At 41.0% G+C, this 288,358-nt stretch overlaps 1 protein-coding gene, 1 long non-coding RNA gene and 2 pseudogenes across 2 annotated transcripts; 2 read left to right on the forward strand and 2 right to left on the reverse strand.

Annotated features, from left to right (window-relative positions):
* Positions 1-56,019: 56,019 nt before the first annotated feature.
* On the forward strand, positions 56,020-180,189 carry ADGRA3 (adhesion G protein-coupled receptor A3). Its single transcript, XM_045771479.2, has 19 exons — positions 56,020-56,558; positions 90,682-90,753; positions 103,803-103,874; positions 110,088-110,159; positions 116,145-116,216; positions 118,482-118,642; positions 120,783-120,996; positions 125,240-125,404; positions 128,160-128,361; positions 129,257-129,412; positions 144,603-144,764; positions 147,107-147,310; positions 154,565-154,778; positions 154,989-155,197; positions 164,868-164,992; positions 166,098-166,221; positions 175,798-175,943; positions 178,376-178,471; positions 178,611-180,189. The coding sequence occupies exons 1-19, from the start codon at positions 56,308-56,310 to the stop codon at positions 179,851-179,853; spliced, it is 3,960 nt and encodes a 1,319-aa protein (XP_045627435.2). The 5' UTR covers positions 56,020-56,307; the 3' UTR covers positions 179,854-180,189.
* A 7,692-nt stretch (positions 180,190-187,881) lies between these two features.
* LOC148109601 (uncharacterized) lies at positions 187,882-219,689 on the forward strand. The gene is made up of 4 exons (XR_015725578.1): positions 187,882-188,372; positions 207,685-207,762; positions 218,769-218,802; positions 218,912-219,689. It is a non-coding gene; the product is annotated as an uncharacterized LOC148109601 (long non-coding RNA).
* On the reverse strand, positions 192,790-193,224 carry LOC123775868 (large ribosomal subunit protein uL15 pseudogene; annotated as a pseudogene).
* A 6,092-nt stretch (positions 219,690-225,781) lies between the features above and the next one.
* LOC123775843 (mitochondrial coenzyme A transporter SLC25A42-like) lies at positions 225,782-233,975 on the reverse strand (annotated as a pseudogene).
* Positions 233,976-288,358: the final 54,383 nt, after the last annotated feature.

The following is a 288,358-nucleotide window of genomic DNA, read 5'->3' on the forward strand; positions in this document are numbered from 1 at the left end:
CTGTCTCTGGAGATTATTTTGTGGAAAGTTATTTATTATTTGTGGAAAACAAATTTAGTTTATTTAATTAATATGGGGCCATCCTATGTTCTGTTTCTTATTAAATCAGTTTTGGGGTGCACCTGGGTGGCTCAGTCGTTAAGCGTCTGCCTTTGGCTCAGGGCGTGATCCCGGAGTCCTGGGATTGAGCCCCACATCAGGCTTCTCCTCTGGAGCCTGCTTCTTCCTCTCCCACTCCCCCTGCTTGTGTTCCCTCTCTCACTGGCTGTCTCTCTTTCTGTCAAATAAATAAATAAAAATCTTTTTTAAAAAATCCATTTTAGTAGCATGTATTCAAGGAATTTATCCATTTGCATTGGTTGTAGGATGTATTATCCTGAGATTATTGATAATATTCCTTTGTTTCAATGTCTATATTCTTATATTGCTGTTTTATCTCTTTTTTTCCCCTTGATTTAGCCAGAGGTGTTCCTGTCTAACCAGAGATTTATCAATTTTATCAGGGTATTTTTCCCCCCAAAGAACTAAGTTTGGCTTCATTGGGTTTTTAATTTTTTTAAATTATTTTTTACCCATTTTATGTATGTGTTTTCTTCTCCTTAGTTTTGGTTTAATTTGTTCTTTTTCTAGGCTATTACAATGGATGCTTATTAAATCATTGATTTTTAAAATTTCTACTTCCTAGTAGCTATAGATGTCATTGTGAGTACTATGTTAACTATATCCCACAAATTTTTATATGCTTTTTTCTTTTCCATTCCATTCTAATTTTTTTTGTGATTTATTCTTTGACCCATGGATTGAATTTCTATATGTTTGAGGATTTTTGAGTTCTCTTCTATTATTGGCCTTTAACTGAATTTTGTTATCTTCAGGGAACATATTATGTATGAAATATTTTTATTCACACTTCTGACACCAAATGTGTGGGTTTTTTTTCCCACACCAACTACAATACAATTCAATTCTGACACTAACTATTCAGAATTAGCACAGACCCCACAAGTAAAGGGCTCAGTCCCACAAGACTGCCCTACTTTACTTACCTATCCTAAGTCTTAAGTCTCCTATACTTATGACTGATCAGCTATAAATCAGAGGTTCCCATGACCCCTCTTCAGGTTTAATAATTTCCTATAATGGCTCAGAGAATTCAGAGAAATGCTTTATTTATTATTAATAGTTTATTATAAAGGATACAATTCAAGAACAGCCAAATGGAAGAGATGAATAGAGCATGGTATAGGGGAAGGGATATGAAGCTTCCATGCCCTCTCCAGCTACGCCCCATTCCCAGCTCCTAAATGTGTTTCCCAACCAGAAGTTTTCCAAACTCCAACATTTAGAGATTTTTGTGGAGGCTTCATTATGCAGACACAATTAAGTTAATCATTGGCTATTGGTGATTAACTCAATCTCTAGCCCCTCTGATCCCTCCAAAATTTGGTGTGTGGAGCTGAACATTCTAACCCTCTAATCATGTCTTGGTCCTTTTGCCCTATTTATTTATTTATTTATTTATTTATTTATTTATTTATTTTTAAGTAGGCTCCACACCCAATGTGGAGGTTGAACTCACGACCCTGATATCAAGGGTAACATGCTCCAACAACTGAGACAGCCAGGTGTCCCCTCACGTCTTGGTCCTTTTGGTGACAAGCCCCCATCCTGAAGCTATCTAGGAGCCCACAGCCACCAGTCATCTTGTTAATGTACAAAAGACACCCATCATTCTGGAAATTCCAAGGGTTTTAGAAGGTATATACCAGGAACCAGGGACAAAAGCTAAATATATATTTCTAATTTATTTCTATATATGATTTCAATTCATTAAAATGTAGTGACAGCACAAGCAACAAAAGCAAAAACAAACCAGTAGGACTGCATCAAACTAAAAAGCTTCTGCACAGCACGAGAAATGATCAACAAATGAAAAGCAACCTACGAAATGGGAGAAAATATTTACAAATCAGGTATCCGAACTCATACAACTCAATAGCAAAAAAATAATAATCTGATTAAAAACGGGCAAAGGACCTAAAGAGACGTTTTTCCAAAGAAGATATGCAAATGGCCAATAGGTATGTGAAAAGATGCTCAACAACACTAATCATCAGGGAAATGTGAGTTAAAACCACAATGCGATATCACCTCACACCTATTAGAATGGCTGTTATGAAAAAGATAAGAGATAAGTGCTGGCAAGGATGTGGAGAAGATGGAACATGTGTGCACTGTTTTGGGAAATGTAAACTGATATAACACTATGGAGAACAGTGTAGAGCTTCCTAAAAAATTACAAATAAAACTACCCTATGATCCAGCAAGCGCACATTTGGATATATATCCCAAGGAAATGAAATCACTTCCTCTATGGGATTTCACTTAAATGTGGAATCTAAAAAGAGCTGAACTCCTAGAAACAGAGTAGACTGGTGATTGCCAGGGGCCATGGGTGGGGTTAGGAAAATGGGTGAAGGTGGTCAAATGGTACCAACTTCCAGTTACAAGAGGAATATATTCTGGGATCAAATGTGTAGTCAAATTGACTATAACAATATTGTGTTATATAATTGAAAGCTGCTAAGTGAGTAAATGTTAATTTCTCACCATACACACACACAAAAGGTAATTAATTGTGTGTGGTGATAGATGGTAACTAACCTTACTGTGGTGATCATTTCACAATATGTGCATATATCAAATCCTCACATCATACACCTTAACCTTACACAGTGTTATATATCAATTATACCTCTATGAAGCCAGGGGAAGATGTGTTGACACTTATTTTATGCACTAGTTTTTGACCCCTTTTAGTGAATGTTTTGTGTGCATTTAAAGCAATTTGTGTTTTGATTTTGTTGGATGAAGTCTTCCACAAATGACCATCAGGTGAATTTGGGTAATAGTGGTTAATAGTTTTAAGTTTTCTGTATCCTTACCAATTTTGTCTACTTACTCTCTCAGCTAGTGGGAGAAGATAGTTGAAATCTCCAGCTAGCATGCCTGGGTGGGTCAGATGGTTGAGTGTCTGCCTTCAGCTCAGGTCATGATCTCCAAGTCCTGTGATCAAGCCCCATGTTGGGCTCCCAGCTCAATGAGCTCTGCTTTTCCCTCTCCCTCTGCCTCTCCCCTTGATTGTGCTCTCTCTCTCTCTCTTTCAAATGAATAAACTCTTAAAAAAAATGAAACCTCCAGCTATAATTGTGGATTTTTCTGTTTTTCTTTTCAGTTCTGACATTTTTTGCTACATGTACTTTAAAACTCTGTTACTGTTATATACTCATTGATGATTTTTATGTCTTTTTGATGAAAGAATCCCTTTATTATCATGATAAACTGTCACTCTTTATCCCTGGTAGTATTCCTTATTCTGAAGTCTATTTTATGTGATATTAACATAACTCTTCCTGATTTCTACCTCACTGTCTACATGCCAATCCTTTTTTCATCATTTTCCTTTAAATGTATCTGTATCCTTACATATAAGTTGGGTTTCTTATAGCCATCATGTAATTACGTAATGCTTTTTCACCTAGTCTGGCAATCTCTATCTTTTAACTATATAATTATATTTAATGTAGGTGTTCACATAATTTGACTTATATTTACTTCTTTTCTATTTTTTTCTATTATTCATATGTTCTTTTCGCATTTTATCCTTTTATCTTGCCTTCTTTGAAATTGAGTGTATTTTAGTATTCCATTTATCTTCACTATTGGCTTATTAGTGAGATCTCTTTGATTTTTTAGTGGTTCTGTGGGGTTTAAAATAAACATCTTTATTACAACCGAACTTCAATAGTTTTATATTATTTCCTGTATAACAAAAGACTCAAAATGATATACTTCTGTTTTTTCACTTCTATATTTTGTGCTATTGTCAATAAGTCATATACTAATTCTATACATACTGTATACTCCACAGTATATTGCTATTGTTTTGCTTTAAAAGGTTAATTATATTTTCAGGAAATTTAAAAATGACAAGTATTTATTTGCCCACATATTTACCACTTTCAGTGTTTTTTGTTTCTTTGTATCAGTTCAAATTTCCATTAGATATCATTTATGTTCCACCAAATAATGTCATTTAATATTTCTTGTAGTACAGATCTATCTATAATGAGTTTTTCAGCTTTTGTTTATCAAAAAAGTTTTTATTTTCCTTTCACTTTTGAAGGATATGTTCACTGGATATAGATATCTTGGTTGAAAATCTCTGTCTACACTTGAAAGATACCAATCCATTGACTTCTGCCTGGAATGGCTTCTGATGAGAAGTTTTTGATCAGTTTTCTATTTGATCTACCATGTGGACACTATCTCTTTTACTCATATTGCTTCTAAGATTTTCTATTTTTTTTCTTTTTTTTTTTTAAGATTTTATTTATTTATTTGAGAGAAAGAACAAGTGAGTGAGGGGCAGAGGGAGAGAGAGAAAGAGGAGGAGAGGGGAGAAACAGACTCTCACTGAGTGGGGAGCCTGACCTGGGGCTCGATCCCAGCACCCCAAAATCATGACCTGAGCCAAAAGCAGATGCTTAACTGACTGAGCCACGTAGGCACCCCAGATTTTCTATTTTTCATTAGTTTTCACCAGTTTGATTATGATGTGCCTTGGAATAAGTGAGGTAATGGAGTGTTTTTACCTTTCTTGGGGTTCATTGAGTTTTTGTAACTGTGCGTTTATACTATTTATCATCTTTGGAATTTTCCTCCATTGTTTTTTCAAGCATGTTTTCTTCCACACAGCCTCCATCCCACAGAAAGTACCAATTAGTGTAGGTTAGATTGCTTGATATTTTCCCCACTGGCCACTGAGACCCTATTAGTTTTTTCAGTTTACTTTTTCTCTGTGTGTATCATTTTTCATATATTGTATCGCTAAATCTTAAGTTCTCTGGTCTTTCTGAATTTTTTTCTGTTAATACCATCCAGTGAAATTTTCATTTCAGAGATTTTACTTTTCATCTAAACTCTAAAGTTTCCATTTTTAAATCTTCAATTTCTCTACTCATGTTCACATTTTCCTTTAAATGCTTGAACATAATCATATTATTCTTTCCATGATTTCATCCACTAATTCCATCATCTTGGTCATATTTATTTTTGTTGTTATTGACTGATTTCTCTACCCTATGAATCACAGTTTCTTATTTCTTGGAATGTCTAGGAATTAATTGTATACTGAACCTTTTGAATGTTACTTTTTGAGTGTCTGAATTTTGTTGTCTTCTTAACAAGAGTCAAGCTTTGTTTTGGCCTTTAAGTGCCCATTTTTAAGTTCTTATAGAATCCTGGGTGAATTTATAGATTGAGCAAGGCCTTCAGTAAATGGCAATTTTCTTTTTTTTTTTTTTTTTAAAGATTTTATTTATTTATTTGATAGAGATAGAGACAGCCAGTGAGAGAGGGAACACAAGCAGGGGGAGTGGGAGAGGAAGAAGCAGGCTCATAGCGGAAGAGCCTGATGTGGGGCTCGATCCCACAACACCGGGATCACGCCCTGAGCCGAAGGCAGACGCTTAACCACTGTGCCACCCAGGCGCCCCGTAAATGGCAATTTTCATTAGTCTCTCCCTACTGCACTGATCAAACTTTTTTTTAAATTCATGAGATCTGTGCTTTTACAATAACTCCCATTTTTACTTGAGCATTTTTGTTTACATTTCTTTTTCTTCAAAAAAAAAAAAGGGAAGAGAAAAGAGGGAAGAGAAGAGAAGAAGGAGAAATTAAATAGATAACACTTGTATGAAATGTATTATGTGCCAGGCACTATTCTAACACCTTTACATATAATAATCTATTTTTATAATAATCTATTCATATCCTCAAGCAAATCAACATGAGATAAATACTACTGTTACATTCATCTTCCAGAACATGAAGGAGAAGTACAGACAGGTTAATTAACCTGCCCAAGTTCACACAATGAGTGAGGAATGAAGTGGAAATTTTAACCCAAGCAATAAATTATCTAGAGTCTATGTTTCTAATCACAACATTGTAGTCATTTTCTGCATATGTCCCAGTATACCTTTGCTCTGGCTGCCACAACAAATACCACAGACCAGGTAGCTTAAACAACAGAAATTTATTTCTCACAAATTTGGAGGAAGCTAGAAGTCCAAGAACAAAATGTTAGCAGATTTGGTTTCTTCTGAGACCTGTAATAGTTGGCTTGCAGATGACCATCTTCTCACCATGTCCTCTCATAGCTTACGCTCTTTACACACATACACCCGCTGTCTCTTTCTTGTCCTGTAGGGAGAGCAGTCATTTTGGATTAGAGTCCCACTTTTATGACCTCATTTAACCTTTGTGATCTCTTTAAAGAGTCTATCTCCAAATATAATCACTTGAGAGGTTACGAATTTTGAGGGGACACAATTCAGTTCATAACAGTCACTAAATCTGCAGATGAAAATCTAACCTCAGAAAACTGGGTTCATAATGCCAGGGTAAATCTCTTAGATAAAACGAATGCAGAAAATAGTGGAAAACACACACTGCTCCCCAAAATATCCTAATTTCAGATGTCAAAGTTAGGGTATAATTTTAGTTCTGTAAGAGGTAAGATCATAAGCATGTTACATATGCGCTAATGACGTACAAGAGGATTGGGAATCCTTTAGCCTATAACCAGAAAAGCATCCTTGCTCCATTTATATCATTGTGTTTTTGTAAGGACAAAAAATAAATTAGCTAGTAATTATTTAACATTGTATGTCTTTCTCTATCCTTCATCCTCCAGTAAGAACCAAAATTTCTCTTCCATGACTACAAGAAGAAAAAAAAGAAAGATAAATTAATTTCATGGTCTACAAGATATATTGCACTGAAAATTTGAGTCAAATTGTAAGCTTAAAAAATTATAATAAGGTTCATAACCCTATTATTACCCTGAGTTACTGCCCTGAAGCCTCAAATTTTATTTTTCTAAAAATCTGTGAGGTATAGGGGATATTTTCAGAAACAACCTTACTTTATGTGTAATTTTTGTAATGTATGTATTGTACATATCTTCACTTTACCTATTGTTTTGCAAATTAGTCATTTTTACATTCCCCAAATGTGTATGCCCTAAGGGCTGAGCTTGGCCCTCTGATCTTTGTGAACCTCTGAAATGTCATTTTCAATAGAGATTTTCTTTTAAATAAATGTATGATTTCTATTATGAACAGGTAGTGCCAATTGCCAAAAATGACAAGGAAAAAACAACTCTTAATGTATCTATTAAAAACAAAGCTTGGGAATATATTATTCCAAAGTCATTTCAAATAGCTAGTAACTAAAATTCTAAAATTAAATAAATTTACTTAGTCTAACACCATTTTCATTTCTTAAAAGAGTTATATAAAGAAATTGACTCTTTGGAGAATGTCATGGTTTGGACAATCATTTAAATTAATGTTCCATAAATCACAATTAATCTTATTTAGCAGATTAGTTCATATAATTAGTTTACAAACACATGATTGGAACAATAAAATGCTCTCAGTTATATAATTGTTTATAATTAGAATGTTAAGTTACTGCCCTAGTTTTTAAATTTCCAAACAAAATGTCTAATAATTATTTGGCATTTACTTAGCTTATGTTTTTATTGCTAAACTTGGATTTCTTCTTGGAAAGCTCAGAAATCATTTGTTTATGGGAGGGGGAAGATAGCACATTTAAGTAAATATCAGTATAGATGAATATGTAAATCTTGGAAATAGATACAAAGGACTTGACTCCTTTCTGACAGCATTCAAAAACTGAAAAAAGGAAAAAAAAAACCCCCACATATCATCTTAAAAGCCTTATCCACGCAGAACACAGACTTATTAGACTTTTGCTCGAATCTGACTTTAAAATCTATGGTAATTCTGAATCATTTGTCTCTGACAGTCATATCACCAGGAAAGAATTAATCTATCAGAGTCACTGTCTCTTCCTCTTTTTTCCCTCCTCTATTTGCCGCTCATATTCTTTCTCCTTCTACATTTCCACTTTCTTTTTGGCCTTTTTTCTCTTTTTTCTTCTAATGCCAAAAAAAGCTTACTTAATTAAACCACCGCTACTACACCTGACATCCTCGAATTCCATAATTAAAGGCTTTTCCTTCATAGAAATATCTGTCCCAGTCACGGCAGGAAATAATGGGTTTTGCAATATATGGTAGTTAGTTCTAATCCAGGCTCTTTCTAGCACCAAACAAGAAAATTCAAATAAGTAAGAATTAGTCATACTTTAACTTTATTCCATGAATAAGAATTAAATATTGAAAATATAAAGATGTCATTTTAAGTTTATTATTTTAAGACCTTTTTGAAGGCTCTACAGAAAGGCTTTAGAAAACAATTTTACTCACTTCTCAGAAGGTAGCTCTTATAGATTCAGTTGTGTCCCCCAAAATTTATATGTTGAAGTGCTAACCCACAGTACCTCAGAAGATGACCTTATTTAAAGATAAGGTCTTTAAAAGGTCATTAAGTTAAATGAAATCATTTAGGGCGGTTCCTAATCTAACTGGTGTCCTTTTAGAAGGAGAAATTTAAAGGCTGATACAACATACACAAGGAGAATTCTATGTGAGTATCAAGGCAGAGATCACTGTGGTGCATTTATAAGCCAAGAATAGCAGAGATTGCCTGAAAACCACCAAAAGTTAGGGGACAGACATGGAACAGATTCTCTCTCAAAGCCCTCAGGAAGAACAACCACAGGACAATCTACCAATACCATTATCTCAAGCTTCCAGCTTCAGATCTGAGAGAAAATAGATTTCTGTGCTTAAGCCACTCAGTTAGTGGCACATTGTTATGGCAGCCCAGCAAACTAATACAGTAGCTAACTTTCACATTATTTCCATTTTTTAATTTTAGGTTTCTAATTCTTTTTTTTTTTAAGATGTTATTATGAAGTATTCTGCACACCCAATGTGGGACTCAAACCCACAACCCTGAGATCAAGATTTCCACGTTTTACTGACTGAGCCAGTAGTAAATCACACCCTGCCTTCGGCTCAGGGTGTGATCCCGGAGTCCTGGGATTGAGCCCCACATCAGGCTCCTCCACTGGGAGCCTGCTTCTTCCTCTCCCACTCCCCCTGCCTGTGTTCCCTCTCTCGCTGGCTGTCTCTCTCTCTGTCAAATAAATAAATAAATAATCTTAAAAAAAAAAAACCACAAAACACAAAAAACCAAAAACTATAGCTAACATCATACTTAAAGTGAAAGAATGAATGTTCACACTGACACTTCCCAGTTTCAAACTTAGTACAAAACTGCAGAGATCAAGACAATGTGATACTGTAACAATAGATATATAGTTTCTTGGATAGACTAGATAGTCCAGAAATAAACATTCATATCTATGGTCAATTCATTTTTTGACAAGGGTGATAAGACAGAGAATAGTTTTATGAGGAAATGGTGCTGAGACAAATGAATATCCATATGTAAAAGAATGAAGTTGGAACTATTTCCCACACCATATACAAATTTAACACAAAATGGATCATAATCCTAAATATAGGTGCTAAAACTATCAAAGTCTTAGAAGATGATATAGGCATAAATCTTCATGATTTTGGGTTAAGCAAAGCCTTCTTAGATATGACATCAAATCATAAGCAATAAAAGAAAAATAAACAAATTAGACTATTAGTCAGACTTGTCTAGAGAGACAGAACCAACAAAGTCAACACAGAGAGAGAGGGAGAGAGAGGAGGGAATTGTCTCATGCAATTATGAAAACTATTAAGTCTCAAGATCTGCAGTCAGCAACTGAAGACCCAGGAAAGCCCGTGGTGTAGGTTCCAGTCCAAAATCCTGCAGCCTTGACACTCAAGAAGAGCTGATGTTTCAGTTCAAGTCCAAAGGCAGGAAAAGATGACAATCATATTCCCACAGTCAGGCAGGAAGAGTTCCCTTTACTTAAGGAAGTGTCACTCTTTTTGTTCTATCCAGGTCTTCAACTGATTGAGTGAGGGCTACCCACATTAGTTAGAGCAATCTGCTCTATCTGCTTTAAATGTTAATGTCACCCAGAAACATCCTCATAGATACCTCTAGAATAACGTGTGACCAAATATCTGGGCATTCTCTCCATGGCCCAGTCAAGTTGATGTAAAATTAACCATCACACAGACATTATCAAAATTTTAAAATTTTGTGCAATAAACATTACAATCAAGAAAGTGAAAGTCAACCCACAAAATGAGAGAAAATATTTGTAAGTCTTATATCTCAAAGAGGATTTATGTCCAGTAAAGAACTTGTTATAAAAAGATAAGTAACCTACATTTAAAATGAGAAAGGAGCTGTACAGGAATGTTTCCAAATAAGAAACACAAGAGAGCATAAGCATGTGGAAAGAAGATAAACATCATTAGCCATTAGGGAAATGCAAATCAAAACCACAATGAGGGACTGTCTCATACCCACTGGGATGGCTATAATAAAAAAAAGAAAGAAAGACAATAATGAATTTGAGAGAATGTGAAGAAAATGGAACTCACTGCTGGTGGGCATACAAAATGGTGCAACTTAACGTTCTTTAAAATTTAAACCAAGTCACACTATGTGACCCACCAATTCCACTCCTAAGTACATCCACATAAAAACTGTACACAAATATTCATAGCAGTATTATTCATAAAAGCAAAAAAATGGAAAAATGGATAAATAAAATTAATGTATCTATACCATGGAATATTAGCCAGGTTCTTTTTAAAAATTTTTTACATTTTTAAATTTAAATTCAATTAATTAACATATAATGTAATTTTGGTTTGAGATGTGGAGATCAGTGATTCATCAGTCTTATATAATACCCAGTTCTCATTACATCACATACCCTCCTTAATGTCCATCATCCAGTTACTCCATCCCCCTGCCCCCCTCCCCTCCAGCAACCCTCAGTTTGGTTTCCTATAATTAAGACTCTCTTATGGTTTGTCTCCCTCTCTGATTTCATCTTGTTTTATTTTTCCCTCCGTTTCCCTATGATCCTCTGTTTTGTTTCTTAAATTCCACATACGAGTGAGATCATATGATACTTGTCTTACTCTGACTGAAATATTTCACTTAGCCTAATACCTTCTAGTTCTATTCATGTTGTTTGCAAATGGCAAGATATCATTTTTTTATGGCTGGTAGTATTCCATTATATATATATCTTCTTTATCCATTCATCTGTCGATGGACATCTGGGCTCTTTCCATAGTTTGGCTATCGTGGACATTGCTGCTGTCAACATTGGGGTACAACTGCCCCTTTGGATCACTACATTTGTATCTTTGGGGTAAATACCCAGTAGTGCAGTTGCTGGGTCGTAGGGAACATAGCAGGATTCTTAAAAATATATGTTAAGTAAAAGAAGCTAGTCTCAAGATTTTATTCTTTTTTTTTCTGTTTTTTTATGGCTTAATAATATTCCGTTGTATATCTATACCACATCTTCTTTATCCATTCATCAGTTGATGGGCATTTGGGCTCTTTCATAATTTGGCTATTGTTGATAATACTACTGTAAACATTGGGGTGCATATATCCCTTCTAATCAGTATTTTTGTATCCTTTGGGTAAATACCCAGTAGTGTAATTGCTGGGATCATAGGGTAGTTCTATTTTTAATTTTTCCAGGAACCTCCATACTGTTTTCCAGAGTGGCTGCACCAGTTTACATTCCCACCAACACTGTAAGAGTGTTCCCCTTTCTCTGCTTCCTCATCAACAACTCTTGTTTCCTATGTTGTTAGTTTTAACCATTCTGACAGGTGTGCAGTGATACCTCATTATAATTTTGATTTGTATTTCCCTGATGATGAGTGATGTTGAACATCTTCTCCTGCATCTGTTAGCCAATGGCATGTAAAGAAGCTAGTCTAAAAGGATACATTATATGATTCCACATATACAAAAAGTCCAGAATAGGGAATCTACAGATGGAAGGTAGATTAGTGATGGTCTAGGGCTGAGGTGGGTTGGGCGGGGAATGAGGAGTGTTGCCACTATGTAAGAGACTTCTTTTGGGGTGGATGAAAATGTTCTAAAATTGATTGTGATGATGGTTGCAGAACTGATTATACTGAAACCCATTTAGTTCTGCACATTCAATGGATGAATTGTATGATATGCAAATTATATTTCAATAAAGCTGTTAAAAATAAAGAGTACATTTTTTAAACATTTATAATTGACTTGTCCCATTACAGGAACTGCATTGCAGAAAAGAAGGATTATTCTTCTCACCCAGGTCCATCTTCTAGTTCCTTACCACATCAAAATTATAAACATGTATTTATACCTGAGTATATCCAAGGTCTTCTTCAAGATTTGCCGTGTAGTGCGCTAAAGAGAAGGAGCCCTGTGTCACTAAGGGAGGGGAAGTGAGACCATGATGCTCATCAGGGCAGAAAGTTAATCTTCTCGTCAAAAATCTTTAAACCTCCAAAGAGTTATTTTAACATACATTTGAATTCATCTAGAGGAGTAAAACATTAAGAATCTTTGTGTTATTTGAGATTTTTAACTTCTAAAATATTTGACTTGAAATTCTATTGTTTATGAAAAGACTGATAACCCTACAAGTCTCCCCTCTAGAAATGTACAGATCCACGTATTTTACCATATAGTCTTTCTTTTTCCACAATAGATTTTTTAACTATATATACATCTTTCCAAGGATGATCATTTCTTACCATCATTTTCAAAGTAACTTAAGGAAATTGGACATGGTGAGAGGCAGTAGGAGAGAACATTTCTGTAGAGAGCAGCAGACTACACATGGAAGTAAGGTAAAGGCAGTTAGGAAATCTACAGTGGTTTCCAGTTTATATAGTAGTTCTGAGGTTATTCGTGCTATGTCAACACGCAGGTCTTTGAAATTTGGGGTAACGACAAAGCATCCTTTCTTCTAGGCTGTGTGCTACACAAAGGTGAAAATATAATGAATTCTCTTCCAGCGCTGCCCTTAGGCCTAGGCAGTAATGGCCCTTGCCCGTGGACCCATGGTTTAGAAGACCAGTGTAAATTACAAAATACTCTAATACCACCCCCGTCCAGTCCCCTGCCCCAGGCCCCAAAAGCATTTAAGAGCACTTGGGCTCCTGCATCTTTTAGGACTCAACGCTAAACAGCCTCTCTTGTGAATAACACTCTTCAGGTCTCAGGGAGATGCTTTCCAGGGTCTCTTCCTTTGTGTCCTTGGTGGTAGAGGTAGGGTTGAAAATTTGTGGTTGTAAAGCTAATGATGTTGGAGACAGACAATGCTTCAGAATCCAGGAAGAATATACTCTAAGAGAGCCAACGGAATTAATCTATCAGCTCCTTCCTCTCAACATAAATGCCATACATACTTGCATAAGAAAGTATCATTTCCTATTAGTCTTCCAAACTGTGCTTCAAGAGGTACTTAGGAATTAATTAGCATAGTATTTGCAACATTGCACACGGCAATTGACGGACATTTTGTAATAGTAATTAATACTGCTCTCACATCTGCATTGTGTAATTTGAGACAATATGTGTGAAGCTTGACAATCTTTACATGAGCAATTTGATGGACAATGAATACAAGGATGGGAATAGTTTTATTTTTGTGCATGTATTTAATATGACACTTATATTTTCACAAATGAACAAATTTCAACTTTAAAATTTTTGAATTAAAGTGTTATTATTTGGGTTTGTGTTTTAGTTTTGAATAATCCAGAATAAAAATAACTTTTTGAAAACTTATGAAAATCATCTTAATTTTTTGACATTTTCTATTTATTTGTATGAAAATATATTGAAATTTATTCATTTTGAGTACAATAGAATTGTTTAATCATTTATATAATTGCTATTAATAGAATATAACTCAAGGGAAAAAATGATTGTAATAACATAATTATTGATATTGGTGAAATGGAGGCAAGAAAAATGAATTTCATGGAATAAATACATAATAATTTATGAGTTTCTGTTTTATCAGTCATCCAAACATCACTATTCCATCAACACAAGACCCAGCATATATAACTAATAATTAAATTGAGCTGTCTTCACTATTTTGCTACCATTCATATAAAAACCATAGTTTCCCACGTATTTTTGAGTCTATTGTAAAGGTTTATCTGTCAAGATAGGCAATTAGAACATGCTTTTACATAATAATTTGTTAGCTTGATTTATAACCTTTAAATATTTAGACCTATGGTAAATAGGTTTGCATTTGCGTTTTTCTTCAGGGCTACATAAATATTAGGGGCAAGATGATTCCCTTATAACTTTGGAGATCTTACAGATTATTTTTTATTTGCACCTTGTTTTGGTGGTGGCCGTAACATAATTTGCTTCGTTTTCCATGGCTCTCTTACACAGAACAGACTTTCAATGAGATTTGTGTATCCACAGGCATGGTCTGCTGCACCATATTATGGTTCTGGGGGTCCATAGAGCCCAGCTAGCCAGTGCAAGGCAGGTATATCTTTGCAATTCCTTTCTATAGACCATGGCTGCAGAGATGTGCTGATATGGAGTCCAGTATTGGCCAACCCACATTCACACTGAAAATGAACTTGGAATACTGAAGGCTTTTTGGCAGTAACAGCAACTTGACCACCAGTTGTCAGAGGGTTACAGTAGGAATATGAGCTGGGACCAGTAAATCCCATCTTAGGATGGTTTCATATGATTTGAGACCTACAGTCCTTTGAATTGCAACTCCCATGTTAACAACATTAGTTGAAAGTACTTCAAACTCTACAACCTATTTTGTTGCAAAGTTACTATAAAGTTTCCTATGGCTACTATAATAAATTAGCAACAAACAGTGGCCTACAATGTAAACTTATTCTTTCACAATTCTGGAGGCGACAAGTCAGAAATCAGTTTCACTGAGCCAAAACCAGTGTCTGCAGGGCCCTGCTTTCTCCAGAGGCTGTAGGGGGAAATCCATTCCTTGTTCCTTCCATTTTCTGGTAGCTGCTGGTATGCTTTGGTTTATGGCTGTATCACTTCTGGCAAGGCCAGGTGATTCCCTATCTGCTCTGTCTTCACACAGCTTTATCTTCTGGGTGTCGTGAAATCTCCCTCTGCCTCCGTCTTATAAGGATACACAGGATTGCATTTAGGGTCCACTGGATAACCCAGAATTCTCTCCCCACTTCAACATTCTTAACATAATCACACATCTGTAAAGCTCTGCCATATAAAGTAACATTTACAGGTTCTAGGGATTAGGATCTGATATGTTTAAGGGGACTATTTTTTAATCAAAACAGGTACATAGTCATTTTAATATCATAGTTTTTTAGCCTACTTTTTCAGAGTTAATACAATGAAACTAAATTCTCTTAGCTATTTCATTGCTGAAAATTACTTTTAAGATTTTACCTGAAATCATAAGTCTACATCTATTTCTTAAATGTACATTTCAAATTATAGTTAAAGGGCTATGAGTATAATAAGCCAGTAGCAGACATTATAGTATATGAAATTTCAAATATTCACAGCTATTTTCTTAATAAAAACTGTTAACACATGACACTGATTCTCTTACATGTTTTTTTTTTTTTAAGATTTTATTTATTTATGTGACAGAGAAACAGCCAGCAAGAGAGGGAACACAGCAGGCGAGTGAGAGAGGAAGAAGCAGGCTCCCAGCGGAGGAGCCCGATGTGGGACTCGATCCCGGAACGCCGGGATCACGCCCTGAGCCAAAGGCAGACGCTTTTAACGACTGCGCTACCCAGGCGCCCCTCTTACATGTTTTAATACTTAATTTAAATTTTTCCAGGCTTAAAATTTCAAATCTAAAGGTTGAGAGTAACCATCCTAGTTAATTGATGTTGTCACTATTAGTGATTTAACAGTGCTCTTTTGGGGGGCTACCCTTAACATGTTAATTACTCATGCTCTGGATTTTCATACCAAGGTTTGTGATATATAAATCCAAGTAATCCTACAAAATTCTAGTACCTTTACTGAGTAATATGTGGAGGGCTGTTTTTGTAATATGTGTTTTTTTCTTTAAGTAATTGCTATGTGCCCAATGTGGGGCTCAAACTCAGGACCCTGCTCCAGCCAGGGGCCTCATGTGTGATAGTTTTAAAAATATATCCACAAACTCTTTGATTCTCCTTCTTTTAAAACTTGAAGCTTAATTTCCTTCCCCTTGAGTGAGGCTGGACTGAGTGACTCACTCTTCAAAGACTAGATCATCAAAGGCATGTGGCTTTTTGCCTGCTCTGTCTTAGATCACTCACCCTGGGGGCTGTTAGCTGACATGTTGAGATGATACTCAAGCAGCCCCACGGAGAGGCTGACACAGCCAGGAACTCAGGCCTCCTGTCACCAGCCACGGAAGAAGAGGCATCTGGCCAAGAGTTCCAAGAGCTCCAAGAGCTCCTTGAGAGAGCTGTCTCAGAAGTGAATCCTCCAGGAGCTCCTCGGTGGCTCAGTCAGCTGGGCATCTGACTCTTGATTTCAGCTGAGGTCATGATCTCTGGGTTGTGGGATCAAGCCCTGTGTCAGGCTCAGAGCTCAGCAGGGAGTCTGCTTGGGATTCTTCCTCTCCCTCTGCCCTATCCTCCTCCCCCCTTCCCTGCACGCACTCTCTCTAAAATAAATAAATAAATCTTTAAATAGGAAAAAAAAAAGAAGTGGATCCTCCAGCCCCTGTCAAACATGCAGATGACTGCAGATCAGGCTGACATCTTGTCTGCCGTTTTGTAAGAGACTGTGAGCCAGAACCACCCAGCTACGTTGCTCTCAGATTTCTGACTCTCAGAAACTGTGGGAGATAGCCTGTGTTTGTCATCTTTAGCCTTAAGGTATGGGGTAATTAGTTAAGCAACTATAAATAATTCATATAACTGGATGAAACCTCCAGTTTTTTCTGCTGGAGGATTAAGGATACACCTTGAATTTTCGAATTGCATCTGATTAACAGTGAACAATTCATGTCAATGGAGGCTGCTGGGATTTCGCCTAAATCATTATCTGACTGAGGATCAAAATGTAAGAATTCATTTATACATATAAATGAGTATATATATATATATATGTATGTATATATATATATCTTCATATTCTTATTTTAATTACAAATAAACCAAATGTAGAACTCAGAAGCCCCTGGATATATACAAATATTTATTATGTTAATATTAGACAAATATATATGACAATTAAGAATGTTATAAAATATTAACCAGAGTATATCAAAATAAAATACACTCAAAAAATAAATAAAATACAATTAAACTTTTAAAAACTGGCAATTATGTGAGATATTACACAATTATGCCATACTGTTGGACTAAACCCTTTCTCACCAAAATTTTTATGTTGAAGCCATAACCCCCAGTACGTCAGAAATTGACTGTATTTGGAGGTGGGGCCTTTGAAGATGCAATTACGTTTAAATACAATCGTATGGGTGGGCCCTAATCCAATCTGAGTGGTGTCCTTATATGAAGAGTAAATTTGGACACACACACTCTGTGTGCACGGAAAAAACTCAACGTGAGGACACAGAGAGCAGGCAGTCATCTGCAAGCCAAGGAGAGAGACTTCAGGAGAAACCTACCCCCTGACACCTTGCCCTTACACATCAAGCTTGCAGAATTGTGAGAAAATCAATCCTGCTATTTAAGCCCCCCCATTTCGTAATGGCAGGTGGAGCATTCACACACCTATCCGAGAAAGGTCAAGGAAAACTTCTTTACGTATTCTTTTCCAGGTCACCCGGGTCATGCTAGAATGAATACACAATACTAATTTGGGGGCAACATTTTAAAACATTGTATGAAACCAAATAACATACCCCAAACACACATCACATTTTGTAATAACTGTCCTTACCACTATAGAACCAATAAATTTGCCAATTTAAAAAATCAGATTCTGAAATATAAAACGTTTATTTCTAACTATTCTAAAATATCTCAGTTTGAAATAAGTGTTGTAGGAAATAAGTATAAGATTCCAAAATGAGCCTTTTGAGCAAGAAGAAAGTTTGTTTGATCCAAATGTCTCTTTCACTCATCTTTTATTATCTTCATTCTAAAATCTGGGCTTTTGCTGATACATAAGATTTCTTTTCTTTTAATTTCTTTTATTGTGAAAAAATACACATAACATGATACTTACCACTTTAACCTAGACAAGATTTTAAAGTGTCATTTTTTTCTGGGATCATTTAATGACGTTCACATTTATCAATTAATTGGTCCATGGTTTGTCGTTAGCCACTGAAAGTTATATTTATCGTGTCTGAGTTTAAAATTCTGTAAGCAAAACAGGATGTTGTTTTTAAAAATTTACTTCTTATACTTTTTAGTATCATACAGGGCCACTCAGGATCTTCCCATGTATACACTCATCCTGTGTTCTTAGCTTACCTGACATCCCAGTTTCTTTTTCTTTTTCTTTTTCCCACATGCGGAGAACATCCCAGTTTTTAAACACATCAAAGCCAGAAGTTTTTTGTTTGTTTGGTTGTTTTTTTGCTTTTTTTTTTTTTTTTTTTAAGATTTCTTAATTTATTTATGTGACAGAGAGACAGCCAGCAAGAGAGGGAACACAAGCAGGGGGAGTGGGAGAGGAAGAAGCAGGCTCCCAGCCGAGGAGCCCAATGTGGGACTCGATCCCGGAACGCCCGGATCATGCCCTGAGCCGAAGGCAGACGCTTAACGACTGTGCTACCCAGGCACCCCTGCTTTTGTTTTTGTTTTATGTGCAGTATACCCAAGAACTCTCACCTGCTTTAAGATTTTCCTTATGATCAGCATAGGAGGAGGCCTCATGACCTTCAAGAAAGTTGAGATATCGTGGCACTCAGCAAGCGATAGGGAATGTAGAACTTACTGTCTTGAGTTGGTAAATTGCAAAAAGCCATTTGAAAAAGTATTGATGTCATATATTTAGAAGAGTTCATAATACTTTTCAGGTAAAACATTTAGGATCATACAAGAGGTTACAGTATTCACCCACTAAAATAAAAGATTGATGATCCAGGGTGCCTGGATGGCTCTGTAGGTTGAGGGTCTGACTCTTGATATTGACTCAGGTCATGATCTCAGGGTGCTGGGATTGAGACCCACTTTGGACTCCATACTCAGTAGGGAATCTGTTTGAGGATTTCTCTCCCTTTCCCTCTGTTCCTCACCCCAACTGGTGCTCTCTCTCTCTTTCTAAAATAAATAAATAAATCTTTAAAAAACAAAACAAAACATTGATGATCTAGGAGTTGCATGATTGTCCAGGAAACAAATAATTAGGGATCTCTTTATTCTTTAAGAATTCTAAGTTTTAGGGGTGTCTGGGTGGCTCGGTCGGTTAAGCACCAGACTCTTGATTTAGCTCAGGTCATGGTCTCAGGGTCATGAGATCAAGCCTTGCATCGGGCTCTAAGCTGGGCATGGAGTCTGGTTAAGATTCTCTCTCTCGGGGCGCCTGGGTGGCACAGCGGTTAAGCGTCTGCCTTCGGCTCAGGGCGTGATCCCAGCGTTATGGGATCGAGCCCCACATCAGGCTCCTCCGCTATGAGCCTGCTTCTTCCTCTCCCACTCCCCCTGCTTGTGTTCCTTCTCTCGCTGGCTGTCTCTATCTCTGTCGAATAAATAAATAAAATCATTAAAAAAAAAAAAAAGATTCTCTCTCTCCCTCTCCCACTGCCCCTCCCCCCTTTGAAAAAGAGAAAACAATTTCTAAATTTTAGATTATGTGACACCATTTTGTTGATTATACAGAGCAGCTGATTTCCTCCTGAGCACTGCCTGTTGAATTTTACTTTTCCATGTAAATTCTAACCCACTTAAAAGTCTTTGAATCTAAAGGTTTCCAACGAGGAAAAGTAAAATCCACACATACAAAAGTATTCAAACAATGGATAACTTAAATTTGACCCATGCGATATATCAGGTACTCATAGACATTACATTACATAGTATTTATGAAAACTTTCAGGATCTTAGAATTTAAAAATTATCTGGTTTTCCTCTTGAGGAAAGCTGCTGGTTAAAACCAATGTGTGATTGTTTAGGCCTGATCATAAGCAGTTACAAAAGCCCCACCTGGCAGGTCTCACAAGGGAAAGCTGCCCCTCCATACCAGACTGGGTACACAGTCAGTGCTTTGCAGTGTCTGAAAGGACTTGTAGTCAAGCTCCCAGGCTCCCCAGGCTGGTCATGCTCTTATGTCTATCTGCGTTCCTAGCTCAGGCTTCTATATTCCTAGGTTTCTTTATCTGTCTGAGGCCTTGGGCTGAGGCCTTCTTATCAGGCAAAGGGGCAAAACCTTGAAGACATTTTTCCCCTTTCTCAGTATTCAATATTCCCCCCCAGCCACCTAGTGACTGTAAAAATCCCACAGTCTTTTGTTCAGGCTTCTGTCAACAGTGAGACAACCTCACGCCACAGTGATCTACCAGGTCCTGGACCAGTGTGCCATTTCGTGGGGGAAAATGAATCAGGGGGAGTTGGCACTTTCTCTGGTTTTAGCCTCTTACATCATCTCAGTAAACAGTTAAAAGCTTAACTCTTTCATTTTTGGCTTGTTGCTTTTATCAGTTACTCTGATACCTAGCTGCTTGGCTCTCTTGTTCCTGGCTCAGTTGTTCTCCTAATACCCCTGTTGATGCATCCAGGTTATCTTATAGCATAAGCAATATAACTGGTTCAGCTCTGAAATCCCCTACTCTTGAGTTTGTCAGGGGTGATTTTTCCTTTAAAAAAAAGCCAGAATGGACCCTGAGCAAGAGTATGATGGGCAAATCTGACTACCTAGTCTGCAGAATTAAGACTTTATTGTCTTTAATGTGCCTTTATTACTTATTTTGCAATACTATGGATCAAATACATTTGTAATCAAATATAAATACCAAAATGTATTTCTCATAGTCAAAGAATCTTATCCATTCTGCCACACATCGGAATGGATACATCAGAATGTTTTGGTTTCGAGTAAGGGAAAACACAAAGTGACTGAAGTAATAAAAATTTACTGGCTGCTCTAAATGACAGACCATCAGGCAGGCTTGGTTAAAGTGTAATCAATCTGTGTCTCAGTCTTGATTTTTTCACCCCTTTCTTACTCTATGTGCCCTTCTTATCCATAAGCAGGTTTTGCTAATAAAACAAAATGGCTTCCGGAGCTCTAGACTTCACAAAGCTGTGGGTCATCCTGTCTGAAGCAAAAGAAGGTCTTGGCTTTCCCAGGGTTCCCTCTCTCTGACTATACTAGCTGTGCTCACATGCCAACTCCTAAACCAATCATGGTAGCTGGTGGAGAGCATTGTTCGAACTGGCTTGGTCTAGGTCATTTGCTCTATTCTTCAAGCTGATGGATGGAATTATTATCTTCCCTGAAGCTACATGATATCCCAAATAGCAGTCAGATTCTATTGAGAAGAGGTGAATGGATACTGGGGAGGTAATAAAAGATGTCAAATAAATTGTACAATATAGAATTGACTGCACCTTTTTATTCGGCCCAGAAATTAACATATAAACCACATATTTTCTTACTACTCCCAGCTTGCTTAATTAGTACAACATTTTGTACAATCGCTATTTCAGGGCCATATTTAAAGTAGTGTACATCAAAACTCTTTAAGGAAAATGCTTTGCCCTCAACAAATTGTAAAACACATCATCATTGTAATCACTTTCTGGAGAGGGAAAACTTTCCATTTTTAAATTACTACTGGATAAATTAACCTGAACAAGATTATAGCAACTTCAAAAGGATCTCAGTTGTTTCCATTCCTAAAAATAAGTTGGTGATGGGAGATGACTTGAAACACTCAGAGATAGTGTCAGTTTTATGTGGGTTGGCCTATGTACATATTTAAACAAGACGAGTAGCAAGTGATATGTTCGCAGTATGTCAAAGACAAGGAGGGAAAAAAAGAACAAAGAGGAACAGCCTCAAGACTTCCAATTTATTAGCCTTCCCTAAACATTGAGTAGTTTCTGTAGATCTAGGATCTAATAAATGAATGTATTAGCTACTTGTTCTAGTCAGTGCTGATGGCATGATATTTAACCAATTTTAAATTGTCATTGGTATAAAATATGTAACCTTAATTGTGTTATTCTTATCTATCCAATTCATTCACACTGAAAGAACAGCAGGGATTTCCACCTTACAAAAAGTTTCAAAATATACCTTAGGTGTACATAAACAAGGATGACTAATACCGTCCTTACTGGAATCCATGGAATGCAGTTAATAGGTGGTCTCCTTTCATATAACAACAGCTCATCTGCACATTTTAAAAAATCTGAATCAGATATATGGATGGTGTCATCATCTGTAAAAACAGATATTTATAGAATATCTCAATGTGGTAGCACTGGGAATATAAAGATAAACAAGACAGTCTCTGTATTTAAAGATCTCACAGTCTACTGTTAGAGGCAGAGATATAAGCAGAAATTAGCCCCGAGAGCCCAGGAGATGGAGAGACTAGATGAACCTAAATTTATAAAAGGCACACATAGGAGTTAACACTTGAACTAGATCTTAAGTTATGGGTAACACTTTTATAGTTAGAAGACATGGCATTCTAAGAAGAAAGTCAAACACAAATGAAGGAAAAGAAGTTTGGAATTTCTGGAGCAAAGGGTACTTCGGTATTTCTGAACCTGGAATTGTGGTGAAGTCTGCAAAGGACACTGAGTCTGAAAATGCTAAAGCTTGAGACTTGATTTTACATGCTGTGAGAGCCAAGAAAGTATTTAAGAAGGGCAGTAATACAATTGGTTTCGCTTTCCAGAAGGATGGCCCTGGTAGAGTGTGGCTCTAAGGACGGAGGCCAGCTGGGCAAGGTTTTTAAAATCCAGGCGAGACATAATCAAGTTCCTAACTATACTGGAATTAAAATAAAAACTTAATTTAAAAAATAAATATATCCAGAATCTGATAAGAAACAAGGTTTTTGGAACTATTTAGCAACCCACACCATAAATAGCCACAGAAGTATCGGTACCCCAGTAGCATCCTAACTGATCTTGTGTCTGTCCTTGCCTTCTGCGATTGACTGCTTCCGACATGGCTCCCAGTGATCCCACCTCCTGGGAGCCATGTCCTCCTGTAATCCCCTTCCCTTGAACGTGGGCTAAATGTATGACTTACCCTAAATGAACCAAATATAGTAAAAGTGATGGCACATTACTTCTGTGATTGAGGTACAGAAGACTCTGCCTTTCATCTTGCTGAGATTTTCCTCTCTGTCCATCGTGCTTGCTAGCTCTGCCGGACAGGACTACCTGGAATGGCACAGAGGACAGCCTCTGGTCATCAGCCAACAAGGAACCGAGGTCTTCAGTCCAACAGCCCATGAGTAACTGAACTCTGCTAATAACCACTCAGCTTGGAGGCAGATCCTTGACCTTGAGATTACTGGTCCCAGCCAACACTTCGACAGCAACATCGCGAGGCCCTAAAGCAGAGGCCTAATCCATGCCTGAAATCTAAACCTATAGAAACTATGTGAAAACAGATGTGTGTGTTTGCCTCACTAAATTTTGAGGCAATTTGTTACAGAGCAATAGCTAACTAACACATCTCTCCAAAGTCAATTCTGAAATAGCAAATGACTGCTCAAAGCACTCTTCCACTTAAAATCATTCCACAGTTGGCAATTTCACTTGGAGCATCAGCAAAAATCCTACAACAGCTTCACACTGACCTGTCACCTGGCTTTGTTGAATAGACCAGCGTGCTCATTTTCCAGAATATTTGCACTTACTGTTTCATCTGCTTGGAAGACTTTTCTCCAGAAGCCACATGGTTTGTTCCTTTACTCCTTTTAGTCTCTGTTCAAATGTCTCCTTACCAGCAAGACCTCCCCTGATTACCCTATAAATTATCAATGATTTCCCTGCCTAACACTTCCTAGCTTCCTTCCTTCATCTTTCCTAGCATCTGACCTACACCTTTACTTGTGTACTTGTGTATTTCCTTCTCCCCTTACTAAAAGAAAAGCTCCAGGAAGGAAAGGACTAATTTATTCATTGCCGTATCCCCAGCACTAGAACAGAGCTTACAATATAGTAAGCACTCAGTTTGCCGAACAAATGAAGGAATTTCTGGCTCTTCAGCAGTGAAGTTAGTACATTTGAAAGTTGTAAATGTTTAATGAGAGAAAAACAAGGATGGAACAGGGCCCTACTCAGGAACTATGTAGCAAGCAACACATAAGTAGCCATAGGAATATGAATTGTTATTAACAATGTCCTACCATTGGTTAGGATATGAAGCAAAATTATAATTTAATGCTATTATAAGCTAGTAATTTTTCACATAAAGAAAAAAATCTGTTCCATGATCACAGACTGTACCCCTAACCTTGGCTAATCGTCTTGCAAATGCATGTGATTAGTCACAATGGATAATGTGAAAGGGAGTGCCAGTGGCTCAGGCAGCACAATCCATCACCAACACAGGGGAAATAACTCAAATTTCGTGTCCTACTAATGGCGGGTCAGTAGCATCAATTTCGTATTTGAAGGGCATTCCAAACCAAATTCCCTAAAATGCACCAAAATTTTGATAACTACTCTCTTCTAAAATGAACATTATCTAGCAAAACAGCAGATTTAACATTGTAAGAATTTGTAGCAGTTGGGAAAGCAACCGAATTAAAAACGTGAGAGCAAATCACGCAAGGCGATCTTGTTGGTTGTTTTGATAGGACGTCTAAATGTATGGCTTTTTAAGCGAACAGTATTTTATCAAAATGTCAGAAAACTTCACTCATTTTTTATGGAATCTAACAATTTGACTCAAATCGTCCTTCAGTACAAAAACCGTATATTGAAAATGGGTCAAAGGTACAATATACCGCCCTGTCTGGAATTACCTTTGCATTAGTCCTATAATAGAATGTTTTAAGACCAGAAGGAGAATATAAAAGAGCTAGAAGAGCCTCTAAAAATAGTCAGGAAGGTAAAAAGCTAAGTAAATTAGGGTATCAAAAGACATTAAAGGTGACAGAAAGGGATTTTTCAATTGTTTGGAGCTAGAAAAAATGATGGGCTCGGCCTACCATTTAAAGAATATAATGCTAACAGCTGATAAAACACTAAAATATTTCTATTTGGTCTCCTTCAAGTTGAAAAGGTCCAATTTAAAAAAAGGAATTATAGCCCCAGATAGTTGAGAAGATAGTAAAAAGGGCACATAGCCACTTTAAGTGAATTTAAGTCTGTGAGACCAAGCAAATTACATCTTCAGAAGCTGAAGGAATTTGTAGATGGAATCTCAGCACCACTGTTTGGTATGAAGAAAGGAGTAGAAGCCAGAAAATTGAAGGTAGCTCTCTGTTGCTCTGTTTTTTTTAATAGGAGTACTGGAGTGTTTTGTTTTGTTTTGTTCTGTTTTGTTTTGTTTTAAGTAGCAGACACAGATGGCCCGCCAAATCTTCAGGGTGGATTTATTAAGCATATGCATTTCGAACATCTAGAAAATCATGCAGTGATGGTGATACACCCATAAAGACTTACACACAAGGTCTAAACTAAACTCATTTGCATTCTTGTTTTGTTTTTGGTTTGTTGCTTGTCTGTTTCCTTTTCAGAAGGTCCAGATTTGCTAGAAAGAACTCCTGAGCTTTGGAGGGCAGGGAACTGAATATAGATTTGAATCCTGGCTCTACCACTTTCTTCCTGGGAGACTCAAGGAAATTCTCTCCCTCTCTTCTGTCTGTCCTGTTTACTCATAACCCTGCCTTAAGGGGCTGTTGTAAGGCTCTCGTAGGCTAATTGAAATAAAACACCTTGCACAACTTGGAACACATAGTTGGCTTAGTATTATGGGTTGGTGGAAATCCTCCATTTCCCTAGTTTATATTCCTTGGAACTAGTCTATTTGAAGGCTATGTGAATTCAGGTTGCTTTCTGTGCTGAGCAGGAAGTTTATTCAGGCAGTTTCCGTTTGCACGAAGGGGAGGCGTATATTTCGCGCAACAGTGCCCCTGACCAGGTAGATGGAATGACTTAATTCACATAGGAAGAGATCAGGAGGCCCCGGTGGCCACAGGTTAAACTACATTCTTCAGTCTTTTCAACAATAAAGCTGATATTCTCATCCCTATTTCTGTCATTAGGGAGGAAATGTGGGGTTCGGGTGAAGAAGAAAGTGTTATTTATCAGCCAACTGGAACCTCAATAAGATGACAACAGCAATGATGAGAAAACAGTAAATTTGGAAAATTTCAGATAGTTTACACTTGGATCTCGGTTCCTTAAATGACAAAATCTTTGACTGCATTCTGATGAAAAAAATAGTTAATGTATGTAGTTAGATAAGTTAATAAATTATATACCAAAAGAGCGTCGATTAATAATACTTAATATTTCCTTAGCACCAGGGCGCCTGGGTGGCTCAGTCGGTTAAGCATCTGCCTTCAGCTCAGGTCATGATCCCAGGGTTGTGGGATTGAGCCCCAATGTGGGCTCCCTGTTCAGAGGGGAGCCTGCTTCTCTCTCTCCTTCTCCTTCTCCCCCAGCTTGTGCTCTCTCTCTCTCTCAAATAAATTAGTAAATTCTTTAAAAAATATATTTCCCTAGCACTTAAAGAACCCTATTACTTAGCTAAGGGCTTCATGGATATCATCTTATTCTTCTCAGCTGTCATCAGATGCAGATCCTGTAATTCTCCGTTTTGTAATTGAGAAAACTAGAGCTCAAAGGTTAAGTGAATTGCCCAAGGTCATACAGATACGTAGAAAATAAGGATACAAACTCGGATCTGTCTAATTCCAAAGCTCATATTCCGACCCAGGGCTTGGGAAACTACATCCGGCCAAATTCAGCCTGTTGCCTGTTTTTGTGAATAAAGCTTTATTGGAACAGCCATGCGTGTTTGTTTGCATATCGTCTCTGGTTTTTTCGGCACAACAGTCGCAGACTGGACAGAAACCATATGGCCTACAAAGCAGAAAATGTTTACTATCTGTGTTTTTGTGGCAAAAGTTTGCCAACCTCTGCTCTAGTATAAACCATTACGTGATGGTTTTTTCAATGGAGTATCTTGAGGGTTTCCATCTCCTGCCATAACAATGATTCAAATCTGGCCCTTCACTTACCATGGAGTGATGAGAGAAAAGCTGGGAGTCTTTCACGTGGACTCTTCTTCAGAAACTGAAACTAAACAAAAGACTCAGCGGCCCCCATGATGTTCTTTTTTTACTTTTTTTTCCCCTCCCTAGAGCTTCAGCATTGTTCTCAAATCACCTTAAATCCCTTATGTGGTATCTCTTGACAATACCAGATTTGACCTTTGGGAAGAACGGAGACAATTCCAAACCAGTACAACTGTTCCAAACTGCATGTGGGGTTTTTTCCTCTTGCTATTAGGAAAAATTCAAATAGAGAGAAAATATATAGAGTGAACAGTATGCTAAAATTCTACACACCCATCACCTAGCCTCAAAATTATCATCTTTGAGGCTAATATCATTTCATCTAGAAACTCGGCTTTCCCAAGTCCCTACGCCCAAACCATTTGAAACAAGTTGCAGACATCATGGCATTTCAGTCATAAATACTAAGAGTGATTTTCAATACAGACCCATGGGTTATCAGTGCATAAAAGCCATACACTCATTAATATCAGCAGACCTGTACCTCTGCTCACCTTCAGATATTTACACGACATCTCTGCCTCTAGCATGATAATGTATACTACGTTTCCTGTCAGAAAAGGGTCACTTGAAGAGGACATGCTGTTCAAAAATCCATTAGGAAAAGAGCTCAGAAACTGTTACAGCAGTTCATAGTGTGTGGTAGCAGGTGATCTCAATGACCCACCAGCCAAGCTCCAGGGGGCCAAGAATAAGAGTCTATGGAATAAATGAACATGAGGGAAGAAAGCAAGCAACCCTGGTCATGATGTGCCAAAAAAAATAAAAAATACATCTGCCGTACATTCTTAAAAGACCCTATACCTAAGTTACTGGGACCATTATATATTTCCCAAGACTACACTGATGATACAGCTGTCCCTGTTGGAAGCTGTCTTGTGAGCGTGCAGGGAGACATTATAATCTATCGTTTAAGAAAGCCAGCACAATTTAACCATCTATAGATGTTCTTGAAAGCTAGAAGTGTAATTTTGCGAAACAATTAAAAAAGATCTGTTGCTTGCTGGCTCCTCAAATAACCCCAGACACAACCTGTGGATAAGACAAGGCTAAGTATATTGCTTACATATTAACGAAGAACACACCTCTGCAAAGCTTTGGTAATGTCTCTGTGGGGGGACAGATTCAGAATTAATTGAAAATCAGAGATTTTGCTCAGTGTTTCTGTGCAAGGGGGATTGATGTTAACGGTGTAAAGATTAAAAGACCATAGTCCAGGATTGTCCAAAGCAGTAGGTAAGAATTTTTGAGGCAATACATTCAAAGAATCATAGGATGCAAACTGTGTGTTGATGTTTTCCATGGAAGAATCGATGAGTCTTTTGAAAGTCGCACCCGTGAAAACAATGGAAGAGTAAAGTCATGTTAAGGGAAATGGTTAGTTTAGCTGTGGGGAGTGAGGAGAAGAGGCATTTTAATTCCTCGAGTGTCCAAACTGTGGGTAAGGGTTGGCAGTTTGAATTCTCAACCTTCATCTTCAGGTCAGAAAATTTGTCTTCAAATAAGCTAGAGATAGGTAAATAAGCTAGATATTGGATGGATAGAGAATCTGTCTATATACATGTATGTTTTTAATATAATGTAATCCATATAGTGTTTAATTAGTCTGCCAGGTTTGTGGTTAAGATGCAGTAGAGACTGAAAATGATTCATTAGGTATCTTCTTTCTTCTTCATTTTGGAGTTCAGCTGATCTTTCTTGTGTCTCCTGAGGTGTGGCCCCACTTAACTTTCAGTACCCTTCGTCAGAGGCTTCTTAGCAATGACAAAGAACTTTCAGTGTCTGCACCTGCAATTTTGTTCAAAGTTCAGATGGTTAATGCAAACACATCATCAATTGTAATAAAAGTTGGGTATTTCATCTAATTCTTGCCGTCTCATGCTTGCCCCTAGCTACTTAGGCCCCAGAGACGGTTTTTTAATTCCTCTGTGTTATGCAGCATTCCTGAGATGTCATGGACATTAACACTATTAAACCTACCCAAGAAGAGCAGTGTAAGGGTTAGAGTTTGGTGCTTCTCCTTCTTAGCTTTAATCCACTATTTCTACGCCATATTTCTGGTATTGTTGAGAGATAGAAGCAAAAGAAAAAGAAATGTTCACATTTAATCCAGAAGCCTGACCTATAGCCTGCATAGTTCTGATAAGGATCAAATACTACTGGTTGCTACATCCTTAAAAGATCTCATCACTGCCTCTATATCTCACCGATAGTTAATATCGAACTGAATGATAAGCACCAGAGAAATCCTGAGAAAGTCGTTTTACAAGTAGAAATTTGAAGAAAACGTTTATGATCTAAAACCACATTCCCTCCCCCTTGAGCACTAAGCATATAACCATACAACAAAAGTGCAGCTCTTTCTGCCCAGGAGTCCTGTCCCTGTGCTACTTAAATAGACTTACTAAGTTGTACTGTAAATGATTCAAGAATTCTTTCTTGGCCATTGTGCTTGATGACCTCACAGCAGTATCAACAGATGATGAATTATAGAGACATTTGGGAGGTCCTAAATCATTTTGCAGTTACAACAGAAGGAAAAATCCAAACAGTTAAATTTCCAGTGTCTCTTCCTTAAGCGATCATATAAATATGGCTAGTGTTCACCCATACTGCAAATATTCCCCACCTACCCTTGATGTGAAGAGAAAAATCTAAGCTTTCTTTAGGTTGTTAGTGTTTTACTTTGAGTCCAGCTTACTGGAGGATTTGGTCTCTTAAATCATAGGAGAACTAACTCCTGAGGTGAGATGCTTACTGATTCCTGAACCAACTTACCCTCAAGGCTCCAGTGGAGTAGTATCCTGGTTCATGTAAACACTGACCACAGCAGCCCCTCACAGCTGCCTTACCTGACTAATCCAGCTTTTAGCCTTAACAGTCTTCCCCTCATTAATAGACCATAGCTTCTCAATTATCTGGCCATCTGTTCTGTGTTTATCTTGCACAACCTCTCTGTCTCGCTAATAGTCAGAGCATGCTTCCAAACCACCAATATTTTCCTGTTGATTGGATGCCTGGGTCTTGAATTTCATATTAACTCATATTCTATATAAGGGGCTACCAACTCTGTTCTTTTGTTGTGTAAGGAAGCTACTTGTAATGAAATTTAACTCAGCTCATCAGAAATTGGCAACTCAGGAAGAATATCTGATGGGGAGAGAGACAGATCTCAAAGACTTTAGACTTGTTCTTGGGGATTTCTCATTAATTTCCTCTGCTACTTAAAGAAGGTATTATTCCCAGGGCACCTGTCTGGCTCAGTCAGTAGAGTGTGTGACTCTTGATCTTAGGGCTGTGGAATCCAGCCTCATGTTGGGTGTAGAGATTACTTAAAAAAAAGAAGAAGAAGAAGAAGAAGAGGGAGGAAGGGAAGGAGGAGAAGGAGGAGGAGGAAGAGGGGGAGGGGGGGAGGGGGAGGGGGAGGGGAAGGGGAAGGGGACGGGAAAGGGGAAGGGGAAGGAGAAGAAGGTGTTCCTTCCTCTTTGGCATTTTCTTCCAAGATGGAACACAGGACTCTCCATAGTGCAGCTAGAAGCAGACTGAAAAACTAAAAATAATTTACTGAGTACTAAGAGTGAGAAGATACTAACAGGGCTAGAAATAGCAGAAGTAACCTGCTACAAAATAATCAATATTACACTAGGCAATTTACCTATTGTCTACTGGGGGTTTCTTGCAGAAATTTCTCCTTGACTGGTTCCTAGTCTCTGCCTAGCCCCAGATCTGCCACAGTGGAGCAAAAGTCATTTTCTTCTGACTACCTGGAAATATACTAATGCATGACTGGACTCTTTGGAGACCAGATGTAATAACGCTATTACCAAAGAAAGATGCAAATGCTTCTTCCCACCTACCTAAGCTCTGTCAAAGACAAAAGGCGAACAACTAAGGAGAATGATTTTATTCATACTATTGCAATAGGGAGAGCATCTAGATTAGAAGATGAGTTTCTCAGTAGGGTGGTTTCACCCTAGACTTTTAAAGGGAGAAGTAGTAAGTTATAAATGGGGTGATTTACTGTTGGAATTGTTTTTGCAATCAGAGGACATCTCAGTCAGCTCAACAGGAAATGTTTATGTCTGTGTCCAGCTAGTTTCAAAGGACACAAGTTTTAATGTTTGCTAATCACTCATGAGATGAAGAATTAGAAATTGGCTAGGGGCAAAAGGGGAAGGGTTTGTGTCTGGCCTTGTTAGCAGGTTCAGGCAATAGGGGAAAGCTATGTGTTTGACCTTGTCACAGCTCCCTTCCCTCTTGTGGAAGACAACAATAAGGTTGTCCTTAAATAATTACAAGGGAAACAAGGCAGCAGGAAATGTCCAGATCTTATACACCTTTGTCAGTCCAGATTTGATCTTTTTATTCAAAACTATCAGTTCAAATTCAGCCTCTGCGTGAGAAATTAGTTGGAAGTGCAGTTGTTTGGCGGTCACATTGTTGAATCATATTTTGAGACCATGACTGCATAGTAGCATTTAAGACTGTTGACAGGATGCATCACTTAACTGCAAGGCATAAGATTACAGACAGAAGGATTAGTATTCCTTGCAATATACCTCAAAGCCAGGATCCTGCATTTCCATTTCCCATCCAGAAGAACATGTCTGATAGGACATTTGGATCAACTTTAAGAGGGCCAAGTAGCCTTTCCTTGAGTTTAGTGGTTGACAGTTCTACTTGGTCTGTGATGTTTATGCAAGTGCAACAAGAAGTATTGGTTATGGAACAGACAGCTCCTTGCCTAGCTGGGAAGAGTTTGAGAGCTATGTGATGTCTGTAACACCACTAGCCAGTGAGTTTAGCTTATTTGTTGGTTTTGTGGCAGAAATGGTATCATTTATTACTTCTGCCTAGGTTAGGAGAACTTTCTATTTTTTCAAATCGTATTATTCCCATGGTAGATATAATGGACTTTATATCACACATAAAGAGAGAATTGATGACCCCCCCCCAGGAGTTCTCCTGAATAACTTACAATTGGCTCATTTTGAAGTCACTATTTAAATCTTCAGATGACACATGGTTAACAGGTGAACTGGTGAATTTAGTTCCCAAAACTAAAGGTTCCCAAAGATGTAGGGGAAAAAAAATTGGTGTGGGGAAGGCAGGTGTAGGCTTGCTACCACATAAAAAGTAATCTACTTGGCAGGGGGGCACAGGCACTTTGGAGGGTGTAGAAATTAATAGTAATAGTTGGTACTCACCATGGGGTAGAGCTGGCAGAAGGCCATAGTCATTGCTTAGAATTCAACAAAGTCTGCAAGGTTAGTTGAAAAGTAGTGAAAGAGAACATGGTTATTAGAAATTAAAGTGCCAATGTGTTTTTTTTTTTTCTTACACCTGTTCCTGAGGAGGTAGAGTCATGAATTTTGGAGATTTCAAGAGAAGTATTAATTATGTTGGGAATTAAGTTCCAGGTAGTACATGCTGAGAGGCTGAGGTTGATGAAGTGGGAGTAGTTGAATTACCAATACAGACCATTAAGGGCAAAGTCTCCCTGGGATGTGTTGAGGGGAACAGCAATGGGGTGTCTATCCTGGTGGTCAGATGAGGGATGGGTTGAGAGTATAGGGACAGTTGGAAAACATGGAACAAACGGAATGAGAGAGTTTTACTCTTTGTATGGTGGGTCAGGAAAGGTTTGAGAACAAAGAGGGGCAAAATCATGTTCAGGTATTGGGTAACAAGAGGAGCACCTGTTCAGAGATTGACGGAAGAGAAGAAGCAGCTTGACAAAAAATAGACAAAGATGCCAGGGATTAAGCAGAGAAACCATGTAGCGTCTTGTTTTGGCAGCTTAGGTAGAAGCTGACCATTTTGTGATGCTCTGTGTCTGGTGGGTCTTGGGAAAGCAGGGTACTTCATGCTGTTGTCTGCTTTTTGAGGCTCTTGAAAGAGCCTCAGTTAAAGGTCTTCTGGTAGATCAGATTTCTATTCAGAGTGAAGCTGGTATTTTCCTTGATTGTGCAGCATGAGCCCAAGGTTGTACCCCTTGTAGATTTGCAGCAGTATTGGTGGTTAGGAGGACAGAGTTAGGTCCCTTCTACCTGGACTCGGGATCACTTTTTCAGTTCTCTCTTTTCAAGAAAATGAGGCATCCAATCTGAAAATCATTTGAGGGCTGCTTTGGGATGTCTGGGGGAAAACAGAATTGACCTGCTGGTGATAAGTATGAGTGTATTTAATAAGACCTTAGCAGTATTTAAGTTTATTGGATTGAATCAAATTAGATCTCCTAAGGTCCAAGAGGGGTAATGGATCTTCACTGGCCTGCCTGTAATTATTTCATAAAGGTCTAAGTGAGAGAAGCAAATAATGATCAGTGCTAAAGGAATGACTTTGGTCCCAGGCATATGTGAGTTCCTCAGGGAATTTGGTTGGTTTGGCCCATTCCCTTTTTCCAGAGGACTGAGATGGTAGGATGAATGCAATTTTGTGAGAGTGGAAGTACCTGTTGAACACCCTGAATAATTTTACCAGTGAATTGAGTGTCTCTATTGCTAGAGAGGAACAAAGGCACTGTCCAAATCGTTACCCTTAGCTACCACGGTGGCAGTGCCTGTTTGCAAGGAAAAGCTTTCAACCATCCTGCAAATATGAAGACCATGGTTTAGAACATATTCCTATCCACCAAACCTTGAGAACTGAATAAAATCCATTTACCAGTGGAAAAATGAGCCAGAAGGAGCTGGCTCTCATCCTTGTCCCACATTTACGTTTTCCCCAGAATTGTGTTTCTGGTAGATTGAGCAAGTGGAGGTTACCTGCTCAACGTGAAGGCAGGTGCACTCCCACTAATAATTGTGCAGGAGAACTTTACCTCCTTGGCCATAGTGTGTAATCTCACAGAGTCTGGGGACTAAATTGCAGGCAAGGGAAGAAGACAAATGGACCTGGGTGTCTCCAAAGCTCATTTGAGTGGATAAAAATCTACCATTTCCAATTAGTTTTTTCAGCTTCTGGTGCTACCAGTTCCTGTGCCTTAAATTCTGCAAGTAGAGGGTGTGTCTTACTGACTCGGTGGGTAGAGCATACAGGGTTTTGAGTTCAAGGCCCACGTTGGTTGTAGAGATTACTTAAAAATAAAATCCTTAAAAAAAATTCCTTAAGTAGAATTTCTGTGTCTAAAGGAGACTGAGGAAGGGGGAGTAAGTGGTGGTTGAGGAAGAGGGTTCTTGGAAAGCAGCTGTGTTAGCGTATTTTTCAGCCAAGGAGTTTTCTTTAGCTTCAAGAGTCTGGCTACTAGTCTGAGGTTTGATTGTGAGAGTTTTTCTTGGAATGCCTGGGGATTACAGATTTTTATCATGCCCTTGTCATCGACATCTGAGGGCCTCTAAGTGTTTATGTCTTTTGGCTGATCCTATTATAGAATTATCTTTCTAGAAGATTCCACTTGATCTATGTCTCAAATTAGGTAAAGAGTGGGAATATGGAATGAAGACTTGATCCCAAGTCATCACCAGGAGTTAGTTTTATATAAAGGATGCATTTTGTAGAGAAATATTAATTTTCTGAAAGGGGGTCATCAGATCATCTTGGGTATAAAACACTTAGAAGAAATTTGCATGACCTCATTGCTTAAATTTACATCAGGTAGCCTGGGACAAATACAGATAATAACAGACTGTAAAAAGAGTTGTACCACATTCTGGCCTACTTGACGGTACTGGCCCAAGGTCATTTCAGGCTAAGGCCTCCAGAAGCATTCAAAATTCATTTCAAGGATTCATATTGATTTTGCAGGCTGATACCAAAAGAACTTCTTGGGTTAGACTCTCTCTCAAAATGGCTCTAAGTGCTTATAATTGCATTTCAAACATCTGCTGTAGCAATCAGCTCTGTGCTCGTTTCTGCAACACGTGGATTGACAGACACCATCCTTACTGACAACAGTTCCGATTCAACCTCAGCATGAGTGGTGAGAATTTGTAGTTGGGAACCTTATCTGAGATGCCACCATTATGTCTTATCAACCCCAAGCAAATGGCCAACCCTGGACGGTGCAGACTACTAAGATTGTCTTTAGTAAGAATGTTGGAAGAACTGGACTCCAATATTTGCCAGATTTTTTTTTGTCCCCAGGGTTAACATTTTCATTTTCAACAACTGGAATTGAATTTTCTGAATTAATTATTGGGGGGAGGGATGGAGGGGGTGATAAGTCAAGACCTGCTGTGATGGTCTCGTCTAGAGCAGAAGTCAGTCTACCATCTATTTTGATAAAGTCCGCAAGCTAAGATGGTTTTTACATTTTCAAATGGATAGAAAAAGAAATCAAAAGAAGAAAATTATATGAAATTCCCATTTCAGTGTCCATAAATAAAGTTTACTTGGAGAAGAGTGGCATTCATTAATTTATGTATCATCTATCACTACTTAAGTCACGATAGTTGTAACGGAGACTCCATAGCTGGCAAAGTCTGAAATATTTACCATTCGGTTCTTTACAGAAAAAGTTGGCTGACCTCTGCTCTAGCATGCTGATGACAGAGAAAAACTCCCTCTGGAAGTCAGTCCCATATTTTTACCTGTTTTTGCCAAAGGGCAAAATTTTGCTAGATACTATAGAGGACCAGACTAGATACTTATCTTTAAAAGACAGAAATGAGCAAAAGGCCCCAATGCAATGATTGATTGATAAGGTCTTCTTCCAATATGACTTGGTGACAACAGAATCCTTCAACGCGCCTCCCCCGGTGCCATCTGGCGTGGAATTTTTAGCTCTGTCTTCTAAATACTGAGCAGAGACACAAAGAAAAGAAAAGAATCATTTTCCTTGATTCCCGCAATAGCTGCAGAGGACTCAGCTGGAATTTCCATACTTATTAGTAAAACTCAGAGACACTCTCATAAAAAGCCATGCCATAAATTGGAAAAGGATTCTGTTAACTCAGTGCTGGTGGCGGCGGGGATGGTGTGCGGTAAGTAGCACAGGTGATTTTGTGGTTTTACTCTTAGTGCTTTAAGTTCCTTTGGTGTTTACATTGGTGTTCAGCATCTTTGGTGTTCCAGAAGGTAATTTAAGAAAGGTTCATTTAAAATAGATATTGGTCTTGATAAATAACAAATCTTATGTATCACTAAGTGATCTCGTTAACTTTGTAACACAAGGAGAAATTAAATGATCATGGGAGATAATCAGCAATCACTTATTATTACATTATCCATTTGTGAAAGGCTTTATTCAACTTGTCTCTCTTTCTCTGCAGCCAACTCCTCCTCTTATGCCTTCTCTGCTGCCTTCTCTTCTCCCACCATTTAAAAGTTGACCTTCTTTAGGGTAGATGATCGCCAATCCCTTTTCCTTTCTCACTTTTATTTTCCTCCTTAGGATATTGCATCCTCACCTATGCTTCAAATAAAATGTTTATGCTCTGACTTTGAAAAAAACTAATCTCCAGCCCTTGCTGAAAACGCCAGGTCATAACAGTGCCTACCCAACACTGCCACCTGAATGTTTAAAACGGACTTCGGGGGCGCCTGGGTGGCGCAGTTGGTTCAGCGTCTGACTCTTGGTTTCAGCTTAGGTCATGATCTCAGGGTCTTGAGAGCCAGCCCCGTGGGAAGCCATGCTATGCATGGAGTCTGCTTGGAATTTCTCTCTCCCTCTGCCTCTGCCCCTCCCCACTGCACTTGTGGTCTCAAATAAATACATGAATCTTAAAAAAAAATAAAAGAAATAAAAGAAAATGAACTTTAATCTCAGCATGTCCAGCGAGCACCCCTGATCCTCCCATGCAAATTCGTCTTCCTCCAAGTCATCCTATCTTGATGAAGGCCATCCCTACTCAGTTGGGCAAACCAGAACACTGGGAGTCATCCTTGACATCGCCCTCTCCCTCATGCCCTCCATCCAAATGACTCCAAAAATGAGTCCTGTAGTTTTTAAAATATTGTATCATTTATATACAGCCACTTCTCTTCATCTCCATCCCCATCCTCCTCATTTAAGCTACCAGAATAATCTCTCATCTCTGGCTACAGACACTGACATTGTTTCCTGGACTCTACTCCTGTGTGCTCTCCATTCCCCTCCAACCTCTATGCAGGAGCCAAAAAAGCATATAAGCCTGCAACTTCTATTGTGTCTTCCCTCTCCTGTAAACCCTTCAATGGCTTCCAACCGTTGTTAAGGTGAACAACATTCTTAATGACCAAAGCCACAACCCCTGCAAGATCTGACCTTTGCCTGTCTTACTGGTCTTTTTGGATGGCAAAGAGTTCTCTGTTGGAGTCCCTGCCAGATTGGTCTTTTCTCATTTTCCCAAATGTTCTATTTTCTTGTAGGCTGCAGGAACCTTCCATAGGCAGCTCTCCTTGAGTTCAGCTAAAATGCCACTCACAATAGAACCCCCTCAAGACCACTAAGTCCATCGGAGATATAAAACCATTGAGCCTCAGAAGGGTTCTGGTCCTCAGTCTCCATCCCTAAGCTCCCAGGAATCTCCTTTGTTCCTATGCAAATTTACTCACCTTGCCCTGAAAGGCTGGTTCTATGTTTGGAGGAATATTAAAAAGAGCAGTTTTCTTCAACCCCTTAAAAAAGGGGGAGGTGGGGACTCTCTGGCAATGGATACCTTCTTGCTTCATAGTTTTTACACCTAGATCATTAAGAGTCTTCCTTCAAGACATTCTTCCTGGAACAAATATGAATATTTGCTGTCTACTGCTGCCCCCCAAAAATTGAAAAATATATTTACAATTTTTGCTCTCAGTCTGTTTTTAAAATCAGTCTGTCTGTTTAATAAAAAGTAAAGGCAGGTATGAAACTGGTAAAAACCAAATAAAAAAATTACAGTATGATATGTAAGTCTCTTCACTGCTGATCCCTCTCCCAGAGGTAAGATTACATTATTTATGGTTTCTTTATATCCTTCCAGAAATACTCAGTGTACACAGTACACACACACACACACACACACACACACACACACACACACTTATTTATAAAAATGGGGATCCACTATATATCTCTTTTCACTTAACTAAGGGATCGCCACAGATCATCACATAGAGTTCCACTCATCCTTTCTTCAAGTTCACTGGAAACGAAGTGACCTCCGTAGGTGGTTTACCATACTTATTGAACCCTCTCTCTTTTTTCAACTTGCTAATAGACATATATGTTATTTCCAGTCTTCTGTCATCACACACATACACACACACGAAAATGCACCAATGTTCTATGTGTACTGTCTTTGCATACATGTAGGTACTGAATCTGAGGGGGAAATTCCAGGCAATGGAATTACTATATCAAAGGATATTTGCTGTTAATGTTTCTGAAAGATGATCCCAAATTGTCCTCCAAAAAAGTTGTATCACCAATTTACCACGTGGGGATTATAGCTAATAATACTGTATCATACACTTGAGTATTACTAAGAAATTGAATCTTAAATGTTCTCACCACACGCATTAAAAAAAAGGAAACTATGTAATGGGATGGTAGTTGTAGCTAACACTATGATAATCATCTTGCAATTCATAAATGTATTAAATTAACAGACTGACACCTTAAACTTACACAATGTTATGTGTCAATTACATCTAATAGAAAGCTGGGGAAGAAAGCAAAAAAAAAAAAAACAGTTGTATCAATTTATTTTGCCTCTAATCACGAGAATGTTGGCTTCTCAACACTTAGAAGTCACCAAATAATATCTAACTCTGATTTTTTTTAATTTGAAGGGTAAAAGTTAGTATCTTAATTTTTATTGGTAGGTTGGTTTGTTTGAATTTCTTTAATTATTTAGTGAGGCTAATCATTCTTTCATATCATACTTTCATATCATATGATTTTTATTTTTCTCTTTCTGTGAGCTAGCTGTTCATATAGTTCACCTCTTTTTCTTAAATAGTTGGACCTTTTCTCACTGATTTCTAAGTTTTTTAACTAGTTATTCCTCTACCATATATATTGCAAAATTTTTTAGCAACTTGATTTTTTATCTTTTTATGACATTTGTTCAGGCAGAATTTAAAATGTTATGAGGCAAAATATATCACTTTGAGCTTTGTGTCTTGCTGTGGTGTGTATGTGTACACACATATCATCTAGATGATTATACACATGCATATAAATATTATTTTTAAACATGTTTTATAATAACATTTTTACATTGAAATCTTTGATCTCTTTGTTATGAAAGAGAGGGATTTGGTGATAAGCAGTGAGTAATAATGGCTGGTAACTTTTAAATAGTAATTATCCCTTTGCCAAAGGAATTTAAGGAGCTCCACAACAGTAATTAAATGAGTGTGTGTTTGTCCTTCCCATCTGAAAACAAATACCTTGATGGTAGTGACCAAGCCTACTTTATTCATTTAATTTGTCCTTAGCTTTCAGAAAAGTGCTTTACACACAGCAGACTCAAGAATTATATTCATTCATTTATTTGATTCTATAGATACATTCCTAAAAGAATACTTAATTTTAAAATTATATTAGTAACTCATGTACATTATAAAAATGGAAAATAACAATATAAAGAGAAATATAAAGAAGATATTAAATTTGCTTGCAAGCTTCCCATCCAGAGATCACTACGGCTCATATTTAGTGAATCTTCCTTCCTATCATTTTCTCTACGTAATATACTATTAGGAGTAAAGATAGCGTAGTGGACAGTTTTCTTTTTCCGCCATCAAGTAGGTATTTGGGGAACTTACCTTAGCCCACACTTTTTCCAGTACATGTCTTTTCTCTTTCTCTCTCTCTCTCTTTTTAAATAAGTTGTTCTAAAACTTGGTTTTCTTTCTTCTTCCCTCCCTCCCTTCCTCTCTTCCTTCCTCTCTCTGCTTTCTTTCTTTCCTTATTGAAGTGTAATTGACATACATTACATTAGTTTTAGTTTGGGGAAGTGTGAAGAAGTCACAGAGGACTTCTTGCCCCCTCTCCTTTCCTCTTCTGTGACCCAAGACAGGCCAATCATATCTCTTACTGGGAATGCCGGGAAGGGGGATTGTTTTGTTATTTTTATCTTTTACTGGGATTTTACCATGTGAGAATAATGTCAGGGTGGAGCTGTGGGTAGCTCTCCAACTGCAGAGTTAATAGTTCTTTTTTTTTTTATTTTAAAGATTTTATTTATTTTTATGACAGAGAGACAGCCAGCGAGAGAGGGAACACAGCAGGGGAGTGGGAGAGGAAGAAGCAGGCTCCCAGCAGAGGAGCCCGATGTGGGACTCGATCCCGCAACGCCGGGATCACGCCCTGAGCCGAAGGCAGACGCTTAACGACTGCGCCACCCAGGTGCCCCAGAGTTAATAGTTCTTGCCAGAGAACAAAGCCAACAAAGTGCAAAGAGATTGAAAGAGAGACAACTGGGAACAATACTTCAGCACCTAGATCCAGCTATGCCTGAAACAACATCCTATTTATATGAACGAATATATTCCTTTTTGTGTTTCAGTTGGTTGGAGCTGTGTTTCTGTCACTTTCACCTGAAACTGTTTTGACTAAAATAGGAGTAGTTTATAGCACCGTAGACTTTCATGGTGTTATGAGCAGAGACCCATGAACACCTGACTCTTGACTTCCTCCTTGCAGAATTCTGGGAGTAGGTTAGGGGTGTGAATACAAAAGGAAGAGAATGTTCTTAGCTAACTGAGTTACACATAACCCCTGAAGGGATCAAGTAAAGGTGAATGACAGCACTGGACAGTGCCTTAGACAGAATCTCTCTCTTCCCTTAAGACTATATATTGAGATATTAGCTACCAGAGAGGTTTTTTTTTATTATATATTCCCATCAGAAGGGACTGAGTTTTATATCATGAAGATTAGAGAAGCTAATTAAGTGGATTTAGAATTTAATATACAGAGCTTTTACCGCCAAACAGGCTTCAAATAGATGAGTAACTTTTCTTGATAGGGACAGACAGGAGTCAGATGGTTGGAATTTTATCATTTATAATCTAGCAGTGATAGCATCATATATTCAAATAAGGGTTTTTTTTAAAAGATCTTATTTATTTATTTTAGGAAGACAGAGAAAAAGAGCATGAACGGAGGGAGGGTCGGGGGAGAGGGAGAGAGAGAATCCCAAGCAGACTCCACACCAAGTGTGGAGCCTGACACAGGGATCGATCTTTTTATGACCCTGAGATCATGATCTGAGCCAAAATCAACAGTTGGATGTTCAACTGACTGAGCCACCCAGGCACCCCTATTATTCAGATAGTTTTAAGGGGTAAGTGCAAGTATGAGAAATTTCAATGCACAGCCAACTGAGCTAAGAGTGGAGCTCATAAATAAAAGTTTTGCTTAAGTTACTGTACAGCAACTAAGTTGTGGTTATTTGGTAGTCATGGGAAGACAAATTAATGAATGGAGAAATGTTATCCATTCTTCTGTTTTTTCATTCATCTATTCAGTCAACAAATATTTATGGAGTGCCTAGTGCATGCTAGGCACTGTTCCAGGGCTGGGGACACAGTAATAAACAAGACAAAGGCTTTCCCTTTGTGGAACAGACATTCAGAAGCATTGCAGTTAGAATGAACTGAACTCAGAATGCATGTATATCTATATGGTGATGGGGATTCACTTGCAAAGAGATGAGAACAAATGAGGTATTTACCCGGACAAACAGAACTATAAAAGTCAGTCAGTGTGGAGAATATGGGCTCGCTTTTTCCTGAATTTTGAGTATGATTGCCTCAATTCTCCATTTTGCCTTCCTAGGAGAACCATTGCCTAAGAATGTCCACAGCACTAATTTTCTTGGAATTTAGAGATCTAGAGATGAAAGGAGCTGTATATGTAATTGTAACATCGTGTTATTAAAGATGAGGTGCCTTTGCAATTTCTAATGTTTATAATAATATGTTATGGTTACCTAGAATGTTTTTCCCAGTGATTTCTTCCATGCATTACTTCTTTGTCTTTCCAATATTACTAGAATATAGGGGGAAATTGTTAGTCCCTCGATTCTGCAGGTATTGAAACAGAGATATTTAGTAAGTGACTTGTTTAACTGATAACTCATAACCAGATGATAAGAAAATCTGATTACAGGTTTATAAGAGAAACCAGCTAGACCTACAGTTTTCCCAGCTCCTCTGTGCTGGCTTTCCCCCGCACCAAGGTATGACCTTAGACACCTTCACGTAACCTCTAGGGTTCAGCTTCTTCATCTGGAATGTGAGGCGGTGTGCTAAGTTCAGGTTCAACTAACTTTCACTAGGCATCTATTGTGGCCAAGTCATGCGCCAGGTGCTTTCAGTGTTATCATATTAAATTAAATTAAATTTTAAATTAAATTAAACCTCACAACAGGGGCACCTGGGTGGCACAGTCAGTTGAGTATCCACTCGTGCTCTCTTTTGCACTCTCTCTCAAATAAATGAATCTTAAATTAAACCTCACAACAAATGAGGAAATCCAGGCCCCAAGAAGTTGAGTAACTTGCCTAAGGTAACCCAGCTAAAGGTAGAATCAATATATGAATCCAGATCTCCTGACTTTAAAAATCAATGCTTTTTCCTCCATATTTTCATTTTTCCTCTGTTTTTAGCATTCTATAAAGTTATACAAAAATATACATGCATTTTGATTCATTGGCATATACAATAAAACAATCCTGTTACCCAAAATACATGTAATATACTGAGAGAAATACTTAACATATCTAGATTAAAATTTAGAAGTTTGACTAAGTTTACATAATAACCCAATTGTACGATTTAGCAATGTTTGAGGTTTTTGAGTGATAGAGGAGGGTGTTAAAAAATATGTGACAAAAAAAAAAAAAACATGGGGGTGCCTGGGTGGCACAGCGGTTAAGCGTCTGCCTCTGGCTCAGGGCGTGATCCCGGCGTTATGGGATCGAGCCCCACGTCAGGCTCCTCCCCTATGAGCCTGCTTCTTCCTCTCCCACTCCCCCTGCTTGTGTTCCCTCCCTCGCTGGCTGTCTCTATCTCTGTCAAATAAATAAATAAAATCTTTAAAAAAAAAAAAAAACATGTTACATAAACCCAAATACCAAGACGTTCAGTGTGTTATCAATATACTGATTCAGAGGTTGATTCAAAGTAGCAATTATTTTGTTGAGAAATGTATCATTTCGTATACACCTTCCCATTCTATACAGCTCAACAAATGGATTTTGATATGTTAACTGACACTAAGGAAGAAGGAAGCTACTGGCCTTTTTAAAAATATACATGGAAATTTTTTGATTGACATATCTGCTACTATACCTATGATTAATCGTTACTAGTTGGCTGATAGATTGTGATCACTATTGTTGGTACATAGGACTAAAGTTATAGGAACATAGATAGCTGATATAACAAGACAGGTTATTTACATTGTCTGTGGGACACAGATACTCGGGCAATACTGCTATTTGGGGAAGCTAGCCACATCTCTGGTGTGCACTATATTTCTAAATTTCCCCAAAGTCTGTTGTTTCATCTATCATGTAATGTGTTTCTTGTGTTACTTTAAAATATTTAATTCTGCTGTAAAAATAGAAAAAAAAAAGGATGGAGAATAGATGACACTAAGTAGAAAAGCAAATAGCTTATGACACATGGTAGACATAGGGAAGAAAGTAGGGCACATGTGTGGTAAATAGATAAAAATGTTGGGACAAGGGAGAAAATGACCTATAGGGAGAAAAGGATGGAAGAGCTGACTATGTACCAAATATTTATGGCTCACGAAGTATGCATAAGACAGATGAGGCACTCAATATTTATTGGGTTGAAAAACCAGCTCTCCATTGGTGATATCCAGTCTGGCCCTATGGATCCTCTGTCCAAGAAGCACCAGTAAAACTCATGGCTGCTTATTAGGCAAGTTATAATCGTGGTCAGGCACCACTGTCCTCGCATCTCTCTAGTAGAGCAAGTGAGATGTTGGCCCCAGATACCTTCTGTCTGTTGGATCACCTTGTGCAAACTTCAGCTCCGGTCCCTGTAATCATATGAGCAGTGGGTAAAATTGATGTGTCTGAGTTAGAAGGGACAGAGGCAGATAGATGGACTCAGATAGCTCCAATGAACACCATGGGGCCCAATGTTCAGGTGGTATGATCTGTCATCTGTCTGCATTCCATCCTGTGTAGGTTAACCAATCCCACCCCTTTCTTCTGCTTCTCACCAAGTGCTTTAAATGGATGTAATCAATTGTGTGATTTGAGTATCTTTATTTGAATGGTGAGCCTTTCTGTTCCACAACCTCTGTGTAACCGGCCTGATCGTGTACTTGGAGGCTGCTTGTTGCATTGAGGTATTTCCCTACATGGCACTGCTGGCCAATTTTTGCCTCATATTTCTTCTTTATATTCACAACTGATGGTAATTACACTGGAGTGGGCAAACAATATACCATTTCAGAAAGACATTTGGTCATCTAAAGAGAGCACTTAACTGTCACAGGGATACATTCCAATAATAGTCTGGCTGCAGCAGACAAACAAACAAACAAAAAGAATTCATGGTTCAGCAGGATAAAATCATAGTACTTAAAAGCTGGTTCTAGTTCAAACTCATTTTGAAAGATGACATTTAGTGACTTGGTGAAGATCACTATTTCTAGTAACTTGTAAGCCAGAACAGGAGCCCATGCTGCCTCAGAGGCTAGGGGGTTATTCGAGATACTAATGCTGTTCCTATCTGGGTCCTGGGTAATGACTGAGCATGCATTCTAGCACATGCTCTGTAATGACTAAAAATATGAACCACAGCTGCCACATTTAATAGATTCACATTAAATGATGCAAAAATACACAGAGAATGTCTGTTTATTAATGGTGTATAGAGGTGCCACTGAGCCGTTTGAAGTGCCAAAAATCCCTCTTCTTTCCTGCTGTCAATTTAATCATGACATGACACATTGCCCTTTGATTCTAGAAGACTGAACTTCAGTCATTCTTCTTCTTAAGTTAGTTGATTTTGGGCTGGAAGTTCATGCCCAGTTATCAAAAAATATGTAATTCATAAAGACTTTTACTCACCGGCTAATATATATGATGAGCTGTGTGAGATATTTGGAACATAACAATGACCAATATTTTAACTACGTGAGTCAACAACATTTTGGATTTCCTTCCATGTGCCAGACACTGTTCTAGGAACCAGAAAACCATAACAGCAGTGCGTTACACCAGAGAAGATTCATTACCAAGAAAAATAAGTACACAGGCTCGTTTCCCAGTTCAACTATGATCTCAGTGACCCAAATGGTGGCTTCTGTCCTTGCATTCACTCCTATTATTTTGGCACTTTCCTTTAGGCTTTTTACCTAGTGGTCACCAAATACCCGCTTTAGCTCCAGGTCTCCTGTCCCCACATTACCATCTCCAAAGCAGGGAGAATGAGGGTGGTGGGAGAGATATTCTCTTATAAGTCTATCACAGAAAATTTTGGTCCTGAGGCTTCTCTGCAGACTTCCCCTCAGGTTTGGTGTTGATGAGCAGAACTTTCTGCCATGTTGAAACTCTTCTACAGTTTGTACTGTCTAAAATGTTATCCACCAGCCACATAACAGTTAGTGGGCACTTGGCTTGTGGGTAGTGTGTTGAAAGAACTGCATTTTTAGTTTTATTTAATTATAATCAATTCACATTTAAGTGCTCACATGTATCTAATGTCTACCATATTGGACAGTGTAACTTTTGGTTCTTTTTGGCTAGAGTGAGGTTTTGGCCACCCATGGTTGCAAAGGAGGCTGGGAAAATGATGAGGTTTTTCAGTCTCTAAGGGAGAAAAGCTTTGGGAATGGTTCTGTGGCAGAAGCAACAGTGTCTGCGATAAAAAGCAGATAAGAGTGTCATAGAGCTGGTGTTGTAGTGTGGGAGACTCACAACATAAAAATGTAAACAAATAAATTTTAAAAGGAAGCTATCTTCAGGTTGGAACAAGCCATGTTATCTAGACTGTCTAGATGATTGGTCTAGATTTTAGAGTAATTAATAGGGAGTGATTGGAGTAATTTAAGAAGGCGGTTGGAAAAACCTCTAGGAGCTCACAGTCTGGTAGAGAAGGAAGAAGACAAGCATGTAAAATAAATTGTTAACAATAAACAAGGTGGCATATATGCAGTTACACATGTATTTACATATTCACACATACATAGTTATACATTGTCCCTATTAGGAGGGACAGTGCATTTGGAGTGTTTCTCTGGTGTCTCTGGCTAGCCTCACATAAGATAGCAAGACAAGATTCACAGCATAGAAGCTTTGGAATGTGGTCCACCTACCATCCTTAAAGCAACAGTTGGTACAATGCAGCTTTACTGAACTACGTGTATACAAACACGGTTAACAAGCAATTTCTCAAGAAGTTTCTATAGGATGTTCTAAAGTGGGACAATCGGAAACACAGTGAGAACTTTGAAAGGACCTCTTACGTCCTACAACTTCAAATGCTATGATGTTCATGCCTGAGGGGGTATCAGCAGTAGATAGACCTGTCTGGCAAGAGGTTGTCAGGGCTGGGGTAGCTTAATTAAAGTGAAGTTTTTGATTTGACCGAGGATAAGTGATGGTAAGTTTCAGACAGTATCATCCTTTGAGATTTTTCTATGTGTGGACAGGACAACTTGCAATTTTATGAGCCCATACTGGTACAGAAATAATGATGAATGAGAGTTGCATGATTCAAAGAACTAGAGAGTTGAGAGATAGGCTTTCTTAAGTTCTTTCTAGCTTTCATATACCACTATCTCGTGATCTCTAATGAGTTTTATTTTTCAAAGATAGCATGATTTCTGTGCAAAGATAGCTGAAATTATCCATGTAATAAAACATTTCATCTCCTCCATGTTTCTCTCTGTATTCATGGTATCACTTGAGATTCTTTTTCTTATAATTCTATACTTTATATATCTTTCTTTCTTTCTTTCTTTCTTTCTTTCTTTCTCTCTTTCTTTCATTCTTTCAAGATTTCATTTACTTATCTGACAGAGAGAGAGAGAGAGAGAGAGACAGCCAGCAAGAGAGGGAACACAAGCAGGGGAGTGGGAGAGGAAGAAGCAGGCCGCCAGCGGAGGAGCCCGATGCGGTGCTGGATCCCAGGACTCTGGGATCACGCCCTGAGCTGAAGGCAGACGATTAACAACTGAGCCACCCAGGTGTCCCTTTATATAACTTTCTTAACTACAGTGAGGTAAAAAGAGGATATGTACCAAATTGGTATTAGTACTTGTGGCACACAAATTTCAAAACAGACATGCACATTTATTTCAACTATAGGCTAAAATAGAATATGTGAAAATAGGCACAGATTCTAAATTCACATGACAATTTGTAACTATGACAGTAGTAATGTGGCTCTTATATCTTCCATTTTGCTTACATTTGTTTTATAAAGAAAATAGACGACAGGAGGAGTTAAGATGGCAGAGGAGTAGGGGACCCCTTTTTCAGCCGGTCCCCCCCGAGTCGAGCTGGGTAGGTACCAGACCAGCCTAAACAACCACGGAACCAGCCTGAGACGCAGGAAGATACATCTGGATCTCTACAAATGAACATCTCCAGCGCTGAGTATTGAGGTACGAATCGGGGAGCCATGAAACCGTGCACAGATATCGGAAGATAAACGGAAGGGGGAGGGAGCCGCCAAGTTCGGGCGCCGGGAAGCGGTAGCCACTTGCACGGGGGAGCGGGCGGGTCTCGCAGACGGCACCCGCAAAACAGCAGACTGAGACCGTGAGCCGGGTGCGCGCGCCACCAGGCATCTCGCGGAACCCCGGAATCCCGGTGCGCTCACTGGATCCAGACTGAGACCGGGAGCTCCGGGAGCGTGGGGGCGGCTGGCAGCTGGCGGTGTTAGAAGCACAAAGGACAGAGACGCGCCGGCCCTGGAAGTGAGGGCTGGGACGCCGGGTGTGGGGCGCACATCCCGGACGCTGCAGGGTTGAGCAGCACCAACAGAAACAGAGTTAAAGTGGCCAGAACATCAGTGGAGAACGGGCCGCAATCCTTCTGTTCCGTGACAGAGGCTGAAATTCAACCGCTGCTGCTGACTCTCAGAAGAGGCACAGCAGACCGCCAGGGAAAGCCGCCAGAGAACAAAAGCCTAGAAATACCGGCTCAGGGAGTGCCCATCCCCATTCCCCTCGCAGGGGACGCGGAGACTCTACCCAAACATGGCTGCCTGAGTATCGGCGCGGCAGGCCCCTCCCCCAGAACACAGAAGGCAGGCTGAAAAATCAAGAAGCCCACAACCCGGGCGCCTGGGTGGCGCAGTCATTGAGCACCTGCCTTCGGCTTAGGGCGTGATCCCGGCGTTCCGGAAAGGAGTCCCTCATCGGGCTCCTCCGCTGGGAGCCTACTTCTTACTCTCCCACTCCCCTGCTTGTGTTCCCTCTCTCGCTGGTTGGCTGCCGCATAAATAAATAAATAAAATCTTTAAAGAAGAAGCCCACATCCCTAAGATCCCTATAAAACAAGGGGCATGGCCTGGGACCCAGTCAATAATTTGGGCTCTGGACAACCCCGCAACCTCTCCTCATCAGAATGACAAGAAGGAGAAGCACCCCCCCCCCCCAGCAAAGAAAAGACAGTGAGTCTGTGGCCTATGCCACAGAAATAATGGATATGGATGTAACCAAAGTATCAGAAATTGAATTCAGAGTAACGATGGTCAAAATGATGAGTAGAATTGAAAAACTATTAACGAAAAGGTTACTGAGAATATAGAATCCCTAAGAACAGAAATGAGAGCGAATCTGACAGAAATTAAAAATTCTATGAGCGAAATACAGGCAAAACTAGAGGCTCTGACGGCCAGGGTCACAGAAGCAGAGGAACGGGTTAGTGAATTGGAGGATGGGTTAATAGAGGAAAAAATGAAAATAGAAGATGGTCTTAAAAAAATCCACGCCCACGAATGTAGGTTACGGGAGATTACTGACTCAATGAAACGATCCAATGTTAGAATCATCGGCATCCCTGAGGGGGTAGAGAAAAACAGAGGTCTAGAAGAGATATTTGAACAAATTGTAGCTGAAAACTTCCCTAATCTAGCGAGGGAAACAAACATTCGTGTCCAAGAGGCAGAGAGGACCCCTCCCAAGCTCAACCACGACAAACCTACGCCACGTCACGTCATAGTGCAATTCCCAAATATGAGATCCAAGGATACAGTATTGAAAGCGGCCAGGGCAAAGAAATTTCTCACGTATCAAGGCAAAGGCATCAGAATTACGTCAGACCTGTCTACACAGACCTGGAATGAGAGAAAGGGTTGGGGGAGCATATTTAAAGCTCTTTCAGAGAAAAACATGCAGCCAAGGATCCTTTATCCAGCAAGGCTGTCATTCAGAATTGATGGAGAAATAAAGACATTTCAGAATCGCCAGTCACTAACCAATTTCGTAACCACGAAACCAGCCCTACAGGAGATATTACGGGGGTTTCTATAAAAGTAAAAAGGCCCCAAGAGTGATACAGAACAGAAAGTCACAGCCAATACAAACAAGACTTTACTGGCAACATGGCATCATTAAAATCATATCTCTCAGTACGCAGTCTTAATGTGAATGGCTTAAATGCTCCCATAAACGCCACAGGGTTGCAGATTGGATAAAGAGAAATGACCCATCCATTTGCTGTCTACAAGAGACTCATTTCGAACCCAAAGATGCATTCAGACTGAGAGTAAGGGGATGGAGTACCATCTTTCACGCAAATGGACCTCAAAAGAAAGCTGGGGTAGCAATTCTCATATCAGATAAATTGGATTTTAAACTACAGACTATAGTTAGAGACACAGAAGGGCACTATATTATTCTTAAGGGAAGTATTCAACAAGAGGATATGACAATTATATATGCCCCCAACAGGGGAGCAGCAAGATACACAAGCCAAGTCTTAACCAGAATAAAGAGACATATAAATAAAAATACATTAATAGTAGGGGACCTCAACACTCCACTATCAGAAATAGACAGAACACCCTGGCAAAAACTAAGCAAAGAATCAAAGGCTTTGAATGCCATACTCGACGAGTTGGACCTCATAGATATATATAGAACACTACACCCCAGAACCAAAGAATACTCATTCTATTCTAATGCCCATGGAACATTCTCAAGAATAGACCATGTTCTGGGACACAAAACAGGTCTCAACCGATACCAAAAGATTGAAATTATCCCCTGCATATTCTCAGACCACAGTGCTCCGAAATTGGAACTCAAACCATAAGGAAAAATTTGGAAGAAACTCAAACACTTGGAGACTAAGAACCATCCTGCTCAGGAATGACTTGATAAACCAGGAAATAAAAAATCAAATTAAACAATTTATGGAGACCAATGAGAATGAAAATACAACAGTCCAAAACCTATGGGATACTGCAAAGGCAGTCCTAAGGGGGAAATACATAGCCATCCAAGCCTCACTCAAAAGAATAGAAAAATCTAAAATGCAGTTTTTATATTCTCACCTCAAGAAGCTGGAACAGCAACAGAGGGACAGGACTAATCCACGCACGAGGAAGCAGTTGACCAAAATTAGAGCTGAAATCAATCAAGCAGAAACCAGAAGTACAGTAGAGCAGCTCAACAGGACTGGTTGGTTTGAGAGAAGCTGGTTCTTTGAGAGAATCAATAAAATTGACAGACCACTGGCAACACTTATCCAAAAGAAAAGAGAAAGGACCCAGATTATTAAAATTATGAATGAAGGAGAGGTCACGATGAACACCATTGAAATTGGGAGGATTATTAGAAATTTTTATCAACAGCTATAGGCCAATAAACTAAGCAATCTGGAAGAGATGGAATCCTTCCTAGAAACCTATAAACTACCAAGATTGAAACAGGAAGAAATTGATTTCTTAAACAGGCCAATTAATTATGAAGAAATTGAGTCAGTGATAAACAACCTTCCAAATAACAAAACTCCAGGCCCGGATGGTTTTCCTGGGGAATTCTACCAAGCATTCAAAGAAGAAATAATACCTATTCTCCTAAAGCTATTTCAAAAAATAGAAACAGAAAGAAAGCTACCAAACTCATTCTATGAGGCCAATATTACCTTGATCCCCAAACCAGGCAAAGACCCCCTCAAAAAGGAGAATTACAGACCGATTTCCCTAATGAATATGGACGCCAAAATCCTCAACAAGATACTTGCTAATAGAATCCAACAGTACATTGAAAGGATTATCCATCACGATCAAGTGGGATTCATACCTGGGATGCAAGCGTGGTTCAATATTCGCAAATCAATCAGTGTGATACATCATATCAACAAGAAAAGCCTCAGGAACCATATGATCCTCTCAATCGATGCCGAAAAAGCATTTGACAAAATACAGCATCCTTTCCTGATTAAAACCCTTCAGAGTGTAGGAATAGAAGGTATATTTCTCAATCTCATAAAAGCCATCTATGAAAAGCCTACTGCAAATATTATTCTCAATGGGGAAAAGCTGGAAGCCTTTCCCTTGAGATCAGGAACACGACAAGGATGCCCACTCTCGCCACTATTATTCAACATAGTACTAGAAGTCCTTGCAACAGCAATCAGACAACAAAAAGGGATCAAAGGTATTCAAATTGGCAAAGAAGAAGTCAAAATGTCTCTCTTCACAGATGACATGATACTCTATATGGAAAACCCAAAAGAAGCCACTCCCAAACTATTAGAAGTTATAGAGCAATTCAGTAATGTGGCAGGATACAAAATCAATGCTCAGAAATCAGTTGCATTTCTATACACGAATAACGAGACTGAAGAAAGAGAAATTAGGGAATCTATCCCATTTACAATAGCACCAAAAACCATATGTTACCTTGGAATTAACTTAACCAGAGACGTAAAGGTCCTATATTCTAGAAACTATAAATCACTCTTGAAAGACATTGAGGAAGACATAAAAAGATGGAAAGATATCCCATGCTCATGGATCGGAAGAATTAACATAGTTAAAATGTCCATGCTACCCAGAGCAATCTACACTTTCAATGCTAACCCGATCAAAATACCGAGGACATTTTTCAAAGAACTGGAACAAATAGTCCTTAAATTTGTATGGAACCAGAAAAGGCCCCGAATCTCCAAGGAACTGTTGAAAAGGAAAAACAAAGCTGGGGGCATCACAATGCCGGATTTCGAGCTGTACTACAAAGCTGGGATCACAAAGACAGCATGGTACTGGCACAAAAACAGACACATAGACCAATGGAACAGAATAGAGAGCCCAGAAATGGACCCTCGGCTCTTTGGGCAACTAATATTTGATAAAGCAGGAAAAAACATCCGGTGGGAAAAGGACAGTCTCTTCAATAAATGGTGCTGGGAAAACTGGACAGCTACATGCAAAAGAATGAAACTTGACCACTCTCTCACACCATACACAAAAATAAACTCCAAATGGATGAAAGACCTCGATGTGAGACAGGAATCCATCAAAATTCTAGAGGAGAACATAGGCAGCAACCTCTATGACATCGGCCAAAGCAACCTTTTTCATGACACATCCCCAAAGGCAAGAGAAACAAAAGATAAAATAAATTTATGGGACTTCATCAAGATTAAAAGTTTCTGCACAGCCAAGGAAACAGTCAGAAAAACTAAGAGGTAGCCCACGGAATGGGAGAATATATTTGCAAATGACACTACGGATAAAGGACTGGTTTCCAAGATCTACAAAGAAATTCTCAAACTCAATACACGAGAAACAAATAAACAAATCAAAAAATGGGCAGAAGATATGAACAGACACTTTTCCAATGAAGACATACAAATGGCTAACAGACACATGAAAAAATGTTCAAAATCATTAGCCATCAAGGAAATTCAAATCAAAACCACACTGAGATACCACCTTATGCCAGTTAGAATGGCAAAAATAGACAAGGCAAGAAACAACAATTGTTGGAGAGGATGTGGAGAAAGGGGATCCCTCCTACATTGTTGGTGGGAATGCAAGTTGGTACAGCCACTCTGGAAAACAGTGTGGAGGTCCCTTAAAAAGTTAAAAATTGAGCTACCCTATGATCCAGCCATTGCACTACTGGGTGTTTACCCCAAAGATACAGACGTAGTAAAGAGAAGGGCCATATGCACCCCAATGTTCATAGCAGCAATGTCCACAATAGCTAAATCGTGGAAGGAGCCGAGATGCCCTTCAACAGATGACTGGATTAAGAAGTTGTGGTCCATATATACAATGGAATATTACTCAGCTATCAGAAGGAACTAGTTCTCAACATTTGCTACAACATGGATGGCACTGGAGGAGATAATGCTAAGTGAAATAAGTCAAGCAGAGAAAGACAACTATCATATGATTTCTCTCATCTATGGAACATAAGAACTAGGATGATCGGTAGGGGAGGAAAGGGATAAAGAAAGGGGGGGTAATCAGAAGGGGGAATGAAACATGAGAGAGTATGGACTATGAGAAACAAACTGAGGGCCTCAGAGGGGAGGGGGGTGGGGAAATGGGATAGACCAGTGATGGGTAGTAAGGAGGGCACGTATTGCATGGTGCACTGGGTGTTATATGCAACTGATGAATCATCGAGCCTTACATCGGAAACCGGGGATGTACTGTATGGTGACTAACATAATATAATAAAAAATCATTAAAAAAAAAAAAAGAAAATAGACGACGATGATGATGATTTTGTTAGTGGATAATAATTCTTTACATAAATTCAAGAGAAATGTATGATATTTTACCTACTTACACAGAGGCATTTATTTTTGCCTTCTAGATGATATACAGATTTATTTTGTGTATTTATTTTTTATTTTTAAGTAGACTCCCTGCCTAATTTGGGGCTTGAACTCACAATCCCGTGATCAAGAGTTACATGCTCTTCCAACTGAGCCAGCCAGGTGCCCGGATTTACAGATTAAAGCTACTTAATAGTGATGATGATCTCCCACTTTTTCTACCCATCAGTGTTGAGATCTGTAGTGTTCAATGAGGTAGCCATTGGGCCCCTTGGACTATTTAAATTCAAATTTAAATTAATTAAAATCAAATAAAGTGAAAAATTATCTTACCTCACACTTACACAATGAAGCGTTAAACAGCCACCTGTGACTGCCATATTGGACAACACAGACCTAGAATATTTCTGTCAGAGGACGTACTATTAGCAATAGATACTGTTGGGTTTATATAGTTGAATCTCAAAAAATGTTGGTTGAATGAAGTGCTGTTTAAATATTAATGCAAGAGTGTACATTGATGGAGATCGTTTATTTACTATTGAGAAAATTCTAGTCATAGATTCCTGGGAATTGATACCTTGGATAAACTCTGCTGGTGCCTTAGACCCATGCAAGAAAAACCCTGCCCTGGGCTCTGCATTTTAGAGGGCACCATCTTAGCTCCCCTCCCCAAGAGGAAAAATTCTACATGGACAAGGGATGTGTTCCCCAAGAGCTTATGTCCCTTTCCTGTTTCTAGACCTAATCCAAGGTACCCAGGACCCAGTAATTCACCGATCAAAAACTCCTGGGGTTGCCTGGGTGGTTCAGTCGATTAAGTGGCTAAGCATCTGACTCTTGGTTTCCCCTCAGGTCATGATCTCAGGGTCATGAGATGGAGCCCCTGATTCCCTCATCTGGGGAGTCCCCTTCAAGATTCTCTTTCTCTGCCCCTTCCCCACTTGGAAGCCCTATGGGCATGAGAGCTCTCTCTCAAATAAATGCATACATCTTAAAAAAAAATAAAATTCCCAAGGCTACTTCTGGGTCCCGCGCAGGCCCCTTTCCAGAATTGTCCTCCCAAGGGAAGACCAAACAACTGATGTGTGCCCTGCTAGGCCAAGGGTGACTGTTTGAGGTCAGAGTTTGGTATCCAGGTATCCATACATGTGCAGAAAGCCTCTCTCCTTCAGGAAGGGAGCTGGCACAGGAAGCAAAAGGGGTGGAAGTGTGTAGGCCAAGGGCGGGGGTCTGGCTTTTTGCTCCCTGCCAGTTTCAGGGTGAAGCTGCAAGGCGCAGAGATCTCTGCAGACACACCTGGCCTTGGGGGTTGTTAGGAAGGTACGTTTCTCAAGGCAAGAAAACAGAATATCTTTTATTGGTTAGCTTGACATATTTCCTGTAAATATTTAAATACGGAGTATGTCCGTCCTCATCCCTGGCAGCCCTACATTGAAGAGTGATGGAATCAGCTGGGGTTTCTCGGCTAGTTTGGTCGTTATTGCTCTAACTGGTACCATCTCAGGTATTCGTGGATGTCAGAGGAAAATTTATTTCAAAAGCCTGCTTGCTGGTCGAGCGGGACCCCAATGCATCCTTTCCATGGTTCACAGCTGGAGCTGCTGAAGGCCAGGAACAACTTCTTGAGAGTCCCCGTTCCGGAGAGAGGGGCCCGTTCCATGCTCTGGTGCATTTGGGACAAATGAGAAGACCGTGTTCCAAGAGAAGGCATGAAATCCCTTGTGGGGGCGCGGGGGTGAGATGGGAAGGTACAGTTGGTTTGGAGCACTTTCCCTTTCCTTGCTTTCTCCGAGTAAATTCATTCCTGATCTTCTCCCTCACTCCAAATTCCAGGCCAGGTCTCCATGGGCAGAATGGGAGCCCCGCAGGGGCGCACAGGGCGGCTTTGTCTGCAGGGCAGCACAGGGAAGCCAAGGAGAGTGGCCACCGTGGCTGGAGTTTGGACTAGAACTTTCTCCCGCCCTCTCCACGAGTTACCGAACTCCGGCGGGGCCCTCACAACTGCTGGCCCGAGGCCGAGGCCGGGGTCTGCGAGCACCGCGTTGTGGTTCGGGCCCCCGGCCCTCGCGGGCTGCGAAGGTCCGGGAGCGCGCTCGTCCTAACCGGAGCCGCGGGCGGCGGGAGGCGTGGGGAAAGGAGAGAAGGAGGAGGAGGAGGAGGGGAGGAAGGGAAGGGGCGGTGGCGGCCGCGGGCGGGGAGGAGCCGCCGCGGGCAGTGGCCGAGGGAGGCGGCAGCAGCGACGGTGGAGGAGGAGGAGGAGGAGGCGGCGCTCCCGCCGGGCCAGAGAGCGGCGCTGGGACCCGCGCGGCCGTGACCCCGCGGCTCCCCGGAGGCCGAGCGCGGCCGCAGCGGACAAAGGAGCATGTTGGCGCCGAGGAGGGCCCGTCCTCCGGCCGCCATGAGGCTCCGGGCGCCGCCGGGCCCGCGCCGCGCCCCCGCCCGCACGGGAGCCGGACCGACCCGCTAGGCCAGCCCGCCGCCGTTCGGCCCGCAGGCCCCGGCCCGCCGCATGGAGCCGCCCGGGCGCCGGCGGGGCCGCACGCCGCCGCCGCTGCTGCTGCAGTTCGCGCTGCTCGCGCTGCTGGGAGGCGGCGGCGGCGGCGGCGGCGCCGCGGCGCTGCCCCCCGGCTGCAAGCACGACGGGCGGCCCCGAGGGGCCGGCAGGACAGCGGGCGCCGCCGAGGGCAAGGTGGTGTGCAGCAGCCTGGAGCTTGCGCAGGTCCTGCCCCCTGATACGCTGCCCAACCGCACGGTCACCCTGTGAGTAGCCCTCGCGCTGGGTCCCCTCCCTGGGGCGCTTTCTGGTCGCGCCGCTTTCTCTCTGCGCACCTTTGGAGAGGGGTCCTGTCGGCACCCACGCGCCTTTGTGTGAATGAAGCTGCAGGCAGGGGTGGTGCTGGGGTGGTTGACTTGGTAGGGGCGCGTCTCGGGGGAAGGCAAGTGAATCTGCCCCGGAGCCGCTTTCTAGTTCCGCTAGTTTGCAAAGTAAAAGTTTTCGGGTTCCTCGGCGCGCCCTGCACAGTCAGGGCGCAGCGCTTCTGTGGCTGCGCGGTGCCACGTGAGGATGCAAGTAAACATGCAGTCGGCGGAGCTGTAGCTGGTTCATTCTGTGCTTGGGCTCCCAGAAAACACGGACCTTGAGCTTCCGTGCACAGTAACTTACACTGCCGAGAAGTTTGCATGAATAGTTTGCGGAATACCAAACAACGCCGCGACTTGGAACGCCTGTGTGTATAATTCCCAAACCCCCTTGCCTTTCTCTCTCTTAGTTTTATCACGGTAAAAGATCACCTTTTACAATGGAGTGGTTATTAAGGGCGAGAAATACAGTTGAGGTGAGTCGTGCACTTTCCAGCCGGGTTTTCATGTGTTTGAGCCCGCATATTTAAAAGCCCGAGAACTTTGGGATTGAAAACTGGGTTTGTTGAGACTTCCATCTCGAGGGACTTGATATTTGAGTTTCCCACCTGGAAGGAAAAGTTTTTGGTCTCGTAACAACGTTTGTGCTCAGATTCACGGTCCAGTTTTGCAGGTGTGATGCTGCCCATTCTAGTTGGACACTTGGAATCTGGATTTTATTTTCTGAACGATGAATTGGTTTGGCAAAGTTTAAGTGTTTCTAACGGATATTTTGTCGAAGTGAAGTATGAGCGCTTCTATGTTCTTTTGGTTGGTTTCCTGGAGAAGAATCAGGGCTACCACTATAAAAACATGAAGGCAAGGGGAGCAGCACGACCTATGAAAAGCTTAAAATATGGTTTTTAATTTAACCCAAATCAAGCAGGATGTATGGGTAAGATAAGTATAAATCACATTACACCTTTGTTCTCCCGTTTTCATTTGTTTGAATTACGAAAGGTTTAACACGGGAAAACTGGAGGCATGAAAGTGGGTAAAAGAGTTTTTCTTTGACTCCTTTACTGACGCTTGACCATTTGCTAGTGGTAGCAGCTGTATTTATTTATTTCTTAACCAGATTCTTTGAAGTGGAAATTTTGGGTATGGGACCTTTAATTACAGTCTTGAGTCAAGTGGAGAAAACCCCTGTGTTGGAGATACCCCTTTATAACTTGGCGGAAATTAGTCATCATACATTTGGGTTCTGGATCATTGGCACTCCAGCTGATTCAAGTTTAGGTCGAGTTTTTCAGAATGTCAACGGTTTCAGCAGCATTAAATCGGCTATTTGTAAGTTGTTTTTGCTTTGCCGATTTTTAGGTGGTATAGAAAATCACTCTTCAGCGTATTATCAGTTAAACTATTTCAGTGAATTTTTTATAAGCTGATTAAAATATAAGTGCCTTTGAAATGTCATATTAATCCAATATTTTTTGCACCTGAAACCTCTTTAGATGAAACTAAAATTAATACAATTTAGTGAGTGGGAAGAACTTATAATTGATGTAAGGATCAGCTGATGTTCTGGATTAAGTTGGGTGAAGGTATATGGGACCTGGTAGAGGGTCTTCTGGGCCAGTCCCCTCATTTTACTAGGGACTAAATCAGAGAGTCATGGCGGGTTAGTGACTTGCCCAAGTTCCCATAGAAATTGAGCGGCAAGGTGCATGTCCCAGATTCCTGCTGTGCAGTTCACATGCCTTCTCATCTTTCCCCCGACCTTCATCTTTCTTCTTAGTTCAACAGTTGGTGTGTGTGTGTGTGTCTGTGTGTGTGTGTGTGTGTTTCCTAGGTAGTAGGCAGCACATTGAGGTTTAGACTAGGTGTTAGTTTTCTCGGGGTGTGGCAAATTACCACGCATTTGGTGGCATACAACAACAAATTTCTTTTCTCACGACTCTGGAAGCCAGAACTTGGAAAATCAAGGGGTCGCCAGAGCCGTGCTTTCTCCGAAGGGCCTTTCATCTTCTGACCTGCCTTGGATTGTGGTACCCCAGTGCCAGTCTCTGCCTGTGTCTTAAGGTCGCTTCTTCCCGTGTGTCTCTGTGTTTCAGATATTGTTTTTTCTCTTCTAAGGACACCAGTCATTGAGCTTCAGGCTGACCCTAAACCCAGGATGATCTCTTCTAAGGATGCGTAACTTAATTACATCTGCAAAAACCCTATATCCCATAAGGTCACTTGCAGAGGTAACCAGGGGTGAGAACTTTGGACCCCTTTTGAGGGCATACTATTTAACTCACTACAGAATGTAAATTAAACAAGGTCTTTCTTCATGAACTTACAAGTATTGGGAGAGAAAGATTAATGAATTCAGAACAGTATGGTAAATGCTCTAATACTGGGGTGCACATGTAGCAAAAGGAACTCCGGAGGGCAATCAAAGCTCCCTTGGGACATAGTTGGTGGGATCCAGGATCTCAGGATCCCGAGCCAATTAGAGAAGGATGAGATGGATAATTGTGAACAAAATAGTGAGGAATGAGAAGGATGGTCAGTGGGATACCCCTCCCCTCCTTCCTCCCTGGATCTCAGGATCCTGAGCCAATTTGAGTAGGATGAGATGGATAATTGTGAACAAAATAGTGAGGGGATGGGAGGAGGGGGAGGAAATGAGGGGGATGGTCAGTGTGAGATCCCTGCCCCTTCTCCCCTGCCCCCCAGGCGTGCCCACAGGCTTGGAGGGGGCAGTGTTGCTTGTTGTGCTGTGCAGTTGATGTTGGATGTCAAGGGCAAGTGTCCGCTGCCTGGAGTGGTCAGAGAGGAGCCTGTAAGGGCCAGGTCAAGGACAGGCAATCTCTTTGGTTTGAGTTTTCATCCCTTAGGTATGGTGAACCCTGTTCAGCTGAGCTGTGATGTGGTTGCTGCAAAGAAAATTGATAGGATAAATTTTTCTTTTCTTTTCTTTCCTTTCTTTCTTTTTCTTCCTTCCTTCCTTTTTTTATTTCTTATTTTCTATAATGGAAGATAAGGTGATTTCTACCTCGTGGGTGAACTGGACTTCAACGTAGCAAAGAGCTTGGACCCTTCAGCTACCTTAGTGATCAACACTTATTTTCTTATTTAGCTGTGTGTATGGAGAGCCTGACCACTCTAGTTTCCTGTATCATGTCGTCTTTTGTATTAAAGAATTAAATTCTTTAATTCCTGCCCTATTGTTTACACCCAGATTGAATAAAAATTTAAATTTTCAATGTTTTTGTTGGAAATATAAATTACTCTATTTCTGTGTTTTATTTGAAATGCTCAATATTTTAAGTTTAAAAAGTTATGAGGACTTCAGTGACAGCAAGTTTTACAATTTAGCCCTGCTTTTCAGATGTTTCTTTTTCCATAATGCTACACAGTGATTCTAGGTAAAGGGTTTTTTTCTTTCTTTCTTTCTTTTTTTTTTTAATTTATGATTTGTCAAGTAACTTAGGGACAAAGTCCATATTTTTCTCAGACTGCTCAGCAAAGTAAAATAATGTGTGAGTTTTGGTTTTTTGTAGAACGTTATGCTTGTTTTTGCCATCAAAGACCTGATAATCAGAGATCAACCAGGGCACCCAGCTTAGTGTCAGTTAGACAAAAGGGAATGCTTGTATTGTTTAGAAACCTAAAGCTAGTTGGAAGAAAGGTTTTGCCCAAAAGCAGCATTTAGGGAACAATTCCAGAATGTCTGTAATTAAGTAATAAATCCTGTAGTGTCGACTGTTTAAATGCTTTAGGAAGCCTGAAAAGAGGGGAGATCAGTGGGGCTATAGAAGCTCTGGTAGATTTTCTGTTTTCCTGGAGAAGTTTGGACTTGAGCATGGCCTGAGGGAAGGGAAAGATTGGACTGAGTGCGGGCATTCCGGAGATCCGGGTGGAGGTGGGGACCGAGTGGTTCTCTCCAGCCCAGAGGTGGTGTTGGGAGACGTGGACTGCGCTGGGTGTTTAAAACCCAGGTGTGGTGGAAGGTCACTTAGGGGAGCATATGCAGGTGGGAGGGGGCGGTGGCTCAGGCTGAAGCTCCAGGGATCAGTAGAGGAGCCTGAGAAGGCGCAGCTGGTGAGGTGGGGGACACGGAGGGGAGCCCGTGGTTGTAGAAGCCAGGGCACATTCAGGTTTGAAGGAAGGAGCGGGTGCCCCAGTTGAGAGATGCTGATAGATCAGGACCCGGAGAGTGGAGTCGCTGGGCACTGGCTTGGCCAGCCTGGCGCTTTGGCGCCCTCTGTTGCCCGGAGGCCATGAGGGCAGGTTGGGGCGGCTTGAAGGGAGAAACGGGAGGATGGTGGTAGTAGCATGTAGATGAGGAAGAATTTAGGTATGAGGGAAGATTTCTTAGGGAAAGACAGTGACAGCACAGCGGAGTAAACTGGGGAATAACTCGGCAGTGGGAGAAATGGATGCTGGAAGGTGAGATGGGTGGGAGCCACGGACAGGTGCAGGTTTTGCTGGCAGAAGGCACGTTTCATCCCTGCATTAGGAGAGAAGGTGGTGGTGAGGCAGGAGGCCTTGGGAGTGCAGATGGGTGGAGTTCCTACCCCATTGCTTTTATCTTCCCAAAGAAGATGGGGAGGCAGGGTGAGGGAGGAAGGGGCAGCAGGTAGTGTGGAGAGGAAGGAGACACAGGAGTGAGGCGGTCCTTTGGGGAACTGGGAGCGTGAGCACGGTGGGGCTTGTGTCCGTTTCTGCCTTGTGATCAAATTCGAAGGGACGGAGATGGTCAGCTCAGTTCTTTGCCAGCCGATTCAGCCCGAGGTGTGACTAGTTGGGATTGGCCTGGCCGCTCCTGGCCAGGGGAGTGCCGCAGAGCGAGAGGTGCAAGCTGTGGCCTGAATTCTTATGGGTCAAAGTTAGGTTTTTAACTTTGAATTCAAAGTCTTCCTTACCTTTCTAGCCTCGTTTCCCAATACTCCCAGTACAAGTTCTGTTTTCTTTCCATGCACATTGGTTGAGGCACTATGAATACTGTAGGCACTGTGCTGAGTGCGAAGGCTGTTCGGGGAGAAAAGTAAGACGTACATAAGATGGATCTAAGAAAAATAATCCTTTCATCTAAGGATCAGTCCTATACACAAAGCCTCTGCTTCTTCTAAGTGTGCCTCTCATTGTCCCCTGAGCAGAGTTTGGACTTGGTTTCCTGTGTGTCTCAGGTTAGTCTGCCACTCTTGCCTGGAATCCCCGTCCTGGTAAATTCTGGGTTCTTCACAATCCAGCTCAACTCCTGCGAGCTTTTCTCTCACCTTCTGGCTTTTGATCCATCCCTTCTCTGAACCCAGGTAATGCTTACTGTTTGCCGTGTCACTTTATGTGACACTTGATATTGCTCTCCTAAAGCACATACCCTTGAAGGGAAGGACTGGGAAACCTGTCTTAGCCCAGTGCCTGGAATACGGGTGAGAACGTAATTGTTCCTTAATGACAAGAGTCATACTAACAAATATAATACTGTACGGTGAGACAAAAGGACAAGTGCAGGGATGGAAGAGGGATGTGAATTCAGATTTTTACTCTATTACGGCAAATTGAGAACAATTATTTATTTAAGTCAGCATTTCATGGCTGTAGGGCCCCCACTTCAAGAAGGGTATGTTAAATCCGTTTACAGTTACACTTTAAAAAAAAAAGATTTATTTATTTTAAATGTTTTATTTATTTATTTATTTGTCAGAGAGAGAGCGCGTGAGCATGCGTGTACAAGCAGAGGGAGTGGCAGGCGGAGGGAGAAGCAGACTCACCGCTGGCAGGGAGCCCCATGCGGGACTGGATTCCAGGACCCTTGGGATCATGACATGAGTTGAAGGCAGACACCTAACTGACTGAGCCACCCAGGAATCTCAAGATGTATTTAGTTTAGAAAAGAGACAGTGAATGCATGTGCACGAGTGGGGGGAGGGTGCAAAGAGAGGGAGAGAGAAAGTCTCAAGCGGACTCCCCACTAAGGGTGGAGCTCCATGCGGGACTCTGAGATCCTGACCTGAGCCAAAATCAAGAGTTGGCCGCTTCACCTACTAAGCCAGCCACGTGCCCCTGTTTACATTTGATGCAAGTAATCTCTCGGGTTTGGTGACTCCGCACAGAAGAGTGTGGTGGCAAGTTGCTCAGAAATATCACAGAATTTTGGGCAGACTCAGGCATTTGGTCCATGAATGCAGATCTTAAGGTTTTTTTCCAATATGGTGAGAAGGTGTTACGTGACCCAGCCTCTGAATCTTGTTGCTTCTTGCCTGTGGAGTGTTCCAGCATCATCAGGAGTGTGTGAGGGAAGTTGGTGGGTTTGGCAAGGAACCAGAAATTAAAATACCAAGAACAAAAGAACACAGGAACGTTTGGAGATCCTTGCCCCGGTTCAGCTGCTTTTCCCGGGAGCCTGTAAACATGGTTTTACAAAACAGACAAAAAACGCCCCAAAACCAGAAGTAAAAGCTCTTGAAAGTAAGTCAGAAAATGACGGTGCTAAGTTTTAGTGTCATCAGTGATTTTTTCTTTTCATATTTAGCTGCACGTCTGAAAGCCATTGTTTTCTCCCTCTTTTTTTTTTAAAGATTTTATTTATTTATTTGACTGAGAGAGAGACAGCCAGTGAGAGAGGGAACACAAGCAGGGGGAGTGGGAGAGGAAGAAGCAGGCTCCCAGCGAAGGAGCCTGATGTGGGGCTTGATCCCAGAACTCCGGGATCACACTCTGAGCCGAAGGCAGACGAAGGCAGACGCTTAAATGACTGAGCCACCCAGGCGCCCCTGAAAGCCATTGTTTTCTCTATTGGCTGTATTCCTGTGAAGGAATCCAAAATCCAGGGAATACAGCTCATTTATTGTTGTCAACATTTTTTTGGTAAACAGGCAAAAATTAGGATACAGAGTCCTTTAAATTTTAGTAGCTTTATTAAGTCAGTTTTTGCAAGGATAAGGAAGTGATAGGTGCATACTTGCTCAAGGAGGTTTTAATTGTTGCCTGACTAAATTTATTTTAAAACTTAATGTAATTTTAATGCTTTATGTGTGGTGTCGCTCGCAATTCTGTTCAAATGCAGACGGTTTTAGTCTGAGGAGGGAGTTTTCAAGAGAGCAAGCATCATCTCCCAAGCTGGGGTTTCTTTCTGCTTTTTCTTTTTTTTTTTTCCTTTTTTTCTTGTTTCTTCATGACTAAACTTTTTAGAAAGTTTGTGTGTCTTGTAAGGGAATTGCCTTCATGTCGGAGCCGGGGAAACAGAGATGTAGAGGGCATCTCACAGAAGACACGTGTGTGGCTTTTATTTTTTTTTTTTTTATGTTTTTAAAGATTTTATTTATTTATTGGACAGAGAGAGACACAGCGAGAGAGGGAACAGCAGCAGGGGGAGTGAGAGAGGGAGAAGCAGGCCTCCTGCTGAGCAGGGAGCCCAGCACGGGGCTCGATCCCAGGACCCTGGGATCATGACATGAACTGAAGGCAGCCGCTTAACGACTGAGCCACCCAGGCGCCCCATGTGTGTGGCTTTTAGTCCCAAGCTGAGGACACGGCAGACATTGGGCTTGTCAATCCAGGGAATCATTTCTCGCCCTCAGATCCCTCCTGTTCAGGGTCTAAAGGGAACAAAAGGAAAGTTTAAGGGATTGGTGTTCTAAGAATTATTCAGAACAACCCCCTCCACCCCACCCCTGGTCTTCTTTTTCCTCTTTGTAAGCTGTAAGCCCAGGCTTAAATCTGTGCTTTCCCACATACAGCAGGGTCTGTCCAAACACCAGAATCCACTTTTGATATTTACTGTTCTCTAGTGGCATTCTTTTTCTTTTCTTTTCTTTTTTTTTTTTTTTGATGATTCTGGTATCCAACTTTAATAAATTTACCACATTCTCTTATAGCAGCGAATATTTGGGTTTCATTATTCATTTCATTGGTTTAAAAATACAAAGAAAACAATGTAAATTGTCCATAGGAAGAAATTGTGTTCCCCAATGAGCTGTAATCTTCTAAATCCTTAATAAAAGGGAAAGTTTTAAAGGATTCCTTGAGGTTAAAACCAGGAAAGAAAAAGAAAAACATGCAGTCTTTCAAATGATCTTGTTTTGAAGAGACATAGAATGGAAAAGTATTTGGTATTTGCTGAAGTGGTGTATTTTAAAAAAATTGATGTATAGTTTATATACAATATTATATTAGTTTCAGGTATACAACATAGTGATTAGACAGTTTTATATGTTATGCACTGCTCAGCACACTAAGTGTAATTACCATCTGTCACCATTCAAACTCGTGACAGCATGGTGACTCTGTTCCCTGTGCTGTACTTTTCATCCATGTAACATTTTATAACTGGAAGTTTGTACCTCTTAATCCCCTTCACCTGTTTCATCCATCTCTCCTTTGGCAACCACCAGTTTGTTCTCTGTATTTGAGTCAGTTTCTGTTTTTTGTTGGTTTGTTTTTTTTGATTCCACATAGAAATGAAATCATACCGTATTTGTCTTTCTCTGACTTATTTCACTTAGTGTAATACTCTGTAGGTCCATCCATGTTGTTGCAAATGGCAAAATTATATTCTTTCTTATGGTTGAGTAATACTTTGTTGTATGTATACACCACATCTTCTTTATCCATTCATCTGTCGATGGACACTTAGTTGCTTCCATGTTTTGGCTGTTGTAAATAATGCTACAGTAAACATAGGGATGCATATATCTTTCTGAATTTGTGTTTTTATTTTCTTTGGGTAAATACCCAGCAGTGGAATTACTGGGTCATATGGTATTTTCTGTTTCTAATTTTTTGACCAGCCTTCTTACTATTCTCCACAGTGGCCGTACCAAATTACATTCCTACCAACTGTGCAGAAGGGTTCTCTTTTCTCCACATCCTTGCCAACACTTACTATTTCTTGTCTTTTGATAACTAGCCATCCTGACAGGTGTGGGGTGATAGCTCATCGTGGTTCTGATTGCATTTCCCGGATGATGAGTGATGTTGAGCATCTTTTCATGTGTTGGCCGTCTCTGTGTTTTCTTTGGAAAAATGCCTATTCAGGTCCCTCTGCTCATTTTTAATTGAATTATTAGATTTTTGTTTGTTTGTTTGGGTTTTTTTTGGTGTTGAATTTTGTGAGTTCTTTATATATTTTGGATGTTAACCCTTTATTGGATATCTAATTTGCAAATGTTTCTCCCACTCAGTAGGGTGCCTTTTCACTTCCTAGATGGTTTCCTTTGCTGCACAAAACCTTTTAGTTTGATTTAGTGCCAGTAGTTTATTTTCACTTCTACTTCCTTTGTCTGAGGAGACATATCCAGGAAAATGTTACTAAGGCCATTGTCTGAGACATTGCAGTCCATGCTTTGTTTTTAGGAGTTTTATGGTTTCAGGTCCTACATTTAGATTTATCATCCATTTGGAGTTTATCTTTGCGTGTGGTGTAAGAAAGCGGTGCAGTTTCATTCTTCTGCATGTAGCTATCCAGTTTTCCCAGCACCATTTATTGAAAAGACTGTCTTCTCCCCATTGTGTATTTTTGCCACCTTTGTTGTAGATTAATTGATCATATAAACATGGGTTTATTTCTGGGCTCTCTATTCTCTACCATTGATTTATGTGTATTTTTGTGTCAGTATCATATTGTTCTGATTGCCATAGCTTTGCAGTGTAGTTTTTTTTTAAATTTAATTCCAGTATAATTAAAGTACAGTGTTATATTAGTTTTGGGTATACAATATAGTGATTCAACAGTTCTATAAATTACTGCACATCATGGTAAAGTAGTATGTAGTTTTAAGATTTATGTATTTTACTGAGAGAGAGTGTGTGTGTGCATGTGCGTGTGCGTGCATGCGTGTGTGCATGAGCAGGGGAGGGGCAGAGAAAGAGAAAGAGAGAGAGAGAGAATCTCAAGCAGACTCTCTGCTGAGCACAGAGTCTGATGTGGGGTTCCGTCTCACGACCTGAGATCATGACTTGAGCAGAAACCAAGAGTTGGATGCTTAACTGACTGAGCCACCCAGGCGCCCTTGTTCCCGATTTTAGAGGAAAAGCTTTCAGTTCACCATTGAGTATGATGTTAGCTGTGGGTTTGTTGTTTATGGCCTCTATTACATTGAGATATGTTCCCTCTAAACCCCCTTTCTTAATTTTTATCATGAATGGCTGTTGTATTTTGCAAATGCTTTTTGTCATCTACGGAGGTGATAATATGATTTTTATCATTTTGTTAATATGGTGATCATGTTGATTGGGCTTGTAGATATTGAACTATCCTTGCGTTCCTGGAATATATCTTACTTGATTGCCATGAATGATCCTTTTAGTGAATTGTTGAATTCAATTTGCTAATTCTGAATTTGTTGAGGATTTTTGCACATATGTTCATCAAGGATATTGGCCTGTACTTTTCTTCTTCCTCGTCGTCGTCGTCCTCCTCCTCCTCCTCCTTCTTTTTTTTTGTAATGTCTTTATTTGGCTTTGGTACCAGGATAATGCTGGACTTGTGGAATGAATTTTGAAGCTTTCCTTCCTCTTTTAATTTTGGGAACAGTTTGAGAAGTATAGATATTAACTCTTCAGATGTTTGGTAGAATTCATCTGTGTACCTGGCAGGGCCTGGGACTTTGGTTTGTTGGAAGTTTTTTGATTACATATTGACTTTTGTTGTTACTAGTACTCTGTTTAGATTTTCTGTTTCTTCCTGATTCAGTCTTGGAAGATTGTGTGTTTCTAGGAATTTATCCATCTCTCCTAGGTTGTCCAGTTTGTTGGCATATAATTTTTTGTAGTGCTTTTTTTGTAGTCCTTTATATTTCTGTGAGGTCAGTTGTCCTCTTTGATTTCTGATTTTACTTGAGTCCTCTTTTTTCTAGATGAGTCTTGCTAAAGGTTTATCCATTTTATCTTCTCAGAGAACTAGGCTCTTGGTTTCACTGATCTCTCTCTCTCTCTCTATATATATATATATTAAGATTCTTTAATTTATTTCTACTCTAATCTTCATTATTTCCTTTCTTCTGACTTCAGGCATTTTTTTGGTTTGTTTTTGTTTTTTCTTCTCTAGTTCCTTTAGATGTGGGTTTGGATTTATCTGAGATTTTTCTTGTTTCTTGAGGTGGGCCTATGTCCTTGTAAACTTCCCTATTAGAACCGCTTTTGCTGTGTCCCAAAGTTTTTGGACTACAGTGTTTCCATTTTCATTTGTCTTCAGCGGTTTTTTGATTTCTTCTTTGATTTCATCGTTCACCCACTGGTGGTTCTGTAATGTGTTGTTTAGCTCTAGTGGCATTTTTGATAATCTATCCTACTTTTAAAAATTGCTTGCTTTTGCATTCATTCAACAAAGTTACTGCCTATTCTGCTTGTTGTAGACTTAGGTGGGCTTATGTGACTTTTTATTTCTGGGCATGACTTTCTCTTTGGCCATTAGACGAGTTTTATCCTAGTCTCGTATGCTTGTATCCCTTTCTGGAACTCCACTTCTTGCCTTTAAACTGTGCGGTATCTATCCTACTTTTCCCTAGTTAGACTTGACTGTCTTGCTCTGTTGCTGCACTTGGCTAAGAGAGCTAGAGATGACAGAGGGGTAATGGGTGGATTTGTAGAAATTTTTATAGGCATTTCTGAAGGGAAATTTGCAAGACTGGCTTAAGAAGACCTTGCTAAAGGAGCTGATAGACCTTTTTGTTCAGTGACCTGCTTTCCCCTTCCATCCACCTTCCAGGCACAAAACCTATTCCTAACCTCGTGTGTCTCAGATCTCTTATAGTACATAATCACTTCCATAATTTATGGCTGTTCTTTCTGAGAACTTTGATGCCACGACCTTTATGGGCAGTGATGATGTTTGTGTGAATCATGCCCCAGGCCCTGCATCCCAGCCCCAGGGGGGTCGAGGGGAGCAGCTGTCTCCACCTTCCTGTAACCCGGGTGGTGAATTTGTTGTTGAGGTTTTCAACCTTGCATGCAGTCACCTGGGAGCATGAAAAGCTCAGATGCCTGGGCTACAGACCACACGCTCTTGTTTGATTGTTCCAGAATGAGGCCTGGATGCTGGTATTTTTCAGATGCAGGTGATTTTGATGTCACCTGGATTGAGAACCTGTTGTCTAGTAGCCTAGTGACCTGAGGGTTAACCATTTGGACCAGCTGTCCTCCACTGCAGCAAAAGTAGAAGGAAGAACAGAGGAACAAATTGGGGGCAGCTGCCTCACCTGGGAGGGAGGGACTGTTTTAAGTGGTGCAAAGATTGATGGAAACCGAGAGACATTTTTGGTACAGGTTGCTGAGAGCTTAAGGGGCGGTCTTATTCATAGGAGACAAGAAAAATGCGCATTTGTCAGGTGGGGGGCGATTTGCGAAGGTGGATTTAATATCCAGTCATGGGGTTAGGGACACTCAGGTTTTAGCCTGTGTGGTGGCACCGAGTGAAGGGAAAGCCCGACAGCAGCAAGCGTTTGTCTGAACCAGTATCTGAGGGCCTGGTACTCAGGTGGAGCAGGCCACGAAACACTTAGTGTACCTTAAATCCATTAATTTAGATTTAAAATCGAGATTTCTTGGGGCACCTGGGTGGCTCAGTCGGTGGAGCTTCTGACTCATGATTTCGGCTGAGGTCATGATCTCATGGGTCGTGCGATGGAGCCCCGAGACAGACTCGGTGCTCAGCGGGGAGTCTGCTTGGAATTTTCTCTCTCTCCCTCTCCCCCTGTACACTCTGTCTCTAAAATGAATAATCTTTTTTTAAAAAAATAAACATTTCCTGGTCATAATGCATTATTAGTATAAAAGGATGGAGAAAGTACGAGAGGCCCAATTTCCCAAGTATATGCCTGCTTTGGGGATTGGGTTTTTTTTTTGGGAGAGGTGGTCTTTACTAGTAAAAAAAAAAAAATCTTATTTTAGTTTGCATTGTTGATTATTAGTGAAGTTTAATATAATTTGGCATGTTTACAAAAGGGTTGTTTGTATTTGACCACCTTCTCTGTGCATTTTTATTTTCTAGTACTTTTTATCCCCCCAGTCGATATTCTCGAGATTTTTTGAGGCTAATCATCTGGTAACATTTTTAAAATTATTTTTTTGCTGCTTTGGTTGGGACGAAGGAGGCCAGAGCAGGGGCATCCTTGTCATATTCTTGACCTTGTAAGTGACAGACACGTTGTACAAACCAGGATAGGAGATTTTCTCTTTTCTATGCTGTGAGCCTGAATCCTCTCAGGCAGTGGGCCTCTGCTAGTTGCTTTTAGCTGATTAACAATTCAGATGATGGACATTCCTCGTTCTTAGTTTAAATAAAAATAAAAAACTACTTTTGTCCCCCCCCCCAACTTCTCCCTTATTTTGCCTTAAGTTTAAATTACATAGTGTTTGAATTGTGCATATTTGAAATCTTTTTTTTTTTTTTTTGGTGGTGGTTGTTCCTGAGTAATCCTGATGGGAGCAGATCTACAGAATTATATATTCTATACAAAGAAAGCTAAATTATCCAGACCTTTAGAATGTTTTTAGAATTTTTGTTCAAACTTTTTAGATGACAATGCCCTGAGCATAAAGGAAATCTTTTGGCGAAATTGCTAGCTCTACATGAAAAAGCACTGCTTCCTCCCTATTTAAGAATGGTATTTGCAGGCCAAAATGTCTCCACAGGAGAGGAATAAGCATGCCCCCTACAGAGACTGGGGAGCTGTAGGGGATTCCTGGGGTCATCAGAGCTCCCCTAGCCCCCCCATCCCTAGTCAGGGAGTAATGCACAGTATGTGATTGTGAATTAAATTCACTCCCTATATGAAGATATTTCTGAATTATATAGTTCCAAATATGTGACCTGGCCTCCTCCAGAATGTCCGTTCCACTGAGGTTAGAGACTCTTGTTTTGCTCCCTCTTGCAACCGTGGCACCTGGAACAGTGACGCGTATTTAAGGGCACTTCTGTGATGTCCTCATAGTGGGGGCTGTACAGAAAGGGGGTTGTAGATTGTGTTGGGGATGACACTTCAGTCTAAACCCTCCTTCAGTTTAATCAAAGGAAGCTTAGGGCGGCCTTAGAGGTGCAAGTGTAATACAGATTCTTTAATGTAACTGTTAAGCTTTTCTTTCTTTAAGTTGGCTTGAATCTAAGTCTAATTAAATTGATTCATTTCCCATCAAGATAAGACTTAAAAGCATCCTTTGTTTTATTGTGCAATGCTCCCCAGCTCTTTTCTCACAAAGAGGCAAAGAGAAATTGACGAGTGCTGTATTCATCTCTAGGACCATGTTTAAGACAAATGTGCTTTCTATTAGATTAATCTTTTTTTTTTTTTTAAACCTGCCTTTTGTTTGTGTTTTCTCAAGACCAAGCATAAACTCTCCCTTAATGGCCAAGCTCGACTAGAATTCTAAAGTCATTACAATACCGTGGGACTTGCAGTCCACCTTGACAATGCTAGGCTGACTCTTCATTCCTTGTGACTGGGTCCTGCCTCTTGTTCCCTTGCAACAAGGCAGGCTTCATACAGTTTGAGCTATTTATAATCCTCCCTCTCTTACCAGATTGTGAGCTCTTGATGGTGATATTTATCTCTGTATCTTCAGGGTCTAGTGCATAAGCACTCAGTAACTCTTCGTGTAAAGAAGTCTCATTTTCTCCACTGTTGTTGTTTTTTTTCTCAAGGAGGACTGGGGGAAGAATCTTGCATCATTCTTAATGAGGAATGAATCTATCATGGATAAGCTTGAGGTTCTTCAAAGAATACCCAACCTGTAAGGTCAAGGCTTACACTCCCACTTTTCATTTGATAATGGACAGCGTCTTACCCAGATGAGTTTGCCTACCACCCCTCCCTCCCCCGGCCTTTTCTTGATCCCGTTCCCTCCTCTCTCTTGAGAAACCATCACTTGTTTTTCCTGTGTTTTTAGTTTCTCCCCTGGTTTGTGATGTTTGTCCTGGGTGTACATAGCCATGCCTTTCCTCCTCTCCCCAAAATACCCCCTGGTCACGCCATGTTGGAGGGGTCACTCTCTTCCTTCACAATAAAGCTTCTTGAAAAGTGGCTTGAATCCATTGTCTTCATTTCTTTACTTTTCATTTCAGGTTCAACCCATTGCTGTCTAGCTTCTGTACTGTGCCCAGCCTGAAATCTGTCTAGACACAAGCATGTTCCATTCACTGCCCCATGGATCATCTTCTGGTCCTTTTGCATTGTGGCCCCCATCTCTGTTATCAGGCTTGCCTCGTTATCGAATCTTGGCAGTTCACGTGGTTTGGACCAGGAAGCTCTTAGCGGGAGACGGCTGGCTTGGCTGTGTGGCTTCCCTGCCAGGATAGACCACGAAGAGCCCTACGTCCTGATGAATGCCTTCTGAAGTACCGAAAATGGGTGTCATCCGGTTTGAAACCCCTGAGAAATAGAGATTGTCCACTTGAGATTATTGCCTGTTTAAAGAACCCTAGACAACTGTTCTGTGACTAGATTTTTCAGGGCTCCTTATTAAAAAAAAAAAAAAAAAAGCTCTTCTCTCAGGGGTAAAGTTGAAAAACTTGTCCATCAGCTCAGCTAGAAGTTAGCAACCACACATTAGGACCGTGAGTATAAAAACTTTGTCAGACTTTCCCTTGTTTCAGCTTTCTCATGTTCTCAGGTCCTTGCGTTAGCGTTACCATCTTTTCCCATTTGCGTGATTATAAAACCTTTTAAATTGTGGGGGTCCTGCTGTCACTGTGTGAGCACAGGTGAGGGGGGATGACGGAGGCACTCTACGTGGTCTTAGTATGTTCAGTGGTAGTAGATGGTGGCAGCTTTCCAATGGAAAGTGTGGGGACCTGCCGTCGGTGAATACCAGGCTTCCCTTGTGCCTGGAAAATATTGCTGGGAGGTGAACGTCATATGGCCCCAGTCAGGCTCTCGCTTGCTCTTTTATATTTCTTTGTTTGCTAGTCTATGAAACTACGGGTAAGCCTTCATGGTTATATTTTATTCTGACCCTGAGTGGTTATTTTTGGTTTATTTCAGTTTAGGTTGGGTTATTTTTAGGAATGCATTGATTTTTCTGTTGGCATGTTGCAGGATAATAAAATCAATGGAAAGATTCTGGTCTTATTGTTCTCTTTCAAGAGCATGGGACTCAGAAAACACGGCTTAGCCTTCTGAGGAAATTAATTTGATAGACCTGCTGTTTCCAGTTTTGATGTAAGCTGCAGGAGTCATGATTGAGTTACATGGTTACAAACTGTTTCTATTGCTAGTTTAACTTTCTCCCAAAACCAGTATGGTCATTACATGGAAATACAATGCCGAGAGAACTTTAAAGCTGTCTATACTGCTCTTTGGCTTATAGAACTAACTTTATCTATAACAACCTTTAACTGATTTAAAAGTTGTAATGACAGCCAACATTAAGATATTTCTCGTGTGCCAGGTCCTGTGCCAAATCCTTCACATACCACAGCTCATTAAAACCACTTCATGAGGTTGGTATTGTCTCTGTCCGACAGGTGCGCCCACTGAAGCATGGACAGGTAAATTGATCCTCTCGAGTTACCTCTTCTGTAGGCTTCTGGCCCTGGACTGTGATCTCTAGGCCTATAATTCTCAGTATTATGTCCCTAAAAGACTTAACCGACAACTTAAGTGCTCTCTTTGGCAGTGGGGTGGGGGTTAAGTCTTTGTGGAACAAAAGATCTGGGACTTGTTTGCGTTGAACCACTTCTTTAGTGATGGCTGGCTGATGGGATAACAAGGTAACGGAGAATCCTCACCTGCTGCGTGTTATGTCTAAGGAGCTGTTGAAGGAAAGAATTTGAACCTCCCATTTTACTATCGAATGGTTTGGGAGTGACTGGGGCAGTCACACCTAGGACTGCAGTGTGGTATTATTGACGATTAAATAATCCGTCCTTTTCTTGTCTGCGTTCTCGAGGTTGAAAACTTTATCCTGGACTAGTAATTGCCCCCATCTCAAGCTTAGCTGCCATGTTAAGATGGAAGGAATCATAGCAGCATAGGGAAGTAGTTGCCTTTTGGGTAGGTTTCCCTTTTTAGGAAGGGTTCACACCTACATGTCACAGTTGTGCTGGGTAAGCAGGGAACTGGCATTCTTATTATTTGATAAAGACAACCAGAAAGGAGTGTACAGAGGAAATAACTATGAGGCTGAATGGATACAGGGGCCTCGAGTTAGCTACTGTTACCAAGTAGAATTGTGACCCTTACTTAGCCGGTCATCATGGTCCCGGCCCTCCCTTTCCTGAATGGTAAAATAGGGTTTTGAAGCAGATGATCTTTCAGGGCTTCTGAACTGCTAAAGTTCTATGATTTTATATATCCCACTAAAGCAAACCACACCTGATAAGATCACAGAGGTATATTTAAAAATCCAGGGATTATATGCACATTTAATGAAGCTGAAATTGATTTATTAGAATTGATTCATTGCACGGTAATAGTAAGTGCAGGGGCTCTTTTCTTGGTGGAGGGGTGTGTGTTGAGTCTGTTCAGTCCTTAGTGTCTGGCTGATTCCTGAGGTTGCATGCTTTTGTTCACCACTCCTGGGACTAATTGCCCCTCACTTACAGGCTGAGACCAGCCCTCGTTCCCTAGGGCTACCCCCTACATTGGGACCTTGTGCTCCTGTTAATTGGATTTCTGTTTTGTCTCTGAGTTCCGTCTTTAAGATCTTGGTAGGCTTTTTTAGCATCTGAACTCTGGCTGTCTCTTCGTATAACCCTATTCCTTCCTCTGTTACAGGAATATAGATTTTTAACCTCCCCCCCCACCTCCCCCCCCCCCCCCCCGCCCGGGCTTAGTGAGTTGGCCAGCTTGTTTATCTCAATTTCTGAGTCTCAAAGGAATTTAGAGGGCGTCCCTAGCATTTGGAAACGTAGACTTTTTCTCTTCAGCATGGCGAAGATACCCTTCATAACTTCATACATGCAGACACGTGTTTTTCCCTTTTATCTCCAGACTTAATGGAGATCTTGCAGATTGAGTGTCACACAATTGTTTTTCTTGATGGTGTGCTCCTGCCGCTGACGGCTTTGTCGGTATTACTGCATTATTTACTACAAATCTTTCAGTGCCCGCGTTTCGGCTGATGTGATCTCACACCGTTCCCTGCTGACCCTTACTACCCAGCTCCTCTCTAGGAGGCCGGCCAGTTCCTGGTCATGATCCCTCCGCCAATTATACAAGTACAGTTGGGGGGGTCCTAGTTGACTGTGACCCCTACTTCTGCACTAGAACCTGGATGGCAAATAGGTTTCTGGAATGTCTGCACCGGTGAATGGGGTCTAGCCATCAGGACTGTTGTGTGAGCTTATCAGGAAAGGGCTAGGACTGACTCATGATCTGCCCTGGGCACGGGACGAGGAGGTGGCGGGACACGTGCCATTGTTTGCCATTGGCCCCGGAAGCCCAGGACTCTGTTAATGACTACATTAATCGTTTCTTTGGTTTGATAATCTTGGGAGCATATGGCTTTTTGTGTATATCAGTGTTCTTTACTGTTTGAGAGAGTTTCAACAGCTACTTTAAAAGAGTTGCTTAACCACCAAATTTACAAAAGGTCTTGAGAGATTTCTTACCAGGAGAATTATTTAGATTCTGTACTTAGTAGTAAGCTCTATCCTTGTCAAAAATATTGATTTTACTCCTCTGTGATAATTTCTAAAATGTGCTTTCCAACTATCTTCTAATAGAGTGGCTCCTAGCATTTGGACCAGCTGCCTAAGAATGTTTGGGAGATTGTATTGGAGGAAAATGGTGGGTCCTGTACATGAGGAACTCCTGCAAATTAGTAAAAAAGAAATATGTGCTCTATTAGAAATATGGGCCAGTAATAAGAGGTAATGTCTGCTGAGCGCGCCAGATCCTGTCCTACGTGTTTTAAGTGTTTTATTAGTTAATTCATACAGTTCCCTAGTGAGATCATTATTATTATGATCCCTCTTTTGTGTCTGAGGATGTGGGGCACGGAGGCTTATTCATTTCCCCAAGGTCACTAGCCAGTAAGTAATGGAACTAGGATTTGAGCCCAGACAGTCTGACTCCAGAGTTCATACTTGTTTTTTTTTTTTTTTAAAAGATTTTATTTATTTACTTGACAGAGATAGAGACAGCCAGCGAGAGAGGGAACACAAGCAGGGGGAGTGGGAGAGGAAGAAGCAGGCTCACAGCAGAGGAGCCCGATGTGGGGCTCGATCCCGGAACGCCGGGATCACGCCCTGAGCCGAAGGCAGGCGCTTAACCGCTGTGCCACCCAGGCGCCCCTAGAGTTCATACTTGTAACCAGTGTGTTGTAATGGTCAAGGAAGGTTTCCAGGAAGGGAATACACGTTCACGATTGGAAATGCAAATGAAAAGTTTGAGGTGCTGCTTTTCACTACTTAGATTCAAGTGTGACTTTGGTGAGGATACTTCATAGATGTGTGCACTGGAATCCCTCCCTGCCTCCGCTCCATTCATTAACTGAAGCATCTGTCCTGTTGGTGGGCAGGTACCCTGTGCCTGGACTTCTGACCCGTGTAGCTGTGCGCCGGATTACAGGTGTCGATGTAAAGCGCTCAGTTTGTGTAATCGGTTATGCAGCAATAGCAAACTAATACAGACCTTTGAGGGGTTTTCTCTGTTTAAAAGGATCTCCCCCTTCTTGTCTGCCCTTTGAATCCCTACTCATTTTATGTATTTATTTTTTAAACAAAGTTCAGAAACCTTTCCCTTAATCATTCTGCATTTCAGCAACATTTAAACTCTAGTGTTGGGGCGCCTGGGTGGCTCATTCGGTTAAGCGTCCTACTCTTGGTTTCTGCACAGGTCATGATTTCGTGGGTCATGAGGTGAGCTCCGCATGGGGCTCCGTGGTCAGAGGGGAGTCTGCCTGAGAGTCTCTCCCGCTGCCCCTCCCCCAGCTTGGGCCTGCATGTGCGTGTGCTCTCTAAAATAAATCCTAAAAAAAAGGAAAACAAATGAACGTCTATTTTGTTTGGATCAGTCATGCATCCCACATGTAGCACTTTACACTTAGACCTCAAGGACTAATACTACGCAGGAATCTATGTATCCTTTGTGTCGCTCCTAGCACACAGTAGGTGCTTAAATATGTTCTCAATTAACATGTAGTAGGTCCATCATGAATTTTAGCTTAAAAATCAAAGATTCAAAATTCTGAAAAGACCTCAGTGTGGTCCCTAGAGAGCATTCTCTATTTGATTAAAATGCCGAATCACTTGCTTTTTCTTGTATCATAAATATTAAGTGTCCAGTGTTCTTTATGATGTATAGAAACCTTGAAAAATGGGGCTCCCTTTTCTCATGGGGCTGGTGTGTTCATAAGATAAGATGAAGTGTTCTTTAATAAAGAGTTTCTCATTTTTAGGCATTTCAGACATATGGCTAGCATGGCATAAAAAACCGTTTCATTTTTCTTAACCAAATGCTACTTAAATATACATAGACTTACTGTTTAATGTCAGAGCAGAAAAACAGATTATTTCCTTTTTGTTTATGAAACTGCTGAATAAAGAATCTGAAATAATTATAAGAAAGAACAGGCCTTAAAAAAAATGTCAGGTCTTTGATTAAAAATGCGTGGAAACTTGAAAGGTTATTGAACGAACCATTTGAATAGTTCAGCGTGACCGTGTGCCCAGGTTGCCACCTGTTGTCGCAGTGTAATTATTAATGGCACTTTGTGTTACTCTCAGGTGTCTGTTTGATGATAAATTGTATTGTGACCCCGCAGTAGTATGTTAGCAGTTGATGTCTTTGACTTGCTGTCTCATTTTAATAATTATCCACCTCACAGAGATTAAAGTTGGAAGTACTTTTGCATACAGCTTCAAGAAGGCAGACGGAGTATACCGCACTTCTTCCCTAATTCGCCAGATCTGTGGAAAAGATATTAAAACCAAATGATAAAAATACCCACATGTTTTCATGTCTGTTTGGCAACTTGGAGGGTTTTTTTCCCTTCATCATGGAATTCAAACATTTTATTAGAATATGCCTGGGTGCACATGGCTTTTGTTTTGTTTTGTTTTTTGTTTTTAAATTAGTTTGCCTGACATATGGTTGGTTTTTTTTTAAGTCTTCAAACTGGAGACATGTCTTTTTGTTTTGTTTTGTTTTGTTTTATATACACGCTTATTAGACATTACTTTTTTATTGTGGTAAAAGACACATAACATCATTTTTCACCATTTGTAAGTGTATAATTCAGTGGCATTAAAGACCTTTGCAGTGTTATGTATATACACTGTCACTATCTATACCCACAGCATTTAATCCCATCTCCAATGGAAACCCTGTCCCGACTACATCATAATTCCCTAAACCCTCCTCCCCTGCCCCCTGCACCCTGCTGACCTCTCTTCTACTTTCTGCAGAGGACATTTCCTTTTATTTAATTGTAGCCATTTTCCTACCAGTTCCATTTTATTTTATTTTTATTTTTATTTTAAGTTATCTCTACACCCAGCGTGGGGCTTGATCTCACAACCCTGAGATCCAGTCTCATGCTCCACCAGCTGAGCCAGCCAGGCACCCCACTGCCTGTTCCTTTTTTTTTTAATCCCCCTGGAGCCCCTGTAATTTTCGTATACTCCAGATTTCATGATGTGCCTCCCAGTAGTGTCTTTTATCTACTGAATTAAAAAAGTCAAGCCATATGATCTCACTCATATGTGGAATTTAAGAAACAAAACAAACGAGCAAAGGGGGAGGAAAAAAGAGACAAACGGAACAGACTCTTAACTACAGAGAACAAACTGATGGTCACCAGAGAGGAGGGAGGTGGGGCGATGGGGGAAACAGGTGATGGAGATTAAGGAATACACTTAATCATGATGAAAAAAAAAAAGACACTCAAAGTCATTATTTCTTAGGAAAATGCATATTAAAACCACAGATACCACTGCACGTTGAATGGCTTTAAATCAAAAAAATTCTGACAGTCCCAAGTGCTGGGGAGGAAGTGCGGCAGCCCTCATATGATGCTAGTGGGAGTGCAGGGTGGTGCAGTTCCTTTGGGAAAACAGTTGGGTAGCTTCTTATAAAGTTAAACATGCACTTACCATATGAGCCAGCAATCAGACTTCTAGAAAATTACCGAAAGAAAGACAGACATATGCTCACTCCAAAACCTCTATTCAGGTATTTATAGCTGCTTTATTCATATCCCCCAAATTTGGAAGCAATCTAAATGTCCTTGAACTGGGGAATGCTAGACCGTGGTCCATCCCTACCAGAGACTACTACTCAGCGAGAGAAAGGAACAAACTACTGACTCGTGCAACACGGATGAATCTCAAATACGTTTAAAAAAAAAAAAGGGTTAGGATGATGAGTGAGCACCTATAACACTCCAGTTGTTACAAATAGAAATGATCTTCTAGCTTTCCTGGTTTCCCTGCCCCCCGCACGTGCCAAAGAGCATTTTGTGTGCTCTAAAGCCTTTGTTGCCTTTTATTCAGTTACGTACGTGTTTACCTCTTCCAGACTCAAAAAATGAGCAAGACATTTAAATGGACACCTTACAAAAGGATGTGTAGGAACGATCAGTAAGCACATCAAGAGAAGGTCTGCATTTATACTGACAAAAGTACAAATGAGATACTGTTTCAGACCTACTAGAAAGGCCAAAATCAAATCGACCATCACATTTTGGAGAGGTTATGGAGCCACTGGAACCATCACACACTGCCGGGGGGGCTGTAAGAGGGTACAAGCACTTTGAGTTCTTACGCATATACTACCCTGTGGCCCGGGAATTCCAATCCTACAGATTTGTTCAAGAGAAAAAGACTTATGTTCACAGAAGGACACACATAGCAGTCTTACCATAATCAGAAACTGGAAACCCAAATATTGATCAACCTGGGAATAGTACACAAATGGAAGTATATTCGTAGAGTAGAATACTATTCAGAAATTAAAAGGAACAAATTAGAATACCACAGTACAGATGAATCTAAAAAAAATATGTTAAACAAAAGACGGCGTGCCCATACAAACTGTGATAAATGTCCCCCCGCCCCCCAAAGGCCAACCTAATTTATGATGATAGAAGTCAGAACGTGGTTTCCCCAGGCTGGGGGGCATCACACAGGGAAGAGCAGGAAGGCGCAGGGAGGAACTTTCTGAGAGGACGATGATGTTCTGTTTCTCTGTCTTGTTGGGGTGGTGATTACAAAGGTGTATACAGTTGTCAAGTCATCAAACTGAATACTTCTGTACGTTTTATTTTATGTATGTTACAGCTCAGTGATAAGAGTAGGAATGTACATTAAATAAGTCAAGCCATGTTCCAAAAAATTTAAATTTTATATGCTGTTGTTACATCTCTGTAGGTTGTCTGACTTCTCCCTTCTTCTTTCTTCTTGTGTAGTAGTATTTTATGTCCCGTCTGATAGTTCCATGTTAAAGTCAAACAAATGGAGACTGTACTTGAAAATGCTTTGAACAGACAAAACCAGTTAGTCATACAAGCAAAGCTTAATTTAGCTTATTTTGCAAGACAAGTGAGGTTAACTTGACCTGGGTCACTTCTTGCTTCTGCCTCTGAAAATCATAACCAAAACTAAAATAGTTCCCCCAAATTGATAAGCGGTAACGACTAACCGATTCCCTTTCATTTAAGAAAATTCTAACACTGTAACCAGTCACTACAGAGAGTAAATGCTCGCTGCCTTCCCGCTGGATAAACAGCTTTAGAACAGTATGTCTCAGAGCCTCATTCCATGTTTGGTGTGAGTGCTGTGGGTTTGTAGTCTTTTTTGGTGTGTGCACAATGGTGTCAGAGGTGGGATCCTTAGACGATGATGATGATGATGATCCCCTTTGACCTTGTGGCCTGTAAGCAAACCAGGTGCCGGTTCCCACCAAGCCCTTTGTGCTCACTGTTTTCTCTCACTGACTGTGAAGTTTCCTGGGTCACTTTCTAGGATCTCGGCTTTGCTGTGTGTTCTGAGCTGTCCAGCTTTGCTGTGCACACTTGCTTTCTGTTTGTTGAAGCTCCTTTGGTAAGTGACCTTCCTGTCTGTAAGGGGAAGAACCTGTGATACCCTGGGTTTTAGGCAGTGGTGGGATTATCCTGTTGCCCATGGTTTGTTTTAAGGAATCTGAAGGCAGAGATGGGTTCCAACTGGTCTCAATCTTTGCCTCCCTTAAAGACTCCTGCCTCTTATATGTGAACCCACAATCGATCAGGATCTTGTGCCTTTCTGGAAAAATGGGTGGACCTTACAAAAGCATAATTTGGAATTCTAGCCATCACTTTGGGGAACCTACAGTTTAGAAAAGATGATCCAATTTAGGGGCACCTTTGAAAAGAGGATCCCAAATCTCTCAAAAACAATGAAATGTATTCTTTGGTTGGTTAACAGAGGCCTCCAGAAGGCAGCATGGCTCTCAGCCTTTATAAAAACAGTCATTACAAAGAGACAAAACACTGACGACAAAAGCTCTGACTGAGGTTGAAGACTTGACCCTCCAGCTAACCCCCTGCACCCGACTGTCCTGATGCTCATGTTCCATTCAATCTGCCCCCACCTCCTCGAACCTTCTAAGCTCCTGATGTCCTTGAGAGTAAGACAATGCTGTGAACCGCAGATCTCAGCCGCAGCAAAATGTAAACCCTGGTCTTGACCAGAGCTCCTATTTGTGAAGGACTGCCCAGGCTAAAGACGGATCAAACTAAATTTGTAGACTTCAAGATTCTTGTTGGAGTGTATGACCCTGGATTTCCTGCTTTATACCAGTTCATTTACATGGGGTAAGGAGTCCAGGAGGTGCCCGGGGATGGCTCCAATCAGACGATCGGAAAGACCCCTCTAAAGAGTCTTTGAGCATCCCACCAAACTAGCCTCAAAAGAACAACAACAATTAAACAAGTGAGAAAAGTAGGTCAGTCACTGCTTGAAGCTGTACCCAGGGTTTTTCCTGTGAGAATTGATTGGGCCATGATACAGTCCTGTAAACAAAAGAGGGATGAATCAGTTGCAGACTTTTGATTTTGCTTAGAAGAAATATTTAGAGAGCATTTTGGCCTCTGGGACCGCGAAGCTGATGGTGCCTTGTCTGCTCGTTTTGTTAATGGGCTTCTCCCTGAGGTTCATGATTTATTAAAGAAACAAATTAAAACGGGAGATCACTCCCCTTTCTGAGCTATAACATCTTGCTGAGCATTTCGAAAGAGTTTTAGAACAGAAAAAGGGTTATCAAGCAAATAACCTCATGACCCTACAATTACAGCAACTACAGGGGTGTTGACCACACTTTAGAACTAACTTTGTACCTGCCCCTGTTGACAAGGGTACTTGTCAAGACTGTAAGCAAAAGGGACAATGAAAACAAGGACTTTGCCTGCAAACAACCTAATTGTCCAAGAAGAGGGAGCGCTCAGCCTTCAGATCCTCAAGATAGTAACACTGATGGGGAGGAAGAACTGCCTGGTAAGCTACTCCCAGTGATTCCTATAAATCATCAGGGTGAAATGAAACTTGACATAAGTGAGAGATCTGCCCTGTGCTGCTGGATCTCAGAGGTACTCTTTCTACTCTAAACCCCACCATGATATGCCAAGAACTTGCTCAGGGTAACAAAACTGTTTTGGTGATAGGAGTCAAGTTCAAAGAGTTCCTTTATCAGAGCCCATAACTCTTTCCCTTGGCCCCTTCCCAGAAAACCATGCCTTTCTCTTAGGAGACATTGACTCTGTAAATCTCTGCTGGGAAGATACCTATTTTCTAAATTCGGAGGCCAAAAATATTTCGTCTTTCCCCAACCACATAAATCTGTTAGCTCAGTTTCTACACATGGGGGTCTGATCTCACTGAACTCCTCAGGTGACCTTTGCTAGTGCCTGTGTGGCCGGCCGGCCTGAGCTGAGACCACTGCTGAGCCCTCACACCACCACTCACCAGCTCAAGCTGCTGGAAGAGCAGTGAGGGGTTTGAGCCGAACACAGCTGCGAAGGGGGCCGTGGTGAGACCAAGGAAACCACGACCACTTCAGAGGACCCAGTAGCCAGAGAGAATGTGGGAACGATCTAGAAGTCTGCTTCTAATGACTTGTGTCCAAAGTTTATAAAGAACAGAAAACCAGTGAATCACCAAAGTAGTAATTAATCAAAGTTTACTGTGTATACACCGAAAGATTGTTTGCAAACCGGGAGCACTCAAACCCAAACATGGAATGAAGGTGCAAGGTAGCTTCTAGCAGTGTGAAGGCAGTGAGTGTTCTTTGCAGTGACTGATACTAATGTTAAGAGTTTTCTTAAATGTAGACTAATTGGTTAAGGGTTACCTCATATCATTTGCGGGAACTAGGTTAGTTTTGCTTATGATTTTCAGATGCATAAGCAAGAAATGACCCAGGTTGACCTGGAGCTTTTGCTGTTAATAACATTTACCCCTTCATCAGTTGCTTTTTCTTTCCGTGTGTGATAAATGTATTTTAAATCATTTGGCAGTATAATGCACACATTGTAACCCGCTGATCTTTTTATTAAGGTGTTTTTGACTTTTTTCCATCTTTAGTCTTGGTAATATCATGTGAATATGGATGAAGATAGGGTTTTGTTTGCACTTTTTACTCAGTGAAGTTAAAAAGCCCCCCCCCCCATTTAATTTAATCATGTATCACTGGAAGTTTAACTGCTTCCCTTATAAATGAGCTGGCAGCTCGTGAGAGCTGTGAGCTGCGTGAGTGATCGTTCCCCATGACCCATGAATGAATCCCACCAACCTCTCCTAAATGTTAAATTCTGAGAGATTTAGCATTTCTACTGCCTTTACGCTGACTGCCGTATAATATGCAATCTTCTATTACACAACTTTTTATTTCAGTGCTGTATCATAGTGAAACCTTAATGTGTAAACATTAAGCCGTAATTAAGGATCCAGACTTAAAATTCAACCACAGTTTGTGTGTGTGCCAACAATGACAACTACTGATAAATTCTTCACTTACTCCTCTTCCTAGCAGCTGGAAATTTCTCTTGATACCAATTTTAAGATGGTCCTAATTTTACAAGGGTGAAAATGTGGAAAACAGTAGCTTAGGACACTTCTATTGCAATAGTATGAGACGTGAACTAGGTATGTTCTGGTAGAATTTTTTATTTCCCACCCCCCTCCCAAAAAAAAAGAAATTCCATAAGCGTCAGAGAGAAGAAGTAACGTGAACAGCACTGAACTTTATACTTCTCATCTATACCCCTGGAAGCGGGTACTTTGTAGATGCTGTGTTATTAATTCCTTAAGAGGGATCTTTGAATGCAGAACCTTCAACCCAGCCATATTTTTATTTTATTCATTTATTGAACAGATACTCTGGGCATCTTGCCAGTCGGATCTTCTGGGAAGCACATGCCAAGTGTTTAGAAGGGGTTAGAAGTACAAGATGGTACTGATGGAAATACATCTGGACGGTGAAAGAAATGAAGCCTTCAGACTGGGATACAGACTGGCCTCTGTGAAGGGAGCGGGGAAGGGAAAGACAGTTGGATAGGACAGTTGTGCAGAAGTCTGGGCCAGCGCTGGTGCAGAGATAACCCCTTGGGCAGTCTGTGCTGGCCAGGAGTGGAGAGCCCTGTCATCCCCGCTGTGCTGAGTCCTTGGCCGGCATTGCCTACAGGGTGGATGGACTCTGCTTGGAAACTGAGGCAGATCGCCTGGACAGCTGCTGGTCGAGGCTTGCTGCCAACTGCCCTCCCATGCAGGGTCCCTCTTGAAGGAGGATCTGAGAAGCACACCTCCATAGCCATGAGAGTCTCTTATTATGTACCGGGAGTTGTTCGAATCTTAACTCTGCCACTTGGTTTGAATCTGAACCTGGACAAGCTACCGAACTCTTAAGTTTTATTTCATTTATTTATTTATTTTTAAATATTTTATTTATTTATTAGAGAGCAAGCACACACGAGCAGGGGGAGGGGCAGAGGGAGAAGCTGGCTCCCCACTGAGCAGGGAGTCCAACATGGGACTCCATTGCAGAACCCCATCGCAGGACCCCAGGATCAGGACCTGAGCCCAAGGCAGACGCTTAACCGACTGAGCCACCCAGGCATCCAGCAAATTGTGGCTTTAGAGAAAATAATACTGACATCGTAGGGTGTTTATGAAGAGTAACTGAGTACACGCATATAAAGAGGGGCTGCATGATGGACTCACGTGTTCACTGTTAGGTCCACTTCTGTGGGGATGCAGAGATGGTCCCTTTCGAAAAGCTCCCGAGGCAGGTTTCACCCAGTCCTGGGAGACCCGGCAAATACACAAGTCCCTGAACAGTGATTTCACAAAATGTAGACTCCTCGTTAAAACAAGGTGATGCAGCAGAGGTGAGGACGAATCATTTTTGACACACTGGCACTAAAGCCTACCACCCAGAATTTTCTCTGCAGAACTGACTGGACGGAGGCATCAAGTTCGGGGGACACATTGACGAACAAACATAATACTTCAGATTCAATGTGTATATCGCCGATGGCGAACTGAATTAAATGCGGTTTTAATATAAAGGTTACTCAGATTGATGAGGAGTTTTGCCATCCAGTAGATACTTACTCTTACTTGCTAGCGAGAATTAATTTAGAAAAGAGCACTTGATTTTCATTCGCCTGAAACCAAAGAACAAACTGGGACAGAGTGTGCTAAAACTGGGCTTGACAGACTTTTTCTTTTTCTGTAAAGGGCCAGATAGTAAATATTTTAGGCTTTTCCTGGCCACGAAAGTCTCTGTTGACACTACTCAACTCTGCCGTCATCGCAGGAAAGCTGCCACTGACAGTATGTGAACAAATGGGCATGGTCGTGTTCCAATAAAATTTTAAAAACATTGAAATTTATATTTCATAGAATTTTCATGTATCATAAAATACCGTTCTTTTGATTTTTTTCCCCCCAACCATTAAAAATATAAAAACCATTCTTAGAAGCCCACAGGCTGTCCAAACAGGTGGCGGGTTGGATTTGGCCACCCCCTGGACTAGAACTTTGACAAACTTCGTGGGAGTAAGCAGTTTTCATTAGTGGAATAAATGAAGCAAAGCACTAAAATTGACTTTAGAGGAGTTAGCATATCTGATTTTAGCTTCTCACAGGTGGTCCTAAATTCTTAGAACATGTGCCTATTGAAGTTAGTGACTCAAAAGCTTAGCCTAGCCACATTATCTGTTCTTCTTGTATTTGATAAAGATGTAGCAATAACAAGTATTACTCTACATAATAAATCTAATACAGAATCAGTTTGTGGTACTACAGTTTGTATTGCTTGAGCAAATCGGAGATGTCAAGGGATGGAGAATTTGTAATACGTAAATACATACCTTCAGTCCTTAGTATGTCTTTGATCTTTCTGTGTGAATACCTGAAAAGCATCTCTCTTCCATTCTGCAGCCCCTCATCTGCATGATATCCCATTTTGTGGGTCCTGTATTCCATCAGGACCAATCCTGTATTCCTGGAATCAACCTAAATACCCAGTCGTTAATTTTTACAAATCATAGTGCAATCAATAATTTTGTTGTATAAATATATAATTGCATAATTTAGTATATAACATGTATATTGCACAACTGCAAATTTGTCTTTAGGATAAATTTCCAGAAGGGGAATTAATGGATCAAATGTTGTAAATGCGTTTGTACTTTCGCCTTCCGTAATGATTGTACTGATTGATAGCAAGATACGAGTGGTTGTTTCCCTCTGAATACAAAGTGTGTTATCACATTTTCTTGCACTCCTTAAGTGAATTATGGTATCTTGTTTTAGTTTTAATTTACATTGCTCTCATGATTGTGGTTGTATATCCCTTCATATGATTATGATCCATTTGTATTTACTGTCACTGAACTGTCTTTTTATGGCCTTTGCTAGTTTTTCTGTTGGGGATTTTTTTTTTAAGAGCTCTTTATATATTTGGGAAATGAGGCCTTTGTTTTTGGTAGTAGTCGTAAGTATTTGTTGTTTATCTTTTAACATTGCTTATGATTTTAAAAATATCAAACTTTTAAAAATGTTTATTTTCTTAGTTCTAGAAAATCTTTATTGTGGCTTCTAAATCTGTCTGCCTTTCATTTTCTCTCTCTCTCTCTCTCTCTTTTTTTTTTTTTTTTTTTGTCTGTATGAGACTGCCCTTGTTTTAAATATGACATTCTCTTAGTCTTCCTCCTTTCATTTCTAAGGATACTTGTTGTTGAATTTAGGGCCCACACTCGTTGAGGATGATCTCATCTCGAAACTTTCAACTTCATTACATCTGCAAACATCCTTTTCTTGTTAAGGTCATAGCCATGGGTCCTGGGTGGCCCTATCGTTTGGAGGGCCACTGTTCCACCCACTGTAAGAGCTCAATTTGATTGTTTTTCTGATTTTCCCCTCCAGGGGTCGACTTCAAGAATTATATTCCTGACGTTTGATCTGAATATTTAAAGACCCTGAAATATATTTTCAGTTCCTCTCAAAAGGAAAATTATTCTGTGCCTTCTGCCATACAGAGTGTGGGAGCTCTGCATATAGCATTCCATTCTGGAACTTGCAAGAGCAAGCGACCAAGAACTTGTAATACTTAATTTTTATTTTTTTCTGCTCCATAAACTTGATTTTTTTTTTAAAAACATGTCTACATTAGGTCTTACTCCTTTTTTCATGTTTCAGCCTAATTGATATATTGAACTAACTTGCTACTGTGTTAAAGGTAACAGTGGACATCACAGTCTTCTTACAGTGTTTCAATTCAAGAGGCAGGAGCCCAGAATCTGTTCCTAAGCATTGTCTATAGATCAGGTGGTAGTATAACATCGTTAGTATAGAACAGAAATGGGTATACATAAGCTTTATAACTTTGGTCAAGTTTTATACTTTTCATTTAGCTACCGCCTGGAAAGTTTGAAATTTCAAAGATGTCAGCAAAAATATTGATTAGAATGGGTTTTAGGTTTATAATGATACATGAGATAATGCATTTGCTCGCTCCACCATCCCCAGTCTCAAAATTGAGTATAAAAACTGTCTGCAGAGGAGATTTATTCATACCGATCCTGTTTTCTTGCACAAAATCCTTAAACACACCGAGTAATGGATAGACTGAATATATTAACATGAGGTTGTAAACTGTATTTTTAAGGTTACAGTTATAACTTTTTAAGTGTGATGAAATGTCTTCCTTTTTACTCTTCTCAATAAAATCTATCATTTATTGTACTAAAGCCTTTATGGCTGAGCAAATGACAGTCCTTTTCTGCAGTAGTGCTGATGTAATTCAGCCAGCGCCCTGACAGTTTTTCATAAGCTCCTTCCATATTTGGGGATCATTCTTCACCCAGACACAGGGTGCTCAAGCCACGGAGCCTGTTACCTGTTAGACCGCGTCGTTTTCCTTTGTTTCTCTAGTTCTCGGTTTATCGGTTTTAAATTCTCAGTCACCGTCAAGTTCGGCGGCTTTGCTCATGAAAACGTGGCTACAGAAAAGTGAAAGAAGCTAGAAGGGATCTTGGTGGTCATTCTGGTCTGATTTTTTTCCATCTTAAAGGTGATGAAATTGAAGTCGAACTAGAGAGGTGACCTAAATGCTATCTCGCTGGGGTGGGGGGTCTCCGTTAAAACCCTGGGCTCTGGATCTCCACTCCATTGTTCGGTCCTCTTCTTTTAGTGTCTACGCATAGTGCCTGTTAAGTTGCAAACTGTCGCTGCATAAATATTTCTTAAATATGAATAAATAAACCTGAGTCTTTAATCTCAGAGCTTAAAGTATTCCTTCAGTGTTTATTTCTAAGATAGAATTATATGCAAAATTAACTCCATTTTAAACTCTCCCTAGTTATGAAGAGTCTCATGTTTATCATCAGGAGAAAAAAATATTTAGTGAGAGTTGTCTGCTTGATATTTCAGAAGATACTACAAGATTATAGAGAGTAAGAGAGAAACTAATAGAAGTGCCTCATCACTAAGGTATTGATCTAATAGGGTGTGTTTTTTCCTACTCTTTTTTGGTTGGGTTTTTTTTTTTTCTTTGTTTGATCTCTGCATAGATTCTTTTCAATCAGGGATACCAATTTTGTTTGCTTCTGAACTGAGTGCAAGCATTTTCCTTTTTATCAAGTTTCCTCTGGAAAAATCCGTTTTTAGTGGATGCATGAAGTTTTGTCTGAATGTACCACTGCTTTACTCTTCCTCTTACATAATGCTGAAATAAGGTCACGGGCTCTCCTTGTCAGCTTTGGTGAGTTGTTCAGGAGTGATGTTTTGGGCAGCAAGGTGGGAGGCTCTCAAGGAGGCACCATGGGGCTGCTAGAGAAAGCATATTTCCGTGACCTTGGTGGCCGTGAGCGAGGCTGAGTTTGCTTTTGCCCGAGCCGACCACCTCAATTGAAAAAACCTTTGCAATTTTGATTAGAGAAAATGGTATTGTATTTTAATTGCAGTGTTTTCGAACACCACGTTTTCTTGGTCCCAACGGTTGATGACGCCCTGCCCTTGCTTTAGCAACAGCTTGGGGGAGAGGCAAGATATTACACGGTCATATACTTGGATTGCAGGAAACATTAAAATGAGGGAGGATGTGTGTCTTAGAACCAAGGACACAGAATCTGAAATTTGATGGCTACTCATTGAGTGTGTCATGCATTTCCTAATTTTTCTCTAGTGTTTATGAGGTAGATATTATTCTTCCTGTTTTATGAATGAGGGAACTCTTACAGAGGTGGAGTGACTGGCCAAGATCAATGGAACTTGAAAGCAAGAGAGCTGAGCTTCAAACATGGGTATCCTTGACTCGAGAAGCTCCTAATAATCATCCCACAAAAAAGTTCTGAAACGTGGATCTGCATGAATAGGGATTTTGTTTTTTAATTCCACTTAATATCAAAAGAAAATCAGGTGCCAAATGGCTATTTTTGTTTGAAGATAAATAATTAGAGGTTCTTCTTTTAGAATAATAAAAGTAGATAAAATAAAAATGAATGCCTGAACTCTTCGGACCCAGGGGCACTCTGTTATTTGTATGTACATAGGATTGCTGTGTTGCACCGTTTGGAGGGGAGGGGGGCACCGTGCAACTTTGTACCCCGTGTGAAGGGCGCCCCTGAAGGGCACCATGGTGTGTGATGGAGAACTTTCTGCCCACGTGGCCAGGAGTGTGTCTCTGGACCTACGTTGACGTATGTTGAACGTGAGGTTTGGGGTAGAGATTTTCTGGGTTCGTGCTTTGGTTCTAGCATTTGCTGCTGTAACCTTGGGCTGTTAACCTAATTAATTCTTCTCTGCCTTGGTTTTCTCATTTTCTTATCTCGATGTCCTCCCTCCTCCAAATCAGGTGGCTTTAGCATTTTCACTTTCTTTATGGAAAATCTTTGTTGGTACTTTAGCTGCAGAAGGTATGTGGCTACAGTGCCTAGAACGGGAGCAAGATCGTGTACACAGAGTGTCTTCTCAGGGAAGTCCTATCATGGGGGTGGCTCCACTAGGACTTCTTTCAATAAATTCTTATTGTCACGTCGTATCTTTAAGAAAGTTGTCCTGATGCATGAGGTAGAGTTCTGTGACACAGCTGCTTGTGCCGTCTGTATGTGAGGGTGTGCAAAAGCTTATTTTCACACATACAAGACAGTAGATTCGTATACTGTTGAGTTACAAATAATATTCAGCATTGATGTATCGAGAGGATGTTTTATTTCTTTGTAGGATCAGTATTTTAGAGAACATGTTACACATTTTCCCATTAAGTTTCTAAATAAGTATTCGACTTATATAAGTTGACTAATTATATAAATGTATGTGGCATTCTTCTTATATTGAACACGAGAGCTATTTTCTGTTCACTTCTCTCCTTTTTTACCTTAAAATTTTTATTCGGATGTGATAGGAACAATTTAAGAGGTGACAAGATGAGTGAGCGAGCTATTTTAGGTGGCTTCTCAAAGAAAGAGAAAGAAGCCCCTGTTTTTGTCAGGTGTCTCAAAAACTGTTTGGCTAATAAGTGACTTCTTAGAATTCCTCATAGGTTTAGAAATTAAGGACCTAAATTATTTTAATATTGATGGTGTACAAATATTCTGCAACTTACCTTTTTTTTTTTTATCCTGTCGTTTTTAGGATTCTGAGTAACAATAAAATATCCGAGCTGAAGAATGGCTCATTTTCTGGGTTAAGTCTCCTTGAAAGATTGTGAGTATTTTTTATTATATCTTATTGTTATTTTACTTACTGCATTTTTTTTGTTTATTATGAGCTTTAGAGTGAAAGATAATACTTAGCTGCATTTTTATTGTAAGTCTGTTACCAAACTCCCGACTTTTCAAAATAAAAATGAGTTTTCCCAACATTTTATTATGAAAAACTTCCAAGAACTTAATTTCAGGAAACAATTAGTTAATTAGACGTTGGCAAACTTTCTGTAAAGGGCCAGATAATAAATAATTTGGGCTTTGTAGGCCATATGGTCTCTGTCACAATCGACAGTAAATAAATGAATTGATGTGGAGGTGATATTATTTGCAAAGCAGGCTGGGGATCATGGTTTGCTGGTCACCGGCTTTTGGAGCATAGATGCTGTTTCGAAGTTGGTTATGAAGTGTGGGCCTTTATAAAATAGTCAAGTAGAATTTGAACACATCAAGGAGGGAAACTTTTGGATAAACGTCGATATTTTATTCAGATGTCTTTGAATGTAAATATTGTGTTTTGCTTAGAAATTAGGTCTAGTTTTTATGATCAGATATATTATAAATAATGCTTGTTTTTTTGCCTTGGATTTTACACAGTGGATATTTGATTGGCTTCTATTATGAGTGATAGTCCAGGATCATGTTTCAGATTCCCTTTATTACTCATACATTTAGGATAACATTTCAGGACATTCTTTTTTTTTTTTTTGAGTTGGCTCCATGCCCAACGTTGTGCTTGAACTCATGACCCTGAGATCAAGAGTCACATGCTCTGTGGGCTGAGCCAGCCTGGCGCCCCTACAAAAACATTTCAGGGGTATATAAGGTATAGTTAATATAAGGAAGTTCTACTGTGAGCCTCCTCATTTCTGTTGAATTACAGACTTCCCTTTTTTTCCTGATTGCTCTTTGCTTCACTTTCTCTCTTTCTATGTGGTCTTCCCTTGACCATTTTACCCAGTAGTTTCTACAAACTCCCACATGACATTATTGCTTTGATCACAGATGTGTTATGTAAGCATGTACGTAGAGTTTTTATTTATCCTTTTATATATGTCTCTTGTTTTCATTGATCACATGTCTTAAATCAAAAGTCTTTTTTTTTTAAGTAGGCTCCATGTGCAGTGTGGAACCCTACACGGGGCTTGAACTCATGACCCTGAGATCAAGACCTGAGCTGAGATCAAGAGTCAGACACTTAACCAACTGGCCACCCAAGTGTCCCTTAAATCAAAAGTCTTAAAGTTAGGTTTTTACATTTATATAAGCACATGAAAATAGCACATTTACGTATAAAGTAGCAGTACATTCATATTTATACATAGACGTGTCTGTATACGTATGTGTGTGCACATACACATATGTAAAATGTTCTTGGCACAGCAGTGCTTAATTCTCAGATTTTCTTATTTCTGTTTTCATTCAACTATTCCTGTCCTGTTCCACATAGGCCACGTGTCTCAGAGGAGGCTGGTCATACCAGTGCCGGGCCTGACTAGGCGGAGGACAGTCCTTTACTCACATTCCATGGGCCCAGGATGAGCAGTGGGCACTGGCCAGTGTAACCGAGTCAGGATTTGCTCAGGGCTTTTTGGGAAAGGAATTTCCTTACTGTCATTAGGACGGATGATTGTACGGTCTGGAGGCTGTCTTGCCACGGGCTTGGGCCGGAGCCGACACACTGAAGAGCAGGGAGTAGGGCCCGTCGTGGTCAGCAGGGGGAGGCTGGAGGGACCTTGCTGAAGCAGGGCCGTCCCTGGACTGTTAGTTACAGTTGTGGGGGGCAGTCTGTTCCCGTTCGGCTGTTTCTTGTAAGAAAAGTCACTGTGCTTGACAGAGAGCCTTAGCGTGTAGCACGTTGTCAGGCACTGAGTAGGTGCGTGGGTAATAATGGGAGGATCAGTGGGATCTTTTCTTTCCCAAGGAAGGATGACAGGGATGCCTAGGTTATGAATGGTGTCTGTTGTGTTTATAAACATGTTTTATTTTGGGGCCCTCGGGTTGCTGGGGTTGTTCATGTGCATCATAAAAAGTATGGGCAGCTTAGCTACTGGTCTGTGCTATGCTGTGAATTCTACCCTTTTTACATTAACTTTTTAATTTCATTTTGGTCTTTGACCTATTTTCTGTCATTTCTTGATGATAAATCTCTATGCATGATAAAGACATACTAGGTTGCTGCAAACATAGTAGGTGACATGAAGATGCTGCTGTGATTGTTTTTAGCTAAGGGCCTGTTTATACCTGAATCCCAGGATGTCACATCCCTTTTGTAGGACCACAGATGCAGATATAGACAGATAGATAGACCACAGATACATGCATATGTGTATATATATGAGTATACACACACACACACACACACACACACACAGAGGGACCACATATGGATAGATAGGCAGGCAGACACACGTACATATACATACATATATTACATATATGTATATATATATGAGAGTGTGTGTGTACACACACCCACATACATACATACACACACACATACGCAGGGACTAAGATCCCAGTAATGACTTTGGGACCCGGGCCATCTCTGTTTGGAAGCATTTTTACCTAAGCTCAGCATTTCACACAGACCCTTCAAAGCCCAAACCTGAGTCTCGGCCTCACTGCCGCTGCGTGAGGGAGGCCATGCATGCCTGGGTGGGACCTGCACCCCGTGCTGTCTCCGTGGGAGAACAGCACACTTCGGAAAAAAAGAGAGGGGCGCCTGAGAGGCTTAGTTGTTTAAGCATCTGTCTTCAGCCCTGGTCATGATCCCAGGGTCCTGGGCTCGAGTCCCATGTCAGGCTCCCTGCTCAGTGGGGAGTCTGCTTCTCCCTCTCCCTCTGCCTGCTGCTCCCCCTGCTTGTGTGCTCTTTCTCTCTCTGTCAAATAAATAAATAAGATCTTTAATTAAAAAAAAGAAAAAGAGATGATATAGCAAGGCTCTTACTGTTCTGGCCTTGAGAAGGAAGGACGGGGATGGGAGGGGGCCGGCAAGAGTTCCAGAGGAAGTGTCCTGTCAATAGAGCCTTTGTCTGTGAGCATGAGCTCAGACAGAGCTCCTTCTTCCTCCAGGTTCTGCTGGGACCAGTGGCTGGAAAGGCTCCCCGAGAGCTGAGGGTGGCTGGCCCTTGTGGAAAGACCCTGGTCTTCGTTTTACCTAATTTCAGAGCACAAGATAGACCAAAGAGATCCCATAGCCAGTGGTTTGACCCTTTTGCCAGGAGTTCATGACCAAACACTGATGAATGTCTTCTCAGGCCTTTCCTCTGCAGCCCCATTCATCCTCTGTGGGCGTGGGAGGTGGGTGTTGGTGCAGAGTGATGGGGAGGGAGGCTTGGGGGGTACTGGGGGCTTTTCTTCCCCAGGAGCCCAGAACTATTTTTCTCACAGTTACATTTTCTACTGTCTTGCTCTTCTCTGATTTGCTGTTGTGATCTTAAAGCTAAAATCTCTATAGATTTTGTAATTTCCATACCAGCCCTTGAATAAGCTCTTGATTCTTTTTACTGTTTTCATAGCTCTTCTCATTTTCTCTCTCTCCCAGGTCATCTAACTAACCTTCTCAGCCTCTGTGTAGCACTGTCCCCTTCCTGTGACCGAATCCAAAGACTATCTTGTCCTTCCCTTATGTCCATCAACGCTATTCTTTGAGTTGTATTCTTTGTATTCTTCTGTGATTTTCTTCACTGTAGGATTCCTCTCATGGACTCTGGTTTGCTTCAGGATCTCATTATACTGTCTGTGAAATATCTTAGGGATCTTCTCTTCCAAGACTGCAGAGACTTGAGGACTCTGTCTTGGGCTTTCTGTGTATCAGACACAAACTGTGTGAAGGCAGGGCGACTGAGTGGCTTAAACAACAGACCTTGATTTCCTCCTAGTTCTGGGGGCTGGCAGTTCAAGATCCAGGCTCTGGCAGGGTTGGTTTCTTCTAGGGCCATGAGGGAAGGATCTCTTCTAGGCCTGTTTCCAGGCCGTCTTTTCCCTGTGTCTTTCCGTGGTGTTTCCTCTGTGTGTGTCCACATTTCCTCTTTTTTTTTTTTTTTTTTTGATTCATTTATTAGAGAGAGAGAGAGTGAGGGAGAGAGAGAGCATACAAGCAAGGGCAGAGGGAGAGGGAGAAGCAGACTCCCCCACTGAGCAGGGAGCCCCATGAGGGGCTTGATCCCAGGACTCTGGGATCATGACCTGAGCCGAAGGTAGACGCTTAACCGACTGAGCCTCCCAGGCGCCCCACATGTCCTCTTCTTATAAGAACACTGGTCACTTTGGATTAGGGCCCACTCCAATGTCCTCATTTTATGTTGATTACCTCTTTAAAGAACCCATCTCCAAATACAGTCCCATTTTGGGGGAAGAGGGGTTAGGACTTCAACATGGAATTTTGGAGGGCACAGTTCATCCTATGACAATGCTGTAACATTTTTGTAGATTTACTAATGTGTGTTTTCCCTGCTGTTCCTAATTACTCTGCCTTGGAAGGGATGAAAGAACAGAAAAAAGGACTCAGTTTTTGGCTATTGAGTTCCAAAAGTCCTACCTAGTCCAATATAGAAAAGAGATTCGAGAAAAAGTAACATAAGAGAAACTTCTTCCTTTTCTAGATACACATTCTATGGGCTCACTGGGGAGTTAGAGGGAATGTAGAAAGAGCTTATATGCTGGTGGGTCCCTAAGAAGGGTCTCGTCTTTGCTTCCCCATCCCTACCGGGTTTAGGGGATGGACAGGGAAAAAGACCATGTAATAAAGCCAATACATGGTTCTGGATCTAAGGACAGAGGGTCTCTGAGTCCTCTTTCCTGGAGAAGAAGCAAACCCTCAAATTCCCAGGGCCCAGTGCAATATAGGAGCAGAAGAACTGGTCACATAGCCATTGAGGCACCTGGACTAGGACAGTCTAGTCGAGTTTCCAGGGGAACAGCAGAATGGCCCTTGCTGAGCTAAGAGATGGGGTTGTTTGCAAAAAGCTAGTGCTCTTTCTGCAGGAGACTGCTGGTTGGCAGTAGGTGACTTAGGATCTGGGCTACTCACGCTGAGTTCTGGACTGAAGACCTAGCTAGCCGCATAGGTCTTTGTAAATGACATCAGTTTTAGATTTTTCCCAATTACTTGAGAAAACACCGTAGCTGATTTTTTCCTTCATTGCTGGTCATTCCTGTGTATCTCTGCTTAGGTCTTCCACACGTGAACCTGAGAGCTTTTCGTGCTCTAGCACTGGGCTGAAAGCCACTCCCCTCTGCCCAGGGATCCCTCAACCAAGAACCGAGAGCCGATGGTGGACAACCACCTGACCACCTCACCTCTCGGGGTGGGACGGGGTGGGGGGGTGACCCTGCGGCATGCACTATGCTCTCTTCCACGGTTCCCCAGGTGACTGGAGGTCTCCTCACTATGCCCTTTGTATGGGCTTCCTTCTCATTAAGGCCTGGCTGGTTGAATTAACTAACAAATATGCCTCAGAGTTTAAGGAAATCTGCGGGTCAAGCTGCTCCTGTCAGTTCTTTTGATTTGACGAATAGCTTCTGAAGGGGATTCATTCTCTCTCTCTCTCTCTCTAATAAAACAAGCCTGGGTGCCCATATCCTTCATTTTAGAGTATTGTGATTCTCTCTCTCTCTCTCTCTTTTTTAATTTTAAAGATTGATTTGAGAGAGAGAGAAAGAGCAAGCGAGCATGTGAGTGGGGGGAGGGTCAGAGGGAGAGAATCTTTAAACAGATTCCCCACTGAGCGCAGAGCCCAACGCGGGGCTCGATCTCATGACCCTGAGATCATGACCTGAGCTGAAACCAAGAGTCGGACTCTCAACCTACTGAGCCAACCAAGTGCCCCTAGAGTATTGTGATTCTTGTTACGTATCTGTTAGTATCTAGTGACACTCCTCTGTAGTCTAATTACTGACACTAAGATGACATACTAGCAATGTGTTTGACTCCCTAGCTTCTACTCCATCCCAGATGATGGGTGCGGGTCACCGTAGCACCTCTTTCTAGCTATTGCCAGAGCCAGCCGGAGCCAGTAAGAGTGACGAGGGGTATTTAGCTGTGGGGCTTTGAGAAAGATGTCCTGGCTCCTAAGGAGTTACAGGGATAGAAGCATCCACTCTTTGTCGTGACTTTGTGCTTGGAGGTGGTTTGTGGACCTTGGCATCGCCTCACGATTGAGGGTCAGCCTGAAGGCCAAGTTGACATTCTGAGAAGGGTGGAGAAACCCCTTAGGCTGTCCTATGTCTTGATTTCCCTTAATGCCAGAGAATTTCCTTTATTGCTGAAACCTTTTTGAGTAGAAGTTTCTGATACTTGCAGTGAAAAAGCATCTTTTCTGCTACACTTGGCGTTCTTTCCAAGAACTATTCACACACTCCTTTAATTTTGTCTCAGCAATTCTTGTGCACTTTTTCATTTATGTTTTAATAAACATTTATGTTTATTTATTTATGTTTATGTTTAAATAAGCGATAGACCCTAAAGTTAGACTCCTGTTCCCTAGGGAAGCTGTGATTGGTAAGGGAAGGAGAGATGTTAAATGAGAGAATCTGACTATAAATATCTTTTGGCAAGGCCTGATTAATATGGCTGTTATTAAGTATTATATAATATGTCAAGGAGTTTTTATCATTAAAGGAGAAGTGTATCTTTAAATCATGTCGCAGTCCTCAGTTTTTCACGAGAGGTATAATGTAGCAACACATGCTGTATGTCATCGGCAACAAATTTATGGACTGCTTTAGCTAAATCAGTACTTGTTGTAGATGCGGTTTAAAATCTGAAAAGGGAAACATAGGTTTTAAAAAAACGAAACTGACATATATTTCTGTTTGCAGCGCTTTTTTGCTTATCCAACACGAGTCAAAAATACACCGACTGAATTTTCTCCTAAAATATCATTTCTCTTCGAGGTGTAGGATTGGGGTCGTTTGGGCCAGGGGGAGGATAGGGACTAATAAGTTGGGCCTGGTGATTAATTATACTCCCTAGGACTTAAAAAGTTGGGGATAAAAAATAATTTGTATTATGAAAATTTTTAAACATACAGATAAATGTAAAGAATTAATGTAGTAACCTCCCCTATCACCAGTGTAACTACCCAGCTGCAATAATTAGTTGTTATTTGCTGTCATTTTTCTCTTCATATTGGAACATGCCTGCACATACACACGTTTGCTGAATTCCTTGAAGGTCAGTTGCAGGCATCCTGACCCTCTGCCTTTATTGAGAAATGTAAGTGGTTATGAATGAGATGCCGCTGTCTCTGTGTTGCCTGAGTTTATGAATATCATCATGATTTTGTAGCTAACTGTAATTTACCAAAAAGATTTTTGTAGTGAGGGTCAGGTAACATAATTCTGTCTCCCGGCCGTGGTGTACTTTCTTATGCATTTATCATCTGTCTTCATCCATTCTGGCCGCTATCACAAGATACCATAAACAGGGTAGCTTGCAAACAACAAACATTTATTTTTCAACAGACATTGAGTTTGGGAGGCTGGGAAGCTCGAGATCAAGGTGCCGGCAGATTCATTGTTCAGTGAGAGACCGCTTCTTAGTTGGCTGTAACCTCTCGTGGTGGAAGGGGATGAGGAAACTTCGGGGTCTCTTTTATAAGGGCATCGACCTCATTCATTAGGTCTCCGCTCTCATGACCTAATCACCTCTCAGAAGCCCCACCTCCTAATTCCATCACTTTGGGAGTTAGGATTTCAATACGAATTTTGGGAAGACACAAACATCCAGACCGTAGCAGTGTCCATCGCACTCTGTAATGTGTGTCTGTCCATCTCGCTGAATCGGTGGACGTGGACCCTGCCCGTGTGGAACTTTTGGTCTCTCAGTGAAGGTGGTTTAAGCAGTGAGTAGAGGGTGATGAGGGCCACAGCAGGGAAAGTACAGGGCATTATTGTCCAGAGATATTTTTTTTGGAAAAAGGAATGCTGTTCAAGATGTAAAGGATGACTGGGAGCTACTCAGGTGTGAAAAACGAGGATGCACGTGAGGATAGATCCTGGGGGAGGTGGGTCAAGGGCAGAGCAACCCTCTGCCAAGGTCTGGACGTGAGAGAAGTAGGACTCTTTCTAGAAACATCTTGAAATATGACTAGTTATATGAAGAGAGAAAGGCTGGCTGAGTGTCAAAGAAAGGTACGGAGCAGAATGGGAATCAGAGTTAGGGCCGGGGCCATGGTGGCGCTTGTAAGTTAGTTTAAAGAGTGTGGAGTTAATTCTAAGGGACCTGGAGCTCTTGGAGGTTTTAACTAGCACAAACACATTCAGAAATATGCTTAGGAAGATCACTTGATTTTTTTTTTTAAGATTTTTTTTTTTATTTATTAATTTGAGAGAGGGAGAGTGTGAGCTAGAGCACAAGCAGGGGGGAGGGTCAGAGGGAGAAGCAGGCTCCCCGCTGAGCAGGGAGCCCAGCATGTGCCTCGATCCCAGCACCCTGAGATCAGGACCTGAGCCGAAGGCAGATGCTCAGTGGACCAAGCCACCCAGGTGCCCCAGGAAGATTACTTTCAATGGAGCATAGCTGGGAGAAGCAAGGACACCAGCCAGCACCGTGTGGGGGTGATGACAGCAAGGAGGGAGAGGTGGATGCCTTTGACACCAAGTTGGAAGGCTGGACAATACCACATATAGTAACTTTTTCCAATGAATAAAATGTATCAAACATGCAGAGAATTTGAAAGAATGGTATCTAGCACCTTGCCAGTTTCTTGGCACATTTGCTGTATCTATCTTCCTCTTGCCCTAGGTATAAATTGACTTGGTTCCTTTAGTAAATCTCCACTGTGTCAGTCAGGAAGATGTGTTTAAATCCTGACTTCTGGCTCGGCCACTCAGAACTTGGCCAAATTTCATAATCTTTTTGCACGTGAGTTCTTTATCTGTAGCAGGAGTTGTGTCTCCTAGGATTGATTGTAGATCTTAATGGGATGGTAGGCGGCAGACACCAACTCCCTAAAATTAGTGATTCGTGTAACTGAGGAGCCCAGAGAGTTAGAGCTGGACTTCAGGCTTGGCTGGATCCAGAGGCTCAGCATTAATTCTCTTTTCCTATCTTTTGCTTCATTAGACAGGCTCTTATTTATTTATTTATTTATTTATTTATTTATTTATTTATTTATTTATATATTTTTTTAAGTAAGCTCTGCACACCCATGGGGCTTAAACTCATGGCCCTGAGGTCAAGAATTACATGCTTTACCTACTGAGCCAGCCAGATGCCCCGTAAACAGGCTCTTATATCATGGTAGCAGAGGGTCCTGGGGTTATCTAATCAAACCAATGGAAATGGCCAATCCTTGTCCCCATCTGCCTCCTCCCCACCACCCCAGGCCCTAGGTTTAGTTGGACCAGGGACATGTAATCCTGCCAATTTACCAAGACGACGGTGTTTGGAAAATCTGGATGGAGGTTGATCGAGTGCTGTACCTGGAGGAGTGGTGTTGGGGATTCTGAGGCACTGTCTGTATGTATGGTCTGTGAGAGAAGTAAGGGTGCTCCTCCCCAGTGCATGGGAGAAGGCAGCAAAAAACAAAAAAAAAAATGTTTAGCACAGTGACATGAAATGATTGATAGCAGTCATAGTTTGAGTACCATTGTTAAATTCTGGAACCTTTCATATGTGCTCTCCTTCCTCACCTCCACCTACTCTAAAGTTTTTGAATTTTTTTTTTCCTTAGGAATAAATTTTATTTTTTTCTTCTTTTAAGGTTTTGAATTTTTGAATGACTAGTAGTCTTCCCGTTTCTGCTCTTGCCCTGAAAATGGAGTGGGTGGATAGAGTCTCCTTAGGTCTGCCCTCAGTGTGAACGCTTGTCCTGGTGCGGGTGGATTTCACGTTAGTGGGCCAGTATCTGGACCTGAGTTTTCCCAGAAGCAGGTCCTGAGATGAAATTCTGGGTTCAGGTGGTTCATCTGAGAGGTGGTCCGAGAAATCTCACATATCAGGGAGTGGACGATGAGAGGGGAGGGAAGGAAGCCGGTGTGTGGTGCCTTTGTGAGCAGAGGCTCTCGTGGCAGGCAGCTGGGCCTGGACCGTTGGATGCCTGTGTGGAGTACGCTTCCTCCTCCTCCTCCTCCTCCTCACCCTGGAGGCCGGCCTGAACCTGCTCCCCTCTCTCATGGGGTGATGGCTCTTCTCAGGGCCACTTAAATGCCCTTCACCTCTGACTTTCTGGAGTGGCCAAGAGAAAGGCTGCAGGGCATAGTGGCAGGCAGGGGAGCAGCCAGCCTGGGCTGTGCTCTCAAAATCTGCCTCACTAGCCATTTGGGCCCCCGGCAGGTGTCTGGGGATGAGGGAGGCGGAGGCCATGGCTCTGTAGCAGGGAACTTAGTCTCCGCATGATTTTCTTTTCCTGTTGAGGTTGCTACACCAAGGACATCTTTTTTTTTTTTTTTTTTTTACTCCTTAGTTAAAAGCTGATTGGAAGTTCAGAAAGAAGGGTAGGATTTGAGAGTTTACCTGAATGTCTTTTGAGACTTTTATTACCATCCAGTTCCATTTTGTGAAGCTACCTGGCCTTTTCAGATATTTTCATTTACTTTATTTAAAAAAAAAATATCTTAGAGGCTGTGGTGCAAAAAAAAAAAAAAAAAAAAAAAAACCAAAAAATCCCAAAATTTAGGTCAGCTGCCAGCATTGACAAAGCTGTTTTCTTGTGGAATATAGAATCTGAGTTCTGATCAATGAAATCCTTATTTAGTAATGGTAATCAGAGCATAGATTTTATGTTTAATGGGTATTTCTTTTTTTTTTAAGATTTTATTTATTTATTTGAGAGAGAGAGAGAGCACACAAGCGGGAGGAGTAGCAGGCTCCCCGCTGAGCAAGGAGCCCGATGTGGGGCTCGATCCTAGGACTCCGGGATCATGACCTGAGCTGAAGGCAGGTACATAACCACCGGAGCCACCCAAGCGCCCCGGTTATTTCTTTTCTTAAAAAAAGAGTTACAACGTACTGGGGGTTCAGTTTTATTTAGACGCATCGGGCTCTGATTGGGGAGGAGGGTGGAATGGCAGTTCTACCCCCCCGCCCCCAAGAACGCCTGGTGTGTGATACTGGGAGTAAGACTCCAGAAAGGCGGAGTGGTATTTGCTGGTGAGCGTTGTGCTCCTGGCATTACAGACTGCACTTCCAGAGAAGTGTTATGAGACGTTCTGACCGGTGTCTTATCACCAGGTATTAAACAGCAAGGCTAGTGTGGGAAGCCAATGTCAGTGACACAGCGAGAATGCTGGACTTGGGGCGTCTGGGTGGCTCAGTCAGTTAAGCATCTGCCTTGGGCTCAGGTCATGGTCCTGGGATCAAGCCCCGCATCAGGCTCCCTGCTCAGTTGGGGAGCCTGCTTCTCCCTCTCCCTCTGCCTCTCCCCCTGCTTGTGCTCTCTCTCTCTCTCTCTGTCAAATAAATAAAATCTTAAAAAAAAAAAAAAAAAGAAAGAATGGCAGACTTAGAGTAAATGAATGATTGCCACCATGATGGGCAGACGGCCAGTCTCCTCACGATGTTTTTGTGAAATTTCCAGGAAACCTGTCAGAAACTAACCCTAGCGTTGTCACTGGTATATATCGATAGTTTGAACTGTTAGAAGAAAATAGCACATTATGAAGCAGGCCGTATACATCAGATAGTTTTCATTAGCTGAAGGGTCAGTAAAATTGAACGTGCCTCCCTTCACTGGATGGATCGGTGCTCACTGCAGTAAGACTTCCATGGGGTTCTTCTCTTCAGCACAGGTAGACGGGGGAAGTCAGACGCTTTCTGAGTTGGAGTGGTTTGAAAAGGGGTAAACACCAGATTTTTCTCTAGTTTATAGACTGTGTGGGGTCAGGCTATAATCCCATGATGGAGCAATAGTTATAAAAGATCCCAGAGACTTGTCACCTCAGTGTCATGATAACAGGCGACACCAGTGGCCCAAAATACACTTCTACGAAGCCCTTTTAAATCTCCAGCAAGTAAGAGACTAAAGGACCTGGTGAGGTGGTTTGTAGTGGGTGTTGCTCTGCGTTTCTATATTTTCTCACCAACTCTGTGTGCATCCCTATGGATGAGGGGCAGGGTTGCCATTCTTAGGGAAGGAAGGGAGAAGGGAAGGACAAGAGAAGTAGCAGAGTTTCTTCTGCTCATAGTGTGATGTCAGGTGCCTTGAGAGATGACTGGAAACTACTCGTGACTTCAGTGGGCAAGGTTATGAGGGAGTCCGGCTCAAGGGTCTGACAAAGCTCAAGTGTGGGCCAGCCACGGGCGGGAATGTGGTCAGGGAAAAGGGGCTTCTAAGTGCTCCTGCAGTTGAATGTCTGCTGTCTTTGAGGTCTGTGTGAACATTTGCATGGGGATGACTTGAGTCCCCAGCTGGGCCCAGGTACCCACCAGAGAGCAGCAGCCTTAGCAGGTGGCCCAGATCCTCACTGGTGGAGGGCCGTGGCTGTGGCGCTCACCACTGGCCCCTGGTGGCGGTGTGCTGACATGGCAGGGCTGCGCATGAGAGTGGGAGTAAATGGAGACTGCCCTCAGATGCCAGAGCCTTGGGGGCTGCTGGATCTTTGCCTTGAGCTACATGTTGTGAATGATCGCATTGTTATTTTATAGGAATCCTAACCGCAAAAGCTCAGGGAGGGAAAAATATGAAAAACTCAGTGACATGAATTTTAGAGTATATTTTAGAAGATGGTTTTTAAAAATTCAGTTTAATTATGTTCACAAACATAATCTGATTTATTTTGACAAAACTCAAGTGTAGCATACTGAGGAGGAAATTGTAGAATGTTTAGGATTGTAGTTTGGGCATGACTTTGAATTTGAATAATATAGGGACGTATATATCTTTTTTGGTAGATGCCTTTATTATATTGACCAAAACAAGTGGCTTTGGAACCAGATTTCTTGAATTTGAATTTTGGCTCTGCCACTTACTATAGGGGTTAACCTTTTTGGCGTTACTTTCCTCCCATTATTGTTGTTTTCTGTATAGCAGGTAACTGTAGTTTGCCTAAATATCACTTACCAGCACTCTAAGTGATAACTTTTATTCTGTTTTTTAACAGAGACCTCCGAAATAATCTTATTAGTAGTATAGATCCAGGTGCCTTTTGGGGACTGTCATCGCTAAAAAGATTGTAAGTATTTGAATTGCTTGCTTACGAGTTTGAACTGTTCTCTTCTTTTTCTTCTTTCTTTTTTTTTTTTAAGATTTTATTTTACAGCTAGATAGAGGGCGCGCGCGCGCGAGAGAGAGAGAGAGAGAGAGAGAGAGAGAGCGCGCGAGCGTGGGGGGAGGAGCAGAGGGAGAGGGACAAGCAAACTCTGTGCTGAGCGTAGGACAGGGGTCTCCATCTCACGACCTTGAGATCATGACCAAAGTCAAGAGTGGGACACTTAAAACCGAATGAGCCGCCCAGGCGCCCCGAATTGTTCTTCTGTAGTAACCATTAATCTACTTCAAGCTTTAACATGATTAAAAAAATGGGTTTTAAACAATTTTTAGTTTATTGGCTAAGTCCATGATAGAAACAAAAAGAATATTTAATATAAGTAGCATAGAAAGTGGTTAATTTGTGCAGTAATTTGATTTGATGGTAGATGGTTGTGCCCTTCTTAGGCTAATAAAATGACGACTGTACTGGCTTTGCCAGTAATCATCATATGTAATGTGTAGAGGGTTTTGAAGTTCTGAATGCAAACTCGTATCTGTTATATATGCATTCAATTGACGCCCCTTTCTACTAATGGTTTAAAGTCTTGCTATTGCATGGATATTTTATCTGTGTATTATTATTTCAAAACCTACAGTGCAGTTTTTACTACTTCTTTTTTTTTTTTTTTTTAATTTTATTATTTATTTGACAGAGAGAGAGACAGCCAGCAAGAGAGGGAACACAGGCAGGGGGAGTGGGAGAGGGAGAAGCAGGCTCCCAGCGGAGGAGCCTGATGTGGGGCTCGATCCCAGAACGCCGGGATCACGCCCTGAGCCGAAGGCAGAGGCTTAACGACTGAGCCACCCAGGCGCCCCTACTACTTCTGAAACTCAGCAGCTCCCCTTCACTCCTTACTATGCGGTTTTCACAGCTGCCGTGTGCACGTGCTCGTATTGGGGACGTAACCCTACACGCGGGCCCTGTGGACTGTCCCACCATCCCTTAGTCCTTCCAAAGACATTTCTTACTATTAAGTGCTGGCTGCCTACCATGGGCTGACTTCTTGGGAAGAGCGCACAGACCCTTGAGGGCAACTAGATAACGAAAATACGCCCTCCCACGCGCGCTCGTCAGAGCTAAAGTCATAGGAAGAATGTGCCGAGGAAAGGAGGGGCCGGCTGGGAGGGGAACGGCCTGCCCCAGCAGCAGACCTTCAGATCTGACCTTGCTCCCGAGGGATGGGCACTGCCTATTGCCAAATAACAAAACCGGCGTTCTAAGCAGAGTGGGCGTCCGTGTGGAGCCAGAGCATGGAGAACAAAGGGGGGGAAGAGGGGTTTAAATGGGTCATGGAGAGATTAGGCTTTCCTAGGGCTAAGATGACCTGCCATGTTAAAGAACTTTGTCTCTTTTCAGACAGTGTGGGGCCAGCAGGACTTATTGAATCCGGAGCTGACATCAGATTTGTGTTTCAGAATATTCTTGATGGCAGGAAGGAGAAACCGCTTCAGTGCGGAGAACTGGGGACAGAGGATGTTGAGGATGAAGCGATGGACGATGCTTTCGTTCTTCCTAATAGGAGGCCCTTCCTCTGTCCCTGTCTCTCTCTCTTTCTCTCTCCTTTTATTTTATTTGTTTGGTTCTATCATGTTCTTTTATTTATTTAAAGATTTTATTTTTAAGTAATCTCTACACCCGACATGGGGCTCGAACTCACAACCCTGAGATCAGGAGTCTCAGTCTACTGACTGAGCCAGCCAGGTGCCTCTCTCTTGTGCTCTTTTACTATTTAATGTTTATAAAGTATTGGGGGTGTCTGGGTCCTTTTTTTTTTTTTTTTAACTTCTTCTTTGTTTCCCATGTTATTTGTATAATAAAATAAGCTATGTTTGCTCCGAGTTGAATCATGCCAGGACATACTGAAATGCTGACAAGGACCTTCCCTCCTGATACTTTTGACGTTTTGTATCTATTATTCTCTCATTCCAAACTCGTTCCTTTTTACAGTCAGATCCAGTTGTAAGAGTTGGCTGTGCTATTTTTGCTGATTTAAAAAAAAAATCACTTGTGCAAATATAATTTTTTTTATTCATCTAAAACGTATCCTCTGAAGCTCTCTCCTCTCCGTCCCCTGTCTTGGTGAGTTGTAGTGTTCAGAATTCTAGAAGACGAGGTGTAGTAGGAGTTAAAGGGTTCTCTCTTCATTGTGTAACACTGTTTGAAATTTCAGTGAGACTCTGTGGGAGGGAACGATATTACCATGGATTTTGTCGAGGGCGTTGGATGGCGGTTCATTGTTTTTATCAGACTTCTCTGCGCTCAGGACACCCTGGGATGTCTGCTGGACGTCTTGCCCTTGATCCTTTTCTTCCTTGTGCACTTTGCTCTCCATTATTTCCCAGTTAAGGCTTTTTAATGAGGCAAGTCAGAAAAACTGGCCCGTCTCTAGTAGGTCAGTGGTGTTAATGGAGACTGGAGTTCTGGCTAGGGAAGATAAGGGTTGGAGGCGAGTGGGCATTACGTGGGCATTGGAGTTGCAGTGGATCAAGGGGTAGAGTTTGGTTTACAGCCCAGTAACAGGAGTAACTGGGTCCACTGGTAGGAACAGGTGGTGAGACAGAGAGCAGCGTCAGTTCCGCTGAACAAAAATTGAGTCTGTGGTGGGTGCCCAGCAGTGTGCCTGGCTCCAGAGGTACAGGGGTAATTCAGGAACCCCTCGAGGGCTTGGCAGTCTAGTGGAGTCCTGTGCACCAGCCAGGAGCCTACTTATAGAGAGAGGGAGCCGTAGCTAGAGCGTAGCTGCTGAGAGCTGCTAGGACTCAGCCATTCTGAGGCAGGCAAGGGTGTGGAACAGGGCCCCAGATAGGCTGCGTGCACCAGTCAGGGGACAGCAGGTCAGTAAGCTTGGTTGCTGACAGTGAGTCACTTTCTTTGTGCTTCTCACCAGGTGCACACAGACACTGTGTTTGGATGGGTCACTTTGAATCAGGGGTAGGAACAGAAGGCCTCAAGTAGGAAGCGGGAGTGTGGGTGTGAGACCCACCGTATCAGAAACTGGGGCTGAGGCCGAACCATCTTTGTTTTATTTGTTCCTCCTGGAAATTCTGAGTTTGGAAATTTCTAGAATATCTTTCCCTCCAGGCTTTTCCCTCCCCCCCTCCTATGGGGGGATATGATGTCATATTGCCAGACAAGACAGACAACTTATTCTCTCCCTTTGTGATTGGCCCCACTTTATTCCCAGCTTTTTGAGAGGGAAGCTCTTTTTAGGAAGATGCATGCTAATAATATCTTCATGTTGAGACACAGGTTGAAGGGAACTTGACTGCTAATAAAAAGCGGTTTCATCAGGATGTTTTAAGGATAATGCAGAATATCTTAGATTCTCTATCTGGCTCTTTATCCTTCAGTAAATAACGTCTCAAGTACTTCCATCCAAAATAAATAAATAAATTTCTTGTTCAGTAGCATTTAACTACTGATACCGTCCCTGGCACTGCCTGGGCATTTTTCCATTGCATTACACAGTAAGTAGTCTCTTGTGTTCTTGCCTAGAAAGGTAATTGCCATTTATAATATTCTTCCCAGTAGAAAATACATTCTTAATTTCAAACAGCTGACGTGTAATGGAACTTATGGTATACGACTTGCAAGCTGAGAGAGTCCTATATGTAAACTCAATGAGATACAAAGATATTCTGTGGTGGTAATGTTTGCCGGTTGCTTGTGGATACAGGCGCTCTTTCTTATGAGGCTCTAAATCATTCATTTCAATTGTGCCTCTCACTCGACACACATAAAGCGTTTCTGTAAGCGTCCCATGCCTTTGCCTTTATTTTATAGATAATTTGAATCAGGAAGATTAAGTGGCTTTCTGAAGGATAAACTACCAAAAGTAGGTAAAACCTAGACCCATTCAGTTTCTCTTTTGCTTTATCAACAAATTCAAGCTGATTCTCAATCTAAATAAAAACCCATTATCAATACCTAAATACCATTTTAAGTAGGTATAGCTATAATGAAATTGTTTCCAAAGAATCAGTGGTAATTACACCAGTTAAAGCCCAGAAGTGAGACAAGATAATGAATAGAGCCCAGAAATGCTTGTTTAAGCAGCAATTCACAAAATGATGCCTAATTTTCTTAAACAGTAAAACCCAGAAATAAAAGGAAAATCAGCTGGAATAAAAAAAAGTCCCATCGGATTAAATACTTTGCTTTAGTATTCTGAGGAGCAGGAGCCTGGAGCAGATCAGGCGCAGATAAAGTTTTGTATTGCTTAAGATTTTTTTTTTAAATCAAAAATTACCATAAGGGGCAGGACGGTCAGTCGGTTAAGAGTCTGCCTTTGGCTCAGGTCATGATCTCAGGTTCCTGGGTCCCTGCTCAGCGGGGAGTCTGCTTCTTCCTCTCCCTCTGCCTCCTCCCCCCTGCTCATGCTCTGTCTCTGTCTCTCAAATAGATAAATAAAATCTTAAAAAAAAAAAAAATGTTGCCATAAGATAGGGAAGGCGGAGCTGTGAAATTAGGGCAACTCAGGATTACCTAAACTAGGTTTCAGAATATCTAGGGGAGAAACTTAGTGCCTAGGTACCTGATTGAGATGCCGGGTCCTTATCATTTCTGGGTTCTAATACAGCTAATACAGTTTCTGGTGTTATATACAATTTAGAACCCAACAATTTTAGTTCAGAGATGGGTGGAACAAGATGCTTCTCTAAAGAGTAACTCAGAGCATGACTCAAAGAATAGGTACTTTTCCACTGCAAAGAATAATATGGACATTGAGGAAAAGGTGATAGAAATATTTTTGAAAGTTTGGTTTAGAATCTTATCCTAATTCTTTTATCGAAATCCAAGGGGTGAATAATTCCTAAGTAGGAACTGATAAAAATTAAGATTCACTGTTTTAGGTTTTCTTGCATATAGTTTAGCAAGTCTAGCGATGGAAAAAATGCTGAAAGCCATGCTATCTTACTTGAAGGTTACAGAAATTGTCATTTATTATCTCCCAGTAAGAATGTAGTCTCTTGATTAAAATTTAAAATTGTGTTTGCTGTCTGTGGTGTGGAAAAAAATAGTGCAGAAAGAACACAATATCTACTACACATTTTACGTAGGTAAAAAGTTTCATGGATTGAGGAGAAAAAAAAATATTTAGGAAGTAACATTTGATGGGAACTATAAGAAGTGAAGAGTGGGGTGGGACACCTGGGTGGCTCAGTCAGTTAGTGTCTGACTTCAGCTCAGGTCATAATCTCAGGGTTCTGGCAGTGAGCTCCATGTGGGGCTCCACGCTCAACAGGGAGTCTGCTACTCCCTCTGCCCCTCCACCCCTTGTGTGTGTGCTCTTGCTTTCTCAAATAAATAAATAAATAAATAAATAAATAAATAAAATCTTTAAAAAAAAAGTTTAGAGTGGGGTGTCCACGTGACTTAGCTGGTTAAGTGTCCAACTCTTGATTTTGGCTCAGGTCATGATCTTGGAGTCATGAGATTGAGCCCCTCCTCAGGCTCCACGCTCAGTGGGGCATCTGCTTGGACTTCTGTCTCTCCCTCTCTCCCTCCTCCCTTCTCCCCCGCCCTCTCTTTCTCTAAAATAAATAAATCTTTAAAAAGAAGAATTTAAGAGTGATGGGAAAAAAATAACTAGACCATTATTTAGATAAAGCTAAAGTAATTTGGCTTGGAGACTAAACGATAGATCTGTGAGGTATAAGCAAACTCAGTTTTCATTACAGTCAAAACGTCTGACTATTTAAGCATTTTGGTAATTTTCCCCTTTATCTTTTGTCTGTCTGATGTTCTCTGAGACTGGGCTCTGTCCCTAACTTCTGCAGCATTAAGAACGGTGTAGGTCATCTAAGGAATTCTCTCACAGACAGTAAGATAGATTTAGTCTCATTTTTACCACTCCAGTTCTATCGTGAGTCATTTTACAGGAGCAAATGCTTGAAATATAAAGGGCACTATAATTAGACAGCGTTTAGTCTGTATGCGCTAAGTAGGTGAAAGCAAGGATTATTTTTTTCTCTCTGTGCTCCCCTTAACTCACTTGAAGTAGGTAAACTTCTCAGGGATGCTGAGAAGAAAGGTCTTTCATGATACCTGGGTGCTGTTCTTGAATATTGAACGTATGAAACCTTCATTAACCAAGAGAACTAATCGAAGACACTTTTTCCCCTTTCTCTTTAGGGATCTGACAAATAATCGAATAGGATGTCTGAACGCAGACATATTTCGAGGGCTCACCAATCTGGTTAGGCTGTAAGTACGTCTTCTCTATTAAAGTATAAGAAAGCATGTGAACTGGTACCCAAATATTTATAGACACCTATGACATGTCTGATAGTAAAGTAGCAGCTGTCAGGATTATAGAAGGAGAAAGAGATAAGGAGCTGGAAATTCAGTCCTGGGGATACAGTGTCATCAGAACATAATATTATGTATCATGGGCACACACGCATATACACACAGAGCCCCTCAATGGGATATATGCCTCAGAGAATATGTTCATGTTGAGAGAGATGGTCAGAAGCTTTGCTGGTCTGGATACATTTCCTGGAAGGGGTGAAACCTGAGCGGATGGTCCAGAGATTGCAAAGCTTTGATTAGTTAGAAAGGAAAAGAAGCAGAGCTGATGATGCGTGAAGGTGGAAGGTGAGAGCAAAGCCAGTGTCAGGGGGAGAGCTGTTGGTGTGAAGAGCAAAACCACCATTGGAATCATGCCTCTCTCTGACTTTGTGATTTGGGGTGAATTCACTTTTCTGAGCTTCTCTGTTTTTTTCATCTGTTAAAGTCGGTTTATCATACTTCAAAGTTATAAGGATTAATTAAAATTTGAATGATCTGTATCTCTTATAATTTATATATAATATAAATGCAGAAGAACTTTGTATAAGCCATCAAATACATTTTTATTTTCTTTTTAAAATGAGAAGGCTCTGTTTGGGAGTAACTTAGAAGGAAGGTTGATTATCTTTAGTAGAACTTTATATGGGAACATATGAAAGGCAGACAGGGGCTTAGAACTGATTTAACCATAGGAAGCCACTGAAGGACATTTACGTTGGGAAAGTGGCATAAAATCCTGTTTTACAGAATAGTTGTCTGGGAATAGGGTGCAGGATGAAATTTGGGATTGAGGGTCAAAGGTCTAGCTTTAAGGCTTGTCTGTGCCTCATTCTTTCTGTGGCTTTTCAGAATGTTCCTGCAACTTCATTCATGTTAACTTTGCGAAAGCTCTCAGGGGCTTTAATAGTGGGGTCATTTCATTTCTGCAGTAAAGTGAGGGGACTTCAGATCACTCGTTAGGATACTACTGGGTACTCCTGCCCCTTAGCAAGCTTGCAGTATTTTTCAGTGAGCTCTTTAATTTGGGAGGAGAGATATATGGCCAAACTTAAGTGTTTAAGTATAAGATTGATTTGGTGTACAGCTTTGCTCATAACTTGAAATTAATTAAACCAATTGCATTTTTCTTTTTTTGTGGCTGGATTGCAGCAATTTTATTTCGGTGCTTCTATTATCTCTTCCTGAGAGTCTTGTATTTTTGGTTTTGAGGACTGCATAAGAATTGGCAAAATGAGGCATTTATGAAGGAAAAATCTATTATATTTTTGGATAGCTGTGACTCAAGCAATGAAAAAGAGTCTGGAGTTTATTGTTTCAACTTCAGTTCCAGATGAATTTGTAACTTTGGCCCAGGGATTCTTGACCCATCAGCAAATGTTCTTTAGGCAAAAGAGCTAGAGGGACAGTCTTTACATTTTACTTACTATTTCCTCACTTTTTTTTTTTGCCTCCTGCCTCAAAAGCCGAAGGTTTTGGAAGTCTTAAAGCTTGGGTCCGTCTCTTACATTTTTATTAATTCTGTGATACCTGTTGTGAGAATTTACAGGACATTTATCCAGGTGAATCATTAGAACAGAAGAATACCACAGCCAAGTTTGTTACCTTGAGGTTTGGTTGAGTGATTTTGTAGCCCATGTAATAGGTCACTGTGGCTCTTTCAAATGCAACAGTCTGTGGCATATACAGGAATAAACCTGGCTTTATATCCTTTAAAGACTGTTCTAAGAAAAATTGCCAATTGAGGTAGCTTTTCAACGTCAGGAATGCATTGCACTGGAGATGCTTATAATAATTTGGGTTGACACAGGTCTAGAGTCACGGGCCAAGAAACTTTGGACAAGTGTGCTGTATGGACAGCAGCAACCTGCAGATTTCTAGGCTTTCTGCGCCAGCCTGTATGCTTGCTGGTTGTGAAGGGCGTTAACAATCTGTGTTTCCCACCCGGAAGAAAAGCATCTTCTCAGTTGAACACGTGGAAAAGGGAATTTGATTAGCAGTTGGGGATGTAGTGCATTTCTTACATAAAGTCTGACTCCCACCCAGAAGAGCAGGTGTATAGAAGAAAGGAATCCAGAGTGGATCACTCTTTATAGATATTTCCTTTACTGCTTCTTTAGCTGGATTTTCTGGGTTGCCTTGGAACCTGGGATCTGGGACTGGTGGGGCCTCTTAGCCAAGGAGGCTGGAGTGGAGGCCCCCCACGGTCTGGGTGAGACCTTGGCAGACAGACACTAGCCTTCTCACCCATACTTCTCATCGTTTTGAAGCAAATCATGGCTTTGGAGTTGTAGGTTAAGAATTCAAAAACAACTGGGCAGCTGGGAGGCTCAGTCGGTTGAGTGTCTGCCTTCAGCTCAGGTCATGATCCCAGGGTCCTGGGCTCCAGCCCAGCTTCTCCCTCCCCTTCTCCCCCAGCTTGTGCTTGCATTCTTTCTCTCTCTTAGTGTCTCTCTGTCAAATAAATAAAATCTCAAAAAAAAAAAAAAAAAAGAATTTAAAAATAACCTTAAATATGTCTGAGCTTCAGTGGAGATGGGTGTGGGGAGTCTAACTGATTAATGCTGTATATGGATCTCTGCCTTTTTGATGGAGAATTTCTGGGGAGAACTGTCTCAGAGAACTGAAGACATACTCCCATAGGTTCCTGCCCCATCCCTCTCCACAGTGGAAATAACTGGCAAACCAAAGATGGGGAGCCGGAAATGAACTTCTGTGAAGTCTATGTCCTTCACTTAGGGTGTTAATTTCCAGAGGAGTTGTCAGGAGCTCAACAGATCAAAATCTTTCTTTTTTTTCCCCCTTTTTTATGAATTTTATCAGTTTAAATCTTGTATTTTTTTTCCTAAGAATTATACCTTTAATATTTTTCTATCAGAAAAAATTGGTGAGTGAGGATGCCTGGGTGGCTCAGTTGGTTAAGTGTCTGCCTTCAACTAAGGTCATGATCCTGGGGTCCTGGGATCGAGCCCCCCCCCCCCCCAGGTCTGGCTCCCTGCTCAGTGGGGAACCCGCTTCTCCCTCTCCCTTTGCCCCTCCCCCTGCTTGTGCGCTCTCTTGAATAAATAAAGTTAAAAAAAAAAGAAATAATCAGTGAGTGATATTTATAAGAACTTCCTTTATGCAATCGAACACTTACTGATGTCATTAAGTATTAAAACCACATAGAGATTTGAAGGAAAGTTAAACCTCCCTTCTATCACTTCATACGAATCACTGTGAGGTAGCATTACTCACTATCTGGTGTACTATTTTCAGATTTTCTGTTGTCCCCACAAAAGTACAGGCATACATACCGGGCTTTATTTTATTTATTTATTTATTTATTTATTTATTTTAAAAAAGATTTATTTATTTATTTATTTGACAGAGAGAGAGAGAGAGCCAGCAAGAGAGGGAACACAAGCAGAGGGAGTGGGAGAGGAAGAATCAGGCTCCCAGCGTAGGAGCCTGATATGGGGCTCGATCCCAGGACTCTGGGATCACGCCCTGAGCCAAAGGCAGACACTTAACGAGTGAGCCACCCAGGCGCCCCCATACTGGGCTTTAAGTATGTGCTGTACTCAGCAATTTACTTAAAAAAGTTACCGGCATGTCATTAATATCTTTTCAAGAGGGTACATGTTGATACAGTTCGTGTTTGTTAATAATTACAGAATATCCCAAGTATAGAACTGATTATAATTCAGTCAGTTACTCTTCTGTTGAAGGAGATTCCATTTGATTGCATTTTCCCCTCCTTTAACAAATTGGCCCTGGTAAACATCCCTTGTATATACGAAGGTGATGCATCATACATATTTAACTTACAGGGATTCACATGTATCTGTTAAGCAAAAACTAAGCAAATAAAGAAAAATGAAGACATTAAGAACCACAGCGTAAAGGGGTGGGAGTGGAGATGCTATTCTCTTCAGGGAGCTGATAGGACATGGGAGCAATGACTTTGCTGGTTGTCATTCTCGGTTCCCCTTTACTTTTCTGTGTAAGTATCTCAGAGCTGGAGTGTGATTCTAGTGTTTTAAAATGTGTCTAAATTTTTATGGTCCCCAAACCAAAGCCGGTTACTCTGATGTTTAGCCAGCCTGTTCCAACACTGAGGGAAAAATTGGTTTGTGTTGGGATTTTACTGAGAGGATGGCATGTCTCACTGCAATGTGATTCCTTTCTCTGTGATTTTTAAGAGGAAAAAGCTAATACTATCTAATGATTAGAATGAAATTACCTAATAATTAGAATCTAATGATCCCTGGAAGATGCCATTATTTTGAGTATACTTAAATCCTGTGTTTGTATGACAGAGTTTTATTTCCAGCTTAACTATTACGGAATCTTGCAAACTTGTAAAAGAAAAACATCATAGAGACAATTGTGTAAGGCATCTCCATGTACCCTTCCCCCAGTTTCGACACTTAGCAACTTCATAGGCAGCCTGCGTTAGTCCTTATCTCCATCTCTGTCTTCCTGCCTACATTATTTTAAGCAAATCTGAGTAATCATGTAATTCCACATAGGATAGCTTCATGAAAGTACTGTTTGTTCTAATTGCATCTTGATTACTTTTAAAAAATGTAACAGCGATTTACACTTCCATCAGCAATAACCCTTTCAAAATCTACATTCAGTATCCCCTCTGATAGGACAAAAAAGAGAAGGGCATCTCCTTCATTGTTCTTTCAATTGACAGATATCCTTTTTTTGTTTGCCTAAGTTCCCAGGCAGTTTTCCTGTGAAGATCAGAATCCTTTTATCCAGACTTTTTCTACCAAAAATTGTACGCTGCATTTAAAAGCCAATCCAGGGATGTTTTTCCTGAATTTCATTGTATATTAATTTGTGAAGGATTGGCGTATGTGTAATTCTGAGTCTTCCCATCCAGGAGAAACTGCTGCAGAATCCATCTGTCGACTGTCACTTTCTCCTACACGGGAGGGATTCAGCCCAGACTCCAGAGGAGAGGCAGACCTCTTCCTAGGTCTCAGGACATCTTCCTTGAGAATTCTGGGTTTAAGGTGTATCTATTCTTGGTACCACACCAGGCACAGAACAGAGCTTGTGGTGGTTAGACCATCCTGCCATCTTCCCAGAGTCCTCATTCCTGTTGTAGTATTAGAACCTTCCTGAAGGTGGAGCCTATATCCTGAATAGTCAGCCGCAACTATTGAGCACTTACTGTGTACCCCAGCTTGTTACTAGCTGCCAGGGGTACCCTGGTAAATAAGACCCACAAGTCCCTCTGCTCTTGGAGCTTAGGGTCGGTCAAGTGTGGGATCATTATGGGTATAACAAACCACCTCAAATTGTAGCATAGGGTGTTCTGGGTTTAATTCATATAAAACTCTGCAAGGGTTTAGATTTTTATTAAAGTCATCTGATACAACGGGAAATGAGATAGGTTAAGTATTTGCCCAAGACCAACACTGAATTACATCCCTCTAAACCCTGGACTCATAGCACTCTGTTGACATTTTGCTCAGTTCCTGTGGGTTGTTTCTGCTGATCAATTCTGGTCATCCCTGTCCTTTTCTTGTTTTTAAATTTCTGTTTTCTTAAATGATGCCAAGTTAACACACGAAGAGTAATTCACTTATAATGAGAGCGTCACTGAAGTTCTGGCTCGGTGAGGTGGCTTTCCGGTTCACCTGGTATTTGGTAGAAAATCCTTATCTGATAGTAATAACTTAAAAATAATTTTATTACTTTATGTAGGTTGAAAACAAATTTCTTCATCCTTGGATAAAATATTTACTAGTTGTTACCTTTTTATAAGATTTAAAACAACTTTCATAAATTCTTTATAACCTTATTCAGTGATTATAGGACACATTAGGAAATTGTATAAATTGATATATAATTATGTGTATTTTAAAAATGAAATTATTTCCTTTTTTTTTTTTCTAGAAACCTTTCAGGGAATTTGTTTTCTTCATTATCTCAAGGAACTTTTGATTATCTTGGCTCATTACGGTCTTTGTAAGTAAGAAATTTTTTTTTCTTGTTTTGATAAATATATCTTGGTTTTTAAAAATTAAAAATAGTTATTAAATTGTTTAAGAGACTTCATGGGGAAAATCTGATGATTTTACAAAAGCTAGACCCTCACTCGAGAGCATGCATTCTCATTGAAAAACATACTGTAAACCCAAATAATGTGTTTCAGACTGGGACGACCATTTTCTCCTTAGAATACCATAGCTCTCTATCTTTAGAGTAAATAAGTTGGCACTTCATTCTCTTTCACTTGACTTTCAAGTTAGAAAATATTTTACTGTTTGACCAGTTGAATCCTCAAAGTATAAAATATTCCTCCCTATGAAGAATCTATAGTTAAGAATATTTTATGTTTTGGGGATTAAAAACCCTTTCCCCAAACTGAATTCACAACTTATTACTGACGTTGCAAGGAATGTTTGTATAATGCTTGCTTTATGAAATCAATGCAAGATCATATTGGCACAGTTCTCTGTAGCTTTAGAATTGGCGGATTTTTTTTTTTTTCCTCCCTGAACAGTTTTGTTAATTAAGATTGTACGGGAGGTCCTTTTGACAGTAATGGTATTTCCAGCTAAACCATAATATATTCAAACTATAAGTTATACTAATTTGTATTGGAAAAACAATTAAGTATAATGCTTTTTAAATTTTTATTGTGTATAATTTGTGGGATTGACTGTTTTTCCAAGGAAAAAATGTCTTCTCTAGCAGATGCTGTTCGGTGTTTGCGGACTTCTTTCCTACCATCCCTCCCACTCCCCACCCTTTCTGTGCTCTCCTTGATTTTCTAGACCTACCATTTATAGTTTTCAGTGAGATGTAGCGAATACTTAGGCATTCATCTGGCTCCTAGCATTATGGCGGACCCATGTACACGCTTCTGGAGCCGTGTTGGATTAAACTCTGGTCTTTTTGTTGCCATTACTGTTTTTTAGTGAAAACATCTCTTTTTGGCGTATTTAGTGGGCTCAAGTCAGCCATTTTTGTGACGTTAAGAAGATAAAAAAGACTACAAAGAATAATCTGGCTTTTGAGACCCTGGGTAGCAGGAATATAGGAAGTATTTTCATCCAAAAACTGGGTAAAATGGCCAGTGTTTTTTACCCGATAGTGCTGGAAACTGACCAGAAGGTGGTGCTTAGGAGTTAGAAATCAGTCCAGTCATCCTATTTTTTTTTTTTTTTATTTACTTTCTCTTTGTTTGTCTCATCCCAACTCCCACCCCCTGCCCTTTTTTTTTTTTTTTTTTTGCCAGAACTAATAAGGTGAAGCACTATCTCTGTTAGGAGCACACGTTATGTTCGCTCTTTGCACTTTGATTTATTTGTATAGAGCATGTTACATTCTGTATTGGTCGTATATGTTTTGTTCCACTATTATAGAATGTCCTCCGGGTTGACAGGGGACAGTATCTGTATTTATTGTTATTAGCTGGACTTAGCATACCCTGCAGCACATAAATAGCACTTTGTAAAACCAAGTATTCGACAAATTATTGTGCTTTTATCCAAGCTATATCTATTATCCTCTGTTTCTTATACCCAGGCGCCAAATTGTAAAACTTCTTGCCTCATATAAAAATAATTCTGTATTTTCTTTCATATCAAGTATGAAGTATTCTTCTGTTTTCGGTTGGTTGAATCTGTGCCCCTTAAGTGTGTAAGTATCTTGGTATCACATGGTGTCTCCGTGGTGACACGGAGAAGTGTCAGAGTCTCCACTCTTGATAAACGTAGACTCTAGTCAGATAGGATAGAGCCACGGTGAACGGTCACATATTCCTTTATGTTGCCGAAATTAACAGTTTATAGGCATTTAAGGCAAGAACGTGGCAATGATGTTGGAACACTTGGGGAATTGTCAGGGGCCAGCATTGGTGCCACCATGCTTAATGAATGAACGGGTAGAAATTCCATAGGCACAAAAGATGGGAGATTTGGTATTCCAGACCCTGGGATTCAGGAGCTTGTTGCATAGACGAGGGATGACCTGGAGATTTGCGTTCGCCTACCAGCTCTGATCTAAAGCAGTTAGTCCCTGAATTAGCAGGGAGGCATGCTGGGGTCGGCCCTTCCGCCTGTCTTCTCACTGGAAAGGAGAAGAGAACCAGTTGGTGTTGTGTGCCAAAGGCCGCTGACAGTGAGCCAAGGTGTGCTTGTCACCCAAAGCAGAAGCCAATGTAAAGCAAACACGCAATTTAATTTTATTCACCATACTCACTAGTTTGTATTTTGTATGCTACAGAGAATTTCAGACTGAATATCTTCTGTGTGATTGTAACATACTGTGGATGCATCGCTGGGTGAAGGAGAGAAACATCACCGTCCGCGACACGCGGTGTGTTTACCCCAAGTCTCTTCAGGCCCAGCCAGTCACGGGGGTGAAGCAGGAGTTGCTGACATGCGGTAAGGGAGAAGGAAACGCAGGGGAAGTGTTCGCCATATTTTACTTGCTACTCTCTTTTTCTTGACGATCTGTAAAATTCTCTTTATACCGGGCTGGAATTGATTACAACCATTAATCTTCACGGATCTGATAATACATATTTAGTTTATGCGAACAGTTAAGTCAGCTGGATAAAAAATCGTTTTTTGAATTGGTGTTTAAGGTTCTTGGGTTCCGAACAGCTTTCTTTATGAAAAACATTTTCAGAGAATAGCGTGGATCTTCAGATTTTCCATCAGTTGGCAAACCAGGAATTTGTTGATAGTAAAAAAAAAAACCCCAAAACTGAGGATGCAATCATTATTTGTTGGTGGGAGTGTAAATTAATAGAGGCTTTTTGAAACAGAGTTTGGCAGAGTGTATCAGTGTTCTTAAAAATTTGATGCAGTTTGATCCGGTAATTCTACATGAGGGTTTAAATCCTAGGAGATGGTCAGCATTGTATGTTAGTATTTAAGTATAAGCATATCTTCGATTCTCAAAAATAGGGGATTGGTTGAATGACTTCTGACCCATCCGTTTGTAATATGCAGCTATTGAAAATCATGATTTTGAGTAGTATCTGAAGACTTGAGGGAAATAAAATACATTTATTAAATGAAAAAGAAAAACAAACCACATAAACCAAAAACAGTCCTTAAAATGATCAAGGGAGAGTCCAGTTTAGTCTTTGTATCTGGAAATAAGCAGTTCTGTACTTTTTTACATTTTCTCTTTATTATTATTATTGTTATAGTTTCACAAGTAAAGTATGCTATTGGATGAAAATTAAGATTTGTGAAAAGAAACAACATATGCGTGTATCGAATCATCACGATGTACACTTAAAATATCTTACGATTTTGAATGGGGGAGGGGAGAATAAAAGAAACAAATATCTTATAATTTTATTTGTCCGTTATACCTCAGTAAAGCTGGAAGAGAAAAGAAACTAAAAGAAGTAAACCGAACAAAGCCCATGTTTCATTCTTATCACTCAAAGGTAGCTGTTGTCCAAGATAACTAGTATATTTTCTTCATCTTTTTCCTGTACTTTTACCAAAGTGTCATTATAACTCTAATGATATTTTGTAACTTTTTAAAACCTGGGATAACATAAGCCCATTTCCTCCTCATACCAAATAGATGCGTACCAATCCATGATACAGATGTTGTTATTATATCTCTTTAGGTTATTAATAATTTCTCCATAAATAATTGCAAGGATTGATTTCTTTGTGTGCATGTTTGCATGTGTGCTGTTATTCTTTAGAACAGACTGCTGCTAAAAGCAGTGGACCATGGGCTAAATATTCTAAAGGCCTTGAATGCGCCCATGGTGTTTGTCTGTATTTTTGCACATATATTTAGGATTCCTCCCTTTTATTTGTATGACTGGAAGGAAGCATATCAGCTTTTTAACAGTGATGATGATAACATATGGGATCTTAAAAGATTTTTCTTTCCCTTTTCTTTAAATGTTCTAAATTTTCTCAGTGACTATGCATTACTTATATAAGCAGAAACCAGTGATTTAATCAAAGGTAATACTGTCTCCTGAATGTATTCTAAAATTATATATATATGTCAGTATTTACTTATCACAGTTCCATTCTCCAGGTTTAAGTATCATTTTACAATGTGTTGTTTTTTTAGTAATTGCTTAGATACGACCAAAAAGGAACAACTTTAAATGTCAGAACTGATTATGAAATGGTTTCATTTCAATTTTACTAATTTTGTTTTCATCTAGGACCCATTTATCTCAGTAGGAGCCTTGTTGGTGCTAGCATTAAAATGCTGGTTACTGAGGAAAATTTGTTTCTCCATTTAAAAAAAAATTTAATTAGAATTTCTATAATTTTTTTTAAAGATTTTATTTATTAGAGAAAGAGAGAGAGAGCAGGGGGGAGGGGCAGAGGGAGAGAGAAAGAAGCAGACTTCCCGCTGAGCAGGGAGCCTGCCATGGGGCTCGATCCCAGGACCCTGGGATCATGACCTGAGCCGAAGGCAGATGCTTAACCGACTGAGCCACCCAGGCTACCCCTCTATACCTTTGACTTCGAGAATGTGGATATCGTATTGTATTTGTTTACTGAGTCCTTGTTTTATGGTCTGTAGATCCGCCCCTGGAATTACCATCTTTCTACATGACTCCGTCTCATCGTCAAGTTGTGTTTGAAGGAGACAGCCTTCCCTTCCAGTGCATGGCTTCCTATATTGATCAGGACATGCAGGTGTTGTGGTATCAGGATGGACGGATAGTTGAAACTGATGAATCACAAGGTATCTTTGTTGAAAAGAACATGATTCACAACTGCTCGTTGATTGCAAGGTAAACTTTTTTAGATGAGGAATTGTCTCTGTGGATTTTATGTATTTCAGCATTGTCCTGTTTTGTTAGAATTTAAATTAATATTTTATCTTCCTGCATTTAAAAATGCAAACCTTTGGTTTTCCTTTTCCTGATTGTTACTCATCTCCAGAAGTTGAATAGCTACCTGTTCCATCCATTTGTGATGAAAAAAAGCATGGGATTAAGGGAAACACTGTTAAACATTTTGTTTAAAGTTTTAGGAGGAAAAATGTAAACTTTTAATGCCAAACTTAATTTCCTACCATTTACTGCTGCTAAACTCAGATTTTCACTTTTAGCACTCACCTAATTTTCACTCTCTTGGTTAATGCTACATTTTAAGATACTTCCTTTCTCTACTCCACTAGTGTAAAAGAATATAACACCTGTCTTGTTAACCCCATGCCTGGTATGATCACCAAAATCATTAATTCAAATGAACTTTATAAAGTGTAAAAAACAAAGTAAAAATATATGTATTACCATCACTTTATATTTTGTTTTGGTAAAATCTTAATCTGTAGGCATTGAATTTCCTTGTTCTTCTCTCTGTTTCTGTGTCTCTGTCTTTTTTCCTTCCTACCAATTTCTTAAAGACAGAACTCACCTTGAATATTTAATATTAATATTTAATAATATTCTGTAGTTTCCTCACTCTGCCAGTGCGTCTTAGGGTAATATCATTGCAGATTCACAGAATTGCCATTAAAAAAAAAAATCTATGTTTATATCTATCTAGAAAATAAAGGCCCTCTGAGTTGAGAATCATGTCTGGGAATTTTGGGGGTAGAATATTCTATTTTATAATTTCTGTTTCTCTCCTGAGATTCCCTGTCTTATTTATTAGAAGCATATTTTCCTTCGTGTCTTCTAACATATTTATAGTAGATGCTTTTAAATCCTTGCCTGCTATTTGCATCATCTGGGTCATCTTGGGATCATCACCACTGACTACTTTGCTTTTGTATATATTTTATATTTTCCAATTTAAAAAAATATTGTTTATGTGTCTAGTAATGTTGGATTCTATCCTGGACAGTATGAATGATTCACTATGGAGAAGCTGGCCAAATACAGCCTATGGGCCACATTTGGCCTGATGGGCCTAGGGGATAAGAATATTTTTTACATTTGTAAATGGTTACATTTCAAATGGTTATGTAAGTACCGATATAATATCTTCGATGTTGCTTCTTGGCCAGAAAAACCTCAAATAATTACTGTGTGGCCTTTAAAGAAAACCACTTTTTGCAAATCCCTGACTCTGGATTCTCTTCCATTTGCTTGAAGTTAGCTGGTTTTTGTTCCCTCAAGCAGTTAGTTTGGCTAAACTCAAACTCCTAGTTCGGTCTTTTCTGTGAAGGCAGCAGCTGAAATCTGCTTGGTGTCTTCCCTGTGGGGACCAGGGCCAGTTAGAGATCCGCGTCGATTTTACATGTAGAAGTTTGGGTTTTCAGGCGGGTTCCTTTCTACCTCTGTGCTCTGATCTTTCAACAAGTAAGACTGTGAACTTCTGTTTGAGTAGGGCCTATCTTTGCGCAAAAGCCGCTGAAAACCATTTCCTGGTCTTACTCCCAGTGCTGATCCTTTCTGTGGTTTCTGCTTGTTCTTGGATCACTGGCCATGTGTTCAGATAGTTGTCATTTTGTAGTTTGTCCAGAGCTTTTATAAATAGTACTGAACTATAGGGAGAGTAGTTTCATGGAAGCTGGTCTGCTGTTATTCCTTTATTAGGGGATAAGATTGTTAGAAACAGTTTATTAGGTCCCAGTGAGAAAACTCTTAGTTGTTACCTTACTTGTATTGTGGTGATCATTTCATAAGTGTATACATGTGTTAAAACTCCTTAAGATGTGTGCTTTAAGCAGTTTATTATATGAACAGATAATAATTGACATATGATACAACAGTAAAGCTTTAAAAATATAGAGAACCCTGGAGCACCTGGGTGGCTCAGTCAGTTAAGTTGTCCAACTCTTGATTTAGGCTCAGGTCATTATCTCAGGGTTCTGAGATTGAGCCCCACATCAGACTCCATGCTGGGTGTGGAGCCTGCTTAAGATTCTTTCTCTCCCTTTCTCTCTGTCTCTTGCCCTCCCCGCCACCTGCTTGTGCTCATGCTCTCTCTCTCTCTCTCTCTCTCTAATTTAGAACTCTTAAATTTTGCAACTGTAAAGTAATTAGATTGGCTTTATAAATTTATTTCTATAAGTCATACTTTAAATTCTTTATAGCAGTACAAAAAATGAATTCTGAGGTTAGCATCCTAATAGTTTTTTTGGGGGGGGGACACACTTGACTCATGTGAAAATCTTTCATATGAAGACTGAAGTCCTTTACCCAGAATTTGCCTCCATATAATAAAGAAGTTGCAGAAAAAGGAACTATGGTTATTGAATTGGTTAACCTGAGATGTTGTTGATTCTGCATTGGTTTCCTTATGTCATCGAGCCTTCATTAGTAAGAATCAGAGTTTGTAGTTTTCCTCAAAGATGATATTGAAGCTGCCTCTTCCTCCTTAAATCTCTGAACACCCTGCTTTGAGGATTCCCGAAAATTGTATTCTGATCATTGGTTTCAGACATTGAAGGTATTGCTAAAGGTCATCTTTAAAAACATGTTGGCAAAGTATATTAGGACCTTAGCTCCCACTGGGTGTGCCAGTGTGCCCTGGGACATCACTGTGAGTTCACGTATAGAGCCGCTGTGGGGTATTTTAAGTTTTGGAAGAAGCATGGTAATGCTTGACGTTTGTTGGGACAGTTAGGTGTCATTCGATTGCGCTGTGTTCCTTTGCTGGTACCGTACTTGAGGGTGCTGAGTTCTTGGGGATTATGACGGTGCAGAGCAAGTGCTGTGTGAAAGTCATTGTGGAACGTGAAATAAGGGTCTCCCTGTCTGTTCTGTATCTGACATTAGTTTAATTTTGGAGTGCTCAACAGACAAACACAACCCATCAGGAAGCTGGGTTATTTAAGAATGAAATATTTGTCTCAAATTGATGTGCGTTATTTTTTCAAATGACTGTGAAGTTAGTAGGACATAGCTACGCAGTTCTGGGATTTAATTAGTAATTGGACCATTGGAACTATTTCTTTTGGGTTCGGGGCTCTGTGAAACAGTTTTCTGGGCGGTGAAGGTGCTGTGAACCAGGAAAGTTTGGGAACCTGTGGATTTGAGAATGATTGCTTATTTTGGAATCAGGTTATTTAAATTTAGTGTAAAATACTTTTTGTGTCACTTTATCTTGACTATATTTATTACAGCATATTGGTTTATTCACTGACTTAATTAACAAAGATGATAAACATTTTCTTTGATTCAAAGTAACAGTGCCTCAAAGTCTTTATTAGAATATATGATGTTGTGTAGCCATTAATGATTTAAGAGGCTGGAAAAATGTGTCTTAACTTCAAGGCATAACTTTGTAAATTAATTAAAATGATATATCCTTTGTGTCTAATTATCTCTTCTTTTTCTATTTACATAAACGCATAGCATGGTGGGTCATGTGGTGGGGAGAAAGGTTAATTGAAGGTTCTGACATTTGCTCTTTAATTAATAGGCTTTATATTAGAGAATTATGAGTTCATCTTGAAAATTGAATTTAGTGACAGCTATTTAGAAATACAGCTGTTTTGTAAATTGAAGTATACCTTTACATGGAAAACTCCTTTTGTGGAAGCATTAATTGGTAATTTGTTAAATCTTTGTGGAGACTTAATGAGTTCCTCCACGAAATATTTTACCTTAAATATTTTATTAACTATTCTCTTCATAATATTAATCGCCTTCCTTCATGCTTGAATATTTCCCTCCGAATCAGTGAAAAGGTAGATGTAACTTGGAAACGTCTCCATTAGCTTTGCTGAAGGACGTGCTGGGACGTTTCTGTCTTTGCATTTGCTGTCCCCCCTCCTGGCTGCGTCCTCCTGTCCTCTTTCTGGCAGAAGCGTGAGGCATGATGTACCCCTGCATTTCGTTCATACTTCGGGCATCGCTCTTCCCATAGTGTTTTAAGTAGCTCTTCACCTGCTTGTCTTGACTTGCTGCTGAAGTACTAAAACAGACAGGTCATTTTTCAAATTCGTTTGTATCTAGCAAGTGCTTTGCCCACACTGTGCATTCAGACGTACTTGCTAAATGAAAGATGCAAGTCTGGGTTGTCTCCCTTTTTTGTCTGACCATTTTTTCTCTCTCTTTCAAATCTTTCTCCATGCAGTGCCCTAACCATTTCTAATATTCAGGCTGGATCAACTGGAAATTGGGGCTGTCACGTCCAGACTAAACGCGGGAACAATACGAGAACCGTCGATATCGTGGTATTAGAAAGCTCTGCGCAGTACTGTCCTCCCGAGAGAGTGGTAAACAATAAAGGGGACTTCAGGTCAGTGACATGGAGAGTGCTGGGCAAATGATTTGCCCACATCCGTTTTTATTCTTAAAGGCTTTGCATAATTGGTCTACTATCCTCGAGAAGAGAATTCGAGAAATACCTATGTATTCACGTATATATCCTTATATATCTAAGGACTGCCCTTCAGAACAGTAATGTCAGAGTCATGTATGAAGATCAAGAAGAAAAGGTGCCTGGACTTTATCTCAGATATGTTGATTTAACAGTCTCTGCAGGCAGAGTGTTTCGTGTTTAACGGTTTGTTGTAAAAGTTAAGGAACACTACTTTAGGGGAACATTCTGGAAATTCTACTAAAATTGCAGAATTCAGAAAGGCTAATGGTGTGTCCTGTTTTTTTTAAGGGCTTTTTAATGGATGAGCTTTGGAAGGTTTAAGATACTTTTAATTCTTGGCAGTTAAGCAGACATGATAATTAGGAGAAAGCCATGTTCATTATCCTCCCCAATTTGGTTCTAAGGAAGAAGGACTTTGGGAAATGAAAGCTTTTGGATGGCCTGAAACTTTGGGTACCATTGGTGTTGGACTCTTTGCGTTGAGATAAGCAGAATGAGTGAAATATTACAGTTTTTTTAAGTAGAAAATGTAGACTTTGTGAGAGGTAACAACTTTTGCCTTAGACTCGCCTTACTTTCAAGGTTGTTTAAAAAACATCTTTAAGTATATTACTTATTTAATTTTTTTTATGTTCAGGATTTTAATAATGACTTTATAGTTGGTGTAAATGAAGGGAAATATGTTGCTCTTTAAAGCAGCATAAAGTTTGTTGAATACCTAGTTTGTACTGCCTGTGATTGGTACTCCTACTGCCCAAGTTTTAAAGACTAAGAAAACCCTCTGGTATTAATCTTTTAAATCCAAGGTGAATGATTTCACTCATATGTGGAATTTAAGAAACAAAACAGAGGGGCATAGGGGAAGGGAGGGAAAAATAAAACAAGACGAAATCAGAGAGGGAGACAAACCAGAGGAGACTCTTAATCATAGGAAACAAACTGAAGGTTGCTGGAGGGGAGGCGGGGTGGAGGGATTGAGACCTGGGTGATGGACATTAAGGAGGGCACATGATGTAACGAGCATTGGGTGTTACATAAGACTGATGAATCACTGAACTCTACTGAAACTAATAATATACTTTATGTTAATGAACTGAATTTAAATAAATTTTAAAGAATAAGTAAATAAATAAAAAAAATAAATCCAAGGTGATGAAGCAGTAGCAACATCTTTAGCTTAGCTTAGTTCTTCACTGCTTTTTTTAAAAAACCATCTTTTGTCCTTTAAAAAAAAAAATTCTCCCTGACCCAAGTATATGGAAATTAGCATTTATTATTGCCCATGGATAAGTTATTTATGTAGATGAACTGTTAATAGATAATATTTATACTGTATACTTTAAAACAAAATAGATAACATTTGTGAATTTTCTTATATTCTGCATCTTTTATTAAGTAATCACAATGTTTTCCATTTATGGTAGATTTTCTATTTTTGCTCATAATTTGACTATTTTACATTTTTAAAAATAGAAGAAGGATCTGATTATTTGACTGATTAATGAATTAGCTTTTGACACTCCTTAGTATATTATGCAGTTGAACTCTCCCTGCATTAATAAGATTTAGTTTAGTGTTGCTTGATCTGTTTATGCAGATTTTGGTAGTGAATTATATTTTGGTATGACTGCTATTCTAATTTATCAGTTCCTATGTTATAGGTCAACTGTAACTTTTATTAAATATATTGAATTCATTCCCAGTTTTGGAGAAATGGAGCTCAAATGACAAAGATTTCTCCCAACTTCCAGTGACAGATTTATGTAGTCACTTGCACAGGGGGTACCTTCTCCCAGATAAATTCAGTTGGATTCTGTGTTGGAGGTCTGCTAGAGCGCCCCCAAGTGCAGAAATTTGCCAGGAAGACTCACAGGACTCAGCATGTCATTGTAGTCACAGCTAAGATAAACTATAGTGATAGAGTAAGACATGTAGCTGGGTAACAAGGAGAAAGACATAGGTGCGTTCTGGAGAGATCCAAGTGCAGGCTTCCTTCTATTCCTCTTGCAGCCAGGGAAGGGCAGCAACCTCTATACGGTGTTGCTGCCCAGGGAAGCCCATTGGAGACTCAGTATCCAGAGTTCTTACTGCTGGTCGTGTAGGCACCCTCTGTCTAGCGTGTACCAAAATTTCAGACTCCCAGGAAGAAAGCGAGTTTCAGCATAAACTGTACTGCTTGTCCCAACAGTCCAGGCTTGGTGAACAGCCCTTACCAGTTAACTGTTCATGGGAGAATCCCCCCGAGTCCCGAATTCCTAGGTGCCACTGAAGGGCCAGGATGGCAGGCAGGCCTTGCTAAGGACAGCAGTTCTGCACCTGCTGCAGTGACTTGTCTGTACATCTGGGAACGCCGTTTCTGTGCCAGCTGTTGAACTGTCTTTTTTTTTTTTTTTTTAACTTGGTGTAAGACCGTTTTCCTGTGTGTTTATAGCAACATTGAGAACATCTGAAGAAAATACCCTATGGTATTAAAATAAATGTGGCTGATAGTTTAAAACAGCTCAGCCCATGCTAACCTTTGAATTTTTTTCTTAACTGTTTATTCTGAAAGGAATCTGTTTCTTGATTTTTCTCTGTGCTTATCCATGACCTGTCCTAATCCTCGATGTGCCTCCACTGTTATTTGCGGCCACATAGGTTTTCTTATCCCGTCTTGTCTTCCTCTGTCTAGATGGCCTAGAACGTTAGCAGGCATCACCGCCTACCTGCAGTGCTCTCGGAATTCGCACGGCAGTGGAATCTACCCCGGAAACCCACAGGATGAGAGGAAGGCTTGGCGCAGATGTGATCGGGGCGGCTTCTGGGCAGATGATGATTATTCTCGCTGCCAGTACGCGAACGATGTCACTAGGGTGCTCTATATGTTTAATCAGGTGACTGCAAAGTCTTCTCATTTGCTCACGTTAATGTGTTTTAGTTGAAATACCAGGTGTGTGTGTGTGTGTGTGTTTTAAATACTAGTAAAGCATAAGGATCTGGTGTTTGTATTCAGTTGATGTGTCTTCGGCATCAGGCCAGGTTACCTGCCCCAGTATTCAGTGCCCTCCGTGGTGTCCATTTTCCTTTCCGGTCGCTGCCTTTGTTTGAATATCTTTATCATCTGTATCCACTGGACCAAATCCCACCCCTCCTTCAAATCCATCTGGGAAGCCGCCTCTTGGGCTCCTTTTAGAATCCCTTTGTCACGAGTGATCCCTTGTCACACCTGTATTCCTCAGGCGCCTTTTCTTGTCTGTGCTCCTATGCCTCGGTGTTAAACCTGACCGGATTATAAGCAGCTGGAAGATGGTTTCTGTGTTACACGTTTTCCTGTGCTCCTTGGTACCTATTACAGCTAGTGCCGAGTTGTGTTTAAGTCAGTAAATAAGCAAACGTAGACCATTCCTGGCAGTGCATGGCAGGATAGATAAATGCTTCCTCCTCCCCCGCGTAGGGGCTCCAGGGGAGTTATCGATCCCTCCCAGTTGGAATACTCAGGAAAGGCTTTACTAAGCGATTGGCATTGAGTATGTGTAGAATTCGGATAAGTAGAGAGGGAGAGGTGGTGCAGCGTGTTTACCAGATGTGTTTTCTGTATTCTTATATTTCAAAGTTAAAAAAAAAATTCCTTCAGGTTAGTTACCATTATGGTTCCAGTCTCCTCAGGTTTGAAAAAGCGTTTTAAGAAGGTCCTGGTGATAAATGAAAAAAGAGTGAATTCATTTTCATGTTTCGAAATGCAAGACACAATGTCAAAATTCGTTGATCATTTTTGCCTTTTTAATACAGATGCCTCTCAATCTTACTAATGCTGTGGCCACAGCCCGACAGTTACTGGCTTACACCGTGGAAGCCGCCAATTTTTCTGACAAGATGGATGTTATATTTGTGGCTGAAATGATAGAAAAATTTGGAAGATTTACCAAAGAGGAAAAGTCCAAAGAGGTATTTCTCTGGTTCACCTTGGTAGCACACAGCGTGTCAACATCCGTTCACGTGGTAGAGCTGAATCTCTATTTTTAAAGCCTATTCATGTTTGCTATCTTTTAATTAAATGTGCTTTTTAATTTCCAGAATTGTTGTGGAGAAATTTATGCTCCATTTATTATACTCATCTGTTGTGGGAAGGAATAGAGGTCAATAATCAGTTCTTATAAACTGAGGTATCGTGATAGAGCCGAGCCAGCCTGTGAGAGAGCAACACTGTGGGTTGGCTACAGCTGCTTCTTTCGGGCATTCTGGAATTTCTCTTCTCCACACAGCCATGTGTTCATCTTCTCTTGTGCACGCATGCGTGCTCTCTCTCTCTCTCTCTCTCCCAGTTTTTTTGAGGAATACTTGACATTCAACACTGTGTAAGTTTAAGGTGTATAGCATGATAGTTTGGTTTACAAATATCGTGAGATGATCACCGCAGTAAGTCAGGCTAACATCCATCTTTCCATATAGATCCAATAAAAAGAAAAGAAATGAAAAGGGAAGAGAAAGGAAAACAAATTTCTTTGTGTGATGGGGACTGTTAGGATTTACTCTAACAACTTTCTTATATACTCACACAACCGTGTTAGCTGGGTCGCCATTTCTACTTTATATCCCCAGTACTTACGTTGTGTCTGGAAATTTGCTCCTTCTGACCACCTTCCTCGTCTTTCCCCTCCCCCCACCCTCTGCCCCTGGTAGACGCAAGTTTGTTCTTGTTCTGTGAGGTTTCTTTTTGCCCACCTGTAAGTGAGATCAGACAGAATTTGTCTTTGTCTGATTTACCTCACTTAGCATAATGGCTTCAAGGTCCCTCCATGTTGGAACAAGTGATAGGATTTCCTCTTTTTTTTTTTTTTTTTTATGGCTGAATAGTATTCCTGTGTGTGTGTGCGCGTGCGCACGTGCATGTGTATATCATAATTTCTTAACTTTCTTCCATCGATGGATACTTAGGTTGTGTCCATGTCTTGGCTATTATAAATAATGCTGCTATAAATATGGGGATGCAGGTATGTTTCAAGTTAGGGTCTTCATTTCCTTTGGATATATTTCCAGAAGTGGAATTTTGGGATCATGTGGTAGTTCTATTTTTAATTTTTTTAGGGTCCTCCATATTGTTTTGCATAGGGGTTATACAAATTTACATTTCTACCAAGTGCACAAAGGGTCCCCTTTCTTCATATTTTTGCCAGTATTTTCTCGTCTTTTTGGTGATAGCCATTCTACCAAGTGTGAGGTGGTGCCTCATTGTGCTTTTAATTTGTATTTCCCTGATGACTAGTGATGTTGAAGACCTTTTCACATACCTGTTGGCCTTTCATATATGTTCTTTGGAGACATATCTTCAGGTCCTTTGCCCATTTTTTAATTGTGGTTTTGCTTTTTGGCTATTGAGTTATATAAGTTCTTTATATATTTTGCATACTAACCCCTTACCAGATGAATGGTTTGCACTGTCTTTTCTCCGTTGAGTATTCTTGGCTCCCTTGTCAAATATTGTCTTCTGCTACCTTTGAGCTCAGTTTGCTCTTCTCTTTCTAGATCCTAAAGGCATAGAATTAGATTATTTGGCCTCTTCCTTTTTCTAAAATAGGTGTTTATTGTTGTGAACTTTGCTTTTAGAACTGCTTTTGCTGGATCTCACAAGTTTTGGTATGTTGTATCTCCATTTTTGTTTGCGTCAAGGACCTTTTTTTAAAAATTTTTTTTTTTAAGATTTTATTTTTAAGTAATCTACGCTAAGTTTGGGCTCGAATTTACAACCCAAAGATCAAGAGTCACATGCTCTACCAACTGAGCCAGCCAGCCATGTGCTCCTCAGGAGCCCTTTTTAATTTCCTTTAATTTCTTCTTTGATCCATTGGTTATTGAGTAGAGTATTGTTTAATTTCCATGTGTTTGTGAGTGAATTTTCTAGTTTCCCTCTTGCTACTGATTTCTAGTTTCATGCCATTGTGGGCAGAAAAGATGATCTCGGTCTCCTTGAATTTGTTAAGACTTGTTTTGTGGCCTAACGTATGGTCCATTCTAGGAAATGTACTGTGTGTGCTTGAGAAGAATGTGTATTCTGCTGTTGTTGGGTAGAATGCTCTGTGTATGTCTGTTAGGCCCGTTTCATCATAGTGTTGTTCAGATCCACTGTTTCCTTTTGATTCTCTGGATAATCTATCTGTTATTGAGAGTGGGATGTCAAAGATGGCAGCTACTATTGTTATACTGTTCGTCTCTCCTTTTAGTTCTGTTTTTGCTTTGTGTATTTACATGTGCCAGTGTTGGGTGATGAACATTTACAGTTGTTAATCTTCTTTTTACATTGACCTCTTTACCATTGTATAGTGATCTCTGGGTTTTTTGTTTTTTTGTTTTTTACCACTTTTAAAGTCCATTTTGTCCAATACAAATATAGCTACCCTCTTTGTTTTTTTTTTTTGGTTTTGGTTACCATTTGCTTGAAATGTCTTTTTCCATCCTTTCATGCTCAGTCTAGGTGTGTTTTTAAGGCTAAAGTAAGTCTATAAGCAGCAATATTGTTAGATCTTGTTTTTTGTGTTTTTTTTTTAAGTTATTGGGTTTTTGTTTGTTTGTTTTTATCTTTTGAAGCAGTCTGTGTCTTTTAATTGGAGAATATCATTTTCTTACATTTAAAGTAATTATTGATTGATAGTCCTTACTAAGGACTTTTGTAATTTTGTTCATAGTATTCTGGTTGTTTTGTCGATCCATTCTGTGATTCTTATCCTGCTTTTTTGTTTTTTGATGTCTTTTGGTATCAGTATGTTTTGACTTGTTTTCTTTTGTGTAATTAGTACAGGATTTTTCTGTGTCGTTGCCATGTGGCTTACATAAAATATCTTAAAACTTACAACACGTATTTTAAACTGATAACAATTTTAGTAGAGTTTGTAAACTTTACACTTTTCCTTCTCCTCTTCGTCACGTTTTAGGTTACTGCTGTTATTATTTATACAATGTAAAAAACATGTGGGGGCGCCTGGCTGGCCCAGTCTGTAGAGCATGTGACTTTTGATCTTGGATTATGGGTTGGAGCCCTGTGTGTGGCATAGAGTTTACATAAAAAAAATGTAAAAAAAGTACCATGTAAATTGTAACAGATTATTGTCATTACGGTTGTTTTAAGTACACTCTTAACTTTTAAACTAGAGTTTTAAGTGAATTATACACCACTGTTGTCATATTGCAGAAGATAATATGCCTATATATTTACCATTACCAGTGAGATTTGCATTACCTTTTTATGTTTTTACGATGTTAGTGCTCTTTTACTTCTACTCCAAGAACATCCATTAGCATTTCTTGTAAGGCAGATCTGGTGGTAATGAACTCACTCAGCTTTTGTTGGTTTGGGAAGGTCCTTCTTTGTTTCTGAAGGACACGTTTTCTGGTTGTAGAATTCCTGGTTGACAGTTATTTTTTGTCAGTATTTTGAACATGTCATTCTCTTCTCTCCTTGACTGAAATGTTTCTTTTGAGAAATCTACCAAGAATCTTATGGGGTCTCCCTTGTATGTAACTTGCCTCTTTTCTCTTACTGCTCTTAAATTATTTGTCTTTGACTTTTTAATTGTAATGTTTCTCAGCGTAGTCCTATTCAGGGTCAACCTTTTTAGGGTCTTTTGGGCCTCATGGATCTGGATGTCCATTTCTCTTCTCAGGTTTGGAGAGTTTTCAGCTATTTTTGCTTTAAATATATTTTCTGTTCTTTTCTCTTTCTTTTCTCCTTTTGGAATTCCCATAGTGTGAATATTTTGCTTTGTTTTGTTTTGTTGTCCCATTGTGTCCCATAACCCCTGTAGACTTTTTTCATTCTGTTTCATTTCCTTTTTGCTCTTCTGACTCTAACATCTAATGTCCTATCCTCTCTAGTTGTTGATTCTTTTTTCTGCATGGTCGAGTCTACTTTTGAAACTCTGTTAAATTCTTCAGTTATTATATTTTTCAACTCCAAGATTTCTGTTTGTTTTTGAATGGCTGCTGTTTCCTTGTCAGACTTATTGTTTTGTTCATGCATTGTTTCTCCAGTTTTGTGTAGTTATCTCTGTTTTCTTGTAGCTTACTAAACTTCCTTAACAGGATTATTCTACATTCTTTGTCTGACAGGTCATGGATTCTCCATTATTTTAGAGTTAGTTATTGGAACTTTATTAGTTTCCTTTGGTGGTGTCACAATTATGTGACTTCCCATGATCCTTGATTCCTTATGTTGGTGTCTGTGCATTTGAGTAATGGGGCTCCTCTCCTAGCCTTCACAGGTTTGTTTTTTCACCAGTCACCTCTGTTTGGGTTTCTGGGTGTGTCTACAGGTAGTGTCCTTGGGCAGGTAGGACCTGCTATTACCATCTATTTGTGGGCAAGGGAACTTGTTAGAGCTCTGAGGATGGGCATGGGGGCTTGTGCCCCTGGCTGAGAACTGCTGGCTTGGTTCTCTGCTCCACGTGAGGCTCTGGGATGGGCTTTGTGTTTGTCTGAATTCTCTGTCAGGCTTACTAGATACGGTTGGGGTTGGAGACCTTGTTCAGGAGTAAATGGGGCTGTGGGTTAGCTCCTGTGCCTTGGCAGGACAGCCATCCCTAATGTGAGCTTTAGTCACCCAGACCTTATATTGAATGGCTTCATTTCTTTTGTAATGTCCTGGAAAATGAAACCACTTTTTAGGAACTTTTTGAAATTCCAAATGATTGTAATATGCAAATTAGGAAAATTTAGTGACTTTGAAAATGAATATATTTTAACAGGACCATGTTCTTAAAACTATGATATCCTTTAGGTGAAAACATTGACAACCACCATTTTAAGAATGAATGAGCAGAAAATAATGTTTTGAGTCAGATTTTTGATGCAGATTAATGTATTCTTAAACTGTAAGTTTCAAGCTACCTGAGAATTTGATAGATAACTGTTTCTTATCTGATAGAGTCACTTAAGCAAAAATGGATTTTAGAGATAGACCAAATCTAGATCAAGCCATGAACAGAAGCCCAAACACAATTAAATGATTTGTCTGAGTTTCTATATAGCAAGGTTAGAGCAGGATTGAACACGGAGCTCAAGAGTCCTGTGTGTATAATCCAGAGGCTTTCTGCTGTATCATGCTTACTTTCTGATAGTGTTGCCCTGTCGTGATATTCTGGAAGAACTCAGCATACAGCTGTGGGGGAAACACTGGAGTGAACAAAGTCTAATATATTTCTTTATGTAGGACATCTCAGATTCGTTAGTAATGTTCACAGGTAAATACTATGCCTTGTTTTTCTAAATCATTTAAACCAAGGAATTTTTTTTTTTTTGGTGGACTATTAATAGCTTGCGTTTTGGTGATAAGTTTGGGGACTTGGAGCTATAGCCCCAGTACCCTAGGTGCTTTCTTTAATAGGATGTAGTTACTAAAGGACGGAAAATAGTTACATGTCTTTACATGGGACCCAGGTCAACAGGACCACTTGATAATGAGATAACATTCAGTTGCTATCTGAACTTCAGACTGCAGTTTTCTCAAGAATGGTCTTGGTGCTTGGCTGTCTCTCTGGGCCACAGCCTGCTTCCGGTGGCAGATTTTCCCAGCGGTGGGAGAAGCCGCCTGGATTCCGGCTCTGTGGTAGTGCTGCTGTCCATTATGCAGTATAATCACAGGTTAGCTGCCACATGATTAGACGTTATGCGTGGAAGTGGGATGGTTTGAGTCACTCGAATAATTGGAATATCATCTGGAATGTGGACGTTGAAAAATAGTTTGCCATCCTATAATGCCAATGTATTCCCACGCTGCGCTGTTTGGACGTGAGGTAGCTTTGCAGCTTTGTGCATCTCCCAGCTAGTGAAGAGCAGGGTGGTGCCCACAAGTGTACATCTCACCGTGTTTACTACTGTGTGCGGGCGGTGGGCCGCTATTTTGGTGTGCGCTCAGGTAGAAGCATCTTGTTGAGGACTGGAGGTAGAGCTCGTTTCATGAGTTATTCACATTGGGCCCTTTATTTTTAAAACGAGAATGATATTTGCCCTTCTTAACATTATCATCTCAGAAGCTAAGAAGGAGGTCCTTTAAAAAAAGAATTGCTGGAGTGCTTTAATTATCTAACTAAAAACGTAGTGTGGAGGAGGTTGCTGTCCCTTGCACGGTTGACATAGGAGGTAAAGTTTGAATTAACTTTGGAAACAAATGATGGCAAAGTATTAAGCATTAATAGGAGAAACAGAGGAAAAATATTCAAGATTGCATAATTGAAGTAAAAATGTAATGTTATCACGTGGTGCAGTGACAGACATCCTATCAGATTCTTGGGAAAGTTAAAGTAATAGGCCATCGCTTTCACCATTTAGTAGAATAGTAAAAAGAAATCATGGGGTTTAAGGGCTTCATTTTATGTTAATTACCATGAAATCATTCCAGGGTATCCTAAAATGCGCACGGCTTAGTTGGACAAATAATTAAATTGATTTTTTGCAATATGTCCAAAAAGTGACTCTGCTATGAGTAATTCATACGCACAGTGTTGTGAGGCAACTGCTTTTTACCCTGTGATTGGCGTATTTAGTGGGGTCTTTTAAAAACTGCCGAAGGTTGTCTGTCAGGCAATTTCAGTGTCTGCTCCATATTTACCATGGTGATCTCTCTTAGCAAAACAATATATATGCATTTGAGAAGATGAGAATAGATCTAAAGAGCAGACTTGGTTATGCACCCCTCTTGCTGTAGTTTGTAAATCTTTGAGCGAGGCCTGAGCCTTAGTGCGAGTTGACCACAAAGTTCACTTGGCACATTTTTATGTAGAGTTTTCAAAATGTAAACTTCTTCATGTACTTATCTTAAAACATAATCACTTCTGTATTGACAGTTATGTTTTCTTTTGTTTTTCAGTAGCGCTAATTTTTTTTTTTCCCCTTGATTTTGTCAGACTTTTCTGTATTGTTAAGCTGGTCTGAGATCCCGCACGCCTGGCTTTGTTATCCTTTCTAGAACACGGTTTCTAAAGCTTGAGTGTGTATCCGAATCCCCTGGAATGTTTGTTAAACGGATTGGTGGGCCCGCATCCTGAGTTTCTTTGTTTTTTTTTTTTAATTTTTTTTATTATATTATGTTAGTCACCATACAGTACATCCCCGCATCCTGAGCTTCTGATTCAGTGTGTCTGCGGAGAGGTCTGAGAATTTGCATTTAGACTGAGGTGATACTGGGTGCATGATTTTGCACCGGCTTCAAGAACCACCATAGTAACTTTGCTTTCAATCCCTGACCTGCTTCTTAAAAAAAGTATTCTTTGGGCTTAACTTCCTAAATACTTTTCAGAAACTGTTTTTAAAAAAAGATTTTATTTGAAAGAGAGCCAGAGAGGGAAAGAAAGCACAGAGGGAGAGGGAGAAGCAGACTCCCCCTGGGCAGGAAGCCCGATGCAAGACTTGATCCCAGGACCCTGAGATCATGATCTGAGCTGAAGGCAGACAGATATTTAACCAAGTGAATCACTCAGGTGCCCCAGAAACTTTTTTTATTGGAAAATTCCAGAAAGGTAGGAAAAAGAGTATTATCATTAATATCTACGTCTTACCTTTCACCAGGCTTGAAATCTTGTTTTATCTGTCCACTTCCTTTGTCCCCATTCCCTCCACTCTCTTCTCTCTCTCTATTTTTTTTCCTTTCTCTTTTTCTTGCTTTCTTCTTTCTTTCTTGTTTTCCTTTTTCAGTGCAGGAACATTTGATAGCAAATTCCAGATGTCCTATTTCATCCATGATTTTCCTGAAATATCAGAAGCTTTAAAATAGAACCATGATACTGTTATTATGTCACTCAAATGAGCTCTGATTCCTTAATATCATCAAATATCCAGTCCTTGTTCAATTTTCCTTGATTATGGTTTTTAAAAATGTGCACTTTGATTCACATAATTTTGCAGTTGGTTATATGGGATTTTCTAGACAGATGTCACCAGTAAATAACACTTGGTATATTTATTCCTATTTAAATGGTATCCTTTTTTTTTCTTATTTTTCTTTTTTCTGGTTATACATTAGTGAGACCCTCTAGAACAATATTGATTAATGTTGATAAGAAGTCTTAATGGGAATAATCGAATGTATCCTTATTAAATGTGATGTTTGTTTGCTTCTGTCTAGTGTCTGGGGGGCAATACAAGGTAAGGGGTTCGCTTTGAAATTAGTTCTCAGCTTGAGGTTTTTCAGACCTCAGAAATAATGTGATGTCTGACCTTAGTCCTATGTGAAGATCAGCTGTGTTTACAAATTGTCAGGGAAGAGATTTTTCACCTCCTACCTTGTGAAACTGTCTTGACTTTGGCATGTTTGCTTGCTGGTTCTCACTGACCCTGGAGGTATCCCCTTTTTGTTGTCAGCTCAATGCAGTAACCTCCTTGTAGAGCTGCGTTGGTGGGGCCCCGGGCCCTGCCTGGAAGGCAGATCACAGGTCATGGCCGTCAGAGTTCAACCTCAGGACTCCTTGGATTCCTGTTGCTGTTTTGCTCTTGGCCTCTGGAGCAGTCTTTATATTCTGACTGGTCAGTGGTGCAGTTTTTCCTCTCACTTCTTTTCACTTAGCATTTTTCACGTGTAGCAGAAGAATCATCCTGAGTACCTAGTTCTCCGTGCTCCCAGAAAGGGAGATGCACATAGGTGTCTTTAATCAGAAAAAACAAAATCTGCTTCCCTCAGGAGAATTGAAGGACTCTCTGGAGTTAAGCTCTTCCATTCATTGTGAGGGTCTGGCTGAGGGTGCAGGAGACCGCCCCCCAAATTCTGCCTCTCTGGAGTAGTGTTCCTCATATGTCCCGAGAATTTATCACGAAAGTGGCTTTGTTGACCTGGAGGAGATGTTTTCCTTCCTCCCTTCCTTCCTTTTAGGTTTATCTATTTATTTGAGACAGAGAGAGAGCAAGAGAGAATCTCAAGCAGACTCCTGGCTAAGTGCAGAGCCCGATGTGGGGCTCGATCCCACGACTCTGAGATCATGACCTGAGCTGAAACCAAGAGTGGGTACCCCTTAACCAAGTAAGCCACCGAGGTGCCCCAAAATATTCTCCTTTCTGTCGATAATTGTGTTATCATCTTCACCATTTTCCCTGAGTCCTAGAAGCTCTGCACTGATGCATATTTTTACCTGTGTCTCTTGTTTCTTATAAGTCTGTATTTCCCACTCTTTATTTGTTTTCTTAATTAAAAAGAATAATCCTTTTTATTTTGCTAAGCTACTTTAAATCCTTTTTGGGAGGAAATGGGCCATAAATGTGACATTTATTCCACACAGCATTATTCTCAACCTCACTCCCCCCCACCCCTCACCTGTTTGCCTGGATCCCCCATGGTCCTCATCGTCCTTCTCCTCATTACCAGCTTTGCTCCTAGACCACAATAAAATCAGGTCTTTAATCTTTGCCACAGGCCCTGGTGATTATCACAGTGAGACTCTCACTGAATATTGACTGCTTAACTAAGCGAGCCGAGAAGCCTACGGTGGGATCCCGAGGCACTCAGGACATTGAAGCTAGTGAAGAGGGACATAAATACACTTTTAGAACTTGGCTTCACAGTGGGGCAAGTCCTTCATTAAAAGCAAGCAGGGCAATAACATTTTGAGATAGGTATGATCTCAGTATTATATGTAATTTGTATCTAGGAAAAAATCATGAGGATTGCCTGAACTTAATAATAATACCAGCTGCAGCTATTATTATTATTATTATTATTATTATTATTACTATTATCTAGTCAAGTTTGGACTGCATGTCGTTCCTGTACAACCCGTCACCACCTTACCTGTCCTCAAACAACTGCCCAGTCCCACACAAGTCTAATTCTTGCTTTTCTGGTTATTAGATTTAATGGGGGTGGGTTGGGGGGCTACCCCCTGCTGCTTTGTGCTCGAAAATGCAAACTGGGGAGGAGCCTAGATACCTTGGCTTTTCTCGAAAATGGCATGAATTGCCTCAGGAGGATATTTGTCTTTAGTTTTGTTTTCTTACTTTACTGTGGAATGCAGCCTTCCAAGCCATTCTCTTAGGGTTCTTGGACTCATTTCACAAATGAGCAAACAAACTGAGGCTTGGAGAGACTCAATGATTGACTCATGGGCATTTAACTGGCAGGTGACAGAGTTGAAGTCTTAATCCAGGAGTATTTAACTCTAAGGCACAAAAATATTCTGTCTTCGGGGTTATACTCCACTCCTCCATCAAAATTAAATACCAAGTTTAGTTTACGTATTACCTTGTGTGTTTCATGCTGACATATCAGAAAGTTCATGAAATTTACAGATGATGTGGATCTCATTTTGATCAGAATTTTCCAAACATGCATATTGAGGAACATGAAATATTCTTATAGCAAATGACACTCACACTTTCCTTGCTGCTCATGGGGCATTTCCATTTCTTTACCCTTTTATCTTTGATAAAAGTGCTTCGCACGTGTTTTTATTTGAACCTCAAGCATTTAGTGTGACAAGTGGAAGAGCAGGTGCATGATTCCTTCTGACCCTTTTGTGGCTGGAGTGGCCTTTGGGAAATGAGGTCAAGGAGAAACACAATGCTTTCTGATGCTCCTTGCGGTTGCCAAACTATCTGTGTGTGTCAGATCGTAGGAATACTTTTTTAATCCAATGTAATTTTTCATGCGCTGTTATCCTTTTTGTGTCCTTTTTTGCCCCTGGGACAGATGCAGAGCTGCTTTTGTAAACAAGCTCCAGAAGCATACAGCATTTTATGATTACCTGCTCCAGGGCGTATTTTGGCAACAAATCCCTTTCCTAAGTTCTTAGCCATTTGGAATGAAATAATGAGAAAGATAGCTTGTTCTCAGCGAAAGCAATCACTCTTGGCTAGTTGTGTACCCTCGTAGAGAGAATTCTTTTCTTTACAGTTATTAACACATGTGAAAGTGCAAGACTGGCATTACCTAGTGGGCCTCAGCCGTAGCTCTGTGATCAGGTAATAATTACAGTTTTGCAGTAGAAATGATGTATTTGTCAGGTCTCACGTTGGATCTTTATAATGTCCATACGTTAAAACTTCAAAAAAAAACATGAGACAAGTGGAATTGTAATTGCGCTAATTTATAAACACCTTATATATTTATTTCTCCAGTACCTTAGAGTCCGGATATTCTTATATATTATCTTTTTGGTGTATGCAGCCAATAGAAATTTCTTTGGTAGCTGTAGAGCATATTTTAACCACAGCATCTCTTTTACCTATTTATTTTTGCATAAAAATTTGAAATAGCAATAGGTAATAATAGACACTTAGCCAAGTTATTCCAGCTACTCTAAATTCCTGTTCAGAGTTGGTAGTTCTTTTTCCAATTGTTGAGTAAATGGGTTGAAGAACATATTCAGCACCTGCCATTTGGGGAATGATTGCCTTTCTTTATAACTCCAGAAATAAGGGTTTCTTCTTTTTTTTCTTTTTGTAAGATTTTATTTATTAGAGAGAATGAGCATGAGCAGGGTTCGAGAAGGGAAGAGGGAGAAGCAGACTCCCTGCTGAGCAGGGAGCCTGATGCGGGGCTTGATCCCAGGACCCCGGGATCATGACCTGAGCTGAAGGCAGACACTTCATCGACTGAGCCACCCAGGTGCCCTAGAGGGCTTCTGTTAGAATGAAATTCACCCCCATTCCTGTTTATTAGGGATATGTAGAATATATCCTAGGATGCTAATAATCCATGAGTTGTATAAAATGAATAGGCTCTGGACTACATTGAGGTTGATTATATATTGGACTTTCTAATTCTCAGTTGATCTTGTTAATGTCTCGGGTTTGGGGGAAATGCCCTTTGAGAATGTCTGAGTCTATTAAAATAGGGTGTTTGGATTAAATCCCATTACTCTTCATCAGATATCACTCTGGTACGTTTGTTCAGTGAGGTTATCATAACCCCTAGTCACTTATAAAAAATGCGTTTACTGGCTTGTTTTGTATTTTCCTCAAAGATTATAAGCCACCAGGTAGATCTTGTATGTTTCTCTTACTGTTGTATCTCCATTGCTCTGGACAGTGTCTGGCTTACCTTGGTCCTCAATAAATAGTCAGTGAGTTAATGGAACTGTGTAGCTATTGGCTTCTACAGTAGGAGTTTTACTACTGAGTAAGGGTATAAATATAAGTGAGACATTGTGTTTTCTCTGTCCTCGAGATGTTTACGTTGGAAATAAAATAAGGAAAGAATTGTGATATACTATGTTAGGGGCATTAAGAAGTCAGTAAACTGTTTTTAATTGAATGAAGTGGCAGCACTTTAGAGAGTAGAGAAAGGCAGTTTTGCTGGATGCATTGGTCCTATTTATATATGAACACAGACTTTAAAAAGGCACCCCTCTCTTTAAATTCAATTTAATTTTTTGTTTTTTACTGAGGTGTAATTGACAGATAACATTATATTAGTTTTAGGTGTACAACATAATGATTCAGTGTCCGTGTGTATTGTGAAACGATCACCAAAATAAGTTTAGTTAACATCCATCACCGTAGAGTTACAACATTTTTTTCTTGTCATGAGAAAGATCTCTCTTAGCAACTTTCAAATATGCAATACAGTATCATTCAAATATGTAATACAGTATTATTAACTGTAGTCACCATGCTGTACATTACATCCCCATGACTTATTTATAACTGGAAATTTGTACCTTTTGATTCCCTTCACCTGTTTTGCCCACTCCCACCTTGGGAAACACCAGTCTGTTCTCTTGGTGGTTTTTTGTTTCATTTTGGTTTTTTGTTGTTTTCTCAAGATTCCATGTGTAAGTGAGATTCTATGGTATTTGTGTTTCTCTGTCTGACTTATTTCACTTAGCATAATACCTCACGTTAAGTTCCAACCATGTTGTCCAAACAGCAGGATGTCCTCTCTTATGGCTGTGTAATATTCCAGTGTGTGTGTGCGTGTGCGTGCAGCCGTGCGCACACATCACATCTTTTTTATCCAGTCATCCATTGATAGACACTTAGGTTGTTTCCATATCTTGGCTATTATAAATAATGCTGGTATGAACATGAGGTGCTTATGTCTTTTCAAATTAGTGTTTTCATTTTCCTTGGATAAATACTTGGAAGTGGAATTGCTGGAACGTATGGTAGTTCTGTTTTTAATCCTTTGAGAAACCTCCGTACTGTTTTCCATAAGTAAGTGGCTGCACCAATTTACATTCCCACCAGCAGTGCACAGGGCTCCCCTGTCTCCACGTCCTCATCAGCTCTTGTTACCTCTTATCTTCTCGATAGCCGTTTTCACAGGTGTGAGGTGACCTCTCACTGTGGTTTTAATTAGCATTTCCCTGATGCTTAGCCATGTTGGGCACCGTTTCATGTACCTGTTGGTCTCCTGTGTGTCTTCCTTGGAAAAATGTCTATTCACATCTCTACCTGACTGTTAAATCGGATTGTTTTTTCTGCTGTTGAGTTATATGAGTTCTTACCTATTTTTGGATATAAATGCACCACCCCTGTTAACACTCCTTCTAGAACTATCTTCAAAGAAAGGACTGTGCTGGAATTGAAATGTTAAAAAAAAAAAAAAAAGGAGCAATAAAATAATGAAGACAGCTAACCAGGCATGGTTTCAGGAAACTAGTATTTATTATAGGAACTTAATCTTCACAACATTCAGAAAAGATAGGATTTTTATTACCCCCCTTTTTACAAATAAAGGAAGGCACAAGAGCTGAAGTGTCCAGCTCAGCCAGCGCGTCAGGATTTGAAGTTGTGTTCTTCAGCCCTGTCCTCACCCAGTTGCCCCATCCCATTGCGTTCCAGTGTTGCGATCTGGTGGATTTCTTGTCTCGTTTGTGAAGTGAACCATGGGTGGGATGGACCCAACATTTTCCAGTTCCACCTCAGCCTCATATTATACATCTCGGGAAGAGTATTGGATGCAGAACAGGGTTGAAAAACTCATCTGGGATCTTCTGGGATGATCAAAAGACATCTGCTGAAAGGGCCTTGGCTTTCTTGCTTGCCTTTGGGGCTTAACACCTTTGGTACTTGCTTCTTGATTAGAGGACCAGGCAGCTTGTAAATCCTCTGATCCTGCCTCTGGAATGCTTTTGTAGTTCTTTCTGCCATCGATCTCCCTCTCATGAACATTATGCTCGATACCAAACCCCCTTGACACCAGTGTGTCTCGTGAGCCTGGACTGTTCCTTGCATTTCTCTGACATGGGACATACAAGTCAGTGTCAACAAGAGTTAATGGACACTTTGCTGGCGTTGTCTGACAGATGTTTACATCTGTGAGTGAGGAACTGAACTTAATAAAAGGAATTCAGTAAATGAAACAAAACAAGTGCTGGAAAAGTGAGCCCCTCTTAGGATCCGTTTATTTCGTGGCCCTGGATCTGAAAGCATTCATCAAGCTGGAAGGAACAGAAGAAGTTCATTCGAGGTAGTGGAAACCGTATGTGCGAAGACCCATCCGGTGTCCCAGCCCATGGGGGGAACGCATAGTAGCTGGACACACCTAGAGTTTTAGACGTGACAGGATACTAAAAGAGGTGGCCATGTGTATTTCTTAATAGTCATACTGAGTTAACACTTACACAGAGGGGCGCCTGGGTGGTGCAGTCGTTAAGCGTCTGCCTTCGGCTCAGGGCGTGATCCCGGTGTTCTGGGATCGAGCCCCACATCAGGCTCCTCTGCTAGGAGCCTGCTTCTTCCTCTCCCACTCCCCCTGCTGTGTTCCCTCTCTTGCTGGCTGTCTTTCTCTGTCAAATAAATAAATAAAATCTTAAAAAAAAAAAAACAAACCACTTACACAGAAAGGGGTGTTTATAAATGTTTTCCCAAAGAGTTGAGATCTCTTTAGTCTGGGAACCATGGGCCATCTTTCCCTTCTCCTTGATTAATTTAATTGCCTTTTTTTCCCGCTTGTCAAATGGGTTACCACCTGCCATCCTTCACCAATGAGTTGGTGATTATTTACTGTTGGGAGCTAAATGTTACCAAATGGTCCTAACCGAATGTGCTATGCCTATCTGAAAACGTTTCAGTGAGAAAAAATAAAGTGGCCATTGGGTTTTCACGTGAACATGGAGCCTGAAGGCCAATCTGGGTGTCTCATTGTGATTTTGATTATGTGTAAAACATCCTGCATTGGTTTTAAGAGTCTGTCTTTTCCCTCCTGCACACCTGCTAGCTAGGCGATGTGATGGTTGACATTGCAAGTAATATCATGTTGGCTGATGAGCGTGTCCTGTGGCTGGCACAGAGAGAAGCGAGGGCCTGCAGTAGAATTGTTCAGTGTCTACAGCGCATCGCGACCTACCGATTAGCAAACGGAGCTCATGTTTATTCAACAGTAAGTGTAACATTGTTCTAAAATTCCAAGAAAAAAATTCCTTGAAAGTCAACTTGAACTTAAAAAGCATAGATTTTTTTTTCCTTCATGGTAGGGAGGGTATTTTCTATTACTGCCGATTATTGCAGAATTTTCTGTTGTCTTAACAGTTTAAAAGCTCATTTTGCTTTTGAATAATCTATTTTTTTGGTACCTGGAAAATACTTTCTTAATTTGCCATTTGAATGGTTCTCACCATTTAATCTAAAACCAAATCAGCACACGGTAGGTTTGCTTACTGTCTGTCATCGACCTACCGTCCAGCCCAGCGAGTGTTCTGTTCTGGCCCTGAGGGATGCTTTGAGAGAGTGTCTGATTGCTTGCCCAGGTTCCAATTTCAAAAGAGAACTGGGAGGCCCTCCAACCCTTGTGAACTCTTGGCATTTCCAGTCGGTCTCGCTCTTGGAATGATGGGTTTTTATATTTAATAATCACTCAGTTAAATAGTATTAAATTTTATTTGTGCTAAATTGAGCTGGTGTCCTGCTGACTTTTTCTAAAAATGTGGTGAAATGTAAATAATGTGTCATTCCCTTATGACTCACACTCTGATCTGGTCCATGGTTTTCATTTCCTAACTATTTCAGTGAGTTCATAGAATATTCTAGACTTCCTCCTGTGATTTTATACAATTAAAGATTACTGTTTTCCCAAAGATCGTTGGGATCTTTTTGATGATACCGTGTTTTATTGTTCCTTTTGCTCAATGAAGTTTAGGATTACCTCCTTGAGTAGTAAATGGAATGGAGGAGGGCTACTGTGACTGCTGTCCTAACAATGTAGTTCAGGGTTTTCTCTCTCAGGTAGTGACCTTACTTGAAACCAGCTTGCCATTTTTATGGCCACATTTGGTCCTACCTGGCCATTTAGATCCATTTTAAACCCCATGCTTTTGCCTAACTACTCAGCTCCAAGAACTTCTTCCTTTCTCTGACCCTCATGGGTTCTTCAGAGAACTCAAGGATATAATAAAAGTGCATTGTAGGTGTCTACACTCCACTTCAAAGTGTAAAAATTATGCATCTATAATAGGATACAGCTTCCAGGGTACCTGAAAACTGCAGTTTTCTTTCTTTTGACATATTTGTCATAATTCTGTGTATCTCTGCTCAGCGAAAGAATGGAATGTCATTTGTTAACAAATACAATTGAAGTTAGTAAGATTTTTCACAGTGTGTCATCCGTGCGACAGAAGCTAAGGCTAAGACTTGTTAATCTTGAATATTTGGGGGAACCACCAGTTCTTTTCTACCATGCATATGGTGCTTGGCAGATTCTTTGTGGCCTTTTATATTTTTTAATTTGTATCTTATCTTCCTAATAGATTTTACACACCTTACACAGAAATTTTATGCTTAAAAAATTTGAAAAAGAGGACACTGTCTATATAGTTACTTAGAATGGTGCCTTGCCTATACAGTAAGCTTCACTTAGTCATCCTTAAAGAAAGGACGGAGATGCTGTCTGCCTGCAAAGAGTGAACTCGATCTCCCCTTAACAGAAAAGAGTGAATGTGACATGAAGTGTTGGAACAAGGAGAGTTTTATTTTTTTTGTTTTTTTGTTTTTTAATTTTACTTTTTAAATTTTTATCTAAGTAATCTCCACACTCAACGTGACTCCAACTCATGACCCCAAGATCAAGAGTCGCGTGCTTTGCCAGCTGAGCCAGCCAAGTGCCCCAGAACGAGGCGACTGTTAAAAGTGTATTTCTCAGGGATGCCTGGGTGGTTCAGTCGGTTAAGTGTCTGCCTTCAGTTTAGGTCATGATCCCAGGGTCGTGAGATCAAGCCCCACATTGGGCTCCCTGCTAAGTGGGGAGCCTGCTTCTCCCTTTCCCTCTGGCTGCTGCTTCCCCTACTCTCTTTGTCTCTGTCAAATAAATAAATAAAATCTAAAAAGAAAAACCACTGTATTTCTCAAACCCTAGTACTCCTCTTGTATTATTATTAAGGGAGTCCCCTGATTTCTCTAGTTTGTTTTTTTTTTTTTGTAAGACACTTTCATTTTTAGCTTATAGTTTCCTACAAAGTGCTCTTTAAATGATTTTTAATAGATTTCTCACTTATCTCGGATCCTCCATACTTTACGACTTGTCTCCTCACTTGGTATGTGTCTAGTTTAGAATATCCTTTTGTTTTCAGCATCTTTTTTATGTGCCAGTTACCTGCACAGTGTCTTTGTTAAATTAGGAGGTGAGCTTTTGCCTCTAGCTTATGTACAGTGTTTTGTGTTTGAAAACTCTTGGAAAGTGCTTTTCCCTCATGCTGTAAATCTTTCATAACTCCTGTTTGACTTTTGAAGTATTCACCCAATATTGCTCTGGAAGCTTATGTCATCAAGGCCGCGGGCTTCGCTGGGATGACGTGCACCGTGTTCCAGAAGGTGGCGGCCGCTGACCGGACAGGCCTTTCCGAGTATGGGAGGCGGGACCCGGATGGAAACCTGGACAAGCAGCTGAGCTTTAAGTGCAATGTCTCAAATACGTTTTCAAGTCTGGCACTAAAGGTATGTTATATTCTAGAAGCATTTAAGACCCTTTACTGTTAGTGCTGTCAGATTAGAATACTCAAAATGGTTTGCTTTGCAAAATAACCTTATCAGAAGCTATTTGGCGGTGGGGTGGCTATTGGTATTATTTGGCTGTTGTTTGAAAAGAAATTCAGACGAGGAAGGGACATGCTATGATTTTCATGGGCCTACACACTTTTGCCCTTTGGACCCCATTCTCCACACAAAAATATCAAAATCACATTTTATGATTGCAAGTGGTAAAAAGATGAATATATTAATACATATTAGAACATTTTCTTTGACCTGAAAGTTCATTTTTATGCTCCCGATTTTAAAGACATGAAAACATTTTCGTAGACCTCCTCAAAGTATTGTGTGCTCTTGGCTCTGTGCCCACTGGACCTAATGGAAAAGCCAGCCTTGAGATCGGGCACTTAATCAGGCAAGCTGTGGATCAAGATTTTTGGCAAAGAAGTGCAAACATGTGATCTGTCTTCAGAAAATGTGTGTTTTATTGCAGCAAGCAAAATGAAAAGCATTTTTATTGAGTTTTAACATTTGGGGTAAGGATGTGTTTCACTAAACTACATTGAAGGTACAATTCCGACACCCTAATGGAACCTACATTTTCTCATTTAGCTTTGTGTGGCCATGTGTAACTATGTTCTCTGTGGATTTTAATTACATAGTACGTTCTTTGTTTGTGGGTTGTCCCTGAATTATATCACAACCAGTATTGCATTCACTTTAAAGGCTTCATGCTAATTGATCAAACAGGTGTTAGGTGTCCTAGTACTTTGTGGGGACTCAGTAAATATTGAATGGCTGGCTGGCTGGATGGACGGATGTGGGCACTCAGTAAATATTGAATGGACGGATGGATGGATGGATGGATCCACATGATGAATGAATGAATGAAAATTAACATTATTTTGTTATACTTTGCTGTGGGTGACCTCCATAAGGAGAGCTGGTTTGCCAAATTTAGAAATAGTCCACCCCCCCACCCCAAGACAGTCTCAGCTAGGTCGGAATGTCTATTGATAATATATTTACTTGATATAACATACTCAGAGGAAAATTGGCAAGATTTATTTGTGACTCTTCGCTCTGGGAGGGTACTTAACGCACCCAGCCATACTCCTGCAAACCTGCTGTTTTCCTTATTGTGTTGTTCGCCGGTAAGAACATACCACAGAAGGCAGAGAAACAGCATCGCACACCAGCCCAAGAGAGAGAGGCATGTGTCTTTGAGGAGCACTTAAAATTGATGAACCCTTCTATCTTAGATGATCATAGTTGGTAGAAAGGGATTACAAATGATGAAACCCTACATTTCATCAATTTCACAAGCTACCCTTCTGGGTAAGGAGAGTTTCTACCTGCCAGAGTAGAGAGCTTTAAATGAACACACTCAGATTTGTCAATTTCATACTAGTCTATCCTTTTAAGATCATCTGTGGCCAGAAACCAAGGACACATTACACTATTATTCATGCTTCATTGATGGACATGATTAAACCAAGTGAGAATGGAATATATCCTTCATGACATAAAATTAGTTAAAAATTATAACATCAACAGAGCAAAATGCTTTAACACTTTAATAGAAAACTTACTTTACATTTTTAACTTTATTATATTAGGGCAATTTTTACTCTCTTTGCATGTGTTTTTTTTTTTTTTAATGCCTTGCATATACTAAGTAGATATCGCTAACACCTCCTAATTGATGATATTACCCTTGAATGGGAGAATATGCTAACATATGAAGTTAAACCTCTAAAAAGGCAGTTCTGTTAGCAATAGGAGCCTCACTTGAATTGCTCCCTATGTATTTCTTCGATCTCTGCCCTTCTGTCTTTGTACCATCACAGTCTGGTTTGGAATTCTGTATTACCCAAACCATTGTGACTTCCCATTTAGTCTTTGGGTCTCTAGGCTCTTCCTTAAAATCCATCCTTCTCATACAGATTGGTCTACCTAGGCCTACCTGGTGTTCGACCAGCATGTACCAATGCAACCAGGATAGTCAGTAAGATACTGAAATACTTCCTTACCCTCTAGCAAAATTAGCTGCTGTGCCAGTTCCTGAGTGCCTCCCCAGCTGGTCCTCCGAGGAGCACCACCCAGTCCGTCCACCCTTTAGCAACTGAGGGCCTCCAGGAGCCTTCCCATTTGCAGAAGCCGTGTAGGTTGTCCGTATCTGCATCATTTCAGGTGGTTCCTATTGTTAGCATTATCCTGGATCTACCCAGCATGGAAATTGACCTTGCTCATTCCCTGATAGATACTCTGTGTCTGTCTGGAGGCTGGCCGTGGGTAGCCTTCTCATTTGGCATTTATCTGCACTCCTGCCACATAACTCTTCCTGCCCTCTTTCTTCGGTCCAGTAACAGCAGACATCCTTTGGCTTCTCTTCCAACCGTCGGCCAGTCTCATGCTAATTCTTCTAGAATTCCCAGCTCCTCCTCTTCCCTTTCCCGGGCAATTTGGCTGTGTGCAGAAATGTCACCTTCAAGAAACTGTGACTGAATACGACCCTGTCCGTCCTCTCCTACCCTCATCTCCTTTATTTCTCTTGCATACTTTGCCTGTAATACTCTTCTCCTCTCTTTGTCATTGCACGTGATACACAGTAGCCAAATGGGTTTTGTGGCTCCTTCACCAGACCGAGGATCGCTTGAGGGCAGAGCTAGGGCTTGAGTCAGCAGTGAGTTCCAGTGCCTGGCCTCAGTCGGGGGGCCACGGCGAGACTGAAGTAGCTGTCAGCTGACTCTTACAGCACCGAATTTCTGCTGTTGTCTTCACCGAGTGCTTCCTTCCCCCGTTAGTACCATAACAGACTATGCTAGCATCACCAGACAGTACCTGTTTTCGATACATGACTAAGAGCTTTTAGAACTCGCTGGTGTTTTGAGTTCAGCTGTAATATAGCCTAAAAGACTGGTTCTTTAATGTTTTCTTGACTGTAATGTAAAAATCAGTGTTTCTCTATGCATTCCCTATTTCCCTCATTCTCAACCCCTAGGGTTTTAGCCCAACTAAAGTTCTTTAACTTTCCAGACCAGTCATTTATGTCTTCATGCCCCCTCCCTCCTTTTTGCCTCTTCTCCTGCCCTCGGTCCCACACCCCTGCCTGGTAAAAGCCTTGCTGCTGTGTTTCTAAGACTCCATTCAAATAGTACCTTCCTTCTCTTCCTGAGAATTCATCACTGCTTGTTAGTTTCATAGTGCCTTGTTCATCCTCCAGAATAATTAGAAGCTATTATGGATAGCTGATTAGAAGGTATCATGGTAGGTTGAGTTATAGTGAGAAGCCATGGGATATGGTGACAGAGAATGTGGTCTCTTCTTCTCCCCCACTTAACGGCTGTGCAAACTTGGGAAAGTACCTTAACCTCTCTGAATCTCAGTTCCTCATTGGTTACATAGGCATCATGAAATAGTACATAGCTCAAAGGGTTATTGAGATGATTAAATGAGACAAATGTGTAGACGTTCATAATAGTGTCCAGCACAGAAAAAGCACTTAATAGATGTTCTCAGTATTGTTTTATTGTTGTTGTCTCTCCCTTGTTAGATTATGAATGTTTGAGGCAGGGACCATGGCTTACTCATCGTGTATCTCCAGAGTGCCTAGCACAGAACAACGAAACATCCAATAAATACTGCTGGATAAAATTTAACAGCCAAAGCTTTAATTAGCAAGGAAAGTTAGTTAAAAACTTGATTCTGAAGGCAAACGTAATCCCTGTTAATTTTTAGCAGTGAGATAATCAAAAAGTGGTACGCACTTAATAACTAATTATACACAAGAAAATCAGGACGTATTGTATCTATCTGTTTAAAATCAAGTTAAGACAACATGATTACGTTAGTATTTTTATTATTTGTTGTAGTATTTTACTGTTTTAAGGCAGGTGCCTCTTTGACTCGTTCCAGTTTTACTGTTAGAATTCTATAGAAGTGAGCAAAATTAGGATTTCAGGAAATTTTAATTTATTAATTCCACAGTAGCAGAAGTTCACATTGTTTCAGAAGGAAAGGTGTTAAAATCTAGTGGAAGTATTTGAATTAATATCCTTTATGATGTGTATTTTCTTCCTGGTTTAATGTCATTGTAAGTAGGGAAATATACATGAATTTTGCAAATAAAATAATAAAATCTCCATGGTAACATCCATTTCATGTGTGTTCATACCTTGTCGATTTTTAGTATTGAAATTAAGACTTAAAATGAAGTGTGGAAGTCAAAATATGTTGAGGTTCTAGGTGATTGTTGGTAAGTCCATTATTTGAAGGCATTTTCTGTCTCCCCAGCCTCCAGATAACCACCCGTCACACTGAGGCAGTAATAGTCATAAAAGTACCACCCACGGTTATGTAGTCTCTTGTGCTTGTCACGGTCATGATCCCCTGTGGTCCTCACAGCCATTTGTTAGAACGATCATTCCACGCCTGTGACAGAGGAGACCCAGAGAGCGTAAGCAAAATTGTGCCGTGTTAGGGGCCACGAAGTGCTGAGGCTGGGACCCACATCCTGGTTTCTTGTTTCAGATCTTATGTTCCTTTCCTAGGGGTGGCATATGACCTGCAATAATGAACATGAGACCCCAAAAACATATATTTCCCAAGGGTTTTAAGAGTGCCTTTTTCTGATTCCTTAGCTGTACTTGCCACGTCTGTTTCCATTGCAGTGATTATTACATTTTAGAATGAATAGATGGTTAAATAAAATGACAGACTGGTTCCTTGCCTAGAGGTCAAGTGGCAAAAGGTAAAATCATGATAAATGTAACAAATGGGTGTTCCTCGGTGATTTGGTTCATGAGATTCACAACTTTTCCATAATAAACAATCACTTCTTTTAAAGAAATGAAATATACAAATATTATATTCTTACTATAAAAATCCAGACATCATTCATCATTGATTCAGTTTTTCCAGCGCTCCTAGCCATCCTCTGTCCATCCCAGAGCCCCTGTAATTATTATTGAGGCATATTCCATATTGGACTTCAAAGGGTATTTTAGAAGCCAAAGTATGTAGCTTTCATCTCTCGGTGATCTGTTCATACTCCTCTGACTTTTTATAATTTGTTGTTGTTTGGATGGTTTTACAAGTGTAAACTTTGGTAGAAAACATTTTCTGACTTCTAGAAATCATAGATGTCATTTCCTCTTCCAGCTCTTTTAGAAAATGCCAGTATGTCTTCTTTTTAAAATTAATTTGATAACCCATAACACTTTCCCAGAGAGTTGTGCTTTGCTTTTGAGTCATTTTGTGTTCACGATAAAGTTATTTTATTGAATCTCATAGTTCTTAAGTTTTAATAAATGTCTAGTATGTTAACGCTTTATCAGGATTTTGACCGAGTTGATCTGTTGATGTTTTTCCTTTTTTGCATACCTCATTTCACACTTCAGATAAATTTATATACAGAATAGAAATTTACTGGATGAATTTATAACAGACTTTGTGTCTCCATCAGGTTATTAATTATGTTTCTAAGTGAGAATAGTAGAAACCTTTTTGTGAATGTTTCTTAGGCAAAATATTTCTACCAACTATCTTCTTGGCATCTCCAATTTAAAAGAAGTATTCAAACTTCCAATACTCTATCAAAATACTTTATTCAGCAGATATTTGTGTATGTCCAGTGTGTTCCAGCATTGTTCTAAGCACAGCTGTTAAAAACTCATTTTAAAGTTAATCACTTGCTTAAATAGAACCTTTTTAAAAATATGATCATGCCATACAGACTTTCATTAGTTTAACAAACAGTGGGTTACTTTTATCAAATACATGTGCCAGGAACAATTATTAACATAGGGGGTCCGGAAAAATAAGTGAGATGATCTGCACTCAAAAATCCTGCCACTGTAGTTCAAGGGGCAGACAGCGAGTTGCACTGTGATATTGCACGTATTAGTTGCGCTACAGATGTGTGCAGAATACCACTTGAGGCCAGACGAGGGAGCAGCTCACTGGAAAAGCAGTGTACTGAGGAGTCATGTAATTAATCATCCAAAAAAGCCCCACGTTAAGGATGTCTTTCTCCTGGCTGTCCCCCGCTCTTACTCTGATCCATCTTTAACATTGCCTGCAGAATTATCTTGCTAGAAATCAGATCTACCCCGTTCAAGAGTTTGCCAGACAAAAGAACAGCAGAGCATTTCAGCAAGGGGTCCTGGCGTGTGCAGCGCTCACAAGTGGCATAAAAAATGTAGGAAATCTCAAGGCTTGATACATTCAGGGTGGCCAGGTTACAGGTGGTGGTATAGGGAATGTTAGAGAAGAAGTTGAGATGTAGATTTTAGCCAAATCATATGATGTACTTAGGATTGAGGGGGCAGTATTCTCTAAACGTTGGAGAACTGGGGTGTTCTTTAAATGAATATAAGATCAAATGTGTTTCTTAGGAGGAAATTCTGTTGGCAATGTGGACATTGGATGGGAGAGAGATTGATGTCAAGAGAAAAACTTTGTGATCAATTCTTAAAACAGGGAATTTTTTTAAGTGGTTAATTATTTGCCTCCTTGGTATACAGATTTATTTTTTATCGACTGCTGAATAAGGTATAGTTTAACAATCCCTAATAAAGAAGTATGTCAAACATTCAGTGATCAGCCAGCATTTCCAGCTGTTCTGTTTGTTACTATGTTTTTCTAACTTGATTTCTAACATGTTTCTTAGTCTCAGGGGCACTTCTGCTAAAATCAGAGTTTGCTTGACTCTAAGTTTCTATTAAGTCTGTAGGATTTCTTTTTGTTGACAGTTTGAATCCATCCTAAAACCCCTTAGAGTTCCATAAGTCCAAATTAATTAAACTCACATTGGCAGTAAGCTGCATAAGTGCTTATTCTATAATTGGTCGTTGCACAATTGATAGAAAGAGTGATCACCGAGATCCCTGATCTGTTTAATGCTTTTGACGTCAGCAGTATTTGTTACCATGGGAAAATTCACTTTATTGTCTGAAATAATTCCTTGTTTATGACTTTAACTCTTTGAAATAGAGTTTGCATTTCTCTTTATTTTATGCTTCTTCTGTGCTTTGGTGTGGAGTTCAGATATTTCACGTCCCTCATAAATTCTTCTATTAAATTTCGTATACATCCACTTAGAAAGCTGTTCAGTAGCATGCAGTTAGAAAACACTCGTGACCATCTGAACTATTCTTTCTGGTTCCTGCACGCTAATATGGCAACCTTTCTCTGATTTTGTTTTTTATGTATATTCAGAATACTATCGTCGAGGCTTCTATTCAGTTTCCTCCTTCCCTTTTCTCACCAAAGCAAAAAAGGGAAGTCAGACCCACTGATGACTCTCTCTATAAGCTTCAGCTCCTCGCCTTCCGCAACGGAAAGCTTTTCCCAGCCACCGGGAATTCAACAAATTTGGCTGACGATGGAAAACGGCGTTCGGTGGTTACCCCCGTGATTCTCACCAAAATAGGTTTGTTACGTGGTTTCTGGTCTCCCGTAGTGACTGGACAGTGGGACTTTATGAGAGCCCGTACCTCAAAAATGCTTATTTTTGTCCCTTCTCATTTTAATGAGTCCCTAGTGAAAAAAGATACCGCAGAGTACCCATTAGTGTGTAAGTCGACGTTTAATTGTTTCTGAAGTTTGTTTCAGAAATATTTTCATTTCCCATTTTCTCCAGATGGTGTGAACGTGGATACCCACCACATCCCTGTTAATGTGACGCTGCGTCGAATCGCGCATGGAGCAGATGCTGTGGCCGCCCAGTGGGATTTCGATTTGCTGAACGGACAAGGAGGCTGGAAGTCAGATGGGTGCCATATACTCTACTCGGATGAAAATATCACCACCATTCAGTGCTACTCCCTTAGTAACTATGCAGTTTTAATGGTATGGCAGTTGTTAACTTTATGCATAAACACTGAATTTCCTCATTTTTTCCCTAAGCGTAGTTAAGCTCCGGTGAAGATTCTTTTTTTGACTTTTATTTTTTATTTATTTATTTATTTTTTAAAGATTTTATTTATTTATTTGACAGAGATAGAGACAGCCAGTGAGAGAGGGAACACAAGCAGGGGGAGTGGGAGAGGAAGAAGCAGGTTCATAGCGGAAGAGCCTGATGTGGGGCTCGATCCCATAACGCCGGGATCACGCCCTGAGCCGAAGGCAGACGCTTAACCGCTATGCCACCCAGGCGCCCCTGACTTTTAATATAAATTATTACCTTTTTTTAAGAGGTGATATTTGGGGTAATTACGAATTTAAAGGGAAATTAAGTGACGACCAAGTGCAATGTATGGGATTGAACTTGGTTATAGAGATTTTCAGTAAACTTTATAAGTCAATCAGTTCCACTAAACTTTGACTTTCTGAAATTTGAAGACATTTTGGGTCCATACAGTTCAACTCTTAACCAGGAAAGAATGACTCATTTGCCCAAAGATACACAGTGAATAATGAGAGATTTTCCTTCTTTGCCATCTAGCCTTTTTCTCGCACTATACAGCATAAGTTTTAGACTCTTGAATTTAGAGTAATTATGGCAATTTCAATTTAGTCACGGTAAGTGACAATATGCCCCAGGTCATGTCTTTTCACTGTTAATGCTAATTGAGCTAATGTTGTTTTCTGTTATTTACCTATTCATACCTGTTAGTCTGTGGTAGTTTCTTTAGTCTCAGGGAAACTAAAATGTGTAGATGTATATAAATTTGTATATGAATGTATGGGTGACTTAAGTGTGTCTGATTCCTGAGCTGGTAGGTGTGAAATTAGACATACTAGTTGATATTTTATATGACAGTATATATATGGAGTACGTAGACCTGCATTTGGAGAACAGGGGAAGGAATTACTTAGGAACCTGAAAGACGGTTTTGAGAAATGGCATGAGGCCAGCCTGGGAGCGAGGACGCTTATGTTTCTGTTCCTGCCTCTAGCTCTGAATCTGTTATCTAGATGTTATTTTATCAAAGCACTAAATAATCTTGAAACATGATATATCTTACTTTTTGTAAGTTCTTCTTTTCTTAACAAAACAAAAGCATGGGGCTCCTGGGTGGCTCAGTTGGTGAAGCGTCTGACTCTTGAGTTCAGCTCAGATCATGATCTCAGGGTTGTGGGATCGAGCTCCCGGTCTGGCTCCGGGCTCAGCGGAGAGTCTTGTTTGGGATTCTCTCTCTCCCTCTGCCCCTCTGCCTGCTTGAGTTCACTTGTACACTTTCTCTCTTTCTCATAAATAAATAATCTTAAAAAAAAAAAAAAAACAAAACCCAAAAAGTATATTTACCACTAGAAGTGATTTTGAAGCAAGCCTGAAGTAGAATAGATTTTCCTGAACTCCTTTTTTGGTTTTCTCTTTGCACCTCAGTTAAGTATATACCATACCCAGCATCTGGTCCGACAGGCAGAGGAGGGAACAGACTGTTAGCAGGGCGGGAGGATTGTCTTTCAGTGACCTCCGTGAATATGTCTGTTTTTTAGGTCGGCTGACAGTGGGTGGAGACCACACCAGGCAGACTACTTGTTTAAGTCATTTATCCTTTTCTTGTGTATAGTTCTTGTTGATAAGTTTAGGCTTCTCCCAAATAGAAGGTGTTTGATATCTGTTACATTTGAGTCTGGTTTCTCTAAGTTCACATTTTATTATTTTGTAGTGACCTTTCACATTCAAGCATGAAGCAATAAAGTAGGAAGCATTTTCTTTCACTTTTAAAAGTGTTTTATCGTTCAGGTTTTAATTATAAAATAACCCGAAATTAGGAAGTACTGGAGGAGAAATAATAGAGATAGAGCAGTGTCTGAACTTTATATTAATAACTAGAGAAAATGGGCACAATAAATGAAACAAGACACACAAAAGGCATTTTATAAGCTTCATTGTTAATGACATGATACTGCACATGTGAAACTTTTATTTTTATTTAATACTAGTTAAAAGCGTCTATTTTTGAACTTCCTAGATGTTCTTCTAAACTATTTAAATTGGCATAATCCTTTTCTAGAAAGAATAAGCTATTTTATCTTTCATGCTTTTAATCTTTTAAAAAATGTAATACACAATTCTTTAAAGCTAAAATACAGTACTGAGATATTTTTCTATTTTCAAAGAATATCCTTTGCTCTTTTAAAATGTAACTGTGCCACCTAGAGGTAGCAAAGTGAAATGTATCTGAAACTGTTAACAAAAATTACAACAAAGTTAGTATCTGGAATTTTTAGAATTGCTAATTAAACATGAAGGCGGAGCTAATGAAATTACGCCTACTCTTGAATAAACCTACGTCTGAGATAAAAAAGGTATCTTCTAAGTATTGGAAATCAGCATCTTTTTTCCTTACCTGACACTATTTTGAATAATTGATAAAATCCTATTTTTCTTGAAAATTGTCTTAGTACATGGCTTTCTGTAGCAAATCTAGATTCCTATTCTGGCAGATAAAAACCTTTTCCTGATCGGGTTTTAAAGAACTTTGTATTAAAACAACGAGATAGAATATATTTGTTTGTAAATCCGGAATAGATACCATGGTTTGGTTCAGTACATGTCCTGCTGTAACCAGTTATGTATATCCCAGGTCACCATGGGAGCCAGAGAAAAAACTTAAGCGCAAATTGGGTTTGTTTGAAATAAATGGTCAGAAGTAGTAGGAACTGAGGCAGAAAGATTTCTGGAAGCTGGGGTCAGTAGGAGATAAAAGAAACCTGAGTAGTAAGGAGGTAACGTGTAGGGTCAGACTATTTGTATTACTTCATACTCAGTCGGTGATAGTAGGAAAGATAAAATAGCCCCTGTACCGTGATTTCCCCTTTTGTTACTGTGTTCACACAGAAATACAGGAAACTAGAGAGCTCTCATTTGTTATTACATCCCTCTAGTGCAGCTTTGAAATTTTGTTTGTATAAAACTTGCTGAATGAAAGCAAACTTCAGCTTCACCTAGGCTATAATTAAACATGAATGCTAGCAACATTGTTTTAATATAATTCTTATGTAGGTACTACATTCACAGGGATCAAATGTCTTAATTATTTCTACACATTAGCATATAGTGAAAATTTGACCTCCTCCCCTCTCTCCCATCACGGTCATTATCTGTACAAAGTAGGTAACCTGTCACTAATAGAAGTTTCCTGCCTGTTGTTGAAGGGATTTTCATGTATACTGAAACAGAATATCTAGTCCTGTCATCTTCCATTTTTGCATGAGGGCTGCATGCTGCAAACATTGTTTCAACTGTGCTTCCCCCCCCCCCCAACAAAACAGTGTATCTTATGACAGTGATGGTGTCCTTGGAATAATATATCTTATGATACTTAGGATGATATGATGCTGCTGGCTAATTTTCATTAAGTACTTATGTTCTAGGCATTCTCCTACATGCATTACCTTCTTTGGTCATTGTAGCTACTTTATGAGGTCTAGTGCTCTTATCATTACCCCCAATTTACAGGTAGAGAAACTGGGGCATAGTGAGGTTAAGCACTGTGCCCAGATTTGCAAAGTTAGTGTTGGAATCGAGATTTGAATTCAGCTGAAATCAGACTCCAGAAATCAATGTTTTTAATCACTCCACTAAATCTCCTCTCTGAAATCTTCCTATATCTTCCTCATTTTTTTTTTTTAAGATATATTTATTCTAGAGAGAGCAAGAGAGAGAGCACAAGAGCGAGTTGGGGGAGGGGCAGAGGGTGAGAATCCCTGCTCAATCCCATGACCCATGAGATCAGGACCCAGGCCAAAACCAAGAGTCTGACACCCAACCCACTGAGCCACCCAGGCGCCCCAGCTTCATTCTTTTTCACCACTATTATTTTATGCTCCTACCATGATTTATTTAGATATTCCTCTGTTTCCAGTAATTGCCTTGTACAATATTATTTCACATATTTAATAGAAAATCTGCAGGATTGGTTTTCTGAAGTGGTCTTCAAGGGGGACCGATTTTGTTCAGTGGAGGTATTGAGCAAAGTGCACAGATAGATCTTAGGTGTAATGATATTTTTATATGAATATGCACCTTTGACTACCATCAAGATCAAGATTTTAGCCTGAGCGCTTGTTAGCTCTCCTATGCTTCTTTCTGGTTAATCCCACCACCATCTCATGAGATGTCCCCACCGCCTGTGTCTATCACCATAGATCAGTTTTGCCTATTCTTAAATTTTCATAAAATTGGAATTTTACAGTATATACTCTTTTGTGTCTGGTTTCTTTCCCATCATTACATCTGTGAGATTTATCTTTGTTTTTGCATGTGGCATTGGTGTATTCTTTTTCATTGCTACACAGTTCATTGTGGGAAAATACTAGAATTGGTGTGTTGCACTTTTGATGGGCATTTGGGCTGTTGCTAGGTTCTGGCTATCAAGAGAAAGCTGCTCTGAGTATTCATGTACATGGTTTTTGACGGACATGGGCACTCCGGAGTGGAATTACTGGATGGTAGGCTATCCGTATATTTAGCTTTTGGTAGCTTATGCCATACGTTGACCAACGTGGTTGTTTTGGTTATAGTTTCAACAGTAATGACCATTTTACTTTTTCCATATCCTTGCCAATGCTTGGTAGCATAAGTCTTTAATTTTAGTCTTTGGTGGTGGTTTTATGATATGTAATTGTGGTTTTAATTTGTTGTTCTCTGTTGACTAATGATGCTGATCCCTTCTCCATTTTCTTATTGTCAATGTGGGTATCCCCTTTTGTGAAGTTCTTGCTCAGATCTTGCCTGTTTTCATTATCTTTGACTTTCAGTTTTTTTTTTCTTTCAGTTTTATAGAGACTGACATGCAGCCCTGTGTAAGTTTAAGTTATACAGCGTAATGCCTTGACTTCCACATATTATGAAATGATCACCACAATAAATTTAGTTAGCATCTGTTATCTATATAGATACCGAAAAAAGAAAGAAAGAAAAGTTGTAGGCTCTACGCTCTCAGCAAGTCTCAAATATCCCCTACAGTAGTGTTATCTTATAACTGGGAGTTTGTACCTTTTCACCACCTTCATCCAGTTCCCCCTCCCCCATCCCCTGCCTCTGGTAACCACAAAAATGATCTCTATCTCTTTCTCTCTCTCCTGTTTGTTTTGCTTTGTTTGTTGTTAAGATTCTGCATATAAGTCTTGCCTGTTTGTAATTTGGTTATCTCTTGTTTTCTTACTGACGTATAGGAATTCTTGGTATGAGTGGTGAATAGGAGTTCCTTGTTGGATTTATGTGTTCAAGTATCTCTCCTAGTCCATGCCTGTCTTTTTTGAGTTTGAGCGGCTATAACAGAGTACTGTCGGCTGGGTGGTTTATAAAGAACAGAAATGTATTTCTTACAGTTCTGGAGGCTGGAAGTCCAAGATCAAGGTGCTAGCAGATTCGGTGTCTGGTGAGGGCTTACTTCTTGGCTTATAGATGGCGTCTTTTCCCTGTGTCCTCCCATGGTGGAAAGGGCAAGGGAGCTCTCCAGGGTCCCTTATAAGGTGCTAATCCTCTTATGAGGCCACTCTCCTGTCCTGATCACCTCCCAATAGACCCCACCTCTTAATACCGTCAGATTGGGGATTACTATTTCAACAAATGGATTTTGAAGGGACACAAACATTTTAGTCTATAAAAGTGCTTTTTCCTTTTTCTCTTAAGGTTGTCTTTTTATGAACAGAGTTTCTTAATTTTTCTCAAGTTTTGCTTTTTATATCTTGTTTAAAAAATTCTTTCTCTACTTCAAGATTATGGAGATATTCTGTTTTCTTTAAAAGCTTTGTTGTTTTTTATCTTTTACATTTAAGTCCATGATTCGGCTAGAATTGACCTTTGTATATGGTGTGAGGTAGGGGAGCAAAATCTTGAGATTCTTCTTCTTTTTCCCTTAAGGGAAAAATTAAAAGCAGTATAGAAGTCATAGTCTTTTTTTTTTTTTTTCCTGATTTCAGATCTATTTTTAAATTTTATTTTATTGGTAAACTTCTTAATATTTCTCTGAACTCTGACAAACAGAGGGGATTTCTTTGTATTTCCTTCCATTGTACAGATCCTGGCAAGTTTAGATAATTACTGATTTATAATTTTCCTTATTATTAATATAATGATGATGAATTGATTATTTAAAACTATCAATGAGGGGTAACCGGATGATGGGCATTAAAGAGGGCACTTGATGTGATGAGCACTGGGTGTTATATACAACTAATGAATCACTGAATTCTACCTCTGAAACTAATAAGATACTGTATGTTAATTAATTGAATTTAAATAAAACTTAAAAAAAATAAAATTGCCAGTGGTTTTATATTTAGTAAATCTTGGGTTAGAAGTAACATGTAAACGTGAATGTTTATCAGTTTAACAGAGATTTTCAAAAACTCTTCTTCCATTTGGGACCTCATCATCTTCGTGATTTTTTTTTTTTTTTAAACATACTTCCAGGTGTTTAGATACTCTCTGCATTGGTGAAGTTAACTAATGTGAAAAACTGTACTTTTCCCTTCCTGTCTCCGTTATTTTCTTTTTAGTGATTTTCTATTTAGTGATTTTCTATTTAGTGATATTTTTGTTATAGTATCACAGAGCTTATGTGTTTACTAGTATAATTGAAAAATAATTATGTTTCGGATTTCTGCTTTGTTGTTTAGATCTTTAACTTCTCTACCATCTAAATCTTCTCAGTTGTCTCAAATAATCTTCTATTCTCATATTTTAGTGCCGTCAAGATAGGTTTTCTGGGGCACCTGGGTGGCTCAGTCATTTTGAGTGTCTGACTCTTGTTTTCAGCTCAGGTCATGGTCTCAGGGTCATGAGCTCAAGCCCTGCGTCTGGCCCCATGCTCAGCATGGAGTATGCTTAGGATTGTTTGTCTGCCTTTCCTTCTGCCTCTTCTCCTGCTCCCATACACACTCACTTTCTGTCTCTCTCTCAAATAAATAAATAAATCTTAAAAAAAAAAAAAAAAGATTTTCTTAGCTTAATTTGTTTTCTTTATGTCTCAGGTCTGTAACCAATGGTGAACATTTGACCCACAGGCTCCGTCCCATGAGCTGCTTTCAGTGGTTAATAAGACTTGCGTAGTAGCCTCAATTTCCTTCTTGGCCCTCAAAGCCTAAAGTACTTCCTGTCTGGCACTGTACCCCTTTCCTTAGGTCAGTCTGTCGGTGGGGGTTCTCTTCCATTTGGGCAGGTCAGTTTGTGGTGACAATCCAAAATGTCCCAGAGGAAGCACGCCCCACGGGACCAGTGACCAGAGCACCTGTGCCTTCCTTCAGTTGTGACTCGGAATTATAAGAGTCCTTGCCCTTTATTTCACCCTCCACTTTCTTTCTTATACTGTGTTCTCTTCACTTGACTTTTGAAAAGTACTAATTGCTTTTAAATGTAAATAGTATATACAATATATTTTGAGAACTGAGTTGGCACTTTGATGTTTCATTAGATATTACGTGGCTGCCTGTGTTTGTTAGCTCTCCGACGAGGCCTGTGGAGGGCACATTGGCGTGCCCTCCCTCGGGCCCCTGCCCAGACCCGGGGATTGGTGGTGTCTTCACTGTACAGGGAGGCAACTGCTCCAGGCTCAGGTGGCCAGCAAGTGAGTGGTGACATGTTATTGAACATCTCCTAGAGGAAAGTCAAGTACGTGGTGCGTGGCAGGAGTCTAGAGGCCAAATCCCAGATATTGAAAGTTTATCTTCAGTTATTAATTCTGCACTGGTCTAGTAGCTTCTTGTAGAAATTGAGAGGAAGTGTGTCTGCTTTTACTAGCATCTAACTGGTTCTCATTGCCCCAGTGTTTTTTTGAGTTTTCCCGTGAATATTCTGGGCTTCTGGCGAAATGTGAGCGCACAGAGACCCTGGGCGATAGACGAATCGCGTGAGCATCTCACAGGGGCAGATTGTGCAGACTTCATGGTGCTAGGCTTTTTCTCTTGTTTTTCCCTCTTTCGGTACTCAGTTTACAGCCTGTCAGCTCTCGAGGGCTGGGACTATGTTCTCTGTTTCGCTGAGTATCCAGTGCTTGGCACAGTGCCTGGCCGTGGTGGGTACCCAATTAACATTTGTCAAATAAATAGATGAATTGCAGGTTTGAGACTCATCATGGCGTAGTGGAGCTCTCAGACTAGAATTCAATTTCCCACGTTGTATCTCCAGTTTCCTATTAGCTGTGATTTTTGTCAGGCTCCGTGGGCCTCTGTTCATCATTTGTTACAGTGAGGGACTTGTTACGGTCTTTTTAGATCTATAATTTGTGTATTGTCGACTTCCGATTCTTTAGGAAATGTAGGTTTCCCACGTAGGTTTTCTAGATGAGTCAGGCATCTCCGGATTAAAAGTGCATTTACTGTGAACGGCTTCCTGCGTCCATCCAGCTGTCATATTGTAGCTACCAGAGTCAGTTGAGAAAGATAATTTCGGGACAGGATCTGGTGACTCTACAACCCCTATTTTCTGGTGTGGCAATCGTGGCCAGGGTGGAGGCACCTGCCCAGCCAGCTTTCATCCTTTATAAGGAAGGAAGCCTAATGGTGTCAACAGTTTTCATTTTAGTCGGGCACTGTCTGCATTGTGTTTGGGAGCACAGACTGGCAACCGCGTTCCCTTGGACCTCATCATCGTGGCACTTACCCTCTTTGTGCCTCGCTCGCTCAGCCCTTACAGCGGGGCTGGTAGTATACCTAGCTCGTAGGGTTACTCGATGTAAAGTGCTGGCCCGGTGCCTGGATTATGATAAATGCTATAGAAGTGCTTTGCTGTTATTTACAGTATAGATTTTTGAGTTCTTCACTCCCAAAGCCGTGTTGCCTTTATCATCGTCAGACGTTGTTGCGATCTGATTGTGAATCTCTCTCCCCTGTGACGGGCAGTTCTTCAAGTGCAGGAACCACGTCTTACCATTATGTCCTCAGTGCTTTACACAGTGGTCGGTCCGCTAGTGTTTGTTGAACTCGGTGTTGAACTTGACTGTGCAAATGGTGAGCAAGGCCCATCTAGGCTTGGTTGACTTGGAGGTACCACTGTGCTGTGCCTTATCACAAGGCTGCTGCTGTCTCTCCATGATCCTTGTAGCAAAGTCAGTACTCAGATTTATCTACATCTCAGATGTAGAGCAAGGGTGTGTGTGTGTCTGTGTGTGTGTGTGTGTGTGTGTGTACGTACGTATGCAGGTGTGTATTTACGTATACACACACATCATACGTACATGTGCCGTAAGTAGCTTACACAGTGGAAGTTAGGAAGGCAGAATAAGGTGTGAAGAAGATAACATGAAACATTGGTCCTTAAGTAAAACAGACATGTGGGGCACCTGGGTGGCTCAGATGGTTGAGCGTCTGCTTTCGGCTCAGGTCATGATCTCCGGGTCCTGGGATCGAGTTGGGCTCCCAGCTCAGCGGGGAGTCTGCCTCTCCCTCTGCTTGTGCTCTCTCTCTCTCTCTCTCTCTCTCTCAAATGAATACATAAAATCTTTCAAAACAAAACAAAACAAAAACAAGGAGATGTGCGGGTCAGAGCGTGTTCACCCCTGGAGAAAAATCTCCGCATGTCCAGAAACGTGCTGCTGGAACGGAGCTTTCTCTTTTCCCTCAGGACTTGACAGGGTCCGAACTCTACGCCCAGGCCTCCAGTCTGCTGCACCCCGTGGCTTACACTACCGCCGTCATTCTCCTCTTAAGCCTCCTGGCGGTCATCATCAGTTACATATACCATCACAGGTAAGAAAGGCAACTTGGCGGTGGGGGACTTCGAGTGGAGGGAGTTTATTTCACGTTGAATTAGGATAAAACTGAGGTGAACACCACGCTATCCTCCTGAAGGAAGAGCGGTTACTTTAGAATACATACAAGCCTCCTTCAGTTCATGCAATTCGAGACATATGTAATGAGTCCAGGAGATGGTAAATTCACCTTTTATAGCGTTCAATCTGTTTGTATCTGGGAAAGAATATGGGAGGTATGTGTTGGAGGCTGGGAGGTGGGGCATGGGGGCAACAGTGGGTGAGGTGAGCTGGAGACTTGTCCTGTGGAGGTGTCTTCCAGAAGCCGACCGTGGTGTTACTTCTGTTTTATGACTGTGCATGTTGTGATCGTCTTAATTTTATAGATGGCACTTGTAAGACAGTTTGTGGCATTTAAGCATGAATATGGTTTCTGTTAATTGGAGGCAAAGCTACAGAAACTTATTTTATGGCAGGAAATAACAAACTAGAAGGATTTGCTAAGCAGAAATTCACTTTACAAGAAGTTTTGCTAGGATGTATTTTCCAATTTAAGCTAGACTTATATGGCATTTCTTGACATTTAGTTAAGAAACAAAAGGAGATTTTGATATTAAAAGAAAGAAAGAAAGAAAGACTTCAACATTTTGTTATGAAAGGCCAGGAGGAAATGTACTGGGCGTTTAGACCGTGTTATCCTAGTAGGTCAAGAAAAGCAGAGATTGGCACCTTGCAGAAACCTCTTGGAAGCAAACAAGTATTCCAGCTGTCATAAGACATGGTAACTAACAGAAGCCCAGATATTTCTTATTATGGAGAATTTGTTTAGCCTTTAGAGGGTGCAATAGTTCCCTACATGACTTGTCTTTTTTAGTCCATAGAGTGAAATGTTAAGAAACTGTATTGAGTTAAATGAGGTCTCAAATTCTGTGGGTGTGTGTGTGTGTGTGTCTGACACTACATGCATTTTAAGTAAAACGTTGAAGCATAAAACATTTACATTCGGCCTCTTATGCAGCTGGAATGGCTAACTTGCGGATGAAGAGCAGAGTGTCCTGCCTCACATGAACTAGCCTGAATATTAATATTTTTCCTTTTCACAGTTTGATTAGAATCAGTCTCAAGGGCTGGCATATGCTTGTGAACTTGTGCCTGCATATTTTCCTGACCTGTGTGGTCTTCGTGGGAGGAATAACCCAAACCAGAAATGCCAGCGTCTGCCAGGCGGTAGGTCAGAGGGAAAACCTGAAATGGGGGGGAAAAATGGCATTAGAAAGTAATTTCATGTTTTATTAACTGTAAAAGGAAGCATGTTTTTTAAAGTTGTTTTTCTTTAAAGTTAAACTGAGTGTGTGTCACTCACACGTTTTTAACTGGTGTGCTCTAAGTTTTGAACTATTATTTCACAGCCAAACATACGACTTAGGGAGCTTGTCTCTTTATCCTTGGGAATTCACTGCTACTTGTTACGTCTTTTATAGTGCTGAACATTTAATTTAAAATATTTGTAAAACCCTGGCTTGGGCTAAGAGAAAAGTGATATTTTCTGAAAGTAGGGTTTTATTTATTTACTTATTTGTTTAAAGATTTTATTTATGTATTTGAGAGAGTATGAGTGAGAGAGAGAGCACAAGCAGCGGGAGAGGGAGAAGCAGGCTCCCCACTGAGCAGGGAGCCCGATGCTGGGCTGGATCCCAGGATCTGGGATCATGACCTGAGCCGAAAGCAAACGTTTAACCAACTGAGCCATCCAGGTGCCCCAGTAGTAGGGTCTTAAAAATTATTTCATCTATTTATGGAAACAACAGGAATTTAAAACGATTTAACTGTAAGATATAAAAATCAGAAACTTCTCATGTGGTAAGCATGAAAAAATTTAAAAAAATTCAACTTTTAATTTCAAATAAATTATTATATATGTAGCCTTAGTGAACAGTATTCTTCTGGAATATGTCTAAAAAAATCAAAACTGTTCAACATATGAATAGACATCAAAAATTGTACCTATTTCTTATATTTGCATATTGTTTTCCATATGCATGATAGGAAATGGTACCATGTAGTAATTGAGTTAGGACTGCCTGGATTTGGGTCTCAGGTCTACTTTGCTGTTTTTATGGGCAATTTATTTAACTTTTGTTTTAATCACCAGTAAAACCTAACAAAAGGTTTACCCTCTTCACAAACTTTTAAATGTACAATTTAATGTAAAATAGAAGTACAATGTTGTACAGCAGATTTCTAGAACATTTTCATCTTGCATGACTGAAACACCGTACTTGTTAAATAGCAACTTCCCATTCCCCTGTCCTCCCAGCTCTGGGCCACCACTGTGTTAATTTCTGTAGCTTCTTTACTTAGATACCTCGTCCAGTTGGAATCATGCAGCGTTTATCATTCTGCAACTGGCTCATTTCACTTAGCATAATGTCCTCAAGGTTCATCCGTGTTGTAGCATGGGACAGGATTCCCTTCCCTTTTAATGGCTGAATAATATTCCATTGTATGGATACACCACCTTCTCTTTATCCGTTTATCTGTTCATGGACACTTAGGTTGCTTCTATTTCTTGGCTGCTGTGAATAATGCTACAGTGAACATGGGGGTGCAGATATCTCTTTGAGATTCTGTGATTTCAGTGTTTAACTTTTCTGTGTCTCAGCTTTCTCACCCATAAAGTTGGGACTAATATTTGAGTTGTTGTCAGATGACGTGATTATTTATATATATATAAAAAAATCCTACAGTAATTTACAGATAAATGGTATAAAATAATGGGAAGGTTTAGCCAAGAGTGAATAGAAGTTTAACATACAGAAGTTTGATGCAGAAATGTAACTATGAGAAAACATAATTAATGTGAAAATGCCATTTATATAGTATCAAAGAATATCAGGTACCAAGAAAGAATAAAAGACATTCACGATTTAGAGGTAAAATTGTAACAGGTATTTAAGAAGACCTAAATAAATGGAAAGTTATACTAGGCCCAAGGACAGGAAGTGTTAATAGCAGAAAGATGGCAGTTCCTCTGAAATTAATATATACATAAGAAGAGAATTTTTCACAAGACGCAATAAAATGATTTTTAAATTTACATTAAAAGCAAAGGACTGAAGGTGAAGATAGCCAGGACACTTCAGCAAAGGAAGGGTAGGGCAAGGTAACTGTCCTCCTAATCCTCAGAACTTAGGAGGCTCTGGTCATTAACACTGCGGCATTTGGTGTAGGGAGAGAGACACAGACCAGTGCAGTAGAATACAGACTCAGAAGCAGACTCATGTGGAACCTTGATGTGAGACCGAGGTTTGCGTGCTCATCAGTTGTGGGGAAGAGAGACCTCTGTGCAGTAAAAAGGAGCTGGGGAGGGGCGCCTGGGTGGCTCAGTCCTTAAGCGTCTGCCTTCTCCTCAGGGCGTGATCCCAGGTCCCTGGGATCGAGCCCCGCATCGGGCTCCATGCTCCGCTGGAAGCCTGCTTCTTCCTCTCCCACAACCCCTGTGTTCCCTCTCTCACTGGCCGTCTCTCTCTCTGTCAAATAAATAAATAAAAATCTTAAAAAAAAAGGGGGGGGGCGCCTGGGTGGCACAGCAGTTAAGCGTCTGCCTTCGGCTCAGGGCGTGATCCCAGCGTTACGGGACCGAGCCCCACATCAGGCTCCTCCGCTATGAGCCTGCTTCTTCCTCTCCCACTCCCCCTGCTTGTGTTCCCTCTCTCGCTGGCTGTCTCTATCTCTGTCGAATAAATAAATAAAATCTTTAAAAAAAAAAAAAAAAGGAGCTGGGGAAAATCCACGTGGAAAAACATTAAAGGGCGTCTGTAGTCATGCCTTATAAAAATGTCAACTCTGTGTGGACTAAAAAACTATCATGGCCAAGCCAAAATGTTAAAATTCATATGAGAAAATATCACAATCCTTGGAATAGGAATTTCTTAAATAGGACACTAAAAGGCATTGACCAGAAGAGAGATAATTTTAACCAAATTAAAAATAAGAGCTTCTGTTGATTAAGATTCCTTAACGAAAGTGGAAAGATAAGCCAACAAATTGCTTAACACGGAAAGGGCATTGGAATAAAAATACACTAAGAACTATAATCAACGGGAATGCCACAAACAGCCCAGGAGAAGAGGTGGCGAGAGGGGACGGGCTTTTCAGAGAAGAGCTTACCCTGAGTCCGTATCCGCGGGAAGAGGTGCCCAGCATGTTTGGTGGTCATGGGGATGCAAATTAAGACAACAAGGTAGCATTTAGGCCTTTTCTGTGAGCAAAAAGTCAAGCCTGATGATGCCACGTCGTGAAGAACATGTGCGACCGCATGTTTTCTACGTCGTGGGTGGAAATGTGAAGCGGATGGTTCTGGGAGGCTTTGTGGCCTGAGGTTAAGCGTGTACAGACCCTGGGGCCCAGCAGCCCCGCTCCGGACTCCGAGAGTACGCTCGCCCCTACGTACCAGACGCGTGTGTAGGAGTATACACGTGCGTATGAATATTCATAGCAGCACTGTGCCCCGCAGAGAAAACCTGGAAGCAGCCCAAATGCCCATCAGTGACAGAATGAGTGAATAAACTGTGATATTATGCAACAGTCCGAACTAATGAATTACAACAACGTGTAACAATATGAGTAAGTCTTAGGAATATATGTGAAAAAATTAAGTCCCATAAATTACCTCCGCCCTGCTGTCTTTTTTTATAAAAGCAGGAAGTAACTAAAATGAAACCGCTCACTTTTAATGAAAATATGTAGGTCCAATAAAACTGTCAAAGGAAGGCAAAAGGATGATAAATATAAGATACGGAGTAATGATTACCTTGGGGGAAGGGGATTATATTTTTTGATACAGGTTTTGGTCAAGGTCTTGCCTTTTGTCTTGCTGATAAATTCTTAGACACTTGGGAATAATAACTAATTACATAAAAGCAGGATGTGCTTGGTCCAGTCACTAGAATGGGTCACAGACCTTAGGTTGACAACTAATCCAATATTGTATAGCTGACATCCAGCTTAAAATGTGAGTGTGTATAAAATGTGAGTGTGTATAAGAATCGTGGAGAGGATTAAGGCGCTGGAGAGTTCCTGGTATACAGTAAGTACTCGATAGAGAGCAGCTGTGACTGGTACTGTCACTATCGACAAAATTACCTCTGTGCTGTGCAGAGTATTTCTGTTGTACGCCATTGGTATACACTGGGAAGCAGACTTGATTGGAGTGGAGGAGAGGTCAGATAATGGGTCTCGGGTCAGCTGAATCCATGCACAGAAGATAATCTGTTTTCTCAGTCCCCCACCCCTTCTGATTCCTACTCATCTCGGTTTACTGCTATTGTTTGAGAGATACCGTCGCTCCCCTCCCCTCATTATCCTGTGGTGCTTAGTAAATTTCCATGATGCCTACAACCCTTCGCAGTGGACTGGTGTTTACTTGTTGTCTGTCTCTGGACCTGACACGGGGCAGGAATCCCGTTGCTCTGATTGACCCGTGTTTATCCAAGGATCTGCACAGGAACTGACCCAGAGTAGGTGATACTAGATGCTTAGCAAATATTTACTGGGCGAATGAACAAAAAAGGCCTCAGTTTGCAAACAGTGGAAGCCATTCGACCCTGGAGCCATCTCGAGGGGGGGCTACAGGGAGAGTGCTCAGCACACAGGGTGATAATGGTAGTCTCGGGTTTGTGTGAAAGTATTCATTGTTTTCACAAAGCAGACACATTGATTTCACTAAGGAAGTGACTAGAAAGAGGCCGTTGTGAAGATGACTGCCTTTCATTGTCCTGAATGATATTTTATACCTTTTCTAGAGAGAAAAGGAGAGGAATTTGCAGGAAGTGTTCAGGGCCTCTACATTGAACATCCATGGCTTAAAGATGTTTGTTTGTTTTTTTTTTAAGGGAAAGCAAGTCTAAAGAGATGTTTTCACATGTCGTTTTCTTCTGTTTTTACAATATTCTACCTCCTATGAAAAACCTAACACTGTTGCTGTTTCTGACTCAGACACGACTGGCTTCTCTTCGCTGTTGTGCTAGTTCAGTTAGGGGCCAGCCGAGAGGGGAGTCAGTGGAAAGCCAGCGGGACTGGCCTGGGCTTCCAGACACGAGTAGGTAGGTTCTAATTCTGCGTCTGCCAGGATGACTGGTATTGATGTAGGAAAGACGTTAGGGTTCGAAGCCAATGTCCAAGAAAGAATTCTTGAGACGTGTTTGGTGCAAGAAGGTGGTTTTATTAAATAAAGCACAGGGTCAGGACCTGTGGGCAGAAGGAGCTGCACCAGGGTCATGAGGAGTAGCCCATTATATACTTCCAAGTTGGGAGGGGCCTAGGGATAGCAAAAGTCTCTAAGGAATTTTGGAAGCAAGGTTTGCAGAACCTTGAGGGAACTAGCTATTGTTGGAAAAGGTCATTTATTACTATCTAGTAAAGCCTTAGTCATGAGATCCTTTTTTTTTTTTTTTTAATTTTATTTATTTATTTGAGAGATTCATTCATGCATGAGTGGCCGGCGGGGTGCGGGCAGCAGAGGGAGAAGGAGAAGCAGACTCCCTGCAGAGCAGGAAGCCCGATGTGAGGCTCGATCCCAGGACCCTGAGATCATGACCTGAGCCGAAGGCAAATGCTTAACTGACTAAGCCACCCAGGTGCCCCTTTGCTCATGAAATCCTTTATTTATTTTTTTTTAAAGAATTTTTTTTTAAGATTTTATTTATTTATTTATTTATTTATTTATTTATTTATTTATTTATTTGTCAGAGAGAGAGGTTGAGAGCACAAGCAGGGGCAACAGCAGGCAGAGGGAGAAGCAGACTCCCTGCTGAGCAGGGAGCCCGATGTGGCTCGATCCCAGGACCCTGGGATCATGACCTGAGCCGAAGGCAGATGCTTAACCGACTGAGCCCCCCAGGCGCCCCTTTGCTCATGTAATCCTTCAGATGTGGATCGGTGGGTCATATGCTTGGGGGTTGATTGCCAACATGTATCTTGAGGGGTAGAGATAAAGGGAGTTTCTAAAGGAATTTCTATATGTTAAAGTAGACTTACAGGATTGTGAGGGTTGGGCTAAGCTTGCCTTTAGCCTTTAGCAAAGTACTAACATCAAGGCCGCTGAGTCCCTAGAGGAGTGTCTCTCTGCCTGTTTCAGGGACTTGGCAATGGGCTGTAGGTAGTAAGGAAATTAAATAATTTTTCTTCTTCCTTTGTTTCCCACATCAGTATGACTAGTCGCTTAACCTAGTAAGGGCTTAATGTTTCTTCTATAAGATAATGGGTTGGGCTAGTTAGCTTAAATGATCACTAAGGTTCTTCCAGCTGAGCCCTAAGTGCACCTACGAGAATCCTAACGTGTGCATACCTTATATGCATTTTTATATGCGCACGTAATCGGTCTGGTTTTATGTTTCTTCTTTCCCTTTCGGAGCTCGTATACTTTATGGCCGGTGAGAACGGCTTCTACGATGCTTTCCTCCCCACGATGATGGGTTGAGGTTGTTGCAGGCATCATTAGGCACGAGCCAGCTCCTTCCCTCTCTGAGTCTTAAGTTCTGGGTGGTACTGTGGGCGCATCTCTGTAGGCTCAGACTCTCTTTTGCGGGAGGAGCTGAAGGAGAGCTAAGCAGCCGAGGGACAGAGTAGCCAAGGCCGTGGACCCCAGGTGGGAAGGGTCCTGGGTTCTGGGTCATGAAGTGCTGCCACATAATTGTGTGATAATTAATTTTCTGGTCCTTCGTTTCCTTAGCTCTGCGGTGAAAAGATTTGGCCGGATCTTACTTCAGTCACCTTGTTGCTCTACCACTGCGTGATTTAATTTATTAAATACGGCGTCAGCTAACCTTCTCCGGTGTCCTTTTGTGTCTCTTCTCGAGAGTTCTTCTGCCATGCCCATGAAATGCAGTGGGGAAATTTAATGAGTGAACTTTAAGACATTTTACTTGCCAACTACTGTAGCTGTGTTACCTTAACATTCATATTAACCCTGGGAGCTACTTCTTACTCTTATATTTTATCAATGCAGAAATTGAGTCTTATGGGAATTGAAACAGCTTGTCCCAAATCAGTAGGGCTGTTGGGTGGACTGTGCTTCACTATTCAGTGAGGACCAGCAGGGCATAATAGAAGGGGCACGGGTTTTGGAAACCAGCAGGCGTAGGTTTGGGTTGCAGCCCTGCCACTGACCCAGTGACCTCTACTGGGTGATTGCATCCCTTTCAGATGTGGTCTCCTTGGCTGTAGTTCAAGGTTCGTACCCTTCACCGAGTGGTGACATTAGGAGGATAAAATGGAAGCACATACAGATTGTCTTCATACATTCTGGGGCACACAGTGGGCATTCAGTAGTGGAAGCTGTTACTATTTTACGTGTATTCATACATGATTCTATGAATATTAAAGATCATTCTTTTTGCACACTCACTATACGTGCTGTATTCTCTTAGGGTTATTGGTGGTTAAAAATACAATCGTTATAATGTCCAGTCTCTAGTTTGTGAGAGCTTTATGGTTTGATAACAAATAAAGTACAACTCTTCAGGACAATTATTTTACTTTACAGCTTTGGACATTGATGTCCTGAGAGGTCGGTGACTTTCTCAAGTAATCATCTGTTGCATTTAATTAATCATTCACAGGCTCTATGAATTAGATTACTTATTCCCAAACTACAAACTTTCCACATGTATTTCTGATTTATGTGAAAGAAATTTGACAGACAAATGTCTGATGGAGAATACAGTAGGAAGTATCCCATTCCAAAAGCAATGCCCTCTCTGCCACTTCTCTGCCCCCCCTTTATTCTGGTTCTCATGGAATATCTGAGGATTTGCTTATGTGATGATTACTAGGTGACATCAGACCCCTAAAATTCTACCATTGCAAATAATTTTGTTTGACTGAAGTCTTGAGTATCTTTCAAGTGTGAACACTCTGGAAATTTTGAAATGCCATAGGAAACACTTCAAAATCTAAAGGTTGAGTTTTCCCTCTTAGATCTCAAACAGGAAAATGCTCCATCTTGCACCTCCTGTGTTGAAAATGTTTTTATTCCTATTTTTTAAACTCACTTCACCACTCAGTCTCGTTCTTCTGACCTCAGAATCTGAGAAACCTCCAGCAACAGTGGAACCTACCATTGGTTTCAAGTCAATATCAGTGATTTGTCTTGAATGTTTCCGTGTCTATGTACCAAATTCATTTGCACTATTTTTACTTCAAGTATTGGGTGTGACTCCAGATAACCTAAGGTTTATTTAATGCTTTTTGTTCCGCTTTTCTCTGTAAATTTTGCTCTTACCATACAGACAGTAAAACTAATGGAAACCAAGGAGCCACTTTTCTCCTTACAAAGAAAATAACTGAATTTTCTAGTTTGGCCAACCTGGACCCACCGTGCCAAGCACTTGCTGAGTCAGAGCAAGATTTACACTGGGCAGTGACTGTCTTCATTTTTGTCCTGCAAAATAAGACTTGGGTTTTCATTTGCCACATTTTGGCTGCACACTGATTCTCGTGAAAATGAAATCTAAATGCTTTTATTACTGCCTTCTGTTTGGTAACGGCATCAGCTTGATTTTCTTGAGATCGGAGAGCCATCCTTTTAGGACAAAAAAATTTGTCTTGAAGATTTTCATTAATAGGATTTTGCCTGTGATAATTATATAAAAAGAAATGATCAAGCAGATAGGAAGTAATTAGTCAGATAAGAAAGCTGAATAGTGTCCTTGATGCTCCAATGACACACTTAATTTTCTTAAAGTGGATTTAAACCTTTCTTAGGCCCATGTATATCTTCATCTAGAATTTTATCTCCAAATAGAGTTCCTTCACACACTGGTCACACGGTAAACATGCCCTCCATCACCCCCTTGGGGAAGAAACTTAATCAGTGTGACCATGACATATCCTGCAGGTTTCCACTATTTATTCGGTAACCTGTTATGTCTCAAATATTGTGTCCATACAGTTCCTACAGAAACGCTAGATCGAGATGGTTATTGATAATTTTCCCACTCTTCTAATGAGGAAAATTAATTTAGAGAGGTGACATTATTTACTTAAAGCCACACTCCTAATAAGTAATAATAAAAATACAGATATCAGGTTTCTTGATTGCTTATCATGCACCAGGCAACGTGCTAGATGCTCTTTGTAGATTCTCTTAGTCTCACAGTACTTTCGTCTCCCTCTCTGCTTATGAACGAGGAAACCGGTGCTCGAGATGTTACGCGCCTTTGCTGAGGTATCACGGCAGATAAGGGGTGGATCCTGGTTTTAAAACCAGGTAAACGTTTTAATTCTAGACCTCAGCCTCTTGCCCACCAATTTTTATATTGCTGACCTACCGTCACCATATTCGAAAGCTCTGAATTAGGACAATTCAGGTCCGTCACACAAGCTTATTCTCTTGCCGTCTACCTTCCTCCTTAAAATGGGCCTCAGAAACCGAACTCTAATTTATCTCATGGCGTCTGGGAGAAACACACCTTTGGTTTAATGTTGTCTAAGAGTCAATTCCATGGTGTCTGAAGGGGTATCGTGGATATACATTGTTTGTGGTCTGCGGGCCTCCTAGATCCAAGTGTTGGCTTTGTCAGTGAGAGGACATCATCCTCTGTGATACGTGTGTACTTTAGAATGCTTTGTTTTTTAGCGGGCAGAGGAAGCGATCTTTGGAATATACCTTCGTACTGTGTTTGAGTCCTGTTTTCGAGAAAGTTACTTACCAGTTACTTTTGGTAAACCTTGGAGGCAGCTGTTATTCCTGCGGAATTTTTTTTTCCTTTTAATTTATATATTCTTCAATCTTCTTTCTAGGTTGGAATAATTCTTCATTATTCCACTCTTGCTACAGTACTGTGGGTGGGAGTGACAGCTCGAAATATCTATAAACAAGTCACTAAAAAGGCGAAAAGATGCCAAGATCCCGACGAACTGCCACCTCCACCAAGACCAATGCTCAGGTATCTAGTGTCTTCGTTTACTGTATTATATTAAACGTTCCTTAAACGGTTGAGGTGAAGCTGTTTTAAACATGACACAACAGTGCCGAGTAAATTTTGGAAAGTACATAACGGACTTGTACGCTGGGCTTCCTGGGTTTGAATACTGGCTGCGTAGCCTTCCGGCTGGGAGCCCTTCGTGACGTTCTCTGCCCTCTCCCGGCCTCCCTCGCTCATCAGCGACGTGGGAATAAGTAAGTGCCTCAGGTGGGACTGGCCGCCTAACAGGCTCTAAGCAAATGTTAGCTGTTTTCATTTCCTTGGGGTCACGTCAGAGATTTTAATCTACTTACGTATGTTTCAATTTGATTATTCTCTACAAAACACAACACGGTTTTGGAGTTACACCCTTCTTCCCAATTATATAAAAAATAATGGCTTACTGGGCTGGGTGAGTAAAAACTGGCCAGTGCGACCTCGTGGATTGAGCGCTGGCTGTGTAGCTGGCACTGGACCAGGCACTGAAGCTGTCCCGCCTCTGAGGCGTTTACAGTTGCCTGAGGAGACCATGAAGAACCAGCTGTGGGCGGTGTGAGAACTCTAGTGGAGATAATGTTCTTTTGAAAGTGCAAACAAAGGCGCCATTAACTTGGGGGGATGGTGGGTGTTGGGAAGTATTGACCATTAGGGATGACCTTCCTGAGTGATGAGGGCGAAGGCGAGAGGCGACACTCCAGGTACAGGATTCTGTGGGGAGCTGAGGGAACTTTGAGAAATGCACTTTGGCCGGAATCTACAGCATACGGTGGAGATGGCAAGAATTTGGGGTGAAAGCTCTGGGTCAGGCCTCTGGGAGCCATGAAATGTGGGCAGATGTTGAAGACTTTCCTAAGGGAGTGGCCCGAAGAGGTATCTTTTTAGGACAGCCTTGCATTAGTATGCCATGTAAATTGGAGAGCCTGAGGGTAAGGAATTCTGCCGAGGTCATTCGGGTGGTCCCTGTGAGGACTGAAACCAGAACAGTGTCATAGAGAATAGAGAGGGCACGTGTTCAAGACACTTGAGGCAGCTTCTCCAGGAAGGATGACCAGTTAGACGCAAAATTGTGGGAGGGAGAGAAATTCCAAGATGGTGTCAGATTACTCCAGCTTAGTGAGGGCACCTCAGCACACGGCGCTTCCATCAGCGGAGAATATAGGAAACAGAGAATGGGGGCAGGGAGGGTACGCACAGAGGAGGTAGGCTCACTCGTACTTTTTGTGAGTAATTGACATTTTTGGAAACCAGGTGCTCAGCAGGGAAGATGTGCTCGGCATTTTGCAGATAGCACAGGAGACGTTCTCATGTGTGGTCATGAACCAGATGCCCCAGGCAGAATTTAGTTAAAAGCATGGTCCTGGGGCCATGTTGACAATTAGTAGATGGGCCATAGCCAATAAAGGAAAGAATTGAAAGAGAACACCTGAGAACATAGAAGATTGGGGGGGGGGTGAGTGGTCCATGGACAATGAGGGGCAGTAGGAGTGCTCGGCCATAGAGATTACAGGATGCGATTTGAGACCTCTGTCCCTGGCCTTAAAAGAATGGAGAGATGGTGTTTGAAGAAGAGATTTGGGGATTCCATTCTCCTTCCTGTTAGGTTCTGAGAAAAACAAAACAAAACACTGGGCACAAGGTGTTAAGTGCTGAATACGTCTGCATGCAGCCAGCTCAGGACTTGGGCCCTGTCTCTAGAAGCAGCAGATGCAAATTAGGATTGTGACTGCTCCCAGGAAGACCTGGCCAGGGCACAGAGTTCCTCTTTTCTCTTTTCAGAGAGTTCAGAGAAGCTGTGGCCGAGAAAAGAAGTTTCTCTTGCAGGACCCGCCACCAGTCTGTCTCCCTCTGTTCTTAGGCACCATCATTTCTCCAGGAAGGGGGTCAGGAAGGGCCCGCGCACTGCGTGAAGCTGCTGGGACCGGGCACCTGCCTTGCCTGAGTGACTAGGGATAAGCACACACATCGGTAGGGTGTCCCGGAACATGCAGGCTTAGCCAGACATTGATAACAATTAATGTCACTACGCATTCTGTCTGAACAACAGCACAGCGAGACTTTTAAGTCCACCCGGGAATGGGCTGACTTTCTGGTTCACCAGCAGCATTTAGAGGAAGGCAGAAAACCCTACCTGCAGTAGCCTTGCCTGTCCACAGGGTGGCAGAAGCCGACCAGCTTTGCTCTAGTCAGAAACTTGGTAGTCTTTTTAAAAAAAGATATCCAAACACAAATTTAAAAAAATTTCAAAAAGTTATTGTTCACAAAGTAGCCTCCAAAAGTTAATCTCCAGTTTATTACTGGGATAGGAATAATAATTAGTCATGAAGGAAGGACTTTTGCTGGACCGAGATACTGGGATGTGTGCACCTTGATAACTTGGAACGATGAGCTGATACTTGCCCTGTTCCTCCTTGCAGGTTTTACCTGATCGGAGGGGGCATACCCATCATAGTTTGCGGCATAACAGCCGCGGCGAACATCAAGAATTACGGCAGCCGGCCACATGCACCCTAGTGAGTGTTTTGTGTTCTCTGCGCGCCTGACCCCGATTGTTTCTCTCTCTAATGATTCCCAGGCCCTAACTTTATTGCAGTATCTGGAACAGTTTGTTGACGCATAGCATCTGACCCGGAGTATCATTTTCTTTTCTAGTTGCTGGATGGCCTGGGAGCCCTCCTTGGGAGCCTTCTACGGGCCTGCCAGCTTCATCACTTTCGTAAACTGTATGTACTTTCTAAGCATATTTATTCAGTTGAAAAGGCACCCGGAGCGCAAGTACGAGCTGAAGGAACCGACCGAGGAACAGCAGCGGCTGGCGGCCAACGAAAACGGCGAAGTGAATCATCAGGACTCCCTGTCCCTGTCTCTGACCTCCACGTCAGCGCTGGAAAATGAACACACTTTTCATTCTCAGCTTTTGGGGGCCAGTCTGACCTTGCTGTTATACGTTGCTTTGTGGATGTTTGGGGCCTTGGCTGTTTCCTCGCATTACCCTCTGGACTTGGTGTTTAGCTTCTTCTTTGGAGCCACGTGTCTAAGCCTCAGTGCCTTCATCGTGGTTCACCACTGTGTAAATAGGGAGGATGTTAGACTCGCGTGGATCATGACCTGCTGCCCCGGCCGGAGCTCGTACTCCGTGCAGGTTAATGTGCAGCCCCCCAACTCCGGCGGCACGCACGGAGAGGCCCCGAAGTGCACCAACAGCAGCGCAGAATCCTCGTGCACCAACAAGAGCACGTCGAGCTTCAAGAACTCCTCCCAGGGCTGCAAACTGACGAACTTGCAGGCCGCCGCAGCTCAGTGCCACACCAACTCTCTGCCCTTGAACTCCACGCCTCAGCTCGACAACAGTTTGACAGAACATTCGATGGACAATGACATCAAGATGCACGTGGCGCCTTTAGAAGTTCAGTTTCGCACAAACGTGCACCCAGGCCGCCATCATAAAAACAGAAGTAAAGGACACCGGGCAAGCCGGCTCACGGTGCTCAGAGAATATGCCTATGACGTCCCCACAAGCGTGGAGGGCAGTGTGCAGAACGGCTTCCCTAAAAGCCGGCCGGGCAGTAACGAAGGACACTCGAGGAGCAGGAGAGCGTATTTAGCCTACAGAGAGAGACAGTACAACCCACCTCAACAGGATAGCAGCGACGGCTGTAGCACCCTCCCCCAGAGCAGCAGAAATTTCGACAAGCCCATCTCGAATAGTAGTAAGAAAGATGCATTAAGGAAGCCAACTGGAGTTGAACTTGAAAGCCAGCAGAAGTCTTACGGACTCAACTTGGCCGTCCAGAATGGACCAATCAAAACCAACGGGCCAGATGGCCCCTTGCTGGGTACAGAGAGCATGGGCAACGTTAGGACCGGGCTGTGGAAACACGAAACCGCCGTGTAGCGGGGGGGGGGGGGGGGGGGGGGGCTTCCGAGGCAGGGACCCACATAAACTGTGAGGTTCACATTCCTTTATGAATGCGTGCGAACTGTTTACGGCCACCTTAGGGATTCGCCACAATTTTGAATAAACTTCTACGTTTGGGATTTTACGTATTTTTTTTTATCCCCCGATTGTTGCTTTTTTTATGAATTAAAAAAAAAAAGCCCTCCAAAGCATTGTTTTAGTTGTAAAGCACCAGCAGGACTTGGAGAATCTGAAATGTAATTTTTGGAACCTGTTCTATCTACTTAACATTTCAGGCTTGTATTTAATACAATAAATAGGTGTTTGTCATTGTGTCAGTCTTACATTTTTATGTTTTATAAGAGAAGCATGTCTTTCTGTTTTAATTGTGTTTATACATGGGGTATCTTAATGAGAATTATACGTAAATCAATTATCAGACTTTCACATAATTAACTCCGCTGATGATGACACATAAATCAAAGCTCTTTTGGATGGATGTGTTTTATAAGTACAGTTTTAAATGCTACAAGGTTTTTAAAAGATCTCATGGGATGTTTTTTTTGAAAATCAAAATGCCTAAAAAGCTCTTTCTTAATTGCATTACTTTGCCGTATCACTTCGGTCCTATTAATATTGTTTTGTCACCTTTGTGGCTTTTCAGTGATTAACAATTCAGTTTAATTTTGTTATTCGTTCCCCTCCCCCCCAGCACATACATTATTCTTGAACGGAAACGAGGAGCTACTGTATAAGTAAGGGTCTCGCTCACTCATTCTGAGTTCTTCAGGACTGGCTGTTATGTTGGCTGTTACTTTGTTCTCAAACAGATAAAGTTCCTCAGGTTCGTGCTGAAGGACTCATTCTTAAATCCCATTCTGAGGGCAAAAACTGCTCTGAGCCAAATGTTGTCATCGGTCATTGATGCACTACAGTCATTAACCATCCCTGGCCCCTCGTCTCACTGGAGTCCATTCCTGCAACTCTGGTTTTGTTGTTGTTGTTGTTGTTGTTATTTAATACATTGCGTTTTTAAAACAATTTTAATTCCAGTATAGTTAATGTGCAGTGTTATATTAGTTTACATTAGTATATGTTACTCAGCTCATGTCATAGTAAGTGTGCTCTCAATCCCCTTCACCTGTTTCCCCCACCCCCCCCTCCCCTCTAGTAACCATCAGTTTATTCTCTGTAGCTAAGAGTCTGTTTCTTGGTTTGTCTTTTTTTTTTTTTTTCTATGTTCTCTTGTTTTGTTCCTTAAATTCCACATATGAGTGAAATCACATGGTATTTGTCTTTCTCTGACTGACTTCACTTCGCATAATACTCTAGATCCATCCATGTTGTTGGAAACAGCAAGATTTCATTTTTTTCTTATGGCTGAGTAATATTCCTCTGTGTGTGTGTATACACACCACCTCTTCTTTATCCATTCATCTATTGATGGGCACTTGGGCTGCCTCCATAATTTAGCTATTGTAAATAATGTTGCAATGAACAGAAGGGTGTATATATCTTTTTGAATTAGTGTTTTCATATTCTTTGGATAAATACCCTGTTGTGGAATTACTGGTTCACATGGTGATTCTATTTTTAATTTTTTGAGGATCTCCATCCTGTTTTCCACAGTGGCTGCACCAGTTTGTATTCCCACCAACAGTGCACAAATGTTCCTTTCTCTCCACATCCTCACCCATACTAGTTGTTTCTTCGGTTTTTATCTTAGCCGCTCTGGTGTGAGGTGATACCTCATGGTGGTTTTGATTTGCATTTCCCTGATGAGTGATGTTGAGCATCTTTTCATGTGTCTGTTGGCCATCTGCATATATTCTTCGAACAAATGTCTGTTCATGTCTGCTGCCCATTTTTTAATTGTATTCTTTGTAGTTTGGTGTTGAGTTGTGTCAGTTCTTCATATATTTTGGATACTACCCTTTATTGGATATGTCATTTGCAAATATCTTCTCCCATTCAGTAGGTTGTCTTTTAGTTTTATTGATTGTTTCCTTTGCTGTGCATAAGCTTTTTGTTTTGATGTAGTCCCAGTAGTTTATTTTTGCTTTAGTGACCTTTGACTCAGGAGAAATATCTAGAAACACATTGTTATGACTGATGTTGGAGAAATTATTGTCTATGCTCCTTCTAGGATTTTTATGGTTCCAGGACTCACATTTAGGTCCTTAATCCAGTGAGTTCATTTTTGTGTGTGGTGTAAGAAAGTGGCCCAGTTTTCCAGACACTATTTGTTGAAGAAATGGTCTTTTTCCCATTGCGTATTCTTGTCTTCTTTGTTGAAGATTAATCAACCATATAATTGTGCATTTATTTCTGGGCTTTCTGTTCTGTTCCATTGATCTCCGTGTCTGTTTTTGTGCCTGCGCTATACTGTTTTAATTACTACAGCTTTGTAGTGTTTCTTGAAATCTGGGATTGTGATACCTCCAGTTTTGTGCTTCCTTTCCAAGATTGTTTTTGCTATTTGGGATCTTTGGTGGTTCCATACAAATTATAGGATTCTTTGTTCTAGTTCTGTGAAAAAAATGGTGTTGGTATTTTGATAGGGATTGTTAATCTATAGATTGCTTTGGGTAATATGGACATTTTAATAGTATTTGTTCTTCCAGTCCATGAGCATGGGCTATCTTTCCATTTGTTTGTGTCATCTTCAGTTTCTCTCATCAGTGTTTTATAGTTTTCAGACTACAGATCTTTTGCCTCCTTGGTTAACTTTATGCCTAGGTATGTTATTACTTTTGGTACAATTGTAATTTTTTAAAAGATTTTATTTATTTATTTATTTATTTGAGAGAGAGAGCGAGCACAAGCAGGGGCAGTGGCAGAGGAAGAGGGAAAAGCAGGCTCCTTGCTGAGTAGGGAGACTGACACGGGGCTCGATCCCAGTAACCCCAGGATCATGACTTGAGCCAAAGACAGACACTTAACCAGCTGAGCCACCTACGCGCCCCTGGGATTGTTTTCTTAATTTCTCTTTCAACTACTTCTTCGTTTTTAGTGTATAGAAATGCAGTGGATTTCTGTATATTGATTTTGTGTCCTGTGACCTGACTGAATTCATTTATCAGTTCTAGTAGTTTTTTGATGGAGTCTTAAGAATTTTCTTTATCTAGTATCATGTTATCTGCAAATAGTGAAAGTTTTACCTCTTCCTTACCAGTTTGGATACCTGTTACTTCTTTCTGTTGTCTGATTGCTGTGGCTGGTACTTTCAAGTCTGTGTTGAATAAAAGTGGTGAGAGTGAACATTCTTATTTTTGTCTTGTTCCTGACCTTAAGGGAAAAGCTCTCCTTTTCCTCATTGAGTATGATGTTAGCTGTGGGTTTTTCACATATGGACCATGTTATGTTGAGGTATGTTCCATGTAAACCTTTGTTTTGAGGGTTTTCATCATGAATGGGTATTGTACTATCTGTTGTACTGATCATATGGTGTTTATCCTTTCTCTTGTTGATGTGATTTGTCATGTTGATCAGTTTGTGAATATTGAACCGTGCTTGCATCTCAGGAATAAACCCCACTTGATCGTGGTGAATGATTTTTTTAAATGTATTCTTGGATTGGGTTTGCTAATATTTTGTTGAAGATTCTTGCATCTGTGTTTATCAGAGATATTGGTCTGTAGTTCTCTTTTTATGTGGTGTCTTTATCTGATTGTGCTATCAGGGTTATGCTGGCCTCAGAATGAATTTGGAAGCTTTCGTTCCGCTTTTGTTTTTTGGAAAGCTTTGAGAATAGCTATTAACACTTTAAATGTTTGGTAGAATTTACCTGTGAAACTGTCTGGTCCTGGGCTTTTGTTTGTTGGGAGTTTTTTGATGACTGATTCAGTGTTATTGCTGGTAATTGTTCTGTTCAAATTTTGTATTTCTTCCTGGTTCAGTTTTAGGTTTTATCCGTTTCTTCTAGGCTGTCCAATTTGTCGGCATATAATTTTTCATTATATTCTCTTATAATCCTTTGTATTTCTGTGGTGGTGTTATTTTTCCTCTTTCTAATTTTGTTCATTTGAATCCTTTTCTTTTTTCTTACAATTCTGGCTAAAGATTTATCAATTTTGTCGATCTTTTCAAAGAACCAGCTTGTGGCGTCAATGATCTGTTCTGTTGTTTTTTTAGTTTCTATTTAGTTTATTTCTGCTCTAATCTTTATTATTTCCTTCCTTCTACTGGTTTTGGGTGTTTTGTTTTTTCTTCTCTTTCTAACTCCTTAAGGTGTAAGGTTAAATTGAGGTTTTTCTTACTTCTTGAGGTAGGCCTGTAAACTTCCCTCTGTTGCTATAAACTTCCCTCTTAGAACAGTTTTTGATGCATCCCAAAGATGTTGGAGCATTATGTTTTCTTTTTAATTTGTTTCCATGTATGTTTTGATTTAGTCTTTGATTTCTCGATTGACCCATTCATTATTTGGTAGCATGTTATTTAACCTCCATATACTTGTGTTCTTTCCAGATTTTTCCTCATGGTTAATTTTTGGTGTCTTAGCATCGTGATCAAAAAAGATGCATGGTATGACTTCGATCTTTTTGAATATGTTGAGACTTGTTTTGTGGCTTAATATGTGATGCATTCTGGAGAATGTACCATGTGCACTTGAAAGGAATGTGTATTCTGCTATTTTAGGGTGGAATGTTCTGAATATATTTGTTAGATCCATCTGGTCCAACGTGTCATTCAGAGCCATTGTTTCCTTATTGATTTTCTGTTTGGATGATCTATCCATTGATGTGAGTGTGGTGTTAAGTCCCCTACTATTATTGTATTACTGTCTATTACTTTATGTTTGTAATAGCTGTTTTATGTACTGGGGTGCTCCCATGTTAGGTCCAAACATTTACAATTGTTATATCCTCTTGTTGGATTGTCCCCTTTATTATTATATGGTGCCTTTCTTTGTCTCTTGTTACTTTGTTTTAAAGTCTGTTTTGTTTAGGAATTGCTACCCTGTCTTTCTTTTCACACCATTTGCATGATAAATGTTTCTCCATCCCTTCACTTCCAATTTGCAGGTGTCTTTAGGCCTGAAATGAGTCCCTTGTAGGCAGCATATATATGGGTCTTGTTTTTTTAATCCATTCCATCACCCTGTGTCTTTTGATTGGAGCATTTAGTCCATTACATTCAAAGTAATTCTTGATAGATAGGTACTTACTGCCACTTTGTTATTTGTTTTATGGTTGCTTTTGTTGTTCTTTTCTCTTGCACTCTTCTCTCATGGTTTGCTGTCTTTCTTTAGTGATTGACTTAGATTCCTTTCTCCTTCTCTCACTTCTTGTTTGTTTTGTTGTTGTATGTTTGTTTTTTGCAGCTGTGTTACCGGTTTTTGATTTGTGGTTACCGTTAGGTTTGTGTATAAAATGCACATAGTAATCTATATTAAGTTGAAGGTCACTTAGGTTTGAACCCATATTTTTACTTCTCTCCCCTCCCATGTTTTAGGTATTGGTGTCATATTTCACATCCTTTTATTTTGTGAATCCCTTGACTGATTTTTGTAGATATACTTATTTTTACTGCTTTGGCTTCCTACTTTTCTTACTCCTACTTATGGTCTTTCCCTTTCACTCAGAGTCCCCTTTAACGTTTTTTGTAGAGCTGGTTTGGTGCTGATGAATTCCTTTAAGTTTTGTTTGTCTGGGAAACTCTTTATCTCCTTCTATTCTGAATGATAGCCTTACTGGATACAGTATTCTTGGCTATAGGTTTTTTACTTTCAGCGCTTTGAGTATATCATGCCACTCTCTTCTGGCCTGCAAAATTTCTGCTGAGAAATCAACTGATAGTCTTATGGGGTTTCCCTTGTATGTAACTGCTTTCTTTTCTCTTGCTGCTTTAAAATTTTTCTCTTTGTTACTACTTTTGGCCATTTTAATTACTATGTATCTTGATGTAGACCTCCTTGGGTTAATTTTGTTGCGGGCTCTCTCTACATTCTGGATCTGGGTTTCTGTTTCCTTCCCCAAATTTGGAAGTTTTCAGCTATTAGTACTTCAAATAAATTTTCCACCCCCTTTTCTCTCTTTTCTCCTTCTGAAATCCCTATAATACAAATATTATTATGCTTGGTGGTGTTGCTGAGTTTCTTTGTCTTCTGTTCAGCTTTGATTGCTTTCCATTACTCTGTCCTCCAGGTCACTGGTCCATTCTGCTTCCTCTAGTCTACAACATGTTCCATCTAGATATTACTCATTTCGGCTATTGAGTTCTTCATATCTGATTTTGTTTTTCTTTATAGTCTCACTGAGGTAATACAATCTTAAGTCTAGTGAGTATCTTTATGACCATTACCTTAAATTCTCTGTGAGGCATATTATCTCCATTTTGTTTAGCTCTTTTGCTGTCATTTTATCCTGTTCTTTCATTTTTAACACACTCCTTTGTCTCCTCATTTTAACTCTGTAAGGAAAGCTATGTCTCCTGCTCTTGAAAGTAGTGGCCTTATGAAGAAGAGTTCTGAATAGTGTCCTCTAGTGCAGTGTCCCCTGTTCTCCAGAACCTGGCACTTCAATCATCTGCAATGGTTCTCTGCCTGTTGTGGGCAGGGTTTGGTCCCTGTGTTAATAGGCCATTGTGGGGCCATCTTGGGCTTAAGTTGAGTCAGACCAAGTATTTGCCAGAGATACAGTAACACTGAACTACTGGGTGCTTTCCCTGTCTTGTTCCCTGGGAAGTGTTCATTGTTGAACAGCGCCTGCCGTCAGACCCCCACTGCTGGGGCTGCACTCAGACTGGTGTGTGTGGTTATCTCCTCTCTCTCCCTTGGGTAGGCGTCACTTTGGAGTGGTGCTGACCCCCGTGAGGGCTGCTGGCACACTGCCAGGCTTGTGGCACTCCTTCATGTGGGCTCTAGACAGGAGTAAGTGGAGGGGGTTTATTGGCAGAAGAACACGGTGATGGGGCGTGTTGTACCAGTAAGGTCTGTGTGGTCCCCTGTGGGAAGGGATTGAGGCAGGTCGGGTGGAGGGAGTGGATCTGCAGAAATGTAGCAGGTGGTGGGGAGTACGGGGTGGGCTTGTGGTGTTAGCAAGTGTTGTGTGGGTCTGCTGCAGGAGTTGACCTGTTCCAGGCCTGGCTGGAGGGTGTGTGTCCACAGGAGAACATGGGGGTGGGGTGTGGTGTTAGCAAGTTAGGTAGAGAATGTTGCCTCTATGCTGGTTCTCGCAGGTGTCCATGTATCTGGACTCAGGTGCAGGGGAGGGAAATGGCATCTGCCAGCTCCTTTGTTCCTGGAGAGGTCTCCCAAAGATCCCAGGTCCTCCAGCACATGCTCTGAGATCAGTAAACCAATCTCTCTCCTGTATGCCCCAGAAATTTTTCCAACTGCTGCTTCTATGCTCTATCTCTGTGGGGCCGTTTGCTGTGCTGTCTCCTTAAGGGTAGGAATTCCACCCTCTGCTCTCCTGGAACGGAGCCTGCTGATTTTTAAAGTTCTGGGTGTTAGGCCCTGCTGATTGTAAGAACCTTGGTTTTCAAAGTCAAACATTATGGGGATTCATCTTTCCCATGCAGGCTCCCTGGGTTGAGAATCTGCTTCTCTCCGCTCTCTACACCCGTGGTGCCCCTCCCTCCTGTGGGCAGTCCTGCAGGTCCGTTTAGCTCCCTACCTTGTCTGTGCCCTTCCTCCCCTCTTCAGTGTGGCCTCTTCTCTACATTTGGCTGTGGAGGGTCTGTCCTATCTGTCTTTGGGTTGTTTTCTGGGTTATTTACACTGACCTGGCTGTTATTGAGTTGGGTCCATGGAATAGGGTGTTTGGGGTCCTCCCACACCACCATCTTCCCTGGAAGTTCATTCTTGGAACTGGTTTGAAGGTCAGATTGGGTCTGCCCTGACTCCTTTGTGTGTCCAGGCCCTCAGGTAGGCAAGACAATGCTTGAGAAGTGAGGTACAGCTACAGTGGCAGCTGACGAAAGGTTCCAATCAGCTCAAAAGTATACATTCAAGAAATGCTGAGAGTCAAGTTTAGCCTGATCAATCTCAAATCTGAGAGATGTACTGTTTCACTTATATAGAGTAATTCTCTCTCAGAGACACAAGATCACTTATTAGAGTGTAAATGTTCACTTGTCATTGGGTTACTGCATCAGACATTATTTTGCTTTGCAATAATAAAACTAGTGGTTCTATTTAAGCCTTTTGTCAGATGTTAGTTTTAGAGACTCTCTTTTGGTGGGGGAAACAAGGAAACCAAATGGATAGATTTGACACTTGCACTCTGAACCACTGCCTGGCCCAGGATCTCCTAGTAAGTTGATGTCTATGTGCAGGATAATGTTGAGGGATAACCAAAGATAAACTAATAAGAGATGGAGTGAATAATGCCTATTTCTTTATTGCTATTTTAATTTTGCTCTTATATTTTGCAAAGCATCTTTACAATGGTTGACCTCTTTCCCTGACCCATAGGTCGACTCTACATAAGGAAAGAACTTCGTTCCTCTGCTTTTTCCTACCTCTTCCCAGTAAGTGAGGAATTTCCCTTCCTGGGCACATTGGCCATTCAGTAAGTATCTATTAACTTAAATATAACTTCATGTAGGTAACAGAAGACAAGAAGCCTAGGCCTAGGAGAGGCGTGGAGGACAGAAAAAAATCAAATACTTGGGTAAAATGAAGATTCCACTAAAAATATTTGGAGTGTGTTGATATTCAAATCGTAGAAAGTGATGAGGAATGACTATGCATTCCACTCTATTTGACTGAGTCAGAATGTGATGTTAGTGTATTGGATATGAAGAACACATTGTATCCCCCTACCTTTGTCATTTGTGATTTATGGCTTGTGGCTGGTTGAGGTTTCTCTCTTTCGTAGAAGCATAAACTGTGAAGAGGTGATTCGGTTTTCTCAGAGATTGGCTCATTCATTTTCCCCATTTAAAAATGTTGGCCGCTGAGGCTCAAAGAATTTCTGACTTGCTGAATGTGCTGGCCAGTTACACTCTATCTAGGAGCAGGGACCCGTTTCTGATAACTGTGGTCACCAAGCTGTGGAGCACATGGCCTTGCTTCCCGGGAGGCAGTGACTCGTCCTCTTCATGGTATTTATGGTCTATAGTTTAACCAAACCTTCTTCTCATCCCACTTACTTTGTTTGAGTTTTACTTTCATAATGAGTTATAATTGGTCATGTTCTGCTCAAGGAAATGGGTATGATTTATTGTTTTATTCCACAAAAGGTTTTATAATCCTGTTGTCACACACTACGTAATATAACATGATAACTTGATGTTATTTGCTGGTGTTAAATGCTAGCCTGTATTTTTAGGCAACAATTAAAAATCAGGTTTGTGCTTGAGTATTTGTGTGACTAGATTTATATATGTGTGCAAATGTATATTAATATTTCAGGTCAGAATAGTCCGTAACTAATTAATCTCAAAATTTTGGAATTTTTTGCACATGCAACTTAACGTAACTCTGTATCCGTGTTCAATAATATTTATATAAATGTAATCTTATGAACAGATGGCAACTTATATATAGATGTTGAGGCTTACATTTTGCTCATTATTGAAAAATAAGAAAGTTAAAACATGCAGACCTACGTGTTTCAGGCATTGAGTTCAGAATGTCCAAGCTGAAGTTGGTTGACACCATAAAAATGAGGAAGTAAAAAAAATTAACTGAAAACATTTCAGCCAGGAATTAAACTAACTCATCAAGAAAAGTGAGTCCTCCAACAGCAATCCAAAATTTAAAACGAATGTTAATTCTCTTTTTCAGATTCCCAGAATCATTTAGTTATTTTAATATTCACTCCAGTGCTTTTATCTGAGAGATGATTTGATTATTTATAGCCCTTAGGATAGTGTTCCCCAACCTTGGGTCGTTCATCACTCTTGCCAATTTTGTCATATTTTCTCTAACATTTATATTAATGCTGTCATAAGGGTCAACTCACTTTTTTTTCAGTGAAATACAAGTGATGATAAATCCAATAGATTTATTTGTATCGATGAAGCCAACTCCTCTGGGAGAAATTCGTGACGGTTTATTTTGTGTCACTCTCGGCTGACCCCTCCTGTCTTTCCACCTTCCTTGGTAAACCTGGTGGTGTATGTCACTAGCAGCCTTTCGTCATAGCTTTCGTTCAGCTTCTTCTCACTGGAGGGGCCAGTGGCTTAGAGGTGGACACCGAGTGTGAACTTACAGGATCCTTATTATAGTCAGTGATGGACCACTACCTACGCTTATAGAGTTGGATGCTTAGAAAGAATTCCTGGCCAAAATCTTGTTAGATCCTTTCCAGCCAACTTTTGCTTTATATTGTCTGAAACACATATTGTCCTTCTAATTGTGTTATGTCTACAATATGGTAGAAGGAAAGTGTGTGTGAGTGTATGTGTTTAATCCATTACTGCTGCTGTCCTCTAGTTTGAGAAGGTGCTGATGATAATTTTTATCAGAATGTTCCATGCATTTTTTAAAAGTTCAAAATCTTTCTAGAGGGTCCTTGAGATGCATTCACCATGGAAAGAATCCAGCTAATCCCATCTTGAATGTCGCGATCATTGTGTTTGGTGTCTTTGCATATAATATTGAGGAAGGTTGGTTTGTACAGCTAAATTGGAGTGTTCCCATGAGCAAATAGATACAGAGGATGTGATTGCTCACAAAGCCAGGAGTAGTCATGGGTCCCCAACTCGGTGAAGACCGGGTCTAGGAAGATACTCCATGTGAAAGTAATGGACCTCCAGGGTGTTTGTTTTGTGATTGGTGTCCATCCTATGTAACGCTGAGTAAAAATGTTTAGTGGACAACCATGATTAACATTTTTTACTGCTTAGTTAAGTATTTTCTTTTAAACTTCATATTTTAAAAAAATGCATCATTTTAAGGGCTGATCGCAGCAAGAATTTCTTGCTGAAGCAGTGGTCTGGTGTGTATGTCACCAGCCTGGCAGCTTCCCCCGGGGTTCTAACCCCAGCTCTGCACTTTCTAGGCCCTTCCTCAGCAGATGAACAGTAGCACATGGGAGGGTTCTTTGGATCAGGCCTGGAGATGCCATATGTCATGTCATATTAGTCAGAGTACAGTTGTGGCCACACCTAACTGCAGAATGGGAAACCAAGTCAAGCTGTGTGCCCAAGAAGGAAGGAAAGATGGTTTGGTGAACAAATAACCAAACAGCCAGAGGGATAGATTCCCAGGATGGACAACAGTGAGCTCTATTCTCATCTACTCGTCTTACCTGTTAAAAACCTTACTTTCAAAAAAAGCCCTGATCCATTATGAGTTCCAAACAGAAATGTTGGATATCATGTCAGTTTGCAAATACATGGAAATTCAGTATCCATCCCGATCTATGTCCTTAATATTCTTATTTAACAGCGATTATATTGCAAGGGTCATTTGCTGAAGGTGAAATATATTCACAGTTGTTAGGTAATCAATTTCCAGAACTTTCTGGTCTTGCAGAACTGAACCTCTATACCCGTTAAACAACTCCCCATTTTCCCTTCTGCCCAGCCCTTGGCAACTACCGTCCTAACTTTGTTTCTATAAATTTGATTACTCTAGGTACCTCTTGTAAGTGGAATCATACATAGTTGTCTCTTTGTGACTGGTTTATTTCACTCAGCATAATGCCCTCAAGATTCATCCACGTTGTGGCATGCATCAGAATTCCTTCCTTTTTAAGGCTGAATAATATCCCTTTGTTTGTACCTTCCACATTTTCTTCTTTTTCTTTTTTTTTTAAAGATTTTATTTATTTGCGAGAAAGAGAGTGAGAGAGAAAGTGCACATGAGTGGCTGTGGGGGGAGGGGCAGAGGGAGAAGCAGCTTCTCTGCTGAGCAAGGACCCCGATGAGGGGCTCGATCCCAGGACCCTGGGATCATGACCCAAGCCAAAGGCAGACGCTTAACCCACTGAGCCACCCGGCGTCCCCCTCCCACACATTTTATTTGGATTGCTTCCATCTTTTCACTCTTGTGAGTACTGCTGCTGTGAAAGTCAGTGTACTACAAATACCTCTTTGAGACCCTGTTTTCAATTCTTTTGGATTTTTTTTTTAAAGATTTTATTTTATTTTATTCGATAGAGATAGAGACAGCCAGTGAGAGAGGGAACACAAGCAGGGGGAGTGGGAGAGGAAGAAGCAGGTTCCTAGTGGAGGAGCCTGATGTGGGGCTCGATCCCATAACGCCGGGATCACGCCCTGAGCTGAAGGCAGACGCTTAACCGCTGTGCCACCCAGGCGCCCCCAATTCTTTTGGATTTATACCCAGAAGTGGAGTTGCCATATCGTATGGCACTTTTATTCTTAGTTTTTTGAGAAACCACCCTAGTATTTTTCCTGGAGCCTGCCCCATCTTACATTCTCAACATTTGTCCAGGGGTTTCGATTTCTCCATATCCTCACCAACACTTGATTCTATTTTGTTTCTTAGTGGTCTTCCCAATGGGTATGAGGCGGTAGCTCATTTGGGTTTTGATTTGCATTTTGCTAATGATAAGTGATGGTGAACATCTTTTCAGATTGTCGTTGGCCATTTTGTGGATCTTTGGAGAATTATGGAGATCCTTTGTCTGTTTTTTCATTGAGTTATTAGGCTTTTTTGTTGTGGAGCTGGAGGTGCTTTAATATGCTAGATAGTAACCCCTTAGAAGATGTATGATTTGCACATATTTTCTTCCATGGTGTAGGTTGTCTTTTCATTATGTTGATTGTATCTTTTGATGCACAGAAGTTTTTAATTTGATGTCCTATTTATCAGTTTTTACTCGTGTTGCTTATGCTTTTGGTGTTATATCCAGGAAATATTTGCCAACCCAATGTGATGAAGCTTTTCCCCTGTTTTCTTCTAAGACTTTTATAGTTTAAGGTCTTACAATTAGGTCTTTGATCCACTTTAAATTCATTTTTATATTTTTTTTCCCACTCATTAGCATTGAATGGACCTCCCTCCACGTGGCTTCAAGCTACCAGGACACAGGACCCCCAGTGCTTAAGCTTCTCCCCAGCTCTTCTGATGGAGAATTTGCCCTTCATGATGGTGGGCTGTTTTGGGAGCTCCTTGCCCCAAAACTTTGTAGTACCCTGATCGCGCCACATCAGTGATAGGAGCAGCTCTGGTCTTCTTTCTGGCAGTGTTTACCTGTGTCTGTTTGCTGACCCAGGTCCACAGTTTATTAACGTTGACAGTTGGGCAGAAGCTCAGGTTCCTCCTTACGTGATGATGCCTCACACCGACTTTTCCAAAGCAAACCTGGGTGGTGTTTGTCAAAGTTGATAGTGTAGCAGTGCATGCCACCAGCATGACCCCGGCTTCCTGGGTCCTTCCGGTGTTTGCTGAAACACCCGGCTTTTGTGGCATGAAAGTTTCTGGGTCTTCCTCAGTCTGCATGGCATGGTGGCAGATGAAAGAGCCATTTTTGTGTGATTTACGGTAAGGATCCAACTTTCATTTTTTTGCGTGTGGATATTTATTTTTTCCTACCCAATCTGTGGAAGAGACAGTCCTTTCCCCATGGAATGGTCTTGGCACCCTTGTTGACAGTCATTTGACCCTGTATCTGAGGGTTTATTTTTGAGCTGCCTCGTGTACTCCATTGGTCTGTATGTCTGTCTTTATGCCAGTACCACACTCCTGATTACTGGAGCTTTGTAATAAGTTTTGAAATCCGAAACTGTGAGGCCTCTAAGTTTGGTTTTTCAGGATTGCTGTATTAGCTAGGGTGACTGTAACAAAGCACAGACTGGGTGCTTACACAGCCGACTTATTTTCTCAGAGTTCTGAAGGCTAGAAGTTTAAGGTCACAGTGTCTGCAGGTTTGGTTTCTTAAGTGGCCTCTCTTCTTGGCTTTCAAATGGTCCCATTCTTGGTCTATTCTCACATGGCCTTCCTCTCTGTGCATATCCCTGGTGTCTCTGTATCTAAATTTCCTCTTAGAAGGACATCTGTCAGATTGGATTAGGGCCCATCCAAAGGCCCTAATTTTAATTTAATCACCTCTTTAAAGATCCTGTCTCCAAATAGGGTTACACTCTGAGCTTACGGAAGGGTATTTGGGCTGGGAGAGGATAGAGCTTCAACATAGGAATTTTGGGGGTACATAATTCAGCAAAAATTATTTTGACTATTTGGGACCCCTTGAGAGTCCATAATATTTTTTAGGGTGGAATTTTCTATTTCTGCAGAAAATACTTTTTGGATTTTGATAAGGAATGTATTAAATCTGTAGATCACTTTGAATGGTATTGATCCTAACATTCCTAACAATACTGAGCCGTCCAAACCATGAACACAGAATGTCTTTCCATCAATTTGTGTCGTCTTTAAATTTCTTCCGGCAGTATTTTGTAGTTTTCAGCGTACGAGTCTTTCACTTCCTTCGTTAAATATATTCCTAAGTATTGTATTCTTTTTAATGCTCTTGTAAATGGGATTGTCTTCTTCAGCTTATTTTTGGATTGTTCATTGTTAGTGTGTAGAAACAACTGATTTTTGTGTCTTGATATTATTGTATCCTGCAACTTTGCTGAATTTGTTTATTCTACCAGGGTTTTGTTTTTGTTTTTGTTTTTTCCCCAGAATCTTTAGGGTTTTCTGTATATAATATCTTGTCATCTGGAAACAGAGATAATTTAACTACCTTTCTAATTTGGGTGCCTTTTGTTTCTATTTCTTGTCTAATTGCTTTTGGCTAGGACTTCTAGTACTATATCGAATAGAAGTGATAAAAGTTAGCATCTCTGTTTTGTTCCTGATCTTAGAGGAAAAAGATTTTCTTCACCACTGAGTATGATTTTAGTTATGGGCTTTTCAGAGGTGGCCTTGATTATATTGAAGTAATTTCCTTCTGTTCCTAGTTTTTTTTTTGTTTGTTTGTTTCAGCTAATTTTGTCAAATGCGTTTTCTGCATCGAGATGATCATGTCTTCCCCTCTTCCTTCTGTCAATGTGGCATATTAACACTGATTGATTTTTCATATGTTGAATCATCCTTTCATTCCAGGAATAAATCTTGCTTGGCCATGTTGTATTATCCTTTCAATGTGCTTTTTCGTTGCTAGTATTTTGTTGAGGATTTTTGCACTGATAATCATAGTCTTTCATCTTTTTTATATGGTATTGAAATAGGTGTTCTGTAGGTACCCTCCATGATATTAAGAAAGTGTTTTTAATGCTTAGTTAGCTGAGTTTTTACCATGAATGGGATTTGGATTTTATCAAGTGCTTTTGTTGTATTTGTTGAAATGCATGGTTTTCTCCTTTATTCTGTTACTGTAGTCAAGTACTTGACTGAATTTTTAATGTTAAACCAACTTTGCATTCCTGGAATAAATGCTATTTGGTCATATCATATATAACCCTTTCTCTATAAAACTGGATTTGATTTGCATATGTACCTTTTGGATTTTTGCATCTACATTTATTAGAGAAATTGGTCTATACTTTTCTTTTAATATCCTTTTTAAAGGATTTTAGATGAATGTTATCCTGGCCTCTTAATATGAATTGTGATACTTGATTCTTCTCTGTTCGCGGAAGGAGTTTTTGTAAGATTGGTTAGTTTTTCCTTAAGTATTTAAAAGCATTTTCAAGCGGGGTTATCTGGGCCTCAAGTTTTTTTTTCATGTGTAGTTTTTCAGTTACAGAGTCAATTTTCTTTTCTTTTATTTTTTTTTTTTTTAAAGATGTTATTTATTTCTGTGACAGACAGCCAGCGAGAGAGGGAACACAGCAGGGGGAGTGGGAGAGGAAGAAGCAGGCTCTCATCGGAGGAGCCCGATGTGGGACTCGATCCGGGAACGCCGGGATCACGCCCTGAGCCAAAGGCAGCCGCTTAACGACTGCGTGACCCAGGCACCCCAAGAGTCAATTTTCTGAAAGATCTTGAACTATTAAAATTTTTCTGTATTTTCTTGTTCAGTTGTGTAAGATGTATTATTTTCTTAAAGAATCTGGCCATTTCATCAAAAGTTGACAAATTTATTGTCATAAAGATCTTTCTAATTTCTTCTGATCCTTTAAAGTGTATACTAATTTCACCTATCTCATTCCTGATAATGCTACTTGGGTTTTCTCCATTTAAAAAGTTCAGTCTTAGAGGTCTGACACTTGTATTAATCTTTTCAGAAAACCAGCTCTGGTATTGCGCACTTTGTCTATTTAATGTTTGCTTTCTCCTGCTGTGGCCTTTTGTTCATCATTATTCCTTCTCCTGTTTTCGTGGTTTGCATTGCTCTTCTTTCTCTGGCTATTGATTGATTGGTTGATTGTAGACTCCACACCCATCATGGAGCCCAACACGGGGCTTGAACTCATGACCGTGAGATAAGCCACCCAGGCACCCCTTTCTCTGGCTTTTGGAAAAGGGTTCTTAACATTTCCATTTTTAAAAAATCTGCAATTAGAGCTATGTATTTCTCTGTGAATGTTGTTTGGAAATAATGAGGACCATAGGTTTTAGCAATTGAACCCTTGTAAACTTTGTGTAAATATCTTCATGTTTTCTTTTTCTTTTAAATAAAATAATAGGCTACTTCTGCTTACCATAGAGTGTAGTGAGAAACTGTTTTTTAAAGTCTATTCATCATTTCTGTTTTTAACTCTCCCACAAAGGATCCCCTTACCTGCTTAAGTTTCATAACTCCTTATTTTGACAGGGTTTTCTTTTGACAGGGTTTTCTTCTTTTGCCATGCCATTAGGTGTTTCTTGGGTGAATGGCATGAGGTAAAGATGCCAGAATGTGCTTCCATTTGAGGGTACATTGCCTGAGAGACTCCTCGGTGTAGGCAAAACCCGAAGAGAGTATCTTGCTGTAGAACAGTTCTAACTGTGATTCAGGAGACATGTAGATGATTTTCTCACCGAGATTATTCCCTGAAATAGTTTAGCTTTATGAAGAAGTGAAGAAAACCCTGTACCTTTAGAATTATTATAGTTAAACATGGAAATTTTGAAAGAGGGAATGGTTTGAATCAGACTTTTCATTACAACTTAAAAGTTCTTAGCATTGAATGCAAACTATGTTTGATAAGTTGTGTTTGTACGAGATTTCCATACATCCTACTGACGTCAGGGTTCCGTTGGCAAACTGACACCATGGCGGGCCTGGAAGGTTTGACTGGTTTTGTTGACAGAAGGCCTTGATACCTACAGAGACAGGAATTTGCAGCCGAAGATTACCACACAAAATTGAGTCCCTCAGGGGATACAGTCACAGGATAAACTCAACCCACTTTTAGAGATAGAAAACAGGGGAGTTTATCAGTCCTGGCCTGGGCTCTGGTTTGCCTCCTCTGTGAGCTTATAACCACATGGGTTGGTATTTAAATTTTTACTGCCTGCATCCTTCTATGAATATCCCCCATCAGTGATGGTAAAATAAATATGGACTTGCTCGATGACACTTCCATGGATGGAAGAAGCAAACATAATACACGACTGGAAGTGCACACTCTCAGAGACCTATAGGATTTATGAGTCCAGATGTGAACCGTCCCTTAGGTATTCAGCATTATGCTATCCCAGCACTTTGGAGTGACCTGTTACAGTTGTCTTTCTTGCACCTGTCCATCTCACGCCCATCTGTAGTGGGTGCCGTCTTCACGCAGTGTGATCTCCTGGCCATAGTTAATTACTGCAGGAATGGGTACATGACCCCAGCCAGGGTCGGCCATCTCTTCCTTGGGAATTTGAACTAAAAAGAAATCTCTTGGGTGCCTGGATGGCTCAGTTGGTTAAGCGTCTGCCTTCGGCTCAGGTCATGATCCCGGAGTCCCAGGATCGAGTCCCACATCAGGCTTCCTGCTCAGCGGGGAGTCAGCTTCTCCCTCTGCCCCTCCCCCCTCTCATGCTCTCTCTCACTCTCTCTGTCTCTCAAATAAATAAATAAAACCTTTAAAAAAATGAAAAAGAAATAAAAAGAAATCTCTTCTAGTCACTTGATGGGTAAAGACTTAGGATTTTGGCTGTCATATATTCTCTCATGTCACCCTGCAGCCAGAGAGAACAATGCAGAAAACCAGAGGGAGTGGAGATAAGAAACAGTTTAGAAATTTCCTCCAGTCCAGCTGCGTTCCCTGCCTGTGAGCTCTGTGCGATACATTCTATCGTTGGGTTCCCCCCCACTTTTTTTTGGCTGAAACTGTACTTAATTTGTTACTGGCATCCCAGAAGAGTTCAAACTAATATACCAATAGGGCCTCCATCTCATTTTTTTTGTGTGTTCTAAGAGATTCAAGATCTATGTTTTGATGAAATATTTGATGGTGGGGCACCTGGGTGGCACAGTTGTTAAGCATCTGCCTTCAGCTCAGGGCGTGATCCCGGCGTTCTGGGATCGAGCCCCACATCAGGCTCCTCCGCTGGGAGCCTGCTTCTTCCTCTCCCACTCCCCTGCTTGTGCTCCCTCTCTCGCTGGCTGTCTCTCTGTCAAATTAATAAATAAAATCTTTAAAAAAAAATATTTGATGGAAGAAATATTCTGATCTGACAATCAAATGCTACAGTTTCATTTTTGCATAAACACTCTATTCATTCTCATCATTTGAGGAGAAATGCCTAATAATGTATATATATAAATTATGGCACCATTATTTTACGGATTTCATGAATGTTTTAGCTATCACACTATGAGAGAAAGGTTTAAGAATGAAAGAAATACATTTCTTGAGGCAAAATAGAATATGCCAACATCACATATCACATTTACTGTTTTGCAGGTGAAGTTTGCTCTCCAGCCCAAATTACTCTTTTTTCATATGAACAGAAGATTGGTTGATTGATAGTTCTTTTTTTTTTTAATGATTTTTTATTATATTATGTTAGTCACCATACAGTACATCCCCGGTTTCCGATGTAAGGCTCGATGATTCATTAGTTGCGTATAACACCCAGTGCACCATGCAATACTTGCCCTCCTTACTACCCATCACCGGTCTATCCCATTCCCCCATCCCCCTCCCTCTGAGGCCTTCAGTTTGTTTCTCAGAGTCCATAGTGAGTGATAGTTCTTAATTCAAGAAGAAACAGTAAAAAGCTTTTCAGAAGCAAAACTACTCTCCTAAAAGTATTTTTGTGTTCTATAGAATGTTATTCATTTAATATTCACCTTTGAATATTGAAATTCCTTTTGACTCATTAAATACATTCTGTCACCAAATAGAAGACAAGCTTTAAGAATTTAACATTTCATGAGGATCTCTTTATAATTTCATGTTTCTGCTTTAGGGAGATAGTTATGTACAGGATGTTAGAGGGGAACATTCCACACCTCAGTTTCAGCTAAGGTGCTGATTCTATGAATATCAAGATACCAAGTGGAGTGAAAGCACTGCATACAAATTCTGTAAAAGAAATGTGAAGGTACTATTTCACAACTCAGTAGCTGTCTGACAGACGAAGAAGGATCAGAGAAGAGGCCAGATAGCCCTTTGTGTGGGGACAGGAGAAGAAAGTGCTTCCCTGGGGAAGGAGTGGAGTGCTACCTTCTTTAGTTCGAGCCTGGTGGGAGGGATTTCCATGAGGAAACCAGGGAAGGCTGCTATGTGTTCTTTGAAGCAGAGGCATAATGAATTGGAGTCCAACTCACCCCAATCCCCAAGAAATATAGAAGACAGGATGTTGTAAGCACAAGGTCCCCCAAAGGTATCTACATCATAATCCCTGGAACTAGTGAATATGTTACCCTACTTGGCAAACAGGACTTTGCAAAAGCGGCTAGGATTTTGAGGTGGTGAGATGATTCTGGATAACCAGGTAGGCCCCGTGGCATCACAAGAATCCTTTGGAGAAGGAGATGAGATGGTCAGCCAGAGGTGACATCAAAATGGAAGTAAAGATCAGAGCAGTGTGGCATGAACCAAGGATTACAGGAAGCCTCTAGAAGGTGGAAAAGGCAAGGAATGGGTTCTCTCCGTTTCTTCAGAACCCTAAGAAGTAATGCCACCCTAGTGGCTCCTCGATTTTGAGCTCAGTGAAACTGATTTTGGACATCTCCTCTCCTGAACTGTAAAATAATCAATTTGTGATGCTGTGTTGCTGTGCAATTGGAAACTAAGACACAGGTTGCTGCCTTGGGGACAGAGCTGAGTGCCGCTGCTGTGATCTAGGTTGACAGGCACAGACTGGGGGGAAAAGGAAGGGTGAGTGTTTTCTATGGATCAGATATGGGCCTCACAGGGGAGATTGCTGGCAGAAGGTTTCCATGAGGCCTGTCCAGGACTGCTCTCTGTGGGAGCAGAGAGTCTCCGCCAGAGGAGTCTGGAAGTGGGCCATCGACTTTCTGTGGTTAAGGAAGGAATTCCAAGTGACCATATGCATCCATCTGTTTCAAGGAAGCTGCAGCAGAGCTGGGCCCAGGGAGCTCAGGGCCAGCATGGGACAGTTCCTGTTCCAGTAACACCTTTCTTACCCTCTTCTCCCAGCATGTCCCTTCTAATCGAAGCTAAAGCCACTTGTAGGTGGATGGGGAAGCTGGCCGCCCTCTCTCTCTTTCTGTGGCAACGTGGAACTCTAGTAGTACCAGCAACCTGGAAGGAGGTAGGAGATTGGATATTAAAGCAAATTCACAGCTTTATTCTCTTGAACAAGCATTTCTAATTACCTCGTCAAGAGGTGTTTATCGGTATAACAGGACCATAGAACCTTCCAGCGTTTTCTGTTTCTCACTAAATCAAGTAGAAACACACAGGAGCCAAAATACAGTTACATCTTCTAAATCTTATGGAAGTTTTCAAACATAAACAGTTAGAAATGATAGCATAATAAATCCCCCTGCTATGGACTGAATCATGTCCCCACCCCAAATTCATCTGTTGAGGCCCTGTTTAGACTCTGTTTAGAAATAGGGCTTTTTGGAGGTAACTAAGGTTAAACAAGATCATAAGGGTGAAGTCTGAATCTCTCGGGAGTGTAAGAAGATGAAGAGAGAGGTCTCTCGCCACACGCATGCACACAGGAAGGCCACGTGAGGACCCAGATGACCCGCTGCAGTGAGGAAGAAGGCTCTCACCAGCAGTCAACCATGACAGCACCCTCATGTCAGACTTCCGGACTCCAGGACTGTGAGAAAAGAAAGAGCTCTTGTTTAAACCAGCCACCTGTGGTATTCTATTATGACGGCCCAAACAGATGAATGCACTCTCTCCCATCCCATGTCCAGTAATTACCACTCGTCAGCCACACTTCCTCTATTCCTCTGCCTTCTTCCTCCTCTCCCTCCTTTCCTTTAAGGACTATTTTACATGAAAACTTAGACATCATGTCATTTTTGCTTCTAAATGTATCCACATATATCTCTAAAGAGCAAAGACGATATATAGTCTAACCCCTGAGCATAGAGCATTACTGTCCATTAGGAGCTTACTTCCCACACCTGCTGGGGACACTGGACATGGAAGTGAGTTGTGGGCACATGATTTGCTTTCACTACTGGAACGAGAACAGGAGTGACCTGTACCAGTTAGATATTACTGTGTAATAAATCACCCCAGAATTTAGTGGTTTCGTGCAAGCATTTTTCCTCACGATCCCGGGGGTTGGGTGCTCATGCCATTTGGTCTGAGACAGCTTGGCTTCTCTCAGTGGTCAGCTGTCAGCCTGGCTGTAGCTGGAAGGTGCAGGAGGGCTTCTGTTGGCATCGTCTCTTGGCTCTGTGGGTTCTCCATCCATCAGGAGGCTAGCTCTGGATTCCTCATACAGCAGGAGTCACAGGGCTCCAAAGAGCACGAAGAGAAAGTAAACTCCAATGCCCAAGCACTTTTCATGTCTTTGCTTCTGACGCATTTGCTAAGGTTCCACTAAACACCTAAGTCATGTGGGCAAGCCCAAATGCAAGGACCTAGAGAACAGACTGTCTCCTGATGGGAAGAGCTACAAAGTCATACTTCAGAGGAGTATGCATACGAGATGGGAAGAGTTTGTGGCCATTTTTGTAATCTACAGGTAATGGGAGGAGGCTCTTCCGGGGCTATGGTTAACAGTTTTGTTTTGAATATAGTACGTGAAAAGGCTGGATGACAAATTAACAGTTGGGAATTGGCAATGGAACCAAGCAAAACAGGATTAACAGTAAGGGAAAAAAGTAACAGCATCTAATTGTTTATTGATGTATATAGAAAAACAATACCTCTTTAAGTACTGATCTTCCAAATTTACTAAATTTATGTGGCCATTATGGTAACTTTCTAATAGATTCTTTAGGATTTTCTATATATGTGATCATGTTATGTGCAAGTAAAAACAGTTTTAATTATTTCTAATCTATAGGTGTTTTATTTCATTTTCTTGAGGTCATTTCCAGTCTTAAGTTCATTACCAATTCTTACGCCATTAAATATGAGTTAGGTATAGGGTTTTCATAGATACCTTTTATTAACTCAAAGCTATTCTTTTTTATTCTTAAAATGGAAACTTTGTTCACCGTTGTTAGATATCATTTCTTCTTTCCTAGTGTAAGCATTTAGAGCTATAAATTTATCTTTCAAGTTCTGTATTAGCTTGATCCCCTTAATTTTTATTTTCATTTTCAATCATCTTGAAATATTTTCTAATTTTCTTCATCATTTCTTTGACCCATGTAGTGTTTGGAAGTATGCTGGAAGATTTTCCAGATGTGATTATTCTTATGGATTCCCTAATTTAATTCCTTTGTTATCAGAAAACATGCTTCCTAAGTCTTTAGGCCTTATCAATTTGAGACTTGTTTTATGTCCAGCGTGTGATCTCTCTTGTTGAATGTCTGATGAACATGTGTAAAGGATTTTACTGTTGTTGGATAGAATGTTCTGTAAATGTAAGTTAGATTAGTTAGATTGACAGTGTTATTAAGGATGTCTAGGTTCTTACTGATTTTGGTCCACTCATTCTATTACTTGTTCAGAGAGGGATATTGAAATCTCTGGTGACAATATTCAGTCTGTCTACTTTCTATCCTGTCATGTTTTTCTTCATATATTTGAAGCTCTGTAATTAATTGCCTGTATAAACTTAGAACTGTCATGCCTTTTGAGGAATTGGTGATTTTTTTATTAAAATATTTGTCTTTCTGTCTGGCTACTTTTAAGATTTCTCTCTATCATTGGTTTTCAGCAACTTAGTTATGTATTTGGTATGGTTTTCGTTGTGTATATATTTCTTGGATCTTTGTGTTTATTGTCTTTATCAAATTTGTGAAATCTGCAGGCTGTTCTTTTGATTTTTCTTTTTCTTACACTTAAATTAGTATGACATTGTCCAAAAATCACTGGAGTTCTGTTCATTTTTTGTCTCTTTTTTGCTCTGTTACTCAGTTTGCATAGTTTCTATTCTTGTATCTTCAAGTTCACCAATCTTTTCTTCTAAAGTATCTAATCTGTATTAAGCCCATCCAGTTTTTCACTTCAGATAGTGTATATTTCATCTCCAGGACTTAATTTGGCCTTTCTTTGTATTTTTCATTATGTGTGTGTTTTTCCTTTAAGTAAAATATTGAGCATATTTACGATAGCTCTCTTTTAAGTCCTTGTCTGATACTATCATTTTGGGTCATTTCTAGTGTTTTCTATTGTTGACTGACTTTTTCCCCCTCATTCCTGGGTGGCATTTTCCAGCTTCTCAGTCTATTGATTTTAATTGAAGGAATCACATTGTGATTCCTGTGTTGCTGAGTGTTAGATTTTGTTGTCTTAAGCACTAGAGTTTTTTTCTTCTGGAAGACAGTTAAGATACTTGCGAATTTGCTTGATCCTCTAGAGGCTGGTATTTCAGGGGTGTGTAGTGTGGACTTCCCCATGAGGCTGGTTTACCCCTACAACTTAGCAGTAACCCTCAGGTGTCTATTCTGGGTGGGTACTGTGGCCTCCCTGTCCTGCCTGGTTAAAACTCAAACATCTCTCAGTTCCTTGTAAGAGTTCTTGCAGTTTTTCTGTTGCTCTTTCCTGACTTGGTGAAATTTCACCTGATGCATGCACAACTTAGTATTAAGTTATAGTCTGGAGCAGATCCCCATGCAGATTCCTGGGGCTCTTTCTTTGTATGGTTTTCTCATTCCTGGTTCTTTTCCACAAGTACAGCCATGTGGCTGAGTGCCAGTCTTTCCTTCCTGGACTCAGTGACACTCCTGTGCTCTGCTTGGGGTTCTGCTTGGGGTTCTCTTTTCCAGCACAGTTGAGAAAGTGCTTCCAGGCAGAAAGCTGGGGTGACTGTATCACCCTCCTAGATGTTGCTCTTCCTTTGGGGATTGTCCTTTGCTGCATGTTCTCTAATGTCCACAAACACTTTCTCATGTTTTGTCCATTTCCCTACTTCTTTACTGTGTGTGGACAAATCTGATCTCAGGTACTGTAGCATTGCCCGAAGTGAAGCCCCCTACGCCGTTAGATTTTAAGACTACTTATAATGTCATTTGTTCATTCCCTGTAGAGGGGATCAAGGTATATCAAACTGTTTGCTCCAAATATATTTTCTATTCATGAAATGCAAATTTTATCAACTCTTTAGAAAATTAGAAGAGCTAATTGTGATAAAGTTACAGCTCTTAAGGTAGAAATGGAGTTGTTAGTAGCTATTAAGAATGTTTCTCAGTTAAAGAGACAAAACCGTATAATTAAGACCATTAGATCGGTTGAGGGAGCATTGTTGTGCATCCCTGCAATTTTGTTCTCTTCTGAATTCGGCAGAACTATTTTTTTCATTGTCCATATACCTTGTAATAGTGTCATTGATTTTCATCATTTTTTAAAGGCCGAACTCGATTATATTTTGTAGAACCATTAATTCTTGGTTTACATGCCTTGTAGAAAGCCTTATTTTTCTGGATCAATTTTTCTAATTTGAAGTGATACAGATTTGTCCTCTCTTCTTTCTTTAGCCTTATTTAAAAACCCTGCAGGGACATTGATTTGGAATTAATTCATTTATTTAGAGAACTCAAAGAGCCTGCCAGAAATTCTGTTTCTTTTCATATTTAGTATAGAAATCCTATTTTCATGGAGTTTGACAATATTGGACCCCTTATAAGTGAAAATACAAAAGGCTAGAGTTTTTGGAGAAGGAAGAAGAATCTTTAGAGTTAAAGGAGCCCTTATTGTTGCAGATAAAAAACAAATACAAGCTGAAGAAAAGGCTAAATATGCCAGATTCTACATGTACTGTCATACCCATTCCTGACATCTTTTCTTTTTTTTCAAGATTTTATTTATTTATTTGAGAGAGAGAGAGAGCAGGAGCAGGTAGAGAGGCAGAGGGAGAGGAGATAAGCAGACTCCCCGCTGAACAGGGAGCCCGACGTGGGGCTCAATCCCAGGACCCTGGGATCCTGATCTGAGCTGAAGGCAGACGCTTAACTGACTGAACCAACCAGTTGCCCCCATTCCTGACATCTGATACCCAATAGAAGTCTCTTAAGGAACTGACCATAATAATAGCCTCCACCCCCACCCCCCTTTTACACTGCTGCCATTGGTGTGGACACAATCATCCAGAAACAGTAAGCATCAGAACCAGAACCAGAAACAAATTCAGCCAAGAGTCTGGTTTAACATTGTCCAATTATTCAGTTACCTAATATGCAGTCCAGTACAGAGAAATCTCTTTGGAAGAATTATGGGTGTGGTGTTTGGAGTATGAAACGAACCCAGCTAATTAACATAGGACGTGCACATAATTTTTAAGAAAATTATGCTAGGAAAAGTAATTCCAGCTTGGACCAAAAAGGGCAGAGACAGTTGAAAATGAGAAAAGACCTCTAGGATTCCAACTTGCATGGCTAGGAAGAAACCTCAGAAACATTATCTTCTGGAAACATGGGGCATTTCTTATTAAAAAGGAAGGATGTTTTAGAGGGAGATGAGATCAGAAAGTGGCACAAAGAGTAACCATTCTCAGGGAGAAGATCTAGACTCCAGCCAAGGAATATTTCCAGCTTTCTGCTTTTCCTTTTTTTGAATGGGAGTGTCCACTCTGGTTATCCTGTTCTGGTCTCACCAGTGTGTTTTCATTGAAGGGAGGTAGATAGATAGTTTGTATTCTTAGTTCACCAGGTCTCTGGACCCAGAGAAGCTGTTCTTGATGATTTGAGTACAAGCAGCCTCATCTGCATCTGGACCTGATACAGATCATGGGATCATGGGCTTTGAGTCTTAAACCATAATTGAATGAGACTTCAGGGCCCCAGGGTTGTGGGTTTGCATATTTCCCATTTGGGAAGATTTGAAGTGATTCTGGCTCGAGTACAGATGGTGGTAGATTGCAAAAGTCATCATAATATTTTGAAGCTCTTCACATCAAAACATGGAGTCTATTTCTTCCCTTCTTGAATTTAAGCTTAACTGTTTAACTTGATTTGGCCAGAAGAAATTAGCAAAAGTGACACAACCAGAAGTTTAAAAGCTACTTGTTCTTGCCCCTCTTTGGAACCCTAGACCATTATGGAGAGAAGCACAGGCTAGCATATGGAGGAGTTGAGATCATGTGGACCAGATGCAAGTTGTCCTGGCTGAGATCCTGGCACACGCACCAGCCTGCCAACCACTAGGTCTGTGAATGAGGCCATTTGGCCACGCAGACTCAGCTGTCCCAGCAGAGAACCGAGGAACTCCTGAACAAACCCAGAGATTCATGAGAAATAATAATAGGCTATTAAGTTTTGGGTGATTTGTTATGCAGCAAGAGCTAACAAATACAAGCTATCCATGAAGGTTAGTGAGTGTGAGGATATGTGCTTCTCAAACAATAGGAAGATGTGGGGAGAGCCATGACTCTGAGATGTCTCTTCGTTTTGTTTTGTTTTTGTTTTTTTGCCTCCTAGATGAGCATGAGGTCGTGTTCACACAAAGCTTGGTTCAAGATACAATCTCCATTATTCTAAATATTTGAAACAAACCAACCACTACTGTGAGTTTTTCCACAGTCATGATGTAAGCCATGAAAATATGAGTGGCATTAGCAAACATTTGCCTATTTTCTCAACTCTTCTCTCCCTGGACAGAGATTATCACCGAAAGAAGCTGACTAGAGATTAGCTAGAGATTAGTGATTGCTAATGGCTTTCCTGTATCCATTCTCTCATTCTTGCTTTTAGCAGCAGAACCTATGCCTTGACATGGGTCCATGCCTGCTCATGTAGTAACTACATTTTCTGGCCTTTCCTGAAGACTTACAACAAAACCAGTGACATGTAAGCTTCAGGATCCTTAATTGCAAAAGTCCGTTCCCAAACCCAGGAGGGACCCTCCCAACGTGTTCACCTGATCTTAAGTTTTGGTGTTTTGTTTTGTTTTTGTTTTTTGTTTTAGTTTTGAACATTTGTAAGAGTAAGATATTGTGATCAACATAGGTTAAGACTACTATCTCTTTGCCTTCCAGCTTTTACTTTATTACACTTTGTATTGGCTATGATGGAGTGGTCACGGGAGTTTTTTGGAGACATAGGGGTTAGAGGAGTTGGTGTCCATTTATTTTTCATTGACTGTGATACATTTGTGTAGTTTGCAGTCACTTCCTTGGAGAGTTACATTATCATTAGCCGGCCCCGTGTAGGGGTGGCCTCCAAGCACCTCTAAGTCTGTGGGTACTGGAGGGGAAAGAAGGTTTGAAGTGTGCAGAGCCAGAAGCTAGACTCTGGAAAGGTCTTTCAGGGATCAGATTGGAGTCAGAGGTTTCAGTTTTCGTTGATGCCTAGTCCAAATGGAAGTTCCTTCCCATCTTGGGTATATTTATTCAAAGCGTACAATTATAAACATGCTACACATTTTTTTTACTTTGATGAGAATTGCATCACATGGAACTGATCAGAATTTCTATGTTTGTGGTACATAAATCTTTAGCCGTTCTACCAATAGAATATTTGTATCTTAAATTACGTGTTTTATACATTTCAGAGTCTCAGATGTTGCCTCACATCAAAATTACCAACAATGGATTGTGAAGCTGAAAGGAACTTTTCTAAACCATCAATAGTAAGATACAAATTATGATAATTCATATTAAAGGAAATTATTTTTCTATTCTCACTATAGAAAATGATAATGATAGAATATTGTGTGAAGAAGTAATCAAAATATAGGATCAAAAATATAGGAAAATAGTATTATGAAGGTTTGGTGGCATTTAATACCATTATTTTTCTGGATTTTGTCATATTTATGGAAATTGACAGCTTTAAAAAGATCTGTATATTTTGTTCATTCTAAGTAAATATTAAGTGTTATGTCTTTTAAATCTCAGACTCCACAAAGCTTGGATATTTCCCTGGATATGTGACTAATTTCTGGTCAGTGGAATAGGAACAGAAGGGATATATATGACATCAGAGACACATGGTTTAAAACATGTTCTTTTTCCCCTTGCCCCGAATTGTAATGATGGCTTGGTGGTGCTGCAATGGTTAATTTTGTGTGTCAGCTTGACAGGGCCAGGGGGTGCCCAGATATTTGGTTAACTGTCATTCTGAGTGTGTCTGTGAGGGTGTTTTTGGATAAGATTAATATTTGAATCAGTAGCCTGAGGAAAGCAGATTGTTTTTCCCAAGGTGAGGGTGGGTGGAGTTCATCCAATCCATTGAAGGCCTGACTAGAACAAAAAGGCAAGAGGAGAGAGAAATCACTCTCTCTGTCTTCAAGCTAGGACACCAGCTTTGTCCTACTTTGGGACTCAGTCTTTGACTGGAACTTAGACCATCAGCTTACCAGGTTGTCAGGCCTCTGGACTCTGATTGGAACTATACCATCGACTCTGCCCTGTCTTCAGCTTGCTGGCTGTCTAGACCCCGGGACTTCTTGGGCTCTACAACGGTGTGAGCCTTTTCCTTGTTCTCTCTAAATGAGTTATAAAATAATGCTTTTATCCTTGGGGAGTTAATATCTTAATGAGGGAGAAGAGATATTCGTAATTATACTATAATTCTCCAAATGGCGGTTTTAATAAGCATAGTATTAATAGTGGTTAATTCAGTTTTAGAGAGAAATGGGCAATGTTTCAGGAAGCAAATAAAAAATAATGCAAAAATTACTTCTGTATGGTTTTGGAATGCATCAAATTGTGTCTACAATGGTCCCATTGGAGTCCTTTTTCACCTTGGGCCCATTCAGGTGGCATGGGGAGGGGGCAGAGGTGTGGAAAGTTGCCATTAGCTTATGTTGTTAATAACTCCCTTGCAGTTTTGGGGGCTAGACACCTGAAAATCAAGGTGTCATCAAGGCAGTGCTCCCTCTGAAGCTTCCAGAAGACCCTTCCTGGCTTTGTGAACTTCTGGCAGCTGTAGGCATTCCTTGGCTCATGGCCACATAACTCCTGTGGTCTCCGCCTCCATCTTCACGTGGCGTTCTTTTCCCTGTGTGTCTGTCTTCACATGGAGCTCTCCTTCCTCATTCCGTGCTTTCTCTTCTTAAAGGACACAAAATGTGTACTGGGTTACCAGGGCCCATTCTAATCAAGTTGCCCTTTGTTCACTGGTACATTTCTCATTCCCTTCTTCTATCGTTCATGATCTTTCATTTCTACCTGTTGCCACCATGCGCTTTACTTCTGGTTAGCCCCAGATTCAGGAAGCCCTTCCTTGGCGTATCAGTTACAGTTTCAGGACCAATGACTTGGACGTCACAGACTGAGAGGTAGTGAACTGGGAGCCCTTGGACCTCTGGGGTCATGCCTTGTTCATCTCGCGGTAACCAGAATTTACTTAACCTTTTGCAGTTGTACTCATCTATAGGATGGACACCGTAGTGTGGAACATTCTAAATAAGGCTGTCGTGAGGATCAAAAAGGTTTGTACAAAGAACATATACGTGCTAAGGACCATTGAGAAGTATTAACAATAAGAATACTAGTGCTCCTTGTTAGTCACTGCTTGCTAAGTGCCCGAATAAAAGAACAACTGTGTGCCTCCATGTAAAACAGCCATCCCGGGGTCAGAGGTTGCGATTTCTAGAGCCAAGGCATTGGTGTGGTGATGTGTCACGGTGGCTGAAGTTTGCATGCACAAAAAGGCTATGAAGTATGAAATGAACTTGGATAAGAGTGAAAGGAAGTACAAATTGGTGGAAAGATTATAAGGCAACGAGCAACAAACAGCTGCTCTAAGTCATAGCTGTCCTCAATTCTGAGGAATAGAAAACTCTGGAAGGATTGGAGTTGGGTAAACCTATTTCTGATTTTAAAGAATGAGAAGCTTCCTATACTGCCAGGCTCACCCACACTTAGAAGATAAGGCAAAGCCAAGGCCTGACTGGTCAACCCATAGAGATACAATGAGCCACTTTTAGATTTAGACAGTTCATTACAAATAGCAGGAAGAAGAGTAAATCAGAGGGGCGAGCTCCGTGTCCTACACACCAAAAAGGATGAGACCCAAACAAAGGGCAATGATGGCAAGACTAGTTGTGGAATGCCCTGGTGCTGAGTTGCCTGTCCTTCCTCAGAACCCAGGAGATGATGAGAAACTGTCTCATAACATCCTCGCAGGGAGATAGAGAAGTGGGTGGAGATGGCTTCCTCACAGCTCTTTAGAGGCCGCCCACCCTCTCTGCGCTCCAGGGTGGTGTTCCGCCAGGACTTGGATAAGCTCCAATTCAGGCTTTGTTTATACGGATACCGGCACGGTCGTCAGGCTGGAGCTGTTCCCCTGTGTTCATCAGTAAACTTGGATGGATCTAAACCAAACTCTTAAACAGATCATTGATGAGGAAGAAGATGACTTGTGAACATCTGAAAAGAGAATGGGCGGGAGATGTGATGCTAACAAGGTGAAATTTGCTGTAAATGAATGTGTAATCATGACTTTTGTTCTAGGAAACTGACCTTCCCATTAGGTGAGAATGGGACCTGGCTTAGCAAAAATCTCCAAAGAAGAAGACTCATGAGTCAAAAAAGACTCAGGGGTTTTACTAGATAGCTTGATGTGAAGGTATTGTGATCTGAGAGCCAGAAGTATTAGGATGTATGTTTCCAACCCCATGGGAGCAGTCGGCTTAGTGTAACCCACGTGAAGGGACACACCTGGACAGTCACTTTGAGGACACACAATGTAGGTTCAAGGGACTGAAACTACTTCAAAGAAGTAAGAGTTTCTTAGGCTAGAGGAGAATCAAGATGGATCATTATCAGTCGTATTAAGTAAAGCCCTACTATGTGCTAGATATCCTCTTAAGTGCTTTACATGAATTATGAATTAAAGCCTCATAATACCATATCAAGTAATTACCAGTATTCTCCTCATTTTCCATATGCGACAATGAAGATTCCATACGTTCAATGGCTACCCTTCGACATCTTGCTAACTAGTGCCTGAGCTGGGATTTGAACCCAGGACTAACCCCCAGGTCCACACTCCTTACTAGTACTGTAAAATCTCACTGCAATTTTCCAATATTTGAAGGGCTTTAATGCTTACAAGGGGTATTATGGACTGAATTGTGTTCCCCCCATTCACATGTCGAAGCCCCAACCCGCAATGTGACAATATTTGGAAATAAGGCCTTTAAACAGGTAATTAAAATGAAATGAGATTATAAGGCGGGCGTCTAATCCAGTAGGACTGACGTCCTCATAAGAAGAGGTACTGGTGTGCACGCACACAGGGAAAAGACCACGTGAGGACATGCTGAGAAGGTGTCATCTGTAAACCAAGGACAGAGGTCTAGTTGTATTCTGTTATGGCGGCGCTAGCAAACGAACAGAAGATGTGACATTTGTTTTGTATTCAAAAAGTACTGACACTGGGGACGAGCTGGAGGAGCCCCCTTCTGACGAGGACTCCAAGTAATAGCTCCAAAATGGAATCTGCAGGGAGACAGCTTTGGACTTGATCACAGGAAGAACTTTGTAATGAGTCTCCCAGAAATAGGCTTATTGGGTTGCCTTGGCTTTGAGTTTTTTCTGCCTACAATTCAAGTGTATCTAGCCTGGATGACACTTTCTGGGTGACGTTGACAAAAAGATTTCAATGCTCAGCAGTTGGTTGGGCTAAATCATCTTTAAAGATGGGCTAAAAATCACACAATTCTTACCTCACTTATCTCTGCTCTTTGTACCCATTGAGCTTTTTTAAAAGCTTGTATATATATTTTTGGAATAATTTTAGATTTATAGAAAAGTTGCAAGGAAAGTACAGAGAGTTTCTTTGTACCCACAGCCAGTTTTCCTTCACATTAATATCTTACTTTACTGTGGTATATTTATCACAACTAATGAACCAATATTCCACTGAGCTTTTGAACCTTTTTTTTTTTAGGGAAAAAATGACTATTTTGTCTCTAGCTTAATCAACCTGAAGTGTTTATTTGCTCTGAAATAACCATCAAAAATACAAATGTTGGTTCTGAGACTTTTAACTGAGCAAAGAAATTTCAAGGAAAAAACAAAAATTAACCCCCCCATCCCCACCCCATCCCCCCGCAATTTCACACAAGTGAGCAGAACAAAAGCTTTAGAGCCTTGAGAATGGATAGATACCTCAAAATGGTGAGTAATGTAGAATTCAAGAAATAGGATACGTATCTGAGGGGGGATAGAAAACAAGACAGCTACTTCTGAAGCTCTGTTATTGATCAGAATGTAACTAGAATGAACTTAAGGTTAACCAAACTCAGCGTTGCTGCCATCCTTGCTTGTTTGGTTTGGTTTGTTTTTTGTTAAAGCACATGACCGTAATGGGAAAGCCAGATTTTACTTTGCTTTCTTTGTACTTAGGATAACCAGATGTCTTCCCCTACTTTTTCAGGGAACTAAAATATAGAAATTCTTTGTGATTGGCTTCCAAAGCTTCCCAGACATACCTTTGGGTCCAGATGCTTGACCTTGAGCCCCTTGGCTCCCCACATGGGCCATGGACCCACCTGGACTGCAGTTTCCATGGTGCATATTACATAAGGATTCTCGTCAGGGTGCCACTTAACCGAGACAAGAGGTCCTTGTCTCAGAAGCACAAGAGTACCTGACTCTTCCTTGTAGCACTGTTTACGACTTACGAGTTTTTAGAATTAAAAGCTATACAGTGAAGGATATAAAGAAAGATTTCATCCTGTGGTTTTCCTAGGAAATTGTCACTGGAAAAATGGATTGAAAACAATTATCAACTGTCTCTTTATAGGTCTTGGCATGTTGAAGATCTCTTCTTTTCCTAAACCCGCTTAAAAAAACTAGTCTGTAAAATTCCAAGCTTTCCGAAGATACTAAAAATGTATTTTCCACTACAAACTGCAACCCCAGCAAGTGGATCTTGATGCAACTCTGTGTCACACAAGAACCAACATGGTAACATAAACTAAGCTCGTAAAACCCACACAGAAGAGGGAACGGTATGTTTAAATAGCAGCATCCATTGGGGCGTTGTATTATGTAACGCTTACTGAAAAAGTAAAACCTTCTGCCCATTGTTGGAAACCATTTCAGACATCACTCGGTTTGGCAGCCCCTCTTATCTTGTGAAAAGGCGAGGCTGTCTCTGTCATCTTCACTTTGTCATAACAAAGATGGTATTTGTCCCCATACTGTCATAACTGGACATGGGAACATGTTTGCCGAGTCAGAGGAGAAACAGATTTTAATTCTACCCAGATCTGGGCAGTAGCTAAGAAAAGTAGGAACCGCCACAGTTACAGATGCATATTTGGCAAAGACCTTCAAGAGTGATTACAGATAGTATAAGAATATTTTTAAATTAGTGGATGGCAGAAGCCCTGTTAACACCTGAGAGAAGGAGGGGGTCAGCAGATTCCGTTAAACTAAGACAACAAGAAGGGATGACTCATGCAGTAATAAGGACAAAAACATTACCCCTAATCTCATCTGGATATAATTTTTATTAGTCCTTAGATGAGAACGGATTAGATATTAATAACTGCTCCTGAAACTTTGCTGTCTACATGTTTGCTTAACGCAAGCAGTAAATTGATATTGAGTAAATAGCAAGTTCATTCTATATTCCAGGTTCCGTTTCAACTAATCCTTGTGTTGGTTTTTGAAATCCCAAGTCACTGAATCCTTCAGCAGTGGTTAAGGGTGATACCTCAACTGGGCAGTCACAAACTGGTGTGGGTACCCACAAATTGGGTAGCCAATGGCTGTGGACCAGACCAGGAAAATGGCTTCCTCTCCAGGTGCTACGGAGCAAAGTATGTGTGTCTTCAGGACACAGCCATACATTGCCCTGAGTTTCTTCGTCACCGATCTGTGTTTCTCAAAGTGTCGTGGGCTAATCATCTGTATCAGAATTCCCAGAGGAACTTGCTTAAAAACACAGATTTTGGGGCCATGCCCAGACCTAATGAATCAGAATTTCTGGGGATGTCCAGGAATCTACATTTCAGAGACACAATTAGCCGCTTGGAATGAGTGAAAACTACTGTTTTAGATATTGTCAACATTAAGGGGAATGAATTCTATATAGAAATTCAGTGGGAAACCAAAAGATAATTACAGGTTTTTTATATTTCCTCAGTAGTGCTTCGATTTGTGTCTGTAGATGATTCTCCAGGAAGGCTTCATTTGGATGGTGAGAATATTTATAGGATGTTTCTGGAGATAACTGTAAGTAGCTACCTCAGAACCCATATGACATAACCATGCTTTATATCTGAAGATGATTTTCACATCACTCCAGCAATGTGTAAAGTAGTTATATAAAAACTTAATTGAAATCATACAAGTGAGACAAATCTATTTTGTCAGTTCCCACATTTCTCTATATATCCTGACCACCACCTACATACTCTCAGAGCAAGTTACATGTGGTTTTATAAACCATCCATGTAAATTAGTAATAAATGTAACTAGTTACTCACTCTGCTTCCAGTCTAACAGATAATAATCTAATATTGCATTCACTAGGCGTCCACAACTATACTTTGTACTTTTATATCTGGACCAGCATAGGGACCAAAGAATGTTGATTTGCATGACGTGATCTTTCTCTACAGGGTAGTAATATAAAAATAATACCTATTTTTTTTGAAACATTATCCAAAAGCGGTGGTGTTTTATTTTGGAGAAATGGTATTTCAGCAAGGGAAGAACTTGATATCCCAGAAGGATGGTGTGATGATTACAAGTGTGGACTGTCTGGAACCGGACAGTCCAGAATCAGAATTCCACTCAGAATCCTACCACTTCTGAGCTGAGTTCCCTCGGGCAAAATATTTAACCGCTCTGTGCTTCTGTTTCTTATCTGTAGACTGGCAAAAATAATTGCACCTCTCTCGTTGGTTTGTGTGATGATTACATAAGTTGTATACATAAAGGCTGAGACCAATGTCTGCTAGATAATAAGCACTCAAAGTTGGCCATTATTATTATTAATCTGTTTCATAACATGCCAGAATTATGCCTCAGGTCATTCATCTGTGTTTGGTATATTTTTCTACTCCTTTTTGCTCTCACTGGAATCTTGAGGGTTTTTTTTTTTAATTGAGAAATAATTGACATATTGGTTTCAGGTGTACAACATAATAATTGGATATTTGTATCTATTGCAAAAGGATCACCACAGTAAGTCTAGTTAACATGCATCACCATGCATAGTCGCAAATTTTTTTCTTGTCGTGAGAACTTGTTTCAAGATCCACTTCCCCGGCTACTTTCAAATATGCAGTATCCTATAATTAATTATAGTCACTGTGCTGTACGTTACGGCCCCATGACTTAACTCATTTTAGAACTGGAAATGTGTAGCTTTTGACCCCTTCACCCATTTTGCCCACCTTATTATACTCCCCACTTCTAATAACCACCAATCTGTTTTCTGTATCTCTTGAGGGTTTTTTCCTCCCTCACCGCACAGAGTGCTGAAAAAAAAGATTCAGACTATTGACTTGAATTCTAAACAAAGTTTCTTGGGTCTGTTTTTGTTTTTGTTTGTTTTCTCATAGAACATAAGGTTGAGGGCTTGGAGCTGGAGAAAGAGAAAAGGAAAGGCAGAGCGGTGCCTCTGGAAGGAGAGAACTGGAAAAGGGACTAGGAATCGCCAAAGTAGGAGGGAGAGGGAAGGCCCTTCATTTGGAAATGTTTCATGGTAAGCACACTATGCAATGCAGACACCTGCCAACGTTGACCTCCCAGTCCTGCACACCTAGAAGCTTCTGCCAACAGGCTGGAGGATCTGGTCATTCTGAGTGGGTTTGAGAGCTTGAAGGGAGAACCTCGACCTTGTAGACCAAAGTAGAACTGTATAGAACTAGTGGGGAATTTCCCTAAGAATGGAGCAGTAGGCAAACAGTTGCTGTTGGAATTCAAATACGTGAATCTAGCTATGTAATGGTAATGGGAAAATGCTAAATTGCAAAAAGGTCAAGCTAGAGTTTGGGTGGTTTTAATTTCCACATTCTGGAATTACAGGAATTACACAACCACATTATTTAATTACAGAGTAAAGTGTTGAGTATAGTTTAAAAAAGCCAGTTTCTTCTCAAATAATTCTTCTCTCTAGCATTTTTAATATGTCCCTCTTTAAATGAATCATTCGCCTTTATCCTTTAACAAAAACAGTTTTTTAAAAAAATCTTGCAAATTACTTTCTCATGACATAAATCTCCTCAACCTCCCACCACCAGCCACCGTGTCTCATAGCTTTTATTTGCATTTTCCAAAATCACCAATGACCTTGTCTATACAAATCTCATTCATTGTTTTCCTGGACTTCTCAGAAGTATTTGACACCAAATCCTCCGTCTACTTTCTTGAAATTATCTTCCCTTAATTTCCACAGTATGGCATTATGCTAATTTCCCTTCTTTGTAATTCACCTATGATATCTTAGGGGTCATCCTTGGCCTCAAGAAACTTACAGTCTAGTGCCAAGTCCAACATTTTGGCAGACATTGCTAAGTGACTGGCCCAGTTTCAGTGCACGGACCTCTTCTCCCCAGCCATTTAATTCTATGCATCTATTAGTACCCCAGTGTCAAGCCAGGCAGTACCCATTAAGCAGTAGAGCAATGTCCTATAGGAGCATGGACACGGGGGAAGTCATCTGCATGGAGGAGATGGGCAAGATTTATACAGGAGATGACACTTGGGATGGATGTCTAGGGATGGAGAAATTTCAACAGTTAGAAGTGGACAAGAGATTCCACATGGATGAACTGCTTGAGTAGTGACACAAAAGTAGAAAGATATTATTCTTAACTGTCCTGGGATGAAGAACTGTCACTGGGATGAAGCAGAAGACGTGAACTCTAGTGGATTGCTGGGGACGGGGAGCTCATACATCACGGGTGAAGGCTCTGGAACCTGGACTGTTTTATGTAGATAATACAAGGGAGCCATGACAACTTACGGACACAAGAGTGTCACTATTAGAGTTATGTTTTAGAAAAAGAACTCCGGTGTCAGTGTGGAGAGCACATTAGTGGGAAGGAGAGATTGGTGGTAGGATATCTGTTAATTTTTTTATGTATCTCATTCAGCATCGGTCATACGTCGCTTTCTTGGATTACTTATCTTTTCTATGCTAAATGTTTATTTATGCCTTGCCCTCCAAGATAAACTGTTTAAGGCAGGGAGTACATCTTGTTTTTCTTTTAAGCATACTATAGCATACACAGAAGCTATCCCCCTGCCTTGAAGATTATCATAATTTTCATTGTTATTAACATTTATTGAGCACTCATGGGCTATACACTAATGCAAAGTCAATTACATTTACCATCTCATTTAATCTTTATATGTTTGTCCCCATTTTATACATGTGCAAACAGGGATTAGAGAATTTAGTCATTTGCTCCAAATCATATAGTTAGTAACCAGTAGAGATGGGATTCAAAACAAGTTCTTTGTGATTCCAAGGTCATTAATATTGTTAAATGGACTCTCCATAGTGGCCAATCAATGAATACTTTTGAGTGATTGGATAAATAAAAATGGTGGATCACAGAATAAATTCTTCTTGGTTTGAGTTGATCTGTATAGGCAGTTAAACATATCCACTCATACTGGGAAGATATATCCAGTGTTTGAATTATGCAAGTGTATCTATCCAGTATTTTCAAATAGTAAAGTTAATAATAGTATAAGGCATTACTTATATGAATAAACATCATTAAAGAACCAGATAGTAAATAATGTCAGTACTCTATCCAGATTCTGTAATATCTATTTTCACTGTTCCTTTGTGTCTCCAGACTTCTGGGTGCTTTTTATTCCCATCATTCATAAGCTATAGTGATTTTGGGGAGGACTTTCTTTGGTCTACTGGAGCCTTCCTTGAACACATGGGAATTTATGTCCCCCCTGGGTTGACCCTTTGCAATGCTCTTTGCCAGTGGAGTTTTAAAGCCCTTCTTCCTTGACTCAGGTTAGAACAACTCTTAGGTGATAATTTCTTCTTCCAAGTCTCCTGTGGGATTAGGCTATGTGGGATTTTGCTTGAGATCATACTCTTATTTGACTTCCTGCCCTTCTCTGTCCTTCCTCCTTCAGCCTTTTGTTGGTTTTACTGATGAGCATTTCCTTGATGAATCTCTTGCATGTGAACCTTCATCTCAGGACCTGCTTCTGGGGAAGTTGACCTAGGAAAAAATATACATTAAAATCTAATGAGTATGCTCTTTTCACTGTTTAACATGGTATGTGTGCCTTTGTAATTCATTTTAGGTGGGAAAGAATCAATGACCAACATTACACGCAGTGTCCTATCAGGATGCCTTCTATTACTAGAGGACTTTTCATGAGATTTGATTTGACCTTTGATACTTTTTGTAGCAAGCCATGCAGAAAAGTTTTCTGCTGAGTGTGTTCATGTGTAAAACTGCAGCTTATGTGTATTCGTTGTATGGAAACTAGAAATTGCCTTAAAAATTCCACTATTGAATTTTTTAGGAGTTTGAAAGTCTAAGTTCTTAAGTTGTATTCCAAATATAGCCAACATGCTTTTTAAAAATGGGTACATTTTGAATTCACATGGTTCAGATAATTCCGTTTCTTTCAGCATTATGAGCAAAACATTGATGTGTTTTCTTACTTCATTTCCCAGGCTGCGCATTTTACTCCTTCCAGCAGGACCACGGGTAAGCAAATCATTCCAAATTTAGCGCACTGGAAATGTCTCATGTTTAAATCATAGATATTTTTATGGGCGTGTGCCTTTTGCTAACTTTATCTCCCACTTTGCTTCAGGTACCGTTCTGAATGATGGCAGTTTCTTCTGCATCCAGACTGGTGATGGTGTTCGACTCTCAACCTGGCCAGGTCATAAAAAATAGACTTTAAACAGAGCTCAGTAGTGCTCATGATTTACAAACTAACTGGCCCCTCTTGCCTCCAGTCTGAGATTGTAAATGATTAGATTGTAAGTGATTAATGTGACCCTGTCAGCATCCTAATCCTGTTGAGGTGACTGACGACTGTTGACATGCAGTGGCACAACCTCACCTAGAAATTCTCCTTGAACTTGGAGGGAAACAGACAGGGGGGAAGGGAGACAGGATTCTAGTTGAAGAAAAGATATGTTTTCATTCTTGGTTGGTCCTTTTGAAATACTTAGTTGCTTCCTGTATCTTGGCTGTTGCATTTTAAATTCCGATTAGAGTATATTCTAGAGCCTTACAGTGGAGTAGATGCTCTCGTATGAACTTAGCTGATCCCCCAGGATAGAAGGCAGTGTGCAGTAATGCAGAAGAACCACTATAAGATGGAGACACAGATGAAGAGAAGAGAATTGATACCCAAAAACGAACAAGAAGAAATCTGTCAAGTTCTAGGACCTGTTGGATGCTGGACTTGAGGGAGGAAGCTAATAGGGCAAGCAGTGAGCTCAGGCAGGGATGAAGGGGAAGAGGAAGGAAGGCGCAGAAATGAGACAGGAAGATTTGGGACTTTTGCCGTATTCTGAGCTGAGATGGCAGGGGCTGCCTTTTAATGCTTTGGTGGTGTGATCCATGTTAAAACTGTAGGACCAGGCAAACAAGTACTATATTAAAATTCTCTTACATAATAGTTAAAAGTGATTCACTCTTTATAATTGAGGGGCACTGCAGTAGGCAGTGGGGTTACAAATAATAATAATGATAATCAGCATCGTTGTGATAATAACAGTAATAAAAATAGCTTACACTTACATAGGGCTTACTGGTGTGGTGCGTAGTATGTGCCAGACACTTTTCTAAGGGCTTTACATATATTAACTCCTCACAAGAGCTCTCCGAGATGGTACCATTCTTTCTGTTTTTGTTTTCAGTTGTTAACCATTTTAACTCCCATCTTATGGACGATGAATCAGAAGCCCAAGCAGGTGGAGTGCTTTGCTCAGTGTCAGTCGGCAGGTGAGTGGTGGAGCCGGCCTTCAAGCCCCGGGAAGTGTGGCATCAGCGTCTGCAGAAAACTGCCCCCACATAATCTGCTGTTAGGTGGAGAGGCAGGAAATGCATTAACCATGTCAATGACCACATAACTCACTTTGTCCTAAATATGGAATTCGCGCTCTACACAGTAGGGGCCTCAGAGGCCTGGAGCTGGGAGAGAGTGTTGTGTGTGGCTATTTGTAGAAGTGACAGGACTTGAAGGATCCAAAACTCTAACTCCAACTGCATGGACAAAGGACACTCATTGGTGGCATACCTGATGAACACACGGGTTCATCTGACGATGACATCAACGATATCTGTCCTTCGTTCTCCTGGATTTCCTTTCTTCTGTTGGCTTAATTCTCAGCAAAGTCCTCTTCCCGTGGGCCAGATTGCCCCTAACAGCTTCAGCAGCACATTCTGCCAGCTTCACACCACCAGTAAGGAGCTCCTCCACCTCCATGTTTCTAGAAGCACTTCCAGGACCTGATGGTCATGGATTCGAATTTTCACAGCTTCAGTGATGTATCTGCCTCTTGAGCCAGTTACTGCGTGTGGGCCTGGGTTATTTATGCCTCCCTTGCCCAAGGGCGCCCCTCCCAAAATTGTATGGATTAAAAGTGTAGGAGAGGTTTCCTAAAGGAACATCTAAGTGCAGTTGCCAGAGGAAAGGGAGTTGATGGACTCTGGGAGAAAAGGAAGCAAAACATCAGATCTCTTGCCCCTATCTTACCAGGTGATGTGTTGACTGACCAAGTCAAGGACCCAGACAACTAAAATAAAGGAAGCACGTGAAGGTGCCTGAACCATGTGCGCAGTCAAAGAAGGAGGGCTTGAAGGAGGAGTTGGGATTAGCATTGGATTTTAAGGACACATTTGAGAGGTAAGGCTGGGGGCATAAAGAGAAGGCAGAAGTCTTCTTCAGTAAATGGAAAGGCAGTGTTAAAGCCATAGAAAGCAAAATAGAATGTATTCTGAGAAGGGCCAATAGTTCAATATGACAGGAAGAAAATGAGATAGAGAAGGTAAAGCTGAGAAGTTTGATTTGGGCCACATTATGGAGAGACCTTGACTGCCTTCCTAAGAAATATTTAAAATTTATTTATTTATTTATTTATTTATTTATTTATTTATTTATTAAGATTTTATTTATTTGAGAGAGAGCATGAGCAGGGAGAAGGGGTAGAGGGAGAGGGAGAAGCAGACCCCCTGCTGATCAGGGAGCCCGATGCGGGGCTCCATCCATCCTGTGACCCTGGGATTATGACCTGAGCCATCCAGGCACCCCCTTAAATTTTATTATGGAGGTGGTGGATAGCCAGTGCACACGTTACTGCAGAGAAGTCAAGTAAACCCAATGCTGAGTTAAGAAGATTAATCTAGAGAAGACGGCTAGCACATCAGGGGTTCACCAACCCTTTCCTAATTTCATGATTGGCAGTATGCATGCATCTGAGATTTGTTAGAGGAAATCCCACAATGGGGCAAGTGTATTGATAAATCCTGTTCATCAAACTCAGGTGGCCACGTGGCACTGCTGAACAAGCCTATTACCTTTCTTTACTAACTTTCCTGAATAGGTATTTTATACATTTTCTGTTTTGTCTAAGCACTTTCTCCTGCCTTTCTAGTCTTTTCCTCAACTCCCACTATTCCGCATCTGTCCAGGCTCACTTCCATTTCCACCTGGACTATTGAAGTGGCATGTTCCAAGGCGAGTCCATCCTCATTTTGCCTTTGCCTTGTCTTCTGGCTCTCGTCCAAATACAGGGTACCAAGAGTAACATGGTAGAGGCAGTCTTTCAAAAATAACTTCATGAAGTCCCAGAGGGAAGGAAAGAAACAAAAGGTGGATAGAAGGATACTGAGCATGCTTTTAGGCCGGAGAGATGAAGCCAGTAGAGAGAATTATGATGCAAAGAGCACAGGGGGCTAAGTGTTGCAGCAAGGGCACGGGGCAGAGAAGCATCATGGGACTGGGACAGAGACACCTGCTACAGTCAAGTGGGTGAAAAGGAGCAAAGACTTCCTGAGTGTCTTAGCTGGCAAAATGGTAAACCTGCCCGCACCACTGGCTTCCTACCCTGATCCCAGATCTGGGGATGCTGCAGAGGTGAGTAGGTACTGGAGAAATGTCTTCAGTATGTTGGTTAATCACCTTTCAGGCCTTCCTATGCTTATTGGGATTTAACTGTGACCCACTGAACGGTAAGTTTTGTGGAACATACATTGTACTGGGAACTGAGAAGCTCATGTCACACTGTAAGTCTCTGCTGGGAGATATAAGAGTACAGAGTAACACGCACGGGGAAGAGGTTGCGGAATCTTTTAAATGTGTACTCTTTTTTTCCTTGGTGGTTTGTTGTTTATGCCTGAGCCGCAGTGAGGCCCCAAACCCACAGATCCAGCTCAGCCTTGGCCACACCAATGGTGCTGCCATTTAGCCTATATTAAGGAGCATCCAACGTTAGAACCAGGCAGAGGGGCTGAGTCCAGCTACACTGCTCATACGAAGACAGTGGGGTGGTGTTTTAGCACATGTTTCTTGGAAACTTAGCAAACAGACAAAAATTAAATGTAGAAAATTAGGGTAATATGACTAATATGCTCAGGATAATAGACTTATATGGAAATACAAATACAAAATATGCATAGAAAATTTTTGGCATGGCTGAATGCTCATGAAACACTCAGAAACTGTAAAGATGCAATGTGACAATAAAGGGTTTTTTTGTTGCTTTCTTTTTAAAGATTTATTTTTTTATTTTTATTTTTTATTAGTTTCAGAGGTAGAATTTAGTGATTCATCAGTGGCATGTAATGCCCAGTGCTCATTACAACAAGTGCCCTCCTTAATGCCCATCACCCAATTACCCCATTCCCACCACCCACCTCCCTTAAAGATTTATTTATTTGAGAGAGAATCAGAGCGCACATGCGAGCCTGCACAAGTGGGGGGAGGGGCAGAAGGAAAGGGAGAGAGAATCCCCAGCGACTCCCCACTGAACATGGAGCCCGACATGGGGCTGGATCCCAGGACTCTGAGATCATGACCGGAGCTGCAATCAAGAGCTGGACACCCAACCAACTGAGCCACCCAGGCGCCCCAGTAAAGTTTTAACCAATAAAAGAATCAACGTAACAGGAAAATTCGATCAAATTAGAAATCAGTAACAAAAGGAAAGCTAGAAAACGGGTGCAGTTTTGGAAACTAAAATCATAATATTAAACAACCCTTGGGAAAAAGGACAAATAATGATAAACTGATGAAACAATTGGAATGGATTTACAAAATTATCAGGACAGAATTTATGTAATGTGGCTAAGGCAGTATTCAGTGGAAAGTGTATAGCTTTAAAAACACTTACCACAGCAAAAACTGAAGTCGAATGATCTGGTTGTTTAACAACAACAAAAAAAAAAGAATTAACAACGTACAATGTTAAACCCAAATAAGAAATAAAACTCAAATTATGACAATAAGTTAACATTTATAGCATTTATTGCCCCAGGCATTGTTATTGATGCTTAATTCGCTTGATCCACAGTAATAAAGATAAATGCAGGGATCAATGAAATTGAGTAAAAGTAATACAGAATATTAAATCAAAAATTAAAATAATTAAATTACTTAAAAATATTAAAACAAATAAGATCAATTTTTGCATTGAGTTTCATCAAATTACCAAGGAACAGATAATTCCCACCATACTGAATTATTTCCAGAAAACAGAAAGACATGCCCAATTCATTTTTTCCTCAGTTCTATTAAATAGTTGACAAACATCACTGTATAGGTTTAAAGTGTAGAGCATGATGGTTTTGTTTAAACCCAATTCGTTTTATGAGACTAGAAAACCCATTCTTCCAAACACAAAGATATGAGAAAGAAAATTATAGACCCTTTTCACTTGCAAATATAAGTGACTAAATGCAAATGAGATATTAATTAAATCCTACAATGTAACAATGTATCATGATTAAGTAGGGTTTATCTCAGGAATCCAAGTATGGTTTATAACAGAGATTTACTACACCAAATAGATTAAAGGAGAAAAATCACATGTTAACGGAATAGATGCAGAAAGTGCATTTGATAGTATCTAGTTCCTATTTGTGATTGAAAAAAAACATCTGGACAACTAGAAATAAAAGGAAAATTACTTAACTTGATTAAAATCCACTACAAACATTATGTAATGCCATTTAATGAGGGTCACCACTCCCACCATTACTCTTCATCATGGTATTAGAGGTCCCGACCAAAGCAACAAGATAAAAAAAAATGGGACATATCAAATCAGGCTGGTTGAGATTATGCTACACTTCATAAAACCTAAACGTTTTAATTGCTTAAAAACCACAAGAGAGGACGCCTGGGTGGCTCAGTCAGTTAAGCCTCTGCCTTCAGCGCAGGTCATGACTGGAGGGCAGGTGGTGGGAGGTCCTGGGATCAAGTCCTTGAAGCATCAGGCTTCTTGCTCAGTGGGGAGCCTGCTTCTCCCTCTCCCTCTGCTCCTCCCCTCTGTTCGGTGCTCGCTCTCCCTGTCTCTTTCTCTGACAAATAAAATCTTAAAAAACCGCAAGAGGTTCTTTTTTTTTTTTTGTCATTTTTAAATTAAGTATACTTTAGGCACAGATCTTTAAAATATATAAACAAAAGTGTCTTCATGACATCAAGAGGTAACTCCAGATCAGGACGACACCCGTGGGAGGGCACCACCCCATTCCAGCAGTGTGTAGGGCTGGGGGTGGGGGGTGCTGCCCAGTCCAGTCTGCTGAGAGCCACCTTGGGGAGGCAAACAGGGCCAGCAGGACCCGGGGGCCCTCCCCTCTGATGCCCAGCCTGCAGCTCAGTGTGGAGTGCGACCCCACCATTCATTTGGTCTCACCTGCCTGGAGTGGACCCCCAGCCCCTGCTACTTTCTCTCACCTGGAGGCGCTTGGGTCCCCACCCCATCTCCCTGTTAGTGGTCCCTGCCTCTCCTGCCCAGCCTGGGCTCTGGGCAAGGCCGGGAGAGGATGTGGGAAGTCCACCCAACAGGACAGCCATCACAGGCTGCCTGGGACCCTGGGGAGGAGGCTGGAGCCGGCCGGCGGACACATGCAAGGAGGGACAGAGAGGGGTCTTCACAACTGTAGGGCCAAGGCAAGAACAGAGACGGGACAGAACAAAGGGGACAAATGAAAGCCATGACTGGGAATGTGGGGGGGGGGGCAAACATGTCCTCAGACCCCCCCTTTTTTAAAAGATTTTATTTATTTATGCGTGTGAGAGATAGTGCGCCCACGCCCGGCCCACCAGCTCCATTGCATTTCAAGGGCTGCTGACTTTACTTTTGGACCTCTGGGACCAAGTACAGGCCCCCCAGCTTGTTCTACAAGGTGCTGCGACGTGACTCCCAGAGTGGAGCCAAGCCCACCCTCACTCCACCGGCTCAGAAACAAAAGGGGTCAGTAGTTCCCCGCGCGTCGAAGCTCGGCTCTCTGTCTCAATAGCGGCTGGCCCGCGGGGCCCCTGGCTCTGCAGGTGCGGCAGAGGGCCCCGCGTGAGGATGAAGATGGTGAAGCTGATGGCCACGGCGATCTGGCCCTTGAAGCAGTTCCTGAGCGGTGCGCGGCGCCCTCCTCCCGCTCGCTGGCAGGCGACGGAGGCGGGTGACCCCGGCTGTCTGCGGGGCCGCCGCACCACCCCGGGCCGGTACTAGGCCGAGCGCCGGCTGAGACCCGCGCAGATCGCGCCGACCCTGCGCGCAGAGGGCCGGGCTGGGGGCAGGCTCTTGAGCGTCTCCAGCGGGAGGAAGCTCAGCCCGGCGTCGGCGCTGACCCCCAGCACGGTGGGTGGGCGGGAATCCGTGGTAGAGGGTCTTCCGGCCCCCTTCTCGGGAGATGCGGCTGAAGACGGGAAAGGTGCTGCTGTACATTTCCTTTGGGGTCACGGCCATCCCGGCTCTGACGGTCGGCGGCGGGTAGATCCGTGAAGCCGCAGTGTCTGCAGCCGGGGCGCCGGCGAGGAGGCGGGCTCCCCGTGCGCGCTCCGCTGGGGGGCGGTGTAGGGCACCCCGAGCCCCCGCGCCCCAGGCTGAGGAAGCCCTCGTGGCGGTAGGTGAAGTAGGGGAGCCCGAAGGCCTTCTTGGCAGATCTCTTTGAAGACACTAGAAGGCGGATTTGGGGTCGGTCCGGGGGGCCTACCGCCGATTTGGCAAGAGCACGGGCGGCGATTTCCCTTAGACCTCATCTCCAGACGGGAGGGGGCTGAGAGCTTGCCTGTGGTCGCTCTGGGACGGGAAGGGTGAGGGCAGGACGGCATGGGCATCCTCGCGGCCAATGCGTCGCGCCCTCCCTCACACTGTGACGCAGGCCTGGCGAGCTCTGGGCGGCAGGCAGGGGACGCGGTCCGCCTGGGATGCGTGGCCTTTGCCGCCGCCTGCAGCCACCACTAACCCGCCCCCAACAAGACTTTCTTGCTTGCTCTTACTCAATGTTCCTTCTGGCTTGGCAGAGAGGTTGGGCTCATTAGCGCTCAGAGAGGCAGGCTGAGGGAAGAGCCATCATCTCGAACACTGCCAGTCATTAGGTCTAAGGGAAAATGACAGCTTGGGCAGGCCTGGCATCCACAGTTAAATGCTGTGGTTCCAAAGTGGTACGTGGCACTTGGCTCAAAACTCAAGTGGCCAGAAAAAGCCGCATGGCCCCACCCGCGGACAGGAGAGGCAGGAAGTGAAATCCTAATATGGACCCCGAAAGAGGAAGCTATGGAAATGTTGGTGGACATTTCTAAGGACTACCACAGAACCATATTAATAGGAAAAGGAGACAAGACACAAAACTGCCCTTCTTTGTGGATTTATGAGTTTTTTCATAAGCCAACAAGAAATAAACAAATTATTATAACTAATAAGATCTTGTAGCTGGGTTGCTGAGACATGAGTTTACAAAAACAAACAGAGGTACTGAATCACCTATCATGGGTATCTGATAAGGTAGATACTTTCTCTTCCAAACACTCGATTCACTTGGCTTCTCTAAAATTGTAGCCCCTTAGATTTATACCACCTTCACTGGCTGCTCATCTTAACCTTTTTTCATTTCCTCTGCATCTTCGTGCCTTCTTAATGTTGTAATATGCCAACATCAGTCTTTGGACCTTTTTCTCCTACTCTCTCTTCCTTGGTGATTTCTTCTGGTCTTTTAAGTCGGTATGGTAATGTTACTCATTTATATGTCTTGGATCTTGCCTCTAAAGTCCAGATTCACATATACAACTGCCTATTCAAATCTCTGTGTCCGATGACATCTAAATGGGACCTTTTTGATCCCTTTATATAATGGCATCTAAATGGTTAAGGGAGTTTTCTTCCCTTAATTTGTTCTTCAGGCAGTCTTCCCCATTTAGTAGATGACAACTCCATCCTTCAAGTCCTTCAAAACAAAAACCTTGAAATCATCACTGACTCTTCTCTCTCTTCAATACTCCACTGCCCAGTTGTCTACAAGTCAAGAATGTGACTCCTCTTATCTCCTCCATTGCTGCTAATTAGTCCTGATCACCATCATCTCTTGCTGAGCCTCCTGAAATTGTCCCTGATGGGACTTCTTTTTCTACTCTTGCCCACCTGCAGCCTACTTTCAACACAGTATCCTAAGTAAGCCTAATATCTGGATCATTCATGGTATTCGCACAGTGGGTTCCCATCGCAGTCAGAGACAGTACAAGGCCGCGTGTTAGAGCCCAGGCTCCAGAATCAGACTGATTGGATTTGTCACTCTCTAGTTGTATGACCATAGGCAAGTTACTTAAGCTATTTGTGCTGTGGTTTCTTTATCGGTAAGGTGGGGAATCATAGTAGTAAGTGTATCACAGGGTTGTTGAGAGGATTAGGTAAATTAATATGTGTAATGCCCTTGGAACAGTGCCTGGTGCACAGTAGTGCAATATAGGCGCCAGCTGTTGTTTTAGTAAATGCTGAAGTTCTTCCGGTGACCTTGAAGGCTCTACATGACCTACCTACCCTCAGATGAGCTCTTTGGTAGTCAGGAACTTTAGTCTGTTTTCCCAGCACGTAAAATAATGTCTCGGTTATAGCAGGTGCTCAATAAGTATTTGTTTTAATTAATGGGTACTAGAATACATGATTTCAAAAGAGACAATGAACTATAAAGAGGAACTCAGAATCTACTCCCTATTAAATGATACAAATTACACCACAAATCATGGGGAAAGGAAGGATTCTTTAGTTGATATTGTTGAAGAAATTTACTTTTTTTGTGAGAAAAATTTAAATCTACACCAATTAGAAAGCTAAACTTTAAAAGTGTGACTTTTTAGACAGAACACTAATGTACATGTCCTAAAAGACAAATGGGGGTTGAGTAAAGTTAGCAGAACGAAGAAAATAATAAACATTAAAGCAGATATAAATGAAATAGAGAATAGGAAAACAGTAGGAAAAAAAATCAACAAAATCAAGAGTTGTTTCTACGAAAAGAAAACTGACATTGAGGAACCTTGGGACAGGGGAGCCAAGGAAGGGAGTGATATTTTCTATTAAACTGAGCAAAATAGAACCCGGGTTATTATAATTTGAACAGTAAAAGAAATACGGCTTTACTTTGTATTCAAACCAATGAGGGGGACATACTTGTTACTAATCTTGTGAATCATTGTATATAAGTAGGATCGTAGTATACCAGCTAATTTAGAACTCATTGTTTTTCCTTTAACAATATGTTGCAGACATGTTTCCATGAAGTAAATGTATAAATGTAAAAAAAAAAATTGGGGGACACCTGGGTGGCTCAGTTAAGCATCCAACTCTTGATTTCAACTCAGGTCATGACCTCAGGGTTGTGGGATCAAGCCACACATTGGCCTCTATGCTGGACGTGGTGCCTGCTTAAGATTCTCTCTCTCTCTCTCCCTCTCCCTCGGCCCCTTGCCACTCACACTCTCTCTCTTTCTCTAAAATAAATAAATAAATAAATAAATAAATAAATAAATAAATAAATAAAAAATAAATGTTTTTAAGATCTCAAAAAAAGAGTGGGTTGGACAATTGGATAATGGCTACAACAAAATTAAAGATTTTTGGCTGTAAAGGACAGTGAAGGTAACAAAACAACTTACAAATTTGGAACCGGGAACTGTATTTGCGACATTAAACGCCGAGGGATTATTATCTCGGACATAATAGAAATGTCTGTTGATCTGCAATTAAAACAACACGAAGTAGAAAATAATGAACAGGCGTGAATTGGCAATTCGCAAACAGGGGAACCTAATTGCTTTTAAGTATCAGAGATTCTTATGCTTGCTAATAATCAGAGAAATGTAAATTAAAACAGTAATGATATAATCCTTTATACTCTTCAGATTGGTAATACAAGACTGATATAATCCTTTATACTTCTGAGATTGATAATTAGGAAAATAGCAAACACTTGTGATGGGAATGGAATGGGAATTCTCATTTTCTGCTGGAGAAGGTATAAACTGGCAGAAACATGGAGGAGAGAAATCTGGCAGTACGAACGGCATTATATATGTGTATCCCCTAACACTCCCACAACCCTGTTCTTGCTCGTAGACTCCTCTTCCGCATGTCTAAGGATCCCTGTTTGCATCACTCCTGGTGGTAGTGAGAAACTGGAGGAAACCTTTGCTGGAGAAAGAGTAAGTAAAATAAGACAGGTGCACACAAGGACCTATTATTTAGCATTAAGAAGCAATAATCAGGGTGCTGCCTACAGCAACTATGTACATCTTGAAAGTGGTATTATTGAGTGGAAAATAATAAAGAGAGAGAACCCGATTTATGGGTCAATATGATTTATGTCAAGTAAAACTGTATTTTCAGGAAGCAGGAGTGAGAAAGGAGGTCAGCTCATAGTCAAACTACTAATTCTTGTTCTGCGCCTGCTCATTTCCAATGTGGGTGCCTCAGCCTCCAGGGCTGGGCTTCAAGGGCAAGATCTGATGAGTTGATGATGGCCGAGGGCTCCGAGACTGTGGAGAAGACACTTGTCCTTTAATGTAACTGACACACCTGGAAAGAGGGATTGGGCACCCCCAGAGTCCCTTGGCATGGAGTTCCTTCAGAAATGCACACAGATTTGCAGGAGATCGTGTTTAGGGCCAAAAAGGACGCTGAAAGCATAGAAGAAAAATACCTACTTACACCTACGTAACTGAAAGGGGCAACAATCTGAAATCTTTATGAAGAGCGGTTTCTAAAACCATGACTGCGGTGTGTTGGTTTTTCCACATCAGACATTAACCACAGCCTTTGGCCTTTGTCATTCTTGAAATACAGTGCTATTGCTCACGCTCTTACTACGCATTGGGTAACACAAGCTCTTAGCCCTATCTTCTGCCCAGATTTCAGTACAACCAGTGTAAACTGTTCACCAATTGCCCAGTATACTTGTCAGAACACGTCTTTGCCAGTATGATCTGTGATTTGTTGGCCTTGGGTTACAAATTTTAAATCTCTAGTATTCTAGGTAAGTCCCAAATTATAAGCCAATTTCACTTCAAAATGTATTTCGTGACCTTATTGTTTGGAAATGAGGATGTCTTTTCCTGGGAAAAGAATGGTATATGTGGTCTAACCCACTTTCCTGGGCACTGAGTTCATAGCCAAATGTTGGAAAGCCTGACATTTCTTCTTAGCAGCGTTTCTGCTACAGTTACAGGTTTTCTTAACACACGCAGCACACGGGAAAATAGGCTCTTCTTTAAGCTAAAGAAATATTGGGGAGGGGGCCCCTGGGTGGCTCAGTCGGTTAAGCAGCTGACTCTTCAGCCCAGGTCTTGATCTCAGGGTTATGAGTTCAAGCCCTCCATTGGAGACTACTAAGGTCAAAACAAAAAACAAAAACTGTAGATCCAACCTTCCCTTCACTTGGTGTGGCTTGTATAATTTGAGATTCTCCCGAGTAGATGGTCAGGCTGTGGACTTTTGCTCTGATGAACATAAAAGAGGAAGTCAAACCACAGTGTCTGAAAGGAGAGAGCAAGTCAGATCCTGAAACGGGCTCCATGAGCATCCAGGCTCTCATTTGTTCATTCATTCATGCAAAGTGGCAAAAATACTGAATGGGGGTCTGCTCTGGCCCTCCAGGCCCTTCTCTAACTACAGGGGAGCTACAGCGGGGGAACAAAACAGATGGAAGTGTGTTCCTACATCAGCAAAGTGTGTAAAACCTGCTAGCTGGCAGTAAGTCATAAAGAGAGAAGGCAGTCAGGAAAGGGGCTTAGGGAACTTTCTGAGGTGGGATGACATGAAGAAGGTCCGCTCTGTTGCACACAGAGGTGACATGTCTGGGATGGTGGAGGAATGTCAGGAGGGCCACAGGGGCCTGAGTGGAGTGTGTGAAGGACAACCTGAAGTGAAATAACGAGAAATGAGAAATGAGGTTTATTTGATTTCGAACTGCCCCTCCCACACACTATGGGTAGTGAAAGGACACCACAGCCCCCCCCTCTCGTCACCCTCTCCAAGGGTTAGAGCCTTTGCACCAAGACTCAGATGGTCTAGGTTCATATTTCCCACATCCCCTGATCAGGCACCGTATTAGTCGTACCCAGGACTTCTCCAGCTTTCTTCCTCAAGTATCCTATATCCCTCAGTCGTTTTTTTTTTTTTTCCTCTCTCTCCTTCTTAGATAATATTTCTTGCTTCCATGATGATGGGAATGGCTATGTGTTAAGATGAAACCAATCTAATTTAGTTCTCACTAAGGTGCTTGTCAATAGGAATAAATCTTTAATTGATGTGGCATCAAGTCCTGGAAGGAATGGAGTTCTGGAACTGTTGCCTTCCCCTGAGCCTTGGCTCTGGGGTCAGGGTCCTTAGCTTGTTGTTCACCACATTTTCCCTTTGCTGACTCTAGAATCCAGAGGTTCGGGAGCTTCAGGACCTCTGGTGGTTTTTTGTTTTTGTTTTTTGCGGTGATGGAACACAGTTGGTGGCGGGAAGGGCTGAATAGGGCAGGCTTTGCACAGAACCCTCATTTGTCAGCTGGCATTGGCGGTTTGCTATCTCCAGGGCTCGCCAAAGCTGAAGACACCCCCTCCGTGATCTCAGGAGCCCGGCATGGACTTCTGAAAGAAAACTTCACAGAATGCCCTGGGCCTTTGCTGTTACGGCCAGTGAGTCAGACGCACGGGGTGGGGGAAGCAGCTGGGGTCAAAAGCAGAAGACAGGAAAAATGAGTCCACGAAACAGCAGGCCAAGATTTCCAGAGGAGCTGCTACTGTGGCCCACGGCTTTGAAGTGAAAGAAAGAAAGCAGACAAGAGTGCACAGCTCAAAGAGAGTGAGAGGTGAGAGAAGAAACATTCTCAGGAGCCTCGGGAGCCCCAAAATAGGTTTTCATTCAGTATGACCCAAACCTAGATTTAGAGTCTGTTGGATCAGCCACATGCACATGCCTCTCTCTCTCTCTCTCTCTCTCTCTCTCTCATCCATCCATATATCTATCAGTTCCATCTGTCAATTACCCATCTATCTCCTTACCTACCCACGAAAAGGAAAAGTCAACCCGCCTTGTCTGGAAGGAGAAGAAGTAGGCGGAATCTTGAAGTCTGTCCCTTTGTCCTCCAGACTATAACTAAGAGATAAGAGATTCATTCGTTTTTGTCAACAAGTACACAGACACACACATACAAGAATATTGTCACTTTCCGTTAGACTAGCAGACACACACACACGTTCACTAAGACCTGAGGCCACTTCCGAGAGCCAGTGGAAAGTTAAGAGTTTTAACTAATTTGGCTTTAAACTCAAGGCTTCAAATACAGGTTAAGTGGAGGGCTTGGGGGGCAGTGCAGAAGAGCTCGGATTGGAGCTGTGAACCCCGGGAGTTAGGGCAGCATTCCGGAATGGAGACTTTTCACAGCCTCATCTGCCAGGGGTTGCTGTGAGTTGTTAAGCAGGGAAAGAGCTAGGTGTTCACAATCTAAGGCCGTTTGGGGAAAATATAGGTAGTGTATGGAGACTTTCAATAATAAGATATGATGTTGAAAGATCATGAAAAAATGTGCTGAATTGCAGTTTTCATCATTCTCGAGGACTATATTGCACAAAGCACTTCATTTTTTTTTAAAGATTTTATTTATTTGACAGAGAGAGAACGAGAGAGCCCAGAGGGAGAGAGAGAAGTAGGCTCGCCACTGAGCAGGGAGCCCGATGTGGGGCTCCATCCCAGGACCCTGGGATCATGACCTGAGCTGAAGGCAGACGCTTAACTGACTGAGCCACCCCAGTGTCCCTCACAAAGTGCTTTAAATTGAAGTGATTCTCAATAATTTATAACAGATTGGAGGTAAGAAACTTGGTTTAATTGATTTCCACTATACTTTCCCCCCCAAGATACTTCTCATTTAAAATTTCACCTTTTCAACTATGTTCCTGGACTTAACCTAAAAACGTGATACGAGCTTCCCTGTTAGGTGGTAAGTGGCAAAGACACAGGTGCACAGGCTGGAAAGAGGGTGACACTTGTACGCTGTGGCCAAAGAGGCAGTGTGACTTTCAACCCGAGACACCTCTGCAAAGCAACCACATGCGAACTAAGCCTGTAACTTGGGGGGCAATGAACATGTTCAGAATGTGGGTATGTGTGCTCACTGCTTGTTTCAGCAAAGTCCTGTGAGGAGGATGGACGGAGGCTAGCCGAGGGTAAGCGGAGAAGGAGGCTCCTTCCTGCAGCTTCAACTGAATGCCAGAGAGGTAGGTTATTGGAGGTACAGTAGCATTCTGCACCCCAAATGGGCAGGTGGTTCTAAAGAAGCTACTTAGCAAGACCGCGGCACCAAACGTTTCCCACAGACCTCCTGTTGAAATCCCTGGTCTGTCGCAGAACTCGGATCTGGGATGCCATCTTCTCTATCATGCCTCATTTTTCACATGGACTTTGCGTCTTCACCTGGAAAGCTGAGGGGTGAGAGAAGAGGCAGGTCTCTAAGACCAGGGAATCAAAGCTCAGGACTTGTCGCTAAGCCTAATCCTAATACAGGTGTGAAGGTACAGGTAGCTGTGAGACTGGGGCATCCCTCCACTTTGGAGGTTCAGGGGATCTTCTGACTCTCCCCCCTTTTTCCATGCTTCACTTCTTGATGAGCTGATTTTTAACAGAAACTTGAAGGCCAAGTTAGGCATTAACCAAGGGAGAAGTAGGAAGAAGACTTTCCTAGCAAAGGACACATTGCAAAGTCTGGCATACCTGAGAACAGGGAGGACCTCCAGGTTTACTCAGGTTATAACCCCGGCCATGAAATAATGGTCCCTCTTCTGGAGACGGGGAATGGAGTGGCCCAGAATCTTGACATATTCAGATCTGAGTTTGAATATTGGAGTGCCTTTCATTTGTTATATGACCATTGGCCAAGGTAATATATTCTCTTGCAACTTCCACGTCATCGTCTGTAAAATGGAAGAAATTTGCCCATGGGAAATTGCATGAGGTGTCCAGAATGTTGCTGCATACACAGTAGCATTGATATCCTGGTGACATCACCAATCCCTACACATCTGCACAGACAAATGCATCTTTACTGCTTTACAAATCCTTTCTTTCTGGCTAATTCCAGCTCCTTCCTTCCCTTCTGTGAACTCTTGAATTTCATTCTTGTTGTTGAAGAATTGAGTTTTTCTTCCTCCTTTCTCTTATCTTTGAAATTGACTAACAGCATTGTGCCCCTAAGAAAAGCTTACCATCAACCCCAGCGTACCTACAAAGTTACTGGACACAGAATTGGTTATTGATGATCATAAACTGTAAGAGCTAAAAGGGCTTCAGAAAGTATGGCAATTGAACCACAATCAGTGCTGACCTTCATGATGTCCAGTAGCTTACAATCACAGAGCACCTGGAACATGGGCCAGCGATATATTTACTAAATGCAATCCCACCGAAACTATTTTGGCGCAATCGTGTACACACACCTGCTAAATGCTGCAGACATTTAAGGGTTTTGGGGGGAGACTGAAGAACGTTTCCACCTGTTGTGTCACATGGCACACTCAGGTAGCAATGGTCCATTCAGGTAATACCTTCTTGGGCCGTTCTGCTTACCGGGTTTTCCCCTCTGCGAATGAAAACCCTGACCGCCGTGATCAGGTGGGTTAGGTCATTTGAGGTCCATTTCCTCAATAATACCCCACGGGGGCGGGGGTTACTTGGTACGTTTTGAAGATAGCAAGGATTAGTTGAGAACAACTGAAACTATACTTAGAAGCTATAGTTACTAAATAAATTCATGAAAGACAGTGCGTACTCCATCAAAGTTGAGGGACTGAGTGTCAGTACGGTATACTTTCTGGGTTAGAGCAAGGCTTTCTCCCTAGCACCTGGTCGCAGATGTGGCTAAGGGAGTTGTTCTATGCTACTTCGTGCCTTGGCCCTCTGATGTCACCTGTTTCTGCATCACTCCCTAGTTCGGGGTGAGGTTTTAGATCCAGTGTCGCTGGGTTTGGATTCTGACCTGTTTCTTACTGAAATATTGTTTTGAGTAAGTTTCTCTATCATTTCTGAATTGCCATCTCTTCTGCTAGAAGTGGCGTAACAAGTCTGCCTCATGCGATGACCGTGGACTTAGGACCAATAAATACAAACCTGTGGCAACGTGTGAGCCACAGAGATTGCTTACTAGAAGACCTAATAATTACTAATTAATAATTACTAATAAGTAATACTTTTGTTTATTTTCTGTGTTCCCCCCCACACACCCCATGACAGATTGGTGACATCCTGCAGAATATATGCCTTGCCGTGGCTTCAGTTTCCAGTTATGCACCACGGAGTCCTCGTGACCCCCATTTCTCCATCTGAATTCTTGTGTCCCTGTAATTTCTTATATATTAGCTACACTGAAGGAAGACCAGCATTTCTTCCCAATGTGTTCCTTATTGCACCCAGACAATGATTTTTCTCTGTGCTTTTTGATGGTGGTTGTGTAGGTGGAGATTTTAGAGAACACTCGGCTTAGGAAAGGAGAAAAAACTCAAGCCCTCGTGCTATATCAAAACTTCCCCTCCCATTAATCAAAAACTGACAATGTTTTATTTCTGTGTCGCATTGCTTTTTATACCTGCCGGCTGAACCACCTGGGATTCTGTTTGTGGTTTAAACATTTCATTTTCCTATAAGTATGAGATATAGGGAAGCAGCCACAACAAAAACAGTAAGTTACACTCAATGAACACGGTACTGAGCCAGCATGCTGTGCAGCCCTCACAAAGTATAATCTCCAGGGGTCAATTCCCATGAAAAGTGCCTGTTTGATTCCTGACTGGGCCTTTAAATATCAATGGCTCTCTTTTCCAAGATAGCAAATTTAAACCCTCCCAAGATTTTCATAGTTTATTCTGAAGGACTCTGCTCATATATAATTTTTATAGACCAATGAAGGCTTTTAGGTAAAATACTCTGTTACTTTCAATTCCATTTATTAAATAAATATGTATTGAAACCCTACTAAATTTGGAAGGACTAACCCAAGTCCTGTAGGGACTGCAAAGATTTCTTGCTTACCAACAACTTATGTGATTTCCGCTCTACATAAAGTATGACCTGCTTTACATATAAATAGGGGCTTCTTTTAATTACGGCACATCTAAATCACAGTCATAGCTCTTTTTTATTATGTGGCATGCATTTTCCAGCATGAATAAAATAGTTCATAAGTCAAAGTAAAAGGAAATATTCAATTATGCAAACATTGCTTTTCCAGAGAGACAAGTGATTCAATTTAACTTCAGTTCATGGATTATTGAGCACCTACTATGTGCTGGACACTTCAGTAGTATCTGGGATATGAATAAAACAGGAGCCTTTCCAGGTACTCGAAATCTATTAAAATACAAGTCACAATAAAACATGGCACACACAGCAACAAGGTGTATTTAAGGTAAGAAAACCCATAAGAAAAGCGTTGGGGGGTGATCTCTTGGTTTCCTGCTCCAACTCCCCCAAACAACTCCGTTCCTCTTAGCGTTCTCAGCACATGATGCCAAAAGTGTAGGCAACACCCATGAATTGGCCCTTTCCTTGACCTCCCACATTCAGTCCATCCGCTGGTCCGACGAAACCCTTCGCCTAAATTGCATCTTAAGCCTCCAGTTCACCTCCATCCCCACTCTTTCCTCCCAAATTCAGACCGCCATCCACTTTCCCCAGGTCCTCTTCAGCCACTGGTTGCACTGGTCTCCCCACTTCCGTTCTTACTACGCTGCAGTGCATTCTCTGCACAGCTGTAAGTGGGGTTTTAAAAAATACAGAGCAAATCATGTTCTGTCTGAAGCCCTTCAGGAGCTTCCTGTTATGCTTCAAATGAAACCCAGCCCCCCGACTAAGACCTACAAGACCCAACATGATCTGTCCCACGCCTTCCGCATCTCTTCCCCTTTCCTCTGGGCTCCACACAGAGCTGTGAAATGTACGACAGTGCACCATCCTAGGGGCTGTAAGTTACACTAACACAGCCCTGTGTATCTCAACCTTTCTCCTGTTTCTACATTTGTCTAGCTTGTTCTCACCTCAGACTTGCTGCGTTGAACTCCCTCTCCCCAGGTATGCCAGGGGATGGCTCCTTATTTTCTTGCAAACCTGAGCTCAGGAGTCCTCTCCTCACCCTCTAGCAACTCACTCCTTATTTCCTTCTTCACAGCACTTGCCAATATCCGAAATTGTCCTGGCCTCTCTTTTGTTTGTCTTTTCCTCCCAGTCGCTCTTCACCCTGGTGCTCCACACACACACATAGACACACACACACACACACACACACACACACACACACACACACAGGTGTAGGCTTTGTAAGATCAAGGACCTCTTCTGTCTTGTCATACCTATCTAACCCAGCACTTATCGTTAGATGGTTGTTGAATGGATGAATGAATGATTTTATTTTTTCTTAAGTAACCTCTATGCCCAACTTGGGGCTCAAGGTCAAGATCACGAGTTCCGTGCTCTACCAACTGAGCCAGCCAGGCGCCATTTCTTTTTTTCCTCCTCCCCCTCTTCCTCCTCCTCCTCCTCCTCCTCCTTCTTCTTCTTAGTAAATGAATGAATGATTTCAGAAGGAAAAGGACTTTGGAACTAAGTGAGAGCTTATCAGACCAAGATGATGGAGTGAGACTTTAAAACTGTAAGGTATTATTTCTTCCTAAATTGCCTAGTGAGATAGACACTTAAAAATAAGGACCTAGCAATACCATGGTTAATATTCCAGTTGGGAATAACTTCCTGAAAGCGGGCATAGTATGGACTGAAATATGCTTCACTCAAGGCAGCCAGGCTAAGACTGAATACTAACACTTGGAACATGTTTTGATTTTTTAAAACTTGAATATCAGAACCGGTGTCTACATTCAGAAATTATCACATGGATTATGTCTTTCCAATTATACCTTCACTGTCTGGTATTTTTAAAAGTGAAATTGCAATTTAAAATTTAAATACTTTTGTGGGTTTCTTCTGTGTGATTGGGAAGAGAGGTCATGAGAGTTCACTGGCAAATACCGTGGTATATGTGGAACATACGCAATGACAAGATCACAAATCGTTTGCAAGAGTCTCGGAAATAAAAGCTTGTTATCGTCACTAAAGCTTTTAACATAGGGGGCCTTGAGCTAACAGTGACAAGAATCTGGGGGGAAAAATACCCTACCTTTACTAAATTGTCTGGGGGCCATTTCTGTCCTTAATTAAATTTTTCAAGTTTTCTTATGATTTATGCAGCTCCTGGATAAATCAGCTTCCATCTTCTCATTGTCTTTACGGGGAGTTTACCATTTTCCCACAAATCATTAGTATTTGTCAGGTAATTATGGAAGCTGGCCTCTTCCAAGCCAACTGTGTTGACCACACTTCTTAGAAACCAAAAAATTAGAATGTGGGCAACTTAATGAAGAGGAGGTTTTTTTTTTTTTTCTAAATTAGCATTTACATTTTCCCAAGAAATTTGTAAGCATAATAAATGTCTGATGTCAATGGCATAGACATTCTTATCATCTGAAGGCTAATTATTCTGTTTTCTTATTTCTAGTAGATAGTTACTGCTAACTTTTTTTTTGGCTTCTGAAAGTTTGGGTTTGTCTCTGTTTACCCTCCATCCATAGAGCTCATCTGTTTTCAGAATTGTACATCCCTCCTGTTCCAATGATCTCCTGATTTCTAGGCTGGACTTCTGACCCAGGCACCAGGCCCATGGCTTTAAACAAACACAGGACATTTCATGCAAATTTCCACCACCAAATAAAATTCAACAAACCCCAACTTCACCAAGATTCTTCTGCTCTCCTTTCATGTCTGTCTTTCACTCCTTCACCTCCCACATTCCCTGGCCTGTATTCCCCTCCATCATTCGCTCATCCCTTCCATTCAGACTACAGCACAGGCTTATACATTATCTCTTGGATTCATTTCTTCCAGTTCCATTGGATACACAATTGTATAGATGTCATCACACCTAAATCAAATCAACAATGTTCTCATCTGCCTCCCTGCCTCTTAGTTCTTTGTCCTTGATATCCAGATACATTTTCAAAAATAATATTTGCAGCATTAACATGACCAGAAGGGGAACCAAGAGCTCCTCACTTACCAGGAAAAGACAAGCTTCATGTTATCTGTCAAAACAATTCCCAGTAACTTATCTTAGCACTTAACACCCCACCTTCCTTTTTTTTTTTTTTTTTTTGGTAAGCTTGCGTTCTAGATAACCCTGTCTCTTTGCTGTCTTTGCTCCAACCTTTTTAGATAGTCCTCTGTCATTTCCACCCTGGGTGACCTCCTCTCTTTTCTCATTATTTATCCAAGATGGTTTTTTCTTCAAGGCACTTTTCAAACCTCATCTCCTCAAGCAAGTCTTCCCTGGACACTCGAATCTATCTCCATTTCCTTTAACAACAATATAGTCTCATGTATTGTTTTGTGTGCTAGGTCTTGTCTCCCTCATAAGAACTTAAATTCTGCAGGGCCAGAAGATATTGTTTTCTGCAGCAAGTGCGTCTTTGACAGCGCTAAGCCTTTTTAAACATTTTAGGAAGTATTTGAGGAATCGTATAGCCACAGAGAATCAGCCTACTTGGTAAGCTCCGTGAGGACTGGGGTCATGCCTGCTCTGTTCCCAACTGTGCGTTCAGTAGGTAACACAATGCCTGGCATGGGGTGGGTGTCCAATATACATTTTCTGATTGAAAGAATGAATCCAGAAGAGCTAAGCAAAGTACCAGTAAAAACCCTCCTAGGTCAATTTTTTTAGTGTGTCTTCAACAAGTCAGAGTCACCAAGGGACAGAACGATACCTGAGATAAAATGTCAAATCCAAAGACACATATCCATAGGTTGAAAATTGAAGCTACGGCATACATATGTTAAAAAATTAGCATGGGAGAATGCATTACAACAATCAGAATCCAGGCACCTGTTGACCCCTGAGAAGCTCTGAGATTTTATTTATTTATTTATTTATTAAAAAAGTTTTTTTAGGGGCCCCTGGGTAGCGCAGTCGTTAAGCGTCTGCCTTTGGCTCAGGGCGTGATCCCGGCGTTTCGGGATCGAGTCCCACATCGGGCTCCTCTGCTGGGAGCCTGCTTCTTCCTCTCCCACTCCCCTGCTGTGTTCCCTCTCTCCCTGGCTGTCTCTCTGTCACAAAAATAAATAAAATCTTTAAAAAAAAATTTTTTTTAATTATGTTATGTTAGTCACCATACAGTACATCATTAGTTTTTGATGTAGTGTTCCATGATTCAGTGTTTGCGTATAACACCCAGTGCTCCATGCAATGCATGCCCCCCTTAATACCCTTCACTGGGCTAGCCCATCCCCCCACCCCCTTCCCCTCTGAAACCCTCAGTTTATTTCCCAGAGTCCATAGCCTTTCATGGTTCGCCCCCCCCCCCCGCCGCCAGTTGTTCCCCTGCCTTCAGTTTTCCCTTCCTTCTCCTAATGTCCTCCATGCTATTCCTTATGTTCTGCATATGAGTGAAACCATATGATCATTGTCTTTCTCTGCTCGAGAGTTTTGTAACCTTTGGTCTGGTATGGGGACGAGGTATCATGGCGCAAAAATGTCCAGTTGCTTCAGGCAGTGAGAAAGCCGGGGGGAGGGGAGCTAGTTCACACCCTCAGGAAGCCAGTGGATCTGCCCACAGAGAGACCAGTGCCCTATGTTCTTAATAAAAATGATATTTTAGTGTGTTTTTTTTTTCCATTTGGGTTAGATCCCCATGTTAGGAGCTGTCATTTCATACTCTCTGTTCTACTCTAGCATTCGTTACAACCATAATCAGTGATTTTTTTGTTTGATGCATTTCTTAATATCTGTTACCCTGCAGAACGCAAGCTTCCAATAGGCTTCTTGTGTCCTGCATGTCCGGACTGGAGCCTGAAGCAGACCAGGTGTGTCCAATATATAATTGTTGAATGAATGAGGAAATCGAAGTCTATTGTCAAACGTGTGTGTGTGTGTGTGTGTGTGTGCGCGCGCGCACTCTTGCATATAAGAGACAGAGAGACCTGCAGGATAGAGCTGAAGGCTCTCGGAAGGTCTCAGGAAAACATTCCAACTCATTAAGGAAACAATGGAAAATAAGTGCCAAGAAAAAAAGAGTAAGAGTTGATACTGCAAAATTTAGAGAGAAGAATGTTACAGGGTGAGGCAGTTCTATGAAGGGAAAGGTGCGTCTGCCCGCTGTCTCTTCATTGGTATCTGTGAAACGGGGGGGGGGGGGGGGGGGGAGAACGGCAAGGCCCCTTATGCGAGCATCAGTCGGGAGGCATGGAACCCAGTCCCCGGTTCCGACACAAGAAATTGCTCCCCCTTTTGACAATTTTCCTTTAATTCGTGAACTCATAGGCTACTCTTTCTCAAGGGACTATCATGAAACAAATTTGAGAAAAACAAAAGAGCAGGAGATACAAAACGCAGTGTAACAAAATGGATTGTACATGCTTGAAAACCACTCAAATTCTTGCAAAAAGGAATGAGAAAATCCTCCATTTTTGTCCTATCTTAAATACTGTATTTGCATGTGTGTATATGCAGTATATATCTACGTCTATCTCTCATCCCTAGCTCAGACTGCATCTGTCCATATTTGTCCATATATTTTAATTAATGATATATTTTTTGCATTGATATGTAAATAAGGAAAAAGTGAGGTTTTATAAAACAAAAAGTTGAAATAATTTCCTCCTCCTTCTTCCTTTCTCCCTCTGTCCCTCTCTCTGTTCCTTTCCTCCCTCCCTCCCTTCTTTCTTCCCTTCCTCCTTCTTTCTTTCTTTCTTTCTTTCTTTCTTTCTTTCTTTCTTTCTTTCTTTCTTTCTTTCTTTCATCTTGAAATGACCTTGAAATGATCAAAATAAATACCAGAGTAGTTTTTTCCTGTTACTTTGGAATATCTTCTGAAGTTTTGATGAACTTAAAATTTTGCTTTAGTTACTAAGGGCCACAATGAAGTTTTTAAAGAAACACCAAGGGAAGTTCTGCTGACCTCTATATCTGGCAAGCGTGGGGCATTTTTCTTTAGTCACAGGCTGGGCAACATGAATTTCTGTAGAGGGATTCCTCTGTGACCTAAGTACCCAGTATGATGGCATGATACGTCAGTGTGCTCTTGACCAGCCACCTTGTAAGAGGAAGACTGAGAGAGCAAACCAAATCTTGGGCAGGGATCTTTTCCTGAAATATAGAGTCAGGGACTCGAGATTTCTCTCTTGAAATGAAAATCATTGCAAAAATATTGGAATTAAGGTCTCGATGGTAAAATTGTCTACATCAGTCCAAATCGTTACTCAACCACAGTCCCCAAGTGCAGCTGCACTGTGCTATCAAAAGAACGATGGTTAAAGGTAAAGTTTAGGAGGTGGAATGAAACATGAGCAAAACTCGTGGAAGAAGAGCATTTTCCTTTTAATGGATTCTGTTAGACTTTGTCATTTAACACTGAGATATGTTAATGCCACTTATTGGACATTGAACAGGTGTCGGGAATTTTGCATATGTTACTTAATCTTTGCAGCAGTTCTGTGAGGTACATTTTATTATCTTTATTAATCCTCTCTTGTAGAGGAGCAGACTGGAGCACTGAGGGGTCAAGGAACAGGCTCAAGCCTCGCAGCCACTAAATGGCCAAGCCAGGGCTTAAACCCAGGCAAAAGGATTCCCGAGGCCAGAAGCTGCACAGGGCACCATGGTTGGCTCATCTCTGTAATAGTCGGAACCTGTCCTCAGGACAGGGGCTACCAATGGGCTGATTATATATAATTGGGTGATCTTTTTTATGATCCAGATGGCGGAGTGATGTCTTATTCACTCCTGGTGGAAAACAAGTGCATGTTTTCTCCTGAAGAATCAAGAACCTCAACCTCAATAAAAGCTTTGATACGTGTTGTGGCCTATGTGATAATTTACTTTATTTGCAGTTTACCTGTCACTGACCTATGACGGTAGCATCTGGCTTTGCTTACCGAAAAGCAGGCACTCGTGATTAACTGCCTCTGACTGTTCTCCCAGAGCCGTCTGCGTCTGCTGTGCTTTGCAACTGGAATTTCCGAAGCGATTCCTTCTGACATGAAAATTATGTTCTATAAAAACGAGTTTCGAATCGAAAAAGGAAAATGAGTGAGGTCGTAATAATTTAGCACTCGATTTTCAAAGAAGCAGAGCCCCAAATAATACATGGGCTGTTTAGATAAATCGGATTAGATAAAGTCCCTAAGACAAACAGTATTTTAACAGGCAAAATGACTCTCCTTTTCTGGTTTCTCTAAACGTTTGACATTACTGACCACACCGTCAATGTGTGTGTGAGCCCACAGGAGGGACCTCTCAGAAGTCAGGGAAATCTTCCTGAAGGATCTGTGAAGGACAAGTACTTGTCAAGGCTAGACTATGGAACGGGCGCTGTGTTTTAGGCAGAGGGGGAAGATGAACAAGAGGATAAAGACGTGGGAGGAAACAAGGCTGGAATGCCGGTGGGAGAGCAGAATGGCTGGCCAGGCAGGTAGGAGGCAGATCCGGGAAAGCATTGTGCATTATGTAAGCGAGTCTAATTTTACTCCACCGGCAAGAGGGAGCCATGAAAAGATGCTAAGCAGAGTAGGAGCATGGTTAGTTGCAGGTATTAGAAAGCTCTCTGGAAGCATGGCATTCATTAGATTGGAGAGAATGAAGATGAGAACAAGAGAGAATTAATCAGGAGGCTACTGGAATGACCATTGTAAGAAAGGATTCTGGCTCTAACTGAGGCAGTGGCAATGAGCACAGACTGGGGTGGACGGAAGAGGTCTTTAGGAGTTTGACCCTCTGCATATGGTGACTGATTAGGTGCAAAGTAAGGGAGAAGAGTTAAGGATGACTATTAGATTTCAGACTTGGGCACCAGGAGGATGAGAGAGACTTGTGTATCTGTCTGAACAGGGATGGTGCAAAATATTGGCCAGACAGGACAGGTAGAGGCTGTTTGGTGTTGTGAGGTCTTGGAGAAGCAAAAGGATATGGGGTGCCAGTGGGAGTAGAAACATCACTTCCATGGAGATGGGAGATCAAGGCACAGAGAGGGAAGAGGGTGCAGAGAAGCCTGTGCTGCCACAGTAGATGGGACAACAGTGCTCAGAAGATGAAAGAACTTCTCAGACTTTCTCTAAGAGATGACCGACAGTGTTTTGGCTAAGTGCAAGGATCCAGGTGTTAGGTAAGAGAGTGGTGAGGGGTGGTGAAGGTATGAACCGTTGTGGACAATAGGAAGGAAGGAATGTTGCCTAGAAAGAGGCAGAGAGGTGCCTGGACAGGTTAGTAGCTTTGAAAGGGCCGAAGGAAGCCATAGACTGGTAGTGGGACCATTCTACTCAGTTTGTGATGCATAACTTCACCCTATTGTATTCTACCCGGTTACTGTGTTATAACTCACTATTCTTGAGACCACAGTGGTGGCAGGGACCATGTTTCATTTAACTCAGAGAATCTGCAGTGTCCAGAACAGGGCATGACCTGTATTAAATGCTCAATATACTTTTGTTGACTTGAAATTTGGGCAGCTATAGAGCAATAGACATGAAATACTATTACCAAACAGCACCTTTTTTTTTTTTTCCAAGTGCATTAAATGGCAGTACCTTGGAGAACTCTGAAAGTAGAACAGTCAATATTTTAGGATGGTTCTCCCAGGAGTGACAGTTCTCTGTATGAACAGGTGTATCTGAAAAGACCAATTTGCTGCCAATAGTCACTTTCCTGCTGCAGACTCGGGGTTTAATGATTGAAGGCGAGGCAGAGCACCTGGCATTGTTTACAGGGCTCTTTCTTCACAGTGACAATCTAAAAGTCTGTGCAGAGGTTTCGGGGAGAAAAGTGAAGGGAATTGGAAAAAAAAAAGGATAAAAAGGGATAATGAAGGAGAAGACTGAGCTGAGGACAACTGCCAATTGAAAGTTGTTGATTGACGCAGTGTGTGCTGTAAGGTGAAGAGCACGGAGTGGAATAAAGCAAAACAAAACAAAACCCCCCAAAACCCCACCTAGGTCCTAGTTTCGTCTCAGCCTCCAACGAATTTTATGATCTTCAGTGTGACCTTTGAGCAATTTTCTGAGGCTCAGTTCCTTGCCATCAAAGAGGGATCATGCTTCTTGCATCAGATAACTCTTTTTAAGAAACATTCTGTGAACTGCCCAGCATTTCACAGATGTGGAGTCAAGGCTACAAATAGGAGCTACGATCCCAAGCAAACATGCTTCCTTGGGACATCCGTCTTTGCCTCACTGCTTTCCCTGTGCTCGTGCCCCCACCCGGCTCAGTCTTCTGTTTCTTTCTTCAGTATTTTCAGAATGAATTTTATCTCAGAAAATCCTTACACAGAAGTTGAAAGTTAAATATAATTCAGTATTTACTTCCCAAGGTAGTACATTTTTGGTGTATCCAGGATGATCCTTGACATGCCATCTCTCTAGTTTCTAAAAATTTGCAAAGAGGAGCTCATTTGTCAACGCAACCCAGTGAATGGTTTTTGAGCTGCTGTTATGTTCCAAGCCCCGTATTAGATGCAGGGAATATAGGGATGAGGTACAATAGGGGAGATAAACACAACTGATTCTATTCAAATAGATGCTAAATGTTCATAGTAAAGTATAAAATATGAATAGAAACACAGAAAAGAGATTAATTTTGTCTGGCAGTTTTAGAGAAAGCTTTCTAGAAGCTGCGATATTCGACCTGGGCCATGAAGAATGAACACCATCGATACAATTGCACCAGAGATAGAAGGGAAAGACATTTAAGGTAGAGAAAACAGCATGGACCAAGTCCTAGAGATAGCAAGGAGTGCAGTGTGTCGAGTGGACAGGTTGCTTAGCTGTCAGATTGTTCATTCTCCAATAGTAAATTCTCACTAGAAGTTAAAAAAAAATCAGATATGGACACGAGGACTTCAAACATGGCTATTTCCATTGCTTTTGGAGAGTTGGGGCTACCAGAGACTCTGGAACAGTGACACAGAAGAGTAGTGATAATCCCTGTTGCCTATACAACGTGAGCTGTTACCAGCAGTGACACAACGAGGCCAGTGGACTAAGTCACACTGTTTTGCAGAAAATCCCGAAGATGGCTAAAGATTTGCTGTGATTTAGGAAATGGCAAAAAAAGGAGAAGAAGGAAGCATGGGAGTCGGCGTTTTGCAAATAGACAGAGGGACCCACACTCCCCATCCCTGGAGATGTTGAGATACCTGGAAAGTGTATGAAAGCCCACCCCTCCCCCCTAAATGCTTCTGCATCCCATGACAATCGCATAGCTACAGCTTGTTTCTGGGCATCACAGGTGAAGCTGGAATTAATTTAATTGCAGGCTCTGCTACTTGTTATATGCGGGCACTTGGCCAAACTATCTGACGTCTATAAATCTCCGTGGGTTCTTCTGTGCGAAAAGATGGGAATAAGAATACTTACTTGCCAAGGTGGCAGGGACGATCTGCAATGAGGGATGTGAAGTCACCTGCAGACAGCCTGGCATCTGCCACGTGCCCAGTAAATGGTGCACGGTACTATTCTTGTCTTCCTTCTATTGCCTTTTCTCTGTAGTTAATCACCATGATGGTTTCATTTGGCCAGTTTCACAGCAGCTCTCACACTGTGTTTTAAAGATCATTGTCCCAATCTCACTGGCCTTGCCAGAGCCAGAGTTCTGAATAGGAAATTGACGCGGGTGTTAATTTTCTTGTGAGAAGATAGACGATGAGCCGTGCCTTACCTGTTTTATAGATGTCCACACTGAGGTAGAAGCCTTGGATGTGCCCCAAGAAATTCAGGCTCAGAACTCAAACTATAATTAAATGTCTTTCCCTCCAAGCCTGCAGACTCTGTCATTCGCCTCTGGAGTCTTGTCCATGCCACCGTATGTCATCTGAGTGCTGAAAGGAGCACCTCTCGTAAGGCTGTCTATGCACCAAGCAACATGCCCGTGGCTGGCGCCACACAAAGAATAAGTCCTTTAGCAAAATCTGAGGAGAGTGAGAGTAATAACAAAACAAGGGATTATAATGTAATCACATCAAACCAAAAATAGAGCATTTACCATGACCGGATGGTAACGGTAATGGTAAAAGGAAAGAGTAATTCATTTTTGCGGTATTAGATTTGGATTTTCCCGAAGATCAAAACAGAGCTCCATTCTTGGGACTAACATGGATGGTACTGTCACTAACAGAGAATGCTAGGAGCAAGAACCCAAGCCACTGCCTGTTGAATAGCTTCCCTCAAAATTTATTGTCCCATTTATGTATTTGAAAATCTGAATTGTAAAAGGAATGATGTATGTCTCAGTTAGGTATGGCCTTATATAAGATTTTTCATCTTGGAAATTTATTAATATTCCTTAGGCAATTCATCCTTCACGAGAAAGGCAGTGGTGGCATGGCATTTAATAAGTTTGCAGCAACATTAAGCTCTATTGATCTGAATTGGTATATCTGCCTTTTGCCTTGATAGTTTATTACAATGATTCACAGGTAGCAAGATGTATCGTCACCCAGTTTCTATTGACTATGCGAGAAAATGTATTACATGTCATGGAATATATTGTAAATCTTAGGGATAATTTACACAGTATATTTTGGTTTTGTAGATTAAATTATTTTATCCTGGCATTAATGTCAGTACATAAACATAGACCAATGCTCAGTGAACACTGAATGTATGAATGAATGAGTAAATATCTTGTAGAACATCAAAGAAAATAATTGATGGATTCAACAGTCAAGTTTTATGCTTGAGGACGTTTAAGTCCTTTGGTCAAGGAGAATCAGTTGGTCAGACCAGGGGTAAGCTGAGCAGCTTGCAGATCAGATCTTGATGTACTGTTTTGGCTACATATCCCACTTTCTTGATCTAAGTTGGAAGAGTTGATGAAGTTCATCTGTGGTAGATTTCCTGAGGCAGCATGAGAAGCTAGGAAAACCAAAGTGAGAGAATGAGATCATCAATAAGAAATTGAAGATTTGTGGGGGCGCCTGGTGGCTCAGTCAGTTAAGTATCTGCCTTCAGCTCAAGTCATGATCCCAGGGTCCTGGAATCGAGCCCTGCATTGGGCTCCCTGCTCAGAGGAGAGCCTGCTTCTCCTTTTCCCCTCTGCTCATGCTCTCTCTGTTGCCATCTCTCCAAAAAAGGAAAAAAGAAAAGAAAAAAAGAAATTAGATTTGTGAACTGGGACCCTGGTGGGACGGATTTTCGGAAACTGGTTGGCTATAATTTAGGGAGATTCTAAGAAATCGCTACGAGTATGTGTGGATGGTTGGGGTTGGTTTTATTTATTGAGAGATACATGGTTATGTTCTATTGGCTGAAAGTTTATCAAGTCGAGATAAACTAAAAGTGTTTTAGGATTGAATTTAAGTGTATAATGATAATGGAAATTTAAGTGTATAATTTAATTTATATTTAAGTATATAATGATAATGGAAATGTAAGGTATATAATGATAATGGAAATTACTGGGCAGTGTTCTAGGTTTTTCCGTGGATTATCTTACTTAAACCTGGTATTACTACAACCTTCGTTTTATAGTTTACTGAGGCCTAAAGAGTTTAGTTATCATGTACAGTAAAGAAAGTGGTAGACTCAGAGCTTGAGCCTTTGGAAGCTGACTCCAAGGTTTGGGCTGTAAATCAGACGTCTCCAGAAGTGGGGTATGCGTTGGCATTGCCGGGGAGCATTTCCTGATGTTTTGCAACCCATGTATCTGGCTCCCCAGAGCTACTGGTGGTCATTTCTAAGACAATAAAGAGACAAATGAAAGATATTTTACCCTGAACAAACAAAAAGATCACAATTCTACCATTCACCATCTCTCTATATCAAGATCTTTTATAGTTGCCATTTTGTGCTGATGTTTGCATTCATTTTCATTAAGTATTTTACTGAGAGCTCACAGTGTCCCAGACACTGTTGTAAGTGCTTGGATTCCATCATGAATGAAACTGACAAAGATCTCTGTCCTCATGGATCTTATGGAGCTTGTATTCTACCAGGGGAGATAGGAAATAGAAAAGAGATAGAACATATAACTAAACTATAGGGTTTATTAGAAAGTGGGCATTACTATAGATAAAGGAAAAGGCTAATAAGAGACATCAGATGTGCCTTGGTGGGGGATGGTCATTTAAAATAGAGTGATTGGCACACGTGTTCTTGAGAAGGTGCTAGTTAAGCAAAGACTTGAAGGAGGGAGGGATTGAGCCATGTGTGTATAGGTGCAATGATGGTCATTGTGAAGAGGAAGCTGGGTGATCCCAGGTGCCTGGTCTAGGACACTAAGGGTGAACCTGTTGTCATGGGTGAAGTCAAAGCTAAATGATCTATCTGTAGGTTGGTGCCATAACCTTGGCCTCATCAGACTCTTGAGAAAACTGAAGGTGTAACCTGTCATTTCTCAGAGTAGCTTTGTGACAGTAGCTTTGCCTTTGGGTGGTCACAAGCTTCCTCCTGAGAGCTCATAAATCCTGCAGTCAGCATGAGCCATTAGTATGGGCCCTGCTCCAGGATGACGTCCGCTCTGCCTAATATGGCGGTTTTCTGTCTGTGAGCCCCAGATGTGAGGGCTCACCACTCCAGCCTCTAGAGAGAATGAAAGATGTCCTCTTCCTACCCCTTCCTCACCTCATCAACCCCTTTCCATTCCCCAGTGTTCTGATTTTCTCATCCTTAACATCAGATGTTAAGACCTAGGACAGTATTAAGTCTTGCTGCTAGGAGTTGTAGCTTTTCATATAATTACAGTAACTCAGAATGAAAATGCTAATAAACTTCTAATCAGAATCTCTGATTGGGCAGCTGGGTGGCTCAGTCGGTTAAGTGTCTGCCTTCGGCTCAGGTCATGCTCCCGGGGTCCTGAGATCGAGTCCCACATCAGGCTCCCTGCTCCACAGGGAGTCTGCTTCTCCCTCTGCCCCTCCCCCGACTCATTCTCTCAATCTCTCGATCTTACCTCTCTCTCTCAAATAAGTAAACAAAATCTTAAAAAAAAAAAAAAGAATCTCTGATTGGCATTTACCTGGGCCTGCAATTAACAAAAACATAGGATGGATTATTACTTTGCAAATGCAATATGGAGGACCAAATATTTCAAAATATATGTTCCTTGGAGGAAAGGCCTGTTTACCATATGAGGAAGCTTCCTTTTCAGTCTACAGCTTTTATTGCCTCCTCTTTCTTCTCCTGCTACAGGTTTGGCCTTCAACTAAGTTGGCTATTTGTCCGCCAAACCACAAAGTCAGGCTAAAAGCCAGCGCCGACAAGAAAATCGTCATAATAGGGTCACTACCTCGAGGTTGGGTTGACAATCCAAAAGAAGAGATTTTTGCTTTGCAGAAACTCTTATAGCAAACCTAGCCTGTTTGACAGTGAGTTTGTTTCACTGCAAGTGGTTTTCAAACACCGGCAAAGCCTCTGAAGAATGCTGACATAGGGCCGTGTTCAGGGCCCTGTCAGCACTGGGGGCCGTGTTCAGGGCCCTGTCAGCACTGAGTGTCAAGCAGATGAAAACTGATTTTCAATTATTTATAGAATCTTTTGTGAATGGAGAACGTGTGTGTGTGTGTGTGTGTGTGTGTGTGTGTGTGTGTGTGTGGTATTTTGAATCTGGATCTCTGATGAAATCCTACAGTTGAGTAATTTAGGATAAAATGGAGAGCATCCTGTCCCAGCTATGGTGGAAGAGACGGGTAGCATGGTTTTGGGGGAAGGAGAGATTTTGGAGTCAGACCAGGCCTCAGACTGACACACGTTGTGATAATGGGCAATTGCTTATCGTATTAAACATAGTTTCCTGATTTTTAAGAATCAGTATTGCAATAGTTCCCACCTTGAAGGCTTTTTATGAAGAGTAAATGAAAGCCAGTATGGGTCATGAGGGAAAGAAACCCACGAACTTGTCCAAGGCCCTCGATTGCAAATAAGGAAACTGAAGCTAACTTGTTTTCAAGGTGCAAACCTGGGACTCTATCCTTCTATGCTTAATGCTGAGCACAGAGGTCTTTCTGCTAGAGGAAAGGAAAATACTTCTAAAGAACACATGTTACCTAATATAGCTAGGTAGAGCTCAAAAGTGCCCACATGCTCCGTTTAATTCTGACTTTATAAACCTGAATTCCAACAGGCTGAAATCTTGGAGGAAGTAACCATACCCAGTTGGGTTTCTAAACAATGCATCTTGGATGAAGGATGGAATAGTGGCTTGACAGGTGGCCTCCAAAAAGATATGTCCTTGACTAATCCCCAGAATACACAAGTGTGAAACTTTTTGGAAAAGGGGTCATTGTAGATGTAATTAAATTAAGGATCTTGAGAAAAAGGGACTATCCTAGATTATCCAGGTCCTAAGTCTAATGACAAGTGTCCTTAGATACACAGAGGACAGACACAGAAGAGGAGGACACAGTGTGACCACAGAAGAGGAGATTGAAGTCAGGCCACCGTAAAATGCCCAGAAATGCCCACAGCCGTCAGAATCTGGAAGAATGTTCTCTGGAGCCTCTGAGTGCATCATGGCCCTGCCAACAATTTGATCTGGGGCCTGTGATACTGATCTCAGACTTCTGGCCTCTGGAGTTGTGAGAGGATCCATTTCTGTTGATCTAAGCCACCAGGGTTGTTTTAATTTATGGCATGTTAACAGCAGCCCTAGGAACTAAGATGGGAGGGCAGAACATCTGAGACACAGAACTGAAAACAAGGTGCATGCTAGCTACGGTGTAATTCACACGCCAGCTACGGTGTAATTCACACGCCAGCATTGGCACGGGGAGAGGCAAGTGTCTCTGCTTGCTCGTATTCAGGCAGTTAAAATGCTGTCTGTCCTGGAGCTGTGTGTCTAGGCACATTAATTCAATCAGTGTCTGAGAAATAGGGGATGCTTGCTTCAAGTTGCTTAAGTCATTGGTTAGTGATCAAGCCAACCAAGAAATCAGTTATAATGTAGCATGCAGATGGCCGCGAGACAGGGGAGATATACATGCTGTGAGTCGCTTGGAGAAGTAAAGCTAGAGCCCTGATGGGGACAGGGAGGCCACCAGCACTGGCTTCTGAGAGGCACTGATGCCTGAGCCGGGACCTGAACTTTTTGGCTTAGAGAGAGGGAGGCTTTTCTGATAGAAGGAGCAGGGGTGCTATTTTTCTCACCCTTTATACGGAGGTCCTGAAGCCCAGATTTTCTATTTATTATTGTGTCTACTCCCCCTTTTCCATGACCTCGTATGTCTATATAAGGAACAGGGTAGCTGTTTGCTGGGTTGAGATTAGCATGAGACAAAGAAGTGTGTCTAACACATGTGAGCCAGGTGTTCTGGAAAGATAAGCTCAGAAGTGGGTAAAGGCAAAGTCGCAGAGGATTTCAAGCTTCCATTCGCCAGGCAGGAGCAGGTCCAGCTCTGCATTCATCAGCTCTGCCTGTGGCTTCATTGATCCTCCCTCAGGGGCCTTGCCCACCGCTCACTCTGCCCTTGGACTGCCCTCCCTTGCAGCCCCCTAACTCCCAAACTAGATGGTGGGACAGAGCAGGAAGGAGGGAACAAATCTCTTTTTATGTGTAGCAAGATCTGTGCTACATTCTTTACATATGTGATCTGATTTAGCCCTCATCACCTTCCTCTGGGGAAAGTATCACTATCCCCATTTTTCAAAAGAGGGGGCACTCTTTCCTGAAGTTGACAAGCCTTGGGAGATCCGGCGTTTGCTTCCTTCTCCACCTCCAACACTAGTTGCTCTCTGTCTCATGATTTACACCGTAGCTATGCCAACCTGCTTCTGGTTCTTCCGTGCTTAGCACAGTGGTTCTCAAAGAGGGGCAGTTTTGTCCCCGAAGGGTAAAATTTGACGATGTGCAGAGATATTGAGGATGGCCACAACTGAGGAAGGGGCTGCTATTGTCATCTAAGGAACAGATTGCTGTTAAACATTGTGTAATGCAGCCCTCCTCCCCTGCAGGAAAGAATTATCTGCCCCCACATGCCGGTAGTTCTGAGACTGAGAAGCCCTGCCTTAGTGCTTATCATTCTCTCTGCCTGGTCTGTTCCTGTCCTTCTTCCCCTCTTAGCTGGGTGTCTCTGACTCACAGAAGACCCAGCTGAGGGGTCATCTCCTCGAGGAAGCTCTTTCTGATCCCTCCAAGACGGGCTGGGTGCCCCACCTCTGTGCTCCCACACACTGCCTAGCATTCTATCATTAGTGTTTCTGCACTATCCCGTTCATGAATCAGAGGCTCCCACTTGGCAGGAAACCATAGTCTACCCACCTTTGTATCTCTAGTCACTAGTGCAAAGCCCTGGCAGGTTGCTTAAGATATATTTGTCGGATGAATGAAGTGGTGCTGTGGGGTTTATATGCTGTAAGAAAGGGAAAACGAGGAGCACTTGAGTGGTTCAGTCGGTTAAGCCTCTGCCTTTGGCTCAGGTCATGATCTCAGGGTCCTGGAATCGAGTCCCCATATCGGGCTTCCTGCTCAGCAGGGAGTCTGCTTCTCCCTCTCCCTCTGCTCTGCTCGTGCACTCTCTCTCTCTCAAATAAATAAATAAAATCTTAAGAAAGAAAAGGAAAACAAGGGGAAATGAGATAACTGTTCTCAGCACATAGTAATTGTCGTGAAAAGAACATGGCAGGAAATGCTTCTGTGGAGATGTTGACCCACTTCCTGCTGGTTTTAGCACTGGTTTCTTAAACCAAGAAAGAGAGAGACAGAAAGTCCTGGAGAAAAGAATAAGTAGCAGAATAAATCAGATGCATGTCCTTTCGTCCTTAACTGCGACTTCCTCCCCATGTTGTGAGAACTAAAGGAATGACAAAAACAACCTAACAAAAATTGGGGCTGGCTGTTGTGGCTTGAACAGCTATCAGATCCAATGGCAGAAGCGTGGAGACGTGGCAGTGTTTGTGCAAGGACATGGTTTCAAGAAAACCTAGTTGGCCCTTTCCTTGCTTCCGTCAGAGAAATTCAAATGACAGTAGCACTTGTGCTGGCTGCCAAAGGAATTGGCTGAAAGCAGGAGATCTTGGAGGCACTTGACATGCTATTTCTTTTCAAGAGAGTGTCTGTGACAGCCTTCAAGCTCCCTGGCTTCCTTTGGCACTTGGAAGCAATGGCAGTCAAAGGAGCATTGGGGACCGGTCTTCATTGCTTTTTCTCTGGGCTGTCTCAGGATTCAGAGCAGCACAGGCAGGGCTGGAAAGGTGACTGCAGGTGTCTTAGTTAAATCTTTTCTCCCTGGAGCAGAAGAGGAGCCAGAGACGAGGAAGTAGGACTTGGTTCAACATAAGCACTCAGGTGCCTCCACAGGCTTGAAATCTGGCTTCTGCATTTCTCACAAGATTTCAAATGTATGAATCTTTGGGTCCTAGTTTTTGTATTTTAGCTTCATTTCTGTTTATAAACAGGGGCTTCAATCTGAACATGAAGTGGTTATGGAAAACTTCGTTTAGTGCAGAGCAGCCTGATGGAAAAGGTCGATGACAATGGGCATCTTTCCTTCCCACACCGTTTTTCCCTCTAATTCCGAATATCCCTGCTTTCCAATCCTCATCCAAACCCCTTTCTTCCCTAAGGAAAAAAATGTCATAGTTAGGAAGATTTTCACAAGATCAGGCAAGGCAGTTCTTTCATGGAGAATATGCTACGTGGAACAGACACGGCCCAGCATGCTCCAGCATTCAATGATTACGCAGTGAGATTTCGAGCTCCTTCCATCGGAGAGGATGTTGGACAGTGTTACACCGAACTGCAGGCTGTCCATCTCCTGTGCAAGGGGCCATCTGTCTCTACAGTACAGCCAACCCTGAAGTTATTACTTCTAACAGGACAGCATGCCATGTAACCCTCCCACTTCTGCAGCAACAGAGAAGTCAGGCTCGGGGCTGGGGGAGGCAAGGACTGAATGCAGATTCAGCTGAGTGGGTGTCAAAGGGAAACCAGAGAGTTTGAAGTTTTAACATAAGATTTAAATATTCACGTAGTTAAAATCCCCATTTTTTCTTTAGGATATGTACTTAAAAAAATCCCTCTCTATCCCGAGGTTATAAAAATATTTTTCTATATTTTCATCTAAATGTTTTGAAGTTTTGTTTTGTATTTAACTTTTTATTCTACTGGGATTTTTTTTTGGTTTTGGTAGAGGTAACGTAAGGCATTTATTTTTATCTTCGTCCATAGAGCTAACAAAGGATTCCAGCTTACTTATATTAAATAGTCATCTTTTGCTCAGGGACAGAACTGCTACAAAGCTAATGCAACATAAGCTTGAGGCATCTTCACTTTTACCAGACCCTTCTAAGACCCCAGAAAGAGTTTTAGCACTGTGGTCACATAGTCATATATTTCTATAAATCTTCCAAAAATATTTGTGTATTCTTTTTCTTAAAGAGAGCACCTGTTCTAAATAAGTTTCAGGCTTCACCAAACGTAAGTTCATCGGGTGCCCATTGATTTTTTTTTTTTTAATGCTGTCTGTGGTAGGCAGAATAACAGCCCTACAAAGAGGTCCACATCCTAATCAGCAGGACAAGTACACATGTGAGGTAACATGGCCAAAGGGAATTGGGTTGCAGATGGAGTTAAGGTTGCTAACCAGCTGACTTTAAGATATGGAGATTATCCTAGATGACCCAGGTAGACCCAGTGTAATCTCCATATTCCTCAAAAGAGGAAGAGGAAGGCAGAAGAAGTATGACTCCAGAGAATGGTGAGAGATGCAACATTGCTGGCTTTTGAAGATGAAGGTGGGGGCAACACGCCAAGGAATGTAGGCGGCTTCTAGAAGTGGGAAAAGACAAAGGAGCTGATGAGAGATGCTGGAAACATAGTCCTGCTGATGCATTTCTGTTGGTCCAATGGGACCCAGGTTGGATTTCTAAACTATTGAGATGTAACATAAATACATTTGTGTTGTTTAAGCCATCAAGTTGGTGGTATGGTATTGAGAGAAAACTAATACCCTGTCTGGTTGTCATATAGACAAATGTTTGTTTCTGTCTTTTTAGTCCTGTCTAGTGGCCTCTCCATCTATTCCTGTGTGGATAGCAGACTGTGTCAGTTACTATAGCTTAGTAATGATTCCTGATATCAGTTAGAGCAACTCTCTTATCTTCCTACAAAGTCTTTTATCTTCCATACAAAATTTATAGTTGGCTGGCCATATTCCACAAAAGCATAATGTTGCAAAGCAACAAATCAAAGCCCTGTTAAATTTTGATTGAAATGACATTGTAGTCAATAAATGATTTGGGGGTTACTTAACATTTTAAGATATCGATTCTTCCTATTCATGGACATGGTATATATCTTCACTTATTTGGGGCGGCTGCTTCTTTGAATTTTTCTCCTTTTAGTAATGGCTTATAATTCTTTTCATCAAGGTCTTGAAAATCTTTTGTTAAATTTATTCCTCATACCTTAAATTTTCTGTTGGTAGTATTTCATATGTTTCAAATATATTTCAAATATTTCAAAATATTTCATATATTTTTCTATTACATTTTCTAATTGATTATTAACCATGGAAGGAAGGCTGCTCATTTTTCTTGGTGCAGTTCATCTAGAAACTTTGCTGGATTGTCTTAGTTGTTTTGATAATTTGTTGGCAGATCATCCAGGAATTCTTATAATTATGTTGTTTGCAAATCTGGACATAATTTCTTTCTTTTTTTTTTTTTTAATTTACCATTTTATTTATTTATTTATTTTTTTAAAGATTTTATTTATTTATTTGACAGATAGAGACAGCCAGCGAGAGAGGGAACACAAGCAGGGGTAGTGGGAGAGGAAGAAGCAGGCTCATAGCAGAGGAGCCTGATGTGGGGCTCGATCCCATAACACCGGGATCACGCCCTGAGCCGAAGGCAGACGCCTAACCGCTATGCCACCCAGGCGCCCCTCTTTCTTTTTTTTTAAGGTTTTGATTTATTTATTTGACAGAGAGAGACAGCGAGAGAGGGAACACAAGCAAGGGGAGTGTGAGAGGGAGAAGCAGACTCCCTGCAGAGCAGGGAGCCAGATGCAGGGCTGGATCCCAGGACCCTGGGATCATGACCTGAGTGGAAGGCAGACGCTTAACAGCTGAGCCACCCAGGTGCCCCTGGACCTATTCTCAATTCTTATATCTTTTTTCTTGATTTTGACTAGGGCTTGGTACATTGCTGAATGTAAATGATCTTAGTTGTATACTTGTTTTGCACTTTGTTCTAAGAAATTCCTTTAATGTTTGGTTGTAAGGAAAGAGTGTGGTTCTTTTCATATATAATTTTTATTAAGAAAAATATTTTCCTTACTTCTTTGTTTAGAGGTTTTCTTCATGAAATTGTTTTTGTCAGGTGATTTTCCTTTTTTTCAAGTTTTTATTTACATTCTAGTTAACATATAGGGTAATATTGGTTTCAGAAGTAGGATTTAGTGATTTCTTCATTGATTGAGATAATTATATGTTTTTTCCCTTAATATGTTATTCTGGTGATTATAGTAATAAATTTTTTAATGTAGGATTATTTTTGCTTACCTGGGATTAACCCATTTTAATTATTATACTTTTAACAGACTACTAAATTTATTATACTTGTGTTTCAAATTTTGCCTATATATACATACGTATATATAATTATGTTCAGTTAGCCACTGTATAGCACATCATTAGTTTTTGATGTAGTGTTCAATGATTCATTAGTTATGTATAACACGCAGTGCACATCACAACATGTGCCCTCCTTAATACCCATCACCCTGTTACCCCCTCCCTCCCCTCTGAAACCCTCAGTTTGTTTCCCGGGGTCCATAGTCTCTCATGGTTCTCCCCCTTCAGATTTCCCTCCCTTCCCCTATGGTCCTCCGTGCTATTGCTTATGGTCCACATATGAGTGAAACCATATGATAATTGTCTTTCTCTGCTTGACTTACTTCACCTAGTGTAATCCCCTCCAGTTCCATCCATGTTGATACAAATGGTGCGTATTCATCCTTTCTGATGGCTGAATAATATTCCATTGTATATATGTACCACATCTTCTTTATCCGTTCATCTGTTGAAGGGCATCTTGGCTCCTTCCACAGTTTTTCTATTGTGGACATTGCTGCTATGAACATTGGGGTGCATGTGCCCCTTCTTTTCACTACACCTGTATCTTTGGGGTAAATACCTAGTATAATGCTGGGTCATAGGGTAGTGCTATTCTTAACATCTTAAGCAACCTCCATACTGTTTTCCAGAGTGGCTGTACCAGCCTGCATTCCCACCGACAGTGTAAGAGGGTTCCCCTTTCTCCACATCCTTGCCAACATTTGTTTTTTTCCTGTTTTGTTAATTTTTGCCATTCTAATTGGTGTAAGGTGGTATCTCATTGTGGTTTTGGTTTTTATTTCCCTGATGGCTAATGATGTTGAGCATTTTTTCATGTGTCTGTTTGCCATTTGCATGTCTTCTTTGGAGAAGTGTCTGTTCATGTCTTCTGCCCATTTTTTGACTGGGGTATTTGTTTTTTGAGTGTTGAGTTTGAGAAGTTCTTTATAGGTCTTGGATATCAGCCCTTTATCTGTAATGTCATTTGCAAATATTTTCTCCTATTCCATGGGCTGCCTCTTAGTTTTGTTGATTGTTTTCTTTGCTGTGCAGAAGCTTTTTTATCATTATCAAGTCCTAAAAGTTCATTTTTGCTTTTGTTTCCCTTGCCTTTGGAGACATGTCTTGAAAGAAGTTACTGTGGATGATGTCTACCTTCTCCTCTAGGATTTTGATGGATTCCTGTCTCACATTGAGGTCTTTCATCCATTTTGAGTTTATCTTTGTGTATGATGTAAGGGAATGGTCCAGTTTCATTCTTCTATATGTAGCTGTCCAATTGGCACAAAAACAGACACATAGACTGATGACTCTATGGTCAACTAATCTTTGACAAATCAGGAAAAAATATCCAATGGAAAAAAGACAGTCTCTTCAAATTTTGCCTCTATATTTTAAAGTGAGATTGGCTTAAATATTTTTTCTTATGCTGTTCTTCTCTAGTTTTGATATCAATGTTACATTAACCTCATAAAATGAGTTTGTAGCTTTCTTTTTTTTTAATATTCTGCGATGCAGTTTGTATAAAACAAGGATTATTTGTTCCTTGAATGGTTAATAGAAATCATCTCTAAAAATCACCTAAACTTAATATCTTTTGGATTTCATGGTATTTCTCATCTGCTCATCTCTGCCCTGTATATCTTGAGACTTAGACTGAAGGGTCAGATTTACTTGAGACATGCTGTTCTCATGGGAAGGGAGGAGCAAAAGGCCAAAACAAACTGTGCAAGCATGTGTATAGCTTCTTCACAGAGGTGGCAGAGAAAACTACTGTGCCCGCCCAGGGAGTGATACCAGGATATTTGCTTAGCAGTTGAGTGGCAAGTGTTGAGAAAACAAGAATAGAAATCCAGATGGGGGGAGATCTATATATGTGGTGGCAAAACTCTGGTAAAACTGATACCTCTGGTCACTCGGAGAGCTACCTACATGCTAAGTGTACAGTTCTTAAGGAAGGGATTGAAAGGTAATGTTAATAGGTTTATGTTGGTTGTTATTAACTACATTTTGTAAGTTATTTCTTTAGTTCATAGAGTAGGTTATGTTATAGATTACACCTTTATTTTATGTACTACTCAGAAAGGGAAAAATAAACTTAATTAAGCTCTCCTGTAATGACTTTTTATTGCATCAGTTATGAAAGGTAACCAGTCTCAAAGAGATTAACATGAGAAATGAACAGGCATCTTATAATCAATAAAATATGGTGCAAAAAAAAGATGAGCTCAGGAAAGAATTGGGCAGTTACATGCAAAAATGAAAGGGAATAAGGTCTACAAAGTCAGGGTCCTACCGAATTGGAAAAGTCAACTGCCTGTTGACTCAAAGGAAGAGACGCGATTTTAAAAGGCTTTGAGAGATGAAGACGCAGTGAGACTTCTTAGTTGAATGGAGTGACTAAGCTTTAAGTCAGAGATCAGCTTTGAGTCAAAGAAATGGCCTGTCTACTCAAGCTTTACAGCCTCAAGGTAGAGAGAGAGGCAGGCCTGAGGTAAGGAAGTAAAGAAATAGAGAAATCTGTGATCTAAATCTACAAAGTAACCTTGAATATAGTTAACAGCTCATGGATCTTACTAGAAGCAAGGAAATCAGAAGCATAATGATTATTTGAGGGAGTTTGCTGCCAAAGGGTTCTTGAGCCTCACCTAAAAGAAAACCTAATTGTTCAGAGAGTTTTACAACAGCCCTTGTGCAGGACGTGGGCCATGTGAACTGTTTAGTTCTCGACAAGGGCACACTCTCCAACACCCACATTAGATGTGGCCAACATGGGTTAAAAAATCAGAAAGGATATCCTCGAGTGAAATCCAGAATTATAAAGAACAAAGGGCAAATGAGTTTCTTTTTCAGAGAGAAGAATTGGGGTCTATTCAAGGAGTTCTCACCTCTATCATGGTAGGCCTTCACAAAGTCTGTCCAGTGGTATTTTAGAATTGCTACAGACCAGTGGCTACTAAGCATCTCCCAATTTTCCTTTTTCTGACTGGAGGTGTCTACCTGGTTATTCTGTCCCTGTCCCACCACTGCAAATTTTATGTGGAGGCGGAAGAAGGTAACTTTTTTTTTTTTTTTTTTAGCTTATAGACTATTGTACAATGAAAACCACATCCAGAAATGGAGAGATCACTCAGAAATTCTGGACTTGGAGCTAGTTTCAGTGCAGATCGGATCTCTGGGTTGCCTCCCTGGAGAAGGGGTTAGGATGTTCTATGTGTGTGAGAAAGAATGAAATGCATATTTAGAAACTATTAAGTAGGGACATTTGCAGTGACAATGATAGGTATTTATCAAACCCAATTCATATTTTGCTGACTACATTGGAAGATCATATTGCTCATTCTCCCATTGTATTAATGGAGCTGTATGACTGAGTTCTGGCCAATAAAATGTGGGTGAAAAGTGACATATACTATGCCACTTCTAGACCTTTCCATATCCCCGCACCCCCTGCATAAACCTCTCTCTCCTTTAAAGGAACTTAGGGGGGTCGTATTGAGGTGGAAGGAGCCCCTTTGAATGACCACAGAAACCAGGACAGAGAAATGCACCCCCACCCCAGTACTCCTTCCACCAGTAACAATGGTTGAAAATGAGCAATTCAATTTTATTCTGTTCAAATGAGATTTTGTTTTTCATTTCTTATTGCAGAACAACTTAGCTTAATATAATTAATACAATCAATCAACTTCTCTCCATTGGATTATTCTCATTTGGCTTACCATATACTCATAAATATCATCCTACTAGAAAATAATCTGTCTCTTGGCCTCAGAGTCTCTTCAAGCCCATCTTGTTGTTCTCTATTCAAAGAACAACTTCATGAGTCGTCTTCTTCATTCAAAGTCTCCACCTCCTTAATTCCATTAATTCCATTAATTCCATTTGAGGGAGTTAATTCCAAACCCAGTGGTCAATTCTTTGTTCTTATTTAATTTGAATTCCTAGCAGCATTTGTAATGGTTGACCATGCCCTTTTCTTTGGTTTTCTTCCTACCATATTGGTCATTTTTTTCTCCGCCTTCCTTGCTGACTTCAACCCTTCACCAGATTTCCACATGTAAGAGTGACTCCGAGCTTCTTCTCGCAGCTCCCTAAATCACACCCTACTTGATCTCGTCTACATTATGCCTCTAAAGTGTGCCATTTTTATGACAGTGGAACCCAAATCTATAGGTTTATTTCAACACTCAAACCTGAGCCCAAGTTTTATATATTTAGCTGCTACTTAATATCTCTATGTGAAGGCCCATTTGGTATCCCAAACTTAACACAAACAAAGCAGAAATATTGATAGTCCCTCCTATCATATTTATTATTCCCCAAGGTTTCCCATCGTTATAAATGGCATCACTGTCCTCAGGCCCTACACCTAGGATCCCTTTTTGACTCTTCTATAATTTCTTTTTCTCCTACCCCTTAATCAGTCAACAATTTACCTTACCATCACCACTAACCAAACTATAAATAAGCCACCTTCATCATTTGGTTTGAAATTGTCTCTTAGGTGATCTTGTTGTTTCCTTTGCAGTCCTCCTCAGAGAAGCCTCTAGGATCTTTGGGAAAGATAAATCAGATAATATCACTCTTCTGCTAAAGGTCTTTAAGAGTGTCTGATTGCAACTAGAATAAAATCCAGATCCTTACTTTACCCCACGGGGTCTTACATAATCTTTCCCCTGCCTGACTCTCCAATCTCATCTCCCCCATTTGCCCCCTCACACACTACATTTTAGTCTTACTGCTCTTGTTATCGTCACTCAATTATGTCAGGTTCATTCCTACCTTAGGGCTTTTGCACGTCCAACTCCTGGTTGGAATGATTTCCTTTCAGATCTTATCATGGCTGCTTTCTTCCTATCATTCTAGTCTCTGCTCAAATGTTCTTGTCTCAGAGAAGCAAGTAGATAATCCCTGAGTTATTTTCCATCCCTTCAACCAGTTGTGTTGTCTTCATAGCATGTATGTGGTGCTGAAATTATAATTTTTCCTTATATGTGACCAATTCACTTTAAGAGATTGGAGTATATTTTAGTAAGGGATACACTTCCAATATCTTAGCTTAAATCGTTGTATTATCATTTGTAAACAAGTATAGGAAGCTGGATATTTAGCCTTTCTATTAGGAAATCTCAAGTAGGAGCTAAATATCATGAATGCGGCAGAAATTGAAGAGAAGTGCTTCCTTTTGTGGAGAGAAATTAATAAAACCATTGGTTCAAAAAATTACTTAATTATAACATGTCTGAGTTTGAATGCCACCTGATTATGGCTCCATTTCAATTTACAGCCAAGATTCTGGTGCAACCAGCACTTCGAAATGTCATGGCAACATTGCCTGCTGGCGCATCTTATTCTTGATTAAAGTGTTTTCTTTCTTCCTAGTTGCTTGGCACCACTTTCGTTCAATTGCAGTGAAGTCTTTTGCCCTCCAATGTGTCTATTTTCAGGGGTAGTTCACCCCCTTTAAGCACTCATCTTCCATGCAATAGAGTGCACTTTCTCTTCCTTTAAAGGGATACCCATGCAGACCTCTGTGATGGAGGTTTTAGGTCTGGCTTCAGTCCTCACTTCCTTCCGCTGATCCCTACCCCTCAATCATTCTCATCTCTGACTCCTTTTCCTACTTATGTTCCTCCAATCCTGATGAACACAACATGGCTCAGTTTTCTCAGCCCCAGCTCTCTCTGGCTGGCCAGGAACTTCTAAGGGTAAAAGAACAGTCTAGTCACCAAGCTCCTCTCGTTTACAACCCTGTTACTTCTTATTCTTGGATACAATACCTGGATAATTCCTACTGAGCACACAGTCTGGAGGTTAGACTCGGACATTGTCTGACTTTTAGCATGTTGCCCCCAACCAGAAGGCTTGGGACCCCATGATGGTAAAGGGAATTCAAGTGCTTGGTAGTTTACCAGATGACTGTTGTGTACTCTTTCCCCAGAATCTTAATTCCTGCCATTATATCCATCCATAAGAAAAGTTAACAATCCTATGTTGGTCAGGATGCTGTGGAAGATGTCAACTGAGCTTCAACCAGTCCAGATACCTCCTAGAGAACTAGTTTGCTTTTGGACTGCTTCCTGTTTGACCAACCCACTTGGCAAAAGTCCTGGGAGACCTAATCTGAATTAACACTTATTATCCTTTTGAATAGGTCAAAATCTTTTCAGAATGAACTTTCAAATTTGAATAATAAATAGACCCATCTGAAGGGAAAAATTCCTTTTTATTCTTGAGAATGAGGTCTGTATTCATTTGCTAGGACCACCCTACCAAAATACCACAGACCGGGTGGCTTAAACAGCAGAAATTAATTTACTTACAGTTCTGAAGGCTGAAAGTCTAAGATCAAAGTGTTGGCAGGGTTGGTTTCTTTTGAGGTCCCTGGGGAAAGTCCGTTCTAGGCCACTCTCTTTGGCTTATAGATGGCCATCTTCTCCCTGTGTCTTCATGTTGTCTTCCTTCTGTACACATCTGTGTCCAAATCTCCAGTCAGATTGCCTTAAGACCCATCCTAATGACCTCATTATAACTTAATTACGTATGTAAAGACCCTGTCTTTAAACACAGTCACATTCTGAGGTCCTGGGGGTTAGGACTTCAACATATGAATAGGGTGTGGGCTATAATTCATCCCATAACAAGATCTTTAGCCTTTTGAGAAACATTCCATTGGTAGTTACATTCTGTCTCTTACATGACCACCTGTAGCTAAATGAGTGCATGAATATGAACACCTGAGTTAATTTCTGTCTAAGAATGTTTGCACTGACCCTTTCCTTGACTAGAATGTTCTTCCCTACATGGCCATGTGGCTGGCTCCATCACTTCCCTCAGGCCACTTATGAAATATCACTGAAATGAAGAACATCTCCCAGATCACCGATCAGCACCTTCATCTTACACCCATCACCTGCTGCTATTTATCACTTTACCCTGCTTTAGTTTTGTTTATAGCATGTAGTACTATATGAAATTAAAATTTTTTGTTTACTAGAAAAAATGAAAAAGAGCAGTGACAACATCCATACATAGCATTCACTGAGTGTTTACTAAATGCTAGACCCCCTTTGAAGCACTTTATATATTATTGCATTGGATTTCACAGCAACCCAGTGAGGTTGTCACTATTTTAACACCATTTTGTAAATGAGGAAATGTGTTTATCATCTTATTTACCAGTGTACTGAATAATACATATTAGGAACCTATATGTATTTGTTGAGTGAATAAATGAGGGACTACAATGCAAAACTGAAACAAACAGAGAGGAATAAATTGTGCTGGCAGGGCTTGGTTATCCAGATCCAGAATTAATTTTGAGAATAATTAAAAAATTTTCTTGTCTATCTCCAAGAATGTCTGAGAATGCATAGATGGATTCGCATGTTATAGAATCACGAAGTCATATGACCAGTGGTTCTTGATGGAAAGTGTGCATCAGAATCAACTGGGGAACTTCTAAAAACTGTACCTGCCTGGCTCCCAGACCCTTGGAATTAGAATCTTTTGAGGAAAGATTTGGGCAAGTGAGTTTTGAACTCTAGATTGACACTTCAAATCACACCTAGGAGTGGAGGAAGGAACCCTCTGGCCTTGGAGGTCAGGGTGATCATAACTCATGCTATGCAGGCATAGAGTAGCATATTGTTATCAGCATGGCCTTTGGAAGTCATTCAGACCAGGGTCCAAATCCTAGCTCTGTCCTTGCTTTTGGTATAAATAGCTTAAACTCCCTGACCCAAAGATTCCTCAAATGTAGAATGAATATAACATTTCCTATCTTATAATATTGTCCTTAGGATTAGGTGGAATTACACACTGTTTAGTACAGTGTCTAGCCCAGAAGTAAGTTTTCAATACTTAAAAATTACTCTAAATAGAAAGCCCGTGGGAATGAGAAGGAATGGTAGAAATACCTTTTTTTTTTTTGGTAATGCATTAAAACCAGTCCTTGAGATATCTGAAGGACACAGACTTCTGTGCCAGAATTTGCTACTCTAAGCACACCAGACCCTTGCAGATGTCCCAAATACAGTATGACCCCTGGCCAAAGTTTTCAGCTGCAGAATCTTCTTCTTGGTCATGCTCAATGGACTCTCAAATCTCATGAGAAGTTAGGAGTGATTTCTCTCAACTCAGAGCTTTTTTGGGCTACTGACAAATAGTGGCAGCCAGTATCTCCCCCTCAGTTACCAAGGACTAATGGTGGCTTTAGCCACAGTTGCAAGGTAATTACAACCACTTTTTAATTTGGTCCAAGTTGAAAAGTTTGAGGAAGATCACCAGGTATTATTTCATTACCCCAAATCATTCTAATATATCAGCAAAGGAAAAAGTCATTCATGGAGTAGATTCAAGTGGAGGAAACTCCTAGTAGCCCGGATTGGTTCTCCATCATGGAAGATCTGAGAAGTCTTCTACCCTCTGGATATTGTAATTCTAGATTCTTGCTGAAATTTTGATCTTGTTGGCCTTGGCTTTCCTAGAGCTCTGTAGATGTGAAGGTGATTAACAGACAGTTTGAATCACTCACCCTTTCTGTTGTTCACTGAGCACTGAGTTTAAATGGAAATCATTTGCATAACTGAATGTTCCTTTCTTCAGTGTTGTGGAAGGAGCTCCGTGTTGTGAGTTATTCCATAAGGTGAATTATCTTAATGGATTCAGTGCGTATGAAAAATTAACAGATGTTTGTGGAAGTCTAAATCTATTTTGCTTTGTTTAAAGATGTGATTTAAGCTCATCTGTCTTCAAGTAACTCCTAAATGATTCAAATAAATAACTAGTCAACCACCAAGCGTGTTACTAAGGGAAGGTTGTGCCCAGAGAAAGTATGCATGCCAAATTGTATTTTAATTTTTCAAGGAAATGGATGATTTTCATTGTTTGAGGTATTTACCATTTTTAAGGGAAAGCCTGAGCCTGTGCCTATGCTGAGCTTTTCTGTAGCTTCTAGAAAATTGAGGAAATGAATTTGCCCGTGGGAACAGTGTTCTGTATTAGGAAACGTGCATATTGGCAGATGGTCAAGGGAGTGCTACCCAGGTAGGGAGCTATTTAGGACTATTCAAATTTAAATCTCTGATTTGAGCTGAACACAGTGGAGCAATAAACCCATTTGTTGCATTTATGCTTGGCTGAAGTCAGAGGAAATGTAATATTGGTATTATCTACTCTTGTAGGTATAGACATACATATTTGCAAATAGGTCATTGTTTAAACATAGTTGCATAGCAATGAAAGTATAACCTCCAACTGAATAACTTAATGGAGATAATAATAATATTTGTCACACATCTATTGCAGAATAGTTATGGTATGGAGGGTGTGCTCAGAAACAGGGTTATATAATCTAGGAGTCCCTTGTACAACATGGCATACATCTCCATGTTTCCACAGGCCTAAGAAATATATGCAGAGCCATTTTAGATTTAGAGAAATACACCTACTTTTCTTTGAAAACCCATTTCTATTAGTTATTCTATAAAATTTTCTGAAGCAAGCAGTTTAAAAATGGAAGAATTAAGTACTTGTTAAACCTCCTACAGTTCCAAAAGTGGTCTTGAAGGCAATGTGGCTATAACTAGACACTATACCTTGGACTTTTTGGCAATAATAGAAAAATAGGCAATGGTGAAACCCATACTTAATCAACGAAGATATTAACTCCCCACTAACCTCCCTTCCTGAACTTAACTGAAACATTTTCTCTAATGTTGAGCTGATCAGTGGTTTTGTTACTGTGGCTACTATGGTGGAGCATGGGAAATTTAACAAGTAAGTAGATTATAACTTAACTTTAATCCATATTTCAGAAACACAAATATTACTGGAGCTGAAAGGAAACTTTGAAGGTTTTCTAGTTCAACTTCATCATTAGGAAAAGAGAAAGAATGACTTGCATAAGGTTAAATCACTGATTAATGACAGAACCAGAAGACGGGTCCAGGAGAGCCCAGATTAATTAGGATAATTAAAATTAACAGCAAAAACAAGACATATCAGCAATTTTCCTGACAGTATTTCATTCCATCCGGTTTTCTTTTTCTCACAGCATCAAATTTTATTGAAAAACAAAATTACAAAGAAATCACCTTTGTGTTCATTGTAAAATCATGTAAAATTATATTTATGCACTGAATTAACTAGAATTTCTGAATGAGTGAGGATTTCTCGAGACAGACATAAAAGCATTTGTGAAATGACATGGTTTTCTGATGTTGCCTTCCGTGGACCTCCTTCTAGGCTTTTCTTCTGAAGGTCAGCACAACATCGCTGAGCAGCCTCTGCAGGGAGTTAAGAGCCTGAGCTTGCCCGAAGGTTGGAAGTTTCGTTTAACTCTTTGGACGCTTGATAGGCATAAAGTAAAAATTGGAATTCTGAGCTAGTCATGTCTGTGTGTGTATATGTTGTATGTGTGCGTGTTTGTGTGTATTTTCTCCTCCCCTCAAGGGTGAATAAACTAAATCTCTAGCCAAAGGCATGACTATGCTCTTAGAATTTCAGAGTATAGAGAGTCAAGCTCGTATAGTAAGCCAGTCCTTCTACTCCCCACCAATAACACTTTTTAATTAGATTTTTTCCTTAGGTGAATATTTTTATTTTATTCCACACTGAGTATACATTTGGGATGTATGTGTATATTTTTTTCCTTTATATACCTTTTTTTTTTCTGTTGTGGAACTGAATGAAAAGGGACAAAAGGTTTATGTTTTAATTATTTTAGCTTCCAGAAGGACTGATCCTTTTATCACTACAACCTATTCTTTGTCTCTGGAAACAAATTTTAAAAGATTTTATATATGTATTTGAGAGAGAGAACACACAAGCAGGGAGAGGGGCAGAAGGAGAGGGAGAAGCAGACTCCCCGCTGAACACAGAGCCTGATGTGGGGCTCGATTCCAGGACCCTGAGATTACGACCTGAACTGAAGTCGGGTGTTTAACCAACTGAGTCACCCAGGCGCCCTGAAATAATTTTTATCTTAAAGTCTTTTTTGTCTGATACTAGTATTGTCATTTGACTCTCTTTTGGTTATTGTTTACATGCTGTTCTTTTACTTTCAACCTATTTGTGTTTTTGAATCTGATGTGTGTCTCTTCTAGGCAGTCAAGAGCTGGATCATGTCTTTGTATCCATTCTGCCAAACTGCTTTTTGATTAGAGTGTTTATTCTACTTACATTTAATGTAGTTCCTGATAAGATAGAATTTACATCTCTCATTTTGCTGTTACTTTTCTATATGATTTGTGTTTTGTTTCTCTATTTCTCCACTACTGTCTTCTGTTGTGTTAGGTATTTTCTAGTGTTCGACTTTTAATTTCCTTGTGATTTTTCTATTATATATTTTTTGAGTTATCTTCTTAACAATAACCTTGGAAATCAGATCCTCTCCCCCACCTAGAGTTTGTTGTTTTGCTGTTTGTTGTTTGTTTAATGATTTTCTGAACTAATTTTGTAGTGTCTGTATCCTGTGTTGTGTGTGGTCACTGAAGTCTCTGCTCAATTAGCTTACTGGTCAACTAATGATTGGAAAGAAATTCCCTTAAATGCCTTGAGCAATAAGTTGTCACTCTTTGCCAAGGGACTCCGTATACTTTGTGGTGGCATGCCTTCGATGCTTTGGCAATTTACAACTCCACTTTATCTTTCTCTTACTACTTGCAAAGGGCCTCAAGGTTAGCCAGGGGTGAAGCTTAAGGTCTTCTCAGATCTTTGTTGGCACGCACATGGCCTTCTGGATCCCCAGGAATATGCCAGAGATTTTCAAAACCCTCCATAGACATTTCATTCCCTAGGCTTTTCGTTTAAGTTTTTTGGGAAGCCTCTTACGTCCCATTTTGTATCCTTAGCTCAGGCAACTATGATATTAAACAATTGCTGCTGATTACTTTCGACAAATGCCCTGGGATTGGAATTTTCCCATGGAGTCAGAGCTGGGTCAGGTCATCTGAGGACAAGTCCTGTGACTGGGGCATTTACAGGGACCACCAGGGAGGTGAAATAGTGACAATTCTCTGGGGGTGGGGCATTTTGCTTCAAATCCATTCTGTCACCTCCAGTGTCTGCTAGACTGCTGTTTGTCACGGCTATCATGATGTGACAATGGCAGTTTTCAAGGCAACTGCAGAGCTTGTAAGAGGTGTATGGGACAGGAAATCTCACTTTTCTTTTTGTGATTCAACTGTTTTTACTTAATAAACACTCCTCATGTTGTTAAAAGCCTTTAGTTAACCTCCTGCATTCTGAAAAAGTTGCTTTTGGGGACGCCTGGGTGGCTCAGTCAGTTAAGCGTCTGTCTTCGGCTCAGGTCATGATCTTAAGGCCCTGGAGTTGAGTCCCACAGTGGGCTCCTTGCTCAGCAGGGAGCCTGCTTCTCCCCTGTCTGCAACTCCCCTGCTTGTGCTCTCTCTCTCTCTCCAAATAACTAAATAAAATCTTTTAAAAAAATAAAAATAAATACAAAATTTGCTTTTGAAAATAGTTTGTCAGTTTTCTTATTGCCTTTGTAGAAGCATGGAGTTTTGGAGGTCCTTACTCTGCAGTGAAAGTGTTTCTCCCCAACTTGAGATTTTAAGACTTAGCTTAAACATTATCTCTTCCAAGAGGTCGATCTTGAACTTCTAGGATGGACTAAATGCTCCAATGTTGAGCCCTCAGTGCATCTGGGGCATATCTTTCTATAGCACTTGCCGTATTGTAGTGAAACGATGTTTCTCTGTTACTGTTTTTCTTTCATTAGTCTGTAAGTTCTTCAAGAGCAAGGACAGTGCCTCATTGCTCTTTGTGGCCCCTACTCCTTTTGTAGTATCTGACTCCGCTTATTTATTCAGCTGTGTTCTCTTTCTTTAGGTACATGCCAACTTCTCTCATGCTAAGATAATTCAAGGCAAATAAGAATATAATAGTAAAGGTTGAAATGAATATATGAGTGGACTCAGAGATAGGGAAATACATTTAGGGCTAAGAGCCATACTGCATATGATCTCATACAATTATCAGGTTTAGAATGAAAGTTGGCCTTAAGATGCTTAGGTACAGACCTCTGAAAAACTCTGGTTTCAAACATGGAGTTATGATTATAAAACAGAAAGATGTAAAAAAGTATTATAACTTATATCTCCAAATATCTGTTATCCTTTTTTACGATCACTGTAGGAATTGGACTTATTTCCAATAATATTTCCCCAACACAGATCTCTCCTTGGGAACCAGCTCTTGCCAATGTGGTCCCATTACCAAAAGTACCCTGCATCAGGTTACCCTGAACTCTTGGTTCACAATGAATTTGCCACATTCCCTGTGCTCAGTCCCTCTCCTCAAAGGATGAAGATTTATTATCAAAGTGATATGAGTGCCGTGCATACTGCCTGAGGACCAAATTCTTGGTCAAAAGAGGCCCATGGGAGACAGTCCCCTAAGTTGCTCATGGGGGCTCTGCTATACCTTTCTTTAGCTAATGTGTCAGGAAGCTCTCTCTACTTGGAGTGGCATGGCCAGAGCAGCTAAGTGCCTGAGGGTCCAGCCTCTTAATTTGTGGTACTGAAAGGTTTGCTAAGAAATTAAGACAGAGTTAAACAAATAGCAAAAGGCATTTGCAGACAGATTTAATTTCTTGCTTTCACACCAAACCGCATACTTATCTACAGAGGAAGTATACAGTGGTATTTTAACAACTATGAAGCCCTTTGAGATGTTGATGAAATGATCTATAATATGGTTCTCATTATTTTGTGCAGCCTTGGCATCGAGCTCAGAGATTCAGAGCCTAGAGTCTCTCCTTCATGGGAAAAAAAAATGGAAATAATATAAATTAACTCTTTCCTTCTCCAAAGGAAAATCGAAAGGCTGGTGACTCAAGGTCAAAAGCTTTTAAGTTTAATAAAGATGACTTTCTGACCACCTGCTACTCCACAAGACTTTTTTTTTTTAATTACTCCACAAGACTTTAAAGAAACAGTTACAATTTTTAGGAGAAATTCATGAGATGAGCATCCCATCTCTTTGAATTTTCTTTTAAAAAAGTGAATAGTTCATAAACACAGTGTTATCAAGCTGCTTAATTTCCACTTCTTTTAAAATCAAATTTTCTTTAAAAATGATAACATTTTGAGCAGAATTCTCCCCATGAACTTTGAAACTATAATGAAACTGCTCTTGGATGAAGGATTAAGGAAATGCTTTTTAAATTAATAACAGGAACTGACAGGAATTGGGGAGTTTTAAAATTCTTTCTCGTTGTTAATGGTAAGTGAGTCTAGGTGAAGCAGGTCAGATTCAGCTAAATTTAGAGCCAAGTCTCCAATTTCTATAAAACAGGATTAAAAAATGGAATAGTTTTATGTCTGGAACATCCTGAATATTTTCCTCTCCTTTTTATAGCAAAGACTTGGTATGTTTGATTGACTGGTAATGTTTTTTTCCTTGGTGTAGCTCAAGGCATAAAACAAAGAAATTTTAAGCAGTAAACAGTCTATTTTGAGTTTATTAAGATCCAGAAATAAGACAGAGAATCAGGAAGAAAAGAAGCAAGAAATATTATGAGAAAGGAGAACATAGAGCTAATCACAATATTCTTATTTTCTCTCCCATGAAAGATGATTACATGGTGACATTTTTCAAGTTCAGAGTTTACATGGTACCTGTACCAAATCCCAATTGTGCTCACTGTGTACCTAGTAATAATCCGTAGGTATTGGCAAATGACAAACTCGACTAACTTAAATGGTTTCACTAGTTCACAAACCCATGGAATTTCATCCTTCATGTAAGGTTGTGAGAAGGGATAGCCCCTTTCTACAAGTGAGACGGAGCCCCCCCAAAAAGTGTGGTGGCTGCTTTAGATTCGGCCAGGGCTGTGTCGTTGCTAGAATTCATAAGCGCCTGGGCACAGGGAGAGATGGAGTGAATCCACTGGCATGAAGGGCAGAAGCACATCCCTATGCAGAATTTTGATGAGGGGAGGAAGAAGTGAGAAACACTAGCCTGATTCAAGAACAATGCTTCAGAATCAGAGAGGAAGGAGATTTGGGGTACAATGTCTTTCTCGCAAGTTATCTCCCAGCCCAGGGTCAGGGACTCGTATTTGAGTGTTCTGAAGAAAGGGCTACAAAGGAGTCAGAAGGGCAAGCTCATCAAATCCTCACTAAGAAGTGGGAGCTCCAGGGGCCTGGTGCCAAGACCGACAGAGTTGCGTGTAACACGGAGGTGGTGAGAGCCTGTCTGCCCTTCATTATGGAGATGACAGCTGACAACACTCTCAGCGAAGATGGGTGTCTTGAGACAATAATATATACTAGGTTAAGAGGAAAAAAAAATTGGGAAGCAGGACCAAAGGGCAGGAGCAGAAATTGTGAGTCAGCAACATCTTCCATGTTGTTTTGGGCCATTGTTGTTCTCTTAGAGACGTGTCCCTACTTGTGATGATGGCTTGGTGAGCCTCTGAGTCCTTGCAGATTATTAGGGAAGGAGCTGTAATAACCATGGCAAAAGCCACCTTGTATGTGAAAAGACTAAAATGGTAAGCACTCAGGGAGAACCTCGGAGAACTCCCAAGAGTTTATAAGAATACAATATTCAGGGGCGCCTGGGTAGCGCAGTCGTTAAAGCGTCTGCCTTCGGCTCAGGGCGTGATCCCGGCGTTCCGGGATCGAGTCCCACATCAGGCTCCTCTGCTGGGAGCCTGCTTCTTCCTCTCTCACTCGCTTGCTGTGTTCCCTCTCTCGCTGGCTGTCTCTCTGTCACATAAATAAATAAAATCTTTAAAAAAAAAAAAAAAGAATACAATATTCAGGGGCGCCTGGGTGGCACAGCGGTTGGGCGTCTGCCTTCGGCTCAGGGCGTGATCCCGGTGTTGTGGGATCGAGCCCCACATCAGGCTCCTCCGCTATGAACCTGCTTCTTCCTCTCCCACTCCCCCTGCTTGTGTTCCCTCTCTCGCTGGCTGTCTCTATCTCTGTCAAATAAATAAATAAAATCTTAAAAAAAAAAAAAAGAATACAATATTCAATAAGGGGAACTGGCAGCCTTGCATTCGTGGGTGGATGCAGAGTCAAGAGAAGACAGTGTGAAACTCTAAATGCAACCCTCATTTTATCACCAGCATGTTGAGGCCAGGAAGAATTTTCTAGAACTTAAGGAAAATTGTCCCTCAATCCCTACAAACATTAAGCTTAAGGAGAAATAAGAACTTGAAAAAAAAACTTATGCGTAGAGTTAAAGATCACTTTCACTTATGTTTTGATGCATTTTTCACTAGGACTGCTTTTAGAGGCCTTGTTATTATCTTCACTGCTTACACGAAGGAAATGGGCCTCAGTTTCCTCAAGTTGCTAAGGTTTCAAAGCTTCTGAGTGGGAGAGTTGGCATTAGCCCTCAGAGCTACTGAGTTGTTCTCTGAGAAGTCATGCCCCATGTAGGATCCCAAATGCAAAAATCTCATTTGCATGAGGGCAGGTATACCATTTTTAGACTTCAGGTTAGGAATGAGTTTAAAACTTGCAAGAGCAAAGGGATAATTACAAAATGAAATTCCAGATTTATTAAGTTGTATACGATGTTCTTGAAAAAAAATGCCCAGAAACACCCACTTTTCTTTTCTGGAGGTTGGAGCAGAACCAGTGGGAGCAGCAGGCATGCGTGGTGGCCCCTGGCAGGCCGCTAGAGCACGATTGGGATGGGATGGACATTGCTTGCAAGAGCCTGAGTCAAAAACTATCTTTTAGAAAGAGAATCCTCGCTCCAGGTACTTGGTCCTCTGGGGAGCCACCAGAAAACATAGAGATGGAGATATCTCAAGGAATTATCAGGTCAGGTCAGTTTTTTGTTTGTTTCTGCTTTTTGTTGGCGGCTGGCTCAGATGAAGCTTAGTCGGTATCACACAGGTTTTCCAACTCCTCAGGAATCTTGCAAAACCCCTAACCTATCCTAACCCCTCTCTATCCTTGGATGACATCCAGGCCAGTTCAGCTTCTCTCTGATGATGTCTGTCATGGCTCTCTGATTGGCTAGTATTGTGGATTCAGCTGGGTGATCTAGAATGGCTTCCCTCACACATCAGATGGGTGACAAGCTGTCAGCTGAGGGACCTCCATTCGCCTCCTTACTGTGAAAATTAATAGAAGGAAACCTCACTGATGTGGAGTTGGGAGCCTAGAAGGGGAGCCATGCCACTTGATGTCAACTGAAGGAAGAGTTGTCAAGTACAGGTCCCAAAAGGGAAAAGATGCACATTGCACCTTCTACAGGAAATTGACTACCTATGCAACACAGCCAATGAGAAACTACTATCATCTTAACCTCTTGCTTTTCTCCAATGGACTTTTGTTCAAATACCCTTCCCAATTTCCTCCTTCTTCTCCATAAAATACTGTTCCTCTCCATTTTTTTTTAAAGATTTTATTTATTCGACAGAGAGAGACAGCGAGAGAGGGAACACAAGCAAGGGGAGTAGGAGAGGGAGAAGCAGCCTTCCCGCCAAGCAGCCTCTCCATTTTTTGTTGAACTTGCCTATAGTTTTGCCATAGCTTGCTTGTCTTGAATTGCAATTCTCTGCTGTTCCTGAATAAACCCATTTTTGTTGGTAAAATAACGGACAGTTTTATTTTGAAGGTTAGCAGTATAGACTCTCACCCTGCAGGGGCCTAGCTCAGGTACACCCCCGGGGGTTCAAATACAGCAAGTGCAGCAAGAGAGGGAAAGCCCCTATGAGCAAGCACTTTTTTTTTTTTTTAAGATTTTCTTTATTTATTTGAGAGAGAGAGAGCACAAGTGGGGGGCAGGGAGAGGGAGAAGGAGGTTCCCCACTGAGCAGGGAGCCTGAAGTGGGGCCCGATCCCAGGACCCCAGGGATCGTGACCTGAGCCGAAGGCAGATACTTAACCAACTGAGCCCCTCCCCACCCAAAGCAAGCACTTTTAAGCCTGTTCGCTTACTGTTTTCTTACTGAACCTTGACAATTCCTCCTTCTTAACTCAAACTCCAACCAAATCCCATAATATATGCTGATGCAATTAATTTTTAGAAATCTTGACTATGAAATTTTCAAACATAAACATTGGTAGAGAAAATAGTGCAGTGAAACTGTATGCGTGATCTAGCTTTAATAATTAATTCTACAAAGTATATCTTAATTCTACATAGTCATTTTAAACTGTATGCTGTGGCATAGACTGCTAGTTCTCCCCCAGATCTATTCACCTCTACTTCTATCATAATAAAAGCCCAGATTTATAGCTCAAAAGAGAGACTACATTTCCCATCCTAAGTTATAGCTAAATGTGACTGTATGATTCATTTCTAGTCAATGGGATACCAGCACAACTTCTAGGTGTGCCCTCGATGGGTATAACTAGGTATAACTTGCAGGGGTGCCCTGTGACGGAAGCAGCAGCTCTTTCCCTTTCCCCTTCCCCTTGTCCATGTTGCAGACCAGGAAAGGAAGGCATCTCAGACGAGAGGCACAGGCCACACCTTAAAGATGAGAGAGCAACAAAATAGCAACTGTCCTGACCTCTGAGGACTTGGCAGAATGGAACTGCTCTACAAGTTGGATTATTGTGCAAGAGAGAAACACACATCTATCTACTTTGTGATGTTTGGCCCTCTAGTTTAGACCACAGTTTACTTGGGCCTCTGTTAACGGCATAAAACCCAACAGCCTAACTGATAGTCCTGATAGACTCCCTATGATGCTTGGAGAATAAAAATCTGATCCTTCATATGAACGTCCCGCCTGTGATTTGGTGAGGGCCATTGTATTTTAGCTCAGCAGTTCCATTACAATTTCTCAAAAATCCCTGCTGTCAGGCTTGTATTCTGTTACTGACTGAATGTTTGCATCCCCCTCCCCCATTCCTATTTTGAAGCCCTAGACCCCTCAGTGTAATGGTATTTGAGGTGGGGTCCCTGGGATGTAATTAGGATTAGATGAGGTCATGAGGGTGGCATCCCCATGATGGGGTTACGACACTATAAGAAGAAGAAAAGAGAGCGATCTCTTCGCTTATACTCACAGAGGAAAGGCAGTGGGAGCGACAGCAAGAAAAGAGCTGCCGACTCGTCAGGAAGTAGACCCTCATGGGGAACTGAATGTGCTAGCACCTTGAGCTTGGATTTCCAGACATCCAGAGCTGGGAGAAATAAGGGTCTGCTATTGAAGCCAGCCAGTTCAAGGTATTTTGTCACAGCAGCCCAAGCTGACCAGGATCCATTCTCATAGGTTTTTCCTTCCTGTTCTGGCATTTGATTATCAGGTCATTTATTCATTCAGCCAACAAATATGTACTGAGTGCCCATCATGTCAGGCTCTGCTCTTCATGGCAATGAAGAAAGGGGGCAAAATTCTTCTGCTCATGGGGCTTACATTCCAAAAGCAGAGACAGTTGGATAAGTAAGATCAATAGATCTTACTAAAATATATATCATTACAAATAGCAATAAATACTAGGGAGGCAAGTAAAGCAGGAAAAGGGGATGGGAAGCAGGGGGAATGGAATCACATATCTCAGATGGGGTCATCAGAGACCACCTTACTGAGAAGGGGATGTTTGAATAAAGACATGAAGGAGGAAGCCACGCCGATGCCTGAGGTAGAAGAAGTTGTAAGTGCAAACTCCCAGAGGGGCTGACATGTTCTGGAAGCTATGAAGAGGCTCCTGTAGCTGGAGCTGAGTGAGCCAGGATGAAACTACTAGGTGAGCAGGACTTTTAGGGATTGGAAGGCCCAGATGGCTGGAGAGGTCTGCCGGCTCTTGCTTAAAAGCCAGGCGTCTTTGCCTCATGCTCGCAGCATTTCCTTTTCTATATTATTCCTTCTGCAATTATTATGCCGACGAACCACCCGTCTGCACAGTCCTGTGGGCAAACGCATGCTGTTGTCGTGGAAGAGCAGCATGACTGGTACCACAGGAGCAAAATCAGGTTGGCTCATCGGAGGGGTGAATCTGAACCCCGCAGGTGCACAGGAGTGAAGAGACGAAGCAGCAGGAAGTGAGGGGGTCGCAAGGTGAAAGGCTGTTGAATGTGGGCAATAAGCTGGGGTAAGAGGCCAGCAGCCTCTTCCCATGCGGGCTCTTTGTGGTGCATGCGAGGCCTTGCTCGGAGGAATGCTGACATGTAGAGAGGGGGGAAAGCATCAAGATTAATTTGGAAAGTTTAGTAGCAAACGTTCAGGTTAGACCTATGGAATAGTTTGCATGTTATAAGCGTGTGGTTGAGAGTAGCTGAGAGCACAGAAAGCCTGTGACTAAAGTGGGTCAGAGGGCTTGGCCACAGCCCCCCTGTGGCCCTGGTTTTAAGAGATATCAGCTGACTATCAGAGCATTATAACGAGAAAGGACATCCACAAGAGAAGTGAGGTGTCATTAGAGGTTGGTCCACATGTGGTCTTGTTAGTCGTCCCGCAGGGAAGGTCTGGAGAGGAGTTGAAAAGAGTTTGGTCACAACCAGAGAAAGGGGAAGAATTTGGGTTGGTATGAAAGGACTTTTTGGTGCGGAGCTCTGGAGAAAGCCCCCATGTGCAGCTGGCCTTTTCCTTCTCTCGCTGACCCTGATCGAAGCCAGGGTAGGAAATAAATCATGTAGCGGCACATCCGTGTTCGATCGCATGGTCCACTCTGGCAATGCTGCTGGGAAAGGACCTTGAACTCGAAAAGGTGCATCGGCCCCCTTGGCAGCTTGGATTGCTCACCCCGCCCTGACAGACTGGACGGTAGCAGACGGGCAGCAGAACCGGAGGGCAAATGGGTAGCATAAAGACGGGTTTGGGTCCTAAAAAGGGGGATGGAAAATGAAGGTATTCCCATTTATTCTGTTAACTTTACTCTATACCTCGTGCCTTCCTGAAGTGCTGTTTGATGAGAAGACAGAGGCGCAGTCAAACACAACACAATGGAGTAGAATTTGTGGCTGGTTTGTGGTGTTAGCTGTGAGCATTACAGTGGAGGGTGTGGGGACTGTGTGTTACATATTTGCCATCCCTGCACTAAATTATTATTTTTTTAAAAATAGAGACTTAAATATTTCAGATAAAGCTATTTTTTTAAATAACAGAACATAGTTTAGATTTGAGAACAGTGGAATTTTGTCCAAAGAGAGACTGGAGGGGCGCCGGGGTGGCTCAGTCATTAAGTGTCTACCTTCGGCTCAGGGTGTGATCCTGGTGTTCTGGGATTGAGCCCCGCATCAGGCTCTTCCGCTGGGAGCCTGCTTCTTCCTCTCCCACTCCCCCTGCTTGTGTTCCCTCTCTCGCTGGCTCTCTCTCTCTCTCTCTGTCAAATAAATAAATAAAATCTTTAAAAAAAAATCAACTACCATTCTCTTCTTTCTAAAACAAAACAAAACAAAACAAAAAACAAAGAGAGACTAGAGATACCAATAACAAAAAGTACATATATATATAACTTAGAGAAAGGTTTGTTTTATTTACCAATTTCAACCAGTACACCATACTTTAAATTCACTTAAATTATGATTCAATGTGTGTCAAATATGAGCAAATGAAATAATATATTTATAGAAAATCATTAGGGTCAGAACCTTCTGAAATAAGGTGGTAAATATGCAATGTCAGAAACAGCGATATTCTTTGTATCTGTAGAATTTGTTATTGAATTTAGACAAGTGGAATAAAAGAGTAAAACCCACTTGTGTTGGCCACTCTCTCCCAATATTATGTCTGTGAGATGCATGTATCCTGTTATGAGTATATGTAGACCGGTCACTCTCATAGTTGTGTAGCTTTCCCAAGGTGAATATACTACAGTTTAATTATGCATTACATGCGTTAGCTACCATTGATGAATACTTAGGTTGTTTTCATTTTTGTGAGCATAGAAACCCGGTTGTGTTGGGTGTTTAACTAGGAATGGAATTGCTGGGTCATACGACAGACATGGGTTTAGCTTGATAGATACTGCCAGACATTCTATACAGGGCACATGTACAAGCTTAGTTGCTATGGCAGTTACGACAATATAGTTTTCTGTATTTTACCAACATTTGATATTGTCCGTCTTCTTAAAATTTAGCCATTCTGTTAGGTGTATAGTAATTTTGCATTGTGGTTTTAATTTATGTTTTCCTGACTTTTGTCGCATTTCAGAAATAAGTGTATATAATAACAGCTTAGATTTTGTAAGTATGAGGCAAGAAAATTGCGCTGAGTTAGACACAACAAGGCTATTACACTGAGCGGACACACTATCGGCCTCATAGTGAATTTCAGTACAAAGATAAAATGTTTGGCTCTGGGAGGTCATGGCTTTTCGGTCCCAGTAGTGGTTAAAGCTGATCACTTGAAGGAAAGTATAGAAGGGTTTCCAACAGTGTTTGGAATCCAAATCCATTTCAGTGCCTCGTTCAACGGTGTCTTTAAAATGTAAGCCTGCTGCTTGGTTTTTCTTTAACTCCCCATTTTAGTATCATCTTGATTTTCTTAAGGTCATGGTCCACAGAGACGGATATTCATTATGGATGGTACTCCTTTTTAGTAGTCCAGTAGAACCTGAATTAGTAAAAAAGTGTTTCAACTTGGAGAAAATTTATAACATTAAAACATGTTACCTGCTTATATGGCAGAAATAATGGAAATGGTACATGAGCATTCTTGTAATATTTAGAGAGAAATGGGACCTTCATCACTTACATTAACCTTGCAAATGGAGGACCCTTGGTATAAGACTTCCTTCTATGGCCTAATGTGCCTTGATGAATGCTGTACTATTCAATTAGGGCCCAAAAAATTACATTGGTAATGGCGATTATGATTCATAAAACGTTAGAAAGTGCATTAAATACGTTACATCAGATATATTGCTTCTTTCTTTCTTTCTTTCTTTCTTTCTTTCTTTCTTTCTTTCTTTCTTCTTCATATTGCTTTCTGAGGAAAAGTCTAGTTTCACTGAAATTTGCTCCTCAGCGAAAGCTCAGGTAGCCTTTGATCCAAGTGAAGATTCTGGTCAAGTGCTTGCTCCCATTTTTACAGAGTGTCAGCCTTAACTGCTTTCCATGTGATGTTTACATAATATGAAAACCTGTCATTCATTGAGGATTTACTGTGTGTTAAACATGTTATGTCTTTTATTTCATGTAATCCTACAACAACCCCATGAAGGAAGGATTGTTATTATCCCATTTCACAGATATAGAAACTGAGGCATGTGGAATTTGAGTAACCTACCCAAGGTCACATAGGTAGTTGGTGTTGGAGCTGGCATTTGAATTCAGACTTGGCTGTGACAAGTACCAGCTTTGTGCCCTCAGTAAGTTGTTTGAACTTTCTGGATCTGTTTCTTCTTCTGAAGAAATATTGACAATATTGGGTTATTACAGGGGCTAAGGAAGATGATATGTCTATAGGGCTTAGTATGTATGTGTAAGCATAATGCAAGGACTCTAAATGACAGCGGTTGTTACTATTGTTGTTGTTATCTGTTAGTGTTATCATTATTGGCCAGGTGAATTTCTGGGTGGTAGTAACAGCAAGGCAGTTACTGTTGTTCCCATTTAAAGAGACTAAGTAACTTGTCCATTGTCTTATCAATTACTTTGAAGCTCAAGAAGTATTTCCCTCTTAAATACAATCCTGTAACCCTGTCTCTTCATTTAATCACTATGTATTACCTCAAGTGAGATGTCTCCAGCCAGCTACTCAGAATCTTTGTATCCTAGGCTGGATCAGAGCCAACCTTGAGCTCTCTGCTTCCCAGCCCTAAACAGAAGCCTTCCCCAAGGAGGGCGAACTCGTAGGGTGTGGGGTATGGAATATGCATCCTGTCTCCCTCCCAGGCAATCTGCATTCTGTCATCAGTCGGCCGTGCCTCCAGAATGTCACACGCGTAGCATTAGCTCATTTAGCCTTTTGGGAATTGCCTTCCTAGAATTCTCGTGCAGCTTTACCTTCAACATCTATAGAAAGTCACTTCAAAGACCCTTTGAAACTTCTCATTGCATTTGCCTCTGAGAACATTGCCTTCCATAGCACTTGGGTGTCCCATTAATAAAGTCTCACTTGAGATGATTTTTTCTGGGAAAAGCTTATGCTTGTGCTAAGGAACTGGTAAGTTGCATTCCTTCCAATATTAAGAATTTTGTAATTGCTTGTCTCACGATTTTTTTTTTGGTTTCATTTTTAAAATTTAAAGTCAATTAATTAACATTTAGTGTATGATTAGTTTCAGAGGTAGAGGTCAGTGACTCATCAGTCTTATATAACACCCAGTGCTCATTCCTCACGTGCCCTCCTTAATGCTCATCACCCACTTGCCCCATTCCCCCATCCCCCTCCCCTCCAGCAGCTCTCAGTTTGGTTTCCTATGATTAAGAGTCTCTTATGATTTGTGTCCCTCTCTGGTTTCATCTTGTTTTATTTTTCCCAGATTTGTTTCTTTCAGTAACCAGAATCATGCTCTATGTATTGTTCTTTAATGTGCTTGTTGGAGATATCCTCAGCCTAGCACACTCCTTTTATCCATGATGTATTCCAAAGAATTACTGTCACTATTTAGGTTGCTTCATCCTACTGTTCATAAGAATGCTCCCAATCAAATTTCCAGTGAAACTACAATAATTACTTTGGAATCTTTAGGTCGTGTTATTGTAATAGGCTGCTGGAAGAGGAGGACGTCTGAAAACTATGAGGACAGTAGAACTTAGTGAAAGCTTTCTTGAGCATAAACTGTTATTTTGGAGTCATCCTAGATTTCTGGAAAAGTTTCAAAGATCGTGTCACCTGCACAGAAAGATACTGTGTGGTAGTTAACACCATGGTACTGAATATTAGTGTGTGTGTGTGATGGTTCCTATTACTACTTGGTATGGTCATTCCCACTGTAGGGTACACACAATTACACTGTGTCATTGTCCACAGGGTTTATCCATTCCTACTACTACTCTGTGTATTAGTGCACACTGTCTAACAGTTTACACTCCTATATAGTTGGCCTTTGAATAACATAGGTTTGAACTGTGTGGGTCCACTTACACATGGATTTTTTGGTGTGAAATACAGTACAGTGAATGTATTTCTTTTAAGTAAAATGTGTCCTTTTTTTTTTACTAAATGTATTTTTTCTTATGATTTTCTTAATAATATTTTCCCTAGCTTACTGTATTCTATCAATACAGTATATAATACATATACAAAATATGTGTGAATTGCCTATGTTATCAATAAGGATTCTGATCAACAGTGGTCTATTAATGGTTAAGTTTTGGAGGAGTCAGACATTACACGTGGATTTTTGATTGTGCAGGCTGTTGGTGCCCCTCATCACCATGTTGCTCAAGGGTCAAATATTAACTGTGTGCTGGTTCACACTATACACTGTGTGAACTATAGTTCACCCTATACTATAATATACTGTGTGCCCGTTCACACTATACACTGTGTGAACTATAGTTCACCCTATACCATAATATACTGTGTGCTCGTTCACACTAGACACTGTGTGAACTATAGTTCACCCTATACTATAATATACCGTGTGCTAGTTCACACTAGACTATAATATACCATGTGCTAATTCACACTATACACTGAATCACTTCACACTCTTTAGCAGTTTGCATTGCTCTGTTGTGTGTTAGTTCTGTGTATACCTCACATTACACTACTGGATATTAGCTCACACTGCAGGTGGTTCACAATTCTACACTGGGTGTTAGCTCACACCAAGTGCAATTTACACTATTACATTGTGTGGTGATCCGCACGGGACATAGTTTAGTGAGGCTGGGTTTAGCATTTTTATATGTGCAGGTCTCAAGGGAGGGCACAGCTCTTTTAAAAAATTGATAATAAGAAGATAGAATCTTTCCAAGTTCACACTTTCTTTTTTCCTCCAAGTTTTTATTTAAATTTCAGGGAGTTAACCTACAATGTATGTTAGTTGAATTAAGTTACTCAACACTTCCATACATTATCTAGTGCTCATCACAAGTGCCCTCCTTAATCCCCCTCACCTATTTCACTCATTCCCCTGCCCACCTCCCCTCTGGTGATCATCAGTTTGTTCTCTATAGTTAAGAGTCTGTTTCTTGGTTTTCCTCTTCCCCCCTCACCCATGTTTGTTTGTTTTGTTTCTTAAATTCCACATATGAGTGAATCATATGGTATTGGTCTTTTTCAGACTGACTTATTTCACTTAGCATAATACTCTTTAGCTCCATCCATGTCATTGCAAATTCATTCTTTCTTAAGGCTGTGTATTATTTCATTGTGTGTGTATATATATATATATATATATATATATATATATATATATATGCCACATCTTCTTTACCCATTTATCAGTTGATGGACACTTGGGCTGTTTCCATAATTTGGCTGTTGTAGACAATGCTGCTAGAACATCGGAGTGCATGTATCCCTTCAAATTAGTATTTTTGTATCCTTTGGGTAAATACCTAGTAGTGCAATGTATTGGATCATAGGGTAGTTCTATTTTTAACTTTATTAAGGATCCTCCTTACTGTTTTCCAGAGTGGCTGCCCTAGTTTGCATTTCCACCAACAGTGTGAGAGGGCTCCCTTTTCTCCTCATCCCCAACAACATCTGTTGTTTCCTGTGTTGTTAATTTTAGCCATTCTGACTGGTGTGAGGTGATATCTCATTGTGATTTTGATTTGTATTTCCCTGATGTTGAGTGATGTTGAACATCTTTTCATGGGTTTGTTGGCCATCTGTATGCCTTCTCTGGAAAAGTGTCTATTCGTGTCTCCTGCCCATTTCTAAACTGTATTATTTATTTTCTGGGTGTTGAGTTTTGTAAGTTCTTTATATATGTGGATACTAACACTTTATCACATATGTCTTCTTCTATTATCACATATCTTCTCCTATTCAGTAGGTTGCCTCTTAGTTTTGTTGATTGTTTCCTTTGCTGTGCAGAAGTTTCCTATTTTGATGAAGTCCCAAAGGTTTATTTTTGCTTTTGTTTCCCTTGCCTCTGGAGACATATCCAGTAAGAAGTTGCTACAGCCAACATCAAAGAGGTTACTCCCTGTGTTCTCCTCTAGGACTTTAATGGTTTCCTGTATCACATTTAAGCCTTTAATCCATTTTGAATTTATTTTTGTGTATGGTGTAAGAAAGTGGTCCAGTTTCATTCTTTTGCATGTTGCTGTCCAGTTTTCCCAACACCATCTAAGTTCATATGTCTAAGAATCTAGTGGATAGAGCAGTTATTTTAGCATTTATGTGGTTTTTCTGCCAAATCTGCAAGTCAGGGGTTCAAAATACAACTAAGCACCGTGTATGCTCCAGAGAGTTTGGGTGTGAGAGCTTCTAGTTGTAAATCATTTGAGTATGGCCTAGGTGAGGCTGTTATTTAGAATAACATTGAGGAACAAGTTAGGAAACCACTACTGTTGGATTTGTGATAATCTGTATGGACAATGAGCCTTATCCACAAGATCTTAGAGGTCACTCCCCAACACGTGATCTGAGTTTGGCTCTGGCTATGTCAACTGCATTAGCTGTGGCCAAGGTCTTGTACTGTAATAACACTCACACGGTGGCATCACCCTCAAGAGGCCATATATTTGTTAATAGCTGATACAATTTGGATGGAAAATAGAATAGTAAATGGGACAGTTTTATTACTATATTCTTCAAAGCCATCTAAAGATCTTCTGAGGGCAAAGTGTCCTCAAGGCACCCAGGAAGATACTCAAATAAGCAGAGATGGTATTGGGTTCTAGACTTTTGAAGGTCGGAGCAGGATGGTACAGTTTTCTGAGCCCTCCCAAGGTTCATGGCCACACAACCCTGTCTGACCATGGTTTAAGAGAACAAAATACAGGCAATGTAGGGGAGGGATACTTATTCCCACTCCTGCAACCCAAGAGGGGAAATTTTCCTTAAACAGTCCTGGCCTCTAGCCTTACCCTGATCCCCTCAGACAGTGGGGTGAGTGGTCCCGTTGGTGTCTCATAATAACCGGTGCAGCCTTTCTAGGCCCTGTTTCCACATCTGTTCAGTGCAGTCCTGCTAGGTAAGTGTGTCTTCCCGTAGCTCAAACCTCAGGCACGCTGTAGCCAGGCAGTCATATTGCCTCACGCCTGACCCCACACTGCAGGCCAGCTTTTTGTCAGTCTCTACCTGCCTGAATCCTCTGTATTTTTCAACAGTTCAGGATTCAGGTAGTGAGGATCGAGCTTTAATGGATTTGCCTTCCAAAGCCACAGTGCTTCATATCGCTTAACTGTAGTTTTAATTCTGTCTTCTTGTATATGATGTGTATATGATTAATATCTGTCTTCTCAATTAGTTAGGAAGTTCCACGGGGAGTTAAGGGGTGAGCACACCTGTGCTTCTGATCCCTCTTGTATTCCCAGCACCTGGCCCAAGGTCCCAAAGTCACAAATACAAATTAGTCAAAGGAAATGAATAAATGAGTCTCAGAAAGCCTACCTTCTCTTTGGCCTGGCTGTCTTCCCTTCTCATAGGGTCCTTTTGCTGAGGTCTGTAAGACACATGAGCCTCCTGCAAAGTTGCTGAGCCTGAATTAGTCCCTGGACCAATTTTTAGCCCCGGCAGAGCCAACCACACATCACAGCGCCACCACCCAAGTAGAGGCAGAACCATGTAACTGCATCCTGTTCTGAGGAAAAGTCCTGGATTTTCCTACTTTCTTTCCTTTGGCTTCTCACTTCTAGCTGGGGGCTTGTGTTTTTTATTTAGAATTCTGTCCCCCAGCTTCCTTCTCTCCAACACCCTTAGCATGCCTTCATCAACAAACCTACGTGCTTTCTCTGTTGCTGGATGCCCCAGGAAAGTCCCCAGGTCTAAGACTGCATTACGGGGGCCGTGAAACCCAAGTTAGCTGACAGCTTCTTACATCCACTCCCAGCCAGTGTGCAGGCTTAGGAGAAGTCAGAGCAGGTCTTGGGAACACAGTTCGATAAAAGTTTTGTTTCCAGACTTTCTTGGAGGGTGGTGGGAGGAGGGCATAGGGGAAGAAAATATTTACAAATAGAAATGCAAAAGGGTTGCAGTGCTTTTCTTTCAACTATTGCTTTTCCCACTTCTTTAAGAGTGCAGAGAACATTTTCTCTCCTCTCTTGCCTGGTTTTTTCTAGGCTTTCTGATGTCACACTCTTTTCTTCGGGATTCATTTCTGAACCCTTCCTGGGCCTCCTTCCCTGCTAACTATTTTATAGGAGGCAGGGGAAGTCAGCACAAAGGAAACAAACAGCACCAAATGGCCTGTGAGAAGCCTGCTGGCTTTGGCCACCTGCCTGAAGGTAGTGAGGCTGGGCCCAGTGACACTGCCTTAAAGACAGAGCGCTGTGCCTGCCATCCAAATCAAAGGTGCTTTTAAAAATAATTCCCTCTTTGGGGTCTGGTTTTTTACCCCCTCCCAGCTCCAGGTTTTGCTACCTTTCTGCTGTCACCAGGGAAGGACACGTGGTTTTATTCCTGCTGTAAATGGCAAAAACGTTACATTGTAGTACCTTGTGCTGCTCATTTGGCTGAAACCAGCTCTGCCTGTGGCTCCAAATCCTAGCCTGGAGCTGTTAGCTACAGCCTAACTTTCCTATTTCACGGTCTTTTCATAGATACAGTGTTTTCTTCTTCACTATAAACGTTACACGTGCTTCCTATAGGAAATTGCTATAGAAAGATGCAAAGGGAAAAAGAATTCTTTCCTAGCCCCACCCCTAAAGATAAACATTGTACATGTATTGCTACATCTCCTTGTAGACTTCTTTTTTTTTTTTTAAGCATGTTTTAGACTTGGAAGATTCCTGGCCTATTCTCATTATACCTTACTCATCAAATATTGTGGCTTCCCAAGTGGGATTTTATTGTTTGGTAAGACTGTCCTAAGGGGAAGAGAGAGAAAGAGAGAAAAACGTTGGACACAGAAGAAACATAAACCTGGGCACACTCTATAATAGCGTTTCGTCGTTGTGAACTCCCAGAGTGCTGCTTAGTTCCAATACTGCACCTTTAGATTCATCTATTCATCAGGGAGGGAAGTGATGAGTCAGCAACTGATTGAGCACTAACGGCTCATCCCTCTGAGATGAATAACTTCAGGGCCTTCAGCTACTTTTCCAAGAACTTCTAGTGTCCAAGAGGCTGGAAAGAGTTGACTTCCAGACATCCGAATTCTCTGAGGAGGCGAGTAAACAAAGAGATGGTGGGCAGTTTAATAGTGTATAAAATGGAAAATGGCGTCC

The sequence above is a fragment of the Ursus americanus genome, chromosome 8 (genome assembly GCF_024610735.1).
Source record: "Ursus americanus isolate L20-20 chromosome 8, mUrsAme1.1.p, whole genome shotgun sequence".
In the NCBI taxonomy this organism is placed as follows: domain Eukaryota; kingdom Metazoa; phylum Chordata; class Mammalia; order Carnivora; family Ursidae; genus Ursus; species Ursus americanus.

Coding starts and splice junctions, on each gene's coding strand:
- ADGRA3 (XM_045771479.2), top strand. CDS start 56,308: ATGGAGCCGCCCGGGCGCCGGCGGGGCCGCACGCCGCCGCCGCTGCTG. Junction 147,311..154,564: donor TTTCAAGTCTGGCACTAAAG/GTATGTTATATT, acceptor ATGTATATTCAG/AATACTATCGTCGAGGCTTC. Junction 154,779..154,988: donor CGTGATTCTCACCAAAATAG/GTTTGTTACGTG, acceptor CATTTTCTCCAG/ATGGTGTGAACGTGGATACC.